Source organism: Malaya genurostris, chromosome 2 (genome assembly GCF_030247185.1).
Source record: "Malaya genurostris strain Urasoe2022 chromosome 2, Malgen_1.1, whole genome shotgun sequence".
Classification (NCBI taxonomy): Eukaryota; Metazoa; Arthropoda; class Insecta; order Diptera; family Culicidae; genus Malaya; species Malaya genurostris.
The window spans coordinates 87,874,309-88,162,666 of record NC_080571.1 but is presented as its reverse complement, the minus strand read 5'-3'; the positions used below and the strand labels follow the sequence as shown (position 1 = coordinate 88,162,666).

Sequence of the window (288,358 nt, the reverse complement as noted above, 5' to 3'; positions counted from 1 at the left end):
GTGGGTAGTTCCAATTATACAGTGATAGTCCCGTGGAGAGTTCCACACTCTGTGCGTAAATGCATTTCACCTTGTAAAAAAACATGCACACATACAGACACACACACACAGACATTTTCTCAGTTCGTCGAACTGAGTCGAAAGGTATAAGACTTTCGGCCCTCCGGGCCTCGGTTAAAAATTCGGTTTCAACGATGATTGCAAAACATTTTTATATGAGAGAGGAAAAAACAGTGATTTGATTAAGCAGTAGCTGGAGATAGATAGGCATATTATTAATATTTTTAGTAAATATTATTTTTAAGGTGAATATAATTTTCTAGGCCACAATGTACTTCTACTGTCAGAAGCATACGCTGGATCTGGATAACATCGATGCTTTCTCGCGGAAAGAATTTTTTCAGTGCCAATATTTATAACAACCAGTAGAATGTTGGGACATTACCCATATAAGTAATCGTGGTAACCTTCGTGTTTAAGGTTTCATACTTCTACTAGATCTCAAAAGAAAAGAGGTGAAGATTTCTTCGTACAGAATGCTTCTACAGTATATGTTTTGATTGTTGGCAAAAATAAAACCATTTTGTAAGAAACATTACTGTGTGTATAATTCATAATCTATTTGTGAAAGTGTACGCAGAGGTCCGGCGTAACAACACATCGATAACCGACTCCATTTTGTTTTTTTTTTTTTTTTTTGGTTGAGTGTTCACACGGAACTAAAACACATAATGATAAGCACGTGTTTGTCAGTAATCCCATGAACCGAGCACCAGTTAGTAAGCGATTGTCAATAGTTCGACCTTGAAAATTATGGTATAAAATATTCCTATCTAATAAACCCAATAATAACCCCAGCGGTAATCCAATGTTGAAACTTCAGAACATAGGACGCATATCTGCTGTTGGACTTTCGAAGTGTGAGTTTCGCTTCAAACCAAAGAGATTGCATCATCCAGCTTCTGGTCGTTTGCATTGGAGGAAAAGAAAACGAAAAGTGGACTACTATGGGGAACATTATAGAAAACCGACCATTCTAATGGCTCTCAATGTTATCTAAATAACTGTTAAGGTTACTTTCTTTTCAAATCAAAGGTAAAAATCATCAGTTTAGTGCAAATCTAACTCGAAAGGAAATAATCGACATTGAAATTCTATATTTTTCTATTTTTGTGACCGTCGGTTATTGTGAAAAAGCTACGAACGAAATAACGTAAAAAAGCTCTTAACAAAAATTGGTTTTGTTTGAAATTAGTCGGCAGTGCGAGCAGATGTGCTGCGGTTCTTTCGCAAAGCCAGTTTCGTTTCAAACAAGAGCTATTGCGTCATACAGTTGCTGGTCGTTTGAATTAGAGATTATACTAAATCAGTAGTTTTAATGGCTCTAAATGGTATCTAAAGAACTATTATTATTACTTACATGATCAGTTTAGTGTAAATCTAGAATAATTTGATAAGTTATGCACTTTTCGCTGTGCGAAATTAGCAGCAAACGAATGCAAATGAAGCCAGCATATCAATATTGTACATATTAAATACCACTTTCTGAAGGCCTAAAATGAATCCCAGATTACATCATTCAGCTGCTGGTCGTTTGCGTGCGAGTAACAGAAAAAAATACTTCGAATCGGCTCGAAAAATGGAAAATATTAATTCAAAAACCTTTGTCAATCTTAAAATTGTATACGTTGGTATTTTTCTTGCCGTTAGAACCGCTCTTTTGAACCTTTGATCTGTTATGTTCACCGCTCGCTCCGTTCGCAGTGCGGCTTTCACTTCAAACAAGTGTGGAAAATTCATTAAAGTATGAACACAAAGGAGAGAATACATATACAAATCTAAGGGCCATAAATGATAGTGTTATAATCCGCAACTACTGTCAAATCAGTTAGTTCGCTGTAGGGAAGGGCACACAAGCATGTGGTAGATCTGCTTTGTGCGCAGTTCGCTAAACGAGAGGCGTAATTTGGCTCATGGAAATAATTGTCAACTGTGTTGAAAGTTGGAGAAAAGGTAATCTTTGGCTCTTTTCAGAATCCTCAACATTTTATAAAGATCTAATGAGATTTTACTTGAAATTGATAATTTATTAGTAGAAAAATGTATCAAAAAAAATGTGCATTTTTGGTGTTATCTACCCTTTGTCGACAGCAGTCCTACGTCAATCTCGCGGTTATGTCTCTAACATTACCTACTGAGCAATTTCAGAAATGCTTAGTAGATCATCAGACTCGACCTTCTCCGATTTGGATGAAACTTTGCACATGGCTTCAGTATGGCAAACCATAAGTTTTGAATCGATGGAGAGATCAGTCCGACTTACGACTGATTTTCAAAAAAGGCGTATGTATTTTTGCATATCACGAAAATTACCTTTTTCAAATCGTTGTAACTCGGAAACCGTTAATGGTACAAAACTGGTGTTCAGGAAAAAGTTGTAGGGAATCGATTGGGCACTCTAATAAAATATACACTGACAAAAAAATTTTGATTTTTTTTTCTCAATAATTACAAAATAATCCGAAAAAGTCAAATAAAAAAATAACATGGTTTTAATTTTTTTTGATAATTTTTGTTTTAAAGCTGTTATTAAAACCTACAGATTGATGGCTATCCCATCCGTGTCTTTTGATAAATGAAGATGTTACAGCTAAAAGAGTTTACGGGTTTCGTTGTAATTCGGAAACCGTTCATCGTACAAAAATGGCGTCCAGGAAGAAGTTGTAGGGAATCAATAGGGCACTCTAAAAAAAATACACTGAGAAAAATGATTTTTATTCTCAATAATTCCAAAATGAACCAAAAAAATTAAATTAAAAAGTAATCAGGGTTTCGATTATTTTTGATAATTTTTGTTTTAAAGTTCTTATTAAAACCTACAGATTGCTGGCTATCCCATCCGAATTGTTAATGTACATTTAATAATTGTAGATATAGCAACAATAAACAATTCATGGAAATATAAAAAATGGTGTTATGATTAAATATCCGAGTATCTCAAGAACAGCTACTTTCAGAAGAAAGGATATCATGAACAAATTTATTGCCTTTAACCTGTAGAATAATATTCTACTGTTTAAATGATTATCTTTCAACGGGAACATAAAATTTCGAATATATCTGTAAATTGTTTTAGCTGTAACTTCTTCATTTTTCAAAAGGCACGGATGGGATAGCCATCAATCTGTAGGTTTTAATAACAGCTTTAAAATAAAAATTATCAAAAAAAATTAAAAACATGCTTTTTTTATCTATCTTTTTCGGATTATTTTGTAATTATTGAGAAAAAAAATCAATCATTTTTTTCAGTGTATTTCATTTTTAGAGTGCCCAATCGATTCCCTACAACGCATTCCTGGACGCAATTTTGGTAGAATTAACGGTTTCCGAGTTAAAACAATTTGAAAAAGGCAGTTTTTGTGAAATGCAAAAATACATACATTCTTTTTAATAATCAGTCGTTAGTCGGATTGACCTCTCAATCGGTTCAAAACTTATGGTTTGCCATACTGGAGTCATGTGCAAAGGTTCATTCAAATTGGAGTAGGTCGATTCTGATTTTGTCACTTTTTCGTCTACTCATTCCTGGAATTGCTCTACTACAAGTTTTTGTATCAACAGATTAATCACATCCAAATGGTACATAATTTAATTAAAATGAAAAAATAAGAAATTTGTAATGTAACTGTTGTAAAAAGAAATGTTGTTGTTATCGTACAGACATGTTTAGTGTCACGAGTAAGACAATGCCTTTCACGCGGCCTGTTGGAGTTTAGATTCCCAACCTTGCACAAAGGGTCAGACGATTTCTCTAATCTGAGAGGTAACTACAAAGTTAAAGCCTCTATAACCGAAACAAGTAATTGTTTAAATGTTGGCTGTTCTTCACTTCTTAAAAGAATTGAAATATTTGCTTATATATTGAGCTCTGTAAATAGAATCCCACAGAAAGCAAATTATGTAATGGAAATCAGATCCCACAACCGAGGTCTACGAGTCTTCTCTAGCCAATAGAGATTTCCTTTCGCTTGAAAAATTGTTGTTAGAAACAGACAAAACAGTGCGTATTTCCCACGCATCGTTAACGCTCTTGTGATTAAATAGTTAGTTAGTAACAAACATTCCACGCAGTTCGCTTTCACATCTCATCCAAGTCAGTCGATAAAACAAAAACGCTTACGTTCGGGACAGAAGAAACCAAGTACAGTATTGTGTAATGAACAATAGAACGACCTCGAAATGAGTGAACCCAGCGAACAAAAGGCAGGCAGTGCAAAATTCGACCTTCGATACGAGAACTTGAAGGTTTGCTTAAGGAGCAAATGCATCTTGACATTACACGTGTGCATTTACTTCAATGCAATAAGACAAATAATGTTGTTTACATTCAGTTTTATAAAGAGTTGGATGCAATTCAATTCGCAAAAGACAATAATAATGTGCACTATGTGGAGCACGAGAGCATTAAGTACAACATTCCAGTATATATGGAAGATAGTGCTATAGAAAAGCGTGTGAATGATCTTCCCTCAAGGGTCACCGATGCTTATATTAGCAAAACTATGTCCCAATACGGTGAGATTCTCTCTATCGAAAAAGAAAAGTGGAAGAAATTTTTCCCCGGCGTACATTTATTACGCATACACTTGAAGAAGGCTATACCTTCTTATGTGATTTTCTGCCAAGATACAAGAATTCCGTGCAAATCACTTGTTATCTATGAGAATCAGATGGCCACATGTCAATATTGCCAAAAAGCTGATCACTACGGTAAGCCATGTGATAAACTGGACAAAGAGACAACTACACCAAAGGACAACGGTGCTTCCTTCACACAAACCCCAAGCAACCCCAGTACACCTGTGACAGCCACCAACAACAATGAAGCATCCCCTTCAACGAATTCATCATCATCCTTTATAGAACAAAGTACACCAGCTGCAGTTAACAACTTACCCTCTAACCAACCAACAGTTGCAACCAATGTACAGCAAGGCGCATCTACAGCAACTAGCAACGAAAAGAAGACGGAAATCAACAACAATACCTCTCCCCTTAGAAAAAGGGTGTCAACGAGATCCATCTCAACAAAAAATATTTTTAAAATCGGCTCAATCGGCCACGTAAAGCTTGTACGCAAATAGGCCTGAATAAAAATATCTATTAAATACAAATAAAAATTAAAAAAAAAACATTCCTCGCACAGTTCGAATAATGTGGTACAACACAATTTTGGTATGATTAAATATGCTGGAAAGTTGAATAAGGAACTCTGTTCAAGTTTTTATTTATTACAATTTCTGCCGAGTGAAAAATACATTCGTGGTGACAACCCTAGAACGAACCAAACCCTAAGTAATTGGAAGACTCTTAAAACTTGTACTTCATACTAAGGCACTTTTCAACTCAGTCCATGTCCTTATTCCCTCCCTTTCGATAACTACTTCAGGATGCCTCATTCTCCACTGTCCACTGGAAACAACTTAACAAGCGGATTTAAAATACATTTCTTTCACCCCTTTTGCTTTCATTGCCGCACTTTATCACCGTTTATGTTTATCGTCCATCTGTGTCTTTAGATACACATCTACAATTGACGACAGTAAAGATAAAGACAATGGACGACGACTGACGACTCCCCGGATTCGGAGCCGAAGGAGCGAATTTTGTTTATCGGTAAAATTTTTCAACATTTACGATCACAGTCGAGGAACGTGACGCGGCGTTTGCTCGGGAACGGGGATCATCAAATGGTTGATACCGAACCCGATGGAATATCAAAAAGGACACTTTAGCATCTTGTTGGGCAATTGGATGGGTCATAATTTTTCATTTGCGTCGATCTCGTGGGAGAAATATTCGTCTTCTAAAAAGCATTAATCGAAAAACGAACGGTTCCGTTTCTTTCTGAAACCATGAGTTGTAGTGAGCAAGAAAAACTGATGTCCTGTTGCTTCAACACAAGCGGATGTCGATGATGGGCGTTGTTGTTTTCTTTTTTTCGCGTCTAGTTCGATTATTTCAAGCTTTTTTCTGCCGTGCCGAATAACGGGAAACGGGTAAGTTTAACACATTATTCCGGCAGCTCGTTGATAGCTTCCCAAATGAAGTAGATCCATTATTCCGAATGCACGCCATGCTGAACTTCATAAACTTCCCGAATGTGAGTAACGGCTATCCAGCGTTTGAGAAACGACCGTAGCACTTCACTGGACTCTGCTTGGATGGCCCCGAGCCAGACACATTGGATGGATGTAATCAATTTTGCTTTTATGACAAAAGTTTGTTGTTGTGCGTTTTACTACCTAGAGGAGTTCGGAAGCACTTTCCGTTGGGTACCGTGCCGTAGCTGGGCCGGAGTGTAAAGAAAGGCGTTTCTTTTACGGTAAAGAACTGCGGGACTGGGTGAGAATGGCTATTAGATGAGTGGGGTTTGATAATGGAATGACTGCAACAGTAACTCTTGAAATGCGGTCTACGCAGCAGGGATAAAGCCTGTCAATGAGGCTCGGGATCAAAACTAACAAAGCAACATTCAGAAGGAGTGAGCCGCAAATAAAATTGCGTTTAGTTAGTAAGGAAATTAATTACGAGCAGTTTATGTCAGTTTTTCGGCTCTACTTCGAATTCTGGCTGCCGGTATTTACGACTGGACACATTGGTTTAATTGTTTTAGGATGAGAAACATTTTCAGATTTTAAATTCAGCGTTAGGTAACTAAAAACGGAATATCTCGATAAATGAAATGAAACATATTTATAAATTATATTTTGATATCAATATAAGCCATTTGAATGACTTCCATTCAGTAATGTGTAATATAGAAAAGGATTATCATGGGGTTGCTCAAATGTGTTAGAGCATTTCCACCGATTAGAGAAAGTTGCCATTTCAGTACTTCCGGAACCGGAAAATTGCTTACCGGTATAAAAGAAATCGATCCATTTAACCCTCAACTACTATAAACTACCAATTGACATATTTTTGAGCCCAATTTAGAAGAATTTCTGCATCTTTGATTTAAATGATGGTTCCAAAATTTTATCACTAATGACCCTGTAATTTCGGAACCGCATGTCGGATCAAAGAGCAAAAAAATCAGGAATTTCGAATGGAACCATAAGATCAATCTTTTGAAGTATGTGAAAATCGGTAGAGCATTCTATGAGATTTTAAAGTGAGTTCCGTTTTGGAGTGTATGTTGATTATTTTCGGCTGGTTTCGGAACCGGAAATCGCGAACCAATTTAATTCAAAACGTTTCCTAGTGCCATCTAGTAAAAAAAACTAAGAATGTTTCTATTGCATTTTTTCGTAATTCTCATGGCGGTTAAAAATTTAAAAAACCCATCACGATGTGATTCCAGTACCAGAAGTCGACCTCAGATAAAAATTCAGCAATTTTTTTATAGTATTGTAAGCAGGTTGGGAAAATCAAAACTTCGAAAATCGCGACTGAAATATCCACCTATTACTAAATATTACTGGGCCATTCGAAAACCCAATTGTTCATTGAATAGAAATAGGAAAGTTTGGTCGGACTTAATCTAGCAAACTCTACAAACCCTGTTTACCCTGTAGTTCCGGAACCGGAAGTAGTATCCACAAAATATTAAGGAGTTCCTCATAAAATTGTAAGACTTTTTTTTTTGAACCTATAATGTTGTGAAAATCGATTTTTCCATCTCCAAGAAAAGTGAATGAGATCCTTTTTCAATTTTTAATCACTATTTCCAATTTTTCCGAAACTGGATTCAGATAAACGGAATAGCCGAAGTTGGTTCGTTTGCAGCAACAAATATGAAATCCAAAATGTATCAGTTTTGAGCCCAGTTAAACCTAGACTTACTATCTCATGCTCTATTTCGATTTAACCAATTAAACTAAATTATTATCATTATTATTATTATTATTATTATTATTATTATTATTATTATTAATATTATTATTATTGTTATTATTATTATTATTATTATTATTATTATTATTATTATTATTATTATTATTATTATTATTATTATTATAATAATAATTGTTGTTATTGACATCACTACACCACCGGCACGGTATTACTGCACTACCGGCTGTGAAAATTGCATACTTTTTCAAATAAAATTCAATTCATTAACATTCATAATTATCATAAAATAACTAAAACTTTTATCAACCGCCGCACCGTCTTATACTAATATCACACACTAGTAGCAGACATCCGTAACCTTTTCGTTTTTTTATAGCGTGTGCAAAATAGAACAAATCACGCATCGTTCGTTTTGTGTCTTCTTCTTCCACCGTACCACAACGTACCAGTGTTGTACATATTGTCATTCTATATGGCGATTAGAAAACTTTTGCAAGCTTCTTGAGATAAAGATGATCTGGTTCGGTGGATACACTCAATTATTCCTAAAATATCGACAAAGGCATGGTTCAGGGGACTGGATGTGAGAAGGGAGTTCATTCGTGTGATGTCCAGACTCATGTCCAATCACTACACGTTAGATGCACATCTCCTTCGAATTGGACTTTCCGAAACTAATCATTGTGCTTGTGGCGAATGTTATCGCAATATAGATCATGTCGTTTGGACATGCGTGGAGTATCGTGATGACAGATCTCAACTAATGAATTCTTTGCGTACCAAAGGTAGACTAAGGAGTGTATCGAAAATAAGCTATCCACAAATTTTTCTTTCGAATTATGATAAAAAAACAACATTTTATTCAAACTAAAAAAACTTTTGATCGAACGCTCTTCATAAAGTACCGGACAAGTGTTGCATCGCATTTTTTGTACGCTTGAGCAAAAATTTTGTTGAACTCCTGCATGTTCCCAGCTGCCTTGTCAGACTTATTGAAGACCCTCTTCACGATTGCCCAGTAACGTTTGCTGAGGGCAATTTGGTGGATTGATATTTTTCTCAACGAATACCCTTTTCCGCAAGCCAATTGAGAGTGGTTTTGGCATAGTGAGCCGACGATAAATCCGCGAAAACAGTGGAGGCGTACTATGCTTCTTACATAAAGGCAGTAATCTCTTTTGAAGACAGTCAGATCAATAGATTTCTGCATTTATAGTTCCGGTAGTGTAAAAAATGGTTGACTTCAAAACACAGGAACATATTGCCTGCCATACCAGTACCTTTCGACCGAATTTCTGCACTTTAATCTACCTGTCCCCATCGCTCACATCCTCACCAACGATTACAATAAAGTATTGTAGACCTGGAAGGGTTTATGAGTCCTCCTTTACAAAAGTCCCATCGTCCATCATGCATCCAGACACTGTAAAAGACGCAAATACACACGGAACGACCGATATTAGCTCTGCGCCTAATTCGTATTACTGTTTTTGAATTAGTTGATTTTAACAACAAAATTTCCAAAAAAACTATAAAATTAGTTAAAATTGAGAATTTACTTTGCTGAAAAAAACTCTTATTTTCAAGAATGTGTTTAGTTGGCGAATATCCTGGACACAAACCAGCAATATTTCAATCCAGTACGAAATTCTCATTGACAACAAATTTTGTTATTAAAATCAGAAAATTTGTTTCTATTTATCTATCACCATCATTACTGAAGGACAGGACAAAGAAAACAAAAATGAAATTGGTTTTATTAACAAGTTTATTAGCTAAAAACTCATGAGAAGTGTTAAAGCAAAACAATCCATTAAAAAGCAAATAAGGACAGTCTTGTTGAAACTGCTTGCAAATTATTTAGATGTTTTTCGCATGTGTTACGATATATCCATATATAAATTTCTAAACCGATATGTAAAAATGACGTAAACTGTTAGTGGAAAGTGTATTTATTCAGAATTTGTGCGCATTTAAAGCGATTGTGCGTAATAATGTTTTTACGGAGAACAGTGAAGTGAAGTTGCACTCTAATCAAACTGTACTAGATTTGCACTATACTGAGGTTTTTTACCTTCGATTTGTGAAGAAGAAATCCTAATAGTTCTTAAGATAACTTTTAGAGCCATTAGAACGGCTGATTTTGTGTGATGCTCTTCACCGTTGTCCTCTTTACGTTGTTTTTTCACCAATGCAAATGACTGGCAGCTGTGACGTAATCGCTCTTGTCGGAAGCGAAACTAGCTTTGCAAACGACACACAATACATCTGCTCGCAGTGGCGATAGAATCCAAACTGATCCAATTTTTGTTAGGAGGTTTCTTTTTACGTGATTTCGTTTGTAGCTTTTTCACTAATGGGCGGTCCTAACATCTATAAAAATATCCGCATAGAGAATTATAATTTCGATTATTTCATTTCGGATTTGCATTTCATTGAAAGAAACTATCACGTACGGGATTCATTCCTGCCTTGCAGAAGGACCAAATTGTGGAACTCACTACGATACTAAGCACTGTTCGGAACATTTTTCTCGAACGATTTGTTGTACAGAAGCAGATATTTTGTTCTCTTCCTCAGAACACGTTCTGATTGGCTGGTGTTGACATGGATCAAATGAGACAGGGTTTTCAATAGTGTACTATTGAAATACTTCAATACTGTTGCTATACACGTTTAAGTTGAAAAATTTCGATTCTATTGGTAGTTAGATTATATAAATCCTTTCACAGATCACTGAGCTATGAGTCACACCACTGAAAACTTTATCATTGAATTGTGATCATATTTCCGGTGGCATGTAGCAAGAATTATGTTGATTCATTAAATACAACAAGAGATATTCACGATCAAAAACTTATCGCTCTCTCAGAGGGTAAATTTCGAAAAGGCGCCCCATAGTAAAGTAAGTCGTATTCACGACAAAAAAATAGCCATTTCAACAAATATTTTATTATTATTAAGGGAATTAGAATTAAAAAATCTAAATTAGCAAAAGTAAGATTTTTTTAGTTGTCTCAAAAAATAACTAACTAAAATCAGAGAATCAACTAATTTTTTCGCCAAAAATGCTGATTTCGGTCTTTCCGTGCAATTTCCGGGCCCTTGTTACTGCTCGCTACTTCTGTTCTACACATTGTTTCGAGATTTTCTGCTTCTAGTAGGCCTTCAGGTGATTTCGCCTCTTGATACGCTGGATCATTCTGACACTCGTTTCTGATGTTTTGGCCAAATCACGTATTGACATTGATTTGTACTTCATGATTAGAGATACCACTTTCTGGTCCAGTTTCAGGTTGGAAGAATCGGGTTTTCTGTCTCTTCCTGGTAGCTCGCCCAAAGAATAGTGTTCCCCAAACTTATTAATCATGGTTTGACACTGGAATGATGAATTAAAAACCGCTTCGCCAATTTACGCATAGTAATACTCTTCTCACTTAGCTATGTGTCCAGAACCTTAATTTTCACTTACTTTTCAATACGCGACATTTTGAAAACGCAGAATTTCAACCGCACAAACAAGTAAACAAACGAAAGCTGACAGCTCAACGCACAGCACGCTGTGATCTGAGCATATAAAACCATCACAAATACATGCGTACAACACAAATGTATGTGGATAGCTTATTTTCGATACACTCCTTATCCAATGTCTCAGTTCGAGACATTCTTGCTTGTCGTGACCTTCCAAACATGAAACTTCTTTATTATTTCATAAAGACAGTTGGAGTTTCAATTTCATAATTGACCCTTTTACGACTTAGTTCTAATTCGGACTTCATCCAATAGCTACATTTTAATAGAAAAGATGTAATGATACAAACAAACTCAAAATAGGTTATGAAATTATCAACAAAATGTATAAAAATAACAGCTCATTTTATAATTTAGAGAAGTTAATCGTTTGGTTCAAATAATAATATAGATTTCATAATTAATTACGAATTACCTAATATGATATTTAAGTAATGAGAGGAATATGTTTTAATAAATGTAAATCGTTGTGACTATTCTAGAATTATATTAGGATAAGAATTCTATGTAAACGTGATGCTACGGCGAAGAAAAACTGATGTTAATTGCTTAAGAAATAAACATATTTATGTAAAAACAAAAACCAACCGATAGAACTAAAAACACAAATACTCTGAAAAATTCTTGAACATAGCATATGGAAAAATATCACAGGAATCTTTTGCTCCAGAAATCACACACACACTTTCTATTGCACCTTTGCAGAAAAATCGCACTCGCACAATGTGAAGCAGAATCCATCGATAACCTTTTTTTCCGCTGACATCAACAACGCTTAAGTTGGATCAGCTTCACTGAACGAAGTAATTAGATTGAAATATTATGTTCGGTCCTTTGGCAAAGTTGGATGAGAATCCCACACCGGATAGCTCTAGCATCCAATAAGAGTGACAATCTGTTTTCAAACAAACTCATTTAGGGTCTTCGCTTGCCGTCATCATGCTCGGCGCTCAATGATAATGATCATCTTCAATTTTCACCATCGTTTGGCCTTTGAGTTCGTGGGTGCGGGTGGAAGGGGGGTGAGCATCATCGAGGCAGTGTTTCTTTTTGCCTCGCATTCGTAGTAACGTGGCAACGACGAAACCATTCCCGTGGCGTTTCGGTTCGACCGAGACAGGATGAGAGTTAAGCTGATTGAAGCAGACGCTTTGTGTGCATTCCACACTCTTGCTGAGGCGACATTGATAAGTGTTCTTTACATCGTCATAAACCGTTGGACTTCGCCACTGATTCGTTTATTCCAAATCACAAAACCTAATCTTTCAACCAATGATGATCGATCAAAATGTGTTTCCTGCAATTCTTCCTGAATCACTAGAATGCAGATGATAAGCATTTTTGGGGCATCGATTGAAATTAGTTCTTTTATTGTTGCTAGTGGAAACGATCAGAAATTTGCAAATCTTGCAATCATTCTTTTGAAATGCAATCTTGCGCAATTGAAAATAATTATCCGCAACATAAAACTTTGCGAATTTATTTCACCGTATTTAATTCATGAGATGAGTTAATAATCTTTTATTCTATCTACTCAAATTGAAGAATTCACTTGCAAATTATTTCAACAGCTTGTGGAGTAAAAGTTGTTCCATTTTTAGAAGGTTTGCAGTCAGAAATATTTTTCTTATATACTCTTGTCCATTATTTCGTTCATCTTTCATTCGTTACAGATAACCAAAACATTTTGTTGGTATGCAAGTCGTGAAAATCGACAGAAATCAAAAATCACTTCTATACCCAAGCCCTGAACTAAAGTTGTAGATGGTAACGCATGGTACCACCTGATTTGAATTCTATGGAGACGCATGATATTTCGATTGAATTTTTTAATGTCTGATATTATACCCGTCCACATATTTCAAAATTCAAAAAACCTTCAGAATTTTAAATGAAACATCAATTATTAAAATTAGAGTACTGATATCACATTTAATATAATGCAAATCATAAAGTTATTTTGTGAAATTTTGCTGACATCGAAACAATAATAATCATTTCAATCATTGGATAATTGAAGCTAGGAACTTTGGAAATCCATGGTATTGAACTCAGATCGACGAAATCGGAAAATATCTGTGTGTGTAAGTGCGTGCACTTTTCAAGGATTGATGTACAGCTCAATACGTCTCCATTTGATGAGAATTTTATGGAGACGCATGATTTTTTGATTGATTTGTTTTTTTAAAAGTCTGATATTATACCCGCCCACTTTTTAAAATTCTGGAAATTATACAGCTTAATGTACTTATGAATGATTTAATTTTCATGTAAAATCTACAGTGGTACCACAATTGTATGCACGAATAAATAAAAACTAAAATTTTTACATAAAATAACATCGAAAAATTCTGGAAAAAAACAGAAAGGTTTGCAATGTTGTATGAAATAGTCCTGATTCGATTTAATTTTTTTTTGCAAAAGAGGTTTTTGAAAACTCCACCAAAAGGCAATTTAAATTTTGGGAAAATCATTTCCAACACAAACCCTTTTAAACAGCTGTGGGACGTCCGCGGCACCAGTTTAGCTTCAAACAAGATCGATTGCGTCATCCAGCTGCTGGTCGTTTGCATTGGAGAAAAGTACAACAGAAAATGAACAACGATTAGATACATTCAGCGTTGTCAGGTTGCCAAATTTATCTAGCAAATGCCAGATTTTTTTCGCTTCGCCAGACACTCTAACGAACCAGATCTTTTGGCAGATTTTATAAATTTTCCCATATTTTACAAATTTTTCCAAGATTTTGTCAAATCTGAGATCTCACCTGATCTTAACGGTTTTGGCATCTATCTATAGGTGGTGAGACCTATTTTTTTGAGGCCCGGTCAAAATTTCCTTGTATGTAGTTGGACCCAGACAAATCCAGATAAATTTTTGAGTCAGAGACAGATTTTTGAAACAATGACCTGGCATCCTTGGGCACATTACACAAAACCAGCCTTTGCAATGGCTCTAAATGTAATCTAAAGAACTATTAAAACTACTTCTTTGCAAACCATAGGTAAATATCATCAATTTAGTGCAAATCTAGAGCAATTTGATTAGCTTTGTACACTTTTCGCTGGGCGAAATTCGCACTAGACGAGCGCAAATAAATCTAGTATTTAGCAGCTTCGCGTTCTAGAAAAATGTTAGAAATGTTTAAAAAATTGGGAAAATTGTTCGAAATGTAGAGAATTCCACAATTTTGCGCTTCTGATGTCAGAAATGTACAGTGTGATGCTTGTTGTGGTCGACTGATCATCCATACATTTATCTATTCTCCAACAACTTCAATGTTTAAGATACAACAATCTACCAAATATGTTTCGAAACTTTCTAGAAGATACCCCTGAAAAACAAAATACGAATTTTTTGCGATTTGAAAATATTTGCTTCATTTGATTTTTTACATGTTATACGTCAGTCGTCGCCATCGTCTTACTTTTATTTGCAATTATTCCAAATTGTTGGTAAAATTATGTTTGTTTTTATAAGAAATAGTTATAGGATTCATTCAAACAAAAAAAATTGAAATGTGGGAAAGTGTATTTACGTTATCCAATTCTGGTTCTGACATTACTCATATGTTGATTACGATTGTTTATGATATGTGTGCAAACTGTGGGAAGTGTGAAATGCCAATTGCAATGCATTTAGCGTTTGCAATTGGCATTTCACACTTCCCTTTATATTTATTTTAAGCTGACTAAATTTTGTTGATACATTAAGTGCACACAACACGTATCGCAAGCTCGTTCAATTGCTCACGAAGCACGGAGGGCTCAAGTGCTCAATTTTCTGAATACTCGTGAAAAAAAATCCCGTCATAATCTCCCCACTAGTTGCCAAACTAAAACAGATGGGGGTCGTTGTGCTTTGCAGTCGAACGACGAAACGAACCGAAATTCACGTCCACCACAGAACATAAAATACGAAATAATTTGCGGAGTAATCTGTCTTAATGCAGGAATCGTTATTTAATCGGTTTTAATCCGCTCTTTTTTTGCACCGAAGCATAGAGTTACAATTTCCACTCATTATTCTTTCGTGCACGACTCGATCGAGATTGCATATGTGGGATAGGGGAAGAGAGACCTAACTGGACATCACTGGCTGTTTTAAATCGAAAGATCTAGTGTGCTTTACAAAAAAATTTACTTTGCATTCATGTCCGACCTTGTTAATAAACATTTTTGAATACAGTTGCAAAGTGTGAAAATTGAGAGTTATTTATGAATTGTAATAACGACGAAGAGGTCGAAGGCTGTGAAATATTTCACGAACTGTTAAAACTTTTGGTTGACACTGGAATAGTTACTGTCTTAGGAAAAGATAAATTTAAATTAATATCACTAGTAGTATGATGTTTCCGATAAAGAAAGCACAAGAAAGACCTCGAGTAAAGCTCACCTCTACTGACAAATACTCAGTTGAATGGCGAAGCAAAAAGCTTTCGATGTACGCTGTACCAACACGGTGCTGCTGTAGAACTGTGTCTACTACTGCTCATGGCGGCGGAAATGGTAAAAGGCACGAAATGCATAAGAACACAGGTTCGAGTCCTGCCTCATAGCGTATCTTTTTCTCTAAAAAATCATCTTTTCTGCGAGATTTCCAATCATTTAACTTTTTCAATCTTTGTTTCCACTCAGTCATTGCAAAACTGAAAACCCTCACCAGGGAGCCATAGAAGCTGATTGCTTTTTTTAAGCGAAACCTATAATCCGTTCTAAACACCAACTCTAGTCATCGTTCTTCTGTTAAGTACGCAAATATGTTTCTTATCTTCTACCCTTTTTCGTGGCCGATGAAGGTGGCTAACGATGATGACTACTAATGTTAAAAGTACAATTTGAGTAAAGATGACGTTAATTCCAAGATAGTATTCGGTGGAGTTTTTTCTTACTAGCAATTTCAGGTCATGTAATATAAGTGAAGTATTAGCTGAGCCACTTAACACCATTTTTATGCGATCGTTTGAACTAATGAAATTTCCACTTGTATGGAAGCAATCGTTCATGTGCCCCGTATTCCAGAATAGGGATCAACGAAACGTGATAATTTATAGACAGATAACCAGTCTCTCTGCTTATTCTAAACTTTTTGAAATTACTGTCAGTTACGCTATCTTGGATCGTACAAAGAACTACGTCTTATTCGACCAACATGAGTTCATGCCTGGAAGATCAGTTACAACTAGTTTAAAAACGTTTACGTCCAAGTGTGTCATTTGCATGGCGACTATGCCACAGATGGATGTAATCTCCGCGGATCTGAAAGCTGTTTTTAACTGAATTTACCATAAAGTACTGGTATGCAAATTACCTGTCGGTTTTCTACTCAGCTTGTGTCCTGGTTGAGCTCGTATTTTTCTGGTAGGGTTGTACGAGTAAAATGGGATAATTGTACGTCATCACAATTTTCGAAAAGTTTTGGAATTTCACATGGCAGTAATTTTAGACCTTTGCTATTCACATTGTTTTTGAACGATTTCAAACTGATCTCTGCAAACGACATCAAATTGAATCTCGTGGTTCGAACTTTGGAGGATTGGTGGTGATTATCACATCAGCTACAACTGTTCGTCGATTGATGCTTCATGAATAAGCTTTGTATCAATATTCCAAAATGTCAAATGATCACGTTTCACCGTAATATGCATCTTTTTTAATTCGACCTAGTGTATTAGTGGTTCAGTCCTGACTAGAGTGAATCAGGTGAATGATAGAGAAATATGAATGGATGAAAACTTAATATTCGATTTACCACGATCATATTCATCACAAAAGCTACTTCAATTGGGCTTCCTTTCTAATCGAAAAGGATTTCAAAAACGCACACTGTTTGAAGGTTTCGTACTATTCACTGGTCCGGCCAAAACCTTGCGTCAGTTGTTTGGTTTTCTCATCAAATTTCGTGGTACATGCTGTTTGAAACTATTCAAAACACACTTCCTTCGTTTGGCATTTCGAAACCTGTCATTGTAGAAAGGGCCGCTGGAACATGATGATAATGATGATGATGATGATGATGATGGTCCCAACTCATACTCCTACAAAGGTGTGAGCAGAATGAGTAATCTAAATTAAAATCAATATTTTAACTAATATCTTAACCAGTAAACAAACGAAAATTATCTGTTTAGCCCTAGTGGGTAGTTTTACGCATCCCACTATTTTGAAGTATTCCTATATTCTAATGGAAATGTTATTTAAATACGATGTAACAGTGTTCGAATTATTTTATTTATAATTCCGAGCTAAAAATAATTCTTATTGTTATTAATATTGATATTATTACTATTGATTACATTACTATTGTTTCCGCTAGATATTTCAGGTCGGTAATTATCCTCCTTTGGGGGGGGGGGGATCTATTTCATGCAAATCCACTGAAAATATGAAGCGCGAAACAGGAACATGCATACAAATTCTCCCAAGAAATACTTGTCTGTTGCAGTAATTACTTACCCAATTGTTACTTGATAGAGTAATTAAATCCAAAATATAATTTCTTCCGAACATTACATCTTATCTCAATTACGACCATAACTCAGCTACTGAATGCGTTTAGAAGAAGAGACAGTTTTGTGAAGAGAAAGACATCTTAAGATTATCTTCTCTTGAAGAAAATTTTGAAAAATTTCTTCTGTCTCCGGAATACGGCTGCTGGTATCTTTGCCTCGTTGGGCCACGCAGTTTCTGTGCAGCGATTCTTACGAAAATATTTTAGCCGAATAAACATGTGAAATCTTCTCCCACATGGAAATCATTTGGTTATACCATATTTGAAAAAGCCACGACTGGAGACGGTTTTCTCAAAATTCCAACTCTTCAATTGTCATATTGATTCAATTGATTTTTATTTCATTTAATTTATTTCTGTTTCGTATTTATTTTAAACTAGCTGAATTACCCGGCGTTGCTCGGAAATGTTTCGTGAAGGGAAGATCGAAAAAAATTCTCGAAGTTGAAGCTTAGTGAAATACTCTTGTAATGAAACATAACTTAGACGGAAACCCGATCGAACAATACTCCGTTCATGTTCAGATTGCGAATGATCAGTGTCCCCCCTCTGATCTCACAATAATCATAATTTTCATGGTATTCTCGACAAATTGGGTCAGTTTTATATTTGAACTCTTTTGTTAGGAACATTTAAAACACCTTTCTCTCTATAAATACCTTAACATCATAACTACATTCGTACTATAGAATGACGTTTGTATATAATTTATTTTACCAAGGTTTTAACCATGACAAGAATAATGACTCAGTTAATAGAAATGTTGTTGTAATCCTATTTCCATCACCTTAAGTCGACAGTTTTCTCAATTTACATAATAAAATGCACATTGATTGTATTATTTCGTCAATTCAGATCAATGTTGAGAATACTTATTTCCCCTCTCTCTTGTGAATATTTTTGTGAACCTCTCAGTTGCTAGAAATATACTGTACTCGTGAAGAAGTACCAATTTGGCGTAAAACCCGATCAATTTTCCCTTACACTTTCCATGTTCGGGGCACTTGCTACTCTCTCTCACCCTCGAAATAACCTATTTTGATTCAACTTCCTGTGTATCTGTGCTTTTCAAAAAATATCGATTCCCACCTTTGGTACACGTGCCAAACTTGGTGGCGATTCGTTTAGTTAGTTTAGTAGTTATGCTGAAACTTAAATACACTCGCGTTCATAGACAGATAAAGATTATTTTCCCTTAGCTCTTTGAATTCCCCGGCAAATGGAACCAGATCCTTTGAAATTATTCAAAGAAAAATACGACCTTGAAATTTTTGCCACTCTCTTGTTTTATAAAAAAATGGGAGATTAAAATTTATTTTCAAAAACCCCTCCTTCTAGTCTAAATGTCGATTCTGTTCAAATTTCGTCATTGACCCTCTCCCCCATGTTACGGACACTTCCTACACACCTTCCTCCCTGAAAATGTCCTAATGATCATTTCTGAAGAGCAAGAAGTATCTGTGCCAAATTTGATAGCAATCCGTTCAGTAGTTCCAGAGTTGCGTCGTTACAAACATTACATCCCCTTTTTAGAGGGACGTACTACATCCACCCCCCATATAATCATATCTAATATATGCAAAATGTTTCTATGGTCTTAAAAAAGTATCGATTCTCGTCAAATTAAACAAATTTTTTCATGACCCCTGTTAAGGATAGTTGCTACGCCGTCTCCCCCATAAAAATACCCTTACAACTAGCTCTGAAGAGCAAAAAGCAACTATGCCAAGTGTGATAGCAATCCGTTCAGTAGTTTCGGAGTTATACCGTTACATCCCCCTTTTTAAAGGCACTTGCTACATTCACTCCCCATAGCTATCATATCTAATCTAATCCCCTATAAAAATACCTTTATGACTATTTTTGAAGAGCAAGAAATAACTGTACCAAATTTTATAGCAACTCGTGCAATGGTTCCGGAGTTATGCCGTTACAAACATTGCACTCCTTTTTTAGAGGCACTTACTACACCCTCTCTCCACAGAATATCCTTATAATCTTATCAAAGTTGTGCGAAAAGTGTCTTCAAAAAGTACCGATTCTCGTCAAATTAGATAATATTTTTAATGACCCCCTTTGTTAAGAACACTTGCTACGCTCCCTCCCCCCATGAAAATATTCTTATAACCTTATCTGAAGAGCAAGAAGTACATGCACTAGGTTTAATAGCAATCCGTTAAGTAGTTTTGAAGTTATGCCATTACAAACATTACACCCCCTTTTTTAAAGGCACTTGCTGCATCCATCCCCATTAAATTATATCTACGGTTTGCAAAATGTTCCTAAGATCTTCAAAAAATATCGGTTTTCATCAAGTTATATTAATTTTTTTATGACCCCTCCTTGGTTATGAAACTTGTTACGCTCCCTCCCCCATAAAAATACGCTTATGACCATCTCTGAAGAGCAAGAAGTACATGTGCCAAGTTTGATAGCAATCCGTTCAGCAATTCCGGAGTTATACCATTACAAACATTACACCCCCCCTTTTTAAAAGCACTTGCTACATCTACCCCCCATATAATCATATCTAATATATACTAAATGTTTCTATGGTCTTAAAAAAGTATCGATTCTTGTCAAGTTATATGAATTTTTTCATGACCCCCCCTTGTTTATGACACTTGCTACGCTCCCTCCCACATAAATATACTCCCTGAACCATCTCTGAAATACAAGAAGTACCAGTGCCAAGTTTGGTGGCAATTCGTTCAGTAGTTCCGAAGTTATCGCGTTACAAACATACAAACTTACATCCATTTTTATATATATAGATGTTTAAAAAAATTAAAAATGTTTCAAAATTTTCAAGTATTTTCTAATGCAAGAAAAACATTTCTTTCAATAATTTCGGTGGATCGGTTGTTTAAAAATCAAACAAAATGAAAATCAATCTAACCACCGCTCCGTCAATAAAGCTGTTGAAGGTTTAAAATTTTATGAAAATTGTCTCCAGTCCAAGTTCATTCAAATGCGGTATAACATTTCTTTTGGGGGGCAGATTTCACATGCTTTCCTGGCTAGAGCAAAAAAGGTACAACCAGCGGTTCACCACCAATTAGAGTCAAAATCATAGGCAAATAATCAGAATGGAGGCAAAATTTCATAGAATGCGATGAAAAATATTTCAATAGCAATAACGAATTCCCTGGGAATTGGTATGTTTTATTTGAAAGAAACCAGAAGTTAATTAGGAAAACATCTCGACAATTGTAAATATCTTATTAAATGTAGAAGAGACTGTAAGTGAACAGAAAGTTGCCTTCGCAGTTGAGTTCACTCGCACTGTCATAATGCGGCAGAGTATCAAGAGTCAAAATCTTACAAACAATTTAAAGCAAAATTTTCTTTGTGCGATAATAATTCAAACGACATCGACTTGAGGTAATTAACCTCCCAGTTATAAGAATATTCTACAGTAAATTGAATAATTCTATACAAGACAAGTTGTAAGTCATAGTTCGTTTTGCACCGAATATTGTAATTGGATTAAAAAAAATTCATCATAGATCCGCAAGCTCTGGCGGTATCCAACCAGGCAGAGTGGGTGTACTTCCCCTATACCGAACCGAAACCCATGTGTCACAAAGCCAATACGAGACCAGCAAATTTCCCGTTTTCGTTATTTCGTCCAAATTCCGAAAGCTTAGGATGGAGATTTGCTGCTTCAATTTGCGCCTGTGTATGTGTGGAAGTGTTAGCGGGCAGAAGCTGTCCATGGCGACGATAATTGATGGCACTTCGAATGGGGTTCCTCGGGGACACGACAACACCGGCACGAACGAATGAGATAAGGTGGCAGAAAAAAAGATTTCTGTTTTCTGTCAACTCCTGCATGCGAGAGAATGGATTTGTTTTGCTAAACCTGGAAGAGCCAACGGAGGCTACACCAATATGTCAAAGCGTTGAGAAACAATTAGGCTGTCATTGGTGAGATTCGGAAACGATACATTTTGTTCTCTTTGGATATGTGCTAAATTTTCGTTGCAATGCCGAAACTGGTGGTTTTGTTAATGACGCATTTGGTTTGTATTTTCACACCGTGAGATTATATTTCCTTATGGCCTCCTACAATAATATTAGCGCAAAATTTTTGATAACAATGACATGATTTCTCTAGCGTTCTTGTATACTCTATAGACAAACATGTTCCGAAGTTAACCTGTGAGCCTTATCGCAAGAACCGTGACAAACCAGCATAGCTACAATGATTGAAAAGGTCGTAACTCGTCTTCTAATTAATCTAGTAATACAGTGGCCAAGGAGCCGTAAATCATGCTCAACGTGCAACCTAAGCTGACCTAGAACATGGACTGATCACTAACGTAGATGGCCACGCCCATGCAGGTCAATATGGGAAGGGAAGAAACGTTAGTTCAACAAGTGTCAAAGGAAAGGAGTGGTGTTAATGGGTGAGGAAATGATCAGGATTCATCTTGGTAGATAATGTGATCTGATTATTACTTATAATATTATCACGTGTTTATTGCTCTGGGTAGCCGGCTACCGAGAAAACGTTTGAATTTTATCGCGTTTTGTATTAATATGTGCTTCCTACTAAAAAACGAAATTTCTTCCGAAACTCGTAAAACTCCTGACAGCCGGCTGTCGGGAATTTTGCTATCAATTAATATATTTATTTCATTGTGTTCTGTTTTTTTTTGCAATAGACAGCCGTAATACTGGCAAGATATCACTCAATCATCATCAATCGAACAACAATGCCCTACACATGCCACGGCGAAGAAAAACTTATATATATTGCCTATGAAATAAACGTATTAATGAAAAAACAATGCCTTACACGATACGAAGTATTGTCGATATCCAGGGGTTTAAGAGAAAGTTCAAGATTGGGATAAAAGGGGGTGGGGAAGGTTCAAAGGGGGTAGGGATTCAAGGGAGGAAGGTGCAAAACTTTGAAAGAAAGGTTAGGTTATTTGCACTTTTACATAAAAAGTACTCTATTGTTCATGGAACTTACTATTGAAAAATCTTCCATGAGAGGGGGTCAAGGCACCCAAACCCCCCCCCCCCCCTCCCAACTGCGTACGGCGTACGACTCGTTTAAATTCTTTATAAGACATTGATTGAACCAATTGTATTTTACATTGACCTGTAATAATAGATCACGGTATACTTGTGAGGAAATTGTCTTGACATTACGCATCAAGATTTTTTGTCGAGTAACTGAACTCTTATTAATACGCCAGAATACTATGTGTGCAACTTGGCTTCTTCGTTTCCATGCACGAACAAAAAAAATTGACGCTCTTCAGGCAGTAATCTAGGTCCTGAACTGTTTGTGCTGTTTTTTGAACGAAGTCGCTTTACCACTCGGTTTTAAATGCAGACTAATTTACGTTGATGACTTGAAGCTGTACCTGGCAGTCCGTGCTATTGAAGATTGTGTTCATTCTTAAGAGTTTCTTAATACTATCGTTGACTTTCTAATAATCAGTACCGTGAAATGTCAAGTTATTACATTTCATCGCAAATCCAACCCCACAGTATTCAACCATAAAATTAATGGTCAAACGCATGATGAAATCGAATTGTCATTGGACTCGGCGTTGTTTTATTTTAAGCTTTCCTTTATCCAACATCGATCAGCCTAAATTTCCAAAGCAACACAACAAGCAGAATTTATAACAAAATTAGTTGGGACTTAAAGGATCCGTACTGTATGGAAGCGTTGGCACGTCCTTACTAACTCATTTGGAATTTGTGTACCCAAGAAATATATCCTATTCGTTTTGCGAAACTGGTTTCAACACTTCAATCTTGACCGTTTGCGCTTGATTGGCCTAGAAACACTAGAGCGTCATTTATGGCAACATTAAATGGTGTAAAAATGACGTACATGACACTCGATAAATAATAAACACATATTGGCTATCTTTGTGCGAAGTTGGTTTATTCATCCTCCTCTCCTAGGCTAAATGCTCACGCCTTGGACTTAAGGGGCAATTTACAATCTTAGGGAAACGACAATAACTGCAAAACACAGAAACAATTTCCTTCGACGTCGTTGAGCGGAAATTTAAAACGAAACATCAGTTAGGTATTTTTTTCTAAATAAACTTAAATTCTTGAAGATTCATGAAGCAGTAGCGAAGAGCACTGTTTTTGAGTTATTCAAAATGACTGTTTTCCTAAGATTGTAAGTAGAACCTTAACACTACCCATTAAATCCTATGTGCCATCTTTCTGGTATAGTTTCATTCACTATTTCTTTGAATTCTTGTCGATTTTAAAGACCTTTTCTGTTATTCGAAGTTCGGCGTATTAGCCTTCTTCGGTACAAAAACAACATCATTGACTTCGTACCGCTACATCAAAGGTTTCGTGTAATAACCACATCTTGCAAGCGCTGTTGAAAGCATTTTTGTAAATATAAAGACTGTCCCAGAAAGTATGGACTCACTTTGATTTCGCTGTTAATTAATTCACAAGTATTAGATATTCAAATTTTATTCTATATACTGATAATGTTAGGAAATTCTCAACATTTGCTACTTAGTCATTGTAGACTTCTTGGCGACAAGTTTTGACACTTTTTTCCAATATATTTCGAACTGTTGAATGGTTTCGGCTGCCGAGACATGTTTCCTAAGATGTGCCTTCGTTAAGCCCATAATTTCTCAATTGGTCAAAGTTGTGGGCAATTTGGTGGATTCATGTCTTTTGGGACGAAAGCTACATTTTTGGTAGTATACCATTCTACCGTTGATTTCAAGTAGTGGCAAGACACAAGATCTGGCCAGTAGACAACAGGATCCTTGTGGCTTCGAATCATGGGTAGAAGTCATTTTTGTAAACATTCCTAGAAGTATATTTCGCTGTTCATTGAAGCAGTGGTGATGAAGGGTTTCGAAATCTTATCGCAGCTACAAATTGCTGCCAGACCATAGCTTTCTTACCAAATTTTTCGACTTCAATCGATATTTCGGACTGGTTTAACACTTGCCCTTCTCGCACGTATAATATTGTGGTCCCGGCAAGGATTTGTAATCGAGTTTCACGTAGGTTTCGTCGTTTATGATTATACAGTTCAAATTTCCAGCAAGAATCGTATTGTACAGCTTTCAAACCCTCGGCCTGATCGATGCTTCTTGTTTCGGATTACGTTTTAGTTGTTTCTGCTTCTTATAGGTTCGAAAATTCAAACGCAAACGAAGAACATTTGACTTCGAAGTGTCCACTTTTTTGACCACATCCCGAACTGAAACCTCCTTCTTTTGCTTGAACGCCTTCAGTATGCGTTTATCCAACTGAGGGTTAGCAGGATCTTTTTTTCGACCCGTTTTCGGTTTATCCTCAAAGGTGTTATCCTCACCGAACTTCCTGATTGCATTTCGCACGGCTTTTTCACTTACTCCTTTCATGTTTGCTATCTTTTTCAGTGACAGTCCGCGTTCTGTGCACAATTTGTACACAATTTTTCGACGTTGTTCTGCTGAAAGTGCACGCATTTCGAAAAAAAACTAATGAAAACGAATAAACAACTGCACAAGTGGTTAGAGAAGAGTGTAAACAATAGTATGCAGCCATAAAAATTGACAGATGCTGAATCATTGCAAAATGGCAGGTTTTTGGTTACGTCCACACTTTCTGGGACAGTCGTTATTTTACCGTTGATGGAGCCAGTCATCGTATATGGTTAACTGAATTCACAGATCGCCTGCCAATTCAAGGACTTCTTGGCAGTTTTGTTGATCCTAATCTTCCAAAAACCCTTCAGAACATCCATACGGGACTTAATAACGACGAACTCAAGACCGGGGGTTAAACCGTCTCCACCTATAAAACAACGATTTTCCTATCGTTTTTTTTTTTTTAAACAATATTTTCTTCAAATCTGTTCTGCTTGAATAGTTTTGGGATGTTCTATCTTCCTAATTGTCCAGAATGTTTCAATTTTGCACAAAAATACAAATTCCGTTGGCATGATACATCCAATTTTGAGCTTAGTGGCAGGATTTTCGAACAGGCCAAAGCACACTCAATCCTTTGTGCATCCTCATGAATGAAGTGAGCGCTTTTATCACCATACCCGCAAATCGCCTGCCATATCAGGAACTTCTTTGCCAATTTTTGGTGACCAACTGAATGTTTGAAAGGCTCTTGAAATGTTTCACTGGCTATCCATTGAACCACTTTTACGACCACTCCCACTTCTTGAAAGTTCTCGTCAAACGAAACGCAGTTGTATTTGTAATTAATTTGTGGTTTTTATATGTATTATATAAATAAGGAAGCCAATATAAAACAGTCATCTATAGTTTTGTAAAGCGGAGGTGCCCAGCTGATTAAGCATCTAAAAAAAATTCTCTGAAAAATTTAAAAAATCACCAACAGAAAGAAAGAGGAGTCTGTGGTGCAACATGAAATTTCCGAAAAAAAAATTTGATGCCGAATGTCTGAATCATGAACCGGTGAGCGATTCCACAATTAGGGCTGGAAAAATCATCGAAAATCAAATATCATTGGTGATCTGAGATCATTATTATTTATCATAAGTGATCTTAGCCAAGCCAAACATCATCATTACGTAATCACAAGTGATTTGATCTATAAGTGATTTTTGTATGATCATGATCATGTCAGTAAAGACCTAAGTTCTAAAAAAGCACTACGGATTCGATTGGAAATGGTTGATGTAGAAAATCGTTTCTGATGATGATCAGCCAAAAGTGCCCAGAGGGGTGAGTAAATTAACGAAATTAATAAATTTTGCATAATATGAATATAGTCATCCAACATCACCTCGTCTATCAGTACCGAGCACACCGACATGTGCTCAGGTTTAAAAAAAGGGTAACAGAAGTGCTGAATTTTGCCACACCAATTCAAACACGCCGTTCGAGCGATACGCATACTGTGTGTTTTTGGAACGTGTCAAGTTCTGCGCTCGAGTTACTTTTATAAATCAAATTCATGCTAAATAGCGTTTTATTGGGTTTAATCTAAATAGTGCTTGAACATCATCATAAGCGTCAACCAGCTGGGAGTAAAACAAAGCATTTTGCCGCTATAATCACTATTAGGTGTGGAATATTTTGTACCAATTTTTGCATGGCGAATTGTTATCTTGTAGTAAAAGCTGTGAAATCAATATTATTAATGTGATTTCGATCACAACCGACTTTTTTATTCAACATTCATCTAGCACTCATTTACCTTCATCTAGTATTAATTTTAATCCGAATTAATCAACCATTTTGGAAATCGAACACGGCATGCATTAAAAGAAACTACGTAAACCGTCCCGTGACGAAACCGTTATTTTCCCAACTCTGGTGATAAGCAGTTGTTAAAGAAGCATTCCTAAAAAAAAAACCTAAAAGGTACAAATTTACTTTTTTTCCCCAATTTGAGCACCCTCATGCATATAAATTGATAAAAATCATTAATTTACATGCTCCCTCCATATTTCTTATCACTCATTAGATTCTAAAAAGATACAAAGTTGACAATTTTCTATGATTTAAAAAGTCTCATTGACACGTGTTAATCTTAGTTATAAATTCTTGTAGTATTGTTGTTTCACTGATTTTCACACCCCTTATCGGGCGATCAAAGATTTTAGAAGTAAATCAATCGGCACTCATTTTTAATCTTGGTTTGATATGATTTTATTCCACAATGCACAAAGCTGATCTAATCGTTCAGCGATTTGATCCTACAGGAATCAGTAATAATATTGGCTCACTACGGGTTTTATATGACGTAAGTTTAGTATTGATTTGTATCGATGTGATACAAAGATCACTGATTGACTGATCTTAAAAAGATCAGATCAGTAGTGATCTTAATTGGGAAAGATCCCAAACGATCACTTCGATAGTGATCACTATTTTATGATTTTTTCAGCCCGGCCCAAAAGCTGCAATAATTTTTAATTGAACTGTGTAAAATAAGTAAAACTGAAATTTAAATATTTGTTCATTAAATCCATTCCGAAGGATTCTATATTTAAGACACCAGAGCAATTTCAGAAATTGGTAGCTTGTCATCAGATTTCACAAACTCCGATTTGGAATAACTTCGCATACGCCTGAAGTATAGCAAACCATTTGTTTTGCACGAATGAAGAGACAAATTTGACTAAAAAGTGACTGTTAACTTTTTTGTTGTTTTAAGCACGGAACAAATTCTGCCTGAGTTTTTCCACTCTTTAAAAATGCAACTTTCGCACTGCTTGAGCACTGGACAATGTATTTCGGGAGCGGTTTGGGAGTTCATGCAGTCAAGTCGCGTGAACTTTCTAGTGTGAATATTTATTTACGGAATTATATGCCATCCGAATCGAGTAACGTAGCCAATATTTTTGGACTAGTCGATAAAATGTGAAAATGATCTTATTCCAATGAATAAGAAAGCATTATTCATGCATTTCTAATAAACAATGCAAAAATGACTTTTCAACAGAGATCAGGAAAGTCGAATATCATATACCATTCGACTCTCGTTCGTCGCGATTAGCAAAAGTCTGTGTATGCGCATGTTTTTCTAACACACTCAATTTTCTTCAAGATGACTTCTCCGATATTTTCAAACTAAAATTCAAATGTGCTGAAATATGAACTCAACTTTAATCAATTCGCTCTTTGTATTTGTTAGCAAGTTAGTATATAGGTTCCTTCTCCCCCATTACACAATACAACTTTCCCATCAATCAAATTACAATTTTCATCAGTTTACAATTTTCCTATCAATCACAGAATCGCGTGATAATCAAATCACGCATAGATTAGGGTTGAAATGTCACCACTTGTGACTGAACACTAGGGTGGGACAAGGTTGTATGGGAAAAAATATTTTCTCGCTCCACCAAACTTTTCGTATTCCTTTTGGGTCCCATAAAAACTATGCAAAATTTTAGCTCGATAGGAGAAACTATATTTTCGCGCCCGCGGTTCAAAGTTTGTATGAAATTTAGTATGGGAAAACTAACTTTTAACACAAAAATCATCTGGAGGTCACCCTATATACTCAAAAAATCAGCGAGCATGTAATTTTTATAAGAAATTTAATGAGGAAGAAAACCTTCAAAGACTGTACCATAATCCGACATCTGTAAAAAATGTTATTAAAGAAAAACCGACACAAGGTCCGAACGATGGCTCATTCGTTAATATATCTAGCACCACTGCTGCTAGTGGTGGTAATATGAGTTTGCTTTCTTTTATTATGCTACAACGGTTGATCTGAGTTGTTTGATGTTTTCACAATAGGTGCTCGGTGTAGTGTAAAGATTTTTTTAAACTTAAAAACCATGTTCCAAAACTCACTGTAAAGACACACAAAAAACTAACTTTTTTATTTGAAGAAATACAATTTTGAAATCTTCCACAATATTGTTGATAAGCTCAAATACTATGACTTTGTTGAAGACATAAACCATCTGTCTTATATGGTTTAGAAGATATGGATGATTTCATTTAATACTATGAAAAAAACATTGATTCCAAGTTTCTCTTTCTTTATTTTTCTTTCGTCCATGTATTTTAAACCATATAAGACAGATGGTTTATGTCTTCAACAAAGTCATAGTATTTGAGCTTATCAACAATATTGTGGAAGACTTCAAAATTGTATTTCTTCAAATAAAAAAGTTAGTTTTTTGTGTGTCTTTACAGTGAGTTTTGGAACATGGTTTTTAAGTTTAAAAAAATCTTTACACTACACCGAGCACCTATTGTGAAGACATCAAACAACTCAGATCAACCGTTGTAGCATAATAAAAGAAAGCAAACTCATATTACCACTACTAGCAGCAGTGGTGCTAGATATATTAACGAATGAGCCATCGTTCGGACCTTGTGTCGGTTTTTCTTTAATAACATTTTTTACAGATGTCGGATTATGGTACAGTCTTTGAAGGTTTTCTTCCTCATTAAATTTCTTATAAAAATTACATGCTCGCTGATTTTTTGAGTATATAGGGTGACCTCCAGATGATTTTTGTGTTAAAAGTTAGTTTTCCCATACTAAATTTCATACAAACTTTGAACCGCGGGCGCGAAAATATAGTTTCTCCTATCGAGCTAAAATTTTGCATGGTGCTTATGGGACCCAAAAGGAATACGAAAAGTTTGGTGGAGCTGAAATCAATATTTTGTCCCACCCTACTGAACACGCAACCTTATTTTCACGAACTTAAAATACCTTTACCCTGTTATTGAATTGTATTCAGATTTGACATCCGGTTTCGGATTTGCAAGGTAATATGTGCAACACAACTAAAAAAATGTGCCACCAATTTTCTCAGAGATGGCTTATTCGACTTTCAAATTAAAGGGTTTATAGTTCCATAAATTTCACTTTAAATAAAGAGATGGCTTTTTGGTCAATTGGTTTCTCGTCAAAACATTTATTTCTCGTTAAAGGCCAACGTTTCGAAGGTTATACCTTCATCTTCAGGGTAAAACGACTACAAATATTTTTCGTCAAGTATGGTGTAACATACTTAACATACTTGACGAAAAATATTTGTAGTAGTTTTACCCTGAAGATGAAGGTATAACCTTCGAAACGTTGGCCTTTAACGAGAAATAAATGTTTTGACGAGAAACCAATTGACCAAAAAGCCATCTCTTTATTTAAAACAACATTAACTGGTGGCACCCGCATCAAATAAATAAATTTCACTTTATATAAATCCGATCTCCAGTTCCGGAGTCTTAGGATGATTTGCAGCCAATTATTGGCTTACAGAATTACTGCATGGCTAGTACTACTGACACTATGAATCCTTCCAGGTCGGGGCTCGAACATAAGACAACTGGCTTGTAAGACCAGCGTCATATGCATTGAATCGCCAACCCAGGCTAAAACCCATCACGATACCCGATTCTCGGTTTCCGGTTCCCGAAGTACCAAAATGGAATTAATTTCCATTCCTCAATATTTATCAAACCTATTTTTACACACCTAAATTCAAATCAAAGGTCTTGCAATCTCCGAAAATTTCAAATTCCGAAATTACTCGGTCAGTAACATTCAAACAATCAAATTGACAATTGAATAAAATTGCTAAACTATTCGAACTGAACTCAAAACAGTTACAATTGGACGAATTTGATAGTTGATGAAATAACTGAAATAGTAGCAATTGAATAACAGAATAATTCTATCCATGACTGTGAAACAAGTGATAGGTATAAAAACTGCAATACAGAGAGCGTAAGTAAAACTTCGAAAATAAGTTGCTTCGTTTGACAATGTATTGAACTTTTTGTTGGAGTATTGTTTTTACTTAAAGCATTAGAAGAAATTATACACAAAATTCATTTTTACTAAATATCTGACATTGTTTTGCAAGATTTTCGCACAGTATCAAAAAATAAACATCGAACTAGCCGGCGAACGACAGTAACTAGCTCAGTCGTTAAATTAAGTAGTTGTGACACTGTACGTAATTTATGCAAACAAAATATTTGTTATGCAGTCAATATATCTTAAAGCATGTTCTAAAATTGACCAAACAACGTAGCGTCAGACATCGACATATTTTGACTATAAATGATAGACTTTATTTTCCTTGAAAAAGGCCTACATCAAAGGCCGAAACGTCGGACAGTAAACAATATTCGTTTGTATTATAAGACTGAGACAGCCGTTTTACAGTTTTCTAAGGTGATACCTTTATTCATAGGACAGCAGTCTGCATGGCCTTTTTAAACACACAAATAATTTCACTACCTAACATTAGAGCACTACTACAAAATGACAAAGAACAAAAACCCTCAGCACGAAACTCGAACAATGGCATTCTCCTATCATATTTGAAGCATGAAAGCCAACAAACATGCAATCGTAAATTTGCAGCATAATAAAATCCATAAAACGATCAACGGAATACCGAACACACATGGGGCCTGCCTGTTGTCCTACAATATAATAAAAAAGGAGAAAAATGTAATGTCGTTCGCTATAACATGTGTAACACAACACGACTGGCGAGAGGATTTAAATTTAATGCCCTTTCGTCGACACATTTACAGCTTCTAGCAAAAATTTTACCGTGAGTAACAACAACAACAACAACGAAAAATACGCCCGCGAGAGGAACGATATGCCCGTGGATGCTGTAAGGCGATTAGAAAACAATTCAATATATTTGAAAACGTTGAAAGGTTGCAGGTTTACCGTAGTCCCGTGGAGGAAGATTTGCAAAAAAACATGGATCAAATTTACAAACACGTTGTAAAATATGAGTGGATAATTTTTATCCGGCGCTAGTAATTCTACGAATCGATCAGTTCAGGCGTCAGGTGGAGCCTCGAAAAACCATTACAGATTCCATTCAAATTTCACACTACTCGAATATCGCATATAAGTTTTGTTGATTTGAATTGGTCTCTGCAAGGGTTTTCAACAATTTGGGCTACATGGCGTTCCCATAAATGAATACTGTAGAGTTCCCCGTTAATGGATTTCTTTCAAGCAGTAATCTTCCGATGGTTTCCTTACTTTCGTTTATTCGTCCGTTCTTGTTTGTGGTTCTAACTCGACTGCCTAACGCTTGCTCCCGCGCTTGAATGTATTATCTCGCTCTTATTTATTCTCTCTCTTAGTGCCATCTTATATTTTCATGAGGGGTAGGACGATTCAATTAATTATGTTATCCTGCCTCTACATCCCTTTTCTGCCCCAATAACGAAAGTCTCATTTAAAGTTAGAAAAAGAAAAAAAACTTAGCTATTCAGAATATCGGGCTGACCTTGTAGTTATTCGCTTTGGTCGTTCAGCAACCAATGTATCTCCGAGGTTTGTCTTGTTATCATTATGGCATGACTTATGAATATTTATGTCCGTAGATTGTTGTTTAGTTGTTTCACAATGTGGAACTGGCCACTTTTTTAGGTGAGATATTGGGCGTCTGTACTGGACTCCATCATCACTCGCTACAATGACGTCACTACCGTTCCTCCTAATCACAGTGTACTTTTCAGAACGAAACGTTGGCTCAAGTTTTCCTATTTCTAGTTTTTAATCATCACAGTATCGCCTTCTTCAATATCTGATGGTTTGGCATGACGACGGTGATCAGCATACAGCTTCCCTTTCATTTTCCTTATCATATCCTTATCTCGGATATCCTCATCTCGGTTCCAATAAGGTTCTGTTCTTAGTGACGGTAGAAGATCCTTTACGGGTCTACCAGTGAGCAACTCTATTGGGGACTTACCGGTAACCGAATGTGGCGTTGTATTATATGCGTAAACATATTCATCAATGGATTTCCTCCAATCCTCTTTCATCGCCATGGAAATCCTTAATGTTCGGAGGATTCCTTGGTTTTGTCTTTCGACCAAGCCGTTCATTTGTGGCCAATAAGGTATAGTACGAACATGTCTAATGTTTCTCTCTACGCAATAGTTTACAAACTCATCGCTGGCAAACGGTGGCCCATTATCCGATCGGATTGTTTCCGGGTATGTGTGCTGCTTAAATATGCTCTCCAAGGCCTCAATAGTTTTTCTTGCGTTGGTTGTTTTCATTTCGACAACGATGAGAAAACGACTGTAATAGTCGACTACAACCAGAAATGTTGCACAATCCTTCGCTGAAAAAAAATCTAGAGCCAATTCTTGCCAAGCACGGTCTGGCATTGTCTTGCGCACCATCTCTTCTGGAGGGTTCTGGGAACTGACTGCTGCACATCCTGCGCACTCCTGAATTCTGTGTGAGACATCCCGGTCCATATAAGGCCACCAAACTTTCTCTCTGAGGTTTCGTTTCATTGTCACAACTCCTGGGTGTCCTCGATGCGCAATATCCAAAGCTCGTTTACGAAGGTTTGCGGGAAGAATGATTCTGTCATCCCTAACGACAACACCATCTATTACTCCCAACTCTTTCGAAAATGCTTGGTATGCAAATAAACTATGTGGCCAGATTTGAGTTTCGATTGACTTCATAACGGTTTTTAGTACTTCATCTGACTCAGTCTCCTTTTTAATCTGGCTCAGGGTAATGGCCGATGGTCCTTCGCCTATTCCGCAAATATAGTGCTCTGAAGATTCATCGAAGGGCATATCTACTTGCGGACATAGCCTTGAAAATATGTCAGAGATGTTCTTACACCCCGGAACATATCTAACTGAGAAGTCATAAGGCTGCAGTCGCAGCGCCCACGCTTCAGCTCTTGAGCAAGCACGCTTTCCGTCTTGGTGTTTCCCGCCAAATATGTACTCCAATGTTTTGTGATCTGTGAAGACCGTGAAGTGTCTTCCGAACAAGTACGGGTAAAATTTTTCCACGGCCCAAACGACTGCGAGCGCTTCGCGTTGAGTTTGTGGATAAACTCTTTCCGTTTTGGTGAGACCTTTAGACGCAAAGCTTATAATTCTTGCCAGGTTCAGCTGATTTCTTTGGGTTAACACAGCACCAAGGCCAACCGAAGACGCATCGACATATAATTCGGTTTCGTCCTTTGGATCGAAGAAACCTAATCGCCGTACCGTGCTAGTTAATTCGTTGCGTAAGTCATTAAATGCATCACGTTGTTCGTCTCCGAATGACTCGACGTCGCCTCGAATGAATAGTCGCAAAGCCTCGGTTCTCGTCGACAAGTGAGGAATGAACTGACCAACGAAGTTAATTAATCCGAGGAAACTCCGAACTTCATCTTTTGTTTCTGGCATTCTGAAGTTTCGTATCGCTGAGATTTTATCGTCAGCAGGGCTAATTCCTCTTCCACTTATTTTAAAACCTAATATTTCCAGCTGTTCTACTCCAAACAAGCATTTTTCTTTGTTGAGTAACGCTTGATTTTTTTTAGGATTGTCATTACTTTTTCAAGCCTCTCGTCGTGTTCTTCCTGAGCCTTCCCCCATACGATAATATCGTCTATATATACTACGACTCCATCGATTGCCGCCAGCATTTCGCACATTACACGCTGGAAAATTTCGGGGGCACAGTTAATGCCAAACATTAGACGTTTGAATTGCATTAGGCCTCTACTCGTCATAAATGTAGTGATTCCACGCGACTCTGGATGTAGCTCAACATGATAGAATGCGGAAGTAATATCCAAGCGGGAAAATATGGTCGCTCCTTTGAGTTTATTTAGTAGTGTGTCGATTAGTGGAAGAGGGTAATGTTCCCGTTGGATGGCTTGATTTGGGTAACGCATATTTATGCACAGTCGTATGTCATTCGTTCCTTTAGGTACCACTACCATTGGTGAGATCCATTCTGCCGGACCACGAACCGGCTCTATAATATCGGTATCTAACATTTCTTGAATTTTGCGGTTGACTTTATCCTCCATCGTGGCAGGGATTCTTAGATACGCTATCTTCCTTGGTACTACGTTGCGGTCAATTGACAATTTGATTTGATAATTTGGAAATTTGGGAAATGCTGGCTTGTTCATTTCGATACTTTGGACTTCTAACCCAACCTTTAATACTTTTAAGTCTTCAGCCGTTCTTTTGCTAAGCAAAGATCTGTGGGCACTTTGGACAACAAAAAATTCGGCGTAGTTTTTAGGCTTTTCTTCATTGATGGAAATCCATGCTTCGAAAATTGCCAACACATGCAGTGGCTCTCTGCTAGTGTATGCTATAAATTGTCGATCACATTGAAATTTCTTCTTATAAATTTTAGCGTTGTTATTCAAAACTTGCGCCCACACTTGTTCGGTAACTGTATTGATAGCTGCACCTGAGTCTATCAAGAACTCCACTGGTACATGGTCTATATAACACATGATAACTCCATCGGTAGCTCTGCTCATCTGTTAAGAAAAAGATCAATATGTGCATAAAAGAATTCATTTATTCGTGGCATTTTTCACAAGGAAACAATTTGTATTACTATAAAATTATAAATCGAAATCAACATGCTATAAAAAAAACTTATGCTACCTTTGAAGGTGCCTTATTGTCAACGTAACGATTCATCTCTTGGTTAGATCCATTTTCCGAAGTATTGGCTGTGTATGATCTATTCCAGGTTCTCCGGGACTGTGATAGTGCGTTCCGACCTGCTCGACACTTTCTAGCAAAGTGTCCGAGACCAGCACATTTATTGCAGGTCTCGTTCCGCGCGGTGCATTCTTTTGATCCTCCGTTGTGCCTCCACGAACCACAGCGATCGCATTCATTTCTGGCATGTTTATCGTGTCTTTCCAGCTTGCTATGTGAAAACGTTGACTCCATTCTTCTTCCCCAATTTGGCTTTACTGATGCTACGACATCGGATTCTAGTCTGATGTTTTCGCGCTCTCTTTCTGCTTTTGCAGTAATTCCCTACAAGGATAATTTTTTTAAATATTACCATTTAATTCTGTTATAAGTATATCACGTCACTATACAAATTCACTATGTATCTCACGACACTATAAATCTTGTATAATAAACGTCACATCACAATGTGATGTGACGTTTATTATACAAGATTTATAGTGTCGTGAGATACATAGTGAATTTGTATAGTGACGTGATATACTTATAACAGAATTAAATGGTAATATTTAAAAAATTTATCCTTGTAAAATCATTCTGTTCAAACACTCAAACGAAAAGTTAAAGTAATTCCCTATTTAGCGCATAATTCACGATTTCGTCTAGGTTCATAATATTCTCGATTCCTTTATCCCTGACTCTTTCATCGTTGGCCCCTACTGTAATTTGTTGTAATAATTCTTTCTCCATACGATCTCGGAAGTCGCAAGGTGCTGCTTGGGTCCGTAATCTTAAAACGAATCGATTGAAAGATTCTCCGGTCGACTGCCTGAGTGAACGAAATACTTCAAGCTCGACTCTTTCGTTACATTTTCCCATGAAGAACGCATTGAGCCGCATGATAGCATTATCATACTCGGGAATTTCTCGGGGTGCATACGGAATTTTTACTGGACCTGGTTGGGCTTCCCCAGTCACAGGGGCAAGATTATAATATATTCTTTGTAGGCCTCTGCCACCTCGAGCCAGCATAAATATTAACTTATGATGTTGCGAGTCAATAGCGTTCAATTCTAGAAGTAGTTCGCATGCTCTATGCCACTCTTCCCAATCCCACATCCAATCGTAAATTTGATGCGTCAACGGAATCGTTGAATGGATCCAAATTGAATATTTTACTCGAATCCATCTGTAAGGAAAGAATATATGATTACACTGTAATGTAGGTTCTGATACGCAGGAAAAAGTATTTATTACTTCTCATTTCACAAATGAAAAGTTCGCTTACAAATAGAAATACTACTGCTTTCAATCAGTCAAATAAAAAAAATTACACACTTCTAATTTCATATAAACACGGGTTGCGTTGTGTTCGTTTCCATAACACTACTAGTTTAGCTTGGACAAATACTAGGATTACTTAGTATATATTTAGATTATTTAATTGAAATAACGATTACGATTTATCACTCAAGCATTTTCAGATTATCCAAGATTACAGTATTGTTGTATTCAGAAATAATCGGGAGTTATTCGATTGATTTATAAGATGTAAAGCACGATAGTGACTGATATAAAATGAATATTGGACATTTTCGCTATGATCGTTGAATACTTTTAGAAGAGCAACTTCAGTGAATAAATATTAGTTACTCTTAAAAATCAACAAGTAGTTATATTATTCAACACGAAATTCAAATAGTTTTTGCATTTCTCATATAGAAAGACTATGCAATCACTGTGAAAATCGACTTTTTAATCAAGGCGCGAAGGGCCGAGAGTCATACCTATATCAATGAAAGTGTGTATGTATGTCTGGGTGTATGTAACAAATAATGTAACTCAACCTTCGCAAAGATGGATTTTCTCAAACTAAGATTCAAATGAAAGTCCCATAGGCTGCTATTGTCCCATATACTACAAATCATTAAATTTTGCAATATATATATATATATATATATATATATATATATATATATATATATATATATATATATATATATATATATATATATATATATATATATATATATATATATATATATATATATATATATATATATATATATATATATATATATATATATATATATATATATATATATATATATATACGAAATACCGGATCCGGAACAGCAACGCCAATAGTAAAGAACCCATAATTCAACATAGCGACAGCCGAGAGTCCGCCGACCAACGCAGCAAGGAAAATTCTGACACGCGGTAAACCCGACATAGCAACCGTTCCAGCCGCCAACCACACGACATCGAAGACAACGTGACCGATCGACGCGACGGTTTAGCGATAGGAATTTTTAGTCAGTATTGAGTGAGATATGTAAGGTAATCCATGTAACCGAAAATTAAGTGAAATAAAGTTTTTTTTATTCAAACCGCGATAATACACGGCATAATTGGCGCAGTCAGTAAGCCAAGTGGTAAAAAACGAAACAAAAAGTGTTAGTGAAGTGAATATTCAAGAACATCTTTTATCGTGAAAAAAGTGGTACGATTCGACGTCCAACGGGGAACACGGAGGACACCGACATTCCAGCGTTAGCTATTTCGGAGAGGACATCCGGAATTTTAGATATCGGAAAGGGTCGATCCCGCCACCTGGAACCATCCCATAATCGCTACACACTCAAAGAGCAGACTCCCTGATGAAAAGAATCATCTTGTAAGTAACCTTCACCTTATTATTATTATTAAGAAGTGAAAACAAATGCCTAAGAGTGGCTTAAAAACTGTGAAAACTAGAAACGAGGTAGTAGGCAAATAATGAGGATATATCATTAGTAGCTGAACTCCGTGTGACTAGAAGTTTAAAATTCACAAAATAAACTGCAAAACATATCACTGGCAATTAAAGGCCAAAAATTAAAAATTCCAAAAGTTAGTGGTTCGACGCAAATAGAATTATGGTGGAACCAATTGACACGCAAGAGCTGATCGAACAAGTCAAGCGACTGACCGAAACCCAAGCTCAACTAATCCAAACGATAAGTTCTTTAAAGAGCAAAGAGAGTTTCTTTAGTTACACTACACCTGACCCGATCAGGAATATTCCAAATTTTAGCGGTAATAAGAAGGAAGTCTTAGCCTGGGTGCAAGACACCGAACAAACGCTACAACTTTTCGAACAATACAAAAATGATATATGTTATGGACAAATAGTCCGTAGTGTAAAAAAATAAAATCACGGGAAAAGCAAGAGAAATCTTTATAGCTTCCGGTAACCCCACAACGTGGGAGGAAATTAAAGGAGCGCTGCTTACTGCGAACGGTGACCGTCGTGATATAACAAGTTAGATCCGGTCACTCTTTTATGTCAAGCAGGGTAAGAAAAACTTGTCTGAATACTATAATAAAATCCGAGCAATAGATACTGCTATTAAATCAGCTACCGCCAATATGGATGACTACAAATCATCCACAAAAGCAATCAATTCTTTCCTAAACCTCATAACACTAACACGGTTCATTGACGGGTTGAACGAAGAAATATCAATGCACGTGAGAAGTAGCAGACCTGAAACATTAGAACATGCTTTCGAAATTACGCAACAGTACTCTAATGCGGCATATAAATTTAGACTCGACAAAAAAGCACATAATCCGACACCTTATTCCACTCAACAGAATAGCGGACAAAATAAGTACACAAAACTAAATGCAGGGAATTCAAACCCACGTCAGCACGATAAGATCCCATCAGGTGAATTTAAAAACCGTTCACAAAATGACGAGGACATATCTATGCGGACTCATGTTTCCAAAATGCATATTAACAATCACGGACAAAAACAAATAGACACGGAACTCGACTCCGATGATGAACCAGAACAAGAATATCAGAACAAAAACACAAGAGGCACTACGCTCGATTCCGAAGACGACGAATATTTAATCTCAGAAGAGATAAATTTTCAGCTTGTCCAAGGAAAAAATCAAAACAAATGATGAGCCAGAATAGCTTTATACCATATATTTCAATCATGACCTCTAAAGGTTTTAGTCGACACAGGGGCGAACAAAAACTTTATTTCTCCGGCTCACGTCAACATTGAAGATTGTAAAGACGAACCACCTTCTACAGTAACAAATATAAAAGGCGAATACAAGATCAACAAATCAGCCTCAATAGATATTTTCCAAATCAGAAAAAAATTAAAATTTTACGTTTTCAACTTCCTTAAATTTTTTGATGGCCTTATTGGTTACGAGTCGCTACGCGAAATTAAAGTGACACTTAATACATCCACCAATACCTTGAAAATAGGAAATAAAATAATTAAAATGAAAAAAATGTTCCCAGGAGAACAAAAATTTAACTCAACTGAACACAAATTTCAATTCATCCAGATACCCGTGAGACGAAATGGTTCATTCATAATCGATCAGGAAATCGTTCTCAAACATGTTTCAATACTACCAGGACTATACGAAGAAATGATCGAACAGGCAATTTTGGCAATTCGGAAAAACACCGACGAAAGATCTGTCGAAATTAATTCTAATAAGCTCGAACTAGGGAAGGACTATTACGAAATTGAGAAAATCCCCCTAAAACATACGACGACCAAGTACGAAATAAGGGACGAACACCTAAACGAAATAGAAAAGAGTGCTCTGAATGAAGCAATTAATAAAAACAAGGAAGTTTTGTACTGCAACGACGACAACCTCACTTTTACCCACAAAATAAAACACAATATTAGAACCACTGACAACATACCGATCCACACCAAATCCTACAGATACCCCAAAGCTTTTGAAGAGATAGTGAGACATCAAGTAGATAAACTTTTGAAAGACGGTATTGTAAGAGAATCTATCTCTCCATATAACAGTTCGGCTGAAAAGTTCGTATCGTTTAATAGAAACACACATTTTTTTGCCAAAATTCGTTTTTATTATTCAACATAATTGCCATCAGAGGCGATACAGCGATTATAGCGATCTTCCAACTTTTCGATACCATTTTTGTAGTACGATTTGTCCTTTGCCTCAAAATAGGCCTCAGTTTGAGCGATTACCTCTTCATTGCTTCTAATTTTTTTACCAGCGAGCATTCTCTTGAGGTCTGAGAACAGGAAAAAGGCACTGGGGGCCAAATCTGGAGAATACGGTGGATGAGGGAGCAATTCGAAGCCCAATTCGTTCAATTTCAGCATGGTTTTCATCGACTTGTGACACGGTGCATTGTCTTGAAGAAACAAAACTTTTTTCTTCTTCAAATGAGGCCGGTTTTTTGAAATTTCGTCCTTCAAACGCTCTAATAACGCTATATAATAGTCACTGTTGATGGTTTTTCCCTTTTCAAGGTAGTCGATGAAAATTATACCATGCGAATCCCAAAATACAGACGCCATAACCTTACCGGCCGATTGTTGAGTCTTACCACGCTTTGGGTTCGGTTCATCGCGTGCAGTCCACTCAGCTGACTGTCGATTGGACTCCGGAGTGAAGTGATGGAGCCATGTTTCGTCCATTGTTGTATATCTACGAAAAAAATCGGTTTTATTTCGATATAACAGCTCCAAACACTGCTCAGAATCATCAATTCGTTGTTGTTTTTGATCGATTGTGAACTCACGCGGCACCCATTTTGCACAAAGCTTTCTCATATCCAAATATTCGTGAATAATATGTCCAACACGTTCCTTTGATATCTTTAGGGTGTCAGCTATCTCGATCAACTTCACTTTACGGTCATTGAAAATCATTTTGTGGATTTTTTTCACGTTTTCATCGGTAACAGCCTCTTTTGGACGTCCACTGCGTTCATCGTCTTCGGTGCTCATATGACCAGTACGAAATTTTGCAAACCACTTACGAATTGTTGCTTCGCCCGGTGCAGAGTCTGGATAACACTCATCAAGCCATTTTTTGGTATCGGCGGCACTTTTTTTCATCAAAAAGTAGTGTTTCATCAACACACGAAATTCCTTTTTTTCCATTTTTTCCACAATAACAAAAGTAGCTTCACTCAAAATGCAATATCTCACAAACTAATAATCAGACAGCTGTCAAATTTATACACGTATCTTTTGAAGGTTGGTACTAACTGAAAATGGTATGGATTTAATTCTAGTGGCGCCCTCTCATAGCAACGATACGAACTTTTCATCCGATCTGTTACGTCACCAGTTTGGGTAGTACCCAAGAAAGCAGACTCTTCAGGACAAAAAAAAAATTCGGCTGGTAATAGACTATCGTAAACTGAACGAAAAAACAATCAGTGATAGATATCCTATACCGGAGATTACCGATATATTAGATAAACTGGGAAGAACAAATTATTTTTCTACTATAGATCTCGCATCAGGCTTTCACCAAATTCAGCTCGATGGCGAGGACATTGAGAAAACAGCATTTTCAGTAAACTCTGGTAAATACGAGTTTACGCGTATGCCATTCGGGTTGAAAAACGCCCCTGCGACTTTTCAACGCGTAATGGACTGCATATTGAGAGAATAAATTGGGAAATGTTGTCTGGTATGTATGGACGACATCATCGTATTTTCCCCCTCTCTAGAACAGCATAAAATCGACCGGGACAAAATTTTGAGAAAATTAAAAGATGCTAATCTAAAAATACAGCTTGATAAATGCAAATTTTTCTGCAAAGAGGTCCAATTTCTAGGACATACAGTTTCGGAAGATGGCGTAAGACCGAATCAGGACAAAATCGAGACAATTAAAAATTGGCCACTGCCGAAAACAGAAAAAGAAGTGAGACAATTTCTCGAAATTTTGAGATATTATAAGAGATTTATTAAAGACTTTGCAAAACTGGTAAAACCGCTTACTACCTTACTACGTAAAGACCAGGATTTTATCATTGGGCCAGAAACAGAACTCTGCTTCGAAAAATGTAAGCAAATCCTAATGAGGGACCCAGTGTTGATTCATCCGGACTTCTCTAAAGAATTTAACTTAACTACTGACGCTAGTGACTTTGCGATAGGAGCCGTACTTTCTCAAGGACCTATCGGAAAAGATCGTCCAGTAGCTTATGCATCAAGAACTCTAAACAGGTCAGAAGAAAACTACTGAACAACTGAAAAAGAGTTCCTGGCAATGTATTGGGCCGTTAAACATTTCGAATACTATCTCTGGGGAGGAAATTGAAACTAATTATAGATCACCAACCGCTAACCTACTCTGTTTCAAACACGAACAAACGCATTATCAGAGGTAAACTAGAACTTGAAGGATACGACTACGAGTTAATTTATAAACCAGGCAAAAACAATGTCGTTGCGGATGCACTTTCAAGTATAAAGACAAACGAGATTAACGCGTACCCATAGAATTGAGACAACTGGTTCAGGAAACTTACAAAAACATTTCGAATCTAATCACATCTACAAAGTTTTCATTTCAGAAATTTTATTGGAGGACGTCAGGCTGGAAGCAGCACAGGATAAACTAGTAAGAGTTACACACGAATTTGCGCATTGGGGCATAAAAAAAACAAAGCCCAAATCCTACAAATGTATTACTTTCCCCAACTCGATCGAAAGGTTAGAGCCCTAATAGATAGTTGCGGCGTTCGCAAGAAAAGCAATTATGATAGAAACCCGCCACAATTAATACAGAAAAGCATTTTCGGGGAGAAACCCCAACCATCTCCGAGAAACGCTACATACACGTAATCTCGTATAGAAAGGTTATGCAATCACAAAAATAGTATTTTTGCACCAGCGTAACGTATTTTTGCATTAATTCTGCTCGTAGATGGCTGAGCCGATTTTCACAAACTTAGATTCAAATGAAAGGTCTTGTTTTTCCATGCAATAAAATGAAAACATGTGTACTAACTTTTCTCAGAGATGGTGTGACCGATTTTTACAAACTTTGATTCAAATGAATGGTTTTAAGAAAAGCCGAATTTAAATAAATTATATTAATAATAATAACAATATTAATAATGGTTTTAAGATATTTTACAAAACTTCTCAATTTCGTCTGCATCCAGCTTCTGGTTCCGGAATCATAGGGTGGAGTGTGCTAGAAATTTTATACCATCACTTGAAGGGGTGAAACAAAAAACGTAACAAAAATCCGCCTCAATCGCTAATTATTATCAGTAGATGGCCAAACAAATCGGTTCCGGTTATTTTTTAAGATCGAAGAAAATTATTTTCAAGAAAATCACAGTATTATATATAATAGTATGATTGATATGAGAAAGGCATCATTCGTGTTGGCGATTGCCGATAATTTTGCAGAAAGCGGTTCGATATTTCTCTACATTGTATACAACATTTTCAATCTGGTAGAAGATGCTACAAGAACTCGCTACCCCTCAATGCATGAACCGTGAGAGAATTTTTCGACATTTCTTCGCTCCACTTCATACTTTGAGTATTTCACGGACCTTAACAAAATATATACAGTCTGGCAATGATCGGCGCTGTGTGGAATTTACAAAGAGAGAATCGCAAGTTGACAATTATCGCAGAAAATCGAGTCAATGATTCGACTTGATGATTCTCATACTAGGCTATAATATTTCGAAACCCTGGTGTGAAGCATTCACAGACATTTTCATAGACACAACTTATACAAAGGTTATATGCACATAGTTAGAATGAGCGGCAATAGTAAGATAATTCTATCGCAATTATCCACTGCCCAAAACGAGAATAAGCAACCGTTTGTTGCTTCAGAGAGAATCCCTACAGCAGCGTTCTAACCCGTGATGCTCAGACGGGTCATCGAGAGAATTTCGCTCTCGCACTGGTTTCCATTCTATGTTATGTTAAATGAACCATGCCGTTTTTTTTTGTTGCTGAGATGATATCCGTCTCTCTTTGATGGCACTGATTGAATCGTGTGAAAAGTTGCTAGAGAGCGTTCTTTGGTACGATAAAAGCCATCCTTGGCATCATTACACCACTAGATGGAATAAAACAGATTTTTATTATTTAAAATTGTTGCCTATTGCTTATTTTTACTTGTGTCACATTTCCATTATCACATTTCATTGCGGTGACATAAAATAGTCATTGCTAACTTGTCACAAATATTTCGGTTACCAAATGGCTAAGTCAGCATGTTTTGCGTAGGAACTTATTGTAACTTTATTATTGTTTTATTATTCTGACTTCATAGTCACCATAATAAATTGACTTATTTGTGAAACAGACTGAGTTGCTGATTGCACTTTCACGAAGACGTTGCAGTTTGTACAATTTGGAGCTCTTTTCACATTGACAATAATCCATAGATTTTTGAAACTGAGGTATTTCTAGCCGACGCAAACAAGGGTTGATTTTTCTAAAGTTTTACGCTTTAAAAATCACACACACAAAACGTAGAATTGGAGTACTACCAAGGATATCACGTTAAAGGACTAGTGAAATTATTTATTTTTTAGAGTACCGTTGAAAGTCATTCCACAATCAAATGTTCATAAACAGTTTTGAGTTGGCATCAGAACCGCAGTCACCGAAGTTGCGAACCGTAGCCTACCTATAGGGAGCACATTTTTACAATATCTCTAAAAGCTTTCCTCCCCGTACGAATAATTATCGGAGCACAATGCAGTACCATTACCGTTAGAGAACAATGCAGTTATCGTTTTCCACATCTACGCCATTTCACCGAGTGCCGCCAGCCAACCGTTGCCATTCTTGATGGCCGGGTGCGTTATTATCATGGTCAAGTAGCCAAAGTGCCGTATCACAAAGGATGGGGAGAAAAAAAATAACCGAACTCCTGAAAAGTTCAGCAGAAAAAAAAAACGTTCACCTAGGTAACGATAATGTCACAGGAACTGGGGGAAAATAGTACGAGAAAAGTTACACATGTACAAATGCCACTCCGGTGAAAGTTTTCTGTACTCTGCGGCACAGAAGGACTTGCACTTTGGAGAACACATCGCATATGATAGTCGCCCATAGCCAGCATCAGTTTAATAGCGTCTATATAATGTGATTATTACTTACACTAAGGATTTCGACTGTACTCGCCACGGGAAACGGTTGCCCTTAGGGTGTGCGGTGAATGCATGTTTGGAAATGCATTGTCAGGTGCACAATTTGTTACGGTAACCGATGCAATCCGGTTTTGAGCACGATTGTGTTTCTACAATTTGAAACAAGACTACACATTGTCGTGCAACCGAAGGAGACACCCTGAGAAATGGTAAACTTTTCCTGTTTCTCGAAGTTTGCTAGTAGCTACGAGAGGTAATTGGTAATCTCTTCGGACAATAATGGCACTTGTTAGCTATATCAGATTTTACCGTCCAACAAATGTACGCTCACCTTACCAAGTATGTGTCCATCGTAGTTAGTGATATCGGACCTATTCTGGAAAAATAATGGAACAAAGACAAGTCGCTGCAGGGACAGGAAAATTACACCATCACATCTCTTTTATTTTTATGTTCTGTCCGGTTCCAATGTCACAACAGGCACTAAACTGCAAAGTTGTCACCGGAGTAGGTGGTCTCCTTTATTTTCAAAGCACACGCTAAACCAGCAAATTAGTTCCGAACAGTCGACAGAATTTGACAGTCGTGTTTTTCTTGCAGCTTTCCGATTGCACGCATTGCTGTTGGTGGAGAGGAGGGAAGGGAGCGCAGCTATTAAAACTTTACCATGTACTCGACGCTACTTACTTTCTGCTTCATTAATGTTTGAAACTTCAGCTCCGTGTAAGTCCGTGATCATTTACATCCGTCGGTAGTCATGTTCGGTGATATTTTATTTACAACTTAAAATTTTGCGCGACAACATGTTTTTCCCACGGACTTGCTTGACTGTTGTTTCAATTTGTTCTATGAGAATTGAACGTAAGCTTGGCACCAGCTAAGAATCTTCCTCTTTGAATAATCAATTTCCATCCATTTGACTTTTGTTGCCATACTCAAATGAAGCTCCCAGAATTCATCGTCAATTAGCGAACCGTACCAAATCACTTAAAGTTTTATGAATTATGAATAGAGGGTGGCGGTTCTTATTTGAGCTTTCGATCATCACCAGCAAGTTTAAATCGATAATGTTCGATTGTTTGAAATGTATTGAGATTTGTTCCAAAAAATAAAAAAAAACTGAAAGAGGGAACAATTCATATATGTTTATTTTGTAATTGATATTTCAGTTATCGTGACTGGTTTACCTTTCATCCATCCACAAGTGTCACGGAAGAAGGATATTTGTTAGTATAAATTTCAGAAATGATAGAATTCGCGCGCAACTGAATATGATCCGGTTTCAAGATTTTTGGATTAGAGGACCGGTATAGCGTGATGGGTTAGTTGATGCCTTTCATGCAGCCCACCTGAGTTCGATTCCAAACCTCGCTCATAGGATCAGAAAGTTTTTCTGTCCCGAAGATCTTAGGGTTGAAACCTCCATAATTGAAACCAAACTAAAGGTAAGGATGCACCCCGCAACCCATTGATTTCCCTAGTGAACGTTTCAACAATATCCGATAATGAAGGCTTGATTCACAGTTCGTATTCGAGGAAACTGAAGGAAAATGTTATACTCCATCGCGTAACTTATTGTAAACCTTTCAGAATCTTTTCGAAATAAAATTAACTGGTCCAGGATAAGCGAGTACGAGCACGTACCCAGAGAAAGGACTCAAGGGGCCTTGGTCCCTCCCGAAATCGGACACCTCCATCAATTGTTTTGTAACATATTATTTGCACAAAAGTTGGATAAACATTATGGTGTTAGTGATCCTTTAGATTATATCGTGAAATAGTGGATTCGAGAGTTTCTTGACGAAGTATAAGCTATATTTTGTAGAAGAAAAAGATATCCTGTCGCTAAGTACCGCACATTCTTACTCAGGACTATAAAGATGAACGCGTGTTCACTTCTGGAGAGCATGTTTGGCTAAGCTGATGCAGATTCAGTTGAACTTTCGGTGTCGGTTGGTAACATTTGACGAAATCTGGATCAATCATTACACGCCAAAGAGCAGAACGAGCATCCGACAATGTACTGAAACCGGCACGAGAGGGATTGAATACCGATAAAATCCTTTTTAGAGACAATGCGCCGGTACACAAGAGTATCGCTAGCATGGTTGAAATCAACGATTCACGGTTCCAATTGCTTCCCCATCCACCTTTCTTATCCAAAATATCTTCCTCGAACTATCACTATCTCCTTTCGCTTATCTGTTCGAAAACCATATGCCATTCAAAGAAATTGATGCGAGTTTCATTTTGGAGTTATCGAGCGCTGCTTCCGCAACCTGAAACCGGGATCTGCCAAAGTAAATTTTTATAGCTATCAACTATCATGATCGCGCGAAGTGCGCGGAATTCCGGAACACCTACGCTCGATGGAAATCCCAAAAATATTTACCAGTAAGTTCAGGCTTATTGACTCTGAGAAAATGTTTTACACGGACGGATCACGAATTGAAGAGGCTACTGGGTTTGGTATATTCAACAATAATGTTTCGGTTTTATTTAGGCTTCAATAACCTGCATCTGTTTATATAGCAGAGTTAGCAGCAGTTCATTATAGTTTGAGTGTAATCGTCACATTATCCCCAAACCATTATTTTCTCTTCACAGATAGTCTGAGTGCAATTGAAGCCATTCGCTCAAACGCTGCTGGCAAAAATGAACCGTTAGCCTTGGGCAAAATAAAACAATGCCTGAACGACATATTGAACAATAATTATCTAATCACTATAGTCTGGGTCCCACACATTGCTCCAAAAACACTTGCCAGCGCCAAAAACACTTGCCAGCTGGCAAGCTTCTTGGGATAAAGATGATCTGGGTCGGTGGATGCACTCAATTATTCCTAAAATATCGACAAAAGCATGGTTCAGGGGACTGGATGTGTGTAGGGATTTCATTCGTGTGATGACCAGACTCATGTCCAATCACTACACGTTAGATGCACATCTCCTTCGAATTGGGCTTTCTGAGACTAATCATTGTGCTTCTGGCGAAGGTTTTCGCGATAATGATCATGTCGTTTGGACATGCGTGGAGTATCGTGATGTCAGATCTCAACTAATAAATTTCTTGTGTACTCAAGGTAGACTATCCAATGTCCTAGTTCGCGACATTCTTGCTTATCGTGACCTTTCTTGCATGAAACTTCTTTATCATTTCATTAAGTCCATTGGAGTTCCAATTTTAATTTTTTTTTATGTTAGACCCCTTTCTCTTTCATGAGTTCAACCAATACCCAGCTATATTATTTGAATAAAAGTTTTGAACTGATACAAAGAATCCTAAATAATTATAAGATCATGTACAAAATAAATGTATTTTATTTAATGTAATTTATAATAGCAAATCTCTTGATAAAAACAGTGTTTAGATTAACTAAAGAATTCCATCATACTAATATGATATTCGAAATGTATTAGGTTTAAAGTATTATGTATTGTGGATGCCATAGCGATGAAAAACTTATGTATATTGCCAATGAAATAAACGTATTTATGAACAAAACTAATATGATATTCAAACCGGAATAGTTTTGAGGCAGTCTGAAAAAGCACTTTCGGTTCTTCACGAGTCGACACAAGGCAGTCACCTATAATCACTCCTTTTCATGCTATTTGTGAATGATCTATGCAGTGAACTGTCATCGTTTGAAGCAATGCATGCAAATTTCTTCAATTTAAATCGCATCACCGTAATAACAACGGTTTTTTTGGTCGACAAATTGAAATTGAGAGGGTGTTGTACATGTGTGACCGAAACGGTTTAGTTTGTTTCATCTTTTTTTATATGAATTTAAAAAAATAAGTATATAATTCGCTCAAATTTTAGCAAAAAATTTCGAGGCCCGGAGGGCCAAGTGTCATATACCAATCAATTCAGCTCGACGAACTGAGCAAATGTCCGTGTGTGTGTGTGTGTGTGTGTGTGTGTGTTATCAACAAAAGGTCGAAATCTCAGTGATGACTGGACGATTTCGATCAAACTAGTTGTAAATGGAGAGTGTTCCCGTCACCCTGAACGCTATTGAATGGTTTTGAGTTCGGATGTTTACTTTTTGAGTTATACGAATTTTTATGTCACTATTTTTAGATTTTTGACAATATTTTTCACAATTTACCTTGAAAACAGAATATGTAATAAGACTTAGATTCCGCCCAGTAATACCTATGTTATCCAACAAGCCATAGTTTGTTAAAATCCGTCGTTTTCAACGGAGACATCGATATTTTTGTGTAAGCGACTTTTCCAGTAGTAAAAGTTTTGAGCGCTGTATGATAAAGCGATGATTGGGATCATGCGTGAAACACGATTTTTATACTGTTACATACAATTGTTTCTGACTGTGTACAGCATCCTTTTCCATAACATTTTGCCTCGGACCGACTGCGATATCTACTGTCTTATATTATATTTTGTTAAGTTATATTATGTTGTATGGTATTATACTGCATTGCATTATATTGTGTTATATTATATTGTGCTATATTATATTATATTATTTTATATTATGTTATATCACAGGGAACAGATATCCACCAGACATTCATGCGTGCAAAGTAGTATGCAACGGTGATTTTTAACGGACTTTCACTAATGTTTTACACAGTTTTTTGAAATAGTATGTAATAGCTTGGATATCTGTTCTCTGTAGTTATGTTATTTTATATCATATTATGTTATATTGTTTTGTATTATGTTTATTGAATTATATCATATTATATTGTATTATATTATATTTTTTATATTAATTTATATTATGTTATATTATATTATATTATACAGGGTCCGGCACTCGAAGTGTAATCAATTAAAAACGCCATAAATTCAGTTTGGAAAATTACTTTTACTTAATTCAAAGTACAAAATGTGTAAAAATAATACAAAATTCAGAATCAATTCCCTTTTGCTCGATATGACCACCTTTTGCCTTGACTATGGCCTTAAGACGGACAAAAAACGAATCGCAAGTTGCCGAATGTGACTTGCAGGTATTTAGGCCCACTCGCGGACAATAACTTTTTTCAGCGCCTCGAGACTGGTGTATCTTTTAGTTCGGACTTTGCTCTCCAAAATGGCCCAAAGAGAATAATCCATTGGATTCGCAACTGGTGAATTCGAGAGCCATTGTGTGGACGTGATGAAGTTCGGAACGTTGTTTTTCAGCCATTCTTGGTTCACTCGAGCTTTGTGAGACGGTGCCGAGTCCTGCTGAAACGTCCATGGTCGGCCACCGAAATGTTTGTCTGCCCACGGCTTCAAAGCAACCTCCGGAATACTTTCCCGATAATATGTCGCATTTACCTTGACGCCAGGCTCGATGAAAACGATTGGAGAGCGCCCATCTGCGGTTACAGCGGCCCAAACCATTATCTGTTGCGGGTGCTGCCTCCTGGTGGCCAATCGATGACTCAAATTCTCGTATGAACGGTCGGTCAAGAAAACCGTATCGTTTTGAGAGTTTACAAATTGCTCAATTGGAAAAATTTTCTCGTCAGAAAATACAATGTTCGGAAATTGACCGCTTTCGGCCAAACGAAGCAACTCCTTCGCTCTCTCAAGTCATCAAGTCAAGGCAAAAGGTGGTCATATCGAGCAAAAGTGAATTGATTCTGATTTTTGTATTATTTTTACACATTTTGTACTTTGAATTAAGTAAAAGTAATTTTCCAAACTGAATTCATGGCCTTTTTAATTGGTTACACTTCGAGTGCCGGACCCTTTATTATATTATATTATATCATATTTTATGCTCAATTATGTCGACAACGGGGAGAGGCAGGGAGTGCATCAGGGTATCTGAGTCATGGGGGGAAGCTTTCTGTTTCTCCCTAAAGGTGTGAAATGAGTAAGACGCACCCTTCTAACAAACAAACCATCAGGCGGGTTTAAGCTGGTATAGCGAAATTCTTCATGATATGACTTAATGTTCTTGCTGGAAAGCGCCTGGTCCTCAAAACATTTGGTTACATTTGGTTCCGACTTATGGTTCCGGAACTACAGGATGATATGTAATTACAATGATGAAATTAAAATAATGTAACTAATTTTTCTCGTAAACGACTGAACCATCGAAGGTTCAAATGAACGGTCATAAGATCCTAAAAAAACATCTTGCTTCTTAGTCTGATCCGACTTCCGGTATAGAAGATAGATGAATTAATCGTTTATCGGGTTTGCAGATTTCGATAGTCGATAACCAAATAAACTTATTTCAGTTTTAGCGGTATCCGGAAGGTACACAAAAATTTATTTCTATAAACTTTACATACTAGCTCCTTAGATGAATTTAACTCCGATATCGAATCATTTCTCATATCTTAATCGTTTTCTCAAAAAAGGCCAAATCGAATTTCATAAACAAAAATTCAAACTGAAAGCCTTATGGTACCATACAAAATTGATGAGTTTGATCCGATCCCGACTGGCTCTGGAAGTACCTTAAACAATGACGAAAACCTCTGAAGTGGAAATTAGATTCAAATTCGATCCGATTTGCAGTTCCGAAATCACAGGGGTGATTAAAATTTCAAAACGTCGGTCATTGAAATAATGTCATGAGAATTAAAACACCGAAGAATATTCATGCAAAAAAAACCATGCGGATTGATAAAAAATAGGTATCATCTCTCTGCTAGGTTGATTAAACACGTTTTTTTTTCTAATCGGCGCAGATCCGAAGGGTTTGGGTGGCACGAACTCGATATCTTTCGCCTTATACCGCTCTACTAGCACGTCTTTCGTGTAGTGGCAGGATGCCTAATCCAGTCAGAAATTCTTCGGACTGTCGCGAGCCTCCAAGAGTGGTAGAAATCATTTTTGGAGACACTCCTTTAGACACACCTGTCCATTAATGGTGCTAGCGGTGGTGAAAGTTGTACTTCGCTTTCTCCAAGCACAAATCACTTACCAAAGGTACGGCGCCAACTTCGACATCTTCTGTTTCCGGACGTTCTCGGAAACATCACACTTGTCCTTGGCAGTCACATACAGATTTTCTGGAACCTGGTTGAAGTCCGTCTTAATATATGTTCCGTCATCCATTTCGTTAGCCTGTGGTCATAGAACTGCCGAGAACGGCTTTTTGCGACCGTATTTTGTTTCTCGTCACAGTTTGAGGACTTCTGAACTACCCAGCCAACCAATAGGCATTGGGAGCAGTTCGTGAACAGCTTCTGCTGCGACTCTACGACTGTTCGGTTAATCATTAACTTCACCTCAAATGCTACATAAAAACAGCTTTTGGCTAATTGTATGGCTATTTTACGGCTATACAACTTCAATCTGACTGAAACTCAAGTGTGTGAAATTTGCATTTGCCAGCACTGAAAAAACCAGTGGCATTTGGAATGTCCGATTAATGCAATACAACTTTTGAATATTATAGCGTAGAAAAACATGAAAAAAAATATATTTTATTTTGCTTATGGTTGCGGTTATTATAATTTCATGTTTCTATCATTGCGCAATACCTCCACTATTGAAAGTGCGGTTTCAGCATACATTTTAACAGATAAACTTGACGGAAAACAATTCTCTGGGGTAAAGTATAGTTATTAATTGCCTTTGTTATGAAAAACAATGAGTAGAATTTTCCTCTCTAGACACATTGCCAAAACGGACTCTTTGTAAAAAGCACTTTGTTGATGAAACTTGTCGATTCTTCGCAGCAAGAAAATAGCAGCCATAAGACATCTTGTGACATGGCAACACAAACAATACGGGATGAGTTTTTTTTCAAAACAGTTGATACAACTGAGTGTAAACTCAACAAATGTTTAACTATCCAGCCCATGTGAACGCGAAGTTAGATGCTCTTAGCTCCACAGAATCTGTTCAGTGTAAACATGAATTACATAGTGTTGCTCTAAAAAAACAACCCTTAAGCCAGTCAAAAATCTTCGTGAATTAGAAATTTTAGAAGATAACTGCAGTAAAGAGGAATTTGTGAAATCAATCGTTGCATTGATTGACCATTTTCACGGTCGTCAACGATATACGGGTAAAGGAATCACTGTTTGTTTTCATGGATTACTTTTTTTATCGTCAGTTTCTACTTTTTTTGTTCGTGGACTGGCACAGGACGAAAATATGCGTAAAAACGTACAACGGAAGATTCCGTTCAGTAAATTCGAGACAGTGATTAACGCATTTTATCAAACCGTTCTTCATTCGGGTACTAAGTTTTCAATGCTTGAATGTAAATCCTTTGTACATCGATGCTTGAGAAATGTGAAACAAAGATTTTCTGATACTGATAGCACGCGGAAACCATCTGCACGTAAGCGCAAATCTCTCAAGGAATTAAATCAACAATACAGAGAGTCTCAAGCGGATAAGTTTACAGACGGAAGATAAATTGATTTATATGGTCAAGTCTGGACTGTGGAATACGCTGTCGTAGAGTGGTCATTCCGACGATCAACTTTTTAATATTATTCAATGAATTTTTTAAAAATACCGAAATCGTTATATTACTTTCTTTTGTTGCATATAGAAATGTATGTATGTATGTATATATGTATGTATGTATGTATGTATGTATGTATGTATGTATGTATGTGTGAAGCCACCATCAGTTCAAGGCATTACCAGTGTATGCGGGTAGACTTACAGTAGATCCGAATTTGATTATCAGATAGCTTGCATATAATTGCTGAAGAAGGCCAAAACGGGTTTTGAGGATCCGGCGCCTTCCAGCAAGAACATCCGGCCATATAATGAAGAATTTCGCTGTACCAGCTTAAGGCCATCGTCCAGGTACCATGCGCGCGGGTGGTTTTAGGAAATTTTCGATGGAAATTTTGGAAACTTTGCCAAAACCAAAAACATACAGACCTTTGAAAAACTTGTATTTATCTGCAGGGCAAAATGGCTGAAAAATTCGGAGGATTTTCCGAGTCTTATCAAAAATAGCTCTGAAAAATGAGTGTTTTTGTGATCTTTCATAATTATCTGGAAAAATAATGCGATGATATATTTTTTTTTTCAAATAAACCTTATGATGACTACAAGGATCATATTCGAACACATTTTTGGAAAACCTTTTCACGCTTTTCATAGAAAATCAACGAATCGGTTATATGAAACTCATTGATTTTCCACGAAAAGCGTGAAAAGGTTTTTCAAAAATGTGTTCGAATGTGATCCTTGTAGCCAGCATAAGGTTCATTTGAAAAAAAGATTTCATACCATCGAATTATTTTTTCAAAAAATTGTGAAAGATCACAAAATTAACTCATTTTTCAAAGCTATTTTTGATAAGACTTGGAAGATCCTCCGAATTTTTCAGCCATTTTTGCCCTGCAGATAGATAAAAGCTTTTCAAAGGTCTGTATGTTTTCAGTTTTGGCAAATTTTTCAAAATTTCCATCTAAAATTTCCTAAAACCACCCGCGCGCATGGTACTTGGACGATGGCCTTAAACCCGCCTGATGGTTTGTTTGTTAGAAGGGTGCGTCAGGTTAGCTATCCACTCCATCATCCATTCATTCACTTGTAAGATACCCTCATGCACTCCCTGCCTCTCCCCGTTGTCGATATATTTGATCATAATACAATGTAATATAATATAATATAATATAATATAATATAATATAATATAATATAATATAATATAATATAATATAATATAATATAATATAATATAATATAATATAATATAATATAATATAATATAATATAATATAATATAATATAATATAATATAATTGAATATAATATAATACAACACAATACAACATAATATAATATAATATAACTACATAGAACAGACATCCAAGCTAGTACAAACTTTTTTAAAAAGCTGTGCAAAGCATACAAGTGAAAATTCGTTAAAAATCACCGTTGCACACGACTTTTCCCATATGAATGTCTGTTAGATATCTGTTCTCTGTGATATAACATAATATAAAATAATATAATATAATATAATAAAACAGAAGATACTACATGAAATAATATGATGCAATTTATAGCAGTTGTTGTCGCAGTGTGTTATGCTCTTCTTTCGTCGCAGTACTGCAGGAAATACAATATTTTTTTAATAATAATAATAATAATAATAATAATAATAATAATAATAACAATATATAATACATTGTAACATAATTCAATTCAATATATAACAAATAATGCAACAAACAACAGAACCACATGTTGCAATATACTACGATAAATATTGTACTTTAGGATTGGCTTCAAACTACAAGCCATTTTGAACCCTCTCATTCTGCTACTAACGTAGAAGGCGATAGCACCCAATCGACGCCGTTCTATTGACCAAATGTCATCATAGACGCTCGGAGAGGCATGAGATAGGAACTTGTGAGGACTTAGTTGTCTCACCATTTGACGACCTTCTTCTGTTGCATATAGAAATAAACACAAACATTTGTTTTTCCTGTTACTTTTTATTCTTGTTTATATATCTGCATTTGGAAGAGTGTGATGAAGCGGCACAAATACTATTCGATTGTTAATAGGGATAGCCACAAGTTTACAAAAGATTTCTGCAATAGTATACTACTGACAAGTCATGAAATCATTATCATCATATGTGCACATCACATATGTGGCATGATTGAAGTGGAAATTGGAACAAGTCAAAAGCTTTTACGAGTTCTTTTCCTACTATTACTTCAGAAGTTGCGTGAACCATTGCAACCACGGTTTTACTTGTGACGAGAAACCATTTATCAGCGAAACTATTCAATAGTGTAAATTCATATGATTATGCGTAAAAGCGCCGTTGCATCTTCCTAAAATTGAAGTTGAAGCACGGGATGTTTCCACATTTCGACTTTTTTATAGCTGTTGAGATGTTTTTCGGTAAGTCGATTTATGATCTGATTTAATGGTAATCTGCCGGATCGCATAAGACGTTTAATTTGAAACAAGTGATTTTTGAAAATGTTATCAATGTTCCAAATCGTCGTACTTCATCATACAATGTTCACAAGATCATGTTGAGTACTGGTAACCAATTTGAAACACTTTTCAAAGAATTTAACAAATTTTTCAAAACGGATTTGAGCGTCCGGTAAGTACTGTTTGTATCATTCAGACGAACAAATAGTAACAGCAAAAAATAAATTGATGAAGTTTTCATACCAATGTAGTTTAAGAAAGTGGAGCACTTGGAAGCTTTCCAATGGCTTAAGTATTGTAATCCGCGTACCCGACGATGAATTTCTAATGGTAATTTGACTTGACCACTTTTTATGATACATATGTAACAACAAGATGCAGCAAGTGTAACGAATCGCTAATGATAACGTCTTCTACTATATTTATAGGTAATAACAAAAGAGGAGTATTTACATTGATGATCTTCAATTTTCCATTCTCGAGAGTTTTATAAGTTTGATGCAATTGTTGTAGGATACGTGTTCATGTGTAAATCCTTTTGATATTCTCCAACAATGCTGCATTTCAAGCATATGTGGAAAGCATTGAAATTGATAGTATCTATAAGATAGCTAGAAAATAAGTTGAAATAATTGCCATGCCAACTGTTCAACCTTTTATGAACGCCTACGCTGGTGAATCACAGATAAATGCTCTAATGTTGACAGGTAATAGTTGGTCGTTGATTCAAAATAGGCAATGTTTCATTGACAAATGGCGCTAAATATTCCTTCAAACGTTTTGGTTTAATTTTACCATAAAAATACCAATAATCGTTGGATTCACATATGGTTCTTCATGTATGTTAAATAAAATAGGCCATACTTGGTCGGTTCCAAACCATCACTGTTAATGTTGATGTTAATTATTCGCGAAATTTCAGTGTTGAAAAAAACATTACGAAGACATACGATATAAATGTTTCCATTAGTTGAAATGTTCGATTTCTAAGCTTAAAACTTTTTACCCAAATCTTGATGCCAATACTGTCCACCTTGTATTACAGTATGTTAATGTTAGCGGTTTTCCGAGAAGCTTTAAGTAAGTATCGTGGGTCCTTGGGAAGCTTGTAATCATATTGTGACAGACGTAACCAAAGAGGTTTGATGTGAGATCTGAACATACCTCTTCATTTTCAACATCTTCATCTGATACACCATCAGGACTACAGGGTCCGCCATGCAACTTTTTTTTTAAACATGCAATAAAATAAAAACGGTTCATCCGATTTCAAATTTTATATTTTTATATTAAAGTACAATCCTTCCGGTTAATTGTGGAATATAATTTCATTCAAATGGCTGCCTCGGCTGGCCTTACAGTACGCCATACGGTCGGTCCAGTTTTTTAGTACATTTTCGATTGTATGCAGCTTTATTTCAGCTATGGCTGTACTTATGTCGTCCTTCAAGGCTTGAATTGTCTCTGGCTTGTCCACATAACACTTATCTTTGACAGCCCCCCAAAGATAATAGTCCAACGGCGTCAAATCACAGCTCACAGCAAACGACATCCGAATTTCGACTGATAATTCGATCTTCGAAGACTGTGCGCAGAAGATCGATCGTAGCGTTGGCTGTGTGACACGGAGCGCCGTCTTGTTAGAACCAAATGGTGTCCAAGACTTCCTCTTAAAGTAACGGGAAAAACCAATCGCTAATTATGGCGCGGTAGCGCTCGCCATTGACCGTGGTGGCGGCTTCTACCTCATTTTCGAAGAAAAATGCCGCCATACCGAAATCCGCACCAAACTGTCACTCTCTGAGGATGCATCGGCTTTTCCATGCTAACGTGCAGGTTTTCCGTCCCCCAGATGCGACAATTTTGCTTATTAACATGCCTTATCCGAGAAGATGATTTTTTGGCAAAAATCGACGTCTTCTTCAAACTGATTTTCAAAGTAAAACTGCACTATTTTCACGCATTTCTCAAGCGTATACACAACCATTCTCTTTCATTTGCCATTTCTTGAGGCACTCCTTTTCGTAAACTTTTTCCACCTTGATGATTTTCACAGTAATGTTCTTGCTATATTTTGACATATTTAGATATTTTGGATGTACTCATATATGCGATCAAGTTAATGATTATTTATGACAATTTTGAAATTAGTTTTCAAAATGCAATCGAAATGCTTGTATAAGATTGATATGCGGCTAATTATAAGGTTGTTTTTTTTTTCTTGGGGTTAAACATGCTTTTTTGCAGCTGGTGTGCATTCTAAAATCTGATATCTGGCCGACTTATAACAGATTAGCTCGCAGATTGCTTATATATGGCAAGGAGAATTGGCTATGCCTATAAAAGGCTATTTTACTTGCTTACTGCTTACTGGTTACCTGGGTATAAACGTACATAGCTCAGTTCGAATATGGGTATTCTGTATGAAAGTCTTACACAAATGCAATCACTTCTCCAACTGTGGCGTTCGGTGCCCGTTTGTTTTATTTAATAATAACGGGTGGCAACTAAAATTTTGGAATTTTTTCGAGGCCTGTATGCATAGCAACAAACGAGCTCAGAGAAAAATAAGAGTGTGTATGTGTTAGCTCTTTCTCTCTCCTCATTCTGCTAGTATTTTCTGTTTTGTTTATGCTTGCTCAGTTTTGCTCAAAATGCCGTCGAAACAAGAAGGATCTGTCGAGCGCGTTGTACCGTTCTACAAACCGCACAGAAATCTCGGCAAAAAGTATACGGTACAACATTTTAAAAGCCAAAATGTTGCGGCCTCGACTCTTTATCATATCCTAAAATCCCCAACAACTGCTCGCAAGCAAGGTAGTTGAAGACCAGCCAAAATTATGGACGCAAAAGGACTTCGTTCTCTTTCTCATGCCTTTAACAACAAGGATTCACTGAACCAACGGGATGCCGCAAAAAAAATTCAACTGTTCTCACCAGTACATCTGCAAAACATTGAAAAGACTCGGAATAAAGTACCGAAAGAAGACACGAGCCCCGGGATATACTGACGCACAGATTTCAACGCTGAAGTCCCAATGCCGCTGGTTGATTAAAAATTATTCCGGAAAAAGTTTTGTTTTGGACGACAAAAGTTATTTTCCTCTTTCGAAGACGCAGATTCCCGGGAACGATCGATACTATTCAACGGATAGTTCTATTGCACCTCGGAACATAAATTATAAGTTTAAACATAAGTTCGAACAGAAAGTGATGCTGTACATTGCCATTTCCGAGAAAGGTATTTCTAGGCCATGGTTCTAAGCCTCTGGTTTGGCAATCAATCAAGATGTGTACCAGAACGAATGTTTGAAGAAAATTTTGATCCCGATCCTTCAAAAACATCATGCTGATGGACAATACGTGTTTTGGCAGGATAAAGCGTCATCGCATTACGCCAAAAAAACACAATCGTTCCTGAATACCCATTCGATCTCATTTGTACCCAAAAACCACAACCCGACAAATCTGCCTCAGTGTCGCCCAATCGAAGATTTCGTCGGGGTATTGAGCTCCTTGGTGTACAAAAATAACTGGAGAGCCGCGAATTGCAAACAGTTGATTGGAAGAACCAAGAGATGCATTCGCAAAATTGACATGAAGGCCGTACAACGCTCCTGATCCGACATCAAACGGAAGCTTCGCCGAACATCCGATTACGGACTGTTTACAAATGTTCACTAATTTTTTTTAACAATGGACAATGTTTGTTTGATTTCAATCAATCAGATCATCTTCAAGTATTTTTGTCTTTTTTTGACAGCTTGAGAAAGAAATTCCAAAATTTTAGTTGCCACCCGTTATGAGTTTAAAGGCACATTGCTTAAGCTCTAATATGTCGCAGGCATTTTCTGATTTCAAACATCTATTTACTTAAAACTAATCATTTGGTGCCTGTTTGAGGGTCCCAAACACGTGTTTGTAATCGTTCTACAGTCAGAAGTTTTTCGAACCATCATAAAAGACACCCTCGATTCCCCGTGATTTTTCAAATGGCGCGATCCTTATTCAAATGGCGCGATCCTTCCAGATCCTTATTCTCAAAGAGCATCTCATAAAATATAATCAATGCACATTAAATTGTGTCTATAAAAAATTTCGAATAAGATAACCCAACGAATCAAACGTTTGAGCGATTGGGGTGTGTGCGAATTTCGAGCGGTATCTTTACTGTACGAATGCTTCCAAGTACTAGAAAACAAATGCTTGGAAAATTGCAACTAATTTTGCTTCCTTCGCACTTCATCACTTCCTTGTTTTTGGTTTAACTTTTTTCACTATTAAAATATGGAGAAAGAGTCGCTCAATCAAAACCAGCGATATCACCGTTAATATAAGACGGATTTAAATGTTTAAAAACTTGTTGGATAGGTATTATCACGAGGTATCTAGATTTCAAAACATATTTGGTTTACATAAATAAGGAGTGTATCGATAAGTAGTAACCAACATTCAAACAGTTATTACTCTGAGCTTAATTTTTGCAGCGTGTTTTGCGGTGATATGTTTGTTTACATGTCAATAACGCGCAGCTTTACGGTTCGATTGGTTTCGGTACAGTTTATCGTTTCAATGATGAGTCGAATTGATCAGAAAACGCGAAAAAAAATTCTGCACACTTGGTGCTCAGAAAGTGGTGTCACGTACAGCGAAAGTGCAAAACGGGTGAAAGTGCACCACACCAGTGTCAAAAATATTATTGAGAAGTTCGGTAAGACCCTTTCCATGAAGGATTTGCCCGGATCCGGTAGGAAAACAGGTCCCAGCCAGCCAGTGGTTGAGTACATCAGGAAAAACCCATCGGCGTCGACGCGGGATTTGGCCAAGCAGTTCAACACCAGCATCGGGATGGTTCAACGGATCAAAGTTCGGAACTCCCTGAAAACGTACAGAAGGTGCCGAAAAAATCCCTGGTACAGCAAGCTCAGGCCAAAATAAGAGCGCGAAAACTGTATAACCGGATTCTACAGAATAAAGACGGATGCATCCTGATCGACGACGAAACCTACGCCAAGGAAGGCTCTCGACCGCTGCCCGGATCACTATATTATACGAAATCGGTGTACCAGAACCTGGACGACGCTGACACCACAGTGACGATGGAAAAGTTTGGGCAGAAGATATTGGTCTGGCAAGCAATTTGTACCTGTGGCACAATTAACGCCAAGGTGTACGAGGAAGAATGTTTGAAGAAAAGAATGCTGCCACTGTACAGAAAGCATAAGGCTCCTCCTCTCTTCTGGCCGGATTTGGCTTCAGCCCACTACACCAACTCCATTCCACAGTGGTTGTCAAAAAATAATGCACAATTCATGGAAAAAGACATCAACCCACCGAACTACCCGGATCTTCGGCCGGTTGAAAGGTATTGGGCAATTGTCAAGCGGCACTTTCGGAAGGAAGGTACAGTGTCCCAAAACATGCAGGAGTTAAAAAAAAACTGGACAGCTGCCACCAGGAAAGTCACAAAAGTAACTGTGTAGAATTTAATGAAGAATGTCAAGTCCAAAGTGCGAGCGTTTCACAGAAACTAGGATTTTCTTCAATATAATCAGTGAAATGCATAAAAATGTAATTTTTCTACAATATATCGAAAACTGATGTCAAAATATGTTTTTTTTTTCGCTTTTTACCTTTTTATATATATAAAACGTGTTTAATCCACCTAGCAGTGAGATGATACCTTTTTTACCAATCTGCATGTGTTTTTTCATGAATATTCTTCGGTGTTTAAGTTTTCATGACACTATTTTAATGACCGTCGTTTTAAGCGAGAATTTGAGATTTTAATCACTCATTACTCTGTAATGTCGAAACTGCAAATACAATCGAATTTAAATCTAGAAGTGTGATGATCGATTAAAGATGCCATGATATGTAGGTTCCACTTTAGAGTTTACGGTAATTTAAGGTACTTCCAGAGCCGGTATTCGATAACGAATAAATTGCAATAGTTTTGAGTCCGACTTTGAAGCTCAATCCCATCTTCTATATCGGTTTGAATTTTAAAAATTCATCATCATGTAATTCGAGAACCGGAAGTCATAATTGGATAAAATTAATTAATTTTGTATATAAGTTTATTTTAATTTGAATTTTTGTTTCTGATATTTGATTAGGCTTTTTTTGAGAAAACGATTGAGCTTTGAGAAACGATTTTATACTGGAACCGGAATTCTAAAATCGGTATGGCCGAAGTCAGATAAATTCTCCTGAATAGCTGTATAGTTTACATTTGTTTCAAAATATTTGAAAATCAGTGAAGACATCTTTGAGAAATCATAGCACGAATTAAATTTTTAGGTGCCTTCTGAATCGACAAAAAGTTAATTTTTTTTATCGGCTATCCAAATCTGATAACCCGATAAACCTGATTAATTTATGTGGAATAGACATTTTTATACCAATCACCCTGTATCCCCGAAACCGGATGTTGGATCTGGCTAAAGAGCAAAATGTTTCATAAAATCTTGAAACTTTTCATTTGAATCTTAGATGATTCCTAGAATTCATTTGAATCTTAGATCGGTTCAGCCATCTACGAGTAGAATGAATTACACAATTTTGATTTCGTTTAATATATCATCCTGTAGTTCCGGAACCAGATGTCGGAACCAAACATAATTCAGGAACTTTGTTTGGGAGCATACGACTTTTCGTATGAATCTGAATTTGTAGAAAAGAAATTTTCCGAGAAAATTGAGTGAAATTATTTGTCACACACGCATTTGCTGATCTCGACGAACTGATTCGAATGGTATATGGATGTTATGTTCTTCCAACATTTATTGCTGTAAGTAGTTCAAAACAATATAATTAAAAAAAATCTGCCATCATCTGGTTTATATATGTCATATTCGAACGATTATGTTGCCAAAAACGAGCCGTGCTAAAATCGGTCCGAGGCTAAATGTCATGGAAAAGGATGCTGTACACAGTCTTTTGGGCACTTAGAAACAATTGTATGTAACAGAATAAAAAATCGTGTTTTCCGTTGCTCCCAAGCATTGCTTTGTCATACAGCGCTCAAAACTCCTACTGCTGGAATAGGGGGAAAAGTCGTTTACACAAAAATTTCAATATCTCCGTTAAAAATGGACGGATTTTAACAATCTATGGCTTGTTGGATAGGTATTATCGTGCGAAATATAAGTCTAAAAACATATTCTGTTTTCAAGGTCAATTGTGACAGATACTGTCAAAAAACTGAAAATTTTGACATAAAACTTCGAATAACTCAAAAAGTAAACATCCGATCTCAAAACCATTCAATAGCGTTTTGGGTGACGGGGAGACCTTTCATTTGCAACTAGTTTGATCAAAATCGACCCAGCCATCTCTGAGATCTCGACCTCTTAGTTGACAACACACATACAGACACACACACATACACACATAGACATTTGCTCAGTTCGTCGAGCTGAATATATATATATATATATATATATATATATATATATAAAAAGGTAAAAAATAGGTATAGAATTCGCTCAAACTTTCGAAAATTTTTCCGAGGCCCGGAGGGCCGAATGACATATACCAATCGATTCAGCTCGACGAACTGAGCAAATGTCTGTGTGTGTGTGTGTGTGTGTGTGTGTGTGTGTGTGTGTGTGTGTGTGTGTGTGTGTGTGTGTATGTGTGTGTGTGTCTGTATGTGTGTTGTCAACTAAGATGTCGAGATCTCAGAGATGGCTGGACCGATTTTGATCAAACTAGTCACAAAAGAAAGGTCTCTCCGTCACCCAGAACGCTATTGAATGGTTTTGAGATCGGATGTTTACTTTTTGAGTTATTCGAAGTTTTATGTCAAAATTTTCAGTTTTTTGACAGTATCTGTCACAATTGACCTTGAAAACAGAATATGTTTTTAGACTTAGATTTCGCACGATAATACCTATCCAACAAGCCATAGATTGTTAAAATCCGTCCATTTTTAACGGAGATATTGAAATTTTTGTGTAAACGACTTTTCCCCCTATTCCAGCAGTAGGAGTTTTGAGCGCTGTATGACAAAGCAATGCTTGGGAGCAACGGAAAACACGATTTTTTATTCTGTTACATACAATTGTTTCTAAGTGCCCAAAAGACTGTGTACAGCATCCTTTTCCATGACATTTAGCCTCGGACCGATTTTAGCACGGCTCGTTTTTGGCAACATAATCGTTCGAATATGGCATATATAAACCAGATGATGGCAGATTTTTTTAAAATTATATTGTTTTAAACTACTTACAGCAATAAATGCTGGAAGAACATAACATCCATATACCATTCGAATCAGTTCGTCGAGATCAGCAAATGCGTGTGTGAAAAAAAAATTTAACTCAATTTTCTCTGAAAAATTCTTTTCTACAAATTCAGATTCATACGAAAATTCGTATGCTTCCAAACAAAGTTCCTGAATTATGTTTGGTTCCGACCTCTGGTTCCGGAACTACAGGATGATATATGAAACGAAATCAAAATTGTGTAACTCATTCTTCTCGTAGATGGCTGAACCGATCTACGATTCAAATGAAATCTAAGAATCATCTAAGATGCAAATGAAAAGTTTCAAGATTCTTTAAAACATTTTGCTCTTCAGTCAGATCCAACTTCCGGTTTCGGGGATACAGGGTGATTAGTATAAAAATGTCTATTCCACATAAATTAATCAGGTTTATCGGGTTAACAGATTTGGATAGTCGATAAAAAAATTAACTTTTTTCAGTTTTAGTGGTATTCAGTTGTCGATTCGGAAGGCACCTAAAAATTTAATTCGTGCTATGATTACTCAAAGATGTCTTCACTGATTTTCAAATATTTTGAAACAAATGTAAAGTATACAGCTATTCAGGTGAATTTATCTGACTTCGGCCATACCGATTTTAGAATTCCGGTTCCAGTATAAAATCGTTTCTCAAAGCTCAATCGTTTTCTCAAAAAAGCCTAATCAAATTTCAGAAACAAAAATTCAAATTGAATTAAACTTATATACAAAATTAATTAGTTTTATACATACATACAAAAATTAATGAATTTTATCCAATTAAGCTTCAAAGTTGTACTCAAAACTAAAATTTATTCGTCATATGGCCATACGAATCGGTTTGGGTTATGCTGGTTCCTGAAGTACCTGAAGTTCTGGAAGTACCTTAAATTACCGTAAACTCTAAAGTGGAACTTACATATCATGGCATGTTTAATCGATTATCACACTTCTAGATTTAAATTCGATTGTATTTGCAGTTTCGACATTACAGAGTAATGAGTGATTACAATCTCAAATTGTCGCTTAAAACGACGGTCATTAAAAAAATGTTATGAAAACTTAAACACCAAAGAATATTCATGCAAAAAACACATGCGGATTGATAAAAAAAAGGTATCATCCCACTGCTAGGTGGATTAATCACGTTTTTATTCAATAATCAATGTTGCTAAATACTTTACGATACACTACTTTAAAATCGAATCTCGAAACCATTTTAATCGTGTTCTTGCTGACGAAGAAATCCTTCTTTTGCGATTAGTTTGATCAAAACCTGTCCGACCATCTTTGAGATCTAGACTACTTCCTCGCATACAAACATACTCCAGTACACTCACAGACATTTGCTAAAATTGTTGAGCTGGCAATTATATTTGTAAAACACGTTTTGTTTAGCACCGAAGTACAACAACAAGCACCGAAGTGTAATGATTCCCAACTTATTTCGAATGATTGATATTCGTGAACAATTTCTCAGCATCTTTTCTTGTAGCTAATATTTTATGAGCACTTAACACGCAACTTTTAAATTTCATTCCTTCGCAATCGACTCAACAGAACTTTTCATTTTAAAATGTCTCTTAAAACGAAAAGACATCTTTTACGAATATCGACACCTCCATTGATAGGATTTCATATAAACTTACGAAAAGTTTTCTAGAACTGGACAATGTAAGTACCGTGAGTCGTGATACCAGAATAGAAAAACCTTTCCCTGAAAATCGAATGGTTTATCTCTGAAATAAAAACTTCCCACTCGGGCAGGAATTGTTCCGCCGGTGCTGCTCGCGGGACTTAAAGTAAAAACCCGAAATCAAAGATTTCCAAACATTTCCATTTTTCGTCGTACGGATCCCGGTACGATTGAAAGTTTTTCACTTCGGTAGTATTTCCTCGCAATGGCAGCTGTGGAGGTGGTGGTGGTATGGTGAAAAGCTGTCAGCGTGTGGCATCAGCGAGTTAAATTCAGAGCCGGTTAAACACGGATACTAAGGAAAACTGCTCACATCAGAACTTTCGCGACGCCAGGAGTTCCGGATGTTGGTCGGTCGGTATTCGAAAGCACGCTTATCAATCTTGCTGCAGTCGGGTGTTCCAAGGTGTAAAACTTTTCCACTTTTCAAAATATACATTCTACCCCAGTAGGATCCGGAAAGATACGCGGGCGCGTGGTTCTCGTGCTGCCTTCTCAGTTCGGGTTTTTCTTCGGATGTTCAGAAGCTTATTACGAGATTAGCTCTACAGAGACAAGTTGCCATGGTCGAACGCGTTAAAGTGCACGGTGCGAGTTTAGTGGGAAAAGTTTCCTTTTCTATTACAGTTCCGAACGCGTGAGACGGTCTGTGGACAGTCTGTGAGTAGAAGTCTCGGAAAACTTTGAATACTTCAGCGGCAGCGCCAGAACGGGTTGCCGGGTGCCACTGAAGGGCAGAATTTGCATATCGGTATAAGCGGTTTTATTCACCGGCAGAAGTCAACGGTATAGAAATTTGCTTCTGTCATCATATTGGTTTGGTCGACTACTTGAAAACCGATTGCTTGTGAAATGAATTGCCTCGCCAGAATGATGAGATAACTTTTTTATCGGTTGGAGTTCGTTAATAAAACTGATTGGTATAATGATGTAACATTAATCATAATCGAATGGAATATGATAATACCTGACGTTGCCGGCAGACAAATGAAAAATCGAACTCTTCCCATACTGACCATTGAGGGTGACATACTGATACTATCCTCGAACATAAGGTAATAATTTGTGATTGCTCTTCTTGCAATATCGAAAAATGACTGAACGAGTCAATAATTATCAGAGCGGGCTAGACAAAGTTTTGAATTCCGCTTTTCGCATCATGATGAAAGCTGATTGTTATGCAAAAAAGCTTCATTACCTAGTTGGTGGTTCCCCGAAATACAAAATATGCGAATCGCTCGGCAAATCCGTTTCACCACATCACGATGCAGTATGATTGCATGCTCCCTGCCGGCTCTGCCGGAAGCCGAATCAAGTGCGAGTGGTTTGCGGAAGCACAACTTGTTTTCCATTTTAAATTGAATGAATTGGCACTTCATTATACGGTAGAATATCAAGCAGGTTTCCCAAAGAGCACCATCATCATCGCATGCATTTTTGAAAGGTGCACCAGCAGAACATTGTACCGGGTTAGGGCAGAAGAGGTCCTCTCTACGTATATCAATCATTGCATTGCTTTTTCCATTTTTAAGCTTGGAGTGTTGAATCGTTGGTTGCACGTTTCTGGGGCACAATATGCATCCTCATCGGAATACGCACACCTACGGACAGGAAACTGATGGTGCATAAAATTGGGAAATGTGAAGCTGTAATCAGGCTAGGGATTTTGGGAAAAAAAGATCCAATGTGGAATCTTGTTTGGCGCTGGGTCTCTCAAGAAGCATTTTTGATTGAGTTTAAAGGAAATGGTAACCACGTGTTTAATGTTATAGGATTTATTATTATTTTTGTGTCAAATAATACTATTTTTGCATTCCTTAAATAGAAAAAAAAAATTTATTTATTTGTCGTCAATCAAGAGTAGACCATATGATTAATTACAATAATCGTCTTAAATTAGTAAACTATTCTAAATGGACCACTAAATAGTGTACAATTTAGTATGAATTAAATAATAATAATTAGCTTACCGAATAGAATGGAAATATTGTTTTAGTTTGTTTTTTGACATTTTGAAATCGACAGTTTCTGAATGCTTGTTGTATACATCCATCAATTGATTTATTGGTCCATTTTTTGCATAGCTTGTTTGCTGGTGGTTTGTATTAAAAATATTTCGATTTCCTAAAGGCCGATATGGTATGTAAAAATTTAGTTTGGAGAGGAGTTCACTGGAATCTATGCGATTCGTGACAATGTCATTTACAAAAGAGACCATTGAAAATTCTCTGCGTTCTTTTAATGTTTGAATACTTATCAGTATACAGCGGGCTTTATAGGACGGAAGAGGAAGTCTTGTCCAACCTAATTTACGAAGTGGAAATAATAAAAATTGTTTTTGAACTGATTCTTTTCGATCTTCCCATGTGATTAAGTAAGGTGACCAAACTAAGCTACAGTATTCTAGTACTGACCGAACATAGGCAATGTATAATTTTAATTGTATACGAATCGTGAAAACAGTAATAAAATTGTTTTATGAATCCTAGCATTTTATTGGTTTATGATTGTATTATAATGATCAACAAAAGTCATTTTAGAATCTAGTATTATTCCTAAATCCCTAATTCTTTTGCATTTTTGAATTGATTGGCTTCCCATAGTAAGTATCAAGTCAGGTGTATTTCTTTTTTTACTGAATGTTATTCTACTGCATTTAGTTGAAGAAGACTTTTGTTTTACAATGTATAAAAAGAGAGAATTTCTACTTGGTGGATATTAGCTTCCTCACTTTTCTCTATTTCTAAAAATAGTTTTATATCGTCTGCGTATATCAGAATTTTTATTTTTTTTAAACAAAAGAAATGTCGTTAACAAACAAGATAAATAAAAGAGGACCTAAGTGAGATCCCTGAGGGACCCCAGAACTGACGTGAATGGGGCTCGACTTTTCACACTTAAATGTTACAATTTGTTGACGATTTGTTAGATAAGATTCCAACCATTTGAGAAGACCTGGTAAGATTCAGAATTTTTGTAATTTGAACATAAGCACGATCGAATGCTTTGCTGAAATCTGTATAAAGAGCTTCAATGTAATTTCCCTTGTCCATAGCGGTCAGGGAATTCAAGTAAATTAGTAGTAATGGAACGTCCTTTGAAAAATCCATGTTGCATATGAGTAATTCTATTTTTTTTTATTTGACTAAACAGTTTCAAAGAGCTTCAGAACAGTTCGCTTTCACATCTCATCCGAGTCAGTCGATAAAACAAAACCGCTTACGTTCGGGACGGAAGAAACCAAGTACAGTATTGTGTAGTGAACAATAGAATTATCTCGGAATGAATGAACCAAACGAACAAAAGCTACCGCAGGTACCAAAGAACACAATTATTGTTGACTTCAGGCATCATCGATTTTTATACTCGCAAAACTATATCCCAATACGGAGAGATTCTCTCTATCGAAAAAGAGAAGTGGAAGAACTTTTTCCCCGGTATTCTTAATTGTGTACGTTTGTTACGCATACGCTTGGAGAGGCCTATACCTTCTTATGTGTCTTTCGGTCAGGATACAAGATTCCCGTGCAAATCATTTGTTACCTATGATAATCGGATGGCCACAAATATTGCCGAAAAGCTGTTCACTACGGTAAGCCATGTGATAAACTGGACAAGGAGACAACTATACCAAAGGACAACGGTGCTTCCTTCACACCAAGCAACCCCAGTACACCTGTGACAGCCACCAACAACAATAAAGCATCCCCTTCAACAAAACCATCAGTATCCCCTATAGAACAAAGTACACCAACATTTAACAACTTACCCTCCAACCAACCAGCAACTGCGATCAATGTACAACAAGGCGCATCTACAGCAACTAGCAACGATCTCAAGACGGAAATCAACAATACCGCCGATACGGCAATGGATGACGAGACGAGCCACGAACAAAGTGCCCCTCAATCCTCGCAGGAAAGAAATGGAAGCTCCTTTCCCCCTAGAAAAAAGATGACAATGAGATCCAATACAAAAAAAAAATATTTAAAAAATCAGCTCCATCGGCCACATAAAGCTTGTACGCAAATAAGCCTGAACGAAAATATCTTTTAAATAAAAAAAAGAGCTTCGGAATGCAGGAAAGAATGACAATCCCCCGATATGCAACATATGTCTGCTTTTATCCCATTTTTGAAAATTAGTATAAGGAAAGAATTTTTCCACGAATCTGGAAAACCTCCAGACTGCAGTGAATTATTGAAAAGTCAGAACAAAGGGGTTGCAAAATCTAATGCTAAATTTTCCATAAATATGGGTGGAATCCCATCAGGTCCGGCACTTTTAGAGACATCCAATTTGTTTAGGGAATCTATTATTTCTAGAACTTCGATCTGATTTACATTAATATCTTCAGTAAACTCTGGAAAGAAATTAAAATATTCACGATCGCGGTCATCTTTAAAATACTTCGTGTAGGTTTGTTGAAAAAAGTTACCGAAAAGATTAAAAATTTCTTGTGAGTCCTGTGGATACATTCTTGACGGAAAGTTTTCTGATTTCAATTTGTTTCTAACATATCTAAAGTACTTTTTTGGGCAAGACTTTATTTCCTATTCAGTTTTTGAGTTATACTCTTTGAATGCAGTATCAATTTCTCAACTTAGTTGATCACAGATGTGTATGAAATTCGATAAATTGTCACTGTTATTTTCTCTTTTGTACTTTTTATGAGCTTTTTGTTTTCAATTTATCAGTTTTTTAATATTATCGTTATACCAAACAAGATACTTTGAATTATTTTGTCGTCTAATTTTCTTCAATAGGACATCTTCAATTATTATATCGTACAGCTGTGTGCAGAAAATATTGACAGAAATTTTGACATTTCCTTAGTTTCTAAGGAATTCTTGCCAATCTATTTCTCGTTGCTTACGACTAATACTATCATAATTTGCTGAGTGATAATCGAAAATCTCCTCATACTCGTAGTCTTCGGGTCTATTAATCTGATGTATAAATATTGAGAATTCGATTGCTGTATGAAAAGCTTCATTTTTCCACAATGGAATTGGTGATTCTATTACGCAGAAATCATAATGAATATTAGTAAATAAAAAATCTAAAAAACAGTTTTCTGATTTTTTACATGATTAATTTGATTAAGGCCTAAACCGGATATTTTGTCGAACAATGAAGTAAAAACAAAAAACCCCAAATGTTCAAATCTCTGCGGCGACCAGTAGCCAGTCGTCATTCGTTTACGCCCGAGACGTCAGAAAGGATATTGCACTTCTGTGTAATATCCAAAAGCGTTACATAAGTTGTGTAAGCTTTGCGTCTGCTTAGCGGTTTAAGTTGAACTGCTAGGCACGAGATGGCAGTTCAATTTGAACTGCTTCAATCACTGACGAGCCGAAGGCGAAACGCAAAGAAAATTGAAGTAATTAAGTGTTTCAAACTTCCCCTACAAGAGAAAGTAAAATGCTATCATTTTCAGCGTCTGGAATATATTTGTTGATAAAGACTTCAACTCCTCTAGAATGTCCAACTCGAGCGTAGAATTATGATTGTTAGATAAACAGGTCCCTGTGTCAAGTGATAGCTGGCTGAGTTGACTTATTTCGTTACTCAAGTCTCGCAGATTTGTAGAAAAATCTGACGTCACGGTTTGCAGTGTCGAGAACACACTTTCCTTTGTCGATTTTAAAGCTGTATCTAGCAGTGCTGTCATGTGATTTTTAATGCTTGTCACGCTTCCCGACCAACTGCTATTTTTACTAAGTGCGATCAGTTATGGTAGTCAGCACTAAGTTTTTATGGTAGTCAGCAAAACTTCTAGTCCGTCAATCGCCTGCAGCACTTCCGTTCTTGGCCTGAAGTTGCTTCTCCAGCAGTTTTTGTTGCCCAACAAGGCTGCTATAATGCATCTTTACTTGTAGTAATTCTTGACATACCTCGCAACATGGCAGCACATAAGAATTAAGGTCTGCTGAAAAAACGGCGCTGAATGGTAACACCAGTCAACGGCAGCCAACGCAAGTCCACATGATTGTGTCGACGGAGGTATCCAATGCACAAATTTCGCAACTGATACTGATTACACAAACAAAAAACAGTTAAAATAAACAAGAAATAAAAAAATTTCGCGCACGGAACTGGGAGCGAATGAGAAACACGTCCGAACTTGACGACGACTAATTGTAATCATTTGAAAACCTGTTTAGCGAAAATTGATCCGAAAGATCAAGTGTCATAAAGCATTCGACTCAGTCAATTGAGTTGAGCAATATCTGCGAGTATGTGTTAAATAATGTCACACATTTTTCTTGGAGATGGTTGGAACGATGTTCAACATAAAATTGAAGTGAAAAGCCCTATGAAAGGTCTCAATTAAGTTTTATCCGTATCCGAAATCCGGTTCCAGAGATACAAAAGTGCTGAAAAATAACTTTTATTCAATGAGTAAATTCAGCAATCGTTCCAAAAACTATATTTGCCACCTAGGTTGCTATTGAATTTCATCCGGATCCGACTTCCGGTGCCGGAATTTTAGGGTAAAGGGTGTTTGAAATTGCACGCCGTCATTTAGAGCGACGATGCAAAAATAGGTCAAACTCTTCTAGACATAACTTAAAACTGTTTCAATTCAAGTGATCCCTAATATTTTTTATTATAAATTCAGAGCAGTTGACTGTGAAAGGATGTTTTACTCTGATGGGTCAAATCTCAACGGATCCACAGGCTTTGGTATCTTCAATAAAAACATCACCGCTTCGTACAAACTCAGTGATCCGGCTTCAGTCTACGTCGCAGAATTAGCTGCTATTCAGTATACTCTTGAGATCATTGAAAATTTACCCAAAGACCATTACTTCATTGTCACGGATAGTTTAAGTTCAATAGAAGCTCTCCGTTCAATGAAGCCAGGAAAGTATCCCCCATATTTTCTGGGGAAAATACGGGAACACTTGAGAACTTTATCTGGTCGGTCTTATTTAATATCCTTAGTCTGGGTCCCTTCGCATTGTTCCATTCCGGGAAATGAAAAGGCAGACTCATTGGCTAAGGTGGGTGCATTAGAAGGTGAAATTTATGAAAGACCAATCTGCTTCAATGAATTTTTTAGCATTTCTCGTCAGAGGACACTCGAAAGTTGGCAAACTTCATGGAGCAATGACGAACTGGGAAGATGGCTATACTCCATTGTTCCCAAAATATCGACGAAACCTTGGTTCAGGGGGATGAACGTGAGTCGCGATTTCATTCGTGTGATGTCTCGACTCATGTCAAACCACTACACATTCAACGCACATCTCCGGCGTATTGGGCTCACGGAGAGCGGTCTCTGCACCTGTGGCGAGGGTTATCAGGACATCGAGCATGTCGTGTGGTCGTGCGTAGAGTATCGCGACGCCAGGTCGAAGCTACTGGAATCCCTTAGGGCCCGAGGTAGACCACCTGAGGTTCCGGTCCGAGATGTGATGGCGAGTCGGGATAGTTCATATATGTTTCTCATATATCAGTACCTTAAACACATTAATATCCAAGTGTAATCTGATATACCTCGCTCAGAAAGTATAATCTCCACCTACAGGTTCGACACTAATATCCGCCCGATTCTCTCGATCCCCGTCCCTGTCCACCATCTTCATTGGAACTAACAAGATCTTTTTTTTTTTTGTCACTAACTATTCGTTCCCCCTTTCTCCGTCTCTTCACCATCTCGATGGCAACTAATTAGATCTTTGTAGTTTTCAGACATTTTGTTTCCATACCCCCTATTTACCTCGGTTTCCACAATATTTACTTTTTTTTTTTCATTCTCTTCCGTAACATCACCATCACCGTCTACGGTTCTACGCTCCAGTCGATGACCAGCATGCGGGCCACCCGCCGGGCCTTCGTAGCCTGGGGGTGTTTCCCGCGGACCCACACGAACCGAAAGGAATCGGCCATAGATAGCGCCATCTGGAAGACCCATGCAACATACAATGGATTCTAAAAAATCTAAGACGACATAATCTAATGATACTATTCTAGTTTTAAGTTAGTCGTTAATTAAGATTAGAAAATACCCTTGGCATCTTAGAGCTTAAGCAGTGTGCCTAAAAATATATTATATTGTTGAATAAAAAAAAAAACTGTTTCAATTTGTAAGCTATATTAGTTATTTTCTAAACAAATCGACTTATAACCCGGTTCCCAGTTCCGGAAGTATCGGAAATGGTGGTCAAAAACTCCAAAACAGAACTAACTCATTTTTCTAAGCGATGGCATAACCAATTTTCACAAACTTATCTTAAAGTCCCATTGGTTGCTGTTGAATTTAATCCCGGTCCGACTTTCGGCTCCGGAACTATAGGGTAAAGTGCGTTTAAAATTTCAAACCGTCAAAAATTTTAATTGATTTGACATAACTGTTAACAACTTGAAAAGGTTATGTTAGTTTATACCCAAAGAATTTTTTTCATATCATTCAATTTAAAAATAAGGGTTTGTGCAGAATTCTCTAGTGATATTTTTGAAAATATAAATAATATGAAAAAGGTATCATTACACCACTAGGTGAATTAAAATACTATGCTGATCAGGAAAACATTTCGTTTCACCCATATGATTTTTCGTAACTTTTCTCATGTTCGATTAATTGCTACAGTTGTTTTACTTACAATAAGGGAAATTTTGTAAGATTATTGTCAACATCACGTTTGGCCATTCTCATAGAGTAAGGCTATGCAATCACTGTGAAACCCGAATTTTGAACCGGAGCTCGGAGGGCCGAGTTTTTTTATTTCATGTGGATCTGACTTTCGGTTCTAGAATTACTTAGCGATAAGTATTCAAGATTCTCGGCCGTCATATAAAGCGATGATGCAACAAAAGAATAGTGATGAACTCTGTTTAAACAAAACCTGTTTTTATCCACATAGTGGTGTAATGATATCTTTCTCATATTACTCTCGTTTTAAAAAATAGTTGTCGTATGTTTGAGCCATGACCTGAAAGGATTCTTAGTGCCAGCAGGACCGTAAGACTAGCCTGCAATGATTACGAACGCTATGAGTCGGCTGCAAAATCTGTTGAGACCGAAAGGTCGATTTCCACAAAAATAATGTAATGCCAAGACTTTGTTTTTTTTTTTTGGATTTTTCAAGTTATAAGTTAAATTAAGATGAATCTTTGCGTCGGTGACGGTTTGAAATTTTAGACATGTACACTTTCTCATAAGACCAAATGACTTTCCATTTTAGTCGTATATAAGAAAATTAAATTAGTTCTGTTATTAAGTTTTTGGCCACTACTTCTGGTAAATCCTGAACCAGAAACAAGGAATCAGCCTAGAAACTGAAAAAAAATTTATGAACCCGGAATTACAGAATGATTAGTGCAAAAAAATTAAAATATGTACACTATTTTTTCTAAGATGCTGTGGGTCATCTTTCGCTGAGTGCAGGTGGGAAACGAAAAGTAGAGACGGCGTATGGAAATCAACTGCTTGGAAATTCACCCATCGTACAAACAGCTAACACAAAATTGGTCGGCTACTATGGGCTGGATATGCCATTAGAATGTCGTACGACAGTCCAGTGAAAATGGTTCTCGAATCTGGGACCGACTGGGACAAGAAGAAGAGGAGTGCAGCGAGCGAGGTGGATTGATCAAGTATACTTTTTATAAGCCATGTAAGCAGAAGTGTAGCGTCTACATATTTGTAGATCGTGTTAGTTGATGCTAAACAAACTCATTTAGCTCCCGGGTTGCGGTTCCAAAAGTAACAGATATAGTGGTCGGGGTTGGCGGGTCTATGTATAGGACGCTGGTCGCACAAGCCAGTTGTCGTATGTTCGAGCCTCGATCTGGAAGGATTCTTAGCGTCAGTAGGATCGTAGTACTAGCCATGCAATGATTCTGTAAGCTAAGAATCGGCTGCGACTTCTGTTGAAACAGAAAGGCTAGAATCCACAAAAGAAATGTAATGCCAAGACCTTGCTTTTTAGAAATACTGATGAAAACCTCCAAAATTGACGGAACTTAACCCGATTTCTGAGGGACAGTTAAACCGATTTTCATAAGTTCAGAATCAAATGAAAGCTCATTTAGTCTCATAGACTGCAACGAGATTGAGTTTGGATCCAATTTTCGGTTCCAGAGTTACAGGGCAAAGGTGTTGAAAATTTTATATTGTTCTTCAACGTGAAGTGAGTGAGTATGTGTGTGTGTCAGTATGTGTATGTGAGTATGTGTATGTATATGACAAATAAGGAATGTATCGAAAAGTAGTTAGCAACATTGATTATTGAATAAAATAGCCAATAAAACATATTTTGACATCAGTTTTAGATATATTGTCGAAAAATTACATTTTTATGCATTTCACTGATTATATTGAAGAAAATCCTAGTTTCTGTGAAACGCTGGCACTTTGGACTTGACATTCTTCATTAAATTCTGCACAGTTACTTTTGTGACGTTCCTGATGGAAGCTGTCCAGTTTTTTTTAACTCCTGCATGTTTTGGGACACTGTACCTTCCTTCCGAAAGTGCCGCTTGACAATTGCCCAATACCTTTCAATTGGCCGAAGATTCAGGCAGTTCGGTCGGTTGATGTCCTTTTCCACGAATTGTACATTATTTCTTGACAACCACTGTAGAACGGAGTTGGCGTAGTGGGCTGAAGCCAAATCCGGCCAGAAGAGAATAGGAGCCTTATGCTTTCTGTACAGTGGCAGCATTCTTTTCTTCAAACATTCTTCCTCGTACACCTTGGCGTTAATTGTGCCCTTCGTGAAGAAAACCGACGACCGCAAACCACAGGTACAAATTTCTTGCCAGACCAACACCTTCTGCCCAAACTTTTCCATCGCCACCGTGGTGTCACCGTCGTCCAGGTCCTGGTACACCGATTTCGTGTAATGTTGCGGTCCGGGCAGCGCTCGAGAGTCTTCCTTGGCGTAGGTTTCGTCGTCGATCAGGATGCATCCGTCTTTATTCTGTAGAATCCGGTTATACAGTTTTCGCGCTCTTGTTTTGGCCTGAACTTGCTGTACCAGGTACTTTTTCGGCACCTTCTGTTTCTTGTACGTTTTCAGGGAGTTCTGAACTTTGATCCGTTGAATCATCCCGATGCTGGTGTTGGGTTTTTCCTGATGTACTCCACCACTTTTAAGTCCCGGCCGGGCTGGCTGGGACACGTTTTCCTACCGGATCGGGGCAAATCCTTCATGGAAAGGATCTTACCGAACTTCTCGATAATATTTTTGACACTGGTGTGGAGCACCATTCGTAGTGTCAGTAGAATCGTAGCACTAGCCATGCAATGGTTCTGTACACTCTGAATCGGCTGCGAAGTCTGTTGAAACAGAAGGTCAAATTCCACTACAGGAATGTAATACCAAGGCTTTGCTTTTGTAGAGCACTTTCACCTGTTTTGCAATTTCGTTGTTCGTGACACCACTTTCTGAGCACCAAGTGTGCAGAATTTTCTTTCGCGTTTCCGGATCAATTCGACTCATCATTGAAACGATAAACCGTACCGCAACCAATCGATTGCGCAGCTGTTATTGACATGTAAACAAACATGTCAACGCAAAACACGTTGCAAAATATTAAGCCATTTCAGAGTAATAACTGTTTGAATGTTGCTAACTACTTATCGATACACTCCTTAATGTCACTCGATTTTCTTGGAGACTATTGAACCGATTTTCACAAACTCGAATTCACATGAAAGGTCTTACGGTCCCATAGATCTATATTGAATTTGATCCCGATCCGACTTTTGGTTCCGGAATTACAGGGAGATATGCACCAAAAAAATGAAAAAAAATTGACTCACTTTTCTCAGAAATGGTGTGACCGATTTCCAAACTTAGATTCAAACGAAAGGTCTTATGGTCCCATAGATCGCTGAATTTTATCTTGATCCGACTTCCGGTTCCGGAATTACAAGGCAACATGTGCAAATCTATGAGAAAATGCGCATTCAATTTTCTCGGAAGTTTCTTAACCGATTTTTACAAACTAAGATGTAAATGAAAGGTCTCAAAATTCTTAGAATAGTCTCCGAAAAGTTGATCCCGATCCGACTTCCGGATTCCGCTTCCGAACGCACCGGTTGTAGTGAAGAAAAGTTCCAAAAACGGAACTCATTTCGATCTCTCAGTGTTTTTCAAAACACTGCAATTTCATCTAGATCCGACTTCCGGATCCAAAATTATAGGGCAATGAGTATCAAAACTTTCGAACTGTCATACCAAATGATGCAAAATCGGTGCGCATCGGTACGTGGTGGTACGGAAGAAGATGAAGAAAACGCACCCATCTAGCGTGTAGCAGACCCTGTCAGCTTGGAGCGAAATCAATCTTCAGTTCAGCAACGCCATCGCACGACATCACATTGAACATATCATGTCAATTGTATGCTTCTATTTTGGCGCGAACGAATTCGACATTTCTCTCCCCTTCTTCTATGTACGAGATTGGATGCGGACTCGTCTGAGAGCGCCATGCTCGCAAAAAATGATGTCAATGATTTGTTCGGGAAATGTAAGAGCTGGATATCTTGTTCATATGATGTCTTTGCGTGTAGGTAGTAGGTCGCGTAAAACCACGTGGCTATTACAGTTCTCTCTATGCTCTCTCGTGAATGTCCAGCCAGCGACTGGCACCATTAAGCGATTATAAATACACTCTCCTACTCAATGCTTGATCGGATCAATAGGTATAAAGCGAGAAGACTAGTGTTTGATGGACAGAGAAGATGTTTGGACGTAAGGTATCGATCGGGTGACGGTCAGGATGTAGACCATGTTCGATGTACGTTCTACTATGCCTGACTGGCGTTTTAGAGTGACGAAAACACGATCCAGAGTGGCGAAATGTTAGCGCGTATGCACGGAATGCATAAGAACGCAGGTTCGAGTCCTGTCTCTGAGCGTATCTTTTTCCAATAAATCATCTTTTTTGTTAGCTTTTCATTCATTTGGCTTCTCCAATATATGTTTCCGCTCAGTCATTGCAAAACCTGAACTTAGTTCTGGCGGCTTTACGTTAAACCAACTAAAATTAATAAATCGTTAATCTAAACTAATTTTCTAAGAGATTGTCAGTTGGGTTTTTTTATATTCGTCGCCGTTTCTGAGAAAATTTGAAGCGTGAAAATAGCCCTTTAAAACACACTGGTCTCAGCCCTTAAGGTCTGAGGACAGAGGGTCGCGTGTTGAGTTTTAAATCGACCACGTGACTTGCTCAATTCCCTTTGCGCATCGTATTTCTCTTGTACTCTCTCGTATATTAATAAACTGTATAAAATTGGCTCGACAAGGCTGCCAAACACACAGACGTTTCATTTTCACATTTTTTGTATCGCATTCAATCTTTGTGAAAGTTGAATATTTTTTCATTGTTCATTGGAATCCATGTAATGTCCAACCCATACGATAGATTTATGTGATAAAACTTCTCATTAAAATAGTAAAATGTATGCTGGAAACCCGGTACAGTTTGCTCATATACGAGAGAGTACAAGAGAAATACGATGCGCAAAGGAAATTGAGCGAGCCACGTGGTCGATTTAAAACTCAACACGCGACCCTTTGTCCTCAAACCTTAAGAGCAAACTCAGCAGCTGCAGGATTCATATGGGTGGTCTATAATATAAGTGAAACTAAAACAAACGCATCCCCAGCAAGCCGTTTTAGTTTTATTTTTTCGAACAATTCTATTGTCAAGTTTAGAACTGGTATACGTTGCCGTTCTATTTTTTATATATTTGAAACACAGATAAAACGCTGCTGAGACTGCCAGTTTATTCTGTTATAATTTCTAGATTTAAATTTTAAAACTGACATAAATTATGCATCTAGAACTAGAACAATTCTGAACTTGCCCTAACTTGACATAACTGTGTACAAATTGAAAAGATGCTGGTAGTTTACACCAGGGTTGTGAACGGTACTAGCAAATGACACGAAACAGCAGGCAGTCAAACCGCACAAATGACAGCAATCGCCGATTGTACTTCGCCGTGAATGTTGCAGATGGAAAATGTCATAGGTCTCATGATATTTTCTCTCGTGAAAGTTACCGTTTGCTCTCATCGATAGCAGTTCTACTCTTTTCAATCTGAGAATGGCAGTTACAATAAACAGTAGCTCCTTCCAAACTCAACAACTTTCGACAGACAAGGCTCAACTTTGAAATCCGTTTTATGTCGATTCTCGGGAGGTGTAGGGGGACATGCAAAAGAACGTCTTGCTTCACAATGCAGACGGGTTTTTTTCTGTATCCTTACGTGTTTTGTTTCTCTGCACTACCGTTGGAAAGAAGCGGTTCAGAGAGAAAAGCAAAGTAAATGCTTTGCAAAATACTTAGATTTAACGTATGACAAAAAAACTTTCAAGACTTTCAAGGACCACATTGAAGGAATCCAGACAAAGTGTAAAAATATATTAAATGTTTATATCCTCTTATAAACAGAAATTCTAAGCTCTGTCTAAAAAACAAATTATTAATTTATAAACAAATTTTCAGACCAGCCATGCTTTACCAATTTGGTCAAGTTGTTGTTCCACCAGGAAGAAAACGCTTCAAAGGATTCAGAATAAAATTCTGAAAATGATCTTGAAGCATCCTCCCTGGTTTAGTACAAATGAGTTACACAGACTCACAAATATAGAACCATTAGATGTAATATCACATAATATTATAAGCAAATTCCGACAAAAATCGATGCAATCTTCAATTGAATCGATTCGCTCTCTGTATTAGTTAGTAAGTTAGCATATGAGTTCCTTTTCCCAATACAAAATACAAGTAGGTTTAGAATTTTCCCTTCACAAAAATCACAGAATTGCGGAAGTCTTCATGGTAATAATCAAATCATGTATATAAGGCTGAAAAGTCACCGCTTGTGGCTGAACACCCAATTTAAATCTTAATAATTTAATTTTAACTCATATTCCAATAAAAAGTTATTAAAAAAGTAAATGTTTCGACTTCAAGAACTTGTGTTTGCAGTTCGGGTGATTTTGATTTATTTCCAGTAGGTTGATTTACCCCAATGCAATTTTTCGATCAAACAATTGAACCCTGTTTAGCAAAAACCAGAATTGTAGAAGTAACAGGAGCGCAAAATCTATTGTCTCTACTGTAAGATTTCTTGCCTTTACGTCATACTAGAAAGCAAAAGCTACGCTCCTGATACTTCGTGTATGAAATTTCAATAAATAGTTGTAATATTTTTGAAACATCTTTGTGATAGAATTTTTTCAAAACTGAAATTAAACCTGTAATGAAAACCACGCGGTTCGCACTTAATTTATCGCCACAGATCGGTGACAGCAGATATGACAGTCCAGTTATGAAAATGTCATGACATTTTGAGCTCGTGACATTCTCGAAACTCGTGACCGAAGATGAACATAGCAGCTACTTATCCAGTATGTACATACACTACCACAAAGCGAACGCTGTGGCTTTGACTACTGTGAGAGAGTGCGACAAAATTAACTGCTCTCAATATTGCTGTCGTGTGTCGTGGCTCTCATGATTGCGCCAAGCTCTCGTGTCACTGCGTGTTGGCTACTGTTGAACGTAGCTGCTGCGCGTATCGTTGGCAGTGACTGTCTTATGCTTGGCAACAGTTTAAAAAATGTCAAATTTTCACACCCTTGGTTTACACCAAAGAATTTATTTGATTTTATTCAAGTTCGAAAAAGAAAATCTTGACAGAATCTTCTAGTGATAAAAAACATAAGTAATATGAAAAAGGCATCATTACACCACTAGGTGGATTAAAAAAGGTTTTTTTTCAGATCCTACATCAAGTTTCGGAATTACAGAGTCAAGTAAATTCATTACTTCGTATTTTTTGCTGGCCGAAAAAAACAATGAAATATATTTTGAAGTATCCTTCAATGATGTTTATGAGAATGTGAAGGATGTGTTGACTGATTCATCACACTCGACATCGAGGTAAAAACATCGGAACAACTTTTCAAAAGCCTGGTGACTGTTTCTGTTATTTGATAGACTTGTGAGAGCAGGTGGAATTCCACGAACAAATATGAAAATCCGGGAAGGCATTTGCTATTGGGCAAGTAAAGTTTCACAAACACAGCGACAACATTGAAACTTCCAAATTAATTTCGCAGATATGTTCAATCACCGAACAATCACATCATAACATTTAAAAGGCAAATATGCATGAAATTGTCTTGCACTATTACGGCTCTGTCACTGCCGGTGACGGGTCCATTCGAGGCGGCCGTCGAGTGCAATGTGTGACGGTGAGTGATTTTGTGACCGAGTGCAATCACAGAAAAAAATGTGATCTCATAAATAGTGGCTACCAATTTACAGGGCTCATCTCTTCGCATCATTCAACGTCCTTGTGTTCCTGGAGGACGGCAGCCCGGTTGGCAGAACGGGAGGCACCAGGCGCCATCCAGATCTCCCGGGGTGACTGTGACATCGCCATTTGCAAGGTGTATTCAACAACTTCGCGTACGGTACAGTACCGCAGCAGAGGGAAGAGTGTCCAACTGTGACGCGCTAAATATACGTGTAGCCATTAAAAAGTGATAGAGCAATTAACTAAAATGGCAGTGTTTCACTCTATTTTTTATAGCGTGCAATCAACTTGTGCTCTTAACTGCCGCGCCGTTGCACTACGGCCTGCAAAACCATTGGTGTCGGAGGGAAAACGCGCACGAGAGGAGCAAAGTTAATTTAAATAAAATTCAGATAACCTATGCGAGAATCCCGAAGGATCGGGCCGGAATGAATACCACGGGAGAGAACAGAGTGTGCAAAAGTGCCGATGCAATCCGCAGGAAAAAAACGACTTTTGCAACCTCAAATTCATCTCATCGTTGGTTAGCTCAGTTAAGAGCAGCCTTAGTTGGTAATTCTGCCCATCACAGATACGCGGAATAGTGGTTGGGGATAATAGTTTATACCTCCCAGTAGAGTTACCGCAGTGTCGGAAATGGAAGGGATATATTCGGAATCAGTGTTGAAATGGCAGTTCGCAATTAAGAATGAAATTAGAACTGGGTTACTAAATAGCGTTCGGAAAGAAACTTTGTGTGATTAGTAGTGCTTCGAGAGCTGCGCCATTGTAGATGCAATTGTAATCCTAGCATTATTTCTGTCAAATGCTTAGCTCGCAACGTGATGAGCATCGCAGAGCAATTAGGTACAATTATAGTTGCAGGCGATAATTTTCAAATGTCATTTAAGTAGCACAATATGGCGTACAAAAATTGAAGGTTGAAATATTTACTTAATCCGGAAAAGGATAATCGCTCTAGAAATTCGCTGGCAAAATCCGAACTCATAATGAATGTTGAATGATCTTTTGTTCATTTCCTTGTCTTGCGTGCGGTTTATCAATTTAGCTCAAAAATACCAAGAACACATGGAACCTAAAATGCGGTCATTTGGCACGAAAACCTTTCGATTCGTCTCGGTCCAGTCCGGTACGCATGATGCAACTACGGTCTTTGAAGAACCGAGTGCATCTACTGTGGCCATCATCAGCTTACCATTCACCCACAGCTTTTGACCAACCATCGGCAAATAAGAGAATGCAAACCGCATTCTGTTTCTCAAACACGTTAAATTTACATTTCTTCCGTTGTACATCACTTCGCCCGGTTACGGTCGGCACTCGATCCTGTTTCGAGCCGTTCACATCCTAGGACTTCCTCTCCTGTTCGAGAGCCCTCATCCTATGTGAGTCAACCGAATGTGGAATGAATGGTGTTCTTTTTTCCGGATGGCGAATGTGGATTTTCTCGGCTGGAGATTTGCATTTTTCTATGCATTTGCTGACACACCACACATACGCCAGTGCATCCAAACCGATTGTTGAAGCTATCGCTAATGTACTATGAGAACTTCTGGTTTCTGCCACGGTTATTTCAAAACCATAAAAATTGAGCATTGCGTTACTAAAGACTGTCCCAGGAAGTATGGACGCACTTTGATTTCACTATAAATAATTCACAAGTGTTAGATATTCAAATTTTATTCGATATACCGATAATATTAGACTACAATAACAGAATATTATTCTCAACATTTTCTACTTAGCCATTGTAGACTAGTTGGCGCACCTTCTTGCGAACGTTCCTCTTTAAATTCCGTACTGACTTCTTGGCGACAAGTTTTGATACTTTTTTCCAATCTTTTTCGAACTGTGGAATGGTTTTGGCTGCCGAAACATGTTTCCTAAAATGTGCATTCGTTAATTCCCAAAATTCCTCAATTGGTCGAAGTTGTGGCAATTGGCAATTTGGTGGATTCATGTCTTTTTGGGACGAAAGTGACATTTTTGGTAGTATACCATTCTACCGTTGATTTCGAGTAGTGGCAAGAAGCAAAATCTGGTCAGAAGACAACAGGATCCTTGAAGCTTCGAATCATGGGTAAAAGTCGTTTTTGTGAACATTCCTTGATGTATATTTCGCTGTTCATTGAAGCAGTGGTGATGAAGGGAGCTACAAATTGCTCGCAGCTCCAAATTGCTTGCCAGACCATAACTTTCTTACCAAATTTTTCGACTTCAATCGATGTCTCGGACTGGTTTAACACTTGCCCTTCTCGCACCGTATAATACTGTGGTCCCAGCAAGGATTTGTTATCGAGTTTCACGTAGGTTTCGTCGTCCATGATTATGCAGTTCAAATTTCCAGCAAGAATCGTATTGTACAGCTTTCGAACCCTCGGCCTGATCGATGCTTCTTGTTTCGGATTACATTTTGGTTGTTTCTGCTTCTTATAGGTTCGAAGATTCAAACGTTCTTTAGCACGAAGAACATTTGACTTCGAAGTCACCACTTTTTTGGCCACATCCCGAAAGGAAATCTGGAAGAGATATACGTTAAAGAACTTTTTTATGCTGATAGATCTTATGTTCTGAGCTCCAGGTAGTAATTCACGTCATGTAAACACTTTTTTTATGCGATCATCGCGTGAACTAAATAATAAATCACGTTGTTTCAAATAAAACGCGTAAAAAGGCGCGTAAATTGAAGTGCCTGAAACGGAAACCGAGAGTAATTAATACAGCTAAAGTACGAAATTATTCGGATATTTTTATGTTAGTTGATAAGATTTTACGATAATGAATTCTACTAAAGCTTTATTGAATACAAGCAGACTAACATCTTGAAAGGGGAATTTTCAAAAATGTGATGAAAATTTTTATTTCGATCGATAACTAAATTACCAACGCCAATGCCCCATGAAATCTATTCTAGTGGTTCAATTTTACTGCACTTTTCTACGCATTCCGAAGTGTTTAGTGTTCACTCCCAAAGCAGCAATCGACCGATCACGATGACATTAAAAATGCACTTCTTTACGTCATTATCTAACAACCGCACCGAGTTCAAATCGGTTCGATACTGAACGCTGCAAACCAAGTAGTTGACTATTCATCGAGTGAATGACAAAGCGAACATTTCCTCCTTCCGCTCTGTATGAAAGCTGACAGTTGACTGAGCAGAAAATTAGACAGAGTAACGAGTAGCGAATGTTCATACTCTGCAGAGCTATGGGGTATTTTGAATTTCATTGGGATCCGGCTTTCGGTTCTTGAGCTACAGGGTAAAGAGTGTGAAAAATTTTATACCGTCACCTAAAACGAAAAAAAAATTTAGTCTTTTTAAGACGTGGAGCCATCTTGAGCTAGTTTTAAATTTGATCAGAATATAATGGGGAAACAGATTGGAAAATGACATGGAAATGGTTTTATTAATCTTCAATACGCGGTGTGTGTTTAGTTTCTGTTGAAAAACATGGAGTTAGGACTATAATTGGAAAAACATGGAGTTAGGACTATGATTGAATGCTATGGTGGCCCAGTAGAGCGAAGCATGCTTGGTTCTTCTAGTCAGTTGGGCGTTACCTTCATGTGTTTTCATATGCAGGATAGTTTGATTGAAAAAACAATTTCCCCGGTTAGGAGCTAGCTATGAATTCAAGTCCCGTCTCTGCGGTAACATTTCCGCGGTTTTCCTTACATAGTTGCATTCGCATATCATTGGTTACGCTTCATTGGTTTACGCTGATGACTTGAAGCTGTACCTGGCAGTCCGTGCTGTTGAAGATTGTGTCCATCTTCAGAAGCTCCTAGATATTTTCGTAGATTGGTGTCGACGAAACTTTTTAATAATCAGTACCGTGAAATGTCAAGTTATAACTTTTCATCGTGAAATAAATCCAATAGTATTTGACTATCAAATTGATGGACAAACGCTTGATAGAGTCGAATTTGTCAACGAACTCGGCGTTTTGTTGGATGCTAAACTTTAATCTACACCGATCAACTTTAATTTCCAAAGCAACGCGGCAACTCGGATTTATTGCAAAAATTAGTCGGGACTTCAAGGATCCGTATTGTTTGAAAGCGTTGTATTGCTCATTGGTGCGTACACTAGTTGAAAATGCGTGTTTAATTTGGAGTCCTTACCAATTGGTTTGGAATTTACGGATAGAACGTGTACAAAAGAGATTCATTCGATTTGCTTTGCGGGACCTTCCCTGGCGGAACCCACTGGATCTCCCACCGTATCCTGACCATTGTCGCCTGATTGGACTGGAAACACTAGAGCGACGTAGAAAAATACAGCAAGCGTTACTTGTGGCTAAAGTAATTAATGGTGATATTGATTCACCAAAATTGTTATCTCTCCTTGACTTCCGTGCTTCTCAGCGATCTCTACGCTCGACGAGTCTACTTCAACCAAGATTTCATCGTACTACTTTCGGACTACATGAACCAATGACAGAATGTATACGTGCATTTTCCAAAGTTGAGCATCTGTTCGAATTTGGAGAACCATCGCATAAGTTTGCACAAAAGTTATCAAGTGTTTCTTTTTTATAAATTGACCGTTTGTACCTTTTTCCTTTCATTTAGACTATTATTTGTCAGATGAATTATTTTAACAAATAAACAAATAAACTTATACGGTTACGTCACTTATACAAACGTCACATATACCATCATATATCTGGAACAAAAAGTCACAACCATTTGATCTTTGAACTTGATCAATGGCCCGAGAGTAGCTTTCAAACGAGTCCAAGTTTGTCAAAATCGCTTCAGCCATCTCTGAGAAAATTGAGCGCGTTCAAATATCTTCTAAAAGTGCACACACACACACACACACACACACACACACACACACACACATTTTCAGATCTCGTCGAACTGAGTCGAATGGTATATAACACTTTGGGTCTCCGAGGCTCCGTTCAAAAGTCGGTTTTCCAGCAATACTAATACCTTTCTATAGAGAAAAGCAAAAAGAAAGAAGATTTGGATGCACGAACTTTGGCGAAAAAGAGCAGTTCAGGGTGAATTCACCACCTTATATAAGCAGCTTGTGAATGACGAGATCAAGGAATATTTCCGAATGTCAAAAGCGTGTTTCAACTCGCTGTTAAGTAAAATTCTTAAAAAGTCTTAAAAAGCATGACACTACATTCCGATTAGCAGTGACTCCCCGAGAGAGGTTGGCAGTTTGTTTAAGATATTTTCATTGATTTGTTAACAAGTGTTCTTTGTAAATGTCAAGAAAACTCCAACAAAAAATTTTATAACGATCATTGAGATGGCTTATAGTTTGTGTTCGTCTCATGATTTCAGATATTTAGCAACAGGAGCCACGCAAAAAACCATAGCATTTAGTTACAGATTGGGGGCTGTCTACCAGATTGTTCACGAGATATGTCGTGTAATTACCGATAAATTAATCGACGATGCAATGCCGAAACCAACAGAAGATATGTGGAAGAAGATTGCTAACGATTTTTGTGGCCTAGTGTGAATAGCGCTTTACTGGTAAAGCGCTATTCACACTAAGGGTTTTTTCCAACTCCATTCAATTTTAGTGTAAGTAACACAAAAAATCTAACTACGCTCGTACGCAAACGACCATTTGAGTATATTCAGAGACTACAAAAATCCCTAAGAGATATTCCAAGATCTACAGGGTCCGGCACTCGAAGTGTAACCAATTAAAAAGGCCATAAATTCAGTTTGGAAAATTACTTTTACTTAATTCAAAGTACAAAATGTGTAAAAATAAAACAAAATTCAGAATCAATTCACTTTTGCTCGATATGACCACCTTTTGCCTTGACTATGGCCTTGAGACGGTCAAAAAACGAATCGCAAGCTGCCGAATGTGACTTGCAGGTATTTAGGCCCACTCGCGGACAATAACTTTTTTCAGCGCCTCGAGACTGGTGTATCTTTTAGTTCGGACTTTGCTCTCCAAAATGGCCCAAAGAGAATAATTCATTGGATTCGCATCTGGTGAATTCGAGAGCCATTGTGTGGACGTGATGAAGTTCGGAACGTTGTTTTTCAGCCATTCTTGGTTCACTCGAGCTTTGTGAGACGGTGCCGAGTCCTGCTGAAACGTCCATGGTCTGCCACCGAAATGTTTGTCTGCCCACGGCTTCAAAGCAACCTCCAGAATACTTTCCCGATAATATATCGCATTTACCTTGACGCCAGGCTCGAAGGTCTGAAGTTAGTTACACTTCAAGTGCCGGACCCTGTATGAACTACTTGGAATATTGTCCTTAGAGACTACACTGTACCACAGCAAGAACTAAAACGGTTAATGTCTATTTTTTGTTTTCTGTTAATATTTTCAGAGCTACATGTTGCTTATTTGTCTAATTATAGCTGATCCAGGTATGTTTTCAGTATTCCAAGAACTTCAGTGAAAACAGGTCTTAAGTTCTTTACGAGCATTCAGCAGCTAATGTATAATTTTCCAATGCTGTTCATAGCCGTGGAGCTACGTACTGTCTACTAATCTATTTTGATCCTATCCAGAAACGTTCAAAGTCATCTAAAATCTTAAGGAGGGGGTAGGGTCTGAATGATGAAAAAATCATCATTTTTCGAACTTTTTTAAGAATTATCGTTCAACAAAATTAATTAAAGTGTTTTGCATGATAAAAACCATCATTCGAACAACTTTTTGTAATTTTTTCGTGGAAAAATATTGAGATCTAAGTCGGTGAAAAGGTATTTTTGAAGACGCTTCTTAAAAATCATGATTTGCGTTGTCCACTGTATCTCAGCGTAGACTAATCAGAAGTGAACAAATCAAAGCAGCATAGTTAGAGTAGAAGTTTTTCTAGACCCTAACGTTTCTTCACGAAAAAAGCCTTGCTGAGTTTTGCTCCAACAGGCTTGAAAATTTTACAGAATATTCTTGAAATATTATACTATAAGAAAATACAAGAAAAAAAGATAAATGATTTCTCAAAAGTGTTAGACCCGCCCTTAAGTGAAACCAGATCTTGAGATCTACACAAACAATCCGCAGCTTGAGTATAATTTTTCAATGCTGTTCATAGTCATGGAGCTACTTATTGCTTTCATGTCTATTGTGATCTATTTAAGGAATTTTTTCAGTCATCCAAGGTTGTTATGAAAAACATTAGTCTATGTCGAGAGGACATTAGTCTCTCAGCCCAAAGCGATAATAACCCACCAATCAATAATAAACGGATCATTTAAAAGAGGCAATAGTAAGAAAAAGCGGTGCACTCACCATTTATGTTGTCGTCAGGTTGCCAAAGTTCGCTGCCATCCTGGCCGTCTTACCGCCTGCTCTTGATTCCAACCCGGTCGGAGCGATCAGGAGCGTGTCCGGAATGGGAGTTGATGTCACGTGGTCCGGATCCTGCGGACCTTGTCGCTCTCTCTTCGGCCACCCTTTGTGATTCCGACAGCACGCCGGAGCAGTGCCAGCCAAAAGTTGCGCTGGACTATATGGAACACGTTCGACACGTCCCTCTTCACTCTTCTCTGAAAGAAACACCGCCCGATTGCGAGCATACACACACGCGGCACCTCTTCTTTTCACTGACGACGGCAAGTTGCGTGTTTAACCCACTATCAACGTACGGCCGTTTCGCACCATTATCGTCAAGGACGACGACGCGGTTTTGTTTGTTGACCACTTCTTATTTCGTATGCACCACCGTCCGGAGGAGTTCCTACAAGAACGTAATCCGCAATCGATTTAAACACGCGGAAGAAGCAATTTTTTCACTGTGATGCTCTGTTTCAATTGTGCATGTGAGACCGAACTACAATCGACCGAAAATAACCTGAAACTGGTGCCTCCGAACCATTAATACCGGACGTGTGGAATCAAACACAATGAGGTTCGACGGGTGATGAAAAATTTGGCACGAGCACGCGCGGATGGACGAGATCCTTTTGTGCGCAGTATCTTCCAGATTACAAGTCACTGAGGATGTGCCTCATTTATGGTCGTCCGGTTGTGTGTCTCCCAAAGAACTCACTTATGCGTTCTCTCCCTCCGTCCGGCCGGCGTACTCAAAATAATAATCAGTACCGTTTCGATCTTCAAGCGAGTTTTTTACTAATGTACCTGTTTGAATGCAGAGTGTTTCGTGCACGCTTAACACAAACCCCTCATGAACCTTAAGTTACTAACTTAACTGTAACAAGGTCTTCAGTGAATCGCGAGTATGGAGCGTGAAGATTAAGCTTTTAATGCACTTTGTTATTCTGGTAGATCTTACGGTGTGAACTGCAGGTAGTTTTTGGATGGCGTAGTTCACAATAGGATTATTAATTGCATGTATGGGTCGAGGACAAAAAGTACATTAACGCAGTTCCTTGTACTGGTAGTTCTTAAAGCCTTAGCCCGAGGTAGTTTTTTGGTGACCCAAAGCATCTACAATGAACCTCTTAATTGTAAGTGGAATCACGAATATAGATCTCGAGCAATATGTTCGTTATTGCAGTTTGTTATGCTGGTATATCTTAAGGCCTGAACTCCAAGTAGTTTTTGGATGAGTGAGCACTACCTCATAATATGTCACAATGCCAATCAATTTAATGTGGTAACACTAGTATGAATAACAAAAACGTGCTTAATCCACCTAGCAGTGAGATGATACCTTTTTTTATCTATACGCATGTGTTTTTTGCATGAATATTCTTCGGTGTTTCAGTTTTCATGACATTATTCCAATGTCCGTCGTTTTAAGTGTAAATTTGAGATTTTAATCACTCATTACTCTGTAATGTCGAAACTGCAAATCGGATCGAATTTGTATCTAAAAGTGTAACAATCGAATAAACATTCCATGATATGTCGAAGTAATTTCCACTCTAGAGCGTAGGGTAATTTAAAGTACTTCCAGAGCCGGTATAACCACACTCTAAAAAAATTTGAATTTTACAGGTGACTTAATCCCTCATACGATGTAATTCATAAAGACCTAATTTGTCAAATGACGGAAAATTTTATTTGTAATGACTTAATGTTAGATGAGCTTGAATTTTACTAGTTTCGACTGTAACTTGCGTTCTACTAGCAGGTGCGACTGTATGAATTTAAATGCACCTTTTACCGGCCAAGCCGATGCATCCTTCTGTGGCTCAGTCGATTATCAGACGAACTTGCGATCCAATGATTTTCGGTTCAAGTCGCGGTGGGTTGCTACACAATTCTTTTTTTTTATTTCATGTCATGGAGTTTTAGACACAATACTAAATGTTCTTCCAAGTAAATTTGCGCGAATTGCGACGCTCCATTTATGTGCATCTAATAAGACGTAAACATTTTTAAGTGTGCAGTATAATTCAAACCGATTCGTATGGCCATATGACGAATAAATTACAATATTTTTGAGTCCAACTTTAAAGCTTTTCGGGATTGATTATATATCGCTTTGAATTTTAAAAATTCATCATCCTACAGTTGCAGAATCAGAAGTCAGAATTGGATAAAATTGGATTTATTTTAATTTGAACTTTTGTTTCTGAAATTCGATTTGGCTTTTTTTGAGAAAACGGTTGAGCTTTGAGATACGATTCAATACTGGAACCGGAATTCGAAATTCGGTGTAGCCGAAGTCAAACAAATTCACCTGAGTAGCTGTATAGTTTTCATTTGTTTCAAAATGTTTGAAAATCAATGTAGACATCTTTGAGGAATTGTAGTGCGAATTAAATTTTTGGGTGCCTTCCGAAACGAAAACTGAATGCATCCAAAAATGAAATAAGTTTAATTGGTTATCGACTGTCCAAATCTGCTAACCCGATAAACCTCATTTATTTATACTAATCACCCTGTATCTCCGAAACCGGAAGTTGGATCTAACTGAAAAACAAGATGTTTTATAGAATCTTAAAACTTTTCATTTGAATCTAAGATGATTCTTAGATTTCATTTGAATCTTAGATCGTTTCAGCCATCTACGAGAAAAATGAGTTACATAGTTTTAATTTCGTTTCACATATCATCCTGTAGTTCCGGAACCAGAGGTCGGAACCAAACATAATTCAGGAACCTTGTTTGGGAGTATACGACTTTTCATATGAATCTGAGTTTGTAGAAAACGGTTGAGTCATCTCCGAAAAAAATTGAGTGAAATTATTGGTGACACACGCATTTGCTGATCTCGATGAACTGATTCGAATGGTATATGGCTGTTATGTTCTTCCAGCATTTATTGCTGTAAGTAGTTCTTTGTAAGTAGTAGACAGGATCTTTCGCCGATATTACCACAGTTTGTCAATTTGCTGAATATTGAATGGAGAACATACTGCACTCAAAGATCACGCGTCGTATACTGTTTTCTTTTTTTTCAGAAAATTCTTGGATGCTCCCTTTCTTAACTAGATTCTATGAAACCAAACAATTCCGTAATGTAGATTTCGTAAAATTCAATTCACTGAACTTTTTTTACGCGATCATCGCGAAAATTAAATAGAAAACCGCGTTATTTCGAATAAAACGCGTAAAAAAGTAGCGTGAATTACATTCGCATAAATTAAGTTCGCGTAAATTGAGGTTTTAGTGTACATTTCACGTCTCGAAATTCGATCTCACGAAATCAGTACGAACTCAGTTTACTCAGCTTGGAAACTGATTTATATTCTTAACAATATAAGCAAAATTATATTAAGATATCAGTCCGATAAAACGATTCAAACTTGTTCGCCAATCGAATTATGTGCAACGAAGAGCTTCTCTCAAAATTTGCCCTCACTGCATTATTTCGGGACGGTTTGGCGGATTGTGTGCACAAACCGTTGCTCTGATTTGGCGATTTGCGGATACCGAAGATAAGGTAAATAGATCAGGGTATACAGTTTCTTGAGTTGCGGAGCCCATATCTGAACCAAAGAGCAGCTCGTGTTCCATACCGTAGTGTAAAGCCACGACTATGCTTTACATTGTGCCACATCCCCCGTGGTGTTCGGTGACCATCCATCTTTTTCTCCAAACTTCGTATCATTTATTCAGCGAGCATCCATCTATCATTTTATTCACACTTTATTTCCCGCAGATCCCTTCGATCTTACCAGCTGAACTTGCTCGCTGGTTCTGCACCGCCATGTGACATTAGCAATCTTGTCACATATTTCCTTCCACTTTACCCGAACATTGATTTCTCGAGTGGGTGAATCGGGAAAAAGGTTCATCAGCAAACCTCGATATCTCGGGCCCAGGTTCTGTGCGAAGCTTCTGCTGTACTTTCGAATCATTGTTAGGGCTTCAGGTCTCTTTACGGCACCGATTGGCCGGTGCCAGTGACCAAAAGTGCGCCACTGCTGCAACCGACAGCCACTGAATGGAAACCCCCTCCCGTCTTTCTCGCTTACCCCACCGGTTGCAGCGTTACTTTCGTAAATTAAACATTGCATTTGTCAGCATGCAGCAGAGATTGGCGCACGTTTGGCGCTGAAAGACATTTTTCTCCGCGTTCAATGGGCCGTTTCCTGGTGCATTTATCAGAACAGAATAAAAGAACCGTGGAATCCGTGCTCCGGGCATGGTCAAGACAGGCAAGTCAACAGCACCGGGGCGGCCTCGGTGATGAATTTCGTTTCCACTGGGGAAATCATGGACTGCTCGAGTTTCGGGCTGTTGACGGATGCCCTTTGAATATGGAAGTCGGTTCGATCGGCGGAGGAGATAATGGATGATGAGCTCTCGGCATCCGGGAAACCCGGTTGGAATGGGCGATTGGCATGGAATGTGCCATGAATATTGGATGGCCTATTAACGGAAGAAGTAACTGGAACAAACTCGTGGCACTCGCCGGGGTTCCTCGGTGTCTGTTGCTGTACTTCTCGTAAATCACAAAAAAAAACGAAATGAAAACTACGTCGCTTGATTGTGTTTGTAGACTGGTGCGTTTTGATGTTTGATTCAATGATTGGAAATAAAAATATTAGGTACCCATATTCTAGTTCCTTCTTGACTCCCATTCTTTTAAAAATAGGTCAAAATATAACTGCTGCCAACGACATTCAATTTTGATATTATTTATCAATGAATTGAATTATCGTCACCATCCGCGCTGGTCTCACGTTCTTTCTAGGATCGAGGATTCAAATATGGTAACTGGATCAAGTGTGACTTCTCCACACTGCCGAACAGAGACACCAAACTGGCTCGTATTCCCGTCACCGCAACCAATTAAAGCGTCCATTTTCCACTTGGTCAACTCAATCGAAGCGACTTTATTCAATAAGGCTTCCTGTTCATTAGTTCCAATTTGCAACTTTTCTACTGTCGCTTGGTCGCTTTTCTTGCACTTACTGTGGTTTTACCATCCCAGTGGAGCCAGTTGCCACTCCCCAGTACATTGGAGGGACTTCCCATTACCGCACGGTGCCGGTGATTATTTTTCATGCAACCGCAGAGCGACCTGTATCTGCACCGATAAATTTCCTTAATTATGCACGGACCATTCTCTGTTTTTCATGTTCGGTATTCCACTAGTCGCTAGATTTGGCAGCGGAAAGACCGGCAAAACTACCGCAAATGAGAATAGTACTTGCTGATTGCAACCGGATTTTCTAGAAGAATGATTACCGACGGGTAATGCGGCGAACAAGGGTTTAAAAATCGTTTCGCAGAAATTTCCCGGATCGATAACCGTACAAATTCGGAGTGGAAGTATTCTGGGGAATTACGGGAGCATTGACAGCATAGGTAATGAATTAAGCGATCCAGATTGAAAGTTCCTAACACATGGATCAATAAGTCCCGAGACTAACAATGGAAACAAAATTTATTTTGCAAAATTTTTTTTCATTCACCAACATAATCACCTTTTAGGGTGATACAATGGTTCCAACGTTTTTCCAATTTTTCAATACCATGATTATAAAAAAAATTATCTTTCGCTTCAAAATAAGCTTCAGTTTCATCGATGACCTCCTCATTTGAGCCAAATCTTTTTCCCTGGAGCATATTTTTAAGATCAGCAAAGAGCCAGTAGTCACTGGGGGCTGAATCTGGCGAGTATGGGGTGTGGGGAAGCAGATCAAAGCACAATTCGTTCAATTTCGCCATTGTTTTCATCGACTTGTTGCAGGCTGTTTTTGTTCCATCGAAAGCAATCGCGGCACCCACTTGGAAAAAACCTTTTTCATGCTCAATTTTTCACGAAGGATAGTAAATACACTTCCATATGATATCTGTGTCATCTCAGCAATCTCACGGAGCTTCACTTTATGATCTTTCATCATAATTTTTGTCACTTCACTCACATTTTCCGGTGTAACGGCTTCCACAGGTCTACCCGAGCGTTCCGCGTCATTTGTGTCGGTACGACCACGTTTAAACTCGGCGAACCACCGACAAATCGTTGCTTTTGATGGACAACCGTCCGGATAACATTTTTCAATCCATTGTTTCGCTTGCACGGTGTTTTTACCCATTAAAAACAATGTTTTATCAAAACACGAAACTCGTTTTTTTTCATTTTTTAAACAAACTACAAAACGACTTTACTCCAACCTCGATAACTCAGCTGTTTCTGGTCGGATCGACTTAAAATTTTGACTCGTTTCAAGCAGGGTTAGTACTCTAGAAAGACGTGGTTACTGGTTTACTACGAGCGCCATCTCTGCTTTAGTCTCGGGACTTATTGATCCATGTGTTAAAACATGGTACTGTGAATTTCAAAACAAGTTCAGAGTTTTGGGGTTTTAAACGGTATAAAATAACGCAATCAGATCTTTAGAGTAGCTTTAGTGGTTCTGAAACTAACCTATCAATTGAAATCACTTCGATGTTTCAAAATGTTGGAGGGATTTCACTCGATAGCGCATTCCAGGACACTGGATCAAGATTCTGGGGAAGAAGTTTGATTCTATAACAGAATTTAAATTAGTTTAATTTTGAGTTTTTTGTGATTATTTCGTACTACAGAAAATGTTATCCTAAATGGCTGGTCAAATTTCCAATGGCATGGATAAAATATCATACTGTTACGTTAAATACAAGAAGAGATATTCACGATTAACTTCTGCCCATTCTTGCATAAGGTAAATTTTGAATTTCTATCATCATTAATACGACTGTCCAAAAGAAATGCAGCAATCCACCTAGTGGTGCAATGGTGTCTTTCTCATATATAATACTGTGGTATTCTATTCAAAGTGTTTCTCTTCGATTTTTGATGGAAACCCAGGGATTGTTTGTGCATTAACTAGTGAAACATAAAGAATGAAACAGTTCTCTGATCGTTTAAGCCATCCATCTGAAAACGAAGTGGGTTCACTATTATATGTACTTCCAGCACCGGAACCCGAGAACCATTATGATCGAAGTCGGTTCGACATATCGTACAAATTCTACAAGTTTTTATTCAAATTTTGAAGGTTCCATACGATTTTGCCATCGTACTCTGAACGATGATTTAAATTTTTGTTGTATCCAAAAATATGCTGTAATTTTAGACAGAACCATAAGACCCTTCATTTGATCTTGAGCCCAGTTTAGAAATTATTTTTACACTTTTTGTTTCGCCGGTTTAAGTGACGGTGGACAATATTTAACACACTTTACCATATAACTCCGGAACCAGAAGTCGGATCCGGATGAAATTCATTAATTCCGTATGGGACCGTAAGACCTTCCATTTGAATCTAGGTTTGTCAAAATCGGTTCAGCCATCTCTGAGAAAATCTAGTGAGATTATTTGACACATACACACACATACATACACACACAGACATTGCTCAGCTCGATGAACTAGTCGGTTTTTCAAGTGATTGCATAACCTTTCTATATGAGAAAGGCAAAAAATTTCCTAAAAGTTGTTGTAGAATGAAATTTTCTTACAAATATTATTTAAACCTAATGTATAAATTTTTTATTTTTATTTTATAGGGGAATGTGGGAAAAAACTAACCATTCTGATTTTTTTTTCAGATTTTCAATTTTTTTTAAAGGCCACCCGCCACGGTAGTGTCACAGACTTAACTGAAGGGCGTGAATAACAATAAAACTGAAATACTTTATTCACACCTCCGAATATATATAATCGTTCTTATTAGTTTTTTTCTGATTAAGAGCCATTTAACCGGCTGGTCATTCGGATCCGTGTTCTTATTAGTTGATTGTGTAAATTTTGCAACTTATGTGTGTATAATAGCAGCACGTTCCTTTTGTGCCGAATACCAAACCAAACAGATGCTTGTAATTTTTACTGCGCTCAAAACAAGTTTTAATTTCGTGAAAATCAACTCAAATGTTATTTCTGATGTGGTATCATAAATTGAAGAACATCAATCGAAACGGTGAGTGGAATGAATATTTATGAAGTGAAATCGATTTATTTCGTGATTGAATACCGGATGCTATCACATTTTTGGTAAACAAAGTTTTTTTTACGTAATTATCAAAATGTCTACCAAATATCTGTGAAATTACCGACACCCCATTTTTTTTCGACAAATCGTGGAAAAATTGCCAGTGATATGCAGAGATTCCAAATCTGCAAATTATCGAATTTCTTAGTTAACCTGCAAACCTTTTTTCGTCTGTAGACTTTTACAGACTTTTGAAACTTCGACATTCGTCAGACATTCACATGCATTCGACATAATTTACAGACTTTTGAAAATTGGCACGATCGTTTTGTTTTTGCTAGCTAAACTTATTGTATTGACTGGCATCTCTGATAATATGCAACACGTGGACAAATTGACAGCTTCAATACATCCGTCATACCGGAATCACTGGACCGACCCAGGCATCCTCTCGGTCGGGCGTTGACGGGAATCGAAAGCGTCTGTTTCGGGAGGGCCTCCTTCGTCGGGGAACTCTCCGTCGGTGTAGGCTAGATCCTTCGGCGGGGGCTAGTCGAGTAGCCGCCACAACACCGATTCGAGTCGTCGAAGCGCCAGCGAACCGGAAGCCATGCTCCAACCGGAATCGCGGGACCGACCTCGGCACTCCATCGGGTGTCCCGTGTGGTGTAAGAGACTCGGTGTCGGGAGATTCTCCTTCGCCGGGGAACTCTCCGTCGGAGTAGTCTAGATCCTTTGTCGGGGACTAGATGAGTAGATCATCGCGTGGTACCGATAGGATCGTCTGAGCGCCAGTGAACCGGAAGTCACGCTCCAACCGGAATCATTGGATCGACTTAGGCATCCTTTCGGTCGGGTCGTAGACGCGTACCGTAAGCGTCGGTTCGGGAGGACTTCCCTCGTCGGGGAACCCTCCGTCGGTGTAGACTAGATCTTTTGGCGGAGACTAGTCGAGTAGTTCCGCGACGTAGCATCAGTTTTGGGTCGTCGAGGCGCCAGTGAACCGGAAGTTACCCTCCAGCCGGCATCACTGGACCGACCTCGTCATCCAACTGGTCGATTCCTTGAGAGCAGGATGCTGATCCCCATTCTGCATAAATCTGGGGAGGGTGCTGTGAGCACCAATAGCCTTCCACCCCGAAGTAATACCTAGCGGTGGTGCCGGGGAGGTAGGGTTGGAGATCCAAGGTGTTTTAGTGGGTAGTTCCAATCAACAGTTGGGTAGTCCTGTGGAGAGTCCCACACTCCGTGCGTAAATGCATTTCACCTTGTAAAAAAAAAAAAAAAAAAAAAAAAATACATCCGTCATATAAGTAAAAACTTTGGTTTTCTGGTTCTGTTAGATTTTGGCGACTCCAAACAAATCGTCCAGATCAAGGAAAATGAACTTTGATGCACTGATGAATACCATTAAACCAAAATTCAAGATGGCGACATCAAGTTTAATGATATTTCTTGAAACCGCTTACAAAATCGGTATTATCTACATCAAAACCTAAATTCTGAAAATTCAGGGACTGAAATTAGATTAAAGTACTAAACATGGAACCTGGTACTGGCTCAGGTTCGAAATCCTGTTCTCAACTCAGTTGAACTCAGTTCATCAATTTAGTTCCATACTTCTGGAGTTCCGAGTTCAGTTCCAACATACAGGCTCTGAATTCTGAACCTGAATTCTGGAAATGAATTCTAAAACTGAATTTAAAACTAAACTCATGAAGCTGAATTCAGGAATTGAATCATGAAACTGAATTCAGGAATTAAATTATGAAACAGAATTCATGAACTAAATTATGGTTCAGAAGTCAGTTCCAAAATTTAGGTTCTGTGTTCAGAACTCTAGAGTTCAAATCTTAAATTTTGTCCCAGGATTCCAAAGCTGAAATTCTGAATCTAAATTCTTGATACTAATTCGGTACTTAAATTAAGGCCCAAAATTTTATTCTAAAATCTAGTTAAGAAACCAGTTCCAAAAATATAGTTCCAGAATCTGAATTAGAATTAAATTCCAGAGTTTTAGTTTGAAATTTTGAACGTGAAACTTGAAAATGAATTCAAAACCTCAAACTAAGTTCTGAATTCAGATGGATCAGAATCCAGGCTCTGAATTCAGTTCCAAAATTCGGTTTTAGAATTCAATTCCAGAATCCAACCCAAATGAAGCTTTACATCCCGGAAAAGGTCTGTTTTTGCTGCTGCTGGTTGAAGGTTTTCACCATAACTTCTAGTCCCATCTAACGCCCAAGAAGAAATGATCGATTTTAGACATGGTTTACAATTTTTACTCGACCAGTTGGACATCGGAACTGAGGCTACCTGCGAAAAAGGCAAGCACGCTTTATTAGATTTCGTAATTGTCTCCAAAAGTTTGAGAAACCCTAATTTTGGAGTTTTTGCCTTTCTCATATAGAAAGGTTATGCAATCACTGTGAAAACCGACTTTTGAACCAAGGCCCGGGGGGCCGAGTGTCATATACCATTCGACTCAGTTCGTCGAGTACGCAAAATGTCTGTGTGTGTATGTGCGTATGTGTGTATGTAACGTTTTTTTGCACTAACTTTTCTCAGAGATGGCTGAATCGATTTTCACAAACTTATATTCAAATGAAAGGTCTTGAGGTCCCATACAAAATTCCTGCATATTATTCGGATCCGACTTCCGGTTCCAGAGTTATGGGGTAAAATGTGCACAAAAAAGAAAATATGTGTTCTAACTTTTCTCATAGATGGCGCGACCGATTTTTACAAACTTATATTCAAATGGAAGGTCCTGTGGTCCCATGCATTATTCCTGAATTTCATGCGGATCCGACTTCCGGATCCGGAAATATAGGGTAAAGTGTGTTAAAAATTGTATACCATCACTGAAAATGGGGAAAAACCTTAAAAAAAATTCTAAATCGACCTCAAATCTTTTTCAATTTGATGGTTTTTATCAGTAGATGGTCAAACAAACCGATTTTGGTTATTCTTTTAAGAATCGAAGGAAAAATTTTTTTTTTTGCTTTCTCATATAGGAAGGTTATGCAACCACTGTGAAAACCGACTTTTGAACCGAGGCCCGGAGGGCCGAGTGTCATATATCATTCGACTCAGTTCGTCGAGTACGCAAAATGTCTGTGTGTGTATGTGTGTGTGTGTATGTGTGTGTATGTGTGTGTATGTGCGTATGTGTGTATGTAACGTTTTTTGCACTAACTTTTCTCGGGGATGGCTGAACCGATTTTCACAAACTTGGATTCAAATGAAAGGTCTGTGGTCCCATACAAAATTCCTGCATATTATTCGGATCCGACTTCCGGTTCCAGAGTTATGGGGTAAAATGTGTAAAAAAAATGAAAATATGTGTTCTAACTTTTCTCATAGATGGCGCGACCGATTTTCACAAACTTAGGTTCAAATGAAAGGTCCTGTGGTCCCATATGTAATTCCTGAATTTCATCAAGATCCGACTTCCGGATCCGGAAATATAGGGTAAAGTGTGTTAAAAATTTTATACCATCACTGAAAAGAGCGAAAACCGTAAAAAGTTTTCTAAATCGACCTCAAATCTTTTCTAATTGATAGTTTTCATCAGTAGACAATCTATTTCGATTATTCTTTTAAGAATCGTTTTTTCGATTATTCTTTTAAGAATCGAAGAAAAATAATTTTGAAGAATACCACAGTATTATATATGACAGTATGATTGATATGAGAAAGGTATCATTACACCACTAGGTGGATTAAAACAGGTTTTTACGGTTATGTCACGCCGTTGAAAAAGGTATTTATAAATTGTTGATCATAATTCAGCTGGCTTGGAGAAACAGTTTTTAGCGCTTAGTAAAACTTCATAGTTATTCACAATTGAGTCCTACCCATTCTACCCATTAAAGGCGCTCATAGTAAAGTAGGAGATATTAACGTATAAAAAATACGTGCATGGAGATTTGAGTTTAATTATAAAACTATTTCAGGTGATGTTTTGATTCAGCGGTCATTTGCCTATCTGTGCGTACAGTAAGAAATATCCGCGATAATCGTTGCTCCCGCTAGCTGTGAAGTTCGTGCTGTAATAGGATTTTCGCGGGAAAATTAATCTCCAGTTTTTGAATTCCATCCAAAGTTGCGTCAAGTTCATGGACCTACTGTGATGAATAAAAAGAAGGTTGGTGTCACCCGCACGGCGTTTTGGATACCTGGGCAGTCATGGCCACCGCACGGCTACCAAAATTGATTCAGTCACGGTTGTCAAATCCAATTTGACAAAACAAAGGCGCCTGTATCTAAGTTATCCGAGCGTTTTCATATTCTCACCTTCGCTGAAAATGTCAAAAATTTCAATGTGGAAAAATTCTGGTTGATACGGTTGTATCGTTTGAGTTGTATATCTGGCAGCGGTGAGGCAGTCGGTCACCAGAATGTCTGCCAGCCATATTTTTCCAGCTGGCAGCGTTTAGTCACACATCTGGCTGCCAAGCGTATGCGGGCATGATTGCGAAAATTGTGTCGTGATTTTCGGAGGTTCTATCGAAACAATGTCAGGATGAATATGTTCTACCTAAATTTAGCTTTTTGAACGAAAATCTCGCTGTTGGATGGTTCTGCTCTTTGTGTATTGTCAACAATGGAAACTACAATCCTTGTAGGTTTTGAATACTCGAAAAACTATTGTTTTCGACATCAACACTGTGGCCGGTTTAGAACTCCAAATTTTCCAATTTTTATCGACTTTGAATTGAATTTCAAGACTTTTTATTTGCATCTTAGCTTGTAAAAATTGCAAGAAAATTGAGTGCACAATTCATCATAAATTTGTACATCTTATGTTGCAATTCTGGAACCGAATGTCGGCTTAAGATGAAATTCAACAGCATGCTGCGGGATCAAAAGACCTTTTGTTCGAATTAAAGTTTGTGAAAATCGCTTCAGTCATCTTTGAGAAAAGTGGGAGTACTGTAATATCACAGTAATTTCAACGAAGATGATTTCATGCAAATGTTGGCCGCTTTAGATTTCTCATGCGTTAGGTCTAATTTTGGCAGATTCTCTTCAACATATCGGCCGATATTCCACGAACAATGCCACCGACCCATAATACACACCAAACAGAGACTTTTTTGGATGCTTTGGTAGCTTTTTCAATGCATCTAGCTGGTCTTTACCGCAATTCTGCTTGTTGATGTATCCATTCAACCGGAAATGAGCTTCGTCGCTAAACACAATTTTTATATAAAAAAGTGGATCTTTCTCCAACTTTGCCAGCGCCTATTGATTATTAAATTATATACCAAACTGAACAAGCTTGACAATAACACAAGACACGATTCACGCGTGAACTGTCAGTGTTGCCAAAAAAACAGCAAAAAAATACTCTTTATTTTTTTCCGGTCCTAATTTCCTAATTAAGAAAAAAATCGCAGAACTTTTTTATTAGTGTAGTGTAGATTACAGTGTTCGCTTGATTACCTATAACTTCTTCTTAGATATGACTTTGGTACAATTCAAGATTACAGCGATTTGGAGAAAGTTCATGAAAACAGTGCATTTGCTATTTTAAAAACCTTATTTAATCCACCTAAAGGTGTAATGATTCTCATATTATTTATATTTTCCAAAATACCACTAGAAGATTCTGTCAAGAAATGTTTTTTCAAACTTTAGTAAAATTAGAAACTTTCTTTGTGTATAAACTAACATGACCTTTTGAATTTGTTAGCAGTTATGTAAAATAATATTTTTTTAAATAATTTTGCATCGTCACACTAAATAACGCTTTGAAATTTTAAACGCACTTTACCCTATAGGTAAAGCGGAAGCGGAAGCGAAAGTCGGACCCGGATTAAATTCAACAGCAACCCATGAGATAATAGACCTTTCACTTGAGCCTAAGTTTGCGAACATCGATCAAACCATCTCTGAGAAAAATGATTGATATTGTTGACACATATTCAAACACATAAATACATACATACATACATACATACATACATACATACTCATAAAGACATTTCTCAGCTCGATGAACTGTGTCGAATGGTATAGGGAACATACATACATACTCATAAAGACATTTCTCAGCTCGATGAACTGTGTCGAATGGTATAGGGAACTAGCCAACTTTTCATGTGATTGCATAACCTTTCTACAATAGAAAGGCAAAAAGTATTCTTTTGTAGAACAGAATCGTTATCATGATTTTGTCATAATATTAACAAGTGAGTACAAATTGTATAAAAGAGAATATCAAGGATGGTAAAAACTACAAATGGTCCCATCTGCTTTTCTTGCAATTATTTTTGCGTAATACTTTATGTTTTTTAAAACATCTTCTGATTAGATAGAAAGATGTAATGTTATATAAGAGCAAATTCAGCAGCTAGAAGTTCTATATGGAAGATCTATAATAGAACAGAAACTGGAACAAATGTATCCCCAGCAAGCCGTTCTAGTTTTATTTATTCGATCAGTTCTTCTGTCAAATTTTAAACTGAACTACGATGCCGTTCTATATATTTCTATATTTGAAACACGAGTAAAACACTGCTGAGGCTGTCAGTGTTTCTTGTTATAAAATTCAAATTTAAATTTTGTAACTGACATAAATTATGCATCCAGAACTAGAACACTACTGAATATGCCCTAAGATAGTAGAACGAAATGATTGCCAATTACATTACAAAGAAAACCCTTCCTCATCTACTTAGTGGTGTGATAATGCCTTTCTATTTCTTCAAAACAGTCTCATGAAAATATTTTTCATCATTTGATTTAATATTTTCCGACACTAATTTGGACTCATTCCTAACACATTATTCAGATTGATTCGAGTAGTTCACCAAAGCATGCCTCATGTTTATGTTACATACTCGGCATCATTTCCCTAACCAAGCACTTGACATTTGCGTTGCATATTTGCATGAGAAGAGTGATGCTAATCTAAGAAAAGCCTTCTTAATCCACTTAGTGGAATTTTCATAGATTTTGAAACATCACCATAGCCTCCCGGAACATAAAATTTACGAGATCGAGAAAAAAAATTTTGTTGAGATGGTGATTTTTCAAGATCGAAAATTTTTAAGCCTTAACCGTCGGGCAGCACCGATATCCGATTTAGCTCAAATTTAGCATGGTGACTTTTTTCGAGGTGCTTAAACTTTTGACATTTTCCTATTTCGTCGAACTGAGTCGAATAGTATGTATCACTATGGGTCTCCGAGGCTCCGTTGTCGGTTTTTCCAGCAATTCTAATACCGTTCTATAGAGAAAGGCAAAACGCTACCAGTAAACAAAAAGTAGCTGTCATTTTCAGATTCAATTTAATGACTTTTTCACTTCGTTGCGCTTTAATTTCTTATCATTTTCCTATACAGAGTTTCAATACAGAATTTTTATCTCCCGATCAAGATTTATAGATTTTTCTCCTGAAAAACATAGTTTCAAATTTGGCAGTTCTTCTTTCATATAAGGCCGTACCGATGCGTACCGGTTTTGCATCGTCATTTTGTATGACAGTTTAAAAGCGAATCATCACCCTATAATTTCGGAACCGAGAGTCGGATCTGGATGAAATTGCACAATATCTTTTAAGACAATGAGATCATCATCTAGAATTCGAATCAAGATTTGTGGAAATCGGTTTAACCATTGCTCAGAAATCAAAATGATTCATGATTAAATTATATACCAAATGGCGATTTATGATTTACTTATGAGATAAGCCAAACTGAACATGTTTGACAACGATACAAGACACGATTCACGCGTGATCTATCAAAAACAGTGTTGCCAAAAAAATACCAGCTAAAAATCACCCTTTAAAAGGTTAAAAACACCACCTTTTCAGAAGTCAAATTATAAAATTGCTTTCAGATTTTCAGTGGTTTCTGCATCATATTGCAATTTTTATTAAATTTGACGTTTGGAGAATGACAAACAATGAGCACAGAATAGAAGAAGGTGAGGAATACAACACCCGAAATACATAGTTTTTCAAAATTGTTTTGCAAAGTAACGCCGCATATTAGCAATAAATTAACAAACGAAACATTCAAAAATGCTTGAAATCAACCGCCTATCTACTTTTGGTCGATAATTTATTGTTATTTTTCATGCAAAATATATTTACCTGCTTGGTTTTAATCGAAAATATTGAAAAATCAATGCACTTTCTAAATCATATGAACACTTTCGGAACCTCAAATATCATTTGATTGTCGTAGTGGGCTGGAGTCCACTTGGAGATTGATAGTACGTATTATCTTTCTCCGAACAGAACCAGCCTAGATGCCGTGTGGAATCCGGTGGAAAAAAACTGTTTTAATCCACCTAGTGGTGTAATGATACCTTTCTCATGTACATATAATAATGTGGTATTCTATTTAAAGTGTTTCTCTTCGATTTTTGAAAGAAACCAAGAGATTGTTTGTGCATAAAGTACAGAATAAAACAGTGCTTTGATTGCATAAGTCATCCTTAAGAAAACGAAGTGGGTTCACTATTATATGCACTTCCGGCACCAGAACCCGAGAACCGGTATAATCAAAGTCGGTTCGTACGGCTACCAACTAACATGACACACAAACTCTACTAGTACGCACTCTTAATTACGATTTAAATGTTTGTTGCATTCGAAAATATTTTAAGTGACGGTGTACAATCTTGAACACACTTTACCCTATAACTCCGGAACCGCAAGTCGGATTCGGAAGAAATTCAGGAATACCGTATGGGACCACGAGACCTTTCATTTGAATCTAAGTTGTCAAAATCGGTTCAGCCATCTCCGAGAAAACCTAGTGAGATTATTTGACACACACACACACACACACACACACACACACACACACACACACACACACACACACACACACACACACACACACACACACACACACACACACACACACACACACACACACACACACACACACACACACACACACACACACACATTGCACAGCTCGATGAATTGAGTCGAATGGTATATGACAATTTTCACTAGTCGGTTTTTCAAGTGATTGCATAACCTTTCTATATGAGAAAGGCAAAAAACAAGAATAGATCCATTGGGTTCCTGCTTCCATGGCGTGGAAGGCGACAACTGCAGGATTTTTTATTTTGTAGCAGGTAACTCCATTTAAAAAAAATAGGAGAGTTCTTATTCGTTACGCGATAATATTTTAAATGCTCCTTCAGTTTCCTCGAAAAGGAACTGTGAATCAAGACTTCCCGAGACGAAACATACTAGGTCACACGCAAATACTACAATTACTGATATCTTTACTAACAAATATCCTTCTCCCGTGACACTTGTGTGCACAGTAGTACATACGGCCTCTAGTAATAACAAGTGACTAACATCCTTAGTCGGTCTACGTTCGGGCCTGGCCGGTGCCGGTACTGATCAAAGAACTCTGGGATTACCATAAGTTGTACATTGAGGGATGATTTGTCAGTCCCAGGTCTGATTATCTAGGTATTCTCTGTACAATTTCATCTAATCCCGATTAGTAACGGAATAGCAACCAGGAGTGGTCGCTCAAGGTCAAGCTCAAATATCATTTGATTGTCTTATACCGTTTACGTTTGTTGATCAGAGCAGCCCAAAAGCTGGCCCAGAATCGCCCAAACAACATTTTAAGATGTTCGTTCTAGCAACCTGGGGTCACTCTCGATCGGACTCCAATAGTGTAGCTTCGCTCTGAAAATGTTCTTGGGTCGCTCACATTTTTTCTGTTTTTTTAGTGTTATTGTTTAGGACGCGTACCACGTGTTCGTTTTACTCTAGGTCATAGTCGCCCGCGTGTAGGTTCAAAAACGAAAACGGAATTAGAGAGCGCAAAATATGTCTGATCGGCTCGAAGACTAATGGCAAAATGAGACGAAGCTGAACTAATACGATGCCAGAAGTTTCGATGTCGAAAAATGACCGATAAAACTAATGGTTCGAAACTCCCAACTTTTCCCAACGTAAAAAATCATTGAAATGTGTTTCCAGATAAATGTTCTTTTCGGCGAATATATTTCTAATGTTTGAATGCATGCCCAAATCAATTCGAAGGCGTCCAAAATAAATTCCATAAAGTATACGAACCGGAATTATTTACAAAGCACTACCGAAATGACCATATGGAAAGTTTGGTGAATTATCGCTGTTTTATGCAAGGTTCTGCATCCGCAAGCAACGTCACAAGATAGATGTGTGTTCCACTTACACAATGGCAATTTGCAGAAATTCATTACATCGGTCTTATTTTGTATGGCATACTTTATCTGGAGTTTATGCGAACTTGCAAGCTACCCAACGATGTTATAAATTGTGAAGATTTGGAAATTATTTGAAACTGATCTTTTTCATTCTGTTCTTACTTTTTGTTGTCGACTCTTCGATGCACGGCAGTTTGAGAAGAACTGCTATTAAAATTCAGTAGTACAGCTTGAACCGCTGAGCAGACGAAAAATGAATCGGTTTTATTCAGGCACAATAAAGAATAATACGGTCGTGAAGGTTGAAATTCATTATAAAAACCGATTAGATCTAGTTGTTATGAATTTCAGAGGATTACCACAACAGAGCTCATTGCTCACCAATGACCCTGTTTTTCAAAGTAATTACCATCTGGAGACCACCATTGCTTCGAATGCCAGCATCATTCTCTGATATAATAAAACAACAATTTACATTTTCCATCATTCATATTTATTTTCCTAAATTCCTGACAAATGGTTTCGATGAAACCAAATTCCAACCGGGCTGGGGCAGGCTGGATCTTATCACCCTTCAACTTACACACTGGTCACAAACACACCCTCGCCTGCATTTGTGAAGCCGGAGTGAAATCACCCGACAATTGCTGGTACTAAATATCATTTATCATCCTCGGTTGGCTGCAGTGCACTTATTCCTTTCGCCAGCAGTACCAGCATCGTCATCATCTTCATCATGATCATCAGCAGTACCGGCAGCAGCAGCAGCAGTAGCAGCAATGGCGATAAAATATTGAAATCTATTCACTCTATCGACTAAGAATGCATAATAATTCCTGAAGGTTTCTCCGCACCTCCCCCAAACATGTGATATAGTCCGAATCTGTCCTCTCTGACACTGTAGCTCCGGAAGTATTCAATTCGTCGTCTGAAGGAATTTGTACAATCGTTTGCTCACCCTACCGATAATGTTACACCATTCGGTATCCGCATAAAGAAACTGAAAGCTTAGGAATGGTTTGACAATTTCCATTTTTCAATTTTATTTGCGCAGTTCGGAAGTACGATTGCACTGGGGTTCCGTCTCCACATCCTGCCAAGCGGGATCCTACAATTTAGCCCATTTTCGTCTTTTCGCTGGTCAGTGTTATTCCACTTTCCCCGGATGGAGCACGAATGGGTCGTCGTTGGTGGGTGTTATCGGCGAATTTACGGCAACTCTGGGGGAGGGAAAGATTTGTTGCAGCGAGTCGTGGATTTATTACTGGCGACGGCTCCAGGAAGCTGACGAGTGTTCGCTCAAGGAAGCAGTACATTTAGATTTGATCTCAGTTATTTTATATATTTCACTCGGCCGCAGAGTATTTTTGATTAAATTTGGTGTCCTGTAATTTGGGCACCTAGGAGCAATAAATATTTTCGATGCGGTGTCCTCAGCCTCTTATAGCGTGTTTTTCAAATTGGAACTGGAGGTTGCAGAAGGTTTATCTTGACAAAGTTGAGCGAAATTATTTGCAAGGGTAGGGGGCAGTTAGAAATGATTCAATTCATTTAAATTGATAGAAACTCATTTGTTTTGTGAAGAGTCTTGAATATTCTGCGGTATTCCGTTACGTTAGAATTTCATTAAAATGTTTGGAAGGCTACAAGCTCAAATGTAGAGATCTACTTTGTTTCATAGTTCATATTTTAATTCGATATTTTAGTGAATCACAATACAAGTTTAAATTGGCGTCATTTTAAGGGCACTCTGTGAAACGCTACTAAAATGAACATTTTATTATAACAAACCCAACTTAATCCACCTAGTGGTGTGATAATGCCTTTCTCTTTTTCTTCAAAACAGTCTCTTGAAATTTTATTTATCTTTTTATTAAATAATTTTTGACTCTAATTTAGGCTTATTTTTGACACCAATTAATTCAGATTTTTTGAGTAGTATTGATGTCACATACTCGGCATCATTTCTCAAACCAAGCGCTTTACATTTGCGTTGCCTATTTGTATGAGAAAAGTGATGCTAATCTTAAAATTCATTCTTAATCAATTTTGTGGAATTTTCATAGATCTTGTAAAATCATCACGGGGAGAAATTTCCGAAAAATAAAAAATTGGTTCGATGCCAAAAGTCTTAGAATTGCATAAAACGTCGAGATTTAGTGTCATTTCGAAAATATTTTTTTTTAGAAAAATTCGACTTTCTGGGAAAAAATCCCAATTCCAGAAAGTTGATTTTTTTTATTTTTCTTTTACGACGACACTAAATCTCGATGTTTCATGCAATTCTAAGACTTCCGGCATACGAAAAAAATTAGCGATTCCGGAAATCCTATGGTGATTTTTCAAGATCGAAAATTTTCAAACCTCAACCGCCGGGCGCACTCCTTATCCATATCCGATTTTGCTCAAATTTTTCTTGGGGACTGCTTAAACTTTTGAACACCAGCGCTTTACGAAATTAGAGGTGATCCTAAAATATTGGCACCCTTATATACGTTAGAGCGGTAAAAAACAACGTATTATGTCGGTTACGTCACTTATTCCAGCATATCTCCGGAACCAAAAGTCACAGCCATTTGATATTAGAACTTGATCAATGGCTTAACAATAACATTCAAACGGGCCTAAGTTTATTAAAATCTGTTAGGCTATCTTCGCAGAAACTTGCGCGGTAAAGAACAACGCGTTTTGTTGATTACGTCACTTATACCATTATATCTCCGGAACCAGAAGTCGCAGACATTTGATCTTCGAACTTGATCAACTGCCTAGGAATAGCTTTCAAACCGGCCTAGGCTTGTTATTGTTTATCGTTTATCGTTTATCGTTTATCGTTTATCGTTTATCGTTTATCGTTTATCGTTTATCGTTTATCGTTTATCGTTTATCGTTTATCGTTTATCGTTTATCGTTTATCGTTTATCGTTTATCGTTTATCGTTTATCGTTTATCGTTTATCGTTTATCGTTTATCGTTTATCGTTTATCGTTTATCGTTTATCGTTTATCGTTTATCGTTTATCGTTTATCGTTTATCGTTTATCGTTTATCGTTTATCGTTTATCGTTTATCGTTTATCGTTTATCGTTTATCGTTTATCGTTTATCGTTTATCGTTTATCGTTTATCGTTTATCGTTTATCGTTTATCGTTTATCGTTTATCGTTTATCGTTTATCGTTTATCGTTTATCGTTTATCGTTTATCGTTTATCGTTTATCGTTTATCGTTTATCGTTTATCGTTTATCGTTTATCGTTTATCGTTTATCGTTTTTTTTTTTTTTTTTTTTTTTTTTTTTTTTTTTTTTTAATTATAGAGGTTTTAACATTAATGTCATTCGCCTCTTCGGGCCAGAAAAACTTTCTGACCCTATGTGCGGGGTTGGGAATCGAACCCAGGCGGGCTGCGTGAAAGGCATCGACTTACCCATCGTGCTATACCCGTCCCCTCGTTTATCGTTTATCGTTTATCGTTTATCGTTTATCGTTTATCGTTTATCGTTTATCGTTTATCGTTTATCGTTTATCGTTTATCGTTTATCGTTTATCGTTTATCGTTTATCGTTTATCGTTTATCGTTTATCGTTTATCGTTTATCGTTTATCGTTTATCGTTTATCGTTTATCGTTTATCGTTTATCGTTTATCGTTTATCGTTTATCGTTTATCGTTTATCGTTTATCGTTTATCGTTTATCGTTTATCGTTTATCGTTTATCGTTTATCGTTTATCGTTTATCGTTTATCGTTTATCGTTTATCGTTTATCGTTTATCGTTTATCGTTTATCGTTTATCGTTTATCGTTTATCGTTTATCGTTTATCGTTTATCGTTTATCGTTTATCGTTTATCGTTTATCGTTTATCGTTTATCGTTTATCGTTTATCGTTTATCGTTTATCGTTTATTGTTTATCGTTTATCGATCACAAATTCGATAGTACAACCAACGAATCGAATGACTTGGGCAATTGCTGCGTTAACTTGTCAAATTATAATCAGCAATAATCAGCGCTGTATAGTTTGCATTCAATGCTCCCACAGAGCTCACCCGGATTATGCGCTTAAGCGGCAACATTTTCACATGCGTGAACTGCTTCCCTGAACCAAACAGTGAATCTGATTGTTAGTGAAACTTTTTTTTTATTTAAATTTTAATCTTAATTCGAAAACAATGGCATTTTTATCAGTTGGGAATGGATTCCAAATCAAATTCGAGTGGACGAAAATTTTTCATTCAGAACTCCAACTTAAACCTTAAGGTCTAATGACAGAGGGTCGCGTGTTGAGTTTTAAATCGACCACGTGGCTTGCTCAATTCCCTTTTCGCATCGTATTACTCTTGTACTCTCTCTAGTTTTATCACATAAATCTATCGCATAGGTTGGACATTAAATGGATTCCAATGAACAATGAAAAAATATTCAACTTTTAGAAAGATTGAATGCGGAACAAAAAATGTGTTTACATACAATGAAACGTCTGTGTGTTTGGCAGTCTTGTCGAGCCAATTTTATTTCTCTCTCCTTTTTCAGAATGCTATCAGGAAACCAAAGTGATAAAAATGGCGGATGCATTGAAACTGACTTTGTTTCACAGAAAAACACAAGACTTTCTTTTTATCGCGATAACATATATGTTTTTATGTACTAACTAAATTATCTAGACTTTGTCACTGTCACGGTAGATTTATGATTCAAGCCTTCAAAGCCGAGATATTCGATGAACAAGTAGAGGTATGCATTTCCGAGCATTCCAATTTTCAGCAGTTCTTCAATCATAAAAAATACAACACGACCGCTAAACTCAATGAATCATTCTGAATATTTAACAGAATATTCTCAACTTAATTTCGAAGCCATTGTAAGTTAGGTTTTTCTATGTTCTGCACCGTTTCCAAGAAAATTTAATTTGAAACGGGAAAATAGCAAAAAAACTACCACTTTACGGTACTATCCTCAGCGCTTAAAGTAATTTATTATTATGAATATCAAATTTCAACTACTAGTATTCTCTATGGGAATTACCACGTATCTGAGTATTAAAAAGATTTTTAGGAATTATATAGATGTATTGGTAATCAATCGACCACAACAAGTATCACACTAAGCATTCACATACAAACCGTATGAGCAGTACACAGCTCATGCCAAATATTTTGATTTGTAACCAAGAATGAGTAAATTCTCTATAGGCGAGAAAATCAATTACATTATTATATTTTTTTATAAATTGTCTTAAACAACATGTACAAATATGTCTGCCTCATAATTAGTCAATTAAAAATTCTTTTGGTTTATAACCATTCATAGTTAGTGTCTGTTTTACTAGCGAACAAAACGTGTGCAAACTCACAGTACTCAATCAATGAAAATATTCCGTATTTCTATGTGTCGGTTTTTCACGATACGCTTTGCGCGATGATATGTTCAATTCATGTGTTTGGAGCTTTGGGTGCCTTATTTTTGGAACTGAATTTTACAACAAGAGATATTCACGATTAAGTTCTACCCATTCTTTTTTTTTCATAAATACGCTTATTTCATAGGCAATATACATAAGTTTTTCTTCGCCGTGCCATCCACAATACATAGTAGTTTAAACCTAATACATTTCGAATATCATATTAGTATGTTGGTACTCATTAGTTAATCTAAACACTGTTTTTATCAAGCGAGTTGCTATTTTAAATTACAATAAATAAAATACATTTATTTTGTACATGATCTTATAACTATTTCAAATTTGTTTGTATCAGTTCACCACTTATATTCAATATCCTATAGTTGGCTATTGGTTGAACTCATGGAAGAGAAAACAGTCTAACATAAAATACAATTTAAATTGGAACTCCAATGGATTTAATGAAATGATAAAGAAGTTTCATGTATGGAAGGTCACAACAAGCAAGAATGTCGCGAACTGGGACATTGGATAGTCTACCTTGGGTACGCAAGGAATTTATTAGTTGAGATCTGACATCACGAAACTCCACGCATGTCCAAACAACATGGTCAATAACGCGGTAACCTTCGCCGCAAGCACAATGATTAGTCTCGGAAAGTCCAATTCGAAGGAGATGTGCATCTAACGTGTAGTGATTGGACATGAGTCTGGACATCACACGAATGAAATCTCTACTCACATCCAGTCTTCTGAACCATGCCTTTGTCGATATTTTAGGAATAATTGAGTGCATCCACCGACCCAGATCATCTTTATCCCAAGAAGCTTGCCAGCTGGCAAGTGTTCTTTGGCGAGACGCGCTATAGAATTCGTTGAAAGCAATCGGTCTCTCATAAATCTCACCCTCAATAGCACCACGTTTGGCTAAACTATCGGCTCTTTCATTGCCTGGAATGGAGCAATGAGCCGGAACCCAAACTATTGTGATTTGGTAATTATTATTCAATATGACGTTCAGGCACTGTTTTATTTTGCCCAAGAGAAAAGGTTCATTTTGGCAAGCAGCGTTTGAGCGAATAGCTTCAATTGCACTCAGACTATCTGTGAAAAGAAAATAATGGTTTGGAGATAATGTGACGATTACACTCAAACTATAATGAACTGCTGCTAACTCTGCTATATAAACAGATGCAGGTTCTTGAAGCTTAAATGAGACCGAAACATTATTGTTGAGCCGGTTCGGACAGTAAATGGCAAACGACCTTTGCCTTTACTTTCTGACATATCAGAGACTCGGATGACTCGTATCTTTAAGATGCCTAAGTTCGACTCCTCTGGTAGAAGGTAAAAGTTTAGATACGAGAAGCCTTCTGCTTACTTAAATGACCCTTGTCACGTCTCACTTTTCCGCATTCTTCACATCCTTGCTCTTCCTTGAGTACTATGGCTCTATGATTTCATATTCTTTCTCCTCTTATAATCTCTAGTTAGTTTGATATCGTTAAAATACCGAAAAAAGGAAAAAAATATTGTTGAATATACCAAACCCAGTAGCCTCTTCAATTCCGTCCGTGTAAAATATTTTCTCAGAGTCAATATGCCTGAACTTACTTGTAAATATTTTTGGGATTTCCATCGAGCGTAGGTGTTCCGGGATTCCACGCACTTCGCGCTGCATGGATGTTTCGAAAAATAAAGTTGAGTCAGGGACATTTAGGAGGCTGACACGGATAGGAATATATCTTGAAGGGTTGTTTTCCTGTGACATATGGTAAAAATATACTGTCATGAATCTTGTTTGAGATTGAAGCTCAACTAGCCTTTCGAAGTTATTAATAACCAGGGGATTCAGTACCTCACATCTTATTAGCAGTCGCGATGAAAGCTCCCAAAAACGATCTTTCAATGGAAGAACTCCCGCCAGAACTTCAAGACTCATTGTATGTGTCGAATGCATGCACCCTAAAGCAATTCGCAAACAACGATATTGAATTCGCTCTAATTTGATAATATGAGAGTTTGCAGCGGAACGAAAGCAAACGCATCCATATTCCATCACTGAAAGTATCGTTGTCTGATACAATTTTATTAGATCTTCCGGATGAGCACCCCACCAAGATCATGTTATTGTTCGAAGAAAATTTACACTTTGTTGGCATTTTGTTATCAGAAACCTAATGTGTCCTCCCCACGTGCATTTGGAATCAAACCACACCCCAAGTTATTTGAAAGTCAAAACCTGTTGGATCATTCTTCCCATCATATGAAGCTGAAGCTGCGCGGGATCATGCTTTCTTGAAAAGACGACCAGCTCTGTTTTCTCCGCAGAGAATTCGATACCCAGATGAACAGCCCAAACGGAGAAGTTATCTAAGGTATCTTGCAATGGTTTTTGCAGATCAATAGCTTTGGGTCCAGTAACTGAAACCACGCCATCATCTGCCAATTGTCTTAGTGTACATGGGGTTACTAGACAGCTGTCAATGTCATTCACGTAAAAATTATAAAGGAGTGGACTGAGGCATGATCCTTGCGGTAGACCCATGTACCTAATTCTGAATGTTGCTAAATCGCCATGTGAAAAATGCATGCGTTTCTCTGACAAAAGGTTGTGCAAATAATTATTTATAACCGCTGGAAGTCCATGTTGGTGGAGCATGTCTGAAAGAACATCAATAGAAACTGAATCAAATGCTCCTTTAATGTCTAAAAATACAGATGCCATTTGTTGCTTTTGAGCGAGGGCAATTTGGATGTCAGACTAAAGTAATGCAAGGCAGTCATTCGTCCCTTTATTTCTACGGAAGCCAAACTGAGTATCAGACAACAACCCGTTCGTCTCGACCCAAGTGTCGAGACGTCGTAGAATAATTTTTTCGAACAATTTTCTGATGCAGGACAACATCGCAATGGGTCTATATGAGTTGTGATTGGAAGCTGGTTTCCCCGGCTTTTGAATGGCGATAACTTTCACTTGCCTCCAGTCAGGTGGAACAATATTTTGCTCAAGAAACTTGTTAAACAATTCCAACAAACGTCTTTTTGCGAGGTCGGGCAGATTCTTCACCAAGTTGAATTTAATTCTGTCCAACCCAGGAGCGTTATTGTTACAAGACATGAGTGCTATGGAAAAATCCATCATTGAAAAGGGGCTATCAATGGACCCATTATTTGGAAAAGATTCTCTTATAATGCTATGCGTAGGAACAGAATCTGGACAAACTTTCCTCGTAAGTTCTACCCATTCTTGTACAAGGTAAATTTTGAAAAGGCGCCCCATAGTGAAGCAATCACACAAGTGTTCGCTCACCAGTTCACGTGTCAATCCACACTTAGGTGTATTTAGACGAGAGCACGTGAGAGCGATTCATGCGAGAAGAATGTGGTTCACTCGCACTAGCTTCTTCAAACACAAGTGCACACTAAAAACTGTCTATGTGACACTAAAAAGAATTGCACTTTCCTTTTTGTACGTTGTTCACCGGCTGCATCCTCAGTGTAGACATGAAACTTACACGCTGATGTATTTCTCTAGTGAAATGCCATCACTGATTTTCAATATTCAAGGCATGATTAGAATGTGTCGAGGTACAAAATTTGATCCCTATATAAAAAACAAAAACGTCGTCCATCGTAAGAAAAACCGTGTTTCAATGAAATCTCGAAACAATTTTAACAACGAATTATAAAGGCTACGTTTCATCCATTACATTGAAGGTACGTAAATTCCAATTAATTTAATGCATTTGAATCAGTGAAATCAAGAACTCTCCGCATGGGTGAATTCAATTGCCATTCTCCGTTGTTATCCTCCTCCGGTGGCAATTTCATCATCAACATAATCATCGAGTGTTATTTTTTATTTCGCCCGAAAGTTATCCAGCCTTCATCGTTTCCCGGGTAGCAAAGAAGTGAAAAATGCATAAAATTATATTAAAAACGGTACATTGCAGTTGCAATAAAAATAGTTTAGTTTTCAATTTCGTGAAGATTACTTTCGTAGAAAGGGAGCAGCTTCCGTACTTGCTTCCTGGAATGCAGTTGGCTCGTTTGTGTGTCAGTGTGTGGCTGACTGATGCAAAATTGAAAGCTTCATTCATCGCGCTCGTACTAAGGGTACCGGTCCGAGTTTTCGATCTTTCAGAAGTTTCACATTGTCATTATTCCTGACTGTGACTTTGAATTGCCTACGTACTCAAATACTTTCAGTATCACCAGACGGTTTTCCGCGTTCACCCTTTTCGGTCGAAATATTGGTAGACTACCTTAGCTGTAGTGTACGTGTAATCCTTGAGTTCTATGGGTACTACCTATGCAGCGAGTGAGTCGCTCCGAAGAATACATTCTCAGATGATTCCAACCTCCCTAATCATGACCGGATTGCGATATGCATCGCTGCCGATGAATAGAGACAATCTTGTGGCATTATGCTTGCTTCCGAGTGGAACACTGTAAAAAACACGAACAAGTTAGGGTGGTTTCGAAAATTTATGGCAGTGGTTTACTTTTCCTGTACAAGAAATCAATTTCCGCAATCTTCACTAATTGAAGACGCAAGGTGTTGTAAACTTGCAGCGAATTTTGAGTTCATCAAAACAATCGTTATTTATTTTTAGAGTACGTTAAAGTAACCGGTTTCCTTTTCCAAGGTTTGAATTTTTCAACGTATCTGGTACAGGCATCAAAAATTCACTCACAGGAAACTGTAGAATGACTAGAATATCGACAGACAAGAAAGGATAACAACAAGCCAACGAGTCATTCACATTTTTTCCCATAGTGAAACTTTTACAACCTTTTTTTGCTACCCCTGTATAGTTTATTCAGTACATGAACGTAAGTTGATTTTGATTGCTTTCGTCTAAATTGAAATAGTTGAAGCTCTGCTTCGGAAAATCTCGATACCGCATGTGAGGAGGCTTCCGCGCTGGAGCGAAATGGAAATCGGAACAAAGCTCCATAAGCTTTGCCACTGCACTGTTCACGGGATCCTGGATCGGATCGTCAGTTTTGCTAGTGGTCACGGATTGAACCGTTCGGCGGTGTCATCGGGGGCTAGATTCCGGAGAAAATAGAATTTTATGGTAGGTAATAAAAGCGATCTGGAAAGTACGGAAGCCATTGCCGGCAACGTACAGCCGACAGTTGTTGCTCAATCATATGGATAAACAAACTTTGGAGCATGTTTTATATTGCGTTGTAAATCTATTGTCGTTATTTTCAGTCATAGGATTTAGATGCCTTCCCACTATCGGGAACAATTTGCTGTGGTCGTTTCTAAATAACGAGTTTGTTCAACGAATTACCAAATTATTGCTCCATATAACCCTACCGAATTTCATCCGGGGTACGACTTTCGGTTCCGGAATTACAGGCTGATAAGTATAAAAATTTCATTTCCGCGAGAGTGTTTTTATACATGGCACGGAAAAATTGGACAAATACATTTAAATAGACGTACAATTATTCAATTGGGCAGGTATGGTTAGTTGATGACCAAATGCGTAGATTTTTGGTATACCAGATTATCGTTCCTGGTTCCGGAAGTACCGGGAATGTGCTCGTATGCTCCAACCACTCTAATTTCTTAGAAACGACCTAACCGATTCGCAAATTCAAATTTAAGTGAAAAGTATTATGTTTTCATAAGTTGATGAAGAATTTTATCGAGTTTTGGCTTCCGGTTCAGGAAATATAGATAATGCAAAAAAAACGTCAAAATTCTTAATCTGGTTCAAAACTGTTCCAATTTATAGGTTATGCTAGTGGCTGACCAAACGAATCGATCTCAGCTATACCGGTTAATCACACAGAAAGAAGAGATGAAACTTACACGGCATGTAAACCAATAGTACTATTAAACATACTTCAGTTGAAACGAAAATCTGATTTCAAACCATGATTGATGGAAAATTACATTGAAATGCATTTACTTTTTCATTGAACAAAGCTGTATATTTATAAATCGCTTAGTTTTGTAATGTAACTTTCCATTCAATTACCTGTTCCAAATATGTGCATGAAAATAAATGTTAATTCACAAAATATTTTTATCTGTGCATATCATATGACGATGCAAAATAAAGAAAAATTCTTTTTAGCTTGACATAACTGTTTACAAATTGAAAAGGTTAATGTTAGTTTATACCCAAAGAAAATTTCTTATTTTAATCAGGATCGAAAAAAAAATTCTTGAAAGTATCTTTCAGCGATATTTTTGGAAATATAAATAATATGAGAGATGCCTTTCACCACTAGGTGTATTAAAAAAGATTTCAGAGTATTTTCAGATTCGACAGACGCATAATTTATTTTGAAGCTGAAGGAAAATCGCTTGAATAATACGTGGCTAGGTTTTTTCGATTCGTCACAGCTTCGACTTTGAAATGTGTTGTGCATTTATGTAGCTTACATCGATCTGAGTAAACGGCAAGTCATTTTTTGAAAATAGATGTGATGGCACAAAACCAACACCCACGATGTCGTACTTAAAGGATTTTCCAGCGTGTCTGAGTGATAATTTTTGATTGGATTGCAAAACATCAATTTTTACATCGATCGAAAAGTTTCGAAAAATCACAGAAAAGGAACAAGAAAAACAATACACAATGCAAGGGAAATTATCGCCTACTAAAAAACCAAAAGGAATTCAGACAAAGAAAGAAGGGTTGCGAAAAAAGCAGCACGATAAACAACAACAACAAAAGAAAAACGTTGACATTAGCTGCGAAAAACATCCCCTCGATCTGCAGTTCGCCGTTGCGTAGATGCTTAACATTGTTATTAACTAAGTAACATGGAATCCGAAATGAATCCCAAACTAAAACTATAAAATTATTCTATAACGACTGTGTTTCACTTCAAACATGAAGAATGCAATCAACCAGGCTTTACAAATCATCTTGAATTAAGTGTTATGCTCATGTTAGCACTCATATGAAAGGCTATGCAATCACTGTGAAAACCAATAAGCGTCATATACCGTTGAATACTCAGTTCGTCGTGATCACAAAATGTCTGTGTGTATGTGACAAATAATGTCATTCGATTTTCTCAGAATAGCTGATCCGATTTTCACAAACTCAGATTCAATGAAAGGTCCCATGGTTCCATAGATCGCTTTTGAATTTTATCCCGATCCGAATTCCGATTCCGGATGTACAATGCAATATGTGAAAATCTATAAGAAAATGCGCACTGAATTTTCTCGGAAATTTCAACACCGATTTTTACAAACTAATATGAAAATAAAAGGTCTTGATATTCTTAAAAAGTCCCAGAGAAGTTTAAGCAGATCCGACTTTCGGTTCCGGAATTACAGCGCGATAAGTGAAAAAAATCATCGATATGCTAATTTTCATAAACCTTACTGGTTAGTTACATCTAGTTGGCAGACCTTGTTAGTTAGTGAATATATAAATCTGCTTTCGAACGCACCGATAATAGTGAAGGAAAGCTCCAAAACCGGAACCTACTTCGATTTCTCAGCAACGTTTAAACCGATTTGCACGAATCATGATTCAAATTATAGCTTTTATTATATGGCGATGAGTATCAGAACTTTCAAACTGTAATACAAAATGATGCAAAACCGGAAAGAATCTGTACGTGCTGATGCGGAAGAAGAAAACACCACGACCTAGCACACAGCGTGCTTTGTTCAATTTTATATAGCGTGCAGGGTAACCACATTTAGATCTAAATTAACTTGACATAACTGTTCACAAATTGAAAAGGTTATGGCAGTTCATACACAAGGAAAGTTTTTGATTCTATTTAAGTTTGAAAGAAAAAATCTTGACAGAATCTTCTAGTGGTGTTTTTGAAAATATAAGTAATATGAGAAGTGCATCATTACACCGGTTGGTAAACGACTGGACAATGCGCAATTCAGGCCCCAGTAACTCCTATCCCTATCTCTCCGCGGTGCCGGCTGGGGTACGACCAACCATAGGAAAGATCGGGTAACCAACCCCGGTGGGACCTTGGTCGTATGATGACAAAGAAGGGGGAGCTTGCCTTCTCTTTACAAAGAGCGAGCGTACCCGAGCGTCTGTTCCCCATGTTGGGGCGGCTCGAAACAGCGTCTGTTCTCCATGTTAGGAGCGGCTGATTACCGTCCTTGTGTCAGTGTGGGACTCTAAACAGTGCTGACACGATGGCCCACCGGCGAGACAGGAGGTTGGTGCAGGCCTAACAAGCCGCCCGGAAAACACTTGTTACGAATAATCAGGATATAAATACGACTCGGAAGAATCGGCAAAGACCTACGCGACGAAATAAGGACTACGATTGGAAGCTTGGCACATGGAACTGCAAATCGCTTGACTTTCCAGGATACGACCGAATGCTGCATGATGAGCTTCAAATCCGCGGCTTCGATGTCGTAGCACTGCAGGAACTTTGTTGGACGGGACAGTGTGTGTGTGTGTGTGTGTGTGTGTGTGTGTGTGTGTGTGTGTGTATGTCAAATAATCCCTTTAGGTTTCCTAGGATATGGCTAAACCGATTTTGATCCCATATGTAAATCCTGAATTTCATCCGGATCCGAGTTCCGGTTCCGAAGTTATATGGTAAAGTGTGTTCAATATTGTACACCGTTACTTAAACTGGCGAAACAAAAAAAAAATTCTAAACTGGTCTCAAAACTACACAAATCGATAGCCATTATCAGTAGACAACTAAACAAACCGACTACAGCTATCCTGATTCCCGGTCTCCGATTCCGGAAGTACTGGAAATAGTGGTCATATATTCCAAACTAGATCTCACTCACTTTTCTCAGCGATGGTTTGACCGATTTCCACAAACTTATATTCAAATGAAAGATCACATAAGGAATTCCTGAATTTCATCCAGTTCTGGAGTTATAGGGTAAGGTCTTTTCTTAAACCGGCGAAACAAAAACCGTAAAAAATTCAAAACTGGACTCAAAACCGTTATTCCCAACCTTTGAGTCAAAACAAAGGTCTTATGGTTTGTCCAAAAATTACTGCATCTTTTTGGGTACAACGAAAATTTCAATCGTCGTTTAGAGTACGTATAGAATCTTCAAAATTTGAATAAAAACTGGTAGAGTTTGTACGTCATGTTAGTTGGTGGCCGTACGAACCGACTTCAACTATACCAGTTCTCAGGTTCCGGTGCTGGTAGTACATATAATAGTGAACACACTTCGTTTTCTAATGGATGGCCTAACCGATCAGAGAACTGTTTCATTCTTCATGTTATACTAGCTAATGCACAAACAATCCCTTGGTTTCTTTCAGAAGTCGAAAAGAAACATTTTGAATAGAATACCCTAGTTTTATATATGAGAAAGGCATCATTACACCACTAGGTGGATTAAAACAGGTTTTTTTATATATGTCTTAAAACTTTATGCATACAAGATTTTCGTTCTTTAAAAGGACATTTTCGGGAGGCAAAAGTTGGATAAATAGTATGGGGCTAGTGCTCCATCCGATTACACAGTGAAATAGTGGTTTTGAGAGTTTCGTGGTAATCGAAACTTCACTGTCGATAAAGTTCGCAGCGGTTGGCTCTACAGTGCGGTTACACAGGAAATTGTCAAAACTACATACAATGATGCTGAATGACCGGAAAGTGATGGTTCGCGAGCAAACAGATGCCATAAAGATTAATACTGAGCGCACACGCAATAGTTCGAATCAGATTCTGCAAATAAGAAAGATGTTCTGCCACTGGGAACTGCATTCAGCATTTCTTAAATGAATATTTATTGAAACATAAGTTAAAATTAAATTTTTAAGATTTAAATTGGGTGTTCAGCTGGTAACTTCTCAGCCCTATTATATACATGATGTAGTTATTACCATCAAGACATAATTTGCTTCCGCAATTCTGTGATTTTTGTGTAGGAAAAATTGTAAACCTACTTGTATTGTGTAACTTACTAACTAATACAGAAAGCGAGTCGATTCAATTGAAGATTGCATCGATTTTTGTCGGAGTACATAATAAAGACGAACGCGAGCGATCTTCGGAAGCATGTTTGGCTAGGCAGAAACATATTCGGCTGGAATTTTGGTGTCAGTTGGTAACTGTTGACGAAACCTGATTGACGAAGCGGCCTATAGAGGCTATGTGGAACGGAGAGGTCATGAAGGTTCTCTAGGATTGTCATGGTGAACTTTTCGTGTATTATCTCGAAAAAGTAAAAAAAACATTATCGACAGAAAGTATAAGTGTGGATTATTGAAGCGATTGAAGACCGAATCATTGTTCGAGACAATGCACCGGTACACAAGAGCAACACGTTAGTTTCCTTTGGTAGTTTACGACTATTATTTCTGCAACCTGAAACCGGGAATAGCCAAAGTAAATGATATGACTACCAAGTTGGAATAATCTCAACGTGCATCAAGTGAGTAGACTTTTTCTGTTCTTCACGAGTTGATACAAGGAAGCCATTTAGGACCACTCCGTCTCATGCAATTCGTGAATGATCTGGGCAGTGAATTGTCGTTCGTTATCAAAATATATCAGTTACAGTTACTCGCGTCAATCAACATATTCTGTAAATTGGATTAGTATTATTTCAAAGGCTCTTTGTTTTCGATTCACTACCGAATAACAACGATTACCCCAGTCAAAAATAGTAAAACAAATAATTTACGTATGCTGGGTAGATCATTGTTGATATCGGAATTTTTTTAAAGCTTGCAATGTGGCTATAACAATCCCATGGATGTTTGTTAACGCCGTTTCAATAGTGTAACACATGGATCAATAAGTCCCGAGACTAAAACAGATATGGCGTTCGTAGTAAACCAGTAACCACGTCTTTCTAGAGTACTAACCTTTGCTTGAAACGGGTCAAAATTTTAGGTCGATCCGACCAGAAACAGCTGAGTTATCGAGGTTGGAGTAAAGTCGTTTTGTAGTTTGTTTAAAAAATGGAAAAAACCGAGTTTCGTGTTTTGATAAAACATTGTTTTTTAATGGGTAAAAACACCGTGCAAGCGAAACAATGGATTGAAAAATGTTATCCGGACTCTTGTCCATTAAAAGCAACGATTTGTCGGTGGTTCGCCGAGTTTAAACGTGGTCGTACCGACACAAATGACGCGAAACGCTCGGTTAGACCTGTGGAAGCCGTTACACCGGAAAATGTGAGTGAAGTGACAAAAATTATAATGAAAGATCGTAAATTAAGCTCCGCGAGATTGCTGAGATGACACAGATATCATATGAAAGTGTATTTACTATCCTTCATGAAAAATTGAACATGAAAAAGGTTTTCTCCAAGTGGGTGCCGCGATTGCTTTCGATGGAACAAAAACAGCAACGAGTCGATGATTCAGAAAGCAGTTTATCGCTATTTACTCGCAACAAAAAAGATTTCTTGCATCGTTACGTGACCATGGACGAAACATGGATACATCACTACACTCCAGAGTCAAAGCGGCAGTCATCTGAGTGGCGTACAGCTGGCGAAAGCCGTCCGAAGCGTCCGAAAACGCAGCAGTCAGCTGGCTAAGTCATGGCGTCAGTTTTTTGGGATACGCATGGCGTGATTTTCATTGACTACCTCGAAAAAGGTAAATCGATCAACAGTGATTATTATATTGACTTACTGGTGAGTTTGAAGAAGGAAATCGCAAAAAACGACCGCACATGCAGAGAAAAAAAATCCTTTTTCATCAAGACAATGCACCCTGCCGTCACAAGTCGATGAAAACAATGGCGAAATTGAACGAATTGGGTTTTGACTACTGGCTCTTTGCTGATCTTAAAAAAAAATGCTACAGGGTAGAAGATTTGGCTCAAATGAGGAGGTCATCGCTGAAACTGAAGCTTATTTTGAAGCAAAAGATAAATTTTTTTTATAAACATGGTATTGAAAAATTGGAAAAACGTTGGAACCATTTTATCACCCTAAAAGGTGATTATGTTGATGAATAAAAAAAAATTTGCAAAAAAAATGTTGTTTCCATTGTTAGTCTCGGGACTTATTCATCCATGTGTTACATCATCGTTTAAACTGAAAATAATAAGTGTGTGTATTGAAGAAGACACTGTTTGTGCGATAGACTAATTCTAATCGAAGACAATAAAAAAACAAAACAACTACCCATTTATACCTTTCATTTAAAACCGTTCTTCCATTTGTGAAAATTTTCCTAGTTATCTTGGAAATATCCTTGTAAACTCAGTTTCAAAGCTTGGGACCGCTACTAAAAAGATTTTTCGTAACTTCTAATAACTAGTTTCCAGAATTTACAATTTTCAACTAGTTTTCAAAGAACAATGAAGATGGATCTCGGTGAATTAAGGGTTCATATAGCGCTTTAGTCAATTTATTTCAACATGAGTTTGTTTAAATCGGTTCAGCGATTTCTGAGAAATCGATGTGATGTTCTCTTTCGTAGTTCTGACGCTCTCTCTTTCAAATTAAATTTTGTTCAAAAACAATCAACAAGTTGTAATTTGGTGTGTCATCCCCCGTCATTAACAGCAATTACAGAATAGGGAAAACAGGATACATGTGAGATCGTTCCATAGAGATTTTATATTTTTCTCATTTACAATCTTATTATATTTCTCCTTACTAAATATCGGGCTTGACTAAACTCCGCCGATTAGTCGGGGTACGTTTGAACTATTTTTTTCGGGTTCGATTGGTGATAATCGAGTGATGTTTTACCAGTACTACGGCAGTATGTTAAAAAAAACAGAACAAAATCAATTAAATGTATAATATCGAGTCTCACAACAGCCGGTTAAAATCCGAACAGCCCGTTGTCGTGAGGATCAATATTATAAATTTAGTTGATTGTGTTCTGTTTTTTTTTTAATATATTGCCGTAATATTAATCTGTTAGCTTCCTTGCTCCCCAAGTAGATCTGCATTCGGACTTGGCCGGCGTCAGTACTGATCAGCATGCAGGGATCAATGCAATTTACACAATGTAAAACTAACTCAATCGATTTGAATGGTTAAAAGTTAATTTATTTTATCGATTTTTCAAAGTCCGCATAGTTTTGATGAATTTGTGGCTTTACAATAAAAGTGAGCGATAGGCGAGGAATCGAACTTTGGATTGCAGTCTTTTTGAAATGATTCAGGCGATTGAATGCAGTATAATTCTATTGCATTCCGAAATGAAATACTTACTAGATAGCTTTGGCTGGAAATAATCGTTCTAGGCTTGAAGTAAATATTAGCTACATTTAATGTGTTGAAAGAAGTGTTCTTAAAAGTAAATGTCTCTTCAGAGTCGTTAAAGCGGTTTTCACTTATACTTATAGTTCCTGTGTTTACTTTCACCGAGGATTTATAGTAAATTCCCAGTCCTGCTAAATTTATTGTTTTACTGATTCTCATAATATCTTTCCACTCAGCAGTTGCACTTTTGGAAATCGTACCGAAAAATCTTACTTTATCCCAACATGATCGTAATCTAGGTCTCCCGACAGCTAATTTCATATCCGCGATGTCTTCTTCGACATGCATTTTTTGCCAAGTATTCAAAGCATCCAGCAATCTGTCACTTGAGCAATAGATTTTCCTTGCTCTTACAATTAATTCAAGCGATTTCCGATCCAGGCTTGTAAAATCATTTTGTTCAAAATACTGAAGAGGTTGCTCACAAATTATTCGCAAGCACTTCTCCTCAATTGATTTGAGGTCGTAAAAACTATTGTCTATTAACTTCTGGAGCACGTTATCTGAGTTAATATTTTCGATCAAGTAAGACTCTACTATGTCGAACATATTTTTCAGTAAGAACTTCTTCGATGCGGCGTAAACTTCTCGAACGTTATCGGCCGTAAGCTCAATTTTCTCACAATACACGAAACGCAGTATGTCCAAAAAAGTTTTCGGGTCGTTGTCTTCCAACCGAATCTCGTTGATGGTTGAATTTTGAAATAGATTGAAGAAATAATCGGACGCACTGATTAGGATAAACTTGTGAGCGGGAATTTTCTGCTTGTCTGGTCCCACCAAGAAGGTTATATCCGATAGTAACGTGTTATTCAGCATAAACTCTGCACGATCGTTTTCAGTCCTATGTTCAATCGAACTCGCCATCGAATCACTTGGGTGTGTACAGGCTTGATCTGATGTTAAGCTATTTTCCATTTTCACGACCAGCACGACCGTCTCCTAGTAGCGTATCACTGTAACAAAGTAAAGAATTATTTGTGAGATACTTGTTAAAAATAATTATATGATCAACTGGGGAGATGAGTAAACCAGAAAATAACCAATCCAAAACGTCTTTCGATAACATACCTGAATGAATTATGAACTAATTTTTAGTAATACTGATTCTCGAGAAACATGTTTCAATATATAGAATTTCAATTTTGTCAAAATATATAAATGTTTACAGTATAGGGGGGATGACAGGTAAATATTTCAAACGTCTTTTCAAACCACAAACAAAGGATTTTACTATTTATAGGTAGACAAAAATATATCAATCCATATACCCTACTATTCTTACCTACAACCACACACACAAAAGCACTAAAAGTAGTAGCAGATACGTTTTCATCACGAAATATTTGAAGCTCAATTTTAAGCACTCTTAGGTAGAATTATTTTTATTATTAGTTTATCAACCAATCACATTGAAAGGAAAAGAGATGGCAAAAAACGCACATTTTGGAAAAGATTAAGGAAATAATCAATATATTTTATTATATTTCCTATCAGTGAAATGAGTACGCCTGAGTAAAAGTTGTAAATATACGTTTTAAAGGAATTTACTCCACAGAATTCATTTTCTTCGCGTTTCGTCTTTGGCTCATCAGTGTTTAAAGCAGTTCAAATTGAATCTTCGCCTAGCAGTTCAATTCAAATCGCTAAGCACTAATGAATCGAAGACGAAATGCGAAGAAAATGAGAATAATTCTATGCTTATCACACAAACCGGCTACCCCTAAATATTCCATAGAATTATTTTTTGTGTTCGAGATTAGTCTATTTTTATTGCCTTTCTTATAAATAAACAATATGCGATCACTGTTAAAACCGACTCTTTTAATGCATAAGTTAGTTTCATAAACTTTCAAATACTTCATTATTTTTACGTTTCGTCTTTGACTCATCAGTGCAGAGGAGTTCAAATTAAACTGCTTAATGCTAAACTCGGCAGTTCAATTTGAACCGCTAAGCAAACGTAAAGTTTCTGCTATTTACAGAACACTTTTTGTTTTGCAACGGAGTGCAATGTCTTTTCTGACGTGCCGAACGAAAACGTGTTTTCGACTATTTCTGGCCGATGCAGGTTTGGTCAAAATTTTGTGCTAGGGCACATAACCGTTTTTGTTATTTTTACGTTTCGTCTTTGACTCATCAGTGCAGAGCAGTTCAAATTCTTGCTTGTACGCGGAAGAAGATTTTTCCAGAATCCTGGCAAGAGTTTAGCAACAATGCAAAAACCGTTATCAGTTTAGACCCAACCGGATTGTTGGAATACAAAGGAACCAGTATGAAAAAGTCGTCAAAAGGAGAGATAACTAAGTACTAACAAGTTCCTATCGCATGCCACCCCGAATGTCCATGATGACATTTGGTCAATAGAACGGTGTCGATTGGGTGCTATCGCGTTAGTAGCAGAAAGAGAGGATGCAAATTGGTTTGGATATAATAACTCCTATGAAACGCAAAAATTATTTTAAATCCTTCAGATGGATCAACTATTTCGGCTTGAAGTCATGTTGCTGATGTGAGTTTGAACATTTTAATGTGGTTTTAAATTTACGTTGATTTATTCAGTCTTTTTTTTCAGCTCGATTTTATAAAAAAAACGTCTGCAAAATTATTTGCAATATCCATAATTTAGCATTTTCATCTCATCCTTAAACTTTTCGACGCACAAAGCAAAATACGTTTTACGGGTATAAATTATTTTTCTATTCGTATCAGTGTTTTATGTAGAAATATTCAGATGTGTACAATATCATACTATGTCCCAAAAGTGTAAGCTGGTTCAGAAGAATGGCTCTTTGGATATGACTGGTAAGAAATAGCACATTAGATTCAATCTGGAGCATTGGTGAGATCTGGAAATGGTAACTATTTACACAAAACTGAAGAACATAAACTAAATACGCGTCGATTGCTAGCCATTTGCAAAGAATCGAAAGTCTTTCTGTTATGTTTGAATCCATTTGATGCAAATATTACATTGAGGCGGGCCTGGTCGATCAAACGGAACACGATTTGCTCTGTATACGAAATGGTCATAGGAATTCGATTGAGATAACACCTCCCTGAGTTCTGGACTAAAGATATTTGAATGTATAGCCAAAATACACGGAAACATTTTTTCAGTAAACCACTGCCAGACAGTGTGGCTTGGGATAGGTCAAACACACACCCACTCAAAGGAATTGGTATAGTGAAAAATGCAAGGATCAGATTAAGGTCTACAGTTGAAGTAGATTGATGCATACTAACTCAATTAGGCTTGCAAGTCAACCTTTTTTGCCTTTCTCATAAAGGAAGGCTATAGAACCAATGTTTTTTTGAACCGATGCACAGTGGTCCAAAACTGGAAAAAGACAGTCAAAAGTCTGTATTGACTTTCACTGATTTTGAAGAGCTAACATATCTTCGAAGAAGTTCAACAAGATTATATTACGCTTCTTTTGAGAGTGGCACCTTAATTTTTGTTAAGGGGTTAGTACTAATTTCGATTAAAACTAATTTTTTAATCACAAAAAAAAATTTTTTTTCGATCTCATTTTGAAGAAAAAAATATTTGAAGTATTTTTGACGAAGATATAATTAATGTAAAAAAAATATTTTTTTGGGATATATTCACTTTATTTTAAAAACAGCTTTTTTTTTATTTATCTACGAAGAATCGAGCTCTATTACCACGCATAAACAAGCTCATGCTTGCACGCGCAAATTAAGCACAATGTTGTGATTTTTATTTTGTTTACTTTTTGACAATTACCAATATCAGGAAAAAATCTAAGTGGAACTCGATGCAATTTTTTTTAGACCTTTTCAAAGTTAGTTTTAAATATTGGAAATCCGAAAAATTATCAAAAGTGTAAATAAATTGAGTTATCGCGAAGAAACACGTTTTTTTAAGACGATATGTTGATCGTGCGACGCTCACTTAGAGATGTGCGAAACAGCTCATACCGGTGAGCAGCTCCGAACCGATCAGCTCACTAAAGGAAATCGATTCAATGTATCAGCTCATCAGCTCATTTAAATTCAACTGAAGGTTTGTTCTGAGCGCCGTTTTTCTTACTCCGTTTTTTCTTCCATATGCATGACCGAAATCATTGATGCACAAAGGACAATGCTATGCGAACTAATATGTCTGCGAATTATTATTATGTCATATGTGAGAATATCTGCAAAAGTGGCATCCCTGAATGTACCTTAGCCTACTGAGTGAGAGGTAAGATGTTTTTATTGACAATGGCTCATTCAATCTGTTAAAGAAGGATAGATACACATTTGGAAGAACGAACAAAAGCTCATGCACACATTTCTCCTCATTTATAACTCGCTTACCAGCAGGGATGCCAGGTCATTGTTTGAAAAATCTGTGATCAAGCCAAAAATCTGTCTGTGCAAAATCTGTGCACGTTTTCCCGCTTCCATAATACCTGATCGGAAACATTTTGGTAAGTAAAAAAAAGGTCTCACTATTTCCTACCGCTCTGTAATTTTTGGTGCTGTGATCAATTTCATAAATCTGTGATCGATTTCAGAATCTGTGACCTTCTTTAGAAATCTGTGAAAATCTGCTCCATTTTTCAAATCTGTGCAAAAGGTTGTGAAACACAGCTTAATCTGTGAACCTGGCATCCTTGCTTACCAGTGCGGTGAACTGGTGAGCTGTGGTTCTTTTGAAAAGAGCTATGAGCTATCAGCTTTAAAGATTCGATTCACTGGAATAGCTCAGGAGTGAATTGCCCTTATCTACGCTCACTGCAAAGATGAGTTACAGAAATAGCAGACGCGTGACGCCCTCTGTTTCTTAACCATTCATAGATTCAGCTTGGCCATAGTGGAAATGAGTCACACGAATAGTACTCAGGATATTCTCATTGGAAAATAAATTGGATTAGGAATATATTTTCCTATAAGTATTATAAAAGTTTGCTGCATTAAGTTGCATATTTCGCTTCGGTACAAGGTTTCTTAGGTAAAAATAGGTAAAATGATGTAAAACTTTTCCAGAAAAGAATAAACCTATGCATTACCTTCAACAAAATTATGGGATTTTATGTTTTCTACAATTATTCAAAACAAAGTATGTATAAAAAATAATTTGAAACAAGTTATGATTAGAAAACTAGTTTTAAGGGGGTTGTCATAATTCAATAACTAAAACTATCTTTGAAAAGGCCTAAAAAAAGAACCATTGAGTTCCACTTAGATTTTTTTATAGTATTGGGCAAATCATTTCCTATGAATTTTGTAAAAATCAGCTGCATAAAGTTTCATATTTAGCTTTATTGTAAGGTTTTATCATAGATAAAAAAGGCAAAATGTTGTATAATTTGGCCAGGAAACAACAAACCTACATACTACCTTCAACAAAAATATTTTTTTTATTTTCTTCAATTATTCCAATTATTCCAAATATATGTTCAAGAACTTGAAATTAAATGAAAGGTATTCTGATTCCATACAAAGTTTGTGAATTTCACTTGGACCGGAGAAATGGTTCCGGAATTCCAGGTTGATAAGCACCAGAAAAGTGAAAAAATGTAATTTACTTCTCTAGGCGATGGCTGGATCGCTTTACACAAATTTAAATTCAAACGAAAGTTACTTAGGTCCCATGCAAAATTTCCGAATTTTATCTTGATCCGAATTACAGGGTGATATGCACCGCAAATGTGCTAATAATGTCACTAACATTTCTTACTGAATCGATTTTTACAAACTTATCTTCAAATCGAAGCTATCATAGTCCCATACAAGTCTTGAATATCATCCGGATCCGGTTCACAGTTCCAGAATTACAGGAAGTTAAAACATGAAAACACTTTTCTCGAAGATGGTTTAACCAATTTTTAGTGTCATAGATTTAACTGGAATGTCTTTAGATGCCATAAAATATTCAGATTTTTATTTAAATCCAACTTCCGGTTCCGGAGATAGAGTGCTTAGAATAAAAATGTCAATTTTAGGAATATTTTCTACATGTTTACAATTTTGCAGATCGTGATAGTATACGACCAAATAAACTTTCATAAAATCGAATTCAAATAAAAGGACTGATAGTCCCACAGAAAGTTTCTAAGTCTGACTTCCGGATTTAATATTACGAAGTGGTAAGTTTACTCCTTCATGGAAAATCTAAAAACATCTTCTAAAACGGTTCTTAAATTCATAGGTCATGTTAGTTTTACACCTAAGTGTAATATCAAAACTGACGTCTTGGACGAAACAAGCTTGCTAGCCGAAACAAAAATTTAAGTAAATCAAATGTTACTTCGCACAGTTAAATTGAACTCTTTCGTCCTTTAGATTGCCAATTTTCAAGAAATTTAATCTTTTATTAAGCAATATGTAAATCTCTTTATGTAAATGTCTCTCGATTATTTAGGGATATGTGAAAATGTGGCGGCTTTTCTTTTCTGAAACAACATAAGAATGCATTTCCATTGACAAAGTAGTTAGATTTTGGTGTGCATTGAATGTTGAAATTGAAATATAAATAGTTTCATGATAAAATCATGATAACGATGGTTTTCTATAAAAGTACACTTATTGCCTTTCTCATATAAAAAGCTTATGCAATCATTTGAAAAATTGACTAGTAAAAATTGGCCCGGAAGACTAAGTGTGTATGTATGTGTGTGAGTATGTGTCAAATAATGTCACTCATAAAATGAAAAATCTCATAGTCTCTTAGATTACTATTGAGTTTCATCATGTTTTTTATAGGGTAAAATGTGTTTAAAAATGCAAACCGTCATTTAGAGCGACGATGCAAAAGAGGGTAGAGTTCTTCTAAATTTGGCTCAAAACTGATCCAATTAGAAGTAACAGGAGCGCATGGCCATACATCAGTCGCAGCGTTGTTATCATTAGATTTTTAATTTTTAATTTATTATCACAATAATAATTATTATTCATCACAGCATGCATAATATTTTTTGCTGTTTTCATTGTTGGTTATCGGCTGAGAAAATTTCATACATATCGCGAAGCACGAAATTCTGATGTATATCTTTTGGAATAAACTCCAGGTTCAAAAGTTAAAGCTAAGACTCCGGAACTGAATCCTAATTCTAGGTTCTGAAACTAGACTTTTGAAACTGGTTTATTGACTAGATTTTGGAACGGAATGTAGTGTCTTAACTTAAGTTCGAAATTCATATCCAGAATTCTTATTCAGGAATTCAGCTTCAGAATTCTGGAACAAAATTGTAGACATGAATTCAAAATCTGAACCGAATTTCTGATCTGATCACCGAGCCAGAGTATTCAAACTGATTTTTAAACAGAGTTTAGTTCCTGTATTCAGTTTTAGAATTTACTTCCTGAATTCAGTTTCAGAACTCGGATCTTGCATGCTGAAATAGAATTCGGAACTAGGGTTCTGGAACTAGATTTTGGAACTGAATTCAGGTTCGGAATTCATGCTTAGAATTCGGTTTTAGAACTAATTTTACTTTAAGTTTAGAATTTTAGGACTGAATTCATGAACTGAATTTCTGATCTGGTTTCTGAATTTGAGCCAGTCGTAGGTTCCGAATTAGCTATTTAATTTAGCTCCAGCTCCTGAATGTCCCGAATTCACGTTCTGGTGTAGATAAATTAATGGTGGCAAAAAGTATTCAACAATTGTAAACATCGGATAAATGTCACAAATGGGCTCTTTTCAGAACCATTGCAATACTGCCAAAGAACTGTGCAAAACACTATAACTTTACCGATTTATTTCTTTCAGTTGGTTTGACGTAAAGTCGCCATAAATAAGTTCATTTTTGCAATGACTTTGCAGAAACATCGGTCAAATGCGGAAGTGTTTTATCACTTCCGTATGCACGGAATGCATCTTTTCTGAGAGTTTCTTATTCATTTGACTTGTGTTTCAATTTTTGGTATACATTAAAAATCAATTAAAACATTGCTGAGAAAACGAATTGAGTTTCTCTTTTTGAGTTTTTGCCTTTTTCATATAGAAAGATAATGTAATCACTGTGAAAACCGACCTCTGAAACGAGTCCCGAGTATCATTTCCCATTCGACATTTTTTGCCCTCACTTTTCTCAAAGATGACTGAACCGATTAGATTCAAATGAAAGATCTCGTTCAAAGTTTCTGAGTTTTACTCGTATCTGACTTCAGGCTCCAGAAGTACAGCAAGATATGTATACGCAAAAAAATAAATAATAATAAAATGAAAGGTATAATCTCACACAAAAATCCAGAATTTTATTTGGATCCGACTTCCGGTTCCAGAATTACTCCCTCACTTTCCTGACATATGGAGTAACCGATTCAAACAAACTTAGAATTATTAGGTATTATGGTCCAATGCAAAAATCCCTAACTTCATCCCGATCTGACTTCCTTTTCCGGAATTACATGAGAGCAGGCACAGAAATTAGCAGCAGAAAAAGTGATAAAATCTGAATCGACTTTTTAAGTTTGATCGATACGTGGTAGGGGAATATGGGGTAAAACGCACCCCCGAGGCATAATGCACCTTTTGCTTTTCTCAACAGTTACCAATTTTTTCACTGAAATTTTAATGAAACTGAAAGTCCGTCATAACAACAGATTACTATAAAATTTTAGTAGCGATGGTTCAATCAATCTGGAAAATTAAAAAAAAAAGAATTATGTGTCTGTTAGAAGTTATTTTTGTTGTTCGTTCCATAGTATTTTTCTAGGGTGAGGAGACGATTTTAATTGTGTAACCAGTGAACTTCTTTGCCAATCATTCGGGTTTCTAAAATTAGTTCTAATACAGACGATGTTTTTGCAATTTTATAGAAAAATCATCAAATTAATCGTCTCATATTTTTTGGGGCAAAACGACCCGAATTGTGTGAGGCAAAATGCTCAAGAATTCGTTTACAACAATTATCCATTTAATGAATAATAGTGAACAATTTTCCACCTGACTAATATTTCATCAACGAAAAGTCTAAAGCTTCCTTTAAAGAAGAAGAAAAAGCTTTATGAGGGTACATATTGCCCCGTGGTTGTCATAAGCTTTAATCCGTTGTTTTGATGGATGTTTACCCGTTGTTTAAGATCATCCTGCCTCTATGTTCAGATAATCGTCATTTCGCGTAATTTAGAATGCATATTTTTCCGGTTTTCCACGATCGGGCGTCATGCCCCGGATATATTTTAATAGACAATTTTTAAGGGCTTTAGAAAATAAGATATTTCATGTATTTTTCAATGTATTCAGCGAGTATTTGTACGTAATTTTGAGAAAAACTGATTACGGAAGATAGTCATGCATGAAACTCTTCCATTTTATTCTCTATAGTTAAGATATAGCTACATTTCCTTAGGGGCTACATTTTACCCCATCTTCCTCTACATGCATTTAGAATAGCAATCCACTTGTTTTACACGGATGGAGACCGATTCAACTCTCCTAGACTGATTTTTAAAAATGGTGTATGTATGCACTTTCTTAAAATCGTGATAACTCGGAAACTGTAAATTGCACAAAAATGGTGCCCACTAAGAAGTTGTGAGAAATCGATTCGGCACTCTTGAAAAAATATACACTATAAAAAAAGGTTGAATACTTTTTCAAGAATTAGAAATCCGATCGGAAAACTATAGTTAAGGAAAAACGTCTCTTTTATATTTTTAAATAATTTTATTCCAAACTTAACTCCAAGCTTACATTTTGGTGCAAATTTGGTTGGTGTGAATTAAAAAATAACGAAGTTACAGCTAAAACAATTTATCAACTTTTGCAAAAGTTCAAGTTTTTGATGCAAAAATAGCCATTTAAACACCTGAATATAATTTTATAGATTAAAACAAATAAATTTACTCACACAGACCTTCCTCCTAGCAGCAGCCGCTCTCGAGATATCGAGACATGAAAGTAAAAAAAACTCAGGCTTAGATTTTTTAGTTTTTTGTTCATTGTATTTGTACTTTGTACTTCGACCCTGCTGTTGGCCGATCAATACATACGGCGCTGGTCTTACAAGCCAGTTGTCAAATGTTCGAGCCCCGACCTGGAAGGAATCAAAGTGTCAGTAGGATCGTAGTACAAGCCATGCAATGATTCTGTACGCTAAGAATCGACTGCGAAATCTGTTGAAGCAGAAAAGCCAAATTCCACAAAAGAAAGTTAATAATCGAAGTAGTCGCAAATAATTAGTTCTAGTAAAACAGCAGAACCACTAAGTTTCACCTAATAACTTAACGATATAAACAGTATCTTAACTCAATAAAAAAAAATAAAGTCAGAAAAGTTAAGGAAAAAAATATACTCCCCTTCCAACGCATGTTTATTTACTTTTCTTTTTTGAGCTTGAGACAAGTTTATTTGACTTTTAAGTTTCATCTTAAATAATTTTCGGTTTCCGTTAAGAGTTCAAGAGTTCAAGTACTTACCTCAACCATTGCATGGTTCATTGTATCTATTACCGCAATTTGACAAATAAACTCAATATTAAACCAAACTTGACATAACTTTAACATTCGCCGTATTTCGAAGCTTTTTTTCACAAAACTGGTATGCATCAAACAAAAAATAGTAATTGTTCATTGATACAATGACGATTATTGAGCGTTAGTAAATAATCATGCGTGATCAAAAATCAATCGGTTAGAATTCATTTATTCATTTATATTCGTAGTACACATTTCACAGCTTTATTTTATAGTACACATTTTACATAATTCTAGAGCCTCGTCGAAACTACTCAATTGCCTTACAATAAAAGTGGGCAATGGGTGACGAACATTCGAATTGAGGCTTGATGACACTATGGAATGATTTAGGCGATGTAATGTAATATAATTCTACTGCAGTTTGAAATGAAATTTTCACTAAGTAGTAGTAATCGGAGTATAGATTGATAGTTTTGAGGAAAATATTAGCTACATTTACTGTGTTAAAAGAAGTGTTTATAAAAGTGTGTGTCTCTTTGAGACACTCGCAATCACCATTAAGGGCTATGGAAATAGTTACTGTATTTACTTCCACCGATGATTTGTAGTAAATTCCTATTCCGGCCAATTTTACGTATTTCATTTTCTTTCGTGTTTCAATACTAAAACACAGTCTCTTATCTACAGTTTTGCTCTTCGAAACAATTCCGAAAAATTTTATTTTTTCCCAAAAATATCGCAATCTAGAGCTTTCAACAGCTGATTTCAAACTCTCGATGTCCTCTTCGACGTGCATCTTCTGCCAAGTATTCAAAGCTTCCAGCAATAAATCGGTTGAACAGTAAATTTTTCTCGCTTTCACAATTAATTCAAGCGATTTCCGATCCAATCTTGTAAAATCTTCTTGTGTGAAATAATGAAACGGATTATCACATATTATTGGCAAACACTTTTCCTCAATTGATTTGAGGTCGTAAAAACGATTATCTATCAACTTCTGGAGCACGTTATCTGAGTTAATATTGTCGACCAAATAAGATTCTACTTTGTTGAACAATTTATTCAGTGAAAACTTCTTCGATGCGGCATAAACTTCTCGAACGTTATCGGACGTGAGCTCAATTTTCTCACAATACACGAAACGTAGTATCTCCAAAAACGTTTTCGGGTCGTTGTCTTTCAACCGAATCTCGTTGACGGTTGAATTTTGAAATAGATTGAAGAAATAATCGGATGCTCTGAATAGGATAAACTTGTGACCGGGAATTTTCTGCTCGTCTGGTCCCACCAAGAAGGTTATATCCGATAGCAATTTGTTATTGAACATAAGCTCTCTACGATCGAATGCCATTTTACTGGAGCATGTTTGACTTGATGTAGAGTTCTTTTCCATTTTCACGAGCAGGATAACGCCTCCTAGAAACAAATAACTGAAATTTTGTTAAAAATAATCGACGAGATACTTATAAGTAGTAAAATGCAGATTTAATGGAATTCTCCGGTTAATGAATAGAATATATAACTACCAATCATGTTCGTCTTTCGACAACATACCTGAATAAATTGTGACTAAAGTTCCAATACGGTTGATTATCGAGAAAAAGTTTCATTATATAGCATTTTACCTTTCAGAAGAATGTTAGGTAATGTTTTCAGTATGGGTAGGCATAACAGGTAGATTTTTCAAATGTCCCTAAAAATCATGTGCCGTAACCGACATTAATTGATCATCCCAATATACGAACGTACATGCGTGTACAAATCAATATCACATTACATCCGATTCCCTACTACCTAGTGTAAATATGTTTAGTTCTAATTAGACAGCCAAGCCTATAGTTCACACTACCAACCTAAACTAGTCCGTCTGTTGGCCACATTCACAAACAAACAGAATCACAATGCACATAGGTAGTAGTAAAGCACACATACACATCAATACCATTTTTCGAACTCGGCATATTAAGGATCAAATGGAATACAAGTATACTAGAGTTAGTATTTTGTGCAATATGTACTTTTTTTAGTACGTGTATATAGATCGATTCACAATACCACGAGAATGTAGATTTTTACAATGCTTGAACTTACAATAATAAGTATTGATACCAAATAATGCAATTGAAGTTAATTTTTAGGTCAAATAGGTGAAGGTTATAAATAACAACAGTCGTAGATCTTGTTCTGAACAAAGCAATATATTGTAGGTTATGTCTTGGAAGAATACAGTGGGGTATCTTTTTACGTGGGAGATACGTACCGTGTAACAAAACGCGCGAAAAACACCTCGTAACTTCGGAATTCCGCGTAAAAAAGTTGCAAAACTTCGGGAGTCCGCCATACGTCCTAGAAGAAATGCATGAAACGTCCAGATCTGGTGCAATCAATAACTTACATTGCAACATTAATTGTTATACATTGTATCATAGCATATTATTTCATATTTTATATTATATTATATTATATTATATTATATTATATTATATTATATTATATTATATTATATTATATTATATTATATTATATTATATTATATTATATTATATTATATTATATTATATTATATTATATTATATTATATTATATTATATTATATTATATTATATTATATTATATTATATTATACTATATTGTATTCTACAGCAAGTGACCGGGAAAAAGTCGGGAATTGTAGTGAAAAACCGGGAAAATGTTACTTGCTCAAATATGAGTAATAATTATTAGCATCATGATTTTTTCCAACCAGTGAAGAGTAGGTGACGATACCCGATTTTGGGTTTGAGTGAGAGATGAGATGTTCAGTGTTGAAACAACTTATTGTCTCTTACAGGTTCTATGAAACCATTTCTTCCTACCCTTTTTTCGAGGTACATATTTCTACTTGTTGCTAGGAATCTACCTATTTCCGTTTCATAAAAAAGAAACAACATTACAGCATTCTTTAACATTCCATTGAAGATTGGAATTAATAATAATAAAAGCCGTCATGTGCACTCGTAAGAAATGGTTTACGTGTAATCAAAACCCCTAGATGACTAGAAAATGCCTTACGCTTTACTTATATGCACTAATAATAATTTATGTTTCCTATTTATACATCGAGGCAAGGTTGCTGATCCTATCAATGAAACATTACTCGTGAACTATTCTCTTCACCGGCGATGCTCTACCCGTGCGGCGAGCAGTTTGTATATATTCCGTGTCTGCTTTATTCATTCTTTTCTTCCACTCAGAGAATTGAACCGCTTGGCAAAGCAAGCAAGCATCTTATATGCACTCTGTTGACTCACAGTGAGTTCGTTTCGAAGCATTTAGGTAGAAAGCTATTCGGTGGTGATGATGACTCGCGTTGAGTCGAATTTTCTACTCACGGTGATTCGTTCTCTGCGACGTATGGCGGTACAACTGAATGACCGCCCAGGATAAAATTTTATTCCTGTATAAAGCTTATAAGAAAGATGTCGAATCTTTTTGAATTGTCTTCACTGCACATTTCTTCGGTGTTTGCTATACTTTAATCGTGATTTGTAGCGTTAGGGACAACTTTGATACCTACCAGAATATGTTATTGATTAAACATCAAACTGTAAAGGGTTATTAATGGAGCGTTTTTGTGTGTCGTAAATATGTAACTTTCACTCCTATTCCGTAGTTCTATAATAAATTCATTTTGTGTTTCGATCGAGTTCGACTTTTCCAAACAAATTATATCTCATTCGAAATGCCAAATTGGTATTTTTCATTCGGTCGAATGTAGGGTAGTTTATTATGCCTGAGAAGTAATAGTCCCAAGTTTTTGTCAATTATTATTGTTTCTCATGATCGTGAAACTATTTATATACCGATTACAAAGCCATTCGACGATCGTTTCCTTAATAATTATAAACATATGTGATGATTGCTTTTAATTTCATGTTAATCATTCATAATAAACTAATAGTATTTGTATAGACTTCGAGACAAGTTGTGTCGAACCAAGTCAACTACCAAAAAAGTTGAGACCAACTTTGATGATAAACACTATCAGTTCGTACAAATACTAGAAGAACCATAAACACCAAATAATTCCGTCACATTCAATATACAGGGCGTTAGAGCTACAATATAATAGAAACTAAAACCGAAATAGAACTTCTATAATTTTGTATAAGGCACTAATTTGGAGGCCAACATAAGATTTTACTGAAGAATGATATTTCTATTATTATCAAAAACAAACAAACTCTCTACAGTTACTTGTTGGAAACTGTGCCATTGATAATCGTGCAATGAAGACCTTCCGCAGTTTCCAATAACGAAATAAATATCTAAAAATCAAGTATCATACAATCAAACACAACAAAATTATCTGTCTCGTGACATTAGTGACGTTAAATAAAGTGGAATTAAATGCATTTTTTTTCTTGATCCTATATTCTCCTACTATCTCCTGATTATGTGATAACAGAATTATATTTCATTTGGACTCTTTGTATGTGATCCTTGAAGTATTCACGTAAAAATTTTTTGCTGAACACAGTTTTAAGGTAAATAATACAATGAGTAGTTTCAAAACTGAATGTGTGATATGAGTAACAAAAATTCTAAATCGCACTATCTGACAAATCGATAAACCACGCGGATTGTGTTATTTTTCAAATTGAAATCGTTTCCTCTGTAATATGAATATTGTAAAATGTTATGAAATTGAATTTACAATTTCTTCTAGCGGATGTTCTTTTTTAAAAAAAAGCTAAACCGATCACTTCGGGAGTCAATTGTAGAACATTTTATTTTCAATACATTTTTGACAGCAATATCAGATTGTAATCTTAATTTGATTTCAGCTCATCAATTTCTCAACTGATATCACATTACGTTATTATTTTGCTGTTTGCTTTTGGAAGCAAAACTTACGAGGCAATAGTTTTGTGAAACTCCAAAAATGATAATATTAAATGCAAAAATTTAATGAATGCATTAAAATAGGACTAAGTTAATAAGGTGATACAAAAATGCAAAAGTAAATTTCAATGGAACATCTATTCCTCCAATTTTATGTTGCGTTTTACAAAATGCTTCGACATCCTGTGGCAGTTGGCCGGAACCACAACCGTGATTCTCAATTTAAAAGTCTTAATTTCCTGATCGTAGTACAGTTATTCTAATCGATAATTTGCGTAGATGTATGGTAAAAGATGCTGAATGAGTATTTAGTTAGTAATGACTATTTCTTTGTTAGCCATTCTTCTTAATTGCTTTGATTTTTGCAGAGCAAGCAGTTACATGGCGTCTCAGTAGGTTCAAACGTTGTGGAAAACCCTGCACTCCTATTACTTCTATAAATCAAATCTATGCGAAGAAGCGTTAAATTGTGTTTAATATAATAAAAACATGAGAAAATAAATCATCCCTGGAATTAAAAGATTAGACTTGCCTCTATAATCAATATTCAGAATATATTTTTGTCACTCTATTTGCATTGCATATTGATATTGCGTATTGGACTTGATCATTCATAATCATATGTGATTTTAAAAAATATCACTGTAGATATTTCAGTCCATTTCCAAAATCATAAATAAAATAAATATCAAACCAACCCGAAAGAGAATCAAAAGTGTTGCTACAGTTATATGTGGAAAATAATTCCTTTTATTTTATTTCTTATATAAGCCATATAAACTGCAAAATTTTCACTTTACAAAAGTGATTGCCCTCAGGTGATTCAACTCCAGCTTTTTTAAAATCTATCTGCCATTACTTGCCGCAAAATTTCAACAGCACGGAGTACGAACGTGAGAATAGTATTCGGTGAAATCTGAATAAACTGTTTCATTAGTTTTATTGCAGTAGGAAGTACATTATATGTACATTAGTATACGATTTTAAACGACGTTTTGAAGTAGACTATCAGTTTTATTTATCAGTTTAATTTTTATCCAACCCAATCGTTTCGCCATCTTCCAATAATAAGTAATGATATTACGTTTAAAGTTTTCCAAGCTAATTTGTGATGTTCAACGCACACTTTTTATCAGGGCAATATCTACGAGACAATTAAACTAAGCAAAATAAAAAATTGCTTCCATCGCATCGCTAATTTTTGTCTTCAATTTTTTTCGTACACTTGCATTCATGATTGCTGGCATTTTGACTCGCAGTGAGTCAAAAATTGACTCAATGTAAGCGCTACTCGTGCCTGATGATACCTGCTCTAGAAATGGTAGAGAATGGCTCACGGCGGAATAGCAACAAGCATGAAAAGCAAGATCTCTTCTCTCTTGCGAGTCGCTCAGGCAGTCACATATTGAGCATAGATTTTGCCTCGTCCGGCATTACATGCTTTGCTGTCTCCGTTCTTGAATCGTTCGCAGGCGATGAACGTTAATGAGTTGCGTGAGGCGAATTTCAGCAACCCTGAGGTATTCGAAAAGTACTTCAAACCTCAATTAATGGGTCTATTATAATTTTATTTTTTGGACATGTGATGTGTTTAAAGCTGATTATATTATATTATATTATATTATATTATATTACATTATATTATATTATATTATATTATATTATATTATATTATATTATATTATATATTATATTATATTGTAGTATACTCAATTTGTGGAGTGTATTGCCAACCTGAGTAACGGAAGAGAGTTGGGGAAGCTTTTTGTTTCTCCCTGAAGGTCTGACATGAGTAAGACGCACCCTTCTAACAAACAGACCATCAGGCGAGTTTAAACTGGTATAGCGAAATTCTTTATTATGTGGCCGGATATTCTTGATGGAAGGCGCCGGGTCCTCAAAACTCATTTTGGCCTTCTTAACAGAAAGTTAGGAAAGCCAAATCTTAAGAAAGTTATTTGATAATCACCTGCCTGATGCTTTGTTCGAATCTACTGTATTATTACCCGCATACACTGGTAATAACAATACATATCAGTTGAATCAGGGTAAATTTTTGTAACTCTTTGGTGGATTTTAAAAATACAACATGATTACTTTTTGGTCCAGTATATAAAAAAATTTGAGCGCTACTGAATTAAACTAGTGGCATTCCCATGCAATCATAAACAGCTTCTGATGTTGACATGACATGGCTGTTCAAAAATTTGTTTGCGATGCATCGAAATTTTTCTCGTATTCCCTGATTTCCTTTATCTAGTTCTATTTAGTGGTTTTTGAGACCCATGGATAAACCAGACTCTGCTTTCGCAACGTAATCGATAATATATTGTGCTACTCCATACTCATCCATTACTATCTGCAAATCTACGTTAGATTCCATAAGATTGAGAATCGTGACATTATCCGGTTCAGGAGTTATAGGGTAAAGTGTGTTCAATATTGTACACCGTCACTTGAACCGGCGAAACAAAACACGTAAAAAAAATTCTAAACTGGTCTCAAAACTACACAAATCGATAGCCATTATCAGTAGGACACTAATCAAACCGGTTCCGGCTATCCTGGTTCCTGGTCTCCGGCTCTGGAAGTAGCGGAAATAGTGGTCATATATTCCAAAATGGATCTCACTCACTTTTCTCAGCGATAGTTTCGCAAACTACAAAAATTTAAATCGTCGTTTAGAATAAAAACTAGTAGAGTTTGTACGTACGTACGTATTGGAACTCCAATTGACTTAATGAAATAATAAAGAAGTATCATGTAAGGAACGTCACGACAAGCAAGAATGTCGCGAACTGGGACATTGGATAGTCTACCTTGGGTACGCAAATAATTTATTAGTTGAGATCTGACATCACGATACCCCACGCATGTCCAAACGACATGGTCAATATCGCGTTACCTTTGCCACAAGCACAATGATTAGTCTCGGAAAGTCCAATTCGAAGGAGATGTGCATCTAACGTGCAGTGATTGGACATGAGTCTGGACATCACACGAATGAAATCCCTACTCACATCCAGTCCCCTGAACCATGCCTTTGTCGATATTTTAGGCATAATTGAGTGCATCCACCGACCCAGATCATCTTTATCCCAAGAAGCTGGCAAGTGTTTTTTGGCGAGACGCGCTATAGAATTCGTTGAAAGTAATCGGTCTATCATAAATTTCACCCTCAATAGCACCACATTTGGCTAAACAATCGGCTCTTTCATTGTCTGGAATGGAGCAACGAGCCGGGACCCAAACTATTGTGATTTGATAATTATTCAATATGTCGTTCAGGCACTGTTTTATTTTGCCCAAGAAAAACGGTTCATTTTTGCCAGCAGCGTTTGAGCGAATGGCTTCAATTGCGCTCAGACTATCTGTGAAGAGAAAATAATGGCTGGGAGATAATGTGACGATTACACTCAAACTATAATGAACTGCTGCTAACTCTGCTATATAAACAGATGCAGGTTCTTGAAGCCTAAATGAAACCGAAACATTATTGTTCAATATACCAAACCCAGTAGCCTCTTCAATTCGTGATCCGTCCGTGTAAAATATTTTCTCAGTTTTCTCCGTAGAGAATTCGATACCCAGATGAACAGCCCAAACGGACAAGTTATCTAAGGTATCTTGCAATGAATTTTGCAGATTCATAGCTTTGGGTAGAGTAACTGAAACCACGCCATCATCTGTCAATTGTCTTAGTGTGCATGGGGTTACTAGGTAGCTGTCAATGCCGTTCACGTAAAAATTATAGAGGAGCGGACTGAGGCATGAGCCTTGAGGGAGACCCATGTAGCTAATTCTGAATGTTGCCACATCGCCATGTGAAAAATGCATGCATTGCATTAGACTATTCCTAATAACTCGAGAAAAGATATAAAACATTTTTCTCGAAGTGATAGTGTTCTAATAACTGAAATCAACTTCTGCAATTCGGAGAAAGATAATAGGTTTTATCAATCATCCATTCAGCCACATCACCCTCAAATTAAAGGTGTATATGGGGTACAATAACTGCTAATGTAGTTTGTTAAAAACCGACTACGAATTCCGGAGATATGGTCCACTAGAAATATCAATTTGATACTCAGCAAAAAAAGAAAGACAATTGCTTCGATAGGTGATTAACTGAATTGGGTTCCAATTACCTGTTCCAAAAGTTCCGAGAGTAGCAACTCAAAGAGTTAGAAGTGGAACCGATCGATTTCTCAAAAATATCTCATGAACTGAAAATCTGTACTGTCTCGTTTCGTTGACGACTAACCAAAGTGCAATTGATCGCTTTGATTTTCGATACTCAAAAATGAGGTAAATTTCCATTTATTTTCTATATAAATTTCAGTTCAAGAGTCAAAGAATATTCTACTACGAATCTCACAGTAATATACATATTTTTGTTAAATACTTTAGAGCGTTATAGTCCTGTAAATAATCCGATTAACTTTCCGTTGCCTTCCTAGAAGATATCCTTCAAATCAACCGAATTACCATGACCGAAGCAAACTGATTAGTCTAGATTTACTATTTGTCCGTCGAGAAGTTTGTAAGGGTACTAGCTATTATAACTGTTACAATTAGACATTCGATGCTGTAGTCTTCGAGACTTTTTTTTCGGATGCCCTATGTTCGAACCAATTATGGATATAACTTGCCCATTGCTAGAATGTGCTGCATATTCAACAATTGTTTTAATAATTTTGACTTTCATTTATCGCGTAATTAGTGTTAATTTCCATAGAACTATATTTATGAGAAATATATCATTTGGACGATTGTAATGTTGAATCAGAAGATGAGGAGGTTTTGTGGAATTAAATTTAAGAAAAATGTATCGTTTGGATGATTGTAATGTGTATTCAAAAGATGAGGAGGTTTTATGCTAGTTTGACAAAAATTAACTCCAATGGGCTTTTCCCTACACCAAATAAATAAAAAAAACTCCCTCTCTCCACATAACATCACACCCTCCTCACTTTTGGATACAAACTCGACGAACGACTAAAATTTAGGTTAAAGCAAAGATATCATATTAACAAGATATCCAGCTCTCCCATTCCCCGAACAAATCATTGACAACATCCTTTTTTTGCGAACGTGGCGCCCTCAGGCGAGTCTGCATCGAATCTCGTACATAGAAGTAGGGAAGAGAAATGTCAAATTCGTGTGCGTCAAAATAGCAGCACTGCGCACCCATACAATTGACATGCTGTGTTCAATGTTAGTCAGGTATAAAAAAACGATATAAAAAAAATAACAATAAATAAAATGAAAGACATCATTGTACCAATACAAGATTTAAAAAAAATTTGTTGGGGATAATGAGGGGGGGGGGGGGGGGTCGAAATTTGTTACGTAATTCTTTAGACGGGATTTTTAAGTTTGTGACCAATCACAACAAGGGGGGAGGGGGGTTAAATTTATTGAAATTGATCGTGACACAATTTACGTATGACGCCTAATGACGGTATGTTTATGCATCAGGGAATGCAAAGGAAACTATGCATTGATGGCAATGAATCCCTCCCTATTCAAAATTGATGTTGAATGACCCATTGGCAGTTCAAAAAAGCCCTTGTTCAAACACAGGTTTTAAAATTAGGATGAAAACTCGGACAGGACCAGACAACTATGCATCCGTCTTCGAACCAAGCAAGATCAGCTCGTGATTAGTTAAAAATAATGCAAACAGGTACTCGATTTTTGAAATCTACGTTACTGCTGGGTTAAATGAAGCTATTGTCAGGATTGTTTTATTTTCAGTGTGGGAGAAGCTGAGTGTTTCTAGTTCACTGTTTGCTATAATCTGTAAATGATGTTAATATAAAATTCAAAGCAATGATAACATAACCGATTGTAACTTTCATATAAATTGTAATAGACATTACATTGAATATTTATCACCTTTCCTTCTGATGGTCGAGAAATATTACAAATTCAAAACAGGGATTCACAAAAATAAAATGCATTTCTTCTAGCAAACATGCAGCCAGTCCTGGTCCTGTCATAGGGTAAAAAGCATTAATTTCGAAATTCTATTATGTTTAAACATTTCAAATCCGTTTTTTTTCCGAAAAATCCAATAAAAATATTTACTTTGCTTCCACTTACCATCCGTTCTTTGTTGTTCGTCGAGTTCTTGAAAAACAATCCAATCCGAATCGCTCTCGGAATCACAATTCGAAATACTTTCGGTATGGTATCGAATCACTATCGTAATCACAACATGTTATCGAGTCACTATCGTAATCACAAAACTCTGAAGGTAAAATCCGAATAACTATCGGAATCACAGATGACTATCTGAATCAGAGATGCCAGATATTTTCATAGAAAATCTGTATTGCTTATAGTACAAAAAATCTGTATTAATCTGTATTCACTAATAAAATGAAATTCTTACAACAAAATGATGCTAAAAGATGTTATTCCAATTAAAGAATCCAACCAACACTTCTGCGATCGCAGCGCTGCCCGAGTCGCGAGCTTTGAACTAAGCGATGGTAATAATTTTCAGATTTTGCTTGAGATTCGAACAAAATGCAATTTATTATTTTTTCGTATGAATCGAATACTAACATACAAAAACGTGTGAAAATTTGGTAAAAAAATCGATCATTAATGATTCAGTAACTTTCCGTGGTATGTTTGATTGATATTTATGGAGAAATCGTAACATGAAATACCAAATTCAAAGAAGTGAAGTTGGGTACTGTTTTCATATCTGGGATATTCTTTGTTTTTTGGGTTGGATTTTGAGATTAATTGATAAATTAATATCAAATGTTTTATGACTAGTCTATTTACTCATGTTTTATCATCTAAATCAAATCTGTATGTGAACTGAAAATTTCAAATTTCATCCTAGATTGTCAAGAGTATAAGACAATTTGAAATCATATGTTTGATGACAACACCCATATTTGTAAGGTTTTGCAATCTGCATTCTTTCAAACTCAAGTAAATTGAAAAAATCGTCAAAAATTTTTCTAAATACATGGGATATGTCAAAACAATCACCATAACGCTATCTCGTGGTGACCACTCTGATTGGATTGTTCACTAGATTGTGGTTGTAGGATGGTAGATTTTCATAGTTTTTTTTTAATTTTTTATTCACAACAATTGAATTGTAATTCCATATATTCATCTAGTTTGAAATTGTTGACTTCATAATTTGACATGGAATTTTAACACCCAATATGCAACGTCAAGTCGGGTCATACAACTCTCAGTTTGACAGTAAAGTTTCATGATGCCACCACTTCCTTGAATATCAGTTCAAATTGGTTTCAAATTATAAAATAAATGGATTTCACATCAGATTTACATATTAATTTGTGATTTGTCCGTTGATTGATAGACTTTTATCTCACAGGAATCAAATACCTTTTTTCTTTCTTACTTTTTGTGAGATCTGTATAAATCTGTATTAAACTGAGGAAATCTGTATAAAATCTGTACTCTGTATTAAATCTGTATGAGCATGCAAAAATCTGTATAATACAGATAAATCTGTATAAACGGCATCTCTGATCTGAATAAACGGCTTTTTAATCAAACCTAGGGATGTCGCAATATCGATCGATTAATCGAGTAATCGATTAATAACCCTGATAATCGAGTAATATATAATCGAATAGCTTAAAACTTATATTCGATTATTGAGCTAATCGAATAATTCAAAAATCCCATAGTAATAATCGAATGAATAATCGAGTAATCGTTTAATAACCCAGATAATCGAATAAATTTCAATCGATTAGTTTCAAAATTATACTCGATTATTGAATAATCGAGTAATTCGAAATTTCCGACATCCCTAATCAAACCTTTACGTTTGAGCAGCGTTGCCAGATTTTCCTCACTTCACCAGATCTTTTGCCAGATTTTACAAAGATTCCAAGATTTTGTAAGATCTCACCAGATTTTGATGCACCCATCTGACACCGGTATGTGAGCACCAGCCATTTGAAAGTATACCGATTACGTTGAGCCCCTCGCGTTTCGAGCCCCAAACACTGCGTTGTTTTGATACTCATCGCGACTCTCAAATTGTGAAAATTATCTCCACTTGATGTCCCAAAACACTGTCTGCTGTATTTTAGGTAAACCGACAAGTTATTGTGAGAGAGTCGACCAAAAATTCACTAATTTTCGTGCACTAAACAAGGTAAACGCGTAAAACAAATGTATTACTGTTTGTTTGTTTACGTTGCAATCAGCTGATTTTGAAGTTCCGATTTTGATCTCATCAAAATGGCGTCGTGACAGGGGGCCGTTTTGATGGCTTTGGCCTCTATACGAAAATGAAGCCCGGTTGAAATTTCTTTGAACATTGAGGTTTCTATGCCCAGTGAAAAATGAACGGTGATCCTAGTGAAAAATGGGTGGCCAATACGTTTTCCTGATGAACACAACACAATATGTAAAAGCGATTCACACGTAGCATCGAGCGACTATCAACCGGCATGGAACAGTTACGGGACAACAACACTAATTGTAAGCTATTCATATGAAGGGACACTACGTCAAGTTCACGGAACATCCTGACGTCGGGTACGTGAGTAATATTCGGCTAAAAAAATATTCAATTAATCTTGACGTCGATCAAAGTTGATTGATCATCTGAATCATGTTTCATGCAGGCGTTTCCTGATAAAAACAAACCAATTTTATTTGCATTTGTGATTTTAAGTGGGCTGTTAGAAAGCCTAATAGTTAGACACAGCGAAATCCAGATAAATGTTTGAGTCAGAGACAGATTTTAAATAAAATAACATGACAACATGTGAAAATACTCGAAGAACTGTAAAATAAACTAACGAAAAAATATCTACAAATTTTAAGACAAATCTGCAAACCTGGCATCTCTGAATACATATAAGCCGACGACACGACCAGACACTCCGAAGAAAAATCGGAATAGAAAGTGTTCGTGAGCGATTTACCACCAGTTACCATAAATATAGCGACCCCTTGAAATTGACAAAAACTAACTATTCGAGCAACACTGTTTAAGTTGCTATGAACTAGCAAAGACATCATATTAACAAGATATCCAGCTCTCACATTTCCCGAACAAATCATTGACAACATCCTTTTTTGCGAGCATGTCGCCCTCAGGTGAGTCCGCATCGAATCTCATACATAGAAGTAGAGGAGAGAAATGTCAAATTCGTTCGCGCCAAAATAGCAGGGCTGTGCACCCATACAATTGACATGACATGTTGAATGAGACGCCGTGCGATGGCGTTGCTGAACTGAAAATTGCAGCCCCCTGCTATGACGTCATGAAACTGTGGCCAGCATCATTCTGCAAAAACCAAAACAATGAAGAAGAATGGCTAACAAAAATCTGCATATTACAAACTACTTGTTTATTCAGTACCCTTTAAAGCACTTCCCCGCAAATTATCGATCAGAATATCATCACTACGATAAGGAAATTAAGATTTTACTCGAATTGAAATGCTCGAATGTTTGTTTACCGTACTTTGAGCGCTCTGATTGCCCACCAAATGCCCCAGATGTTGGCCACGCTAGCACTTGCTGGAGTGCCCTATCCTTGCCACCGGGCTGGAAAATTGAGATCGCTCCAAGCTGACAGGGTCTGGAACTAGTTACCAAGGAGCATCAGAATAAATAAACAAACAGTTTGAAACAGTTGTGGAATAATTCCACATTTCATGGTTATTAAAAATCTTACAAAAAACTGCAAAAAATAACAATAATTCATTCGAGGGCTGAATTGTATATAAAGTTTGTCACACGCCGATGCTTGGTGAGTGTAAAATATGTTCTAATTCGTATAAATGAATTTCTAATCGCTTTGTGTTTTTAGTTCGATCTCGAAAAAAGTTCTGTGGAACCAAATACTTAGGAAGCAAAGCTAAAAACTTTAAATGAGTTGATTGAAAAGTCCCGATGGAGTACGCAAATGCAGGAAATTCTTGGGACATATTTACTTTTAGAGCGTTATTTCATGGAAGAAAGCGTCCTGAAAGCGATAATTTTGTACAGCATTGAAACGGGGCAGCAATGCTCCAGCATGTTGGATGATGTATTTTTCATTATTCGGAAGTGCATTCGACGTGGAACGTGGAACGCAATCGCTAGACGGAGTGTGTACTGTTGTTAATAACGCTGCTAGTTGCTTGGAACTAGACTTCAGCTAGCTTTGAAATCACCTCTGAAAACTGGTTACCCTACCGGTTACATAGATCTAGCCCAATCGGAACTTCAAAGTTCAATCCAGCAAGGGCGATTACAAACTAGTGACGTTGAACAGACACGCGCAAAATTTTTTTAAACCTCGTTTGCATCCGTGGGTTGATCAATTTATCAATCACAATCACAACCTCGCTGAGGAAGAGTTGGCATCGTATGAAGCTGGGGAAACATTTATACAATTCCTTATAGTGCAAGTCGACGCCTTATTAACGGCGTTCAAAACTGCCCTCACACCAAGGAATTATGATGGATTATGATTATTCGGTTAGTATCATTACTAGTGAAGTTACAAGTCGCCTGGAGCGAGTTATCAAAAAATCTACATTCAATCGACTTGGTGGACTAGTTTTAGTTTTTTTTGCTTAGTTAAATGAATATATTCCCCCTGAAGATAACACACGATAAGTTTTTTATTGCATTAAAAACCAAAATGAAATTTTTAGTAGTGAATAATTTGCGTTGCCGGTACGGTACGCCACTACGAATTACATATTCGTTATGAGACAAGAACTCCAAAAGTGTCGAGAATACAACACGCCAGCTGCAAAGCTGAAGATTATGCAGCTGCCAAGCTGCGGATTATGCAGCTATGGCAGATCTCTGAAAGAATAAATTTAATACCTGCCAGCGGCCAACTACACTCAGTGGTTTCGTTTTAAGTGAGAATCTCTTGTTTTTGTTTACATTTTTTGTGGTTACCAAAGCTACTGGTAACTGTTTTTCAAAATCAATAATTTTCCAACTTGTGTTGCCAGTTCCAACATTTTTTCAAGCGATTCCATTTTGACATTACCAGTTACTGAGGGGTAGCTCGATTTACGATACAGTTTTAAAAGCGAGTGGCAGGTCGTGTCGTCGTATAAGCTGTCAGTTTTTTTGCTGTTTCACACGCTAAAGAATAAAGTAGCAGTGTTGAGTAAAAATGTACTGATCCCAATCATCTACAGAAATAGTGGAACAACTCTAATTTAGAATTCTAAATTCTTGGTTACTCAAATTTGAGTTTTTCCAGTGAATACGACGAAGCGCATTTTCGGTTGAATGGATACGTCAACAAGGAAAAATGCCATATTTGGAGCAAAGATAATCCACACGCCGTTCAAGAATTACCGATGCATCCCAATAAATGTACTGTTTGGTGCGGCCTATGGGCTGGTGGAATCATCGGTCTTTATTTCTCTAAAAACAAGGAAGGACGAATCCGTGAATGGAGATTGATACAGAAACATGATCAATGGATTTTTGTTGTCAAACCTTCAAGATATGGGTGCGGACAAAATGTGTACACTTAGATTTTTTTCCCGAATCTCGGCAAAACTTAGCCGAGATTTGAACAGCCAAGTGCTCGGCAAACAATAAAATAACAGAAATTTTCGATATTTTGCTTTCACCGAGATTTTCGGCTTCGAGGAAACTCTAAATTACCGAGATCTTCGTCGCTTTTGGAAACAAATTACCGAAATTATCTGTGTTCAAACATGTGAGCCAATGCCCAAATTTTAAGCAATTAATAAAAATTAAATTTTAAATATGAAATAAACATTCCAGTTCACAGTTCGTGCTCGCATCTCAGCCAACGCAGTCGAAAATCGTTTGCGGTCGAAGCAAAAGAAACAAAGACAATACAGTGCAGTGAACAATAGAGTGTACGGAATGGTCAAATACGATTTAACAAAGCCTGAAACTTGGCCAACAAGGCCAAATTCAATTTGTATAGATTTCAAGCGTTGCAAAGTTAGACCAGCAGCAAATGAAATTAAAATTTTACTTAAAGAACGAATGCATCTAGACGCTAATAATGTAACTGAGATTCAATTCAACAAGGCGTCTAACTGTGTGTACATTATGTTTAAACGTGAAAGCGATGCAATTGCATTCGCTTCGGTTAACAACGAGGTGCACAGCGTTGAGTGTGACAACATTAAATACAAAATTCCTGTGCACATGGTGGACAATGCCATACAAGTACGCGTGCATGACCTTCCCCCGCAGTCCAGCGATGAGTATGTTCGGGAAACTATGTCGCAGTACGGTGAAGTTCTTTCCATCGAAAGGGAAGTATGGCGGAATTTTTTTCCGGGTATCCGGAATGGCGTGCGAGTAGTACGTATGCAACTACGTAAAGCAATTCCATCTTACATCATTTTTAATCAAGACGGGAAACATCCGTGTAAATCGCTGATTACGTATGAAAATCAACTGGTTACATGTCAGTTTTGTGAACAACCTGCACACTACGGCAAACCTTGCACTGAAACTGCGAAAACAAACAAAACAAACAAAAACAAGGACAACCGCTCAACAACGGAAACTAGTGAGTGCAGTGCTCCTGTTTCAAAATCACCTTCACCATCTAACCAAACAGCAACTGCAACCAATGTACAACAAGGCGCTTCTACAGTAACTAGCAACGAGATCAAGACTGTGAATAACAAGGAAAACGAAAAGAAGACGGAAATCAACAATGCCACCGATGCGTCAATGGACGACGAGACGAGCCACGAACAAAGTGCCCCTCAATCCTCGCAGGAGGGAAATGGAAGCTCCTCTCCCCCTAGAAAAAGGGTGACAACGAGATCGAATACAAAGAATTTTTTATTTAAAAAATCGGCTCAATCGGCCACGTAAAGCTTGAACGCAAATAGGCCTGAATAAAGATGTCTTTTAAATTAAAAAAAAAACATTCCAGTTAAAACTCGTTATCATTGATTTATTTATTTCAACATTATGTTGGCTGTTGAACTAATAGGCTAGGAACTGTTAAATAAGAAAAAATATATGTCCCATGAAGAAAATATTGCCAAACATATACGCTGTAGAATGGATGCTCTTCCATGTTAATTACGGTAGAAAACGCAACTCAATTTTCCGCAGAAAATCAGATTCCGGCTACAACAAAAGTAATGGCTCAATAAAACATTGAATATTAAAAGATATATATTATACCTGAGTCCGATAAATTTCTTTATCTCGTGAGAATGCTCAGGAGATTTCTTGTCACGAATAATCGTCGAACATTGAACAAATTTGTTCTTAATATCACGAAACATACCGCTATATTCGGAATCAATTTTTATTTGCAACTCATTCCACATGTGAACACATGCACTTAGCTGCATCACTCAGTTTTGTACTGAAGAAAAATGGCTACTTTGATGAATCACCGAATTTCGGTTGTCTAAAAGTTGTTTACCGAGATTTCGGTAAGTTGATATCTTTAATTTGCTGATTTCGGCAAAACGACCAATTGCTGGTAAACACGGTAATTTACAAAACCGAATATCAGTATAACATTTTGAATTGCCGAGAAATCGGAAATAATAAACCGAGAATTTTGGAAAAAGCTATCTTAGCCGAAATTTCAGTAAAATATCGCTTTGCCGTTCATTTTCAGCATTTCTTTCTGCCGAAATCAAAATTAAGTTTTAAATGTGTGGTTTCAACAGGATGGTGCCACTTGTCATACTGCGGCCGAAATAATTATCGAAGGACCTTTTCAACGACAACATTAAATTCACATACTTGAAAAATAGTTGAAAATTGAACCTCCAGAATGACCTTTGTGGGAAACAGTCGTTTGCGGCCATATGCCCGAAATCATATTTAAACATTGAATGACAAGAAATTATACACAAAAAAAATCGGCCTTTTCATAATTCGGCATATATTTTATTCAAATTTTTAATCAGCAAGCTCTAAAAAAGTTTTCATTAGCAAATAAAAAATTGGGATATTAAAGTATAAATGTGTGTGGAATCATAATTGTTGACACGTTTGTACAGGGGAGTTGCTTTAAAATCGATCTCTTTTTTAAAAACACACTAAACGGAATTTTATTTCTAATTAAATGCAACCCCACACTCAACTCTGTGTCCTGGAAGGCTCTGCCACCCGAGCTGGTGCGTAACCTTCCGTTGAACCTTAACACATACGCACTCGTGACACCGTCAACATCCGGAGAGAGAGACTCATTAATTTACGTCCATCGTCACGGTTTCTAAACTTATTATGATTACGCAAATTAGATAATAAATTATGGGGTTCACTTTACAATGAGCTAATGACACGCTTCCACCGGACGGGGGGATAAACTGGTCAGTGTTGTTTCGCTGGGAATCTCCGGATGCCGTACTACTACTACTACTACTGCGGCTGTTCCGAACCGTGTTGGATGAAACGAGCCGTTTATACACGGAACGACCGAAATTAGCTCTAAGCCTAATTCGTATTACTGTTTTTGAATTAGTTGATTTTAACAACAAAATTTCCAAAATAACTATAAAATTAGTTAAAATTTAGAATTTACTGTGCTGAAAAAAACTCTTATTTTTAGAGAATGTGTTTAGTTGGCGAATATTCTGGGCACAAACCAGCAATATTTCAATCCAGTACGAAATTCTCATTGACAACAAATTTTGTTATTAAAATCAGAAAATTTGTTTCTATTTATCTATCACCATCATTACTGAAGGACAGGACAAAGAAAACAAAAATTAAATTGGTTCTATTAACAAGTTTATTAGCTAAAAACTCATGAGAAGTGTCAAAGCAAAACAATCCATTAGAAAGCTAAAAGGAACAGTCTTGTTGTGGGTAATAATGTTTTTACGCGAAACAGTGAAGTGAGTTTCGAATGTTGCACTCTAATTGTACACGTCAAATGATGTTTTTTGTGTCTTCTAACATTCCGGGCTACACCGTCCGGTGTACTACTTGTATTCGGTTTTTGTTTTCCGAGTGCTCAAAGTTTTCAATGAGAGAGTCGATTTCGCGAAATCGAATGAAGAAAACAGCGATTTAGAAGTAAAATTTTCAAAAAGAAGTTTATGTTTCGCTTATGTCTTATTCTCCAATACAACATCGTATTTATACCTGCCAATATTGAAGAGATAACCGCGACTAAAATTTTTTCGGTAGTAGTGTGCCATCTAGTGGCTAGTAGTCATTACGGTGTTAACGTTTTTACGGTGACAGAGCGCCATACAGCTGCAAATTGCAGAAACCAATTTAACCATTAATGTTGGTTGAAAACAACGTTTTATTTCTCTAATTCAACTAAAAAATTAGTTGAATGGATATGAAGTGTGCCTTAGCTAAGAAATGACAGCGCGTTTAATTGGTGAATTCAACTAAAATAGAAGCCATTTCAACAAATATTTTATTATTATTAAGGGAACTAGAATTAAAAAATATAAATTAGCAAAAGTAAGATTTTTTTAGTTGTCTCAAAAAATAACTAACCAAAATCAGAAAATCAACTAATTTTTTCGCCAAAATGCTAATTTCGGTCTTTCCGTGTACATAAATTGTGTTCTGGCGCCCGTTGCGTTGCAACACCGCACCGGGGGATGATAATTGAGGGCGGCTTTTGAAAACTGATGCAAAATAGACATGCTCAAATACCATGACTGAAGCGTGAAATGATTCTGGAAATTAAAAGTGTCACTCAGTTACCAGTAAAGCGCATAATTGATTTGAAAGAACACACCTCTGCGGTGACGATCCGTGCCTAGCGACGGGTTTGTGTTGTTACATTCTAAAAAGGGGATCACTTTGTTGGGTTTATCATTTACTCCAATAGTGACTGACAGCAACACATGTAGTTATTGAGTTATGAATAGGTATGCTAAATTGCAACCGCTATTGGATTAAGAAATTCCCCTAGGGATATTTCGATAAACCAAAATGAACTAAATTGAAATTTTTGAATTTATCGTACTAAGAAAAACGATTAATTCGACGACGCGGTCGCCAATTAATCAATATTGTATCACAAATTTACCAAGCCTTCTGTAATTTGTAATGCCAAACAAAATCCTTGGGAACATGCTTGAAACTTGTAACCCAAGTCAATTAACTGTTTGTTTTCGAGCAACCACTATAGTGGCCTCAGTAACACGTTTTCTGGCTCGAAATTGTCAAAATAGATGAAGAAAGATTTTGTATTATCTTTTTATGTTTATATATTATGTTTTTGCTTTTCTCATATAGAAAGGTCATGTGACTGTGAAAACCGACTTTTGAACCGAGGCCCGGAGGGCCGAGGGTCATATACTATTCGACTCAATTCGTCGAGTACACAAAATGTCTGTATGTGTGTATTTTCACAAACTTAGATTCAAATGAAAGGTCTTGTGGTCCCATACAAAAATCCTGGTCAAACAAACCGATTTCGGTTATTCTTTCAAGAATCGAAGAAAATTATTTTGAAGAACACCACAGTATTAAATATGATAGTAAAATTAATATGAGAAAGGCATCATTACACCACTAGGTGGATTAAAACAGGTTTTTCATACATTTTTAATAGATCGTTTGAAAACTTGAAACTGCCATCATTCAAATCTTTATTTTTATCGAATAATAAATGTACTACATCACCTTTGAATCAATCAACTTTGGCATATATCAGATGATGCCACATATTTTTTTGGATTCAAAGAACCTAAGGAAGAGTAACATTTTGGAATGAAGCGAGCGCCAAACAGCAGAATTGTACCGATCAGTCGCAGCCAGGCACAACGAAAGCCTGCCCCCCCAACGAAAGCCTGCCAGTGGAAGTTGTCAACATGGGAGCGCTGCTCGGTGAAGTTGTCCGGAATTTGACTCGGATTTCATTGTGTGTTCCAAATGCATCAATTGATTCCACCCGAAATAGATTGTTTCATCTACTTTTTAATCCAATTGGAAATCACAATGAATTCCTTGTCAAATTTCGGACGAGTTTATCGAATGTACACGCGGCGTGTAACACGCCAAGAGCCATCTCAGTTCTGTCTAAATAGGAAGTAATTAAATTCATTAGGAAGTAATTGAATTCTCTTCATTTCCTACCGAAAGCATCAGATTCATCAAAATGGCAGTTGAAAAAGATTGCGCCGTCACTAACACATATAATTACAACGACAAGGTTCTATCGCAATGCGAAAATGAAAGTATTAGTGTAGAACACATCTTTATACTAGTATGGGTGTCGCTTCGAAATATGCCGTACGAAACATGGTTACCACATATACAGATTAATCTGTATTTTATTTCTCATGAAAAATATCAGATCAGTTATTTTATTTCTCCTGAAAAATATAGCAACTAGCCACAGATTTCCTTTCCAAAAATACTGATAATAGCACACTCGCACGTTCAAAATCTCGAGAACAATTTTTTGTATGGTAATAGATTTTTTCAGTATCAAAAAGAAATTTTCTTATGTGTAATGTACTCAAAGATGTTACAAATTGGCCATTACAGACAGTGATGGCATTTCATTACAGCGTGCACCATTTTGTAAGTTTTAAGTCTGCACTGGGGATGCCGCAAGCGAACAACACACAAAAAGGAAAGCTGTTCTCTGTGTCAAATAGACACACTTTGAATGTGTGATTGTGTTTAAAGAAGCTGGTGCGAGTGAACCACATTCTCTTCGCATGAATCACTCTAGAACTTCAGAGAATTTGATAGCTCTGCACTATCACTTTGGTGTGATTCAGTGCTAGAGGAAAAAGAAAATAAACACCCGCTCTCATGATGCGTGCATACTCTATATAATAATTATGTATATGTGTGAAAGCGAAGAGCTCTCATTGATGTTGTCAGTGCGAGGGAAGAAATTACACTTGCTCTTCGTCACACAGAGGAGATGGACATCTCTAATTACAGAAACAGACTTCATCCTCTACCTAGAATACTACAAATATTGTTTCATGCCTAATTCGATAATTTTCATCTTAGACAACCAAGCCACATTCCACATTCGGAGTAACGAGAACACCCAACAACCTGATTTCCAAGAATTATCTGTGTTCGTAAGATGCTCGTTTCACGGAAAAACAGATCAATTAGTCATTTCATCTCTCTCCCCCCTTGTGAGATACACCTGCTACATCGTTCCCCCTTCTTGCTACGAACACTTGCTACTCCTTCCACCCTCATGAAAATACCCTAATGACTACTTTACAAGTGCAATAAGTATCTGTACCAAGTTTGGTTGAAATCTCTTCATTTGATTCGGAGTTATGCCGGATCATATGATCGTTTATTTTTGCCTTTCTTATATACAAAGGCTAGGCAATCACTGTGAAAATCCGACTTTTCAACCTAGACCCGGAGGGCCGAATGTCATATATCATTCGACTCAACTCGACGAACTGAGCAAATGTCCGTGTGTGTCCGTCCGTGTGTGTATGGTGTATATATGTAACAAAAATATGCACTCACTTTTGTCGGAGATGGCTGAACCGATTTTTACAAACTAAGATTCAAATGAAAGGTCTCATGGTCCTAAAGCCTGCTATTGAATTTCATCCCGATCCGACTATCGGTTCCGGAGATATAGGATGATATGCACCAATCAAATGGGAAAATATGCACTCACTTTTTTCAGAGACGAATGAACCGATTTCCACAAACTAAGATTCAAATAAAAGGTCTTATGGTCCTATAGCCTGCTATTAAATTTAATTTGGATCCGACTTCCGGTTCCGGAGTTACATGGTAATATGTGAAAATAAGAGAAAAAGTGTGCATTCAATTTTCTCTGAAACAGCTAAACCGATTTTCGCAAACTAGGAATCAAATGAAAGGGAATTTCTAAAACATTTTATCCAGATCCGACTTCCGGTTCTGGAACTAAAGCGTGATAAATGGAAAATTACCAATTTCATTAGTATTTTTTCACAATCGATGGTCAAAAATAGGTACAAATCTCATTAAACTATCTGATAAATTCTTCTAGTTTGCAGAGCTTCTTAGTTTGTGGGCATAAAAGCTTAATTCGGCACTACTGATCCCCCCTTTTCCTGTTCTGGATGCACCAAAATTGGTGCAGACAAACTTAAAAAATCGAACTCACTTCGATTTCTCAACGATGCTTGAACAGATTTTCACATATCTTGATTTAAATTAAAACTCATATTATCTTTAAAGCTACTGTGAAGCTTCATTCGGATCCAACTTCCGGTTCCGCAGTTACAGGGCAATGAGTGTCAAAGTTTTCAGATCGCCATATAGAATGGCAATATGTACCACATTGAAGGAAGAAGAAAACACAAAACAAACGATACGCGCTTTGTTCTATTTCGTACACGCTATGAAGAAATCGAAACGGTTACGGATATCTGATACTAGTGTGTAATATTGGTAAAAGACGGTGCTGCGGTTGATAAAAATTATAGCTATTTTATGATCAGTACAGCCGAATGAATAAACGAATGTCAATGAATTCAAATTTATTTCTAAAAAAATATGAAATTCTCACATCTGGTAGAGCAGTAATACCGTGCCGGTGGTGTAGTGATGTCAATTACAACAATAAAAGTAATAACAATCCTACTACATGTTTTATGCTGCTGATTCATACTTACATATGCAGAAGTAACAGAAACGCTGGTTTGCTTCGTTTGTTAGATTTCATTTAATTCATTTGCTCTATCATGATATAGTAAGTCTAGGTTTAACTAGGTTCAAAACTGTTCCAATTTTTAGGTCATATTTGTTGGTGACAAACAAACCAACTTCGGCTACACCGGTCATCTGAATCCGGTTTCGGGAGAATTGGAAATGCTGAATAAAAACTGCAAAAGGGTCTCACTCACTTTCCTTCAAGATGGCCAAATCGATTTTTACAAACTTATAGGTTCAAAGGAAAAATCTTACAGTTTCATTCCTAAATTTGTTGTGGATACTACTTCCGATTCCGAAACTACAGGGTAAACAGGATTTATAAAGTTTGCATTTAGATTAAGTCCGAACAAACTTTCTTATTTCTATTCAATGAACAGTTTTTTGCGAATTCCACAGTAAAATTTTTGATGTTATGAGTAATATGAGAAAGGCATCATTACACCACTAGGTGGGTTAAAACAGTTTTTAAATTTTATTTTGAAGTTGAGATTTGCATCAATTTGATACAAAGATCCGATTTGGGCTCAAAAGTGATTTTGTAAATATATTTCATGTTTCTATGGGGGTAAGAAATCAAGTACGTCCCATTTTTTTATTCACATAAAATTGCGCCGACGACAGTTGGGAGGAGGATTTGAATATAGATACTTTTAAATAAGATAATATTAAATTCACTGAATTCATAAGCAAGTATATGAAGTTGGATATGAAATATGCTTCTTCACAAGCTACTACGCTTGGAGGCACATGTATTGATCTCGTATTTTCTATAAATATCAATGTAGAAAGCCGTAGATTTGTTTCATACTTTTCATATCATAGGCCTATTGTATCATTGTCCAACCCAGCGAATTAATGTTTTCTTCATTGGAAGATTATAATCGATTATGAACGCTATACCTACGCCAATCATATCAGTTTCTCATCCACGGACAACAGGCCAGTTTGGAAATAAATGACGGAAGTCAGCGGCATCCATCGGAATTCGAATTCAACTCGTCACTCTCTAATACTCTACTACCTTTATAAAAGGTTCTTTTCAGAGCCACCATTATTTTATTATAAACAACTATAAAAACTACTATTGTAATATTTTATTGTGTGTCAGAATGTTTTATGTAATTTATTCATACTTTAATGTAGATACATTGTATCAAATCCTAGCAGTGAAGGGAAATGCTTGCACAATTCACACAATCGATTATATTACTTATATTCGGAAGTGTGAAGAAAGCGTGCCAATTTTATTCGTATCCAATATCCGATATCCAGTTATGTCTCTGACATTACTCACCCAACTTTTTAATGGGCTATCAAAAACTGCGTAATCGAAGGTTTTCATAAAAGAAGACCAATGAAATAAAAAAGATCGTAATAGGCCCTTTGATTGCTCCCATTAGGCTCCCATGCATCCTAGAGGCAAATGTAATAATTAATGCTTTGGGGAATGAAATTCGCGTTTTGTTCCCTTCAGCCAGCGCCCTTTGAACAATTTTTCCAGATTGGTTAAAACCGAATTGAAATGAAACTAAACCAGTAATATTTACCTAGACAAGTTAGCGTGCTTGCATCTAGGCAAACGTAAGAACGCCATCAGTATTAAATATTCCAAACTAAACGTAACTTCCCAACAAAAGCTCGTTTCCGCATTTGGGCCAAGCTTTCTGATAATACAATATGAAGGTCTCTAACTTCAATAGTTAGATAAGAATATCAACGGTTGTTAAAATCTAAGGGCAAATTTATATCTATTATAATAAAACATAAATAGTACCGATCTCTAAACAGCAAATTGAAATTTCACGAGGAAATCAGTCTCTGTATTCAACCAAGTTATCGAACACCGTTACAAATATCTCCTGGTGTTTCGAATAATATCGAATCAATGTGCGCATGATCCGGTAAAGTTCAACGGTTCATCACAGTTTACTACTCGCACAGAAGCTGCTTCAGTTGAAATAATCCGTGCTTTTAAAGCTAATACACAAACCATTCGCCAGCAGCACATACGGCTACTGTACCTATAGTCATCTCGTTACCGCTGATAGACATGTGATTTCCGGACAATGATTTCTGTACAACGCTGCACCGAAGTTTTTGCGGTTTCGAGTGTATTCCTAGTAACTGATTTGAGGCAGATATAATCAATGCCTCTTCTAATTATTAAATTAGTTTTTTGGGTGAGTGTTCATCGGATGACAGTTTCACTCATAACAAATTTTATGGTTTTAGGGTATACAATATTATGACACGTTTGTTCTGGAATACAGTATATTTTTCTTCATTATTTAAATGTAATTAGCATTAGGGAAAATTTAATGTCCATAATTTTGATGTTCTACCGTAGCATTCAGTGACATCAAATAAAAATAGAAAATGGAGGTAATATGAGAGGCTTTTAGAACTAATTTTCGGAACACTAGCACTATTTTTTATGCAACGAAGCTGATTTCTATCAAAAAGATGATGAATCACCAAATTTTGTTTGTAAATTATGCCGACTTTTGCAAAATCCGCATAAATTTCGATATGTTCAGTCATAATTATTTTTTCACCCGCATATTCACGATGAAAATAAGTGATGTGATGTGATGTGAAGTGAAGCCACCATCAGTTCAAGGACTTGCCAGTGGATGCGGGTAGGCTTACAGTAGCTCCGATATGACTCATCCATTCACCTTCTTACTTTAGCTGTTACCGAAAAGCGAACAAAAAGAGTTGGGCGGATATGTAAGTAGAGTCACTTACTCGTATTCCGCGGGAATGAAAGATGCTCTTCCAACCATAATATCCAGTGGATGGATGAAGCATTTCGCTATACATGCTTGAACCCGCCTGATGGTTTGTTTGAGAAGGGCGCGTCAGACTCATTTCAAACCTTCAGAAGAAAACAAGTTTCCTTCAAGTGACTTGGGCTAGCTATCCACAATCCCTCGTCCAGTCATCAATTCGTCCGATGCCCTGATGCTCCCTCCCATTTACGTCCCCGTGATAAATGATAAATACAATGAAACATAGTGTAATGAAATTAATATAACATAAAATGATACAATAGATTACAAAATAATATAATATAACATAATATAATATAATATAATACAATGTCATACAATATAATATAATATATTATACAACAATATATAAAATAACAGTTAATGTAGAGTGTCAGTTATGCTCTTCTATCTTCGCAATACTGCAGGAAGTAGAATATTTCTCATCTAATAACAATAATAATATCCACATCTATAAAAATAATATATGTTATTATTATTGATGACAAATTAATACTAATAACAATAAATATAATAATGAAAATAATAATAAAAAACAATATAACATAGTACAATGAAATATATTATAAATAATAGAATGAATAAAATGATATGTTGCAATATGCTATGATATTATATTACTTGAATTTATATGTCATTTCCCATCCTCTCATTCTGCCATCAACGCATTCCATCGACCCATTGTCACCACAGATACACGTGTAGGCATGAAACAGGAACCAGTGAGGACCAAGCTCACCTTGTGACGACCTTGATATTTAGTTAAAATTTACTTTAAAAATGATAACTTATAAGGAAAACAAATTTATATTTTGCGCAGAGGTACGTAGTACTACTATAATATAATATACACATAAAGAAAAGATGAAACTTACACGACATGTAAACCGATAGTACTATGAAAAAGACATCAGTTGAAACGAACATCAGATTTAAAACCATGATTGATGTAAAATTACATTAAAATTGATTTAGTTTTTCATTGAACAAGACTGTATATTTACAAACCGCTTCGTTTTGTAATGTAAATTTCCATTTAATTGCCTGCTCCAAATATGTGCATGAAAATAAATGTAAATTCACAAAATATTTTTATCTGTGTAATACAATATAATATGATATAATGCAATGCAGTATAATACCATACAACATATTATATAATAACATAAAGGAATGTAAGACGATAATATATGAAATAATATGCTATGATACAATATAAAAGTTAATGTCGCAGTGTAAGTTACGCTCTTCTAATAGTAATAATAATAAAAATAATAATAATAATACATATAATGTAATAAACAGCAGAATTATATGTTGTAATATACTATGATAAACACTACACTTTAGGATGGGCTTCAACCTACAAGCCATTTCGCACCCTCTCATTCTGCTACTAACGCAGAAGGCGATAGCACCCAGTCGACGCCGTTCTATTGACCAAATGTCATCATAGACACACGGGGAGGCATGAGATAGGAACTTGTGAGGACTTAGTTATCTCACCATTTGACGACCCATATTCACGATGAAAATAAGTGCACATAAACTTTTAACATTGAGCTTCAAAATAGTAAATAAACCTAAGATATTCTTAGTATGTAACCATAAAAACAGCATGGCACACACATATTCCAGAAAAATGCTATCAACGTATTTTTTATTAATTACGAAATTTTTATAAAAAGGATTATGTTTATCAGAAAGCTGATTTTAAAACCTTCTTGAATTTTCTTTTTTGCACCATAAATTTTATCAAAAATGGTCTACTAGACTGGAATATAATTAGTTAGGCTATATTTATGAAGAAACACTTAAAACTACTACAAGTATTTATTAAATTGAATATGTTATTTGGTACGTGTTCAACTTGACTTTACCCACACTGAAAGAAATGTTTCGCAGTTCTCTATTCATACAAAAAAAGGACTTTTTTTAAAACAATTTAAAAACAAGTTTTTTCTATCCAACGGCATTCAACCTGATGATATAAGACAAAGTCATTAGAAGATTTAGAGTTTCCAGAAATCAATATAGGGGTACAAATGTGATAAATGGAATTTCGATTGGTCAAAAACAGGATGACTACACAATTGGTTTATTGATGTATTGGATATTTATCATTTACTATTACAATTACTATTCAAAATATGAATCATAATGTTTTTGAATCCATTTCAACAATAAATTTACTTGTTATTGAATAGGAAACAATTGCTCAATAGTGCTTATTTTTATGAACAAATATGAATATATTGTTTTCCTTATTTGTATTTCAAAACTTCACCAAATTTATGAACATTTCTTGGTTTGACTGCTTCTTGAAAATATGCTACAACGTTGATAAAATATATAAGATTTATGCTGCTTGTTAGCATTCTACAGAGATTTTTTTTTCAAAACAAAACGATGGCTGATGCTAGTATTTGATGTTCAGAAAAATGAAATATTGTTTCATGTGTTAACCATCGCTCGCCAATGGCGCTGGTAGCTGTAAACAGTGATGTGATTTTGCACAGTACAACGATCAATGACCGTAGAACGAATGTCACCGGGTGACAGACATGTGATTACATTGTGTACAGTGATTCAGAAACCACATGTCTGTCATAAGCATTATTTTACCGATCATATGACTAACAATCAACGAAATGTGACAAAATCGGATACACTATCTATGCTTCTGCTCTAAAATGCATAGGAAAAATAGGTCGATATTTGTTCATTACTGCTATTAAAGGAACGAATGCACTTTTAAAGTCAATCTATCGAACAGAGACAGCAGATCTCACTCTAACTAACGGTTTTCGAGTATGAAATGACTACTGGAGCCGGATTCTTTCAAAACTTTTATTTCTTTCTTCTGTTTTTATGGGGTTTCCTAAAAATGCTTAATCAATGCAATTTTACCCTCAGAAATCTCTCACCAAATTGTGAACCACATCGAACTAGTCTGCAGCACTGTAGCACTGCAGCAAACCTTTGGTAGCATACATGCGATCATCTTCCGAGCAATGCATATGACATAAAGCAGCTCTCGTTAACAAGTTCATCCCCAAGAGGACCAGTAAACAATCGTTAGTAATGCAACTACAATCAGAAATATTTCCACTTCTATCGTACATCGTCTATCATACAACGGATCGTGTGGATGATTGATGGTCGATTTCCTGTTCTGCACTGAAACCCCCAAATCATTGTCTTTAGCCGAGAGTACGATTGCAGCTGGAGCACGCACTCACAATAAGAATACATGAAAGTTTGGATTCCTTGTTATCGGTGCCGAAAACGAATCGTAACTCAGATCCTTCGTGCATAGATATGTATCAATGTATCAATCTTACGTGAAACTACAGCGTGAGGTGTGAAGCAGAAACATAAATAAAATACTCATGATGCTATTTTGAGTTATTTTTTGATACTGACCAAGAGGATAGTTGCAAGGGGTTAGGTCTATCTTAAAGATAAAGCTGGATAAGATTTAACTGTATCCTCTCATATTTTTATGAAACTTACAGTACATTAACTGCCCATACTTGCATATCAGTCCCAGAAGGAAAATCGGCATGTCGAGAAGAAGACGATTTACTGTACTATTTTTGATATATTTTCACAGTTTACTGAACAAACCCTCAACTTTCATTACAATTTCTCAAAGTATATTGAGGATAGATTGCATTCCTCAAGCTAACTCAAAATTGGCGGAAATCGATATAGGACTCATATGCGAGTATGGGCAGTGAAGACTTTGTCGCCATAAAAAAACACTTTGCATACTTTGTTTTTCCGAAAATAATCGAGACTGTCTTTTGAAAAGGGCCAAACTTTTATTTTACTCATTTTTTTCCAATGGCTGTAGTCGAAAACTGACAAATCCTACAAAGAAGTGTTGTATTTTTACAAAATTAGTCAAGTTTTCGTATAAAACATGGAAATAAATTCTAATTGACTCCTACACTGAAAAAAATCGATTTAAAAAATTTAAAGTCTATTTGCGATAATTTTTTTTTTATTTGGATCAAATTTTGTGATAGGTGATTATGTTCCCTACCTACAGTCAAAAATTCAAGTTGATCACTTTCAAAAAACCTGTTTTAATCCACCTAGTGGTGTAATGATGCCCTTCTCATGTACATATAATATTGTGGTATTCTATTCAAAAATTTTCTCTTCGATTTTTGAAAGAAACCGAGTGATTGTTTATGCATAACATACAGAATAAAACAGTGCTTTGATTGCGTAAGCGATCCTTAAGAGAACGAAATGGGTTCACTATTATATGCACTTCCGGCACCGGAACCCGAGAACCGGTATAATCGAAGTCGGTTCGTACGGCCACCAACTAACATGACACACAAACTCTTCTAATACGCACCCTATAACCCCGGATTCGGAAGTCGGATCCGGATGAAATTCAGGAATTCTGTATGGGACCGGAAGACCTTTCATTTGAATCTAATTTTGTGGAAATCGGTCAAACCATCGCTGAGAAAAGTGAGTGAGATCCATTTTGGTACATATGACCACTATTTCTGGTACTTCCGGAACCGGATACCGGGAACCAGGATAGCCGGAATCGGTTTGTTTAGTTGCCTACTGATAATGACTATCGATTTGTGTAGTTTTGAGACCAGTTTAGAAAAATTTTCACGTTTTTTGCTTCGCCGGTTTAAGTGACGGTGTACAATATTGAACACACTTTACCCTATAATTCCGGAACCGGAAGTCGGATCTGGATGAAATTCAGGAATTCCGTATGGGACCACGAGGCCTTTCATTTGAATCTAAGTTTGTGGAAATCGGTCAAACCATCGCTGAGAAAAGTGAGTGAGATCCATTTTGGTACATATGACCACTATTTCTGGTACTTCCGGAACCGGATACCGGGAACCAGGATAGCCGGAATCGGTTTGTTTAGTTGCCTACTGATAATGACTATCGATTTGTGTAGTTTTGAGACCAGTTTAGAAAAATTTTCACGTTTTTTGCTTCGCCGGTTTAAGTGACGGTGTACAATATTGAACACACTTTACCCTATAATTCCGGAACCGGAAGTCGGATCTGGATGAAATTCAGGAATTCCGTATGGGACCACGAGGCCTTTCATTTGAATCTAAGTTTGTGGAAATCGGTCAAACCATCGCTGAGAAAAGTGAGTGAGATCCATTTTGGTACATATGACCACTATTTCTGGTACTTCCGGAACCGGATACCGGGAACCAGGATAGCCGGATTCGGTTTGTTTAGTTGCCTACTGATAATGACTATCGATGTGTGTAGTTTTGAGACCAGTTTAGAAAAATTTTCACGTTTTTTGCTTCGCCGGTTTAAGTGACGGTGTACAATATTGAACACACTCTACCCTATAATTCCGGAACCGGAAGTCGGATCTAGATGAAAATCAGGAATTCCATATGGAACCGGAAGACCTTTCATTTGAATCTAATTTTGTGGAAATCGGTCAAACCATTGCTGAGAAAAGTGAGTGAGATCCATTTTGGTACATATGACCACTATTTCTGGTACTTCCGGAACCGGGTACCGGGAACCAGGATAGCCGGATTCGGTTTGTTTAGTTGCCTACTGATAATGACTATCGATTTGTGTAGTTTTGAGACCAGTTTAGAAAAATTTTCACGTTTTTTGCTTCGCCGGTTTAAGTGACGGTGTACAATATTGAACACACTCTACCCTATAATTCCGGAACCGAAAGTCGGATCTGGATGAAATTCAGGAATTCCGTATGGGACCGGAAGACCTTTCATTTGAATCTAATTTTGTGGAAATCGGTCAAACCATCGCTGAGAAAAGTGAGTGAGATCCATTTTGGTACATATGACCACTATTTCTGGTACTTCCGGAACCGGATACCGGGAACCAGGATAGCCGGAACCGGTTTGTTTAGTTGCCTACTGATAATGACTATCGATTTGTGTAGATTTGAGACCAGTTTAGAAAAATTTTCACGTTTTTTGCTTCGCCGGTTTAAGTGACGGTGTACAATATTGAACACACTTTACCCTATAATTCCGGAACCGGAAGTCGGATCTCGATAAAATTCAGGAATTCCGTATGGGACCACGAGACCTTTCATTTGAATCCTAGTTTGTCAAAATCGTTTCAGCCATCTCCGAGAAAACCTAGTGAGATTTTTTGACACACACACACACACACACACACACACACACACACACACACACACACACACACACACACACACACACACACACACACACACACACACACACACACACACACACACACACACAGACATTGCTCAGCTCGATGAACTGAGTCGAATGGTATATGACACGTGGCCCTCCGGGCCAATTTTCACTAGTCGGTTTTTCAAGTGATTGCATAACCTTTCTATATGAGAAAGGCAAAAAATTGTTATTTGATAAAAACTTTTTCTTGTCCTAACTGATATTGTTTTTCAGTGTATTTTTTTCCGAAAACTAAACCAATGAAAGTCATAATCATCTAAGAATCCCATTTCCCTACTGCTAGTTGCCTGATACATGCAAAAAGTATCAGTTACGAATTTGGTATATATTCATAACAAACTTGAATGAGCGTGTGGTCGATAAAATGTGTGAAATGCTAATCTAAGTTCAAGGATTGTGTCACAGGAAGAAATAATAGAAAAAATGCTTTGTATTAAAACTACTAGAACAAGTGATTGATTTTTCCGTGCGTGTTGAAATTGTTTTTTCACAATGGCTGTATACTGATCGCTATAATCTGGAAACCATTATTAAGCCTGTTGACGAATTTGTTTCGTACCTTGTTGATAAAATTGACAATTATATAACTAATGACTTTATATGCAGCGATCAGTCATCGTGTCTAAAGAATAGAAAAGATTCCTAAAAAGAAGATGTAATTCTAGCAATTTTTGATTTTTCTGAAAATTATTCATTTATTATTAAAAACGCTGCTCAAAGACATCATTGGAATAATTCGCAAGCAACAATACATCCAATACATACATAACAAATGAACTTGCAAATGTTAGATTTATGATCATATCAGAAGTAATGACTCACGAATTTAGAAGCATAACAGGAAACAAAATTCGGTGGGGGTTTCAGTACATGATGATTAATTTCCTTACGTATGGAAATATATAGGTATAATTACTTGATTTTTTTATAGGTCATTTCTTGAAAATTACTCATTTTATAATTGACTTAAATATGACGACTTTTGCGCTAAATCATATTCGCAGTTTTTCAGATTTGAATGAAACTTTCTATACGTGTAGACTTTGTGCTGAAATGTCACTCTGCATACTTTGATCTAGACTGTCTTTTAAAAAGGGCTAAACTTTTTAACACATTTTTTTTAAATAGGTCAGGCGAAAAATGACAAAGCCTACAAAAAGCATTATACTAGTGATTTTTACAAAATCAATCAAAGTTTCCAATAAAATACTGAAAAACTTCCCTATCGAATTGACTTTAAAAACTTAAAATCTATTTACAAAAAACCTGTTTTAATCCACCTAGTGGTGCAATGATGACTTTCTCATATCAATCATACTATCATATATAGTACTGTGGTATTCTTCACAATAATTACCTTAGATTCTTGAAAGAATAACTGAAATCGGTTTGTTTGACCGTCTACTGATAAAATCTATTAATTGAAGAAGATTTGAGGTCGAATCCGGAAGTCGGATCCGGATGAAATTCAAGAATTCCGTATGGGATCGCAGTAACTTTCATTTGAACCTAAGTTTGTGAAAATCGGTCACGCCATCTATAATAAAAGTTAGAGAACATATTTTCATTTTACCCCATAACTCCGGAACCAGAAATTAGATTTAAATGAAATTCTGGAATTTAGTATGGGACCTAAAGAGCTTTCATTTGAATTTAAGTCCGTGAAAATCGGTTTAGGCATCTCCGAAAAAAGTTAGTGCAAAAAAACGTTACATGCACACACAAACACACACACACACAGGTATTTTGCGTACTGGACGAGCTGAGTCGAATGGTATGTCGGTTTTCACAGTGATTGCATAACCTTTCTATAAGAGAAAGACAAAAAACATATTTTTTGGATCAGTATTGTTCAAGAAAAGTGGCCGGGACTAGACATTTTTACCAATATTTTACAAATAATTAGAGTAGAAAAATTACAAATTCCATTTGAAAGGAAAAAAGTTTTTCTAAAAAAAACTGTTTCTTCTTCTGTACTGATACTTTCGGCAAATATCGGGCACCCGGTAATAGTGTATTAGGTGAATTATTTTTCACAAATTGAGATTCATTGTAATCTTGAACGATTATGACTATCAGTTTAGATTAAATTTTAATAAAAGACACTGAATAGAAAAATCAGTTTGGACAAGAAATTCGATTGAAAAACTTTTTTTTTCTTAATGTGTCCATCTTGCAATGCAATAGATTTGTTTTGTAAATCAATTTAAAATTGGAAAAAAAATTTTTTTAAGTTTCGAGAGGGGTTTGAACCCCTAAAGCCCTTCCCCTCCCCACTCCTCTACTCCCCTTTAATATGTGCATGCTCACGATAAAATTGCAGTTCAGTTATTCAACTCAAAAATGATCGATTTTATGAAACAGTTGACAAAGTTTTCTAATTTTTTTTATGTCTGATGCAACAGCTGCACGATACAAATTAAAATTCTAATAATTTCTGACAATAATTCAAGCTAATTTTTTACAAAACTTTATCCAGTTTGATTCAAGTGGTTCACAAAAGCATGTTTCAGCGTTTATTTCTCAAAAAGCACTTGACGTTTGCCTTGCCTTTTTTGTACAGGGTGATCGGTATGTAAACATTGAACTGCTTTGAGAAAAAATCCGATTCCGAACCGTTTTCTATAAGTGATGTATTATTATTCAGTTTAGCTCCTTACAATTTTTTTGGAGTAGTTTTTGAATAAAAATATCAACTAAGTAACCACCATAATTAGCAATGCGACTCCTTTCTTCTGCATTTGCATCGAGCATCTCGGATGTTATAGCGTCGATTTCAGCACAAATGTTTGCCTTGAGCTCGTCAATAGTTTGAGGTTGGTTGGCTTACTCCTTGCTTTTCAGATAACCCCACAAACAGAAGTCCGGGGAGATTAAATCAGGTGATTATCAGATGGTGCCTTTTTGCCACGTTATTTTTTCCGAAATGCACATTGAGTTAATACAATGGAACGATTGTTTTCAATGTAAAATGTCACTATTTCAGCGCGCTATTTCGGTGTGAAGCCATCCATGGCAACAAGCTGATACAATCGCTTAGTTGGTTGGCGTTTACATACCGACATAAAAGATGGAGCACCCTGTATTAGAAGAGTGATTCTAATTTAAAAAAGCCCTTCATAGATCGGGTAGTGAGAAGGATACATTTTTGTATGCCAAAAGTCTTAGAATTGCATGAAACGTTGAGATTTAGTGTCATCTCGGAATTCGGACATCTGGGAGAATCGATTTTTTCAAAACAATTTTTTTCGAGATGATACTAAATTTAGACCTTTTAAGTAATTGTAAGACATTCGTCATCATTTTCGATTCCGGAAATTTCCCCTATGGTGATTTTTCAAGATCGAAAATTTTCAAACTTTAATCGCCGGTATGCACCGCTTACCTATATCCAATTTAGCTAAAATTTTGCATGAAAACATTTTTAGAGGTGCTTAAACTTTTGAGCACTATTGCTTTACGAAATTAGAGGTGATCTCAAAATATTGGCGGTGAAAAACAACGCGTTTTGTCGGTTACGTCACTTATACCATCATATCTCCGGAACCAGAAGTCACAGCCATTTGATATTCGAATTTGATCAATGGCTCAACAGTAGCTTAAAAACGAGTTCAATGATGCGACGACATTGCAACGAATGGATGACCGTAGTCCGAAAAATGACTATTAGGAGTATTATTTGGGCGTTATAAGATATTTGCGTGAAGCGATTCGCCGAAAAAGACCAGTTTTGGGGGAAAACAACTCGAAGATCTTGCAACACGATACCCCGGTTTCATCCTCTATTTTTTGAGGTTTTGACAATTTTCTGCTTCGCAGGACTTGCCGCTGCGTGCTTTATCGGCAGTGGAGTTTTGACCATCACGTAACTTTCAAAACCTCTATCTCATAGTATAATCTACAGAATTAACAGCTCCATAATATTACCCAAACTTTTTTTCTGATTTCAGGAGAGAAGGGCCCTTGCCCTACTTCCTCTCTTCCCCTTCGTGACAGTCTGTAACATTTAAAATATTGAAACCGTTGAATCTTGGTAAATAACATTTCAATTTACTGAATACTCTCATATCAAGAAAAGAGCTAATGATTCCTTCATGAATATAATAGAACAATTAATTCAACTCTAAGTTTTACTGAGCAGAAGATACAGGAAAAAGTTTTTGTTACGGGAATAAAAGTTATGGATCTTCTTGCAATAATATTTATGCTCATTTTCCTTCAAAATTAGATATAAGTTTTCGTATCGATACGATATGTTGTGCTAATTTTGATCAGTATCGTTGAAGGACCATTTCTAATCATTTCATAATTTTGTCATTTCCATCGGATTTTGCAAACAAGTGACTCTTTAATATGTTAAATAGGGATGCCAAAAATTCTTACAACGCTTATTAACACCTATAATTTAGAAAAAGAAACACATATAACGCTTCGCCATACACAAAACTTACAAAAGAGTAACGCATGTAACGCTTGTATCTTTTGAAAATGTAACACATGTAACGTTTTGTAACACCTAAAACCTCAAACTTACGATTTGTTATGATTTGTAATTCCTATAAATTACAAAAGAGTAATGCATGTCATGCTTCGTAACGCCTAAAACTTATATAAAGTAACGAACGTAACGATTTGTAACGCCTCTAACTTACAAAAAAGTAACGCATGTAACTCACATAAGAGTAACGCACATAACGCCTACAACTCACAAAGAACTATCGCATGTAACGCTTCGTAACGCGAAGAACTTATACAATATGTCACGCTTCGTAATGCCTGTGACTTACCCAAATTAACGCTTTGTAACGTCTGTAACTTACAGAAGGTAACGCTTAACGTCTTAAATTTACCAGAAAGTAACACATGTAATGCTTCGTAACGCCGTTAACTTACAAAAAGTAACGCTTCGTAACGCTCCTTAAAGGCTATAACTTACAAAAAAGTAACACATGTAACACTTCGTATCGCTTACAGTTTACAAAAAAAGTAGCGCATGTAACGCTTTGTAACGCCTATAACTCACAAAAAAGTAATACATGTAACGCTCCATAATGCCTATAACTTCCAAAAATTAATGCATGTAACGATTCGTAACGCCTAGAACTCAAAGAAATCAAAACATGTAACGCTTCTTAAAGCCTACAACTTACGAAAAAGTAACACATGTAACGCTTCGTAACGCCGTTAACTTACAAAAAGTAACGCTTCGTAACGCTTCTTAAAGGCTATAACTTACAAAAAAGTAACGCATGTAACACTTCGTATCACTTACAGTTTATAAAAAAGTAACGCACGTAACGCTTTGTAACGCTCACAAAAAAGTAATAAATGTAACGCTTCATAACTCCAATAACTTGCAAAAACGTAACGCATGTAACGCTTCGTAATGTCTATAATTTACAGAAAAGTAACGCTTCGTATCGCTCCTTAACGCCTATAACTTACAAAAATTAACGCGTGTAACGCTCCGTAACACCTATAAATTACAAAAAAGTAACGCATTTAACGCTTCGTAACGCCTATAGCTTACAAAAAGTAATACATGTAACACTTTGTAACACTCGTAACTTACAAAAGAGTAACGCATAAAACACTTCGTAACACCTATGATTTCCTTAAAAGTAACGCATAGTAACTCGTTTACCGCACGAATCTAACCCTTATAACGGCTTTTGACATACATAATTTCCACAAAATAACTCATATGATTTGTGACATTAAATTTAAGAAAATTATCGTATGCAACACTTTCTAGCTTCTTCATCTTAACGTAACGTTTCCCATTTCACGATAATTTCGAGTGAAACGCTTCATCAAATGGACCATTTTTCCATATTGGGGACGGGTATAGTGTGATAGGTAAGTCGATGCCTTTCACGCAACCTGTCTGGGTATGTGACTGAGATTAGGTTTCACAATATTCAATAAATACAACGTCTTTTACGAAGTAAATTTCAAATGAAATACTTTATTCCCCAACTGATCTGATTTACGAACCCCCGTTCCAGTCCATAAATGGAGGATTGGGTGTAAAACGCAGACAATAGAATCAATTAACGTAGTGTGGAGAACGACACAAACTGGAGCCTGTCAAAAGCAATCACACGTCAAGCAACTAACGGCTTGACAAAACAAACCAATGCTGCTGATTCATCCGGGATGGACACAGAAAAATGAAAAAATGATGATGCTTTCACGAATATTCCGAAAACGGTGCATGCCTTTTAAACGGAATTTTCAGGATGTACCAATTGTTTTTCGTGTCAGGGAGTTATACAAAACAAACTCCTTTGTCGGGCTTGACAAATGAATAAACGATTCAACTCAGAGCATAATGCAGGTACTACATTCTGGATGCCTTGCTCTCACCATTCGGCTTGTGAATATCTCGTATGCCTGAAAGAACATATGTTTACCATAAATAAGGACACTTGCCAAAAAATGAAAATTGTATAACGAGTAGAATATAGGCCAAGCACACGCTGTCGGGTGGAGGTTGCAAATGGTTCGGAGGTGTAGGAACACATTCGGACGGGTTGCCGAACGCTTTCTCACCGAGAGCACCGATGAGTACAAGGCGCTCACGAATTTTGAGTGCCGCTATGGCCAGACAGCTGGGAGACCACGCTCGGTTCTACAGCATTGTGACGTCAGTAGCATGACACATTTTCCACACGCTTTGGTACATACTGAAACGCAGGAAAAATAGATGCAAAGAAAAAGGTACACGAAAGGGTCAATAGTGAACAGAAGTCAATTTACTTCTACCAGCAGCCACTGCTATTGGGACTTGCCATCTAGGTGTGCGGATGTAGGTTAGCTTTCCTGGCATATTTTCCTCTTGAAAGCTGTGCAAAAGCCGACGTCCGAAGCAGATGTGCGACAGCAGGTAGACAGCACCTTTTTGGGCTACACATGATGGACGGGTCAATAGCGATGAACATTTTACTGTCACAGCAGGTCAGTTAAAAAAAAGAAAACCTCCCACGTTTATTTGACTGAAACAAAAATCACGAAACTTGCACCTCCTTGCGGTTTAGAGTATAATGCGCTGTCCTAGCATAGCAAGTCAATGGTCGTATGTTCAAGCTTCGACCTGAAAGCATTCCGTAGGATCCTGATGCTTTTGCTGTACACTCACGAATCGCCTTCAAAGTCTGTTCGAACGTAAGGTCGAGTCCCATATCGGAACGTAGCACTCTGTCTTGACTGTTGCAACATGCAGCCTTTAACAAGGTAACAAACAAAGGAGCAGCATGTAGAGGAAAGTTTCCGTTTCATTGTATTGAATAACTTCTGTTTTGAAAAGCTGTGCAAAAAAAAAAGCGCATTAGGTGCATGATGTTTTAAATTATGCTAAAAAAATTCAGTGCTGGTATGTTTCACAACTTTCGCTGTTTGTTTCCGTACAAACTCGAGCTCTGAAGTTGAAATGTTGAGTCGAAAGATCTTTTATTTTTTATCCATGATATAACGGAATATTTCGTACTCGACCTCATACTTCAAAAACTCTCATAAAATTCAGAAAATAACTTTCATTGTTACATCCAAAACCCGTTGCTATGAATTATTAATAAGAAGTTAGTAGGGAGGCTACAATGTCGCCAGTGCCGGCCCTAATCAATATAAAATAATTGCTTGCGGCGCCATCACACACACCTTCTACAATGAAACACGAAACCATGCTATTGTCATAGTGACTAGAAGTAACAATGTTAGGTTTGGTTTCATTAACTTTTCAGACAAGCCGTTCACAGTGAATTATATTTCATGAAACTGGGAATGGATTGGATTAAATAGACGGGTGGGTGATGTCATTGACAAAAGTGAAAAAAGTGAAGCAGATGCATGCTTCTGTGGCTCAGTGGATTAGCAGACGTACTTGTGATCCAATGATTCTTGGTTCAAGTCGCGGCGGTTGCTATCAGTATTCTATTTTTTTATTTCAATGAATTTCATCTCATGGAGTTTTAGACACAATATTAAATATTCTTCCACGTAAATTTGCGTGAGCTGCGACGCTCCATTTATGTGCATCTAATAAGATGTAAAATCACAGGATTTTTTTAAGTGTGTGTAAAACTCCATTCAATCAGCTGTAAAAAAAGACTTCCATCAGAAAAAACAGAATTCCACTATGCAGTCAACATAATTAAGTGAGTACAGCTTGTTGCTTCCAAAATTGTAACGCCACACATAAGAAAAATCAATTTCACAGGTGACTTAATCCCACATACGATGTAATTCATAAAGACCTAATTTGTTAAATGAAGGAAAAATTTCATCTGTAATGGCTTAATGTTAGATTAGCTTGAATTTCACTGGTTTCAACTGTAACTTGCGTACTGCTAACAGGTGTGACTGTAACACATGGATCAATAAGCCCCGAGACTAAAGCAGAGATGGCGCTCGTAGTAAACCAATAACCACGTCTTTCTAGAGTACTAACCTTTGCTTGAAACGGGTCAAAATTTTAAGTCGATCCGACCAGAAACTGCTGAGTTATCGAGGTTGGAGTAAAGTCGTTTTGTAGTTTGTTTTAAAAATGGAAAAAACCGAGTTTCGTGTTTTGATAAAACATTGTTTTTTAATGGGTAAAAACACCGTGTAAGCGAAACAATGTATTGAAAAATGTTATCCGGACTCTTGTCCATCAAAAGCAATGATTTGTCGGTGGTTCGCCGAGTTTAAACGTGGTCGTACCGACACAAATGACGCGGAACGCTCGGTTAGACCTGTGGAAGCCGTTACACCGGAAAATGTGAGTGAAGTGACAAAAATTATAATGAAAGATCGTAAAGTGAAGCTCCGTGAGATTGCTGAGATGACACAGATATCATATGGAAGTGTATTTACTATCCTTCATGAAAAATTGAGCATGAAAAAGGTTTTTTCCAAGTGGGTGCCGCGATTGCTTTCGAAGGAACAAAAACACCCTGCCACAAGCCGATGAAAACAATGGCGAAATTGATCGAATTGGGCTTTGATCTGCTTCCCCACCCCCCATACTCGCCAGATTTAGCCCCCAGTGACTACTGGCTCTTTGCTGATCTTAAAAAAATGCTCCAGGGAAAAAGATTTGGCTCAAATGAGGAGGGCATCGCTGAAACTGAAGCTTATTTTGAAGCGAAAGATAATTTTTTTTATAAACATGGTATTGAAAAATTTGAAAAACGTTGGAACCATTGTATCACCCTAAAAAATTGGAAAAATGTTGGAACCATTGTATCACCCTAAAAGGTGATGTTGATGAATAAAAAAAAATTTTGCAAAAAAAATGTTGTTTCCATTATTAGCCTCGGGACTTATTGATCCATGTGTTATGAATTTAAATGCACCTTTTACCAGCCAAGCAGATGCATGCTTCTGTGGCTCAGTCGATTAACAGATGTACTTACGATCCAATGATTCTCTCGGTTCAAATCGTGGCAGTTTCTGTCCGATTCTTTTTTTATATTAATGAATTTCATGTCATGGAGTTTTAGACACAATATTACATGTTTTTCCACGTAACGATGCACCTCTAATTATCCACATCATACATATTCTTACAAGCAATTGAACAAAATGGATAGAAAAAAAAACATCTATAGTGACCATTGAAATTCACAAAGCGATAATTGCTAGAAGATTTGACACATCAAAAAAGATCCCTATAAAAATTGAGCTTAATCGACCATCCCAGGTAGATGATGTAAATGACAAACAAAGATCAAAATAATAACAAATTTTACCATCATATCTTGTCTTGACGTTTCTGTGCTATCAAAACGATACATGATATTTTTTGATATTTCATCTAGAGTTATTCCTATTTTATTAAGTACAATTGATCTAGTAGTTCCATCTTCCAATAAAATACAATTGAATAAACTGCATCAGAATCAGATAAGAGAAATTCTTATTATAATATTTAATTCTGAATGCGAGAATATAAAATAACTGAAAAATTCTTCTTCTCTAAATATGTTGTTTTTGGTTTGATATCGCAATGACAGAATTTTATACATATTGTTGGCATTTTCTCATGAAGACTTTGTTAAGAATTTCGATATTTTAACTCTTATATCAAGCTAAATAATGTCAATTTCTACCATTGAGATGTTTGGTTTTAATGATAAAATTAGTTATTGGTTTGCAAATCACTTCTACCCGGGATAGCACAGTAGTTTGGAAGCCTTATTTGACGCTCCTTATTAATAACACCATTAAACCATAGTTTTCGAGGTATAGCATCTACAGCAAAGTGTCCCGGGTTGGCGGTTCAATGCATAGGACGCTGGTCTTACAAATCAGTTGTCGTATGTTCGAGCCCCGACCTGGAAGGATTCTTAGTGTCAGTAGGATCCATAGTACTAGCCATGCAATGATTCTGTATACTAAGAATTGGCTGCGAAGTCTGTTGAAACAGAAAGGCCAAATTCCACCAAAGGAATATAATGCCAAGACTTTGCTATCTACAGCAAAGTTGCCTTAAGCGGGAGAGTGATGTCAAAGACATAACTGGATGACGTGAATACGAATAAAATTGACATGCTTTCCCCAAACTTCCCAATACTAGTTCATTGAATGTGAAAGTATTTGGCAAACTTTCAATGTGTCACTTGCATAATTGTAACGGTACAACTATAAGAAGGAACACATGGGTGCGAATACAAAATACGGAAACTCAAACCGTGCAAAAAGTGGTCAGGCTTTGAACATCTACCGCACAACTAATTTTAAATAGATTTTCGATTGCGTTACACCTACTGCTTGGGAATATTTAAATGCAACGTTTCGAGTAGATATAACTATATGTATAAATAATCGAAGGTGAAAATTTCAAATAATACCGAGCAATGTCTAATTTTTCTTGATTTCCAAGCCAGTGTCATGATTTACTCTAACAGATCCACAGTTTCTTAGCCATAAGTTCACGGTTATCATTCGAACTTCGCTCTTCAATGTGTGTGTTCACATTTTAAAAAATCATATAAAATAATAATCATTATAGAACCTACCTGAACGACTGTTCAGTTCGATATTCGATGTTCGCATAGACACAAGCAAGCTTCTTCGGAACAGAAAAAACCTGCAACCTAAATATTCAAAATAAATGTTAGAAGTGACTTCAACAATAGTTGTTTGGTCATACGTCAACAGTTCGAACAACCCCATAGGTTTGTATTTCCTTTTACTTTTTATAAGAGAACTTACAGTCTATTACATAAGAGCGTGGTCACGATTACTCCCGATTGGTAAAGTGGAATGGTGTGATTATTTTTTTTAACACAAACGGCAGTAGTGTCCTTCATGTAATGCGAGAATAAATCAGCTGACTACTGTTTAGAATTCGATCTCAGCATTTTTCCAAAATGAGTACTGCGTACGCTTCGCGCTTGAAACCAGTGTTTTATTTGAGCTCGCTCCCGTAAGGTCCCAAAATGACCCAAGCATACAAAAATGACCCAAGCATACGAAATACATGCAAAAGTCGAAACAGTTTGGGAGTAAGTGGGTGAATTATTTAAAAAAGGTGAAAAATGTCCAAATCGCGCTTCTGTCGGTGTATTGTCGGAAAAAGAAGAAAAATGGGGTTGTTACCTTTTTTTGGATAAATTCGACATCAACTTTACGCGAAGGGGCTTCAAAATTGACCAAAAAAGGTTCAAATATATCGTACGCATCTGTTTTGCCTTTCTCTATATGAAGGTATTAGAATTGCTGGAAAAACCGACTTTCGAACGGAGCCTCGGAGACCCATAGTGTTATATACCATTCGACTCAGTTCGACGAGATCGGAAAATGTCTGTGTGTGTATGTTTTTTTATTTTATTTAAAAGACATTTTTATTCAGGGCTTTTTGCGTACAAGCTTTATGTGACCGATTGAGCCGATTTTTTAAATATTTTTTTAGTATTGGATCTCATTGTCACCCTTTTTCTAGGGGGAGCATCCATTTCCCTCCTGCGAAGATTGAGGGGCACTTTGTTCGTAGCTCGTCTCGTCATCCATTGTCGCATCGGTGGTATAGTTGTTGATTTCCGTCTTCTTTTCGTTTTCCTTATTGTTCGCAATCTTGAGTACGCCATTTGTTCGTAAATAATTTGAAATTTCGAAGTAGTTTGCAAAAACCAATTTTGAGGTATCGTGGTATCGTGCACTTGGATTGGCTCTCTCAGTCGCCCGACGCCAATCCAATTGAGAACGTTTGGGCTCAAATGAAGATGAAGCTTGGGAAGAACCGACCACACAATTTGAAGTAGCTTGTTCGTCGAATTAACAAAATTTGGTGGTTGTTTTCCGAAGAATACGCGCAAAATCTCGATCAAAGTATGCCTCGAAGGTGTCTAGCCATTATTAACGCAGAAGGGGATTGGACTTGCTATTAATGGATTTTCATGTAAATTTTAAATCTAATAAAACAATATTTAAAAGTATTTTCGTGTTGAGTCTTTTCATTTTCTGACAATAGTGACCACGCTCGTATGTAACAGACTGTATATATTTTTGCCTTTCTCTATAAGTCACTTCTGATTTGACAGAAACTTATTTTTATCCTTCCGCTAAACGAAAATGGTTGTCCGATGCGTTATCGCTCCGCCAACTGGGCTTGTGATCAGCTTGAAGAAGACGCCGATTTTTGTTAAAAAATCATCTTCTCGGATGAGGCACATTTTCATCGAGTATGTTAATAAGCAAAATTGTCGCATCTGGGGGACGGAAAACCCGCACGTTATCATGTAGAAGCCGATGCATCCTCAGAGAGTGACGGTTTGGTGCGGATTTTGGTCCGGTGGAATCATCGGGCCATTTTTCTTCGAAAATGAGGCAGGAGCCGCCGCCACGGTCAATGGCAAGCGCTACCGCGCCATGATTAGCGATTGGTTCTCCCTGTTCTTAGACACCATTTGATTCCAACAAGACGGCGCTCCATGCCACACAGCCAACGCTACGATCGATCTTCTGCGCACAGTCTTCGAAGATCGAATTATCAGTCGAAATTCGGATGTCATTTGGCCGCCTCGGAGCTGTGATTTGACTATTATCTTTGGGGGGCTGTCAAAGATAAGTGTTATGTGGACAAGACAGAGACAATTCAAGCCTTGAAGGACAACATTCGTGCAGCCATAGCTGAAATAAAGCTGCATACAATCGAAAATGTACTAAAAAAAACTGGACCGACCGTATGGCGTACTGCAAGGCCAACCGAGGCAACCATTTGAATGAAATTATATTCCACAATTAACCGCAAGGATTGTACTTTAATATGAAAAAATAAATTTTGAAATCGGATGAATCGTTTGTGTTTTATTGCATGTTCAAAAAAAAGACATGGCGGACCCTGTATGTGTGTGTGCACTTTTTGAAAATATTCTAACCGCTCAATTTTGTCCGAGATGGCTTAACCGATTTTAACAAACTTAGCTTCGTTTAAAAGCTACTGCCGGGTCATTGATCAAGTTCGAAGATCAAATGACTGCGACTTTTGGTTCCGGAGATATGCTGGTATAAGTGACGGAACTGATAAAACACGTTGTTTTTTACCGCTCTAATATATATAAGGGTGCCAATATTTTGGGATCGCCTCCAATTTCGTAAAATGCTAGTGCTCAAAAGTTTAAGCACCTTGAAAAAAGTCCCCATGCAAAATTCGAGCTAAATCGGATATGGTAAGGGTAAATTGTCAGGAGATTTCCGAAATCGAAATTATTTTTTTAATGCCAAAGGTTTAAGAATTGCATGAAACGTCGAGATTTAGAGATTTTTTTTTTCTTTAAAATCGACTTTCTAAGACTTGCTATTTTTTCCCCAGAAAGTTGATTTTTTCACACACTTACTCAGTTCGCAGAGCAAAATAGAATGGTGTATGATCAGGACTCAAACCCAAACTCAAACGTGAGAGACATCGATTTACTTACTCATCACGCCCGTACCCCAGTAGCATTAATTCAACATAAACTGTCAATGCACTAATGAGTCATAGCCGAAACGTAATAGAAAATAAATATTTTATTTTAAATTGTTATTAAAGTTTACCATTTAATTTTATCGGTGCCGTTTAAAAAATGACGTATTTCTAGGTAATCCAATTTACTTGCATTTTCTAAAACTTCAAATTTTTTATTCGATAAATAGTCATTTGAACACTTGATTCTACAGATCGAAAATTAAAAAATTGCTCGTAGTGAGGTATTTTCTGGAAATAATTGTTTTTGTGATATTTAGATATAAATTTAAAAAGGTTAGATTTTTATTGGATTACTCTGGTTCAAAAAGTTTAGGGAAATTATACAGCTCATTTAGAATGATTGCTTTACAGCGACATAATTCAACATAAACCGGAGTCCTTTGAATTTGATGTCTGATAATCATTAGAATTGCAACTTCAAGGAGGAATGATGCTTTGACCAAATTTATTGCTTGTGTTCTGTAGAATCATATTCAAAGTGTTCAAATAACTATTATCCACATACGGCAAATGACCGCAAATGATCACATAGTCTATTTATTGATTTTTAGTTGGTTTGACGTAAAGTTGCCATAACTAAGATTAGTTTGGCAATGACTGAGTGGAAGTATATATTGAAGAAAACAAATGATTGAGAAACTCACAGAAAGGCGATTTTTTGAGCGCTCAGAGGCACGACTCAAACCTGCGTTCTTGAGCAATTCTTGCATTTGCGATTAAAGTCGCTGATAAAGCAAACAAACAATTATTTATCAGGAAATTGTTTTAGTTGTAACTAAGGCACTTATCGAGTTTACGTCAAATGTTGGTTTCAAAAAACAGTTGAGAACAAAAATATTGAATTCTTATTTTTCTTCTTTTAATGCTCGTATGTTCATACCTGCCTGCCTGGTCAAGCTTATCCATTTCAAGTTTACAAATGATTCAATCTATCATAACCAATCATCTTTTCATTTCATATATTTCACTTCGCTCAGTTAAAGACTGTCCCAGGAAGTATAGACGCACTTTGATTTCGCTGTAAATAATTCACAAGTGTTAGATATTAAAAATTTTTTCGATATACTGATAATATTAGACAACAACAACAGAATATTATTCTCAACATTGGCTACTTAGCCATTGTAGACTAGCTGGCGCACCTTCTTGTGAACGTTCCTAATTAAATTCCGTACAGACTTCTTGGCGACAAGTTTTGACACTTTTTTCCAATCTTTTTCGAACTGTTGAATGGTTTCGGCTGTCGAGACATGTTTTCTAAGATGTGCCTTCGTTAATGCCCAAAATTCCTCAATTGGTCGAAGTTGTAATTGGATTCATGTCTTTTGGGACGAAAGTGACATTTTTGGTAGTATACCATTCTACCGTTGATTTCGAGTAGTGGCAAGAAGCAAGATTTGGCCAGAAGACAACAGGATTCTTGTGGCTTCGAATCATGGGTAGAAGTCGTTTCTGTAAACATTCCTTGATGTATATTTCGCTGTTCATTGAAGCAATGGTGATGAAGGGTTTCGAAATCTTACCGCAGCTACCAATTGCTTGCCAGACCATAGCTAATCTCGGACTGGTTTCACACTTGCCCTTCTCGCACCGTATAATATTGTGGTCCCGGCAAGGATTTGCAATCGAGTTTCACGTAGGTTTCGTCGTCCATGATTATGCAGTTCAAATTTCCAGCAAGAATCTTATTTTACAGCTTTCGAACCCTCGCACAGTGGTTCGAATCAATAGAAACGTGGACATAAATCAGTAGCTGCCAAACCGTTCTTTTAATGCATATAGTTGCTTCTAAGAAATTATTCACAAATATATACCGCGTAATTTGATTCTATCCCTAATTGTTCATGGCCTACTTTGACAAAAAATATAACCATAATTTATTTTTCTGAAGAGATAGAAATTTTATTTCTTCTACAAAGTTTTAGAGCTATTGAAAATAATTTACTTTGTCAAATATACCAAAAGACTAGGTCGCACCGTTTCGGATATACAAAGCGTTTTTATGGCAACCCCCTTAAAATCAGTTTTTTATTTATAACTTGTTTCGAGTTATTTTTTTATGCATACTTTGTTTGGGATAATTGAAGATAATAAAAAATCCCATATTTTTGTTGAAGGTAGTGCATAGGTTTGTTGTTTCCTGGCAAAGTTATACAACATTTTACCTTTTTTTTACCTATGATAAAACCTCACACCAAAGCGAAATATGCAATTTTATGCAGCTGATTTTTACAAAATTTATAGGAAAAGATGTGCCCAATACTATAAAAAAAAATCTAAGTGGAACTAGATGGAACTTTTTTTTATGCCATTCCAAAGTTAGTTTTAGTTATTGAATTATGACAACCCCCTTAAAACTAGTTTTCTAATCATAACTAGTTTCATGTTATTTTTTATACATACTTTGTTTGGAATAATTGTAGAAAATATAAAATCCTATAATTTTGTAGAAGATAATGCATAGGTTTATTCTTTTTTGGAAAAGTTATACATCATTTTTCCTATTTTTACCTAGAAAACCTTGTACCGAAGCGAAATATCCAACTTAATGCAGCGAACTTTTACAATACTTATAGGAAAATATATTTCTAATCCAATTTGTTTTCCAATGAGAATATCCTGAGTACTATTCGTGTGATTCATTTTCACTATGGCCATGCTGAAACCATGAATGGGTTAAGAAACGGAGGGCGTCACGCGTCTGCTACTTTTGCAGTGAGCGTAGAGATGGGCAATTCGTTCCTGAGCTATTCCAGTGAATCGAATCTTCAAAGTGAGCTGATATTAATCTTCTGTGTTTTACAGATTTTATGTGTTTTACAGAATTTTCAACCTTTTGCACAGATTTAAAAAATGGCACAGATTTTCACAGATTTCTGAAATCGATCACAGATTTTTGAAATAGATCACAGTTTAGCATCAAAAATTACAGAGCGGTAGGAAATAGTGAGACCTTTTTTTTTTGCTTACTAAAATAATTCAAATCAACTATTATGGAAACGAGGAAACGTGCACAGATTTTGCACAGATAGGTTTTTGGCTTGATCATAGATTTTTGAAAAAATGACCTGGCATCCCTGCTGGTGAGGTGGAAACAAGCAACAAGCTGAACGGATTTTCGGCTATTGAAGAGCGAGTTATAAATGAGAAGAATATGTTATGAGCATGAGCTTTTGTTCGTTTTTCCAAATGTGTATTTATCCTTCTTTAACAGATTGAATGAGTTATTGTCAATAAGAAATCTTACCTCTCACTCAGTAGGCTAAGGTACATTCAGGGATGCTACTTTTGCAGATATTCTCAAATTGTTATTTGTGCATCAATGATTTCGATCATGCATATGAAAGAAAAACGGAGTAAGAAAATTCCCCTCAGTGAGCTGACCGGTTCGGGAGCTGCTCACCGGTATGAGCTGTTTCGCACATCTCTAAGTGAGCGTCGAACGATCAACATATCATATCGTCTTAAAAAAACGTGTTGCTTTGCAATAACTCAATTTATTTACACGTTTAAGAATGAAATCTCTTCGTAAGGGCATATTCAGTAGTGTTCTAGTTCTAGATGCATAATTTATGTCAGTTACAAAATTTAAATCTGAATTTTATAACAAGAAAAACTGGCAGCCCCAGCAGTGTTTTACTCCTGTTTCAAATATACAAAAAAATAAAATTTGACAGAAGAACTGGTGGAATAAATAAAACTAGAACGGCATGCTGGGGATACGTTTGTTCCAGTTTCTGCTCTATTATATATCTTCCATATAGAACTTCTAGCTGCTGAATTTGCTCTAAAGGTTTGTACTTTTACAATACTTTTTCATATTTTGTTTGGAAAACATATGTGTTGAACTTTTGATAATTTTTCGGATTTTCAATATTTAAAACTAACTTTGAGAAGACCTAAAAATTGCATCGAGTTCCACTTAGATTTTTTCTAATATTGTTAATTGTCAAAAAGTAAACAATACAAAAATTACAACAATTTGCTTAAGTTGCGTGTGCAAGCATGAGCTTGCTTGTTTTTGCGTGTTTACGCGAACTTTGTAGTAGATTAGGTAATTAGGTAATAGAGTAATAATAAATCCAAAAAAAAATGTTTTTAAAATAGAGTGAATATATCTCAAAAAATAATATTTTTACATTATTTATATCTTTAGCAAAAATATTTCAAATGTTTTTTTCTTCAAAATAAGACAGAAAACAAAAATTTTTCTGTGGAAAAAAAATTATTTTTACTCAAAATTGGTACTACCCTCTTAACAAAAATTAAGGTGCCACTTTCAAAAGAAGCGTAATATAATCTTGTTAAACTTCTTCGAAGACACGTTAGCTCTTAAAAATCAGGGAAAGTCAGTACAGACTTTTGACGGTCTTTTTCCAGTTTTGGACCACTGTGCCTCGGCCTGATCGATGCTTCTTGTTTCGTACTACGTTTTGGTTGTTTCTGCTTCTTATAGGTTCGAAGATTCAAACGTTCTTTAGCACGAAGAACATTTGACTTCGAAGTGCCCACTTTTTTGGCCACATCCCGAACTGAAACATCCTTCTTTTGCTCGAACGCCTTCAGTATACGTTTATCCAACTGAGGGTTAGCAGGACCTTTTTTTCGACCCGTTTTCGGTTTATCCTCACCGAACTTCCTGATTGCATTTCGCACGGCTTTTTCATTTGCTCTTTCCATTTTTGCTATCTTTCTCAGTGACAGTCCGCGTTCTGTGCACAATTTGTACACAATTTTTCGACGTTGTTCTGGTGAAAGTCCACGCATTTCGAAACAAACTAATGAAAACGAATAAACAACTGCACAAGTGGTTAGAGAAGAGTGTAAACAACAGGACACAGCCATAAAAATTGATAGATTTTGACTATTGCGAAATGGTAGCGGTTTTTGGTTGCGTCCACACTTTCTGGGACAGTCTTTAATGATAGCCGAAAAGAACCAATTAAAATCGACATAATGTTAATCTAGAGCATCCAATCGATTTCATACAAATTTCCCTTAGACATCATTTTAGCATTCCTAGAATTGCTCAACCAGAATCCGTTTATTAGTATCGACAGAGAAATTATGAGGTTTAATTATTGTGATGACTATTGGTACAGTTATGCTACCATTTCGCAGATCGTTCAGTTTTGGAATTGTTTGAAATACTATGACTGTGACACAAATACACAAATATTCGCACAACATATCATTCGGTTGAATTGTTTTGCGTATATTAAATTACTCAAAACAGTTCGGTTGAACCTAACCATTTCTACAGCATTCAAATTTCCAAAACGCAATGTGGAAAGCGAACGGGAATACTTTTCGTAATAAATCTTAATTTAACGAGAAAATAGCATGTCTATCGATGCCACCGTCGTATTCCTTTTCGCTATCACAGCTAACAATATTATCGCCCAACAAAAGCCCATACTGGGAATAACTTTATTGTATTTGTACGAGTTATATCTACTCATAAGCCATAGCATCTCTCAAGTTCATCGGACCACCCAAAAGAAAAGCCAGCAGCACATTTTCTTCGGAAGGCAGAATACTGTTTACCATATTCTGATTGTTTATTCTAGAACGACCGTTAAGCTTGCACTGCGGATTTGTTGACACTCTTGAAAGGTTTTTTTCCTACTATGTACTTTTGCAGTAAGGACATTATTATACATTTGTAATAATGACATGACTGTACAACAAAGTTCGTTTGGCACCCAATTTCTTGGTTACCCATGAAAAAATAATGTTCGGATAATACAAAGTTAAATTTCTTTTGTCGGCATTTTAACATTCTATAACCTAGACTTTTGGCACACCGAAATAGTGTCACTGTACATTGAAAATAGTCGTTCAATTGTATTAACTCAACATGCGTATCGTCAAAAATATCGTGCCAAGCAGCTGCCATTTAATAATAATATTCGTCGTTTTGTGTCTATTTTTTTGTCGGAAATACGACTTACTTTACTATTGGGAGCCTTTTTCAAATTTTCCCCGTACAAGAATGGGTAGAACTTAATCGTGAATATCTCTTGTTGTGCTTAAAGCAGCAACATATGGTCTTCTCCTTACCATCGGAAATATGTTCAGCAATTTATGATGAAATTTCTTTAAGTATGAGATATTCAAAAATAACTCAACCTTGAAGTTTTCAAAAATATTTGGTATGAACGAGCAGTAAGGTGAAATTCAGTACCAACATACGGTACTAAAAATTCCAAACACATGAATTGAAAGAATCATCGCAAAAAGCGTATTGTGCAAAATCGACACATCGACAACATAGAAATGTTTGTTAGTAAAATAGACACTAACTATGGATGGTTAAGGAAGGAGACATATTTGGACATGTTGTTCAAGACGGTCATTTCAATCATTCAATTTATAACCATAGCGAAATTGTTCATTTTTTTTATAGATCATTCGATTCATGATAGATGTAAATATGCTAAGTGTGATACTTGTTGTGGTCGACCGATCACCTTTATATCTATGTAATTCTTAAAAAACTTTTTAAAACTCAGATACATGGTAGTTTCACTAGACAATACAAGTAGTAAAAATTTGGCTATTCATAACAATACACTACAATTTTTTGAGTTGACGAATCCAATCAGTTATTATTAATCTCATAAAAGGTATTTTTTTTAACATTCTTATGAATTTTAAATTTTAAAATTAAAACAGCCAAAAACGAGCTGATTCTAAGAAATTTTGTTTTGTTGTATCCTGTTCTTTTTAGGATTTGACTTATGCATGCTTCAGATACAACAATTTACCTAATATGTTATGACACTTTCCGAAAAGTACCCCTGGAAATACAAAAATAAGAATATTTTACTTTATTAATTGCAAATATTTCGAATTTTTTTACATGTTAAACGTCTTCATCCTTTTTTACAGTATCATGAGAAATGCAATCACTAGATATTTTTGGTAAGATTCAACATTAATATATTTCAATTGTGTTTGTTTACCTTTTTTATAATAAGTAAATACGAGGTCTGTTCAAAAAGTTCCCGGAATTTTTTAATTGCGCGCGTCTGGAGAGTCAGGTGGTCAAAATTTTTTTTATTGTGTTGGTACATATGTCCCTAATGTATGGTGAAATTTTCAGTTGTATTCATTGTTTACATTCTGTCTTGTAGCGGCTGGTGTAGACGTGTTTTTTTGAGCTCGGCGATTTTTGTCTTGGTGACGTTGGGTGCTTCCACGTGGACGATTGTGCTTTTGTTTCGACATCATAACCGTACGCCCAAGTTTCATCACCAGTTATGACCCTTTCAAGTAAATTTGGATTGTCGTTGACGTCGTTTAACAGCTCCTGAGCGATGGTAATGCGTTTGTTTTTTTGATCAAAATTCAGCAGTTTTGGAACGAATTTTGCTGCCACTCGTTTCATGCCCAAAACATTTGAAAAAATATGATGGCATGAGCCAACTGATATGCCAACTTCATCAGCAACTTCTCTAATAGTGATTCGGCGATCATCCATAATCATTTTTCCACTTTTCCCACATTTTCATCGATTATTGACGTGCTCGGTCGACCGGAGCGTTCGTCGTCTTCAACGTCTTCGCGGCCATCTTGGAAACGCTTATACCACTCGTAAACACTTGTTTTTTCATAGCAGACTCACCGTAGGCTCTCTGTAACATTTCGCACACTTGGTTACACTTTATTTCATTTTTCACGCAAAATTTAATACAAATTATTTAACTCTTCAATTCTTCCATTGTTTAAACTAACAAAAATCGCCGAGCTCAAAAAAACACGTCTACACCAGCCGCTACAAGACAGAATGTAAACAATGAATACAGCTGAAAATTTCACCATACATTAGGGACATATGTACCAACACAATAAAAAAAAATTTGACCACCGGACTCTCCAGACGCGCGCAATTAAAAAATTCCGGGAACTTTTTGAACAGACCTCGTATATAATTTAGTTTTTTATAATAAGTAGGTATAGAATTCACTAGAACTAAAAAAATACGAAGTTTGGTAAAGCATGTCAGTTTTATTCGTATTCACGTCAGTAAGTTATGTTTCTGACATTAACCACCCGTCTTCTTAAGCACAGAACAGTGGAAGATCGTAAACAAGTCGTTCATCAACGGTCAAGACATTCTAATGATCTCATTGAAGCAGTTCGAGAGAGTATGGTTTATGTACCGACATAAGAAACTGGGCACTCTGTATTTTGAGCTACATCCGGTTGATAATGGTTAATGTACCAAAGTTACCAGAGCCTACTTGAAAAAAAATCATCCTTCTAAATTTGGTCAATGAAAAAAATTGATCAACAAATCGTCATTTATGCCATTACATCTCCAGAACCAGAAGTAACAGCCCTTTGATCTTAGAAGGTGACCGGTAAGTAAAAAGTACATTTTGAACAAGTCTAAGCTTGTTGAAATCGGTTTAGTCATCTCCGACGAAATTAAGCGGAGAAGAAAAATTGGTTTAAGGTACAAATCACCACGGGCGCAATCTGGCTCAGAGAGCACCAACCTCGGAATCGAAAATCTCAAAATGGGTGTGGTTCAAAATATCACCAAATGTAGCGTGTAAATGAAATTTTTTGCCCTTATTGATATCATGCAACTGTTAAGCACATGAAAAATATCATCTTATCTTAAAATTACTGATTTTGTCGAAGGAATATGAAAAATCATGAGAAAAAATATGTGAAATAAAATGCTATTGTTTTTGAGTTGAGTTCTCTATGATATTAAACAATGTACGAAGCATTTTTCTCGAACGCGAAGCAGCCAGATACTGGTTTCAATTGCACTCGTTTGATGCGCGTTGCGCGCTATAAAAAGTGCACAAAGTTTATCAAATTATTCTGGATTTGCAATAAACTGATGATTTTTACCTTCGATTTGCAAAGAAGTCATCGTTATAATTCTTTAGATAACATTTAGAGCCATTTGAAGGGCTGATTTTATATAATGTTCTCCTTCGTTCTGCACTTTTCTTTGTATTTTTCTCCAATGCAATGGTAAGCCGACTGTAGTTCCACAGCTTTCATAGACTGAAGCTAGCAAACGTACAACAGGGGCTGTTTGTGGATTCAGTTGATTTTTATGTTTTGTGTTTGGACCTATTCTTACTATTTGAACAACATTTATATAAAAAGCGTGCGTATTCGAAGATAACGTTGAGTGTCATAAAATCATCAAATTTTTGTAAAAAAAACAACAATGAATTTACAACTCAGACCTAGTCTAGTGGTTATTTTCGTCCCACCAAAAAGTGACCATTTTCGCCAAACTGTTTTTTTTCGATTTTGCGAAGTCATAATACAAACAAAAATTATTTTGACTTGAACACCACTAGTACCATTCGATTCAGCGCATCTAATTTAGCTAAAAACAGTCTCCGAATATTATTTGTTTCTGGCAATCCAAAAATTCTGGATCTGGAAAATTTTGTAACTAGAAAATGCTCGGGCCTACGTGAAGACTGTCCCAGAAAGTATGGGCGCAATCAAAAACCGCTGCCATTTCCCAATGGTTCGAAATCTGTCAATTTTCATGGCTGCGTCCTGTTGTTTACACTCTTCTCTAACCACTTGTGCAGTTGTTTATTCGTTTTCATTAGTTTGATCCGTGGACTTTCAGCAGAACAACGTTCAAAAATTGTGTACAAATGGTGCACAGAACGCGAACTGTCACTGAGAGTAAGTGAAACAGCCGTGCGAAATGCAATCCGGAAGTTCGGTGAGGATAACACCTTTGAGGGTGAACCGAAAACGGATCGAAAAAAAGATCCTGCTAACCCTCAGTTGGATAAACGGGATCAAGGTCATTTCGTCGAAAGCCATTCCGCCGAAAGCCGTGTCGCCGAAAGGGTTATTTTGCCGAATGCCATTTCGCCGAATGCCATTTCGCCGAATGCCATTTCGCCGAATGCCATTTCGCCCAATGCCATTTCGCCGAATGCCATTTCGCCGAAAGAGTCATTTCGTCGAATCCTGAAATCGTTTTGAAATTGTAATTAGAATTGATTTAAATTAAAGACAAACGAAAGATGATAGCGTTAACGCCCGTTTTGTTAGCTTACCATTGTACTTCTTGAATAATGATTGATTGTTGTACTCTTGAATAAAGATTGATTCATGAACCTCAGGAAATAGTTCCCAAGAAAACTTATTGACTATTAGCTAGTAAGCATGAAAGCAATTGCGTAGGTGTATCTACCAGGCAAATGTAGGTGGTATTTTCCGTTTATTAAGTGAAAATGAAAAAATACTAATGCAGCTACGCCACATCATTTTAGTTCATGTGCTGTCCGACCTCGCTACCGCTCGTTCGGGTCTAACTAAAGCAAAGAAACCTAGCTTTGAGTAGACCGGGCAAACGAGGCGGTTACAGGTTTGTATGCAAGAGGCCGCCGCTTCCGACGGCGGGTCGGCGGCCGACTCAGCTGGCGTCGGATCGGCGGCTTTGTGCCACCGAGCCATCTTGGCTGCGCCACATCAGTTATACAGGAGACATAACATGCAGGAGATATGACCCTTTCGGCAAAATTACCCTTTCGGCGAAATGACCTATTCGGCGAAACTACTTTCGGCGAAATGGCATTCGGCGAAACGACTTTCGGCGAAATGGCTTTCGGCGATATGACCCGCTCCCGGATAAACGTATACTGAAGGCGTTCGAGCAAAAGAAGGAGGTTTCAGTTCGGGATGTGGCCAAAAAAGTGGGCACTTCGAAGTCAAATGTTCTTCGTGCTAAAGAACGTTTGAATCTTCGAACCTATAAGAAGTAGAAACAACCAAAACGTAGTACGAAACAAGAAGCATCGATCAGGCCGAAACTCGATTACAGATCCTTGCCGGGACCACAATATTATACGGTGCAATATGTAGCTACGGTAAGATTTCGAAAGCCTTCATCACCACTGCTTCAATGAACAGCGAAATATACATCAAGGAATGTTTACAAAAACGACTTCTACCCATCATTCGAAGCCACAAGGATCCTGTTGTCTTCTGTCAGATCTTGCTTCTTGCCACTACTCGAAATCAACGGTAGAATGGTATACTCCTAAAAATATCACTTTCGTCCCAAAAGACATGTATCCACCAAATTGCCCACAACTTCGACCAATTGAAGAATTTTGGGCATTAACGAAGGCACATCTTAGGAAACATGTCTCGGCAGCCGAAACTATTCAACAGTTCGAAAAAGATTGAAAAAAAGTGCCAAACTTTCGCCAAGAAGTCTGTACGGAATTTAATGAGGAGCGTTTACAAGAAGGTGCGCCAGCTAGTCTACAATGGCTAAGTAGCAAATGATGAGAATAATATTCTGTTGTTGTAGTCTAATATTATCAGTATATCGTATAAAATTTGAATACTTGTGAATTATTTACAGCGAAATCAAAGTGCGTCAATACTTTCTGGGACAGTCTTTATAGAGGGCTTAGCCGATGGAATGTGACATTTTCGCCCCGATCTCCCCTATATCATATTGAAATGTAATATCTTTAAGTATTATAATTCGATATGAAGTTATTAAGAAATCTTCATCTAATTGTTGCATCGTTTGAGGCAGTGTGCACGGTTAATGTAAAATTCCCATTTATAAGTACCACACATACCCCTTTCTGACTTCTAGTTGAGCTTTCAAAAGTACACGCAGAGAAATTGAGCATGTTTAAAATAACAAAACAGTTAGTAGATTTTCAAATTTGATTTATATTCATTTCAAGCTGGAATATGATTGTTACAAGCCAATTTCTCTCTTCAGCAAAAGCAATGATCTCTGTTTGATTTGAATAAAAATTTTAGTCTAACCAAACCAAAAATATATTTGTTCCGGCTGAGTTTATTGTTGAAATAAACTGACTATTTTTTACATATCAACCAAAGTTGAGTTAATGTTATCGGCAATGTCCTCGTTGACTCAATCCTGCTATACCTTTATATCAAGAAAAAACTTGGTTCAATTTATCTACGATGTTATTTGTGTGATGATATAACTAAGTTTACTGTTTATATGAACCATGTTAGTTACCATTTCATATAAACTAGAAAAAAAAGAACAAATTTTTCTCGCGCGTATAAACCATAGCATTTTTGTCTCCCGCGGAAAAAGTTTGTACGCGTTTCATGAGTAAAATTTGATCTGCTTCTTTCATTTTCTGAGGGGTTCCAACAATTCAAGTGTATGTATTGATAATTAAGTATATTTTAGAAATTTGCATAACATTATATAACACATTTTCTTTACAAAAAATATTTGATACAGGTTCTCTATTTTGACCGGACGATGGAGCACCGAATCGTTTGGATACCATAAAAATAAAAAAAACAGGGCTTGACTGCGGTATGTGAATTACTCGATGGTGTAGCAACGGGAATGACGAAACGATCAAATGTCTCAAAAAATTTCGAAATTCAAGATAATCTTGTCTTAGAAATTTTTTAACCAATTTAAATCGAAATAAAAATAGTATAAAATATAACCTTGTAAATTAGTTTGAAAGAAATTTTATTCTTAAAAACAAACAAAAATGTATGATTTCAACAAACAATAGCGTTAGTTGAAATAGCTATATTTTAGGTCATTTATTTCAACTGGAATGTTTGTGATTTTAAAGCGCAAGAATTCTTAACTTTATCTGAAGTTCGTTCATTCATAACAAATTTTTCAAATTGAATTCACTGTGAAATTGTTTGTCAATAAATTGGAAGGAACGCACAAGTGAAATATTTGTTGTTTTATCAAAATGTCGTTTGAAACAAACTAACACATTGAGTAAGATTGGTTATCATGTTTTGTAGTTTCAAGCAGCAATGTTTTCTATATTAAACCAGATTTTCTTTTGTCACTATTTTAACTAAAAAAATCGTTGCGTAAAACCCAAATTTGGTTATATTTACAATTTTTTTCTCTGGGTGTAGGGTACTTTTCACATATAAAACCGCACGGAACCACCCGCGATCCCATTTCAACCAGAATATTAGTTGATTTTCTGAATTCGATTGGTTAAAATTTGGTACAACTAATCGATTGTTGTTAACTGTTAACTAAACTGTCGTTTTTGTTTTTCGATTAGCAGAAACGATGGTTGAAACAACTAATTTAACTGTTTGACAAAAAAATGCTGTCAATTAGTGAGGACACATACCTTTCAATTTCAACAAATATTTTAGTTTAAATAACTGGTGTTGTTATTGAAACAAAATTCTGTTAGTTGAAAAATAAATCGGTTTTATTTGTTTAAGACATTGCAACTAGTTGAATCAATTCGAACAATGTTATTGATTTGCGAAAATTTTAGTCAATTTATATGAACTTGGGTGCATCAACCGCTGGGAATTGGAATTTTGCGACGCAATTCAAACGCGCCATGCAATCGCTGCGCGTTCTGTGTGTTTGAAACCCTTCGCTCCTGTTACTTTCATAAATTAAATTCATGTTTTATTGCTAATGCATGAACATCATCATCGGTATCAAACAACTGGAACAGTCTGCTGGAAGTAAATCAATGATCGAATTTGAAGCATAAAATTTTTGCGCATACCTGAAAGATTACGAGATGATAATCCATTAACATTTTCTAATTTGTCGCCAAATCTTTTTCATCTTAAACAAGGTTAACTTTATCACAACACCGTTGTTACATAAACACTTGTTACTAGGGGACGGGTATAGTGTGATTCCCAACCCCGCACATAGGGTCAGAAAGTTTTTCTGGCCCGAAGAGGCGAATGACCTTAAGGTTAAAACCTCTTTAATCGAAACAAAAAAAAACACTTGTTATCATAAATTTCTCAAATCGAATGAACACAATTTCATCAAACGCTTTAACCATCGATGTTGTTTTCATTGACATTTTGAAGCGACGCGAACAGATTTCAACTAAAAAAGTTGTTGATTTTGCATTGCGATTATTGTTTTGCTTTCAACTGTCTCCGGCATTTGACAGCATTCAAAACAACATATTTTTCAACTACTTGAATATGTGCAAATCAAAAACCATATTGGTTGATCAAAAATAAATTAGTTAAATCAACTATCGCAAAAATCAAAAACTGCGATATCGCAATTTTATGATCGAAGGGTTCTCCGTGCGGGTGATTTACTGGCCATATCCATGTTGCAGGTCAAATAGCACGCATAAGTGGCTGAAAAACTTTTAAGTGATTTTGAGAAGTGCGAGTACAGGTTTTTATATATCATTAAAATTAGTATTAATTTTGCAAATAGAAATACAATTCATACTGTAAATCTGAATAATCGCCGAGTACGGTAAAAACCATACTGTCTGTATGGTAAAATTATCTTCCGATAACCGGAATTCTGTTAAAAATGATTGTCGTTAAACTAACTGTCAAACAGCTATAAAAATTTTCAGTAAGTGTCTTTTTATTACCCAAACGAAAAAAAATCTTGAAGAGCTCATCGAATGGATTGAGGTACAGGTGCTAAAGTTTTCAAAACATTAGAACCACTAAAAGCTTTTTGTTTACTTATAGGTAGAAAATAGTTTTCTATCATTTGTTAACTTGCTGCCTACACAAATCGTTCGAGGGTTATTTCTAGGGGACTCGACGGATTGTGCAGTGTTTTGGAAGGCGCTCATAACTTTGGCCAGCCGGAACATTTGACCTTTTTTTTTGTGGAATAAAACCATAGCCACAACAGGTTGGAATTTTCTTCAATTTTTGTGAATTTGTGTTGTTTTATGAAATCCGAAAATCCAGAATTTGAACTAATGAAAAACAAACAAACAAAAAATTACCGAACAGTCCGTTAGATCCATTTGGTTTACAGTTTACAGTAGTTGTTCGACAGTTCAACAATTACCGAACGATCGGTAATCAATTTAATTACCGAACTGATTACCGAACGTTCAGCTGTTGAAAATTCGGTAAAAAATTACCGAATTCTGCGAAATTAACCGTATAGGATACGATTTCTTATATTTGATTCTTGTTTCAGCAGCTTACCAGTTTTCTCAAAGAGTAGTTGGTCGCAATAATGCTATTACATTTAGCATGTATATGTACATCGAATATTATTAAGGGCACTATGTATGTAAATATGGCCCGGGTTGGTGGTTCAATGCATAGGGGGCTGGTCTTACAAGCCAGTTATCGTATGTTCGAGCCCCGACCTGGGAGGATTCTTAGTGTCAGAAGGATCCATAGTACTAGCCATGCAATGATTCTGTACACTAAGAATCGGCTGCGAAGTCTGTTGAAACAGAAAGGCCAAATTCCACAAAAGGAATGTAATGCCAGGACTTTGCTTCGCTATGTATGTAAATATTCCAAGAAATTTTTCTAGTAGCTTTCATTCATTCTGCTACTGCTAAACAATTTGAAAATACATCATGTTCGACTTTCGAATCATTTTAAAAATTTGTTATTTTCTATCCATTCTCGGTTCGTTCCGTCATATATAACTGGGTAATAAACCGCCCAATTTTTGACACATATTTGCTTTAACCATTATTGAGAAAAGGATATTTATCCATTAAATGTGTTTTCCTAGTTTTGTCGGAAATGGGTCCAGCAATCCAAATAAATGGGTACTTTATTTAAACCTTGTAAGTGAATACTTAAAGTTATATCTTTGTCGTTAGATTAGATTGATTAAAGTAACAATAAAAAAACAGTGCACTTGTACCGTATAAATAACCGGTCATCTCACTGGCCGAACCACACTATTATTCTACAGTTTGTGAATAAATACATTGATTTTCATTTTGCGAGCCAAGGTGGTTTTGTTCAATCATGAATGGAGATGGACGTTTAACTTTTAACCAGCAATATTTTAGACCATAAAATTCAATTTCCTAATTTGAAGATTACGCGATGATTATTTATAAACATGAATTTAACGAAAACAGTGAAGTAGACCTTATGTCTGAATTTTAAACGCATATCATCATGTCTGAATTTTAAACGCATATTATCAGGGCTCAAAATTTGATGGAGCATATTTTGTTAATGGCAGTCTCATAAATTTCTGTATTTCAATGCAGGAGTACTAATTTGTATGCATAGTTTAATTTTTAGAACTCCAAAGCAGCAAACGTTATTTAGTTTAGCAAGGTTGAGTTTATCACTGATTGATGAACACTTACTACGAAATTCTAAATTTCTTCCAATTTTATACAATTTTCAAAAAGCTATAACTATCGATGTCGTATTCATTGACATTTTTAAGCAACGCGAACAAATTTTTATTAAATATATGGTTATTTTTGCGATTTTTGTTTTGCTTTGTGCCGTCTCCGGCATTAGACAACATCAAAAACCGTATTGGTCGAATAAAAAAAATATTTGAATCAACTATCGCAAATATCAAAAACTGCGATATCGTAGTTTTATGATCGAAGGGGGTCTCCATGGAAGAAATATTTTTGTGTGATTGCTTAGAAAAAAGTCTGTTGCCTTCCATAAAACAAACTGTTCCGTCCCGTTTTGATGGGATTTGACATCTAGCCATTTGATGGGATTTGACATCTAGCCATGACATCTAGCCATAAGTATTTACATCCAAAGCTGTTTGGACATGTTGAAGAACTAATTTCAAAGCCATCCATGGGTCGTAAATAATATTCATTCTAATCTATTTCTCAATCTCCAAGCGAAATTGATAGATAACTCTATCGCACGGTTAAACGCATGCAATAAAATAATAACTGACTAAGAATTGTCTTCCATCAACCGATCAATAAATGGTTGCACACGAATCCTTTTACGCCTATAGAACAAGTCAGAAGAATGAAAATAAACTAAATTTACATCGATTTATTCATTTTAGTTTGTTTGACGTAAAGCCCCCATAACTAAGTTCAGTTTTTGCAATGACTGAGCGTTGAATAAACTAAATTTACATGTTTTCTAAAATTTACAGAGAGCCACAACTCGTAAATTAACCAAAGCACATCAACCTTCCAAACGTCAATAATAATCTTCAAGACAAATGAAGTGATTATAAACGGGAGGCATGAACAGGAACTGTTCCATTTCTGTATATAAGAAATATTAGATTCTTCCGTGCACACGTGAAATGTTTGCTATTTTCGCAATATTCACCACAACAAACCAAACATTATACTTCACTGTAAAAATGAAACGTATAAACCAGAACCCATCTATCTCTGTAATCACATTTCAAAAACTCTTAGCCCAATGAATAAATCTCCACTCCAAAGCAGAAAGCCCAGTTTGATTTCAAGAAATCTTGCACCGCGTTATATCAATATTTAAAAAGGAACTCATGAATTGAGAATTGGCAAAACGTATCCATAATTTAATACAAACAGACAACCAAAATAACTGCTCGCAAGCTGCCGGGAACGGAGACGAAATTTGGGATTGTAAAATGAGCTGGTTTGTATCCTGAAGGCATTTCCAACATAATTATAACTACGAAATTCATTAGCCTAATATGTTTGAGTACGCAACGGTAAATATGCCTTTTAGTCCTTCCACAAATAGGCTGCCGCTTGCTTTTAGCACACACTCCAACACCTAGCCATTCTGTTGATTCAGTCTACAATTAACACCACACTTTAGTCCTACCGTAACAAGGCTAAACGTGCGAGCTTCAATGAATGATTTATTCTGTGTGATAGAAAACTCTCAATCGGTTGGAAAAAAATAGTGCAATTGTGAAAGAACTACCATGCGCCTCCATTGAAAGTACTTACCTTGCAACTGTCCGTCATAGCAGACGGTTGAATGAAAACAAGAAAGTAAAATAGAAAACCATCACCAAATCTACCGCCGCTGAACGATGGGGTCAAGTGATGGAGACTAAGACTAAACCGTCTAAATGCCCCGCGGTTACAGCAATCTAACGACGACGATCCAATTCTCTAATCGGTCAAATGTGTCTGGCCACTAATTCACATGCAAATCGAGTTTCTACTGGTTGCGTGCATGGCACAAATTAAAGCCAGCAATGACGTGATGCGGTACACCGGCATAGCCCGAAACGGCTGTTGGCGAGATTCCGTATCTCTCGATACTATGCTTCTGCTACATGGAAAAATGAGTGACTCGCTTGCGCCATTTTTGTTTATGTTTCTCGTGAGTTTTTCCCACGCTGACGGGCCCAACTCGAGAGTTGCACTGAGGCTAGCACAAAGAAGTTTTACGAATCCGAGCGGGCAGTAGTATTTTTTGTACACAACGAGACATGAAGGAAAATTTGGAACGATGCCAGAGCCATACCGATTGGCAACGAATTTTTTCGAAGAACAACCGGTTCTTCTATGTGCATGTTACGAGACAAAATGTTCCAAGGCATGGTCGAAAGGGTAAACTGTCTCCAAATAAATAAATCATAACTATCGAGTCACAAAATCATGTTCGCTTCAGAAGCCCCGAATGCCAGTATAGCTTCAAAATTGTTGATTCCGATATTTGGCCCGTGGACTACTATTGCATCGGCAACCGTCGTTCATTATGATTACATTATGTCATACATTGGCCTCTCGTTTTAAATGGCAATGCACTTTAATGGTAAGAATCATGGCATGAGACAGTGTGTTTTGTGCTTTCAGAACACTCACCAAAAGAACTTTAGGTTACTTATGAGCAGGTCAGGGATGGCAAGTTATACAGTTTTTTGTCGTGTATGTACTTGATGTATGTGCATAGAAAACAGTATTATACGTTTTCTACGTAAAAAACCTCCTGTATGAAGAAAGCTTACCAACTTCAGAAATGCACAGACTGACTAAGGTCCTGAGCGTTGACTAGATGCGTATGAATTGTAGTGTAAAAAACTCGAAAGAGTTTTCTGTCTGCCATCTCTGCATGTAGCATATTTCAACTGTACTGCACTGTACTGTACTGTATTAATCTATTGGCCAAAAACGTGCCGAGAAGTTTTACGATAGTTTTCACGAAATACAAACGATGCATCCTTATGGATGAAGGAACCGCTTCCTGGCCAAAGTTTTATAAATTTTTTGACTGAGGTGATGTTCTTAGCAAGTTCAAATAAGTATTACCGATAAATTCGCAAGAAAGCTTATAACCTGGCCAGGTATTTGCAGCGGTGGACAGAAAACCCAGGTTTTCATAACGAACAAGTCTATACACTCCCAAATGAAAAAGCAGGAGTGGTAACGGGGACAGTGAGTGGATTTCCTCGAGAAGCACGAGCACACCAATTCACAGAACTTTCTTTATTTCCGTTCAATTGATAAATGTTGGACAACTGTCAAACAGAACATGAAAAATAGTGTAAAGGTGATGAGGTGACTGCTCAGGTTGTCCCTTGTACATCCTATGGAAAAAACCTTTTCTCATTTTTTCAAAAATATCACCAGAAGATTTTGTGAATACTTTTTTTTTCAATCTTGAATAAAATAAAAGACTTTCTTTGGGTATAAACTAACATTAACCTTTTCAATTTGTAATCAGTTATGTCAAGTTAATAAGAGTTTTTCTTTATTTTTCATAGTCGCACTAAATGGTTGAACACATTTCACCCTATAGTTCTGGAACCGGAAGTCGTACCCGGAAGAAATTAACCAGCAACCTATGGTACTATAGGAACTTTTATTTGAGCCTGTTTGTGGAAATCGATCAAATCATCTCTGAGAAAATTGAGTGAGTCTCGTTTTAAACTTTTTGAACACTATTTCCGGTACTTCTGGAACCGGGAACTTGAAACCAGTATAGCCGAAGTCGGATCGTTTAGTAAGTAACTAATAAGCCTACAAGTTGAATCAGTTTTGAGCCAAATTTAGAAGAATTTTACCCTTTTTGGCATCGTCACTCTGAAATTCAATAGCAACCTATGGGACTATGATATCTTTTATCTTATGAGCGACAGTATTTCACACATACTCACACACATACACTCACAGACACATTCATTGCTCAGCTCGATGAACTGTGTCGAATGATATAGAGCACTTAGCCCTCTGGGCCAACTTTCACTAGTCAATTTTCAAGAGATTTCATAAACTTTCTATATGAGAAAGGCAATAAATGTACTTTTATAAAAAAAAGCATCGTTATCATGATCTTGTAATAACATTAACAAGTAGGTACAAATTGAATAAAAGAATTAGAAATTTACAATATAAATTTTAATGTGACAACCTTGCACGCTATACTAAATTTAGCAAGCACGCTGCGAACGGAGCAAAGCCGCACGTACCGTCGCGTACTAGTTTTGCATCGTCATTTTGAATGACGATTTGAATGTTTTGACACTTCATAATTTCAGAACCGGAAGTCGGATCAGAATGAAGTTGCACAGTATATTTAAAGATAATTAGAGCTTTAATTTGAATAATGGTTCGTGAAAATCGGCTCAAACGTTGCTGAGAAGCCGAAGTGAGTTCCGGTTTTGGAGATTTTCTTCACCACTATTGGTGCTGCTGAAGCGAAAACCGAGGACTAGTAGTCCCAAAGTAATTTTATATATTCACTAACTAACAAGATCTGCCAAGTAGATGAATTTAGCAGTAAGTTTTCTAAAAATGTGCACCTCGTTTGCTATCAATTGTAAAAAAAATTCTCATGAAATTGAAAGTTTTCACAAATCGCATTGTAATACCGGAACCGGAAGTCGGATCTTAATCAAGTTTTCGGGAACTTTTCAAATAATTTAAAAACCTTTTATTTGCTCAAACTGAGTAAAAATTCGTTAAGAAATTTCCGAGAAAATTGAGTGCATATTTTTCACTAAGCTTGCACGGATTTCCTGGTAATTCCGGAACCAGAAGTTGGATACAAATGAAATTCAAGAAAATTGAAAATTGTATGAGGCGATAAGAGCTTTCTTTTGAATCTAAGTTTGTAAACACGTGACCGAGTGACATCTCTCTCTCTCTCTCTCTCTCTCTCTCTCACACACACACACACACACACACACACACACACACACACACACACACACACACACACACACACACACACACACCGGGCCTCGGTTGTAAAGTCGGTTTTCACAGCGATTGCATAGCCTTTCTATATGAGAAAGGTTAAAAATGATATCGCACATATTTAAATATTTTCTCTTAAAACGATCCTACTTGGAGCACTAATTTCAAAAATGAAAAGAGTATTTTAACTCAAACAGTTTTTCACAGTTTTATTGTATCAGGGGCTGAGATTCACTAAGAGATTGAATTATTAACTACTCAACACAAAACAACCGCTCAAGTGTCAGATTTCAACCATAAGTAAAAATTAACCGCGAAATGGTTCACAGCCTCAGCATTATTTTATTGACATAATTCTGTATGAAATGTTCAAAACGACGAATGAACCAATGAGATATTCGCTTTGTTTACTTTCTCTTTCGATTATTACGGTTTTCTTAGCAATCCTTTTCTCCAATTATTCAACGATAATAATAACCAAAGCTATTATCTTTTAATCTACTCTGAAGAAATTACCCAAAAATGCAGGAATATTTCGCAATAATCGAAAGAGAAAGTACACAAAGACAATTTCTCATTGTTACATTCGTCGTTTTGAACATTTTATACAGAATTGACATAATTTCAAGATCAATTTTTCCAGATATTGAAAGATTCAAGTTTTACCTTATGAACTAGTGATTTAAATAACGTGTTCACCAACATAGGAGAGACCGGGGCTAGTTCGGATACGGAGTTAAACCGGACAGCTTAAATATCTTCTAAACCAGCAATTATTTCGATCCATGTATTGACTTTGCAAACGCGCTTTCAAGTGACTTTCACAGACGTCAGTTAGCTGGATGACGCTGAGTCAATTCAGTTGACGTCAGTTCGTGCTCGCATCTCATCCGACTCAGTCGAAAGTTGCTTACGGTCGAGACGATAGAAACATAGACAATACAGTGTAGTGAACAATAGACTGTACGAAATGGGCAAATACGATTTAACAAAGCCTGGCTTACTAGACTAAATTCAATTTGTACGCTGCAAAGTTAGACCAGCAGCAACCGAAATTGAAATCTTGCTTAAGCAACGAATGCATCTAAACGTTAATGATATAAGCGAGATTCAATTCAACAAGGCGTCTAACTGTATGTACATTATGTTCAAACGTGAAAGAGATGCAATTGCATTTGCTTCGGTTACTAACAGTTCGGCTGAAAAGTTCGTATCGTTTAATAGAAACACACTTTTTTTGCCAAAATTCGTTTTTATTATTCAACATAATTGCCATCAGAGGCGATACAGCGATTATAGCGATCTTCCAACTTTTCGATACCATTTTTGTAGTACGATTTGTCCTTTGCCTCAAAATAGGCCTCAGTTTCAGCGATTACCTCTTCATTGCTTCTAAATTTTTTACCAGCGAGCATTCTCTTGAGGTCTTAGAACAGGAAAAAGTTACTGGGGGCCAAATCTGGAGAATACGGTGGATGAGGGAGCAATTCGAAGCCCAATTCGTTCAATTTCAGCATGGTTTTCATCGACTTGTGACACGGTGCATTGTCTTGACGAAACAAAACTTTTTTCTTCTTCAAATGAGGCCGTTTTTTTTAAATTTCGTCCTTCAAACGCTCTAATAACGCTATATAATAGTTACTGTTGATGGTTTTTCCCTTTTCAAGGTAGTCGATGAAAATTATACCATGCGATTCCCAAAATACAGACGCCATAACCTTACCGGCCGATTGTTGAGTCTTTCCACGCTTTGGGTTCGGTTCATCGCGTGCAGTCCACTCAGCTGACTGTCGATTGGACTCCGGAGTGAAGTGATGGAGCCATGTTTCGTCCATTGTTATATATCGACGAAAAAAATCGGTTTTATTTCGATATAACAGTTCCAAACACTGCTCAGAATCATCAATTCGTTGTTGTTTTTGATCGATTGTGAGCTCACGCGGTACCCATTTTGCACAAAGCTTTCTCATATCCAAATATTCGTGAATAATATGTCCAAAACGTTCCTTTGATATCTTTAGGGTGTCAGCTATCTCGATCAACTTCACTTTACGGTCATTGAAAATCATTTTGTGGATTTTTTTCACGTTTTCATCGGTAACAGCCTTTTTTGGACGTCCACTGCGTTCATCGTCTTCGGTGCTCATATGACCAGTACGAAATTTTGCAAACCACTTACGAATTGTTGCTTCGCCCGGTGCAAAGTCTGGATAACACTCATCAAGCCATTTTTTGGTATCGGCGGCACTTTTTGGCATTAAAAATGCCTTACTCTTCACTATATGGGGCCGGGTGTCAATTAAAAGTTTCAAAAATAGTCGCGTAACCTTTTTGTGTCATAATTTTGAACGTTAATAACTCGGTCATTTGTTGATGGATTGTTATAATTTAACAACCAATCGATTCGGAAACTTTTAACTTAAACATGTATGACGACGTCGTTTCAGTATTTCAATAGCATACTTTTGAAAAAATGGTTGGAATCGACCTATGTTTTCATCCACCAATCCCTGTTGTACAAAATGACGTCAACTTCTTGTTCGGCAAAGGAGGCTTTGCGTCATGCATAAAAAACACCGCATCGTTATGCGTAGTATGAAGAGAAATCTATAAATATAGGCTGCACAATATTTCTTTGCCTAGTTGATGTTTGGCTTTTTAATGAAACAAGTAGCTTGTCCAGTGAGCTGATGACTGGATTATATATGCGTTCACTTGCTGCATTGTCGCTTTTGCATTGTGTTGGTGGAATTTCCTATTGTCTGTGCAACACCGTGTTCGTTTGAGTATCTTATATATCATCTAGCTATTGAAGAACCGAATCAGCGTGGTTACCAATTTTTTTTTAAATATCCCATGTATTTAGCAAATTTTTGGTCGATTTTGCCATTAAAAATGCCTTACACTTTGCTTCCGGAGGCTGGGTTTCAATTTAAAACATGCAAAACTAATCGCGTAACATTTTTCTGTCATAATTTTGAACGCTTATAACTCAGTCATTTGTTGATGGATTTATATAATTCAGCAACCAATCGATTCGGAAACATTTAACTTAAACTTATGAGATAACGTCATTCGAATATTTCAATTGCATACCATTGAAAAATTGGTTTGAATTGAGTATTTTATTTTGGTTCTCTGGTAACTATCAGGCCAATTTAGAATTATCGCCGATAGATTTTTCGGATCTAATTTGCAGCGCTTGTTCCTCGATGATTTGTTAATGGATTTTCCAAATTTAAGTGATTCCAAAGCTTCAATATTGTAAGCTTCAAAATGTTTTAATTTTGTAACGGATCGGTTTGCATACTTAAATCTCCATTACCATACGAACAAAACGGTGGCGCGCAAATGGATTCAGTATAAAGTTGTGTGATGATGATAATCATAGATATTTCATTTTCATTGTATGTGACTGAACAAGTTGTTGTCCCACCCGGAATTAAACGCTTCAAAAGATTCAAAATTAAATTCTGAAACTTCTAAAAGCGGTCTCCTCGGTTTGGTAGTATAAATGAGTTTCACAGGCTCGCATATACAGAACTATTAGATGCAATATCATATAACATAGTATCAAAGATAAACTCAAGGTAAGTTTACCTGCGATTTTACATGTATCGTTTGAATAGGAACCCTCGTAGAATTTGGTTAACCGCCAGTTTCAGTTCAATTATTATTTGCTTCAAAACAATAAGTGTCTGATGGCTACACACGTTGTAACTATGACAATGTTCATTCATGTGTTAATAACATCAAGTTACAATATGAACAAAATTTCGGAATTTTGTTGCGTATCCATTCCGTATATTCCTAATATGCCAAAGCGAAAATCAATGTAAGTAACTAAATATTTTACGCGGACTGTTCCACATATTTTCTTCCTCGTATTGTTGCCATATTATTTACCGACACTTTCCGAAGATTATCGACGATTTTGAAGAAGGATTAATAAAATTGCACTATTACTGAGTTTACTGGTACAACATTTTTCGTTAAAATAAATAAAATCTTCTCTTGGATCGATTAACTGTTTATAACATTAATAAGTTTGTAAGTTTCTCGAAAATTATTATCATACAATAAAATAGTTTCATTTGTTCAGGTTTAAATCTTTAGGTTGTTTGTATCTAAAATTGAGCTTTCAAGTAACTTTGAATTCAGCATAATTGACTTCTTGTTAAAGGACGTTATTCAAAACTTAACAATGTAAAAATTTGTGGAAAGGAATCAAAATTGAATAGAATCAATTATCAAGAAAGAATCTAATTGTCAATTTTATCATTTGCTAACAATCTAAGCGCTTAAACTAGAGCAAGTTTGTAATTAGTCAATTGAATAAGTTTTTAGTTTAGTGTATCATCATCATTATCATCTTTATTTTTGTATTAATTATGAAGACCCTAGAAACGTTCCATTTTTAATGTTATTGTGCTCGGTCGTGTCTTGAATACAACCTGTCTGTCTTGAATAGTAGTGTTTCATCAACACACGAAATTCCTTTTTTTCCATTTTTTTCACAATAACAAAAGTAGCTTCACTCAAAATGCAATATCTCACAAACTAATAATCAGACAGCTGTAAAATTTATACACGTATCTTTTGAAGGTTGGTACTAACTGAAAATGGTATGAATTTAATTCTAGTGGCGCCCTCTCATAGAAACGATACGAACTTTTCAGCCGATCTGTTAACGGGGTGCACAGTGTTGATTATGACAATGTTAAATATAAAATCCCTGTGTACATGGTGGACAATGCCATAGAAGTACGCGTACATGGCATGACCCTCCCCCGCAGACCAGCGATTAGTTCGTCCGGGAAAGTATGTCGCAGTACGGTGAAGTTCTTTCCATCGAAAGGGAAGTATGGCGGAATTTTTTCCTGGGTATCCGGAATGGCGTGCGAGTGATCATGACGGGATACATCCGTGTACGCTGATTACGTATGAAAATCAACTGGTTACATGTCAGTTTTGTGAACAACCTGCACACTACGGCAAACCTTGCACTGAAACTACAAAGAGGACATCTTTAAACAAAAACAAGGACAACCGCTCAACAACGGAAACTAGTGAGCGCAGTACTCCTGTTTCACCATCAAACCAATCAGCAACTGCAATTAATGTACAACAAGGCGCGTCTAGATTAACTAACAACTAACAGCTTGTACGCGAATTGGCCTGAATAGAAGAAAATTTTATAAAAATTCAGTATTCGTGTTAAAAGATGTACGTTTTCTGCTGAAGTTTTTGTTTAAAATTTTCTAATATTTTATGTATGTTCGATTTCTGTGCATTGTAATGATGGTCAGCAAGTTTCGAGACATTGGGTCGTATGAATAAAATGTAGCAGAGGTTGAAGTTTGTAGTATCTTCTCAAAAACCAAATCCACAAAGTAAAATACAGTTTTTTTATGAATAAAAACAAATTCGAATTGTACTCTTTGCCTTTCTCTATAGAAAGGTATTAGAATTAGAAAAAAACCGACAATCGAACGGAGCCTCGGAGACCCATAGTGTTATATACCAATCGACTCAGCTCGACGACATCGGAAAATGTCTATGTGTGTATGTATGTGTGTTTATGTGGACCTCTTAAAAAATTTAAAAATTATTAGACTACTATTAGGCCATTGATCTAATTTGAGGATTAAATGATTGCGACTTCTGGTTCCGGAGATATGATGGTAGAAGTGACGTAACCAACAAAACGCGTTATTTTTTACTGCGCAATTTTCTTAAAGATGGGTGAACCGGTGTTAACAAACCTAGGCTCGTTTGAAAGCTACTATTGGACCATCAACTTCCTGGGACTTGAGATATATGTGTGTGTGTTTGTATGTATTCGTTCTCCATTTTTGTGCGGAACTTTATAGTCCGGTTTAGCCCCGCAGTTCCTAAATGTTGAATTTTGGATTGGTCACTTCATGGTGACGGTATCCTCTAATATTATCATTTGTGTATTTCAATAAAGTCACATTATACGTTCTTTATTATTAGCAATCTCAAATCATGACAGCTATTAACAAAATGATCGATAATTAGGTTCCGTTAACTGATCTTGTGGTGCATGTATTTAATAACATCTCTCCATTTCGTTTATAAAGCTCTTCAATTATTATGCCACTCGGTATGAGAAAGCACGAAGAACAGGAGAAGAATTCAAAATCACCCTGCGACACACCGGAAGGAGACCGTGGAAAAATCCGCATTCCTCCTCGTCCTTTAGGCTTCTGGCCCGGCAAATACCTGACTAAGAGTCGTGTCATATCCTAAAGCATGCTCTGTACACCTTCATCCGTCGCTCACCCACAGTGAGTGACTGTAAATTCCGTGCACGGTGACACGGCACTCTTTCTCTTTCGCTGTGAGAAAACAGAAAACGCGTCTCCCATCGTCTAGCGAAATGCTGCAGTATTTTGAAAATCAGTTGCAGAATTTTCACCGTACCGTTCGGATGGTTCCGCGCTTCGATATCGCACTCCGATAGGTAGAAGTCTTTACCCAAGGAGATTTTTTTCCTTTTAGGCGGATGTCTCGAATAGGATGAAAAATCGCTCGGACTCTCGTGTCGTTTGTTGAATGACCGAAATAAAACTTTAATATACGACGCCGATTTGTTTGTTTCTCGGCCTAACGATTGTTGCTGCAGGAAGAGGCGTAGCAGAGATAGTTGTAAAAAGCGCCAATCAAACAGTTTCCATTCGCGTGTGTGTAGAAATCCGTCGCATTTTGTGGGTATATGTGTTTGTGGATGTCGCCGCTAGTGTCTGCCAGGGCATGTGAGGCACTGGCATTGGCAAACCCGTCCGTCCTCGAGGAAAATACGCCAACGAAACGCCGGAAGAAAGAAGATGTGAAACATGACGCAAAGTTCAGTGGAATACGGTACCGACAGTGATGAAAATTTAATCAAAAGTGCTATAAATAACACGAAACTAGCTTTGTGAAAACAAGCACTCACGGTTTTCCGTACCCTTTCGAGCTGATACTTCGGTACGTCTGTAGAGCTGTTTTGTTTATGCAAATCGTACTCTTTGATTTATGTATTCGCAACCGTTAGCATAGGAGTTAGGCTACCAAATGCCAAATTCACAAAACCGTTCAATACCACATGTGCAGATGCGGTACGGAAACGAGTTTCATTAGCTGGACAAAGAAATTGCTTCCGAAAAGGTGGTAAGAAATTTCGCCTCCTGACGCCAGTAGGTCTCAGAATATGTAAAGCGTACCAAAATAATCCTTCTGAAGTAGTAATTCAATCTTTTGGCAGCCAACCGTCTCATCTGTGACAGGAACTCTCTACTGCAGATAAAAGCCATTTCGTCCAAGCACAACAAGAGCCAAAAGTGTAGCATAGAAAGGATGAGTGAATAAGTGAGTGCTGTACATAACCATGAATATAGTCAGCGTGGTGCAAGAACAGAAGTCTCCGAATTCCCAAAATTCAGTTCAGAATTTAGAGGCCCACGAGAGTGTCGAAAATCAATAGAGCATAACAATTTGCTCGCAAACGGATATTGTCGTGAATGGATATTTGTTCTGCCGCTGGTAGCTAAACGTCACTCACCGGTTAGGCTTTACATCGTTGGCTGTGGGGCTGCGACGGATACGGCATTCCATTCGACGTAATTGAGGCAAGTGTAATAATTGCGGATAATGTAAATAAGAACACTGAAGTGTGTGACACTTCCTAAAGCTGTGAAGCATTGTTGTGACGCGGAAACGATTAAATATAATTAGGAATTCGCAATCGAACTCCACTATTTGTAGGGGTGTTTTCCACCATGACGACACGATAGTCCTTCGGGCAGCATTTCAAGAGAAACTGCTTACTGAACCCGTTAGTCATTTGTGGACTAGCGCGATACGTGTCCGGTGTGTGCTGTTGGTAAACCGCGAACAAAACAGAATATGAAATAATATGATCTAAGAACACAGCACTCATTCCGGGCTGCGCTGGTAACCCTCAGTGTGGACCGAGGATATAAATTATTTACACTGCTATTTACTACTTTTTTTGCCGGAATGTAACCTCATAGCACAACATGCGACGGTGTGATATATTCTTGCCAAAATGAAACATTCATGGAAGCCACTTGGCTTAGACACTTCCAATAAAGACACAGCCAAAATATGGAAAAACATGACATTTATGTGCTTTGCAAAAGTTAGATTCAGCCATCTATTTCCGAGCCCCCCCCAGTGCTCAACCAATTAGTAGACGGCCTTTTTGACCTTTTCGGAAAACTACACCAAATTGCAATCGATCTAAGGGGTGAGATTGCTTTATTCTTCAGCTTTTTATCGATATAAAAGAATTATTTTCGTGTAGAAACGCTCACATTTTATATAAATCTGTCGACAATTTGAATCAATCTAATAAAGCTGGTTCAAATGTCTGATTCATTGATCATTTATCTCCGTACAGTTTGGATTTCATTACGTACAAAATGTGTTTCAGTTCTCCTGGTGGTGTAATGATACCTTTCTAATGTGACCAAGGGTGGGGCAAGACGATATGGGAAATATTAAATGATTTGTTTTCTCGCTCCAACAAACTTTTCGTGTTCTTTTTGAATCCGATTAAAACTATGCAAAAGTGTGGTTCGATCAGGGAAACTATATTTTCGCGTTAGTATGGGATTTACTACACACTAAGGATTGATTCCTTTGTTCAGAATTTTTTATACGAAAACTTTCGTTAATCAATACAATTTACAAATATTTCGGCACATGATTTTATTTTGCCAAAAATTATACAAATTTTTACCGGACGATCAGTTTTGCGCAAGTTTTCATTACAGAATTCTGTAAATAGGTATACAATGCATACGGTAAATCTTAATAGTCGCCGAGTACGATAAAAATCTTACTGTTCGTATGGTAAAATTATCTTCCAATAACCAAACTTTTGCAACAACTGTTTGCCGTGAGAAATAACTGTCAAACAGTGTAATTTCATTAATTAAACGAAAAAAATCTTGAAGGATTCGTCGAATGGAAAAGCACAGGTGCATTAGTTGTTAGCTTTTTGTTTACTTATAGGCATAAAATAATTTCACGTGTAAACCAGTGATGCCAGATCGTGCGCGCTGAATTTCCGTATTCCGTCTAGTATTGGGGTAGAGGTAGAGAAAAAAAACCCTTTTTAATCCACCTAGTGGTGTGATAATGCCTTTCTCTTCTTTCATAACAGTCTCATGAAAATATATTTCATACTTTTATTAAATAATTCCGGATACAAATTTTGACACCAATTGATTCAGATTGATTCGAGTAGTTCACAAAAACATGCTTCAGTGTTTATGTCACACAGTCAGCATCATTTTTCCAAACTAGTGCTTGACATTTGCGTTGTCTATTTGTAGAGAACAGTGATGCTAATCTAAAAAAACCCTTCTCAGTCCACTTAGTGGAATTTTCATATATCAAATTTATTTTTTTTTTTTATTTTTTTATTTCGTCAAGCAAATGTAGACTACATATAAATTGTTTACAATGTTCACTTACATACTACGCATTATTTCTACGACAAAGCTGAGATTTGATTTGATTTTTAGACATAGTAAGGTCAAGATGTTCGCAGTATTGATTGTAATGGCGCATTATTCGATTGACTGGACTGAATTTTGCATAATTTGTTCTAGCTTGTTTTTCTAAAAATAATTTCCTGGAACGTAATTGACGGCTAGGTATATAAAAATTTAATTGCGATAATAATGGAGCTGATTGAATGCGTTGAGAAATAATGTCGCTGATAAAATAAAGCATTGCAAAATCGCGGCGTTCTTTAAGTGTTTGAATATTGATGAGCATGCAGCGTGCTTCATATGATGGTAGAGGAAATGCTGTCCAGTTTAATTTACGAAGTGCATATAAAAGAAATTGTTTTTGAATAGATTCGATGCGTTCTTCGTGAATAATATTGTATGGATTCCATACTAGGCTGCAATATTCCAAAATAGGTCTGACATATGTAGTGTATAATAATTTAATTGTGTATGGGTCCTGAAAGTTATGACTGAAGCGTTTAATAAAGCCCAGCATGCTATTAGCTTTATTGATTATGGTATTGTAGTGTTCCACAAAAGTGAGCTTGGAGTCTAAGATTACGCCTAAATCTCTTACAATTTTACATTTTTCTACAAGTTGATTTCCTAGATGTATGTTTATAGGTATAGTTTCATTTTTCCTACTGAAAGTTATTGAGTTACATTTTTTTACATTGAGTTGGAGTAGACTTTTGCAGCACCAAATGTGGAATAGATTGATTTCGTTCTGGAATATTACAGCGTCGTTAATATTTTTAATTTCCATGAAGAGTTTCATGTCGTCTGCATATATAAGCACTTTCAGATTTTTGAGTATGAAGGAAATGTCGTTTATATGTAAAATGAAAAGGAGAGGCCCTAAGTGAGAACCCTGAGGTACGCCAGAAGTTACATTAATTGGTTCAGACAGAATGTTTTGGAAGCGGACTACCTGTACACGATTCGTTAAGTATGATTTGAGCCATTCCAGAAGAGTATGTTTTATGCCATATTTTTGTAGTTTGTGTAGAAGTAATGGTATGTCAATACGGTCGAAGGCTTTGCTAAAGTCAGTGTAAAGAGTTTCTACGTAGTTTCCGGCGTCCATTGCATTCAGAGTGAATGTCATAAATTCTAAGAGATTTGTTGTAGTTGAGCGGCCTTTAAAAAAGCCATGTTGTTTGTTTGTTATTACATTTTTAAGTTGATGAAAAAGTTTTTCATTTACAATTTTTTCAAATAATTTTGGAATGCATGAGATAATGGCTATTCCACGGTAGTTCCGAATGTTAGATTTTGCACCAGATTTAAATATTGGTACAAGAAAGGAAGATTTCCATGCTTTAGGAAAAGTACATTTATTAAGTGATAGGTTAAAAAGTAGTTGTAGTGGTAGTGTAAGTTCTTCAGCAAGATTTTTTAAAAATATTGGTGGTATACTGTCAGGTCCAGGCCCTTTTGAGGCGTCTAAGTTTTTCAGTGCTGTCGAAATGTCATGTTCTGATAGATAGTTTACAGAGATGGAGTTGGAAAATGCAGGTATGAAAGAGAAGTATTCACGGTCACGGTCAGTTTCTGAATAAGATGTATATACTTCTTGGAAAAAATTTGCAAAGTGATTGCAGATTTCTGTAGTATTTTTCCCTACATGTTCGTCGAGGTGCATTTGAGATGGAAAATTGTTGCTTTTTAGTTTAGTTTTTGTGTAGTTAAAAAAGTTCTTAGGGCAAGTCTTTATTTCGTTTTCAATTTTGCGGTTATATTCTTCATGTGCTGTGTTAATGGCTATTTTAAGTTGATTGCATAGATTTAAGTAATTTTGAAGATGAGCGTCACTTTTTTCTTGTTTGTAAGTTTTGTGTGCTTTTTGTTTCCTATTTTTCAAATGGTTTAGTTGTGAATTGAACCATACAGGTAATTTGCTGTTATGATTTTTTCTTCTTCTTTTCATAGGCAAAGTTTCGGCTAATATTTTGTTTATAATGTGATAAAATTTGTTTACTTCGACGTCGACATTTCCTTCTGTACTCAGTATGTTCCGCCAATTTATTATACTTAGTCTACACTTGACTACTTCAAAGTCAATTTTATTGTATTCCGGCACTTCCTCATATTCCAAGTCGTAGGGAAGGGATGCATTGTGTGTAAATAATGAATATTCAATTGCGGTGTGAAATGCTTCATTTTTCCATAATGGCAGGTTTGATGCATTCACACAAAAGTCTTCTGTGCAATTTCTGAAAAGAAGGTCTAAATATGCGTTTTGTTGATTTTTTACGGAGTTTACTTGATGTAGGCCAAAATTAGAAATTTTGTCGAAAAAGTAGTGCAATGTTTCGTTTTCTCCTACGACTGGAAGTAAGATTGATTCATTTTCAATGTCAGAAATGAAGTCCGCATTACGTTGATTGAAGTCGCCAAAAATATGAAGCTTTACTTCAGGTTCCATATTCGAAATAATTGTGTCTAAAGATTGAAAGAATAATTCAAAAGAGAATTTGTTCGCATTTTCGGGTGGGAAGTAGACAGAGCAGTAAATATGTTCTTCTCCCAATATTGAGACTTTGGCCCATACATGCTCAAATTCTTTATATTTAGGAGTAATAATTTCTTCAGAAGTAAAGCAAGAGTTAATGGCTATAAGGACTCCACCTCCAGATTTTTTCTGACAGAGAGATAAATTTCGGTCGTGCCGAAATACGTTAAAATTATTTCCAAATACTTCTTCGCTTCTTACACTTTCATCCCAGCTGCTTTCAGTTCCAAGGATTACGTCGAAAGAGGAGGTTATTAAATTTTGGTGAATTTCTTTCATTTTGGCCGGGCTTTTCATGCGGTTGAAATTTTGGCAATAGACCAAAATTTCAGTCACATTTTGTCTGTGAAGCGAAGAAGTTTTTGAGAATTCTGGAATACTTACATTACTAATTCCTGTTTCTATTCCTTCGTCAAAGGGCGTCGTTATTTCCGAAAATTCGGCCTTGTAAAATTGTGTTCGGCTTCCCGGATTAGTTGGAGTCGGCGGGTACGTTCACTTGTCAAAAATTTCCCATAAGAGTCCAGGTCGGCCAGCGCTTCCTTAGGTTTCATTCCATATTCCTGATGCACTTCGATGAAGATTCGTAGGAGGTGGTCAGGTGTTGTTGGAAGGCCTTCTGATGCTAATAGCATTTTTATACTAGTTGGTGTCATACCCTCGATGCATACTGTAGGTTGTTGATTTTTCATGTATGACAAATACAGACGGACGACGTGCATTATTTTCGGGTCACGAAGCCTTGCTTTTAAGAAGCGTTCGTCGCCATTTGCAGATTGTGAAGTAAGACGTACAATTGGAGGACGCATTGGATCAATTTCGAATTGGCTGTCTGTATTCATGTCCTGTGATATTGCAGACGTATTTATGTTCTGTGATATTGAAGATGTGTTCATATAGTTAGTGGATGGTGCAGCTTCGATGTCATTACTTCCTAAGACCGGATTAGTGTTGTTTTGAATACTTCTTGTTCCTTTGTAAGGGTTGATTGTTTCACCTTTTTGAAAATTTATGAATTTTGAGGCAATATCTGCACCTGGATTCCCGGAGAATTGAACCCGTGCAGCTGCTAGTAAGTCTTTGTCCAAGGGTAAGGTATATTGTAATGACACATTATTGTTATTGTTGTGGCAGGTATTGTTACTATTAGTGTTCAAGTTGCTGTTGTAGTGCACATTATTGTCGTTGTTGTTGTTGTTGTTGTTGTTGCTGCTGCTGCTGCTGTTGTTGTTGTTGCTGCTGTTGTTGTTGTTGTTGTTGTTGTCGTGTTTGCTGTTGTTGGTGTAGTTGTTGTTTTTACTGCGTATACTGTAATTTTTATTATTTTGCTGTTTCCGCTTCCGATGTTTTCGTCTGAGGTTTGCTTTTTCTGCTTGTTTTTCTTGCAGTCGTCGAGTGCGCTGTTTTTTGTCATACTCGCTCCAGTCGCATTTCCATATTTTTTTGCTGCCGATGAAGCGCCAGCCTGACGTGACTTTCGAGTCAGCTTTTTCTTCCGAAGGTTTAGCATACTGGGCACTGATTCCCATTTCTTCAGCAATACATGGATGAGCTTGAGGGACTTGCTCTTTCTTCATTATTGCTTCATTGCACAGTGCTTTGATGTCGTCCAAAAATTCTTTCGATGATAAGCTGCATGGTGGGTCGATACTTTTTATTTCATTAATATTTGTTTGCACGCCGTCAATTTTGTTTTCGAAAAAAGTAAACACTTTTTCAAGGTTTACTTCTGTCTTAGTAGACAGTTGCTTGTTGGCGGTTTTTATGTCAGCTAAAAAAGTTTCGTCGCGTTCATTCAAAAGTGATGAAATGCGATTTATGACTTTACTGGCCGCGTTGCATGTATTAATGTTTACATTTTTTATGTCCGTTTCTAGCTTCAGCAAAAGAGATTCCATGATGTCGAGAGCGTCATGTGATACTTTCATGCTTTTTATTTGTGCGAATAAAGCATGGTTTGCTTCAATTTGGGCACGGACTGTTTGGTTCAATTCCTGCTGTTGATGAATAAGTTTTTTCATTTGCAGTTCTTCGGCAAATTCCTGCTGACAGTCAATACAGAGAGGTACCATGAAGGTCCTTAATAATTCTTCGTGGTTTCTCTGTGTTCCCACGCAGGCTGCATGAAATTTTCGATTGCACTTTCCGTGACACTTCCAGAGATAGCGATTATCTTGAAAAATCACCACAGGGGGGAGTACATGAAATCGAAAAAAAAATTTTGATCCAAAAAGGCTTAGAATTGCATGAAACGTCGAGATTTAGTTTCATCTCGAAAAAAAATTTTTTTTGAAAAAATCGACTTTTTGGGACTTATGGGAAATATCAAAATTTGTCCCAGAAAGTTGATATTTTCAAAAAAAAATTTTTTTGAGATGACACTAAATCTCGACGTTTCATGCAGTTTTAAGAGTTTCGGCATCAAAAAAAATTTTCGATTTTGGAAATTTCATGTACTTCCCCCTATGGTGCTTTTTCAAGATCGAACATTTTCAAACCTTAACCACCGGGCAGCACCCCTTACGCATGTGTACGATTTAGCTCAAATTTTGCATGAGGACACTTTTCGAGGTGCTTAAACTTTTGAGCACTAGAGCTTTACGAAAATAGAGGTGACCCCTAAATATATATATATATATATAAGAGCAGTAGAAATCAACGTGTTTTGTCGGTTACGTCACCCCAAGTAGCAATTCGCAACTAGTTCTGATACGACAAAGTCCAAACTATGTTGAAACAAGAGCACGAATATGTTTTTTATGTTATACTGGTTAGAACATGGTGACAGCAATGTTTCATCATAACATAACTAGCTACGAAATAGTTATTTAGGTTTCCAATCATAACATCTTTGTGTCATATTGAATTAAATATTATTTATAAGCTATCGTTACTTAATCCAAACATATCTTTAATCACAACTATGCTTCTAGCTACTAGTTGAAAATAAGTTTATTTGACTTCAATAGTAGCAACCCGTAACTAGTTTTGATACCACTTAGCCCAACTGTGTTGCAACAAGAGCACGAACATGTTTTTGATGTTATACTGGTTAAAACAAGGTGACAGCAGTGTTTCTTTATAACGTAAACATTGAACTAACTATCATTTGTACACGGAACCACCCGCGATCCCATTTCAACCAGAATATTAGTTGATTTTCTGAATTCGATTGGTTAAAATTTTGTACAACTAATCGATTGTTGTTTTAACTAAACTGTCATTTTTGTTTTTCGATTAGCAGAAACAATGGTTGAAACAACTAATTTAACTGTTTGACAAAAAAATGCTGTCAATTAGTGAGGACACATACCTTTCAATTTCAACAAATATTTTAGTTGAAATAACTGGTGTTGTTATTGAAACAAAATTCTGTTAGTTGAAAAATGAATCGGTTTTATTTGTTTTAGACATTGCAAATAGTTGGAATAAATTATCATTACGAAATCAGAACTGATCTGATCTCTAAGTGATTTTGATTGTCATGATCATGTCAAGTCGAGATCAGTAAAGCTCTAAATTCTAAAAAAAATACTTCTGATTCGATCGGAAATGATTGATGTAGAAAAACGTTTTTAATCAGCAAAAGTGCCCGGAGGGGCGAGTGCAAAATTATTACATTTACCTAAAATGAGTATTGGAAGATGATGCCTTCAAACGGTTGAACTAAAGTTATGCACTGATAATTTTAGTCAATTTATATGAGCAATTGGAATTTTGCGACGGCAATTCAAACGCGCCATTCAATCGCAGCGCGTTCTGTGTGTTTGAAACCCTTCGCTCCTGTTACTTTTATAAAATAAATTCATGTCAAAAAGCGTTTTATTGCTAATGTATGAACATCATCATCGGTATCAAAAAGCTGGAAGTAAAACAGTCTGCTGGAAGTAAATCAATTATCGAATTTGAAGCATAAAATTTTTGCGCATACCTGAAAGATTACGAGATGATCATTCATTAACATTTTCTAATTTGTCACCAAATCTTTTTCATCTTAAACAAGGTTAACTTTATCACAACACCGCTGTTAGATAAACACTTGTTATATTAAATTTCTCAAATCGAATGAACACAATTTCACCAAGCGTTTTAATCATCGATGTTGTTTTCATTGACATTTTGAAGCGACGCGAACAGATTTCAACTAAAAAAGTTGTTGATTTTGCATTGCGATTATTGTTTTGCTTTCAACTGTCTCCGGCATTTGACAGCATTCAAGACAACATATTTTTCAACTACTTGAATATATGCAAATCAAAAACTATATTGGTTGAATCAAAAAGAAATTAGTTAAATCAACTATCGCAAAAATCAAAAACTGCGATATCGCAATTTTATGATCGAAGGGTTCTCCGTGTAAGTTATCGTTACTTGATTCTAACATATCTTTAATCACAGTTATGTTTTTAGCTACTAGTTGAAAAAAGGTTTATTTTCCGTTGTGAAACCATTATAAATACGTTAACGTATATGTGAATCGTTACTGTGAATTGATATAGCAATAACTCAGATATTATAAGATTATAACATAATTGCTTCATTGATTCAGATAGTTATCGGTAGGTTTTCCCAACGTTATGATAACGAAAATGCAAACAAAACAACCTTTCTTGGCTTGAATATGGCGAGCACAATATGGAGTCTCAAGAAGTGTATGAAACGTAAATAAAACCAGGATATTACTTTTTTCAAAACTACTTTTTGCCGAAAATAGTGAAAGGGAGAATAGTCATTTTTGTTCTATGCACTGTCATAAACACGAAGAAAATAATATAGGGATTGAACATCGATTGTGATAATATTATAATTCTCATGATATATGAATTTAAAATGATGAAAAATCACTCTACTTGGAATAATTTTGAGCATTCTGACCATAGGGTTATTTTGTTGTTTATTTTTTATATCTTTATAAACAGATTTTGATTGAAGGCGCATAAAAAACAGTTAAGTAAAATTGAATTCCGCTTGACAGTTTTTGGATCGTTGTGAAATTTGTACCTTGTATCAAGTTTGTGATTTAAAGTACTCTTCTGCTTTTTTATTGATGATAGAAAAGTATTCTGGATTTATTCAATGTTTATAATGTCGATGGTGACTAAGTTTCAACTAGTTTACTTGAGAACAAGTTATTTTCAAGTTATGAAAAGATAAGTTATTTCAGTATGGCATTACAACGTAACGACAACTTTTTTTAGCCGACTTAACAACTAGTAGAAACTGCGCTTTTTGAGTCATGCAAGTGGTTAGATGATAGTAACAATCACTCAAATATCTGGTTGCAAACTAGTCACAAACAAGCTAGCGTAACAAGAATTGTTACTTGGTACTTATACCATCATATTGCCGGATGTCACAGTCACAGTCTCGACAAACTGATTCCATTACTATATGACACATGACTTTCCTGGCCTTAGTTCAAATGTCGGTTTTCACCGTGATTTTATAACCTCTATTTAAGAAAAAGGCAAACACAGCTCGTTGACGAGGCACGATGACGGCGAAAATTCACAGCTATGGTAAAGCTATAAACCACACCAAACCCATGTTTGGTGTCATTAGGACTATATTGTGCCTGTTGATTTTTAATTACATTTGTAAATAAACCCTTCTCGGGTTAGTGTACGACCCAAATTGTGAAGTTTGGCTTATTGACACGTTCAACAATCGAGAGACTTCATAGCCAAATTAGATGTTGGTATGAATGAAGTGGTTCCGGGACTTTATTGCAAAGTTTTACCGCTGAATCCGTCACGTTGCATCTAAGATTTTCCACATCAATATAAAGGGGAGTTATGATAATAAATTTGTGGGGCATGGTATGTGTAAATCAATCAAATTATTGTTGTAAATTCGAATCGTGTTTCTTTTTCTAATTTTATTCATGTATAAGTTTCCATTTCAGCGAATGTTTTGCTCAATATTCTTGATCATTTTCCACAGCGCAATTCGCTAATATGTTTTAAGCTGTATCCCGCTGACATTTTTGCACGTTTTCTTGAGGCTCTGCTCGACGATGGCCGATTATGATTCTATTGGGCAGAACTGTGGCTTGTTGCAGGGTTTATGTCCTAACAGGCATAACACATGGGCTGAAAAGTCCCGGGCCTAACAAAGAGAACACGATTTTTTTGGTTCAAAATTAACTTCATCAACGTAATCTCCATCACGAACAACGCAATCATTCCAGCACCGCTCTAATATTTCAACACCACTTTTGTAGAACAATTTATCTTTTGCTTCGAAATAGGCCTCAGTTTCAGCGATAACCTTTCCATTCGTGCGAAATTTCGCACTGGTGAGCATTTCTTTCAGGTCTACAAACAGCCAGTAGTCGCATGGAACCAAATATGGCGAATACGGTGGACATGGGAGCAATTCGTAGTATTACAGTTTTGCCATTGTTTTGATTGATTTGTGACACAGTACACTGTACGCGGCCGTTTCTTTGCTATTTCAGCCTTCAAACGCTCCAATAACATTATATAATATTCACTGTGAATGGTATTTCCTTTCTCAATATAGATAACTATTACACCACGCACATCCCAAAATACTCCCATCCCGAAGTGGAGTATTGAATCCTTGTTTCATCCATTGCATCCATCCAACACTGCTCAGAATCAGAGTTTTTTATGTTTTTTGGCGTTACCGCCTCATTTGGACGTCCACTGCGTTCTGCATCATCGGTGTCCCTACAACCACGTTCGAAGTCAGCAAACCAACGTTTTATTGTTGTTTCTGATGGAGCGGAGTCTCCATAACACTATTTCATGCTTGAACAGTATTTTATCCATCAAGAAGCAGTGTAAAATAATATACGAAATTGTTTTTTATCCATTGTTCTGAAAATGACAACAGTAGAGTCAATCTTAGCACAATAACTCACAAACTAATGAATAGAATATAATGGAATTTTAACAACTATCTTTTAAAAGTTAGTATCAACTGAAAAAAGGTGACTGCAATAAAACTAGCGCCATCTATGAGTTAGGTCCGGGACTTTTCAGCCCATGTGTTATATCAACAAGGCCATTTTCCTGAAATGGCAAGAAACCAAACTCAACTAAAGCTTAACAATTCAGTACCAACATGTGATATACCGTTCGAGAGGCTTTTTCGAACATTATAAAATGTAATACTCATTGCTTAGCTCTTTAACCTTCATGCAAACAATAATCGATATCATCTCGTAGACGAATATAATACCTTGGTATTACATTACTTTTTGTGGAACTTGACCTTCTGTTTCAACAGACTTCACAACGGATTCATGGCATACATAACCATTACATGGCTGGTGCTACTATCCTTCTGACACATAGAATCCTTCCAGGTCAGGGCTCGAACATACGATAAACGTATGATGAGCGCCCTATGCATTGAACCACTAACGTGAGTGAGACCGACGTACGTATACAATAATCTTGAAGTTATTGCTAAAAAACGATAAATGTGCACTATTTCTTGTAACTTTCAAAAAAAATAATGTTCTATACGGTGTTGGTACAGAATTATGTACAGAAGAGATGGATGGGTAATCTCAGAAACATAACCGAATAAGGTGAATACAAATTATGTATTATTTTACGTCAAATGTTTTTGAGTGCATTTCTTTTTTTAAGAAGCAATTGAGCCTGGACTTTCATATTACTATCCAGGTTAGGGATTCGGTTCCAAAATTCAGATCCAGAATTGAGCTCCGAAATTATTGACCTGGGTTGTGTCAGTCTCAAATCAGCCAGAAATCAATTTCATGATTCAGTTCCAGAAACCAGGTTGACATTTCAGGTTTAGCTTTCTACAACTGGAACTAAATGTTGGCCCTAGTTTCTGGATCTGGATTCAAAATCTGAATTCTGAAGTTGAATTTTGTAACTAAAATGCGCTCAGACCAAAATTTAGTTGCAGAATTTCGATCCGAAATTTTTCGTTCTGGTGCAGAATTTATCCATTCGTGGATGTGGATTTGAACTTGTTTCTACCTAAAACCTACTCCAGTTCCTTGTTCTGATCCAAATCCTGATCTTGGGCCTTGGTATTACATTCCTTTTGTGAAATTTGACCTTCGTTTTTCAACAGACTTCGAAGCAGATTCCCAGCGTACAAAATCATTGGATGACTGGTGCTGCGATCCTTCTGACACTGAGAACACTTCCAGGCCGGGTCTCACGACAACTGGCTTGTAGGACCAGTGCCCTATTCATTGAGCCGACAACCCAAGCAGAACATGGATGTAGACTTACTAATGGCTTTTGTCGTTTGAAAGAACGCTCTCTAGCAACTCCTCACACGATTCAGTCCGTGCCATTATAGAGAGACAGACATCATCTCAGCAACAAAAAATCGGTATGGATCATTTAATTTAACATAGAATATACACCAGTGCGAGAGCGAATTTCTCTCGATGACTTGTCTGAGCATCTCGGGTTAGAACGCTGTTGTGGAGATTCTCTCTGAAGCAACAAACGGTCGCTCATTCTCGTTTAGCGATACGATTTTATACGGTAACCACTGACATAGAATCATTGTATTATTGCCGCTTATTCTAACTATGCGCCTATATATAACCTTGGTATAAGTTCCCGGGTAGAAGTGATTCGCAAACCAATAACAAATTTTATTATTAAAACCGAACATCTCAACGGTAGAAATTATCATTATTTGGTTTAGTATAAAAGTTAAAATATCATAATTCATAACAAAGTCTTCATGAGAAAATGTCTACAAAATATATGATCCTGTCATTGTAATATCAAACCAAAAACAAAATATTTAGAGAAGAAGAATTTTCAGTTCAGAATTAAATATTATAATAAGAATTTCTCTTATCTGATTCTAATGCAGTTTATTCAATTGTATTTTTTTTTTTTGAAGATATAACTACTGGATCCATTGTACTTAATAAAATTGGAATAACTCATAAATAACGAAATAAGATATAACAATTAATTTAAATGCTAAACAGATATTGTACAATTTCTTTATTTTCATGATGAAATATCAAGAAAATATCAAGAGTCGCTATGATAGCACAGAAACGTCAAGACAAGATATGATGGTAAAATTTGTTATTATTTTGGTCTTTGTTTACCATTTACATCTACCCGGGTTGTGCCTATGAATATGTCTGTGAATGCTCCACACAAGGGTTTTGAAATATTGTAACCTAGTATGAGAATCATCAAGTCGAATCATCGATTCGATTTTCTGCGATAATTGTAAACTTGCGATTTTCTCTTGGTAAATTCCTCACAGTGCCGATCATTGCAAAACTGTATCTATTTTTGTAAGGGCCGTGAAATACTCCGAGTATGAAGTGGAGCGAAGAAATGTAGAAAAATTCTCTAAGGATTCATGCATTGAGAAGTAACAAAATTCTTGTAGCATCATTTACCAGATTGACGATGTTGTATACAAAGTAGATAAATATCGAGCCGCTCTCTGCCAAATTATCGGCAATCACCAACACTACTTACTAAATAATTTAACTTACGACTAAACCAGACCTTCGACCTGAACTCAAACCTGCCAACTGTACTGGAAATGTACTAGAATCTGGATTAACCACATTTTAGAGCTGGTGTCGAGAACTGAAACCTCGATCTAAATTTAGAAACCGAATTCTGGAACTGAATACTGGACCTCGATTCTGATCTGAATTTGTTCCAGAACTTTGGAAATGTATCTAAATTCTGATCTGAATTTTAGTTCGGTACTTAATTCTGCTTTTGAATGTTGGACTTTAGATTTCAATTTTTGGAACTTAAATCTTAATTCTGGGTCAGGACATTAACAGAAATCGAATTTTTGGATCTGGACTCTGAGCTGAACCTGAACTTCAGTCACATAATCCAGGTTCCGAATAAACTTTCAAAATTCAATTCACGAATCCAGATCCAGAATTCTACACCTGAGTCCTGGAGTTGGATTTTGAACCAAGATTCTGAAAATGGATTCTGTTCTGAACCTAAATGTTAGTACCAGAATTCAGATTTAAAATTTATGTTCCATTTCCAGAATTCAGCTTCAAACATTAGTTCCAATACAGGCTCAGGCCAGAATTCAGTTCTAAAATCCATGTGCCCCGGATTCCCTTTCTTAAGACAAGCTCGAGAGTCCAGAAGTTAAATTCCGTTCTTGTTATTGATGTCTTGGATATGGATTCTGGTCAGAACCTGAACTTCAGTCTCAGAATTTATGTTCAGAATAATGTTCTAGAATTCCAATCCCGAGTGCGGGTTCAGAAGAATGATGCTTACTTTTCCTCGGCCATTTGTGCGAACTATGGAAGTTTAAAAAACAAATTAAACATTGAGACTTTAATACACAATGAAAAAAAAACATAGAAAATACCAACTAGTGTTCTAGTGATATTATTAGGCATTGATATAGTAAGCATGTATTGAAAGATAAGCAGTTCAGCGTAAGAAATATCTTACGCTAGCACTTGAAGGGCTACATTTTATGAATATTTGAACAAAGACTTTAAGCAACTGTTTGAGAAATTACATTTGACACACAAATTATAGTCAAACTTACCTTTATAATTTCAACTAGTTGGATTACTGAGGTAGTTAACGTAAATATGGGTATATTCTACAAAAAATTACAGTATTTTCCGTATGGTTCGATGTATTAAAGTATTGTGACGCAATCGAAGCCAATATCTTCGTTACAGTCCTAATCGAAGCCAATATCTTCCTCAGTGAAATTAGTGGAATTGAATGAATGCACCTATTTTTACTCTATCTTATGGTTCCAATATATATGAGAAAAACGATGGAACTGAGATTGTTGAGGGTACGGTTTTTCTTACTCTGTAGTGCAAATAAAACCTGGAATGAATTGGACTAAATATCCAGTCTGGTCATTTCGAAACTCACTTATCGGTGAGCCAGAGCGGAATGTACCTTCAGAGACAGTGTGCCTTCGGTATTGCAGCACGGATCAATGGTTTTCATGCTACATTGAACTGCATCTGAGACATAAAATGAAACAAGCTATTCAAGCTACGTACTGATGGTGCAGCAAAGCAAAATCTTCATTTTCCAAGCTTGCCAACAGCTCCCGTTTGTATCCAGAACTCTTTGAACTTCTTCTGTTGCAGATAATTTTTTTTCCGACAGCAATTCTAAGAATGCTTTCAAATCAAATATTCATGTCTAATTGGAACGAAGCTTTGCACTGGTGAGTCTTTTTGTAATCGTAATATTTGACGGTACTTATTTTTCTACTGTAATAATGATTTACATAACCGTAATATTTTGCATTTACAAAAGATTATGTGGAACGACGATTATCGCTACTGAAAATTCCAAAATAGTGTGAATAAATCATTTGAAATCTTTTTCTAATATTATTTGTATTTTTCTATTATTCTTTCTGTAAAATCGTTTCGCATATAAAAAATAAATTCTGCAAGCGCGTATTTTCAAAGAAAAAATTACAGGGTTGTGTAGGAGACACGACCGATCACGATGACATTAAAAATGCACAAGCAACCTTCTCTACTACATTATCGAATCGCATCGAGTGCAAGTCGATTCCAAGGATGCCCTGTATTTTTTTTTTTTCAAAAATCTGTGGCGAACCAAAAAACAGCCAAATGTGCAAATTTTTACAAATGTATCAGTTTCCCATAAGAACATTCCCAGTCTGCGGTTGATTTTAGTGATCCTGACATCTCAGGTCGGTTCGATAGTGATTCTAAACACGGACGGGAAGAAAATCGATTTAAAAGTGATTATTGCTACTTTTTCTAGTGTGAACTGAGATTAAACATGAAAAATCTTCAGAAATTTGTAAAATGAGGTTAGTCCAGTTTTTACGAACGAGCATTTTTTAACTGAAACCTCTCTTCCTCGGCGGAAGACCACATGGTTGACGTCGAGGTTGAATAAATACAACAATCAATCAATGTGGATATCTCGAGTACTAGAATGTTTAGCGATCGAGTACCATTTATTTAGGATACTTTACTTGATATTATTTATAATTAGTATTATTAACCCCGGGTTGGCGGTTCAATGCATAGGACGCTAGTCTTACAAGCCAGTTGTCGTATGTTCGAGCCCCGACCTGGAAGGATTCTTGGTGTCAGTAGGATCCATAGTACTAGCCATGCAATCATTCTGTACACTAAGAATCGACTGCGAAGTCTGTTGAAACAGAAAAGCCATAAAGGAAAGTAATGTCAAGATTTTTTTTATACTTGATATTCCCGGGCATTTAATAAATGGTATTGAACCAAGTATAATGCTCTCTTTTAAATAATAAAGATAAACATTACCACCTCAGAGTTGGAACTTTTTCTTTCACTTTCACAAAATAACAGAAGAAAAATTATGTTGAAAATAATTTCTAAATCATTTCACAAGCGCAAATTTTGACAAATAAACTTGCAATCATCAACTTCGCACACGTACGCCTCTAGTTGTGAAACACAAACGTTTCAATCCGTGCGAGGCGAACGGCACATAAAATAAACTCGTATGATGTCCATTTGCTGGTGTGCAGCCTTCTCTATGACATTACCGAACCGCACCGAGTGCAAGTCGGTTCGATACTGAACACCGCAAACCGCGCCTTTGAAATATTCATGCAAAGTGGATGAGTGAAATATTCGCGCATGGTAATCCACTCCATGAATAGGAGCGGATTACCATGCGCGAATATTTCACCCATCCGCTTTGCATGAAGGCAGGTGTTGACTGAGCAAAAAAATGTGACAACCAATATTTATAACTTCTGTTTTGTGCGAAAGTTCATAGTGTGCTGAACGGTGGGATAGTTTTTCATGCACGACGCGTAGCCTACCTACACCAACCTAAGCATAACTGCTACTGAATAAAATGCGAGGTGTGAAGCAACGCTCGAAACAGTCGTCCGTTTTCGAGGAATCAAGAAGATGACATCATTATGGCATGCAGTGATTGACTCGTGAAAACACAAGTCAATTCAAGTTTATGTTAAATGTTTCCCAATCGATAGAAAGATAGATTATAAAAATCCATCCACAGAGTACTGAGCTAAGAGCTTTCAGAATTTTGACAAAAGATGTAACCCGATTAGTTTCAAATTTTTTATTGACACCCGGTCCCGTATAGTGAAGAGTAAGGCATTGTATGCCGAAAATAACTACTTCAGTTCATATATTGGACTAATAATGCGTTTTTACCTTTTTTATTATAGTTAATAACATGAAAAGTATCATTTGAATATTCTTTAAGCTGTTGGTACAAAAGATGAGGAGGTTTTATGCCTACTGGAAATATCTCCAGTGGGCTTTTCCATAATCCAGAAAAAAAAATAAGTATAAATAAATACACACTAAAACTTCAAATCAATTGAACCATTTATCTAGATAATAATTCACAAAGGATTTGAATAAAATTAGACAGTGTAAACAAAAACTTTTAGGCAAAACTCTAGCAGAATGATATATAAGCTCCATTGTTGAACTTCCGGTACCGGGTATTACATTGCGATCAGTGGGAATTCAAATAGTTGTCAATCATAAAGACTTGGTAATCGACTTGAAATAGAATCGAGACCCTGTCTGTTGATTTTAAAAAGCCAGAAAATAACTACTGAAGTTTTAGAATTTGGCTAGGGGTTCAAATAATTCAATTACTGGTTTACAGCCATAATAAATGTTATTCTCCTGTCTAAACCAAAACAAAAACCGAAACAGAACAATTTATTGGTGAACAAGACATGTTCCCATATCCAAAGTTTTTTAATATTAGTATAAAACAGTAAGACAAACAAACGACATCAGTAAAGTTGGAGTATTTTTAATGCAGTGTAGAACCTTACCTTTTCAACAGATTTCGATGCCAATTCATCGGAGTATAAAATAATTCATGACTAGTGAAAAAATCTTAGAATGTTTCTGAATTGTGAATGTTTCTATCTGGTTTTTATAAAATTTCATTCATTTGATTTGACATTTGAAAGACTTGACCGATTTCACAAACTCAGGTACAAACGAAAGGTTTTTTGGTCCCATAGGTTGCTTTTGAATTTTACCTGTATCGGACCTCCGGTTCGGAAGTAACAGGGTAAAATATGCAAGAAAGAAATGAATTTCATTTAGATCCGACTTTCGGTTCTGGAGTCACTGGGTAAAATGTACTTAAAAAGTGCACTCGATTTTCTCGGAGACTGCTCATCCAATTTTTACAAACTTAGGTACAAATGAAAGGTCATATAACCCTACTGTAGTTCAACCGAATACGAATTCCGGCTCAGGAATAATATCCTTTCAAGAAGAATAATATCATTTTCAAGAGCGTCTTTTCATACATTTCACGTAAAAATCAAACCATATACATTCAATTAGTTATATCATTCTTCAATCAGGCAGGTATGGTTAATTGATGACCAAATACGTTGATCTTAGGTATACCGGATCATCGTTCCTGGTTCCGGAAGTACGGGGAAAGTGCTCGTGTGTTCCAAATCGGAAATCACTCCAATTTCTCCGAAACGGCCAGACCAATCATCGCAAACTCAGATTTAAATTAAATGTACTATGTTTCTATAATACGATGTTTAATTTTATCCAGATCTGGCTTCCGGTTCCGGAAAAACAGAGTAGTGTATATTAAATTACCACCTGTAATAATGCAAAAAAAGTAAAAAAGATTAGTTCAAAACTGTTTCAATTTATAGGTTCTGCTAGTTGCTAGCGAAACTAACCGATTTCAGTAATAACGGTTCCAAGCTTTCGGTTCCAGTGATACCGGAAATAGTGGTCGAAAGCTCAAAAACAGAACTTTCTTAATTTTTTCAGAAACTTAAACTCAAATAATAACGTCTATAAAAATAGACTGCTCTAGGCCTTCGTTCGGACCTCACTTCCAGTTCCGGAACGACAGGGTGAGATGTGTTTAAAATTCAAAGCCGTCATTTAGAGCGAAAATGCAAAAAACGAAGAATTCTTACTAACTTGGCTCAAAACTGTTGAAAATTGAAATGTTAGTTTTTGCAATGACTGAGTGGGAACGTATATTGGAGAAACCAAATGAATGAGAAATTCACAGAAAAGATGATTTTTTGGAAAAAGATACGCTCAGAGACAGGACTCGAACCTGCATTCTTATGCATTCCGTGCATACGAAGGCAACAAGTGATTATAAATATCCTCTTCTACCCAATGCTTAAGCGGAAGAATAGGTATAGAGCGATAAGACTAGTGTTTGTTGTCTGATGAACAGAAAGGATGTTTGGATATATGATACCGATCATGAGACGGCTAGGATTTAGACCATGTTCGATGTACGCTTTACCATAAGTAGTCGTGTGCTAGAGCCGTGTCTATCACAAGGCTTAGGGTGGCAAAATGGTAGCGCGTATGCACGGACTGCATAAGAACGCAGGTTCGAGTCCTTTTCTCCGAGTTTCTCATTAATTTGGCTTCTTCAATATATGTTTCCGCTCAGTCATTGCAAAATTTGAGCTTGGTTATGGCGACTTCAAGTAAAACCAACTAAAATAAATAAATCGTGGAAAGGTTATGCTAATAAATGCCCAAACGAATTTTTTTGTTCTTATACAATATTCAAAGAAAAGTCTTTTGAAGAATCCCTTAGTAATATTAATGAAAACAAGAGTTATATGACGAAGGCATTATAGCACCACTAGGATTAAAACAGATTTTTCGGTCATTTTAAGACGTAGAGTCGCTTCTAGTTTGTTTCGGATTCTTATCAGTATTTTTATTAGAGAAAATGATTGAAAAAAGTCTGATAAATACAACTATGGAGAAGTTACCGTAAAGATGGACCTCAAACCCGTAGCTTCCTCTTGACCGGAGAAATCGTTTTACCAGATAAACCATCTAGGGTTTGAAACACACGAAGAAACAGTGGATACAGTCATGTCTCTGGGCGAAGCAGTTTCGATATTCAAATTTCTAGTCTCCCTAGCGGTTCATATTAACACGCTTTACTCGCCTGGTAGATCAATTTCAACAGACTCTACTATACTCTGACGGGTAGATCCTTACTATGAAATAATACGAAATTATGATGCTCCCTCAACGTTGCTATTCATCTATACACAAAAATTATTGCACGAAACACCGTCTAATTTCTATTTTTACCAAACCTTACATATTTATAATCGTTTCAACCACATACAACTTCCAAAATAGATCTTTGTCTTATTATACCGATTTGTGTCACTTCGAGTGTAGCAAGCCGTACCCCGCAGACAATAGTAGATGTCATTTGATGATAATACCTGTCAGTATAGACAAATCCGGCAGACGCCAGACTGAATCCAAAATTTTGGTTATTTTCTTAAAAAAACAACGAACTTTTTACACCCATTTTGCCATAATATAATTAGCATCTGAAATATTCAAACAGTAGAAAACACTTCTACAAGCCTTCGGCTACTAAACTTCAAAGTTTTCGAAAATTAAAAAGGAAGTATTGAAATTATGGTTCCGGACCAGGTAGGCGTCAACCATCGCCGCCAGTGGCTATAATTATTCACGTTTCTGCTTTGCTCAGCGTCTCTTTTCGCGATGATATTTCTTTGAAGACAGGTAATATTTCTCGGAAAACATCACGTGGAAGGAAATACGAAGCATCAACAGAATTTTCACAGGTGTTACCGTTCATTCACTTCCTAAATTATCACAGCCAAAGCTTTACGAAGACCGAAAGTAATGTGAGCCTCATCTCGTTAAGGCATCGTTTAAGAAGGTAAACTTCAAACCGTAGGTAATTAAAAGTTTCCAAAATTCGGGTCGGTAAAGCGAATTGAAATTATCCATCACTGTCGTTGGAAATTTTAAGCTACTTTTGTTTTGGTTAGCAAAATTATCATTCAGTCAAAAAATGTAGTTTTTTAACTGCCTAATCTATCTCTGAAAGAGGCCTCTGTGTTTTTTTTACCCTATAAAATCGACCCTCCAGGGCAATGTGTAACTTTTACCATTTCCTTCATAACCGCAAGTTGGCTAGTCATGCACACATCCACACAAACAAAAAACAGGTATGTGAAAGAAGACGAAGGTAATTTTCATCTTTTCGTATTTTTTGTTGCACACAAAAAGGCTCGATTTTATGTGGAATCATACTGTATATTATCATGGATAGCGATGGAGCCTCCCCGAAGAATATTAACAAACTTCTGATTAAATCAAAGACCTTTTTATGAGGACTGGCTCCATTTCAAAGTCGAGTCCATAACCCGGGTTTAATGAAGGCAGTTTTGCAATTTGATTACGTGCAAGGTCCAACACTTAGCCTTAGTCGAGATAAGGTAATGATTACGTTAACTAAAAAGAGAAGGATATTTTGAATACAATCCGTAACACTGGCTCTACAGAAAATTTAGTTCCATGATTAGTAATCGAGTGCAGTAAAGCAATATTTAAACTTTAGTGAAATCAAATTATGCAAAAGTAGAAAACGAAGTTCGAAGTGTTAAAAATTATTCCGATCAAGATAAATAATAACTTTTGTTAGTACCTAACGAAAGCAGACTGGAAAATGTTTGTTAAATTGAATAATTACTTTACATTAAAGGTGCACATCCTATCTCCGGAGTAAGACCGAACGAATTGGGCCACCATTCTCCAGTATCTTCGTACTCCCGCTGCACGCTTCTCCTACTCGATTGCACACAGCCAATGTAGTATTGAAAGAGTAAATAAGATGAAACACTTTCGACTTTCGTACCCCTTCGATCCGATCGATGTGATACAAGGCCCGAATTGTAACTACCGTATGCCAGTACTAGTGCAATGTAAACATTCTAGTGAAAATACACATAATTAAAGCCATGAATGTTCCTTTTGAAAAGCACCAAAACTGCAAGAGCTTTCGCAGCAGCAAAAGCACTCTGGTTGCCGTTTCTGTAACACATGTACAAGGCCTTCTAAATGTCCATTTGTAGAGCACCACAATCCACAAGGCTTCGGATGATGCGAAATTTTTCTAATACTCACGGCAATAATGTTCGTTGCAATAATGAATAACGTAACAATAAGTGATCCGTGGTTGGTCCCTTGTTTCAAATCGTGAAGAAAAGAAAAAGTCTTCTTAACGTTCCTCAAAACTTCTCCAATTTATAAGTCATATTAGTTGATAGCCATACAAACTTATTTCGGCGGTTTCCGATTACAGGTTCCGGAAGTAGCAGTCGAAAACTCCAAAATGAAACGCAATGAGATCGTGATAGTTTGAAGAAGCCAAAGTGGGCGAATACGGTTAATGGGGAAGCAATGGGGACCCTATTTTTTCAAAGAATTTCATGAAAAGTACACCTATCTAATCCTAGCCTCCCTAGGCCGCTTCGGAGCACTCGGTTCAACACATTGTCGAATAATCATTCCGTTCTTTGGCGTGTAAAAATGAATCCCGGTTTAACCAACAATTAAGATTCTACACCAAAAAGCCAACGGTATCAGTACAGGCAAACATACTTCCAATGTGTGGTCGCGTTTGTCTTTTTAGTCCTGAGTAAGCATGCGCGGCATCCAGCGACAGAATATCATTTTCATCTGCAGAATCTTACTCAAAGTATGGTACGTGCGCTCAGTACTAATCCTCATGGTATCTGTTAGCTCTCGCACCATCTTTTTTTAGTCATCCAGCCCATTTATGTAGTTTTGATATTGTCTTTTGTAAGCGCATCGGAGCAGAGCTAGTAAAAGCCATTTTCGTTGACTCGAAATAGACGAAAAAGATGAGAAATAAATGTTACTCTTATTATGAGAACGAGATTCATGTCCAGTCAACGACATAAGCAGAACAGTTGTTTCAAAATTATGTTCCATCTTTCATTTGCCAGGTTTCGGTTTTTAGTGAAAATCGTATACTGCACAGTGTCGATATTCAAACGAAGCTTTGAGAATCGATAATGACAGAAAACGATTCACAATGATTTTTAGTCTTTTGGTTTCCAAAGAGGTTCTAGGGTGTAATCACTTCGATTTATCATATTTTGAACACTCTTTTTAGCCAAACATCACAGATTTTCAATAAATCGATGAAAGAATGAGAATTGAAATTCTACTGAATCTCTCTGCAGACTTTAATTTTGTTTCGGCTCGTCATAGAGGAACGAGTGACGGTAGCATTGATACTCTCTTTTTTGCAATGAGAGATGAAAATGTTTCGTCTCTCTTCGTTTGTTTTGGATGCGGTCACTTACGAGTGAGACAGTGCAAAAACGAATATGAGGCTGTTTAATTGGATTCCTTCATTGAGCATGCGCAACAATTTGAAGTTCTGCATCGGAGCTACGAGCTTCATCGATAGTAATGTTTCGATCATCACGCAACAATCGAGACCACAATTTTGAAGTGCCATCTGATTGAACACAAGCATCATGAAAACATAATAAAACTTTTGTTTGATTTCCTTCATTGTTTTGCCTCGAAAATACGTTTTAAATGAAAATCTTCTTTTTAAATATTATAATATGAAGAAAAAAAATTAATGTATAAATAGTATGTTGAAAGCAATCTATGAAGGTGCCGACTTCAAAAGAGGCCAGGGCTCCTTGAGTCCCCCGCTGGGCACGTGCCTGGTACCAATTTTTTCGAACGGAGCCTCGGAGACCCGTAGTGTTACATACCATTCGAATCAGCTCGATGAGATGTCTGTGTGGGTATACCAAATTTATCATGCTTAGGCTCGTTTACAAGTCAATATTACACCATTAATCAAGTTTCAAAATCAAATGGCTGTCACTTCTGGTTCCAGTTGTTTATTTAACGCTCAATTTTCACACAGAGGGGGCTGAGCCGATTTTAACAAGCCTAAGCTTATTTGAAAACTACTATTGAATTGAAGATCAAGTTCATAGATCAAGTGGCTGGTACTTCCGATTCTGGAGATATAATGGCATAAGTGACGTAAACGAAAAACCGCACATTTTTCATCGATCGAATTTTCTCTAAGATGACTCAAAAAAATTCGATATACTTGGGGTTACTTGAAAGCCAACAATGTCAATCAATGTAGCCGACAAATCTCAGTGTTTTTCTATGCAACAAAATTTATCGAAGATAAGAGCATCGATTTCGAAAGACTTAGACTCGTTTGAAAGTTACTATCAGGTTATTTTATAGGCATTTTCATACCACTAGGAGGATTAAGGAGTGTATCAAAAATAAGCTTTCCACATACATTTGTGTTGTACGCTTGTATTTGTGATGGTTTCTTATGCTCAGATCACAGCATTCTGTGCGTTTGGCTGACAACTTTCGTTTGTTTACTTGTTTGTGCGGTTGAAATTCTGCGTTTTCAAAATGTCGCGTATAGAAAAGGAAGTGAATATAAAGGTCCTGGACACATGGCTAAGTAAGAAGGGTATTACCATGCGAAAATTGGCGAAGCGGTTTGGAATTCATCATGCCAGTGTTAAAACCATCATTAATAAGTTTAGGGAACACTATTCTTTGGATGAGCTACAAGGAAGAGGCAGAAAACCCGGTTCTTCCCACCCGAAACTGGACCAGAAAGTGGTATCTCTAATCATGAAAAACAAATCAATTTCAATACGTGATTTGGCCAAAAAAGCAGGAACGAGTGTATGAATGATCCAGCGTACCAAGAGGCGAAATCACCTGAAGACCTACAAGAAGCAGAAAATCTCGAAACAAAGTGCAGAACATAAGAAGCGAGCAGCAAGAAGGGCCCGAAAATTGAATTCGCGTCTTCTGCAGTGTCTGCGGATGCATGCGTTTTGATGGACGATGATACTTATGTAAAGGAGGACTCAAAAACCCTTCCAGGTACACAATACTTTACTGTCGTCGTTGGGGAGGATGTGAGCGATGCGGACAGGTCGATTCTAGTGGAGAAATTCGTTCGAAAGGTACTGGTATGGCAAGCAATATGTTCCTGTGGTTTGAAGTCAACCATATTTTACACTACCGGAACTATGAATGCAGAAATTTATTGATCTGAGTATCTCCAGAAAAGATTGCTGCCTTCATATACCAAGCACAGTACACCTCCACTGTTTTGGCCGGATTTAGCGTCGGCTCACTATGCCAAAACCACTCTCAATTGGCTTGCGGAAAAGGGTATCAATTTCGTTGAGAAAAATATCAATCCACCAAATTGTCCTCAGCTTCGACCCATCGAACGTTACTGGGCAATGGCGAAGAGGGTCTTCAAGAAGACTGGTAAGGCAGCTGGGAACATGCAGGAGTTCAAAAATATTTGGGGTCAAGCGTCCAAAACATGCGATGTAACACTTCTCCGGAACTTGATGAAGAGCGTTCGATCAAAAGTTCGAAAATTCGTGAAGGAATAACTTAAATTTCATCCGGTTTTCATTATGCTCAAGTTTAACTCTCTCAAGTTTTGACGATTCGATATCTTCAACTCCAACTCGACAAGCATTTGGCTTGAAATCAAACATGTTTAATACGAAATAAAAGTTTCTAACTGAAATCCAAGTAAACAAATAATATAAATTGTAGATGGAGCCCTATCAAAAAATGTGCTATGTGCTGCACGATATCAAACTTACTAGAGATTATAAGAAGAGAAAGAATATGAAATTATAGAGCCACAGTACTCAAGAAAGAGCAAGGATGTGAAGAATAAAGTGCGGAAAAGTGAGACGTGACAAGGGTCAATCAAGTAAGCAGAAGGCAAAATTCCATCTCGAAAGCAGAAGCAGAATTCCATCTCGAAAAAAATGTCTCGAAAAAAATGTCTAGGTAATCCAAAGTTGAAGCCAATTTTCGATTTCTGCGAAAGAAGTAAACCGGTGACCTGCCATATCGTGCTACATCCGTCGGAACAAGCAGTAATCAGGAGAAGCAATGTCAGGAGAATCCGGTGGGTGCGGTAAAATGTCCCAGTTAAACATTTCCAAACATTTTTTCATGACTTTTGTGACATGAGGTCAAGCGTTGTCATGCAGGAGAATAACTTTATCATGTTTTTGTTTATATTCCGGCCGTTCTTCTCGTAATGCACGGCTCAAACGCATCAACTGCAGTCTACACCGATCGCCCGTTATAGTATCGCCTGGATGTAACAACTCATAGTATACAACACTCTTTTGGTATCACCAGATGTACAATATGACTTTCGAACCATGAATATTCATCTTTGGTGTTGATGTTAACGTCGATGGCAACAATTGACCGGCCACAATTCTTACGGGGATTTACCATAAAATATCCATGTTTTATTCCCAGTAAAAACTCGATGTAAAAAACCCATTTTTTGTTGTCTTTCATTCAGTTACTCGCAAATTAAAAGTCGCCTTTCAATGTCTCTCGGTTTCAGTTCGAAGGGCTAACAACTGCCTTGCATTTGTTTGTATTTTACTGCTTGATAAGTCACTTCCAGTGATTCTGCAAGCTCCTCTTGCGTTTGACTCGGATCTTCATCGAGTAATGCCTTCAACTGTTTGTATTCGAATTTTTTTTTTGTTGTCCAGAGCAGGGCCTGTCTTCAACGCTGAAATACCCATTATTGAAACGTCGAAACCATTCCCTACATGATTTATCAGTTGGAGCTTTATCACCACAGACAAGCATTTGAAGTGCTTCAGCTGCAATTTCTTTCCAATTAAAACAGAAAACTACAACTTCGCGGGAAGCACTTATAATGGCAATAAAATAGCCTTTTATGAGCACTGAAAATTCCTATAGCTTTATATATGCAATTTGAAAGCTCATCTGTCGTAAATCGAATTCAGCTTTCTGTCGTAAATCGCATTCAGAATTTAGCTTTCAGAATGCACATCTGTCATAAATAAGCATTATATATGAAGAGCCGCATATTTTGCCACAGTCGGCCCTAATTCAGTCTCCAGAACGATTCAAATGACAATTAGCGATTATTTACTGTCAAAATGCGGCATTAGTATATGCTTATTGGTTACCAGGAAACACAGTGAAATACAAGGTTTTTTAGAAAAAAAAAACTCGAAGTAATATAATGACAGATGTCTAACCTCTTGAAACTATCGACATCAACTGTTACTGTTAATTTGTACTCCTAATCGATTAAAACAGTTTGACCCTTTTTAAAAGACAGTCTAGAGCAATTTCGGAGAAACAAAAAGGTTCTTTTGTGAAGAATTCTACATGTCCAGAAAGTTTCATTCAAATCTAAGAGGGTGCTACCAACATTCATCCTACTTCACGCGAAATTCGTCACATGATAAATTTCGGAGTGCAAATTCCAATATGTAGTTGTGTTGAACAGCTTCATCATGTCAATGCCAATGTCAATTTGATAATTACGTGACCAAACGATAGCTGCAGACTTATGAGTCTTCAAGCAGGTAGAATGTTGTTCAACCAATATGAACAAATTGTACTTGCACGAAGCATAATACAACTTCTCTGTTTTAAGAACATTCATAAAATATCTGGAAAACAATAGTCGAAAAACAAATTCCATGGATGATACAATTCTTGAAAGAGTGCTCTTTTCACTTTTTTGATTTTTGTAGAGTGCCGTCATTAAGAAGTTAACCATTTGTGCCTAGGACACATCATCGTTTTTAAGGACCATCTAGCAATTCAACATTAATCGTTAAATATAACGTCTTCGACCGGATGATATGGTATTGGAGTAGAGTAATAAGATGATGCAAATCAGGTTGTGTAGGTTGAATTAGAAATATCCACGAAAAGCTTTTCTATCAAATCAAGTAGTTTGGTTTAACGTTGGAGTTCTGAAGTATGTTCAATATTGTCAATTTTAGTCACTATCGCAAACCGTTGATTTCCATTTAAATTTGTTCAAATTTACTCAATTCACGAAGTTTTTATTTCCGCCTGAAGCAGTAAAACAGTAAGATTCATCTGAAAACAAAATTTTTCCGCACGAAAATTTTGCAAGTCGAATTTATAATTTATTTAATGATCAAAATCAAATCACATCTTCTCTAACTCAACCAACGTTTGCTAGTCAGATCAAAATTAGAGACGAAACAAATTTCGAAAAGCACTTCAGAAAGACACCTCACATCTCGAAAGCCATAGCAAACGAGAGTGGCTAATTATCTTGTTCCTATAGGCTATTGAATTATCATGATTTGCGCCAACAAGCTGTCGCGATGCAGTCATATTTCTGGTTTTTTTTCTATCTCCAGCCTTTTTTTTCTCTTATATTTCAGAGCACAGCACGAACGGAACATTCACTAGGCTCTGGGCGTAAAAATATAACGTTATTGTGAATAACCTCTCAAACCAACGCCACCCAATTGGATAAATACGGCAGACTGTACCACTTTCGAAATCCCAATGTTGGAAGCTATATAAATGTTCCTTTAGGAATACATCGACCAGCTTGTGGTTTCGGGCGCAATATGTGCAAAAATTTCATGTGCAACAAAGTGTAGATAATTCAATGATAAACGAGTGATTTAGCAATTTCCGCGTGTGTACATAGAAATATATATAGTTAGATAGGATGTGTCTATGAAATAGTTGGCTGAGGGATACAGGAGAAGAGAGCACCCGCTGCCCGGAACAATCGTGCCCAGTTTCCGTTTGGAGCAATTAAAATTCACCGCTGAAAAGAACGGAATTTTCCTTGAAAACGCGATTCTGTAACCGCACAGAGAGCACGGACTGATAGTAAATCTTTGCTGTGAAAAGCGACGCCAAACTCATCAACCGGAAACATGATTAACAGAGGTTACCTGGTTGTACCACTGCTCGGTCTGTTCGTCGGATTCGTGGGTGAGTATTTTTCCACTAGATATAAGTGATAACTTTTTTATGAATAGCAGCACGTTCGTTCGTCAGGCGAAAATTCATTCCTCCCATTCACCCCAAACAGGGAAATGAAGAAAGAAGCAATGTAATTGACAGCATATTTATTCGGCTCAGGTTTGTTTGAACAATAATTGTAAGATTGACAGGCGATTCTCTTTCAGTTCTTGGTCGATGAGCTGTGCAAATCTTGACGCTTATTGTTTTTATTGTTTCCATTGCGCATTTGTTAGAGTACCCTTCATTTAGGTGTAGGGATAGTAGTGTGGTTATGCTAATATATTACCATTTTTCGTACAAGTTTTCATGAAACTTGTTCGAAATATAACTATAAATTGTTTGTAACTGTGGATTGAGCGTATGTAACTGTGAAAATTTAACTTCCTTGTTCAAAATGATGTCGTTGCTATATGAATTCTTCGTGATCGCTTTATGGTAATTTTCTTGATATATTAAAGTGATTTGAGTTAAACACAAATTGGCTCTAATCCATATCAGCGCAAAATGGGACCAAAATGTCTCGAAATCTGCTTTCAAAAATTATGGGTAGATTAGAATTTGTTAGATACAATCTCACATCTGGAAAGCACAGATTTCATGAAAAGCCTATAATTTAAAAAAAATACGCTCTTAGGGAGAACATATTTCCCCGTTGTTGTAAAACATTTTGACTCGTTGTTGAAGACTATTCTGTCGTTGTGTTCAGATACAAGTGACTTCGCATAATGTACAGTTAAGTAAGAGCGTATCCATCATACGAGGTGTGACAATTAGGTAATGATACTGATTTTATTGTCACACTTGTGGCAAACCTGTGATCTCGGGATTTTTCTCTTCTTCTCCGGCATCCCTCTCCTCTCAATTGATATATTTACCGTCACTCTATCACTGAAAGAATTTACCGGCCACAAACTGAATGCTTTTTGCTTCTACCGATCGCCATAACGATTTTCAGATGGTTTTAATAAATCGGCCATTCAATTTCCCCTCTGTCAAAAACAAACTGATTTGTATGAATATCATCGAAAATCTGTTTGAAACACATACACTTGTAAATTGAAAGAATCCAAAATGTAGATGATTTTCGTTTCAACATTTGTCATCATAACAGCCATATAGGATATAGTACTCATTTCTTAATATGTATGATGCTCATACATATACCAGAAGGCTATAAACCGTATGAATTTAATTCACACCGATCGTCGGATGATATTTAATTGTTTTTCATTGAGTGTTTGTATCATATAGTCCTTATAATGCGCATGGTATTAAGATGAATTAATATTGAAATTATACGGCTAGAAATGAAAATAAATTAATATGCAAATAACCTACATTCAAAAACTCTGCTTTTTCTCCAGTTCAATTTTGATACATTTCATACACAGTAAAATCTTTTGGAAATTGTATTCAATGAGTATGAATTAGAAATTTTTCAAAGGCCCATAAAGATTTCGCATGTTTCAAAATCAATGAATTGATATGTAAGTGTTCCTAACAAAGGTAGAAATGAACAGATTTGATGAAACATCTTTGACAATTAATGTCCCACACATTTTCGTCAACTAAGATGATTTCGATTCATACTAGAGATGGTCGGGTCTCGGGTATTTTAACCGAAACCCGACCCGTACCCGTACCCGACGGGTTTTTGGTCGGGTACGGGTAAAATTTTAATTTTCAATCGGGTACGGGTAAAAAAATTTACTGCGGGTACGGATCGGGTACGGGTAATTTTTTTTTTCTGATCGACTACCCGATCATTTGTACTTCACATAAATATGTTTACACGTTGAGGAGAATTTTTTATTGCAAAACAGTTCTACCGAAAAATAAACAATTTGGCATATTTTTCCAGAAAAAACATTTACTTTCTTCATTTAAAAAAAAACGATCAATCATAGTTACGTGAAAAGTTATGTGAATATTTTCCACCCTACTTTTTGTCGTGAATACGATTTACTTTACTGTGGGCGCCTTTTCAAAATATAATTTCAAATTAGTGATAAGTTTTTGATCGTGAATATCTCCTATTATATCTAATGAATCAACATAATTTTTGCTACATGCCATCGGAAATATGATCACAATTTTATGATAAAATTTTCAGTTGTGTGACATATTCTCAAATAGTTCAAAATTAAACTTTTCTGAAATGTTTGGTATAAACGAGTATCAAAGAAGATAATTCATAAGGCGCGTTTGCTTTTCTCGTATTTCGATAGCTCATAGCTCAGTGATCTGTAGAACGATTTATATAGTCTAACTACCAATAGAATCGAAAATTTTCAACATCAACGTGTATTGCAACATGATTGAAGTTTTTCAATAGTACACTGTTGAAAAACCTGTTTGATTTAACCCATGATATCACCAGCCAATCAGAACACGATATGTCTGCATCTATACAAGAGCATCCATATAAAAGTTGAATGGTTCATTTTTCCTACCATTTGCTGAGCAACTGATCCCGAAACAAGACACACGAGAGCAACATCGAGAACCTGTCGTCTCACTGTTTCCCGATCTGAATGCACGAGACACCGTCAGCACAATGACACCGAAAGGCAGCCAAAAAGTCCAGCAAGGACACACACGAGAACCATCTCAGATCTCAATATTTCCTACCAAAAGATGCATCAAGATGGAAGTTAAATTAATTTGTACCGTCACTAACACATTCAATTACAAACGGCAATGCGAAAGCGAAAGTGATGATGTTGAACACATCTTTATACTAGTATACAAATATGCCGTGCGAAACAGAGTTGCCACGTATACAGATCAATATGTATTTTTGTCGTGATTACTTTAGTATGCGGCCGAAAACAAAAATGAACAAATTGTTAGAATAAATGTTTCCACTTGATTTGCGAATACTTTCCAGGCGTATCAAAACTAGCTAAACTTAAAGCAATCCTAAATATTTCTTTATCACAGTGATGTGGTCGTCCTAAAAAGGACGGGGTTTTGAACTCCTCGTCGTTACGGATGGTCAGCTGCAGATGGCGAGGGATGATTTTAGTTTTCTTGTTGTCACGGGCAGCGCTACCGACCAATTCCAACACTTCGGCAGCCAAGTACTCCATCACTGCCGCCAGATAGACCGGTGCACCGGCACCGACACCGACACACTCTCCGTAGTTTCCCTTCCGGAGCAGACGATGGATTTTGCCAACTGGGAACTGCAGACCAGCACGGTTCGAGCGGGACTTTGCCTTGCCCTTAACTGTTCCTCCTGTGTGCGTGTTTCTGCGTAAAAATTCCACAAGATTCTGTTAACAGGTAGACAGCCAATTCAGTATTACTGGCTGCCGCTCTACTAACTCTCTCTTTTATATCGTCTCACTGTTTCCCGTTCTGCGATATTTTAACAAACGGGGTCGTCCGTACACCGCTACCAGTAGCAGGTATAAAATGAAATGTGATGTGAGAAAAAGCGTCATTTAAGTTAAAGCAACTAACTCTGAACGTACGAGACACCGTCAGCACGATGGCACCGAAAACTGGTAGAAAGGCAGATTTGTACCGTCACTAACACATTCAATTACGAACGGCAATGCGAAAGCGAAAGTAATGATGTTGAACACATTTTTATACTAGTATGGGGTCGTGTGAAAATATGCCATGCGAAACAGGGTTGCCATATATACAGGTTAATCTGTATTATTATTATTATTATTATTATTATTATTATCATTATCATTATTATTACTATCATTATTATTATTAGAATGACTCTTGCATACCGAAGATCGTCGATACATTTCAGACCAGGACATTGCAATTGTCTCGTACTGAAATTTCGAGAAGAATCAGATATCTTCGAACTTTGTAGCATCAATAAAAATAAACTACAAATTTGTCGTACCTAGCCTCCTATATTAGCAAATTAAAAAGGAATTGTTTCAAGTTTGGAATATATAGTTGTAGAATAGTAGCTGTTCAATGTAACTAATCTGTACTTTAATGTAGGTGCATCGCTTCAAACCCTATTAGTGAAAAAGAGGAAAGCTTGCACAATTCATACAATAAATCAACTAACTGATATTCGGAAAAGTGATGGGAGCGTGTCAGTTTTTTCGTATTCACGACATCCAGTTATGTCTCTGACATTACCCACCCGCCTTTTTTATAACATATTTAATAAGACACTGCCTTAGCTCTAAGATGTTGCGGTCAGACCCTACTTTTCACGTAGCCAATGGGTAGAAAGCAAACGTGGAAATCGATGAATTAATAATTAAAGAGAAAGTATACAAAAAAAATCTGTCATTGGTTTTAAGGCCCATACCAAAAGTTCACGTCAAAATGACATTCAATAATCTATAAAATTCAACCTGAGTTTTTTTGAACGTCATTTCGACGTTAACAATTCGAATGAGCCTAAAAAACAACGACAGATTCTCTGGTTAGCTTATGTCAAGATATAAGAATGATTCTATTGCACACTCGTTCATTTGTTGCTGGGATCTATTTATTCATTGCCAAAACATCAAAACTCAATTTTTATTCTCGCTTCTTAGTTTTAGCTTCCAATTCGTTCACAGTCTTCTTAAGGTTGTCAACCGTAATTTCGTACAATTGTTTCAAAGCAGATTGCAGCTGATCGGTGGCACCGCGGCTCTCGTCCTTCAGGCGATCGCCGGCTTTCTTGGCTTCCGTCACCAACGATTGGATGTTGGCTTGCACTGTTTCGTGGTATTCCTTGGCCTTCTGAATGATCTCCGGTTTCTGTTCGCTTAGTTTCTTGGTCGTTTCGGCCAACTTTACATTCAGATCCTTAACCACCGGTTCGAAAATGTCGGCATGCTTCGCACCTTCCTTCTGGAGCGTGGTGTGTAGTGTTTTGAGCTGCTCGACGTACTTATGGGTGTTGTTCTGTAGTGTCTCAACTACTTCCTGGTTGGATTGAAAACCAAGCGATTTCGCCACAACCTCCTGGGTTTCAGTGAGTGCCTTCTGAACTTTCTGTCCGAAATCGGTGAGATTCTTGAAAAAGTCTCCCACTGTCGAGGGAGTTGAAGTTGTCACTGGAGTTGGAGCAACTACACGGGCTAGCGAAACCTGTAAGTTAATCAGTAAAAAGGCTTTTGTTTCAGGAGTAAAAATAAATCCGGTGGTTTACCTGTAGTAGTCCGAACACCAGAACGATTTGTAGTACTCTTGCCATCATGATGCTATGGAATTCACTAACTGAGTTGCACCATCCACGGTCAAAAGTAGAACTGATACCCGTCACCACATCTGTTCAGTCTTATATAGTGCATTTTTGGTATGGAAAGCATTTTGGGAAAGCCAATAAAGTCAAGCTCAAACCGATAAGGTGGAATAAAGAAACTGACTTTAGCAAACATCGTTAGTGACATCTCTGAAACGTGGAAATCCAGAGATGTGGATGATTCACTTCTATCCGGAAGGTGCCTCACTCTAGACAAGAGCAAACATTTTAAACGATTTATTTAAGTTTGTTGTTAAGGCGATAGAGCAGACTTGAGCTGGGCTTTCAACTATTATCAGCATCCAACGAGGAAACAGACTGGAAATGGTTGATGCAATCAGATCGTTGGTGGAAATTTGCGAAAAAATTACCACAAGGCCTGAACCAAAAATTCGCCAATTCTCACTTATATAACCAATCTTCTCCAGTTTCAGCATTGGTCGTTGGGTTCAATGAAAATAATCTAAAATTATATGAAATTTTCCACTCACATTTATATTATTATCGAGATTTACCTTTCTAAATCGTTTAGTTCTCCAAAACGGACGTGTCATCGATGAACACATCTATCGCTTCGAAAAGAACAAACAAAAGTCAACATAATTGTCAAATAGCACGCTACGTGCACGTGGGGAAGAAACACACCAAAACCCGGTGATGTCAATGTACGACCGCTAGAGATTTCACTTATCTCCATTGTGTTCACAGCAAATATATTGACACCAGCTCTCGCTGATATCTTTGATCAAAGTGAAATTTGAATTACCAACAAGTACGCTTAGTTCTAGAGGACAGGCTTCTTGGGATGACAAGCGTCTTACAGCAATGTCATAGCAAAACAGCAAGAAAATTGCAGGCACTTTTGCAAGGGGATTTTTTTCTTTGTGATGTGGCACTTGAACCTTGCAGCGTTTGGCACTGAACGATTTCCGTTTATGCTCTCAACACCGAAGAACCCTCCATAACTCCAAGACTCTCTGTCTCTGTGTCTCTCACTAGGCCATTTTTTTGTGTTGACTTGCACTACAACCCTCAGCTGATCGCTAGCCGTGTAATTTATGAACGTTGTTTCGGTCTTCTGGCCCCCGCCATCCACGTGACAAGCTTTGTTGACAACTGCTTGGAGTGTTGTTGTGATTCTCAGGAACATTTTCCCTGTCCTTTATAGCTTATAAAAAAGGACTCGGTACAGAACAGTAGTGTTTTCTTATCATCGTTCTTCGATCTCTACTGACAAGGTAGGTCGAACCTATTTCTTACGGCGGAATTGAGACGGAGCAGACTACTTTTCAGGATTCTCTACGTAATAGAAATCGATTTTGGTCAACCGCACTCGGCCTTCTCTCGAGATGTGGAAGGAAGTTAACTAAAGATACGAATTATGAAAAGAATCGGAGTGAAACGATATAGCATAGTGGTTCCGAAACTATTTTGGTCGAATGCCCATTATGGATATATTATTTTTTTTACTGCTCAACAAGTTCAAAAAATTAAAAAAAAAATCCGATATCAATCGACTTAGCGCTTTTGCAGTTAACTTGTGCTGTGTTTCATTGCATCCACAGTAATTTATTTGGCAAAACGATTTCCCCGGATTGGAAAAGGCTGCGAATTAATGAGTATCTTTGAAAACTTGTACCTCCAGTATTCGTTTTTCGTTAGTTTAACTTTTCCAGCTATATTTTTAGTCTGTCTTTCCATTGGGTGTGTTTTCTTGTGGCATATTTTATATAAAACTGAGACACAAACAACTGACAATTTCATACAATCAATAACTTTTCTCAAGTAATTTATTTCACATTTATTTAATCATTCCAAAGACAGCTAAACGTCAGTAGTTCAGATTTGGAAATTACCACACTTGCAAATTCATTGGCGCAAACATTGAATAACTTTGACATTGTAAATGGTGATTTGCTTACGATTTTGCTGGTATCTTTTTGCTATCACTGTTTTTGACGGATCACGTGTCTTGTGTCATTGTCAAACTTGTTTAGTTTGGTCTCTAATTTAATCAAGAATCGTCGTTTGGTCTGTAGCCTAATCACTAATGGACGCTGGCAAAGTTGGAGGAAGATCCCCCTTTTTATCGAATAATTGTGTTCAGCTACGATGCTCATTTCTGACTGAATGGATTGCAAAAGCTACCAATGCATCCTAAAAATCACTGTTGGGTGTAGATTATGGGCCAGTGGCATTATTCGTGAAAAATCGGCCGATATGTTGGACAGAGTGTGCCAAAAGTAGACCTTACCCATCGACCATCTAAAGAAGAGCCACAGCCAACATTTGCATGAAATCATCTTCAAAAATAAAATAATATTGATCGTTCTATTAATTCCAATAAAAATTTCATCAATTCTCTCAATTTTTTTGTGTTTGTTTCTTTTTTTTTGAAAATCAAATCCTATATCTCCTTAAAAATCACCCTTTAATTTTACCGATTCATATGTGCAGATTTCTATGAACATTTATCTTCACTTATCATTTGAAATAGCTTACCGCACTTCAAACCATAATAAACTGCATGATGTTTGCTTCAACAAATATTAATTGACTAATACTCAGAAATGCATAAAAAGATAAACACATGTTTAAATATTTATGATGCTTAGTCGGTTACAGGGCTTGGCCAGAAATCTTATTTGAAATATGCATTTACCGAAATTATCGACCGTGTTCAATTCTCGTACAAAACTAACTTTTTGAAACACTTGGTTTAGTTTTACACTTGGTTTTAGTTTTACTTCTTGAGAGAGAGGAAAAAAACAAAAGGATATCAAATCATACAATTTATTTGAGATTAAAAAGTTTATTTATGACACTCAGTCTTCTAAACGGAAAATTAAAGCACAAGCTAAAACGAAACAATATGCATCATCAATTTACCCTTTTTACTGTTGCCTTACTTTTAAGAAAAAATCCCTTGAAAATTTTCAATAATATATGCTTCAGAAACGATGGGACCGATCGATTTGGTGTCTTCTGTAATATTTTAGATAATTCTGAGGACTATTTAAAAAACATTCAGTACCGTTGAAAGAAAAATTTTAAAAATTATTTTAAAAAAAATTCATATATCTCAAAAACGGCACTTTTGATTTCTTTTTATAAAGGGTGATTTTTTAAGAGCTTGAGAACTTTTTTAAACAATAAAACGCATAAAATTTGCAAAATCTCATCGGTTCTTTATTTTAAACGTTAGATTGGTACATGACATTTACTTTTTGAAGATAATTTCATTTAAATGTTGACCGCGGCTGCGTCTTAGGTGGTCCATTCGGAAAGTCCAATTTTGAGCAACTTTTTCGAGCATTTCGGCCGGAATAGCCCGAATTTCTTCGGAAATGTTGTCTTCCAAAGCTGGAATAGTTACTGGCTTATTTCTGTAGACTTTAGACTTGACGTAGCCCCACAAAAAATAGTCTAAAGGCGTCAAATCGCATGATCTTGGTGGCCAACTTACCGGTCCATTTCTTGAGATGAATTGTTCTCCGAAGTTTTCCCTCAAAATGGCCATAGAATCGCGAGCTGTGTGGCATGTAGCGCCATCTTGTTGAAACCACATGTCAACCAAGTTCAGTTCTTCCATTTTTGGCAACAAAAAGTTTGTTAGCATCGAACGATAGCGATCGCCATTCACTGTAACGTTGCGTCCAACAGCATCTTTGAAAAAATACGGTCCAATGATTCCACCAGCGTACAAACCACACCAAACAGTGCATTTTTCGGGATGCATGGGCAGTTCTTGAACGGCTTCTGGTTGCTCTTCACTCCAAATGCGGCAATTTTGCTTATTTACGTAGCCATTCAACCAGAAATGAGCCTCACCGCTGAACAAAATTTGTCGATAAAAAAGCGGATTTTCCGAATGGACCACCTAAGACGCAGCCGCGGTCAACATTTAAATGAAATTATCTTCAAAAAGTAAATGTCATGTACCAATCTAACGTTTAAAATAAAGAACCGATGAGATTTTGCAAATTTTATGCGTTTTATTGTTTAAAAAAGTTCTCAAGCTCTTAAAAAATCACCCTGTATGATGTAGCTTAAGTCCAAAGTAAAATATTGTCAAATATCTAGAATTAAAAAATAATATTTGAAACAGTTACATATTTTCAAAATAATGTAAATTTTTGAAAATCATGACAAACCTAGCTTTCAACAAAGCTTTATGAAAAACGTAATTAATCCACCTAGCAATGAAGTGATACCTTTTTTTATCAATTCGCATGTGTTTTTTTACATGGATATTCATAGGTGTTATAGTTCTCATGACATTATTTTAATTATCGTCGTTTTAAACGGCAAATTGAGATTTTAATCACTCAAATCGTATCAAATTTCAATCTTAACGTGTGACAATCGATTGAACAATCCATGAGATGTCGAAGTAAGTTCCACTGTAGAGTTTTTCGTCATTGTTTATGGTACTTCCAGAGCTGGTATTCAGGAACTAGCATAACCCAAATTGATTCGAATGTACATAAATTAATACGCCAAACAATTTACATCTTCTATATCGGTATGAATTTTAAAAACTCATCATCTGTAATTATAAAATTCGCCAATTTTGTATGGGACCTTAAGTCCTTTAATTTGAATTTTTGTTTTTGAAGTTCGATTTGGCCTTTTTGAAAAAATGATTGAGCTTTGAGAAACGATTCGATACTGGAACCGGAGTTCTAAAATCGGTGTAGCCGAAATCAGTTAAATTCACCTGAGTGTGTAGACATCTTTGAGAAATTGTAGTGCGAATTAAATTTTTGGGTACCTCTCGAATCGAAAACTGAATACCGCTTAAACTGAAATAAATTTATTTCGTAATCGACTATCCAAATCAGCAAACCCGATAAACCTGATTAATTTATGTGAAATGGACATTTTATACTAATCACCCTGTATTTCCTAAACCAGAAATCGGATCTAACTAAATTTTATAGGATTTTAAGACCTCTCATTTGAATCATAGATTTTTCTTAGATTTCATTTGAATCTTAGATCGGTTCAGCCATTTACGAGAAAAATGAATTGCATTATTTTAATTTCGTTTCATATATCATCCTGTGGTTCCAAAATCAGAAGTCGGATCCAAACGTTATTCAGGAACCTTGTTTGGGAGTATCCTACTTTTCATATGAATCTGAATTTGTAGAAAATGGTTTAGCCAACTCTGAGAAAATTGAGTGAAATTATTTGTCACACACGCATTTGCTGATCTCGACAAACTGAGTCGTATGGTATATGGAAGTTATGTTCTTCCAGCTTTTGCTGTAAGTAGTTTAAATCAATATAATTATGGAATTACTTTCAACTCGAAAATGCTGATATCATCTGGTTTACATATATGCCATATTCGATTATGTTGCCAAAAACGAACCGTGCTAAAATCGGTCCAAGGCAAATTGTCATGAAAAAGGATGCTGTACACAATCTTTCTGGTACTTAGAAACAATTGTATATCACAGTATAATAAATCGTGTTTTCCGTTGCTCCCAAGCATTTCTTTCTCATACAGCGCCTAAAACTTCTACTGCTGGAATAAGAGGAAAAGACGTTTACACAAAAATTTCGATATCTCCGTTAAAAATGGACGGATTTTAATAATCTATGGCTTGTTGAATAGCTATTACCGTGCGGAATCTAAGTCTGAAAACATATTCTGTTTTCAAGGTCAATTGTGACAGATTCTGTCAAAAAACTGAAAATTTTGACATAAAACTTCATATAACTCAAAAAGTAAACATCCGATCTCAAAACCATTCAATAGCGTTTTGGGTGACGGGGAGACCTTTCATTTGCGACTAGTTTGATCAAAATCGGTCCAGCCATCTCGGAGATCTCAACCTCTTTGTTGACAACACACATACAGACACACACACATACACACACTCACACACGGACATTTGCTCAGTTCGTCGAGCTGAATCGATTGGTATATGTCATTCGGCCCTCCAGGCCTCGGAAAAATTTTCTAAAGTTTGAGCGAATTCTATACCTATTTTTTATATATATAAAAAAGGTAAAAACACTCGTGATACAGCGGTTTGAAAAAAAACGGGATTTTTTTGTAACGATTTTAGCTGTTCTTTGAATCTTCCCGCATGTAAAAGTACCTGCCTAAAAACCTATTCCATGTAATATCCAAACCATACACCTTAATGTTTGACGATATCTGGTATAGTTGGTTTATGGTATCGGTTCATGCGGGTTCAAAATATATGGAAAAAGAATCAGAAAATATGTTCCCCAGTTTTCCGAAATAAATATGCCTGTTATTTGCTCAGGATAAGACTGTTGTTACATTTTACCTGATCGTTTAATTTAATTTAGCGTTCTTTAATGAAATTTGGTTGGAAAAAATATAAAAGAAACTTTCATGATTTTTCAAAATTTACATGATTCTAAAAATATAGTGAAAAGTAACTTTTGCAAAGATTATCCCATCATTCTAAAAATTTGAATCAGGGTCATTTCGCCGAAAGCCGTTTCGCCGAAAGTCATTTCGTCGAAAACCATTTCGCCGAAAGGGTCATTTCGCCGATTTCTGCAATTGTCTTAATATTATAATTGGAATTGATTTAAAATACAAACATATGAATGATAATACGTTAACGCCCGTTTTGTTGACCTTTAATTGTACTTCTTGAATAAATATTGATTCTTGTACTCTCGAAAAAACATTGATTAATGAACTTCAGAGCGGAGCATAGGTGTATCTAACAAGCAAATGTATGTGGTATTCTCGTTTACTAAGTGAAAAAATATCTCATGTGGCTTCGCCACATCGATTTGATTCGTGTGCTGTCCGACCTCGCTACTGCTCGTTCGGACCTAACTAAAGCAAAGAAACCAAGCTTTGAGTATACCGGGCAATTGAGGCGGTTACAGGTTTGTATGCAAGAGACCGCCGCTTCCGACCCGCCGGATCGGCGGCCAACGCAGCCGGCGTCGCCTCGGCGGCTTTAGGCTTCGTTTATGGGGCTGCGCCACATCAGTTAAACAGGAGGCATTATAACACAAAAATAATAATATAATGTATTCGAAATTACCCTTTCGGCGAAATGACCTATTCGAAACGACTTTCGGCGAAATGGCGTTCAGCGAAACGACTTTCGGCGAAATGGCGTTCAGCGAAACGACTTTCGGCGAAATGGCTTTCGGCGAGGTGACCTCCCAAAAATCTGACAGTATTTTAATTCGGACTTCAGCTACAATATGTAAAAAAAATAAAAAAAATACAAAAAAAAACCTTTTTTTGAGATGTTTGTATTTTAAATGTTTTTTTTTTAATAAAAAATCAAGCAAATCAATTTTTTTCAACGGCAACAATTTTTTTTCATTGTCCTTATAATGACCTAAAACATTGCAGAAGATACCTAATCGATCGAACCCACCGTTTATAAAACATATATGAATGAAAATTTTCAAAGGATTTTTGCTTAGTCCCTTCTTAAAAGTGAGGCTTGAGTAAAAATGACAAAGTTCTGATGCAAATTGTCTCTTTTGATCATAAAGCATGCATATGCAAAATTTGAGCCAAATAAAGAATCACAAGAAAAAATCGACCTTTGGTTTCGTATTGAATTGCTCTATTTAAATGGCAAGAGAAAGGCTTTATCGCACCGCTTTGTCGGATTAGGAATAACATTATACTTTCAAATAAAAATTCATAATTCCATCTGCTCTAACGTTTCGTTTGATCGAGTTAACTCGTACGGCATTCTCGATCAGTCTAAGGCGATCAATGTACAAACATATTTGCAGTGTTAGGATTAGTGGAAAGAATTACTAATAGAATTACGTTTTGATAAGGATGAATTATTTTAATAAGTTTCTATTTTATAATTGAATTAAATAACACATGTTTAACATTTGAATGAAAACAGTTTGAAAATATCGTTAAATTGAATTGTAAAAAGATAAAAGGTTATGATGCTTATGTTTGTTCTTCTTGTTTCGGTTTCTTTTTCAAACTTTTCTTTTTTTGTTTTTTTACCACGTTACCTTCATTGCATAGTTTTTCTGAGATTCGCATTTGGGAATCCTCTGATTTCTTCGGTACATTTTCCTAAGCAGAGCTTTCCTCATTATTATTGACGTCGTCGCCCGCAAGCATTGGTCTGTTAGTAAAATTACTATCTTGAAAATCGAATTCCAATAATTATTTTTTTGGAAAAAGATGGAATCATTGCGCCATGAATTCTGCTTACATATTGGTTTTAATATTTGACGCATAATGGTAAAAATTACAAACAATCAAGCAAATCAAAAAAAAATCTCTCCAACATGTAAATTAATCGAACTTACCCCATAACCATGATCGAACCTGTCTTACAATGGATGGACAAATTACAAATTGATAAAACAATAAATCGCAAAAAGGATATTTATGCGTACGAAAACTAAAAATCTTTTAAATCCACAAAACATTCACGATACGGTAAACTATTTGCCAAAAATTATTAAGGGACATTTATGACAACTTTTCTTACCATTGTACCGATTAATTTTTTTGCGGGAATTTAATTTGAAAATATCTTTAATATTTTGAACTCTCTTCTACTTTTTCAGTTTTTTACAAATTATTGATTTGGTTTATTTATTTTTTCGAGATAACATCAGATCTCGACGTTTTACGTTTTCATAAGTTATCTGCCATCGAAAAACGAATATCGATTTCTCGCAAGCAGCGCAGAGCAATCATGGTATTTTTTAAAAATGGAAATCTTCAACCTTTGAACACCGGTCGGCCGGAACCAATTACCCATATCCGGTTTAACTAAAATTTTGCATAGAATCTTTTGTTAAGATAATAAATCTTTTAACAACTACCGCTTTGAGAGGTTCGATGATCACACCTTCTAATACGAAATATATGTAATCCGGAAGCCCCGGCCGTTGGCCAGTGAAGCCAATAAAAGAAAACAAAATAATATAACATACTTTTGAATAACAAAAAGTGTATGGGTACTGTACAATCATGGGGAAAATAAGAATGTTATGACGCCGCAACGTAGTGACTCTATTCCAAACGTGCATTATCCCAGCTAAAAACTGCTGATGCTCTCATCCATTTTAATTTATAAATTTAATGTTCTACTTAAATAATATCGTATTCATGGACAATTCTGCTTAGTATTGTTAGCGTTCTTTTTGAGAAAAAAAAATCACACAAGTTTTATCTGATTATGATGTTAACATTCGCTTTCCATATTCACAAACACCACGGCCCCGCATATTTCGGTTCGGACGATAAAAAGCACACGAGAGCTACCGCCATTGTCGTTACTTTAGTAGATTGGCATCTGTATTAAGAAAATTGCCATTCCTACGAAGACCCGTATGAAGCAATCGACAATTTCTCATGTATCTCATGAGACCGAAGCAAACAAAGCCGGGCCGAACTTGCAAGGGGGAAAATTGCAAAAATATACAAACCCCCCAGTGAGAAGCAGAACAACTTCCAAGCTTTTTATTTTGTACTTACAGTGCCGGCACGGTCCGACGGGATGCTTTACATAATTCTCATTACACTTTCCCAACTGACACCGTGGTGGTCACAGCAGAAGCCGCTATCCGCAGCAACGAAGTCCAACGGCGTAATTGGTAATTGGATAGTGCCGCGAACGAGATGTTGACAGACTTTTCGTTTGCAATGGAAATGAAGCACCAGACCAGACCGGCCAAACATCGTTATAGTGATTGATATCCGAAAGTTTTGTATTTCAGTCAAAATATGTTTGGTGATATTGATATACCGCCTTTCGTTGAATTATTTATAGAGCGACCGTCCCATCCCAAGCAGTTCGTTTTCCGCAAGAGCAGCTCGCATCGGGACACAGTTAATGAAGACTTTCTGAAACTACTGTCACTTTCGCCAGGAAAAAAATAACTTTTCGCAAAGTTGCTGAAGCATCGAATGAGTGATTAAGATACTACCAAGCATACATGGAAAAGTTATTTCACAACTCTCGAGTTTTTCGTGCTTAATGATGATAATATTTTTCGTATACACTGTTGGTATAATTACGGTAGGGATGATTGAAGATTTTATCGATTTTACCCTTAAAGTAATTTTAACAGTAATGAATTTCAACCTTCATGATGTAAAGTTGTCATTATTGTAGTTCAACTCTTATGCTTTGGAGGAATTCCAGAAATGAGTGGCGAGTCATCAAACTCCATATTCTTAAACATTTAGATGTTTTTGATTTGAACAAAATGTACTTATTTGGTTTCGATTTCTTTCGGCTCATCAGTGCTTAGAGCATTTCAAATGGAACCGCCATCTCCGTCTAACAGTTAGTTCTTTAAATTTCATGTCTAAGTATCTTGGGAACATCCAGGAGAATGGATACAATAAGCAAATCTACTGCTCTTAAACTATGAAAAAGTTACCGGGCTTTATATGACTTTTTTTTATTCAAACCTTGAAAATTTACAAATACCTTCAAACAGTTCAGGCTGTAACCATTTCCTTTAAAAAATATATTCATAATCCACCTAGTGGTGTGATAATGTCTTTCTGTTTTCATTCACTCAGTTTCAATAAAACATGTTTTGTTTATTTAGATAAATTCTAAGGAGTGTATCGAAAATAAGCTATCCATATACATTTGTGTTGTACGCATGTATTTTTGATGGTTTTTAATGCTCAGATAACAGCATGCTGTGTGTTTGGCTGTCAGCTTTCGTTTGTTTACTTGTTTGTGCGATTGATATTCTGCGTTTTCAAAATGTCGCGTATTGAAAAGGAAGTGAAAATTAAGGTTTTGGACACATGACTAAGTCAGAAGGGCATTACTATGCGAAAATTGGCGAAGCGGTTTGGAATTCATCATGCCAGTGTTAAAACCATCATAAATAAATTTGGGGAACACTATTCTTTGGATGAGCTACCAGGAAGAGACAGAAAACCCGGTTCTTCCAACCCAAAACTGGACCAGAAAGTGATATTTCTAATCACGAAGAAAAATCAATTTCAATACGTGAACAACAACAAGGGCCCGAAAATTGTATTCGCGTCTTTTGCCGTGTCCGGATGCATGCGTTTTGATGGACGATGAGACTTATGTAAAGGAGGACATAAAAACCCTTCCAGGTCCACAATACTTTACTGTCGTCGTTGGGGAGGATGTGAGCGATGCGGACAGGTCGATTCAAATGGAGAAATTCTGTCGAAAGGTACTGGTATGCAAGCAATATGTTCCTGTGGTTTAAAGTCAATCATTTTCTACACTACCGGAACCATAAATGCAGAAATCTATCGATCTGAGTATCTCCAGAAGAGCCTTTATATAAGAAGCATAGTACACCTCCACTGTTTTGGCCGGATTTAGCGTCGGCTCACTATGCCAAAACCACTCTCAATATCAATCCACCAAATTGCCCTCAGCTTCGACCCATCTAACGTTACTGGCAATTGTGAAGAGGGTCTTCAATAAGACTGGCAAGGCAGCTGGGAAAATGCAAGAGTTAAAAAAAAATTGGGCTCAAGCGTCCAAAAAATGCAATGCAACACTTGTCCGGAATTTGATGAAGAGCGTTCGATCAAAAGTTCGAAAATTCGTGAAGGAATAACTTAAATTTCATCCGGTTTTCATTATGCTCAAGTTTAACCTCGTACAATAAAGGATCAATTTTTAGTTTGAATAATATATCGGTTTTTATGATAATTTGAAAGACAAATTTGTGGATAGCTTATTTTCGATACACTCTTTAACACGAGTTTGGGCTCATTCGGTAGATAACAAAAATATGCTTCAGCGCTTACGTCACATGTTCGACAACATTCCTTAAATAAAATGTATTAAATATATTACATTTGAACTTCCGGTTCTGAAGATATCATTGGTCAAAGCTGATAAAATTTTACGGTTAGAAATAGTGCCATTCGTCGGTCACGCCACTCATACGGTTATATCTGAAGAACGGGAAGAGTTAGCCAAATGAGCCTAATCTTGTTGAAATCTGTTTAGCCATCTTCGAGCAAAGTGAGCGTAAGGAAAAAATGCGATTTGTCGGTTACGTCACTTCTTCTTTAGCTACCATGACTGATTTGAAAGGTAAATCGTTTTCCTGAAACCATTTCGAATGATTACATGAACCTTATTTGAAGGTCGCTCTCGCAAACAATTGAAAGAGATATTTTGTTGTTTCAAGAGATCAACTGACGGTGGTTCAACTGAGCTTCGACTGAAAGAGAAACGAATGAAGAACTGAATGCTGCCCGTTCGGTACGTCAGCGAAGTTTGTATGTAAGAAATGTGAAGTTTAAGGCAGTAGAGTGATCGTCAGTGTTTGCCACATTCGGTTTCAATTGAATTGAATGAAGTTTTACTGCACTGACGTCAAATATTAGTTTGCAAAACTAATTTGCAAAATAGAAATGTTGCAAAAATGAACGAAATAAAAGTTTTTTTAAATTAGTTTTTCGGTTATTTTCAAAAATACGCTATTGAAATTTACGTAAAATGTGGGTTTCCTTAACAAATTTGAAATAATTGCCCAAAAAACTTTAGGTTTTAGATTTGTTTACTGTTTTTACTGTTGAAGAAACATTATTTTTTTAAGTGCATATTTTGATTAGATTAATTTCTTATAAGATCTTTCTGCAAAGATCATGTTTTTCGAGTTACCATTTTACGGAAATTCATACAAAAGTTGCCTTCACTCTGTTTTTAAATTAACCTTGTGGCGAATAGGTCATGTCTGATTGTTTCGTCAAAATATGGCCGTCAAGTCGTGATTTCGTCCGTACAAGTCGGGATATGTACCTCAAACCAAATGATTTTATTAACTGAAGGTTCAAGCTTTCAAACAGTACACACTAAGGTTTTTTACGCGGATTTTATGCGGTTTTTTGCGACTATTCTTTTGCGGATTTCCGAAGTTACGCGGTTTTGTTTTAACGAATTTCCTTGTTGTTGTCTTAAAAATGCACTCTGTTTTGTCTTAAAAATGCACTCTGATGAAATCTGATGTTATCAAGTCAAGACACCCAGAAAATTTTCGATTTTAAAAAAAAATCGGCGGGGGGGTAATGTCCGAAACATAACTGGATGACGTGAATACAAAACAATAAATCTGACATACTTTTGCCACACATCCCAATATCAATAAACGCACATACTAGTTGATTAATTATATAAATTTTGAAAACTTTCAATATGTCTCTTGCATAATTCTAACGATACAATTATAAGACGGAACACACGAGGAGTGACGGTATTTCACTAGAGTGATACATCATCGAGTAAGTTTCATTTCAACACTTGAGAGGCCACCGACGAACATCGCACAAAACGAAAAGCGCACTTCTTCTCAGTGTCGAATAGACAGAATTTGAGTGTGTGCTTGTGGTTGAAGAAGCTGGTGCGAGTGAAACACATTCTCTTCGCATGAATCGCTCCCACGCGTTCTCGCCTGAATACACGTGACCACCTGTGCGTGCTAGTGAGCGAACATTTATGTAATTTAATTTTTTACATTTATAGAAGGCAGCGCTGGCCTTGCTATGACAATTTTTTTCGCAGCAAAGAAAAACTAAATTTTAACGATAAATTGCGCTTTTGTAGAATATACGTACCTCACGCTTCTCTTATGCGAGCCGTATATCAGAGTGCACATTACTTAGAGCTCTCCTCTAGCAATTTGGTGTGATCCAGTGCTAGAATTGAAAGAAAATAAACACGCGCTCTCATGGTGCGTGTACACTTTATATAACAGTGGTGTATATTTGTGAAAAAGAATAGCTTGCTCTTCTTCACACAGAGGAGATGGATATCTCTGCACACGATAGCAAAATGTTACGGTCCATCAAGGATGTCTAAATTTATGTTGGAAATTAATATGACATTGATTTCAATAACTTACTTGTCAAACCCGAAAATACAAATTGAATAGCGATTTGAAATAATATCGTGAAAATGAATTTAAGAAATTTAAAATATAAATTGTAGATATCCACTCGCCAACCGTGGACAAAAAGTTTCTATGATTACTTCAAAATTCATATTATTATTTTTAGTGAACATCATTTCTAGTCAGTTGTAATTTGAATAATATTCAGTTTTTTTATAAAATAGTTGGAAACAGCTAGATGAAGTATTGTCATCATACCAAAGGTTATGATCTGTAACAATAAACAATTTCGCAATTGGCGAGAAAATCAATTACGAGAGCATTTTGCTTATAAATTAAACATCGTACCTGTCGTAAACTCACTACACTCAACTACCGAAAATATTCCGTATTTCTGTGTGTCGATTTTTCTCGATACGCATTGTGTGGTGATTCTTGCGGTTGAAAAGGGAGCCCATAGTAAAGTATTAACGACCAAATAACTTTCGAGACTACACCAGATCTCGACGTATCATGCATATCAATTTTTTGTCGGGATAAAAGCACATGTCGATTATTCCTAAATTTTTTAGACATTTGGCAATAACAAACAATTTTCTGTAGTTCAGCGGTTTTTTTATACACAAATATCCGAAGCTACGGTTTTTTACGCGGATTACTGAAGTTACACGGTTTTATATGTGCGGTACATATCCTCCTCGTTAAAAAAAACTTCTGTGTATAACGTTTCAAGTGAAAATATTATTTTTTGCTCAAGACCAATAGTGGCAATTTTCGCCCGGTCTTCCCTACAAAGTTTAATTCAAATCGGAAAAAAAACCATCCCTATTCTACAACTTTTTGCTTTTCTCATATAGAGAGGCTGTAATCACTATAAAAATCGTCTTTTGAACCGAGGCTCGGAGGGCCTAGTGTCATAAACCATTTCAATCAGTTTGTCGAGATTGAAAAATGTCTATGTGTGTATGTGTGCATGTGACAAGAAGATGCACTTGATTTTCTTAGAGATAGTTGTTCCGAGTTTTACAGATTGAGTTTCATATGAAAGTTCATACTTTCCCATAGAACGCTATTGAATTTTATTCCGATACGACCTCCGGTTCCAGAGTTACAGAGTAAAGTGTGTTAAAAATTGCAAACCGTCGTTTCGTGCGACAATGAAAAAAATGGAAAAAATCTTCTCCATTTGACTCATAACTGTTTACAAATTGAAAAGTTTATGTTAGTTTATTCCCAAATAAACTTTTTAGTTTTTATTCAAGTTTCATATAAAATTTTTTGGAAGAATCCTCTAACGATATTCATTAAAATATGAGTAATATGAGAAAGGCATCAGTTTTCTACTTATAACTGCTGGAACTGTTCTATAATTATTGCGTGTAAAATGCTAAGCCACGTTGAGTTATGTGGCCTTTTTATATAGCTTACACAATCATATATTTGAGGAAGTTTTCTCTAGCTTGAATGTCTTTGCTCTGGGCATATATTTCATTGCAAGCATGCAGACATACCGTGCGTAAGGTTGATGCTAGATGTCTTGCTTATAGCTCTGATTCATTCGACTAAGAAATTGATCAACCCTGATTCCATACGTCAGAGTTAGCTGACTTCAGTTCAACTTCAGAAAATATCTAACACAAGTACCATTGAAACACGAAACGTATGAGCACGTACTCCAGCGAATTTATTCATTGTAAGCACGATAGTTCCTAGACTGTAGACATCCTGCCATGTACTTTGTTTCAAAGTAATGTGAAATATTTTGAATAAGCTTTCCCGCATTTCGTTCCGAAGAGTTTTTACCAGAAACTTTCTAAACACCAGTAACGCTGTAGATATATCGGTACTTCAGGCAAATTAACGACTAGAACGAGTGTTTTCGTGTCTAAGCACCACTAGTCTTTTCAATTTCAAGATTTTGCTTCTGCAACGCAACGTTGTGTTGGTGTGGTGATGGATCGAGCAGTAAAAGTATGAAATAGAGGATTTTCTCATAACTGGTGTATGCAATTTCGATAGACTTCCTGCTCGGCACATGTGAGAAATGTTCGGTAGATGGTGTAGCATGAATGTCTACAATGGAACACGCTTGATGTGTGTACATAATTTTAAATTTCCCATGCAATTTTGATTATCTGGAATAGGATCTTAAGATGAAAAACGGAAGCCATTGTGAACGAAACGCAGATAATGGAAGTTGTTTCAACACAATCTGGCAGCTTGCCTGACATATCCTGCCAAAGAATAATGTCAGCAGAAATGTTATGATAACACCCAAAATATACACCAGAATGACCTAGATTCGCTGTATCAATGGCAAAGTTTAGCGCTACTTGAACATATTATTAATAATTATTTTCTCTAGACTCTGTTCAATCGTTGATTATAAAAAATGTTACCATTCTTGAATATAATTAAAACACTTTTAGATGATGTCTTTTTCATGTTTTTGTTCCGTTCGCGAACGGATCAAAAGAGCTAGTTCCCCTGAAAGGATTAATTCTTTGGGAAGAATGATACATCTCTATTCTCTTCAAACAAATTACTTTCATAAACGGATTGATTAAAATTGTTTATTGATTTAAATAAAGGGTGATTTTTTAAGAGCTTGAGAACTTTTTTAAACAATAAAACGCATAAAATTTGTAAAATCTCATCGGTTCTTTATTTTAAACGTTAGATTGGTACATGACATTTACTTTTTGAAGATAATTTCATTTAAATGTTGACCGCGGCTGCGTCTTAGGTGGTCCATTCGGAAAGTCCAATTTTGGGCAACTTTTTCGAGCATTTCGGCCGGAATAGCCCGAATTTCTTCGGAAATGTTGTCTTCCAAAGCTGGAATAGTTACTGGCTTATTTCTGTAGACTTTAGACTTGACGTAGCCCCACAAAAAATAGTCTAAAGGCGTCAAATCGCATGATCTTGGTGGCCAACTTACCGGTCCATTTCTTGAGATGAATTGTTCTCCGAAGTTTTCCCTCAAAATGGCCATAGAATCGCGAGCTGTGTGGCATGTAGCGCCATCTTGTTGAAACCACATGTCTACCAAGTTCAGTTCTTCCATTTTTGGCAACAAAAAGTTTGTTAGCATCGAACGATAGCGATCGCCATTCACTGTAACGTTGCGTCCAACAGCATCTTTGAAAAAATACGGTCCAATGATTCCACCAGCGTACAAACCACACCAAACAGTGCATTTTTCGGGATGCATGGGCAGTTCTTGAACGGCTTCTGGTTGCTCTTCACTCCAAATGCGGCAATTTTGCTTATTTACGTAGCCATTCAACCAGAAATGAGCCTCATCGCTGAACAAAATTTGTCGATAAAAAAGCGGATTTTCCGAATGGACCACCTAAGACGCAGCCGCGGTCAACATTTAAATGAAATTATCTTCAAAAAGTAAATGTCATGTACCAATCTAACGTTTAAAATAAAGAACCGATGAGATTTTGCAAATTTTATGCGTTTTATTTTTTAAAAAAGTTCTCAAGCTCTTAAAAAATCACCCTTTATAATGAAATCAATAGCATTGATACTCACAATAACAGATTTGTCACGTTAAGTTTTGCTTTGTGGCTTAATAAAACTTTTTGAAATATATAAAAACGCATAAAATTCAGATGACCGAAAGGAACGGTTCAGAAGAACTAGGTCCTCGTGAAAAGAGAGCAAATCAATTGCATTCAAACTCGAAAGTCGATTTGTTTTTGTATTTTCAGATTCTTGTAAAAAAATTTGCATAAGTATTCATGACCAACTAGAACAATGTTTGGTTGCCGGTGCCCCACCGTAACTTTTGACAGAAAGCAAATAGCGTCATTCCGACAAATGTCATGTGTGTGTAATAGCAGCACGTTCTTTTTGTGCCAAAGCAAACAGACGCTTGAACTTTTTGTTGCACTTAAAACAAATTTTAATTGCGTGAAAATCAACACAAAAAGGTGAGTGGATTGAATATTTATGCATTTTTCTTCGAAAATGAGGCAGGAGTCGCCTCTACGGTTAATAGCGAGCGCTACCGCGCCATGATTAGCGGTTGGTTCTTCCCGTTACTTGAAGAGGAAGACTTGGAAACCATTTGGTTCCAACAAGACGGCGCTCCGTGCCACACCAGTCGAAATTCGGATGTCGTTTGGCCGCCTCGGAGCTGTGATTTGACGCCGTTAGACTATTATCTTTGGGGGGGGCTGTCAAAGATAAGTGTTATGTGGACAAGCCAGAGACAATTCAAGCCTTGAAGGACTACATTCTTGCAGCCATAGCTGAAATAAAGCTGCAACAATCGAAAATGTACTAAAAAAAACTGGACCCACCGTATGGCGTACTGCAAGGCCAGCCGATGCAGCCATTTGAATGAAATTATATTCCAAAATTAACCGGAAGGATTGTACTTTGATATGAAAAAAAAATTTTGAAATCGGATGAACCGTTTGTGTTTTATTGCATGTTAAAAAAAGTTACATGGCGGACCCTGTATTTTTTTCATTTTTAGAGAGATTTCTTGGGGTGCCGGTTACCGAACACCTTTTTAAAAATGACCGAAATTTATCACTTTACTAAATTGATAATAAAGTTTTTTCAATCGATTGAACCAACTTAGTTTCTCATTCAGTTGTTAGCTAGGGACTTTAGCTTTCCATTGATGTATAGAAGTTATAAGCATTGATGTATAGAAGTTATAAGCTCTCCCCTACTAATTTGAATTAGTACTCTCATAAGACAAAGAGCTTCATCATATCACCATTTTCACAGTCACAGTTCTACAATAGCGCCAAGTTGGTAAGCGTTCATTTGTACTTTAGTTTTACCAGCTCAGTGCCGTTGTAGAACTGTGTCTACAACAGCCCAGGGTGGAGGATATAGTGAACGCGTATGCACGGATTGCATAAGAACGCAGGTTCGAGTCCTGCCTCTAAGCGTATCTTTCTCCAAAAATCATCTTCTCTATGAGTTTCTCATTTATTTGGCTTCCTCAGTATATGTTATAAAGACTTCACGTCAAACCAACTAAACTTAGTTATAATGATTTCACGTCAAACAAACTAAACATTAATAAATCGATACTTTTGTAGTTATGTAGCAAGTGAAAAGCATTATCACACCACTAGGCGAATTAAGCTTATTGAGCTGCAGACTTGGATGGAGTAACAATGCATTGCAATGGTTGCTGTATTTCAAAGTAAAGTGTATTTTTGGAAATGGATGACACGTTTTCACCTTTCTCATATAGAAAGGCTATGTGATAGAACTGTAAACACCGACTTTTCAACTGAGACTCGGAGGGCTGAGTGGCATATATCATTCGATTCAGCTCGACAAACTGTACAAAGTCCCAGGCTAGGTGTCTGTGTATGTGTGTGTGACAATTACACTAAATTTTGCTCGGATATGGCTGAACCGAATTTTCACAAACTTTGGCTCAAATTTTACTCCGGTTCCAAAATTACAGGGTGATATATGGAAAAAATTACCCACAAAAAAGATATACACTCAATTTTTTAAGAAATGGCAAACCGGTTTCAACAAACTTGAATTCAAATAAAAGATCTTACAAACCTATAGAACGCTGTTGGATTTCATTTGAATGAGACTTCCCGTTCCGGAATTACAAGATGGTAATAAGCGTAATACAAATTAATTTCAAGAGCGTAATTTTATACTTGGCGCTGCTGAAACGAATAAAGTTCTAATCCTATAATTCTTCCAATTGTACGTCCTATCGGTTGATGGTCGAAAATTTGATTACGAATATACTGGTTCCGAGTTTCCGATTTCAGACGTACCGGAAGCAGTTGGTCTCCAAAAAGGAGCTCACAGCATTTTTTCTGAGATGACTCAATCGATTGTTACGGCGCCGGGTCCGAAATCCGGTTCCGGCAATCCCGAGAAGTGTGCTTGAAATTTCAACTTGTCATTTAGAGCAACGACGCAAAAAAGGGAAAAATTCCACTAAATTTTACTCAATACATTTTCAATTTGTTAATTATGTTAGTTGCTGGCTAATGAAACGGACCTCGGTTATACCGGTTCCCAGTTTTCGGGCTTCGAGAGTACCGGAAATAGTAATTAAAAAATCCAAAAAGGATCTCACTTTATTTTCTTAGCGAAAACTCAACCAATTTTTTTGAGAATATTAGTAATATAAGAAAGGTATCATACAAGACTAGGTGAATTAAAACAGGTGTTTTTTAAATATTTTTCAAACTGTTTTTTAGAAACATATAATCATTTCAATCAAAAGGATTAATCGTTTTTCTTGGGCAAAATAAAACAATGCCTGAACGACATATTGAATAATAATTATCTAATCACTATAGTCTGGGTCCCGGCTCATTGCTCCATTCCTGGCAATGGAAGACCCGATATTTAAGCCAAATGTGGTTCTATTGAGGGTGAAATTTATGAGAGACTGATTGCTTTCAACGAATTATATAGCGCATCTCGCCAAAGAACACTTTCCAGCTGGCAAGCTTCTTGGAATAGAGATGATCTGGATCGGTGGATGCACTCAATTATTCCGAAAATATCGACAAAGGCAAGGTTCAGGGGACTGGATGTGAGTAGGGTTTTCATTCGTGTGATGTCCAGACTTATGTCCTTATTGGGCTCTCCGAGACTAATCATTGTGCTTGTGGAGAAGGTTATCGGGATATTGATCATGTTGTTTGGACATGCGTGGAGTATCGTGATGTCAGATCTCAACTATTAAATTCTTTGCGTACCCAAGGTAGACTATCCAATGTCCCAGTTCGAGACATTCTTGCTTGTCGTAACCTTCCATACATGAAACTTCTTTATCATCCTCTTTATCATTTCATAAAGAAAATTGGAGTATCAATTTATTATTCAAAAGATATTTTATTCAGGCCTATTTGCGTACAAGCTTTACGTGGCCAGAGTTTTTAGATAATTTTTTTTGTATTGGATCTCGTTGTCACCCTTTTTCTAGGGGGAGAGGAGCTTCCATTTTCCTCCTGCGAGGGTTGAGAGGCAGTTTGTTCGTCTCGTCATCCATTGCAGTGGTATTGTTGTTGATTTCGTTGCTAGTTGCTGTAGATGCGCCTTGTTGTACATTGTTTGCAGTTGCTGGTTGGTTAGATGGTAAGCTGTTAATTGCAGCTGGTGTACTTTGTTCTATAGGGGATACGTTGAATGGTTTCGTTGAAGTGGATGCTTCACTGTTGTTGGTGACTGTCACAGGTGTACTGGGGTTGCTTGGGGTTGGTGTGAAGGAAGCACCGTTGCCCTTTGGTATAGTTGTCTCCTTGTTCGGTTTATCACATGGCTTACCGTAATGAACAGCTTTTTGACAATATTGACATGTGGCCATCTGATTGTTATAGGTAACAAGTGATTTGCACGGTATTCTTGTATCCTGACCGAATGTCACATAAGAAGGTATAGGCCTCCTCAAGCGCATGCGTAACAAACGTACGCCATTTAGAATACCGGGGAAAAAATTCTTCTACTTTTCTTTCTCGATAGAGAGAATCTCTCCGTATTGGGACATAGTTGCGCGATTATAAGGATAGATGACGCTTGAGGGAAGATCATGCACACGCACTTCTATAGCACTATCTTCCATATATACTGGAATGTTGTACTTGATATTTTCATGCTCCACATAGTGCACATTATTATTGTTTTTAGCGAATTATTGGTCTTATTGCATTGAAGTAAATGCACATGTTTAATGTCAAGATGCATTTGCTCTTTAAGCAAACCTTCAAGTTCTCGTATCGAAGGTCGAATTTTGCACTGTCTGAAGTCAACAATAATTGTATTCTTTCGTACCAGCGGTAGCTTTTGTTCGTATGGTTCACTCATTACGAGATCGTTCTATTGTTCACTACACAATACTGTACTTGGTTTCTTTTGTCCCGACCGTAAGCGGTTTTGGTTTGTCGACTGACTTGGATGAGATGTGAAACCGAACTGAGTATCAATTTAATAAAGGACCCTTTTAAGACTTAGTTCTGATTCCAGCTGCGTCCATGAGTTCAACCAATGATGATACAAACCAAATGATACAAACAAACTCGAAATAGTTTATGAAATTATCAACAAAATGTCTGAAAATAACAGTTTATTTAATAATTTATAGAAGTTAATCGTTTGGTTTAAATAATATTTCCGAGTAGATTTCATAATTAATGACGAATTACCTAAGATGATATTCAAGTAATAAGAGTAATATGTTTTAATAAATTTAAATCGTAGTGACTATTTTAGAATTATATTAGGATAAGAATTTTATGTAAAAGTGACGCTACGGTGGAGAAAAACTTATGTAAACTGCCTTAAGAAATAAACGTATTTATGAAAAAAAAAAATCAAAAGGATTCGCTAAATTTTATCAGTTACTATCTTGTGGCATACCAAAAGTATTGGTAACTGTTTTTGATCAGGTGTCAAATAATTTACCGTTTCATTAAAGATTTTCAAACAAACCTTCTTTAATCTACCTTGTGGTGTTATGATACCATGGATGGAGTTTTTGACAATCTATTTCTATCTGCTTTGAAATTTCGTACTTATTTGTGTCGTGAATTTTATAACGATTAGACATTTCGAAGCAACATAGAAAAGGGTCGGCGAAAAAAAGAAAATGATGCCAAACGGAAACCTGTGTTCTTGTTAATGCTGTATAAGAAAGTCAAGTTAAATGGGTAGTAATATTTTTCCTAGGCTTTAGCTTAGGCAGATGGGGATGGGAGTCAATTTATACTTCGTATTGACAAAGTCGGTCCATACCAAGATTAATCGTTCACTTATAAATGTAAAGAAAATAAAAATTATTCTGTTATCTGGATCGCTCATGAAGTGAACAGGACTGCTTGAAATTGACAATAGGTCAATAGGTGTTTCTGGAAGAGCTCCATGCAATCACACCTGGTATTTCTTTACGAAATACATGTAGTTCTTGTTCCCTGGGTGCCAAGACCAAGGAGGTTTGAGGAAAATACCCTAGAATGTCCCAGGAAAATGAAGAAAAATAGGTATTTTATGTAATAACCTAACTATTATTATTCCTATATTCTTGATAATCTGTCAGCTTGAGATATTAACAGGTTTCTCCGGCATAGTCGAAAAAGAAATGCAATCGGGAAAAAGAAAATGTAACGTTACTTCAACAAAGATAGAAACAATCAGAGCAGATTTGAATGGATAGTGTTAGTAGACCAAACATATCTACATCTATTTAGGAACTTTAAAATAATAATCGTTTGTACCGCTTCAGACATTAAAGACAGTATAGGAAAGCAGGGGCAAGACCAAAGCGGATACAAAGCGAAATTTTCCAAAGATTTGTCGACGAGGACATTTAAGACTCAGAAGCAGCTGGTAGGATGACAAAATACCAATACGATACAAATGCACGACTCGATTGACTGGTTACCTGATGAAGCGAAAACTTCCTGCCCAAGTGACAAACTCTCTGGCGGACTTGCAATAGAAGATATTCGTACCTTTCGTTGCAATTTGATAACCACAAAGGAATCTGTCGCTTGGGTTACATGCTGGAGGGAACCTATCAATGATAGGCCGGTTTCCTCCTTCGTTACTAGTGTTCATTTGGGCACCATAGCTGGTTCGTCCGGTATGGAAAGTGCAGAGCGTTGAAACTCCCCCCTCGGCCAGAGTAGCCCATAAAGGGAAAAAAGCAGCATAATGAAATAAGCTGTATGATTAGATTTTTTTTGTTTCAATTATAGAGGTTTTAACCTTAAGGTCATTCGCCTTTCCGGGCCAGACTTTCTGACGCTGTGTGCGGGGATTGGAAGTCGAACTTAGGTGGACTAGCATGAAAGGCATCGACTAATCCATCACGCTGTACCCGTCCCGATTTCATTTTTGTTGTTATTATCAATATGTAATTCATTTCATTTCATCATTCATTTGTAATCACAGCCGATGAAGTAGGTTGTTATTTGAAAACGTTGTAAGTTTTCGTTCTCCCGTACACACTAAACGAAACTGAACAAAGCACACTGAGTGCTTTGTTCGCAATGGTGATGGTGTTATCTTCTTCCGAACCAGTACGATACCGATGCGTACCGGTTTTGCATCGTCATTTTGTATGTCGGTTTAAAAGTTTTGACACTTATCGCCCTACAATCGGATCTGGATGAAATTGCACAGTATCTTTTAAGACAGTGATAACTGCAATTTTCAATCAAGATATGTGAAAATCGGTTTAACCGTTTCTGAGAAATCGAGGTAAGATCCGGTTATGGAGGTTCACTATTATCGGAGCTTCCGGAACCGGGGATTAGTAGTCTCAAAGTAAGTTTAGGGGCTGTCCATAAAAGACGTCACACTTTTTTGATGATTTTTGACTACATTTTTGACCCCATCCCCCCTTTGTCACAAATTGTCACAGAAGCAAAGACCCCCCACCCCCCTATGTCACATGCCACGAATTCAAAATAAATAAAATTCATCTCAATACATTCTCAATATGTATGACAAACCATACAAATATGAGGGAAAAATCGATTTATTACATGCTGTCATTAGATTAAAAAATATCTCTAAAACTACAAAATCGTCGGAATTATTTTATTAATATCAATTATATAAATTAACAAAAGTATTTGGTTGAATTGATGAAACATTTAAATCATCTGTTTTATTCCTCCTAGGGGTACACAGATATATTATTGTTTTAGGTAAAGAATAATATTTCCTTAGTGTAGCATACAGGGCTGAGAAAATGAAGACCAAAACCTCATCAAAACGAGATCACTGCCGGAGAATCTTTTCATGATCAGTTGATCAGTGAATTTTAAATCACATCGATTAATATCGGTACTGATCTTCCGTCACACAATGGGTAGTGATTTTGAGCTAAAATGATTCTTGATTTATGTAAGTTCAATCATTGGATGATTCGATAAGCTTTGATGTTGGTGGAGGAAAATCACATATGATCAAGATAAGACATGACATGATCTACGTCTGAAATCGTTGATCTCCCGCCCTTTTTCAAATGGAGTACAATTGAATAAACTGCATCCGAATCAGATAAGAGAAATTCTTATGATATACTATTATCAATGTTAGAAAATCAAATTACTGAAAAAATGTCAATGCATAACTTCAGTTAAACCGTTTGAAGGCATCTTTTTCTTTTTTACTCATATTAGGCAAAATTTATTAATTTCGCTAATTTACTCGCTCCTCCGTGCACTTTTGCTGATCACAACAGAAATGATTTCCTGCATCATTCATTTCCGAATTCACAAGAAGAAGCTTTTACATCAACAAATACACGTTTTCCTATAAAATGTAAACGTTTATTGTGGAGATTTTTTCAGGAAATAGGGCAAAGCAGTAATATAATTAGGTATTTCAAAAATGCGTTCATTGAAAATATTGGACGTCACATTCCAAAAACCTCCCCCCCCCCCCCCCTTCCCCTTGTCACAAAAGGTCACGTTTTATGAAACACCCCCCTCCCCCTTGCGGCGTGACGTCTTTTATGGACAGCCCTTTATGTATCTACCAACTAACAAGATCAGCCAACTAGATGAATTTACCAGTCAGTTTTATTATGAAAAAATACTCATGAAATGGTAAATTTTTCAGTTATCGCACTGCAATACCGGAACCTGAAGTCGGAACCGAACGGACTTTTCAGTGACTTTTTAAAGAATTTCTAGACCTTTTATTTGCATCTTAGTTTGTGAAATTCAGTTACGAAATTCTCGAAAAAAATGACTGCGCATTTTTTCATAAATTTTCAAATTTCGAACCGGAAGTCGGATAAAGATAAAATACAATAGCAGGCTATTGTAGCCAAGGAGATCTCTTAGAAAAGATAGTGATAATTTTTTTCATTTTTTTTACTGCATATCACCCTGTAATTCCGAACCCGGAAGTCGGATGAAGATAAAATTCAAATGCAGTCTATGGGACCATAAAACCTTTCAATTGAATCTGAGTTTCTGAAAATCGGTTCAGCCATCTTGGAGAAAATTAAGTGACATTATTTATCACATACACACAGACATTTTGTGTTGTCGACGAGCTGAGTCGAATGGTACATTACAACAGTGGTCACCGAAACTTTAATCAAAAGTACACAATTATATATTATAGTCAAATGACGTCAAGTGTTACTCAAAATATTCAAATCACGAAATAATAAAAAATAGGATGTTATCTATATATTGAACAGTAAGAAAAAATCATGATAAAAAATTGGTAAAAAAATTATATGATACGTGCATTTTCAATTTTAAACAGCAAAACCCATCATTTGACCGATCGGTATCTTCAGTGTTAAAATTGTCATGTGTTTTCTGTTGAAAAAATTCAAATAATTGAGAGCGGTTTTTTTGGTAGTTTCGAGCCGTTTGAGATTCTCCTATTTACATTTAGGCTGAAGTGTGCGTGGCTTTAAAGTTTTCAGAGTAAATTAATTGATGGTGTAGAGTAAGATAGTAGCTTGAAAGGCATCACAATTAAAGAGTACTTTATTCCAATTTACGTTGTAGAAAAAAAGTTTCGTAGATCGAAAATCAGATTCTCGAAAATTGTATGATATTACATCCTTTATTTCACGAAACGCTATAGGTTAGAGCGAAGACTAGATATTTGGCTCGATAATATGTCGTTGCTTGGCAAATTTCTTGTAAAAGCGTAAATGTCAAGTTCATCGCCACATCACGGAATAAGCAATAGACGCCATTGTTGACATGATATCCACAAAGCAGATAAAATGTTCATCGATAATAGTTAACAACATTCAAACAGTAGTTACCCTAAAATGGTTCAATTTTCCTCTTTATCAAGACTTGAAAATGGCTTGAGTTCATCAAGAAAAACTCATCGACGTGGATCGACCGGCTTTGGCCAAGCAATTCAACACCAGCATCGAAATGTGATGTGATGTGTGATGTGAAGTGAAGCCACCATCAGTTCAAGGACTTGCCAGTGGATGCGGGTAGACTTACAGTAGCTCCGATATGACTCATCATTCACCTTTTTACTATAGCTGTTACCGAAAAGCGAACATAAAGGGTTGGGCGGATATGTAAGTAGAGTCACTTACTCGTATTCCGCGGGAATAAAAGATGCTCTTTCAACCATAATATCCAGTGCATGGATGAAGCATATCGCTATACATGCTTGAACCCGCCTGATGGTTTGTTTAAGATGGGCGCATCAGACTCATTTCAAACCTTCAGAAGGAAACAAATTTCCTTCAAGTGACTTGGGCTGGCTATCCACAATCCCTCGTTCAGTCATCAATTCGTCCGATGCCCTGGTGCTCCCTTTCCTTTACGTCCCCGTGATAAATGTTTTATATTGATAAATACAATGAAACATAGTGTAACGAAATTAATATAACATAAAATGATAGATGATAGATTACAAAATAATGTCATGCAATATAATATAATATATTATAAAACAATATATAAAATTACAGTTAATGTAGAGTGTCAGTTATGCTCTTCTATCTTCGCAATACTGCAGGAAGTAGAATATTTCTCTTCTAATAACAATGATAATATCCATATCTATAAAAATAATATATGTTATTATTATTGATGACAAATTAATAATTATTATTGATGACAAATAAATAATAATAAAAAACAATATAATATAGCACAATGAAATATATAATAATTAATAGAATGAATAAAATGATATGTTGCGATATGCTATGATATTATATTACTTGAGTTTATATGTCATTTCTCATCCTCTCATTCTGCCATCAACGTATTCCATCGACCAATTGTCACCACAGACGCAAGTGTAAGAATGAAACAGGAACCAGTGAGGACCAAGCTCACCTTGTGACGACCTTGATATTTAGTTAAAAGATTACTTTAAAAATGATAACTTATAAGGAAAACAAATTTATAGTTTGCGCAGAGGTACGTAGTACTACTCATAATAAACCCTATAATATAATATAATACAATATAATATGATATAATGCGATGCAGTATAATACCACACCACATATTATATAATAACATAAAGACAAAAAAACATATAAGACGATAATATATGAAATAATATGCTACGATACAATATAGCAGTTAACGTGGCAGTGTAAGTTACGCTCTTCTAATAATAATAATAATAATAATAATAATAATAATAATAATAATAATAATAATAATAATAATAATAATAATAATAATAATGATAATAATAATAATAATAATAATAATAATAATAATAATAATAATAATAATAATAATAATAATAATAATAATAATAATAATAATAATAATAATAATAATAATAATAATACATGATGTAATAAACAACAGAATCATATGTTGTAATATACTATGATAAACATTGCACTTTAGGATGGGCTTTAACTTATGAGTCAATTCGCACCCTCTCATTCTGCTACTAACGCAGAAGGCGATAGCATCCAGTCGACGCCGTTCTATTGACCAAATGTCATCATAGACACACGGGGAGGCATGAGATAGGAACTTGTGAGGACTTAGTTATCTCACCATTTGACGACCCAATTCAACACCAGCATCGAAATACACCAAAACCTCCGTTTACGAACACTTTTTTACGTTACCTATTTTTACGTAACTCTTTTTACGAATCAAATCCCAAATAACGTAAACTTTTTTTACGAACCTGCTTCGTAAAAAGAGGTTTGGCAAACAATGAAAACTACAATATGCGTAGTTTTCGAACGGGTTTAAAGAGTAGATTCCGGATAATGATGTTTGAGGTATTTTGGAAATCCAAGATGGCGGCTTCCGCTTTCTTAATATTCCTAAAACCCTTACAACACGGATATTTTCGGAACGGAATTGGTGAATAGATGTCGAAAAACGATGTTTGAGGTGGTTCTGAAATCTAAGATGGCGACTTCTGGTTTCTTGATATTTCTTACGTACCCTTGGAATATGAGTATTTTCGGAACGGAATTGATGAGTAGATGTCGGAAAACGATGTTCGAGATGGTTTTGAAATAATCCAAGATCGCAACTTCCGGTTTCTTGATATTCCTCAAAGCCCTTACAATATGGGTATCTTCGGAACGGGCTTAATGAGTAGATGAAAACCTTCACAATATAGGTATTTGTCGGAAAACGATGTTTAAGGTGGTTCTGAAATTCAAGATGGCGACTTTCGGGTTTTTGATTTTCCTTGGAAACCCCTACAATATGGGTATTTTCGGAACGGGATTCAAAAGTAGATGTTGGAAAACGATGTTTGATGTGGTTCTGAAATCTTCAGCTTCTTTTTTATCGATATTTCTTGGAAAACCCTTACAATATGGGTATTTTTGAGAAGGATTTAATGAACAGATGTCGGAAACCAATATTTGGTGTCGTTTCGAATTCCAAGATAACAACTTTCGGTTCTTTGATATGCCTTGAAAACCCTTAAAATAAAGGAATTTTCGTAGCATATTTGATATCAATAAACGATTTTTGAGCTTGTTTCAGCATTCTTTGTGGTGACTTCCGGTATAGTGTTTTCGAGGAATACCAAGTTCACGGAATGCGGTAATAACTTTCAAGGAATACTAATAAACTCATGTCGCCATCTTGTATTTCTAAACTATCCCAAACATTGTTTTGCGACAAGTATTTTTCAAATTCGTTCCAAAACTACCCACGTTGTTAGGGTTCTCAAAGAATGTCAATAAACCGGAAGCTGCAATCTTGGATTCTGGAACAACCCCAAGCATCGATTTTTTGCATATACTCTTCACATCCGTTCCGAAAATAGTCACATGACGGAGGGTTCCCACATTCGTTGCACAATTTTTTTTTACGAAGTAAATTCCAAATAACGTAAATTTTTTTTACGAGCCAAATCCCAAATAGCGTAAACTTTTTTTACGAACTACCTCTTTTTACGAACCCGCGTTTGGTTCGTAAATGGAGGTTTCGGTGTAATTCATCGGATCAAAGCTCGAAACGCTCTGAAAACGTACAAGAAACAGAAAATACCGCAAAAGATGCAAGCTTAGGACAAAACCGGAACGCGAAAACTATAACTATAACGAGATTCGCGAACGTTGTTCGGAATATTATACGATATCAGATCATATTATACAGAGTTTTATTAGCAATGGAAAAGTTCGGCAGAAAGTGTTAGTCTAGCAAGCGATTTGTACCGGTGGTGTGCGGTTGTCTATTAACACCAAATTGTACGAAGAAGAATGTTTGAAGAAGAGCATACTGTTACTACACAAAAAGCATTAAGCACCTTTTCCACTTTGGCCACATTGAGATTTCGCCTACTAGGCCAAGACGGTTCTACAGTTGTTGACGAACAATAATTTACAAATCGTTAAAAAAAACTGTTAAGTCCAACGAGCGAGCATTGGTCCGAAGCAAAGATTAGTATTAATATGTATAATCAGTGAAATGGAACTAACGTTTATTTTTCTCCCATAAATCAAAAACTATTGTTTTTCCCAAACTGTCATTTTTATTTACCATGCCGGTAGCTTAGCACGGTCATGGACACCAATCGATCAGTAGCACACACCAGAAACGGCTTATGAAACGATACAGCTGGATAATGAATGTTTGAATGAGATGTCATTGCTACAATTGAGTAATGGCACTCTCCCAGCATACTTGCATGTAGGCAAAAAGTGTCTACTTGATTGATCCAATTATTCAGTTATTCGAACCGAAATGCCTATTTTAACAAATATTTTTTTACTGTTAGTTCCTTCGATATATGTCACGATGTAATGTAATTGAATCAATTTCATTTGGGAAACTAGACTAGGTTAGATTTTTTTCGAAAAGTTCCATTGAATCATGACAATTTTCGCTTTAATATGATATTGAAATACATCGTTTTAGCAACGTAATTGTACCTAAGTAGCTGATTATAATTTCAACACTAAACTCACTGATGATGTAGAAATGCAACGAAGGATTGTATTACCAGCAATGGAAATAATCAACCAAATGTTCACAGAGCATTTAGCAGTTTTTACTCCACCGGCAAAGCGGCTCGCTGTAAGAGCATTTCTAATTACATTTTCTGGTATGTTGCTGATGAACCCAATGCTAGATATGCTTTTGCGAGTAAATACTATTGATTCAACTCAGTAGCAGTTTTCGAACTTAAATCATTTTTACAACATTGCCATGAAATTAAAACTTTTATATTGAAGCAATATTTTTTCAGCACTGAGACGAACTCGAGAAAGATATCAAGTGTAATGTATCGGTTCGAATATTATTGAACATTGGACGCGTGGAAAAACATTAACTCCTCCGAAACGACTTTTGTTTTCGGACCAAAATTAAGAATAACATTTACAGTGCATATCTTAGTTATACTCCAACCATCTAAACCAAACAATTCAAATAAATATGCTACACAATGATTGAAATGCGTGTGCATTCAAGTGAAAGAAAATGGAATCGAAATTCCAGGACAGTCAAGTATCGATTGGTCTTTGCTAGAACCGGTGCATCATCGTCGAAGCTATTCCGGTCTGTTCACGTTTGTTGAACCATGAAATTGATGACGAAGGCTGCTTTGTCGACGTTACCGTGGCGTTCCGTTTCGAGAAGAATTTCCACCTGATTTAATTCTATATACGTTCGAAAATTTTCCAACTTGGATTTCCTTACGCTCCGAAGACTCTGAAGGCTCTGAAGGAAAAGCTGTTTCGGATTTACCGATATGCATAATGAACAGAAAATGTTTTTGTTTCAGTTTCTACCTAAACACCGAACACCGGGTGCAGTGAAACTAATGAGAATTCAACTTTGTTTGCTTTATTTGCAGCCGGCATCGAGGAGGACTGTGTTGACTTTCAGGGGAATTCGGTAGCCCATGGTTTGCTGTACGTACCTGGGCCAGGTGTGTGCAGCTTGTGTGTGTGTTATCACTCAGAGCCACTCTGGTGCAAAGCAATCTACTGTGATCCACCCTACGTAAGTATTGTCAAATTATTCTCTAATCTTAATTGAAAACTATCCTCGGTATGCCCAAGATTGATTATTCCGATCCATAAGCCGAACCGATCGAATGAGATGGATTACAATCAACAATAGTCAAGGATAAAATTTGTGGGGCGATCAACCACTTAAGAGTTGATGTATGTCTTACCATCAATGACTGACTATCTATGACAACACATCCAAGAAAAGGTGCTTTCAATTGAAAACGGACCGGATTTGCACAGTTCATTTGTATGTACTAACATATCTTGAATACCCACTACCACGTGTACTGGAAAAAATGCCTATGGCAATACAGGTAGCCTGACAAGGCAATAACTTATACAATAACAATGCTACGAGAGTACGAGGAATTCTCTGCATCAACCACAAGTGTCACAGGAAATGAATAATGTTAGCAAGGTTAGGAAAAGTTTTTACACGTGATGGAGAGAAAAAATACTGTTTGAAGTGGTCGTTAGAAAAGGAAACTTTCTCAAATAATCCATTATAAGCGACTGATTTCAGATACAAGAAGTTTATTGGTGTATTGAAAGCGGAACCTGTTCATTAAAAACAGATTTTTCTCAAATGTATTATTTATTTCAATGTGAGGTAAATTGAAACTGTTAAGCTGGGTCTACGGTCACAAGTGGTAACTTTGCGGCCCTATTATATACCTGATTAGGGGACGGCCTGTTTGGCAACTACCGTTTGGCATAAAGTCATTTGGCATAATGGTTTTTTATATCGTTTATTTATACCCGCCATCAACCTAGTTGCGGTCGTTCGCCGGGTCTCGGCATAATAGCTATTTGGCATAATGGGTATTTAGTAGAATGGTCATTTGGCATAATGCTATTTGTCATAATAATTATAGAACTCGTAATATGTCAATCTAATGTGAAATTTCGTTTGTGTTTCTATCGAGTGATATTTTGCAAAGGAAAATATGTGAATTTTATATTGGATCCAAATATTTCGATGATATTAAGTGAAATAGCATTTTTTTTTGAGCTTATGTAGTAAATAGCACATTATTATTTTATATAAGCAACTCACTCAGTGCTAGCACAATATTCTGTTCGTCATAGATGTTGCAGGTCTAGACCTTTCAAAATCTCAGTAAATTAGAACAAATTGTATTAAGCAGCATGTTGATATGTTATGGCGAACGACCATCGCAGTACCAAAGATTTGTAATGTTTTTGCCAATTGTAATTGACCATTATGCCAAATAGCCATTTGCCCAATAACCATTAACCAAAATGGCTTTATACAAAACGACGTTATGCCAAACGACCTAATGCCAAACGGGGTAACCCCATGATTAAATTATTACCATAAAGACATCATTTGATTCCACAATTATGCGATTTTAAAAACTGTAAACCTAATAGCAATGTGGCCTTGGGGAAAGGAAACGTATAACTTACTAACTAATACAGTAAATCGATTTATTCGAAAGATTGAATTGATTTTTGTCGGAACTTTCCTAAAGCATTATGTGACATTACATTATTGGTTCTATATTTGTGAGTCTGAGCATCTCATTTGTGCTAAATACAAGATAGGAATGGAAGCTTCTCTCCCCCAAAGAAAAGGGTAACTACGAGATCCAATAGTAAAAAAAATATTGTATCTAATAAATACATTGGCCTGAATAAAAAAATATAAAGAAAAAAAACAACTTTACCAAATCGGTACTTCATAAAGTATGTTTAGTCTTAAAATTTGTTTGGAAACTAATTATTTGTTATTTATACAGAGCCTTACATGTCTATTTATAACAGGATAAAAACATTTAATATATTTATTACACTTTACCTGAATTGCTTCAATAAGGTCCTTGAAAGTGTCACGAGATAGTAACAGACACAGATACTAGTATTTCGGTGTGCTATTTACAACCTTCATCAGAGTATCAGTTCTAATTCTGTTGGAAGGAAAGTGTGATCTCTTTTGTACTAGTACAGGTAAATCATTTATTTTTGTCACAACTAACTAAATTTGCTAAATTAACTGTAGCTAGTAACTTAGAATGTTCATGTATTTCCTATGTTTGTTCGTTTTTCATATTTAGGTATTAACTTGAATAACCAGGAGAATTTCCTGGTTTCCTGGTCCAGGGTCATGGTTGAATAAAGAGTTTGAGATATTTGTATACATTTCTAAACTTTCAGCTGCATCTAGTTTCCATGGGTAAATTTTTAACCCATAGAAACTAGACGCAGCTGAAAGTTTAGAAATGTATACAAACGGATCAAAATCTATATGAATGTCATTCTTCGTAAGTTTATGTACTTAAATAAAGCAATTCACACAGAAAACCCTCCAATCAAAAAATTACGATCTCGTAATTTTTTATTTTTGCAGTTGTTGTTTTAACTAATAATTAGTTGATTCAACCAATTTGCTATTTGATTTGCACATATTGAAGTAGTTGAAAAATATGTTGTTTTTAATGCTGTCTAATGTCAAAAACAGCACAAAGTAAAACAAAAATCGCAATGGAAAATCAACCATTACTTTAGTTGAAATTCAAACGCGTTTATCATAACACTAGTTAATGATTTATTAATTTTTAGTTTGACGTAAAGCCGCCATGACTAAGTTCAGTTTTTGCAATGACTGAGCGGAAATATATATTGGAGAAGCCAAGTGAAAGAAAAACTAACAGAAAAGATGAATTTTTGGAAAAAGATACGCTCAGAGACAGGACTCGAACCTGCGTTCTTATGCATTCCTTGCATACGCGCTACCATTTCGCCACTCTGATCTTGTTTTAGCCACTGCAAAACTCGAAACAGACACGAACGCAGGCTCGAGTCCTGTCTCTGAGCGTATCTTTTTCCAAAAATTCATCTTTTCTGTTAGTTTTTCTTTCACTTGGCTTCTCCAATATATATTTCCGCTCAGTCATTGCAAAAACTGAACTTAGTCATGGCGGCTTTACGTCAAACTAAAAATTAATAAATCATTAAAAACAATTGCGGTTCGATTTTCCGTAACAATCTGCTTCTGGTAGGAAAGGGCAGACAATCATTTTTTCGTACATCGTGGCAAAAGCTTCTCGTTGTCTAGGATTTGTCATGAGAACCGCCAAGCAATTCACAGATATATATTGTTTGAAATCTCTCTACTGCTCGCTTGTACGGTCAACACTCGAATATTGTTCGTCAGTATGGAACCCTCACTTTCATAATGGAGCTTTAAGACTTGAATCAATACAGCGCAGATTCGTTCGTTTCGCTCTTCGTCGTTTGCCCTGGAATAACCCTCACCAGCTGCCTAGTTATGAAAGCCGTGCGATGCTCATCGGACTCGATACTCTACAAGTACGCCGAGATCTGTTCCGTGCAATGCTGATTGCCGATATTTTGACGAACAATATTGATTGCCCTGCACTACTTAGTGAAATCAACATCAACGTTCGTTCTAGAGCTCTTCGCAACAACAACCTCCTCAGAATGCCTCTACGTCGTACTAACTACGGAATCAACGGTGCCGTTATTGGATTGCAGCGAACCTTCAATGGCGTATCGATGGGATTCGATTTCCATTTTCCTCGTAGCAGAATAAAAGCGAATTTTTTGAATATTCTTAGAAATAATCATTAGGACTTTAGTTTGTCTGTTGATTAAAATATATAAATAAATAAATAAATAAATAAATAAAAATAAAAAATCAATACAACCTTCATAGGGGTCTGTCGCTGACGATGTCCAGCCAGCGACTGACACCATTAAGAATTTTTTTTTGTGCATAAATATCTGTTTATTAATCTTATTTTTGTGCATTACATCAACATTTTACAGTACAAGTGTTTTGACCCTTTGGCCTTTCATCTTTGTTGTTCATACGATTCGTTATTAATATTAGGTGTTTTAGTTATTCTTGTTTTACATACTAATGTTTTATCATAATATTTATTTTAATTATTAATAAAATATCTACCTACTTATAACTATCCCTAACCTAATACGTACAAATTTTGAATTATTTGTATTTCAGAGATTGAGCACCTCTCTTCAAATTTCGTGCAGTATTGTTCGAATTTTTGTTCTAGTATATCCAGGGAGGCCATCTTATGTACTTCACTAGTCCTTGTCCAAGGGGGTAGATTTAGAATCATCTTTAAGATCTTACTTTGAATGCGCTGGAGCCTAAGTTTGTGTGTTCGTGCACAGCCCCGCCAAACAGGGACTGCGTATTCAATTGCGGGGTAGATGATTTGTTTATAGACAGCCATCTGATTCTTCAGGCATAGTTTAGATGTTCTACAAATCAGCGGATACAGAGACCTAATGAGTATGCTGCATTTTTGAACGTTTTTGTCAACATGTGACCTGAATATCAGATGTCTGTCAAAGGTGAGTCCTAGATAGATAACTTTGTCGGACCATTGAATGACCTCATCACCGAATCGTATTCGGCATTCGTCTGATGGAACAAGTTTTGGAGATCTTGAATGTGGAAACATGATGACCTGAGTGATCACAATTTTCCAGCTTGTAAAATATTCAGTTAGAGCGTCCAGACATGTCTGTAGTTTATTCTTCAGAGCATTAATGACACGACCTTTGTAAAGAATGGCAGTATCATCAGCAAATTGTGACAGAACACCACCACCTGGAAGAGGTGGGATGTCTGATGTGAAAATGTTTTATAGAATGGGACCTAGGATACTTCCCTGGGGTACACCAGCAGGAATAGTAAATCTTTCTGAAAGTGCATTATTCAGAGAGACCTGGAATGCTCTATCTGCAAGATAATTTTTGATAATTTTAATAAGATACATGGGAAAATTATACCGATGCAGTTTGAACACCAGTCCATCGTGCCACATATTATCGAATGCCTTTTCAATATCCAATATTGCCATGGCAGTCGTTTTGGACACTGATTTGTTTTGCTGGATGACGTTGTTAACCCTTGTGAGTTGGTGAATGGTGGATCTTCCTTTCCGGAACCCAAACTGTTCTTCCAGAAATATATCCTGTTCATCTGCGAAAGCAAGAATTCGCCTTTGTATTGACTTTTCAAACAGCTTGGATAGGGCAGAGAGTAAGCTGATGGGCCGATAGCTCTTGGAAAAGGAAGGATCTTTCCCCGGTTTCAAAACTGGGATAACTTTAGCTAACTTCCACATTGAAGGGAAGTAAGCAAGCTCCCAGCACCTGTTAAAAAGTTTAGCTAAGAAGACAAATGAGCGAATACTCAAATGTTTCAGCTCAATGTTGAATGTTTTGTCGAAACCGGGGGCCTTCATATTTTTGGATTTTTTCACAAAAGCCATCAGCTCATTCGCATTGACTCTACTTTCCTCAGGAATCAAGCTGTCTGATTGGTCAACCTCAGCTACGCTATCAGCAACGGCTCTTTCATGTGGACTAACAATGTTGAGTCCTAAATTGTGAGAACACACAAACTGCTGGCCTAGCGCATTTGCCTTCTCTACTGGTGTGATTAAAGGTATTCCTTCAGCTGCGTCCTGGGGTGACATCAGAGGAGGAATAGGCTTCGGTTTTTTCTTAAGCACCTTCGTTAAGGACCAGAAGGGCTTTGAATGTGGGAGAATTTCTCGAAGCTTTTGCTGGAAGTTCCTGTTGCGAAGCTCAGATATCCGTTCCTGGATTATCCTAGTTAAGTTGTTATAAGTAGTCTTCCTATCTAGGATACTGCCTCCGGTAGATATTCCGAAGTCGGATGAGTTTCTTGGTGACACTGTCGATTTGAAAAGAGGAACTCGGCATATGTTGTACTGGAACCGTCCTATCACGAGCGACTGTGATTGAATGCTGGAAGGAAGATAGGGCTGCATCGATTTCCATCGGGGAATCAAGTGGCAAATCGATATTAATAAGTTGGTCGGCGATATGTTGAAATTGGACCCAATCGGTGCGATAATAGTTCCTCCGAGGTTGAATAGGCACTGTTTCTGGTGAAGATCCCAACGTCAATATTACTGGAAAGTGGTCAGAAGAGAGCTCGTAGAAGACAACCGGAGAGCTGTCTATGGCGATGTTGCTGATGAATATATCCAAAATGGAATGAACTCCCGATCTGGAAAGTCGCGTTGGTTGATCCGGAGCGAAGATGTTGTATTGTCCAGCTTCGTAATCTTCGGCAAGTACGAATCCGTTTCGATTCTGTCTTCTGTTTCCCCACAGCTCATGCCGTGCGTTCAGGTCCCCAGCAATGATGAATTTGTTCTGTCGTCGAGTGAGCATAGCCAGATCTCGCTTCAATGATGCACACGTACAATCTCGAAGATTTGTTTGTTTGGAGCAGTACGCTGCAATGATGATGATGGGTCCCATCGTCGTTGTAATCTCAATTCCGATGGCTTCTATGAGTTGCAATTTAAAGGCTGACAGAAGCCTGTGCTGAATGGATCGTTTAAAGGCAATGGCAACTCCCCCACCTCTGGTAGTTGTCCTGTCGAGCCTGTGAATCCTGTAATTGGAAATAAAAATAGAAATTTCAGGTTTAAGATGAGTTTCAGTTAAAATAGCAATATCGGCATTCTTCTTTTGAAGAAAGTCGGACAATTCAGCAGTTTTGCTCCTGAGTGAGCAAGCATTCCAATTTACTATAACCAACTCATTATATTGCATATTCGATGATGAACTTGCCTAAGGCGTTGATTTGATCTAACCGCGTTCTGCAGTTTCGTAGTTTTGTTGTCATTGTTTCAAAAATGACGATCAGTTGTTCAGCAGAGAATAAATCACCAGAGTCATCCTTTGCTTGTGGTTGATTATTGCCCCATCCAGGAGGGATTCCTGAGGAAGATTCTTTTTGAGATCCAGCGGCTGAAGTCTTTGGATTGCTGCGAGGAAGTGGCGGCAAATTCGGAATATCCCTCTTCGGTGGGAGCCGTGGGAAATTAATTTCATCCTTCTGTGCACCATTAAGAAGGTGACAAGCGATTATAAATACACTCTCCTACTCAATGCTTGATCGGAGAAATAGGTATAAAGCGAGAGGACTAGTGTTTGATGGACAGAGAAGATGTTTGGATGTAAGGTATCGGTCGGGTGACGGCCAGGATGTAGACCATGTTCGATGTACGTTGCTACTATGTCTGTTTCGAGTTTTGCAGTGGCTAAAACAAGATCAGAGTGGCGAAATGGTAGCGCGTATGCACGGAATGTATAAGAACGCAGGTTCGAGTCCTGTCTCTGAGCGTATCTTTTTCCAAAAATTCATCTTTTCTGTTAGTTTTTCTTTCACTTGGCTTCTACAATATATATTTCCGCTCAGTCATTGCAAAAACTATAACACTAGTTGTCAGAATATTAATGTGATGATAAATTATCTACATCTTTACTGCTCTGGAGTTACAAAAAGAAACGATTGATATTAAGTAATGCTATGCACAGAACTGATAACCGTTAGAGATATTGCAATTAACCAAACGTGTTTAACCAAAACTAGAACCCAGTGAATTGTATGCGTTTGAATTTTGGTCTTAAAATCAACTTGATCCTCCATCGTGAAATGCATGTTAATGAATGAGCATCATGTTATCTTCAAGTCATGTACAAAAATTGTATGAACAGAGTGATTAAATTGAAAATGTTTAATATTTATTCATATAATCTGGCTCAAACAATAAAAATCAGTGCATTCGGTTCGACCTTTTGTTCGTAAGTAATATAGTGGTCACAATTGGAAAATTTCGTTGACACCAGCAATACTAAAAGACAGTACATTATTTATATTGAATATTACATAGTTTTTTATCTATCTTAACATACCGAATTTTCATTTAAAAAATAAGAACGTATATCAATAAGAAATATTTTATTGTCATTCAAAATGAATAATTTTCCTTAAGTTGAAATAACTAATCGTAATATCTAAAACAACTAAAATCGATTTGTTTTTCAACTCACATAATTGTTAAATCAAAAACAAGGTCGGTTGTTGTAACTAAAATCTTTATTGAAATTGAAAGGTGTGTGTCTTGACTAACTGACAGCATTTTTTTTTTCAATCAAAAATGTGTTTTTTTCAACCATTGTTTCTGTTGATCGAAAAACAAAAATGAGAGTTTAAAAAAAACAACAATCGATTAGTGGTACCAAATTTTATCCAATCAAATTCCGAAAACAACATGGGTTCCGTGTAACCATTATTGAGTAGCTTTGTTTGCAAAACTTTGAGATGAACGATTGACCACGAATTCCTTCAACATCTGTGCAGGAGAATTTTGAGGTCTATCTTTGAATTACTTGGAACGTAAATTGTCGAACTTCCTATCAAAAAGAAATCCGATCGGGCTCAAACTCTTCCGCAAATTTTGCTTTACTTAGGAAAGTAACAGAACCGAGTGAGTATTGTTTTGCTAATTTTAAAAGAAGATTATAGCATTTTAAAGTTTTCATGTTCAGAATTTTTAAATTATAGGGGTTTCTCGTGGAAAACAAACAAGTAAGACTATTTGGAGATAGAACTGAAAAATCATCAGCAGAGAATTGATTATGAAGTATTTTCCCATTCCGGTTGCTTGGCCCACATGCCAACTAAACATTACGAAAAACTATTTTTCACTTGGAGCTGTTAGCGGAATATATTCAATAGTGTCACTATTTAAGTACCATTTAATTCCTATATTTCACCACTATTTCACATAAATAGTGACACTATTACGAAAAATTTAAATCGATATCTTATGAGTTTGTGCAAATCGCCTTAAAAGAAATTTATTTGTTCAGCAGCGCAATTGAATAACAAATATACTCTAGCAATAAATGATTTCTATTTAGATTCCCAGGCTTCCGGTAGCTTTAATTTTGAAAGAAGATAAAATTCG

The 288,358-nt window shown here is 36.6% G+C and overlaps 1 protein-coding gene across 1 annotated transcript; it reads right to left on the bottom strand.

Moving 5' to 3' along the window:
- Positions 1-247,020: 247,020 nt before the first annotated feature.
- LOC131428696 (uncharacterized) lies at positions 247,021-247,817 on the bottom strand. The gene is made up of 2 exons (XM_058592743.1): positions 247,640-247,817; positions 247,021-247,578 (listed from the first exon to the last, which is right to left on the bottom strand). The coding sequence occupies exons 1-2, from the start codon at positions 247,685-247,687 to the stop codon at positions 247,021-247,023; spliced, it is 606 nt and encodes a 201-aa protein (XP_058448726.1). The 5' UTR covers positions 247,688-247,817.
- Between the last annotated feature and the right edge of the window lie 40,541 nt (positions 247,818-288,358).

What these genes read in the sequence shown, in the direction of transcription:
- LOC131428696 (XM_058592743.1), bottom strand. Translation starts at nt 247,687, where the DNA reads ATGATGGCAAGAGTACTACAAATCGTTCTGGTGTTCGGACTACTACAG. An exon ending in TGGTGTTCGGACTACTACAG is followed by an intron (nt 247,579 to 247,639) that starts GTAAACCACCGG and finishes ATTAACTTACAG; the next exon opens with GTTTCGCTAGCCCGTGTAGT.